Source organism: Budorcas taxicolor, chromosome 1 (genome assembly GCF_023091745.1).
Source record: "Budorcas taxicolor isolate Tak-1 chromosome 1, Takin1.1, whole genome shotgun sequence".
Lineage (NCBI taxonomy): Eukaryota > Metazoa > Chordata > Mammalia > Artiodactyla > Bovidae > Budorcas > Budorcas taxicolor.
In genome coordinates this window covers 128,647,271-128,869,452 of record NC_068910.1, presented here as the reverse complement: position 1 = coordinate 128,869,452, position 222,182 = coordinate 128,647,271, and the positions used below count along the sequence as shown (strand labels likewise).

At 42.7% G+C, this 222,182-nt stretch overlaps 3 protein-coding genes across 5 annotated transcripts; 1 reads left to right on the top strand and 2 right to left on the bottom strand.

The window, feature by feature from the left end:
• Window positions 1-6,423: 6,423 nt before the first annotated feature.
• Window positions 6,424-33,155, bottom strand: POGLUT1 (protein O-glucosyltransferase 1). Its single transcript, XM_052646335.1, has 11 exons — window positions 33,055-33,155; window positions 32,209-32,299; window positions 30,769-30,912; window positions 25,981-26,116; window positions 19,969-20,090; window positions 12,679-12,738; window positions 10,957-11,056; window positions 9,188-9,246; window positions 7,946-8,113; window positions 7,166-7,222; window positions 6,424-6,580 (listed from the first exon to the last, which is right to left on the bottom strand). Exons 1-11 carry the CDS (start codon window positions 33,137-33,139, stop codon window positions 6,424-6,426), a joined length of 1,179 nt encoding a protein of 392 aa, XP_052502295.1. The 5' UTR covers window positions 33,140-33,155.
• Window positions 33,156-36,997: 3,842 nt separating this feature from the next.
• TMEM39A (transmembrane protein 39A) lies at window positions 36,998-66,289 on the top strand. Of its 2 annotated transcripts, XM_052639858.1 has the most exons (9): window positions 36,998-37,269; window positions 38,422-38,608; window positions 46,194-46,416; window positions 51,172-51,255; window positions 55,586-55,740; window positions 60,015-60,363; window positions 61,139-61,326; window positions 63,279-63,399; window positions 65,866-66,289. In XM_052639858.1, the coding sequence occupies exons 2-9, from the start codon at window positions 38,496-38,498 to the stop codon at window positions 66,097-66,099; spliced, it is 1,467 nt and encodes a 488-aa protein (XP_052495818.1). In that variant the 5' UTR covers window positions 36,998-37,269; window positions 38,422-38,495; the 3' UTR covers window positions 66,100-66,289. The 2 variants fall into 2 exon arrangements, with proteins under 2 accessions (XP_052495818.1, XP_052495829.1); XM_052639869.1 differs by lacking the exons at window positions 36,998-37,269; window positions 38,422-38,608 and adding an exon at window positions 40,328-40,399.
• Window positions 66,290-75,275: 8,986 nt separating this feature from the next.
• Window positions 75,276-193,939, bottom strand: ARHGAP31 (Rho GTPase activating protein 31). 2 transcript variants are annotated; one of them, XM_052640758.1, is made up of 12 exons: window positions 193,635-193,939; window positions 123,587-123,689; window positions 120,986-121,130; window positions 112,699-112,781; window positions 111,435-111,542; window positions 110,609-110,751; window positions 105,891-106,089; window positions 101,512-101,636; window positions 91,540-91,602; window positions 88,311-88,886; window positions 81,436-81,716; window positions 75,276-79,164 (listed from the first exon to the last, which is right to left on the bottom strand). In XM_052640758.1, exons 1-12 carry the CDS (start codon window positions 193,732-193,734, stop codon window positions 76,738-76,740), a joined length of 4,353 nt encoding a protein of 1,450 aa, XP_052496718.1. In that variant the 5' UTR covers window positions 193,735-193,939; the 3' UTR covers window positions 75,276-76,737. The 2 variants fall into 2 exon arrangements, with proteins under 2 accessions (XP_052496718.1, XP_052496725.1); XM_052640765.1 differs by having other exon boundaries at window positions 81,664-81,716.
• Between the last annotated feature and the right edge of the window lie 28,243 nt (window positions 193,940-222,182).

Here is a 222,182-nt window from a genome sequence, read left to right as displayed (position 1 = left end):
AGGGTGGTAGGTAGATTGCAGGCGGGAAGATGTGGTCTTACGCTGAAGTGAAAGTGGCTCAGTCGTATCCGACTCTTTGCGACCCGATGGACTATAGAGTTCATGGAGTTTTCCAGGCCAGAATACTAGAGTGGGTAGCCTTTCCCTTTCCCAGGGGATCTTCCCAACCCAGGGGTTGAACCCACGTCTCCCGCATTGCGGGCGGATTCTTTACCAGCTAGGCCACAAGGGAAGCCCGAGTACTGGAGTGGATAGCCTATCCCTACCCCACGGATCTTCCCGACCCAAGGCTCGAACCAAGGTCTCCTGCCTTGCAGGCGGATTCTTAACCAACTGATCTATCAGGGAAGCCATTTATAACAGCAGAAATGCCGTGAAGAAGAAAAAGTGCGGTGTTCATTACAGTGGAGTACGGAAAGGGGAAGGCAGTTTGGGCAAATGCATCCTAACCTACTCCGTCACAGACTACTGGACGGGGTTCATTCTGGTTTTCAGAAAAGACCGAGGCATCGAAGAGGAGTATGGTGCCGGGTGCCCGGAGATCTCCAGAACACTTTTAAAAGAAATCCACTCTGGGCTCCACAAGATAGGTTTTACTCCCCTTAGTTTATATGCCTACTGTTTCTCAAAAGGCAGGGCACTTTCTGGAATTTCTATCAGGTGTTGACTTAATAGTTATAATAGCAGTAATATCCCGCCACTACAGCTTTCATTAACATATACTTTAAAGTATAGTTTTAGTAAAAATTACGCACTTACAATATTCTCAAACTGGTTTATTTCATTTAAGCTCTGCCAGCAACCAAACATACGTATTCTCCTTGCCAATCTCATCCTTATTCCTTTCTAGGTTTAAGTCTAAACTGTTACACTCTTTAGTGAGATAAGGTAAATAGATTTCTGGAATTTGACAGCTGGAATTCTATAGATAGGGCGCTGGGAACTGACTGATAACAGTGACTAGCTGAGTTAGTTCACGGCGCCAGGAAGATCTCTGGTGTCTGGGAGACGGGATTAGATTCAGTTCCCATCGTAGCATTTACTACATTGCATCATGATTTCCTATTTACTGTGTGTCTCAGTAGACTAACTTTGAGGTCGGGGATCATATATGTGCATTTCTGTATCTCCAGTACCTACATTCAAACAAGTCTTTGAATCAAGACTTTAGATCCCTTGACTCCTGGCTCTGGCTGCAGATTGCTGCCTAACCCGTACAGGCAGAGGTGGGCACCATATAAAGTCCCAAGGCGAAAGCTCAAGGAAATGACTGTGCAGTGTCTAGTCTACATGTGGAAAATCTAAGTGCTTAAGATGACTCCACAATCATTCTGGGATGAGGAGGACTTTGAATTGGAAGGTGGGAGTGTGGGCAGGTATTACTGAAATCATTTATATACAACTTAAATGCTCCCTCACTACCTTATAGATACAAATGAGATTAACAGGCAAATTTTGCTAAAGCCATAGCTGCCTTCTCACTTGGGTAACTAAGCCTCTTAAGGTTCCCTTTGTCATCTGATCACTCAAGAAGTCTCCAGATCCTAGGCCTGCTCACACTTGCTATTCCACCTCAGCTCCTCAGACTACTTGTCACTCTCCTACTCTCCTGCTGCTCCAAGCCCTTGGGGTTTACCTTCCTTTCCTGTTGTTCAGTTGCTAAGTCGTCTCTGACTCTGTGACCTCACGGACTGTAGCACGCCAGGCTTCCAAGTCCTTCACTCTCTCCCTGAGTTTGCTCAAACTCATGTCCAAAGAGTCGGTGATGCCATCCAACCATCTCATCCTCTTTTGCCCCCTTCTCTTTACCACTATGCAAATACTCTCCCTTTTCTGTGGTCTGTTTTTACGAAGGGCCTCAGAGCAACATTAAGCCAAAACGTGTTAGTCAATTCACTTGGACCACTCTGTTTCGCATTTAGCTTGCTCCTCCCCAGGATATACCTTTGCCACCAGAGTAAAGGCATCAGAAAAATTTCAGTGCAGTGACCACACTGCCTGGAACCACTATTCTACCCCCAGACCTCTTGCTGATTTCTGCTTACAGAACTCAATAGCCTCTTGCCCCATCATAAATTTTCCCCCAGGTGTCAGGTTCCCTTTCCCTCCTAGGTTCTCTAGGTACTGCCCTTGCTACATAAATTACATTGTGTATGATATGAACTGTTACCACAGGGAAAGAGAATAAACTCTCACAACTCCAGGGACCATTTAACCTTCAAAGTGTAACTTAATTTTTACCTCCATGAAGTTTCCAATCTGCATCAGACAGAAATGTCTTCTACCTTTAAACTTCAAATCCACATTGTCTTTATGAATAACTGGCTTTGTGAGTAAGGCCTTGCATCCCCTTAATCACCTTCTGCCTACGCAGCCTCTCACACTGTTTCTACTAGGTCATCTCAACTAGAGAGCTGCTTCATGCTAGGGAGCCTGGTGTAAACATTTTATCTCCCACTGTTTGTACACAGTAAATGCTCAAGTATCTGATAAATTATTAAATAAGTGATTTGTAATTGTACCCTTCCACTTCACACACACCCTCCCTTGGGATACAGTGGGATTGTGTTAATTGAAGGCATCTTTGGTGGCACAAGATGGGTTTTTACATATCCGTGTGTGCTCTCGTTCACAGTCAGCAGGTGCAGAGTAGCGAACTATCCTCTTCAGAACTGACCCAAAGAAGCCTAATGACATTTTTTTTTTTTAGGAATTCTGGACTGAGAGACAGAGCCTGTAGTCTCTGGATCTGCGCACGGCAGCACTCTAGAGACTATGCAAATTCTTGCTGAGATACCTAGAGCTGCTCCGCTTTCTACCTTTCTACCTTTCTACCTTACTCCAAGGTGCCCTCATATCCATCTAAAAAGTTCTTTTAGCTACAGGTTGTTTCTGTTTTCTTCTACTAGGAAAACCTGATGTAACAGCAGAATAAGGTGGAACACTGACATCACACAGATGATACTCCCCAAATAAAGGAAAATCATTCCTTGTGTTATCCAAGTATCTCACTTTACTCAAATAAACTCAGTTATTCTCTTTTGTTGAAGAGAAGTGTGGCTTTTATCTCTGAGAAGGAAAGGGTAAGTTTGGAATTCAGCTAGTATTAACAAAAAACAACAACAACTTTCAAAAGTTATGGAGATAAAAAATTACTTTGAAAACCATACATTTATGTCATTACACCCATCTTCATATCATCTACACTGAGGTAAACAAATACATGTAAAATCTGAATAACATCTGCTGTACTTAAATACAAATGGTCTTATTAACTCTTCAAAGGACAGATGAGAATTTGCATTGATCCAATTCTTACAGTCTTGTCCAGTCCCTCTTGAAGCCAATGGCTGGGCAGTCTGTAAACAGGATTTAGTTAAGCCTACTGTGCGCATCTATCCATCCATCCTTCCAACATTGTTCTGTGCATTCTTCTGTGTGAGGCACTGTGCTGGATAATGGAGAAACGGGTAAGTAAAACATGATTCCTACCCATCAAGAAGCTCATAGGGGAAAAAAAAAAAAGCTCACAAGAGAAACAGTCAAATAACTACAGTACAGTGTGATGTCATATAATACAGCTTGAGAAAAATATTACGATAGCCTCTAACTGCCTAGAGTAATGAAAAGAAGGAGTCTGAGAGAGAATGCTTGAGTTGGAAACACTTCCAGGGAAATGCACCTTCAGCTGCTAATCCAAAGGATGGAAAGTTTTGCTCTTAGTTTTGTTGTTCAGTCGCTAAGTTGTGTCTGACTCTTTGTGACCCCATAGACTACAGCATGCTAGGCTTCCCTGTCCTTCACCACCTCCTGGAGTCTGCTCAAACTCATGTCCATTGAGTTGGTGATGCCATCCAACCATCTCATCCTCTGTCGCCCCCTTCTCCTCCTGCCCACAATCTTCCCCAGCATCAGGGTCTTTTCCAATGAGCTGGCTCTTCGCATCATGTGGCCAAAGTATTGGAGCTTCAGCATAAGTCCTTCCAATGAATATTCAGAGTTGATTTCCTTTAGGATTGATTGGTGTGATCTCCTTGCTGTCCAAAGGACTCTCAAGTCTCCAGCAACACAATTCAAAAGCATCAATTCTTCGGCAATCAGCCTTTTTTATGTTCCAACTTTCACATCTATACATGATTACTGGAAAAACCATAGCTTTGACTCTATGGACTTTTGTTGGCAAAGTGATGTCTCTGCTTTTTAATACACTGTCTAGGTTTGTCATAGCTTTTCCTCCAAAAAGTGAGTGTCTTTTAATTTCATGGCTGCAGTCAATATCCGCAGTGATTTGGAGCCCAAGAAAAAGAAGTCTGTCACTGTTTCCATTTTTCCCCCATCTATGCGCCATGAAGTGATGGGGCCAGATGCCATGATCTTAGTTTCCTGAATGTTGAGTTTTAAGTCAACTTTTTCACTGTCCTTTTACCCTTGTGGCTCAGCTGTTAAAGAATTTGCCTGCAATGTGGGAGACCTGGGTTCAATCCCTGGGCTGGGAAGATCGCCTGGAGAAGGGAAAGGCTACCCACTCCAGTATTCTGGCCTGGAGATTTCCATGGACTGCACAGTCTGTGGCATCACAGAGTCAGACACGACTGAGCAACTTTCACTCCACTTTCACCCTTATCAAGAGGCTCTTCAGTTCCTCTTCATTTTCTGCCACGGTATCATCTGCATATCTAAGGTTGCTAATATTTCTCCTGGCAATCTTGATTCCAAGTTGGAACTCATCCAGCTTGGCATTTCGCACGATGTACTCTGCATAGAAGTTATTAGTAATAAGCAGGTTGATGATATGCAGATGATATACTCCTTTCCCAATTTGGAACCAGTCTGTTATTCCATTTCTGGTTCTTTTGCTTCTTGACGTGCATTTAGGTTTCTCAGGAGATAGGTAAGGTGGTCTGGTATTCCCATCTCTTTAAGCTTTTAGTCAGAAGAAAATTAAAATAGAATGATAATATTTACCAGGGCCTCCTATTGATAAGGCAAAACTACAGTACAACTCAGAAATCTGGATGCCTTATTGCCAGATTTATAGCACCTAAAGACACAGTTCCCATGAGTTTTTAATACTGAAAGACAAGATTCAATTTTAAACATTTGCCCTGTTCTATGCAATGATCTTACCAGAAAGTCCTCTAAGAAGGTCCATAGGCTTCCAGTTTTGTGAAAGGGAGTTTAAATGGCCAAATGCATGTTTCATAAATGGAAATACAGTCCCTGATTTTATATAACTGAATCTCACATTTACTAATTTTGGAACCAGTTAATACCAAACAGTTCTTAAGAAGCAAAGAGTTGATTTCTCAGTGGAAATTTGGGGCCTAAAGAACAAGGATGGTTCTGAGTCATTGGACTACATGGGTTTTAATCTAGAAGTTTTTCTTCATTTTTGACTATGTTAGGGAGAATATCCTGAGATTAAACTACTATCCAAATGTCTTTTTCAAAAAGAGAAAAGGAAGCAATCCAACAGGATGTGCACTAAAACAGGCATCTCCTGTCTAAGTAAGTGCTAAAGATGAATGCTTTAAACTCCCAACTTGACACCATTTCACACATGAAGACTCCTTGAGATCCCTGCAAGCGTGTACTGCTGCCAACTCAAGGAGGAAAAATATTACGGGTGTGTGAAGAATGAGGAAAAGTTGCTGTTTTATGCACAATTCCTTTAAAGAGTAAGGACTATTTCCTAAATTTATCAAGAGGTTTTCAATCACTCTTTTTTGAAAGAGAACATAAAGGATGTGAAGGCACAAAAAGGGAAGCTGAAATCCAATTGCAATGACTACTCACGCAATTGGCCCCTTTCTACATGGCTTTATAGAAACCTCCTGAGTACCAAAGAGATTACGCTTTTACAAAAGAAAGCTCCTACGTTGTTGCACGGCACACTACTGCTTCCTTAGACCTTTCAGAAAATAATCCCCAACTATTCTTTATAAACCCTAAACGGCTTTCTATGTTAAAATACAGCAGCAGAGACCAAGTGTAGAATAACTGCACAACTGTGATAATGAGTTGTACTAGTTTCATATGAGTGACTTTCTACTCAAAAGAATGAGACAAAGGGCGTCACCCCATGGACATAGTCAGTTTCACAGTGTGGGCATACACATATGGATGATCTGAGGCACAAGCTGTGGTTGGTCCTAAGAAGATGAAAGGCAGAATCAGGTTCAAAACCCACATCTCACGATTTCTGGTCCTTCTTTAGCAAAGATGTTGAGCAACTTCCTAATTGTATTACACACATTTTGGATCTTTCTCCAAAGTTGCTCCTGGTACAGCATGATAAGGTAAACCAGACAGCTGACTTGGTAACAGTATCCAAGGTATAGGTGTCACATTCACAGCAAGCTTCTCACCATAGGATATCTGAGGTCTGATGCCATAGAGAGGACTATGGCCCAATCATGACTACTAGAGTTCAGTTTTCAAAATTTTGGGAACAATCTGATCGTAGCCTTTCCTTCTTGTTACGTTATAGGACAGGAATTTAGAGTATTCGGTCAACAGGTTCTCCCAGTAACAGGTGATGTCATCCATCTTTAAGTGGTTCAGAATAAACTGGCTTCCCCTAGAGACAAGATTAACAAGAACAGTTAAAGCACGACATTTAATAAAACTAGTAGCTTACATTTGAGTACTTACCTGTGCTAAGCACTGTTCAGAATACTTCATGTAAATTAACTCTTTGATCTTCAGAACCAACTCTACAGCCATCGTATCTACTGCTGCTGCTACGTCACTTCAGTCGTGTCTGACTCTGTGTGACCCTATGGACAGCAGCCCACCAGGCTCTCTGTCCATGGGATTCTCTAGGCAAGAATACTGGAGTGGGTTGTCATTTCCTTCTCCATAATATCTACTATACACATGCATTTGGAAATAGACATTTTTTTTTTCTTAAAAACAAATATACAAAGAGCCAATCCTTAGAAAGGGTACTTGAACTACTTCAAAGATTTCAGTCTAACTCTACAAAGGATGGGCTTAGGACATAGGTGACTGTGTGGTTTTCCCCAGGACAGTTTTGATTCTAATTATCTCTGTATAATGAGGCTGACATTCAGATAGCACCATGGTAACAACATTCTTATGACTTTAGCTTGGGAAAAGTAGGAGTGATTAAAGTGGAAAAAGAAAAATGAGCAGAACGTACCTTTCAGCAATTTCTTGAGCTATATCATCATTTGCTTTTACAAACTGCAACAGCTCCCTAAAATGGAAAGAATTATTACGTTTTGAAATACAGACCATGCTCATTAGTACTAAGCAGAGAGATCACATACTGAGGCCTGTAGTTAATCTTTAGATATATGGATGTTGGGGTTTTTTTTTTAAGTAAAGCTATCGGGTCCTCATAAGATCAAAATAACAACAAAAAAAGTACTTTGCACATAGGCGAAACAATCTGTTCTAGTTTTGGAACATATTTGGGAAAACAGAGAAATGTTCAGCGATACACACCAAAAATCAATAGTGAAGAAAAAATTTCCCTCCTGTCTCTTGCTCTGGTCCTAAGAAGAGGGCACTGGGCTTACATTTCTGGCCCTTCTCCATGTGCCGTCCTAGCTCTTGCCATCATGAGAGGAAATTTGCCTTCATTTCACTGAGGTCAGTTTTCACACTGTATCTGAAAATCCTTTTGACAATATATCACGATTGAATAGCCGTTATCTATTTAGTCTTTGAGAGGTTAGTGCTTTTTCACTGCATACTATCTGAATGTTACATTTTGAATCAGCATTAGAACACTTAAAAAATTAAATCCCACTCAGTCTAGTTGGATAATAATACAATACTATCTTTGAAAATGAAATTTTTTAAAAAAAAGCTTTCAGTGGAAAAAGTCATTAGGAGTAAATATCTTGAATGGCTGGGGACTTAGAGGCAGACTGTGGGAATCATCAGAGACTCTGCTTGAGGGACGGCTGCTTACTGGACGTTGGAGAGGTCTGTTTTTACTGGGATGTAGTGAACCCATGGCTTCAGCTGTGGGTAGAAGAATTCCAGCCACTCGTCACCAACATGGAAAACAAGTGAACCACACAAAAAGAGGTGTTTGAACCGGAAACTTGCAGCGACACCCCGAAAATTAAACAAATACCTGGAAAAGAGAGAGGAAAATATACTTGATACTATATTCCTGCTACCACACATGACATTTTTTTCTTATCCCCTCTTTATCTCCCCTTTTATTACCCTCTCTTCTTTCTCTTTCCACTTTCAATTTTCAAGGACCCATCAGCATGTCCCTGTAGAGTTTCCATAAACTCCTTGCTGTTCCAGGGGTTAGAGCCTGTTCCTGGGAATATCAGCGTGAGGGGGAAAGAGAAATACTTTCTCCAGGCAGAGACAGATAGAGCCAGCAGCTGGGTGCTGGGCAGAGCGGATACAAGGCCCAGTGGAAACAATATCTCACCCTTTGTTTACAAGTTTTTCTAGGCCTAAAGTCTCGAACTCATCATGGTCCCCCCGCAAAGCCTGGTTTTTCCCATAGTGTTCCCTATCTGGTCAAAGGTATGCCCTGTTCCCTGTTTCCTCTTAAGAAGTCTGGAGAAGACAACCAGGCATGCCTAATCAATCTTCAAAGAAATGCCCCCTGGAAAATAAAGCTAATAACTAAGAACATTTTCTTTTCAGCATTTCTGGTACCTGTCTCTAACCAGAGCTGGTTCTCCTCTGTAGTTCCCACTGTACAGTGTAATCCCCATTCATTTCTCTGAGTATTCCCACTGCCCACCTCCTGGCCTTGTTTTACCTTCATCTCATTCTTAGTATTGGCATTTAAATATAATAGCTATTTAAATATAATACATTAGTTACATATGCCTCATTCATGTTGAACCTTAAACTATTTTTATTAACTTAATAAATGACTGATCTAACTTCAGCTCTTGGCTGTGTGGGGTGCAGAGAGTGGACCCTATCCCTTTGATTATGGGCATGCAGGCTCCCTGGAAGCAGGGACCATTGTCTCTGTTTCATTGTCTCTGCAGTTTCCACAGAACTCAGTCCAGAGCTTTGTGCACAGCAGGCTCTCAGTAAACAATAACCAAATGAATTAATGTGACTTTCACAAACCCCAGCTGGACCCTAGTATTAAAATTCTCACCCAAAGAGAAGCTATTCCAAAAGCAATAGGGAAAACCAGAAGAGTCAGGAGTCCTGGATATCTTACTTGTATTTGCAGTGATCCACAAGATGGACATCCTTAGCAGCTGGCTTTCCCAAGGTATCCTTTCAGGGAAAAGAAAGTTGTTAGTATTAGCAGCAGGAGCATTCATTGAAGACCATTGTGCAACAAGGGTCACTGAACATTTCATCAACATGACCTCACTGAAGTCTCAGAATGCACAGACTCAGGAGGCAAGACTGTCTCACTTTATAGATGAAGCAGCTGAGGCTTTGAGAAGTTGGGAGACTTGCTCAAGGTCATACAGCTGTAAGTAGAAGAGCTTGGGCTTTAACTTGGTCCGTGTGATTTTAGAGTTTAAGCTCCCCTGGGGCCATGTGACTCTTCCTCTGCACTCAGGAGGTCATGGCCTGCAGCACAACTCACTATGTATACATCATATGGCAAAGGAAGTTACAATGGTGGCTGGTGGGCTTAAAGGTGTAGCCCACACACAAATTTTGTTGCACTAGCAAAGTACTTGAAAAATAAATATTCAAACCACTGCCCAGCATTTGTAAGTGGCAGGATACTTTTTTAGAAAACCCCAGATCTCCACTTTTCTTAGAGAGAGAAAAAAAACAGGAGGATTTGGCAAAGAGAGCTCCTGTTCTCCTTGGCAGAAATGACTGGACCTTCAGCGCTCTCTCCCGCTCACTACTGCTGCGCCTGGGGGCATCAGAGTCTGAGACCCCCTATCCCCTATCCATATTCCAGCCACCTTAGCAGATGGTGTGGGGAACAAGTCTTGCTTGCTTCTGTGGCCTCCCATAGTAGATGCTGTCATGAACGGATACATTTTTTCATATTTTTATTTTTTAACAAAGTTTCTTATACTGCATTTGCTTCTGTTTGAATTAAATGCTCATGTAATAAATACATGCATTTTTACTTAGTATTTCTTAGTTTTCACTTAGTTTTTCTGACAAGAAGTTTAAACATTTTCTCCTATCATCCTCAAATGGAAATTTCAGATGAGGACATTTACAACTTAAGGGTCTTTGAATAAGGCAAGAAAGACAGAGTTAAGAGGATAGAGATGGGACTCCCAACCAAAGAAGCCTGTCATTGCTTGTTTCACCTTAGAATCACTTGGGGAATCTTAAACAAATGAAGATGTCTATACACCATTTCCACTCTGATTTATTCTATTAATTTTTAAGCTCTCTGGTTGCACTGTATAGTCAGGGTTGAGAACCAATGGTTTAAACCAGATTTTGGCAAACTTAGCACCCATAGGCCAGATCTGGGTCACTGCTTGTTTTGATGTACAACTCATAAACTAAAGTTATTTTTACCTTGCAAATGGCTGGAAAAAATCCAAAGGACAATATTTTTATGATGTGGGAAAATTTTATGAAATTCAAATTTCAATGCCCTCAATAAGGTTTTATTGGAACACAGCCATGCTCATTTGTTTACATATTGTCTACGACTGCTTTTGCACTGCAGTGGCAGTGCTGAGTAACTGCAACCCAGGCTGTAAGATCTGAAAAGCCTAAAATATTTACCATCTAGCCATTTACAGAAAATGTTTGTGACCTCTGGTTTAAACCTTCAAAATAATATAAAGCATGAGTCATAATAAGGGCCCAGAAACACAATGTGAGTTTGAAAAAGAATAATTTACACATATACTAATTTTAGTCCATGGAACGTTCTCAACATTCATCCCACCACTGAGAGGAAACCTAATGTGAAGTTCTACCCAGGTGCAATGCTCTTGGAGTGAGAATGTTCACTGCTGTAGCTCTAGTCAGATGATTGGTGATTACTTTCATAGATTTCCAGGCCTGGTTTTTGGTGTACTCTGCATCAACAAGTTTTGGGTTTTTCCGAGACAGAAGAATGAGAGGATCTCGTTCTGGACTTGTCCTAGGAAAGAAACACATGACATAGAACTACGTCTCCTACACCATAAGACCACTCCCAATCACTGAAAGGTAAGCAGCAATTGGACCCAATGCGATGACCATACGCACAGATGAACAACTCATGGGTTATTTAACAGAAGAGGAGGGGGATACCAGATCCTACAGCATGTAGGTGGTCCTGGCTGTTTGCCACTGTACCCTTCAGGGAAGGGGAGTATTTGGCCCTCTCTGCTTGCATCTAGTCTTTAGGATTATGTTATTCTGGATACTACAGCCACATCCCAGGGAATTATTTTCCTTTTAGAAGCTTCATGTAACCTCGAATCACTGGTACTCATAGCTGTGTGACTAGGTAATCATCACTCACCAAAACAGCTACATGACGTTTGTTGGGTGTGCTCTGTAAAATGCAGTGAAAACTGAGTGAAGTCGCTCAGTCGTGTCCGACTCTTTGCGACTCCGTGGACTGTAGCCTACCAGGCTCCTCTGTCCATGAGATTCTCCAGGCAAGAATACTGGAGTGGGTTGCCATTTCCTTCTCCAGGGGATCTTCCCACCCCAGGGATCGAACCCGGGTCTCCTGCATTGGAGTCAGATGCTTTAACCTCTGAGCCACCAGGGAAGCCCCAGTATAACATTTAAATTAAAAAGAAAACCGAAGGGCTCAAACACCTGAAAACTCATTGTAGAAAAAGTCCTAGTTATGGTTCTAGCAGCAGATGATGTTGACATTTGAGGGGTCATGGACTCCCTGAGAATCTGACAACTGTGGACGCCCTCTCTACATATCCCCATATAACTTCAAGGTGTTCCTAAAAGTCTTGAAGTCCACACATGCATCCCAAGTTAAGAATCTATAATCTGAAGATTTGAGAACCAGAGATGTTGACAAGGAACCATAAGCAGTGGTTGTTGGGCTCATTTGCACTCTGAAGCCCACCACCAAGTGAAGAGAGAGTGACCTCTGACAAGGACACACTAAGAAATCTGCAAAACTCTCCCTTCACATTCTCCTTGGTATTCATCTGAGCAACAGATACTCACTGTGCATCTACAAGGTGGGTACTGTTCTCAACACCAGGGATATGGAGCTGAACAATATGGACTCAGTCTTCCCCAACCTTTTTGCTTTCGCTCTACCTTCCTTCCATGCAGCTCTCTCAATTTTCATCAGTTCCAGTCTATGCTTCCACCACTATTTGGCAGCCACATGGTCTGATGAAAAAGGCAGTTAGAAGAGCTAGTGATTGTTCCTGCTCTGCCATTAAGTGGCAGAGAGTCCGTGGGCACAATCATAAAGTACTCCTAGGAAAATGCAATCTCTCAGGCAAGAGGACAGCTCATTGTTCTATTCAGCATTAAATAACTAAAGCCCATCACACTCGTCACACTTTGTAAATGTTTGCTGAATGACTGGACATATGAACTTTACTTCTTTGAATTTCAGTTCAGCTAAAAGTGATTTGGCCAATAATTTGGGTTCTTCTCTAGCCTAAAATTCTGTGATTCTATGTCTTTTTCTTAGTTATCTTAGTTTTCTCTTTGAACTAGTTTCCCACACCCTCAAAATTTTACACATTAGCCAGAAGAGTACCTTTGTAAAATGTCAGAAAGTATAATCACCTTGATCCTCGGAAATATGCTGTGGAATTTTTCTTTTTCCATGGCCACTGTGCAGCTGACCTAAAAACAGATTTCATTAGTTTCTGTGTCTCTTCCTTAACTATATAAAGATGTGTTTGAATCATTTCTAAAGCTTAGCTGAGAGCTTTACATTTTAAAGTAAGTCTGACCCAGGCTACTAAATTCACTAGCAAGGTAATGCCCAAAATCCTTCAAGACAGGCTTCAACAGTACGTGAACCAAGAACTTCCAGATGTATAAGCTGGATTTAGAAAAGGCACAGGAATCAGAAATCAAATTGCCAACATCTGTTGGATTATCGAAATCCAATTCCAAAAAACATCTACTTCTGTTTCACTGGCTATGAAGTCTTTATGTGGATCACAAACTGGAAAATTCTTAAAAAGATGGCAATATCAGACCACCTTATCTGCCTCTTGAGAAACCTGCATGCAGGTCAAGAAGCAACAGTTAGAACCGGACACGGAACAATGGACTGGTTCAAAACTGGGAAAGGAGTACATCAAAGCTGTATATTGTCACCCTGCTTATTTAACTTCTATGCAGAATACATCATGCAAAATGCCAGGCTGGATGAATTCCAAGCTGGATTCGAGATTGCCAGAAGAAATATCAACACTTCAGATATGCAGATAATACCAATCTAATGGCAGAAAATGAAGGAACTAAACTCTCTTGATGAGGATGAAAGAGGAGAGTGAAAAAACTGGCTTAAAACTCAATATTAAAAAAACTAAGATCATGGCATCTGGTCCCATCACCTCATGGCAAACAGATAGGGGAAAAGTGGAAACAGTGATGGGTTTTCTTGGGCTCCAAGATCACTGCAGACAGTGACTGCAGCCACAAAATTAAGACACTTACTCCTTGGAAGAAAAGCTATGACAAACCTAGACAGCATATTAAAAAGCAGAGACATCACTTTGCCAACAAAATTCCATACAGTCAAAGCTATGGTTTTTCCAGTAGTCAGTACGGATGTGAGAGTTGAACCATAAAGAAGGCTGAGTGCTGAAAAATTAATGCTTTTGAATTGTGGTGCTGGAGAAGACTCTTGAGATACCCTTGAATTGCAAGGATATCAAACCAGTCAATCCTAAAGTAAATCAGTCCTAAATATTCATTGGAAGGACTTATGCTGAAGCTCCAATACTTTGGCCACCTGATGTGAAAAGCGGCTCATTGGAAAAGACCCTGATGCTTTGAAAGATTGAGGGCAGAATAAGAAGAGGGTGACAAAGGATGAGATGGTTGGATGGCATCACTGAGTCAGTGGAAACAAGTGTGAGCAAACTTCGGGAGATAGTGGAAGACAGGGAAGCCTAGTGTGCTGCAGTCCATGGAGTTGCAAAGAGTTAGACATGACTTAGTGACTGAACAACAAGGCTACTCAAAATAAAAAGCTCTAAATGACATTATGTTCCTTTTATTATTACTCTATCCTCTGGAGATACTAGCTAGCAATATGTGTAAATCTACTGTTTGGTTAATAAATTAACAACACTGAAAGAAAAGTTCCCCAAAGTAAATGACATGTTTAGGGCTATTTAATTCAGTACAATCAGGATTTTTTCCTTACTTTAAGCAAGAGTCTAGAGGATGAAATGGTTGGATGGCATCACTGACTTGATGGACATGAGTTTGAGCAAGCTCTGGGAGTTGGTGATGGATAGGGAAGCCTGGCATGCTGCAGTCCATGTGGTTGAAAAGAGTCAGATACGACTGAGCGACTGAACTGAACTGATTGTTAAAATTACTAGGCAACAATAACTGCAGAAAATATCAGATACCGAATCAAGGGCAAGGAAATAAACCACTTTCTGACTTTATGTTTTAGATGCATAGAAAGTATCATCAGATTTAGTCTGATTTTGCAAAGCACTCTGGTATCCTCAAACTGTACTTAGTGCTCCATAAAGAACAAGTCCCCAAAATTCAGTTCTCAATACCAGTTACCACAACCAGCTTCCCCTGCTGAAACTGCTAGCTCATAGATGCATCATTTTTTTTTTTAAACACCAAAAACATTTTGTATTGGGGTACAGCCAAATAACAATGTTGTGACAGTTTCAGGTGACAGATGCACCATTCTTAACTTACTTTGTGGGAACCCTTCACAGAAGTTTTTGCAGCATCTTTCTCTGAAAACGGAGGGGGTCAAACTGAAGTGGAGTTCATGAGGGATTGGTGAGCTGTTTGCTATAATGGAGAAACTTTGCACGTAAACTTTTCAGGTAGAGATACTGTTCAGATACAAATAGCATCCCATTACTCATTTTCTCTCTCTTTTTAAAAAATTTTATTTATTTATTTGGCTGCTTCATGTCTTCACTGCAGCATGTGGAATACAGTTCCCTGACCAGGGATCAAACCCAGGCCCGCTACATTGGGAGTAGAGTGTCTTAGCCACTAGACCACCAGGGAATTCCTCATTTTCTCTTAAGTGAGCCAGTCCTCCATATTTTCCTGGCTTATCTTCCAGTTCTTTCTCACTGGATCATCTTTGGGCTTTCCTGGTGGCTCAGAGGTTAAAGCGTCTGCCTGCAATGCGGGAGACCTGCGTTCGATCCCTGGGTCGGGAAGTTCCCCTGGAGAAGAAAATGGCTACCCGATTCTCCAGTCCAACTATTTCTTCCTCTGTCCCATACTCCTTCCTAACAAATCAGAACTACTGTAGCACTGGGGGGTGAGATGTGGGGGAGGGGGGTTCCTAGGTGGAACTAGTGGTAAACAGCCTGCCTGCCAATGTAGGAGACATAAGAGATGCAGGTTTGATTCCTGGGTTGGAATCAAATATAAACATATATATATATATATAAACATTATATATACACACACACACACACACACACACACACACACACACACCTCATTCAACCTTACAAGATGGCTTTTACTATCCCTACTTTACACAGTTGAGGCCTTTAAGTGGCTAAGCAATTTGCCCAGCATCACACAGCTAGTAAGGTTTAAATCCAGAGTCCCTGTTTTTAAGCCCTATTCTACCTTTACTTTCCATTCATGCACAATATCCATTTTATAGCCACGTCATAATTTACTCCATTCCTTACTGGTGAGCTTTCAGGTAGTTTCAAACTTTCTACTTTAAGAAACAACATTGAAGTGAATATCCCTGTATGCACATTTTTTGCATACTTGTTTAATTATCTTCTCAGGATAAATCCTTGAAGTAAAATGGCTGGGTCAAAGGATATACACATTTTACATTTTGATATACTGCTCAACTATCCAACCAAAAATACTGAAATTTTGAGTATAAATTTCCTTAGTCCCTGGGAAAGCTAAATTTAATATAGACAGACTTGAACCACGTATCATCTGTTTTCCCTCTCCTTCATTTTTCCCACCCACCTATCCACCCCTTTGGAAGACTCATGTTAGGACTTTTGTCTTTGGGCAAGCACTAACACTGGTGCTGCCCCAGCCCTCTTTTATAACCCCACTCCTCTACTCACAGTACAGTGAATTCTTTAAATCCACAGTGACACTGAATTCTTCTACAGGGTGAAAAGTCAGTCAATGGGGACAAATTCCCAGAAGAGTATAAAGATGCAAACACGCCAGGCAGACGCCAATGCAGATCAGCAAACAGATTACTAAAGTTTCAAGGCAAGAAATGAAATCACGAGGCTAGAGATTCTGGATGGAGGGCTCTAAAAAATAAAATTGCAATTCTAAAATCATGAATAAATTCAGCTCAAGAATAAAAAGTGAAGGTATCAAAAAAAGAACATATTAACATAAGTTAGATTTTTTAAAACATATTCTATCTCCCTAAAAATTGCTTATTAGTTTGCAAATGGTAAAAGAGTAACCACACAGTAAAAGAGAAGGATAGACTTAAGAGTTGTTGCAGATTAAAACAAGTTAAAGACACGTAAGGACTAAATACAACGCAAGATGCTGGACTGGATCCTGTATCTGAGAAGAAATGTGTCTTATGGGACATTGTTATGACAATTCAATGTTGAGTTAACATTGTTTCCTGTATTTGATAATTGCAATGTCGTTATAAAGGGAACACTCTCGCTCTTAGGAATTCTGCAGCGAAGAATTGAGGGGTATAGAGCCATAAAGTATGCAACATACTCTCTAATAGTTCAGAAAATAAGAAATTATGCAAATATTACACATGCAGCCTACACATACATTGAAGGACACAATGAATCAAGTTATTATCTGATGGAATACCATGCAACTGTTTAAAACAATGAGGCAGTTTCCTAGGCACTGCAGCAGCAGGTGCAGCTAAGTCGCTTCAGTCGTGTCCGACTCTGTGCGACCTCACAGACGGCAGCCCACCAGGCTCCTCTGTCCCTGGGATTCTCCAGGCAAGAATATGGGAGTGGGCTGCCATTTCCTTCTCCAATGCATGCATGCATGCTAAGTTGCTTCAGTTGTGTCTGGCTCTGTGTGACCCCATGGACAGCAGCCCACCAGTCTCCTCCGTCCACAGGATTCTCCAGGCAAGAATACTGGAGTGGGGTGCCATTTCATTCTCCATATGTACTGACATGGAAAGATTTCTAAGACACACCAATAAGTGAGGGAAAATGCCAGGAGCCAGCACGAGGAGTCCCGCTGGTGGCAAAGGTCATGAGATTAAGGGGCCCGACAGGCAAAGGCGAGTCAGGCCATAAGGGAGCCTCTTTCTGGATCTGCTCGTGCATCTGCCCCAAAACCAGAGTCCGCCTGCCTTACTGCATTGTGCTTTTCGCCTAATCTTCTGACATTAAAGGGGGGGCTGTCCCCCACCACCTTTCTCTGGAAAATTAACTTAAGAGTTCCAGTTAATAGTCTCCTGCATATAAAAGGAGTGTCTCAGGTCAAACCTCTCTGCTGGCAGACTAGCTTGTGTGACAGGATTATCCACACTCTTGCTACTATGTACATGATTGTTTACAACCTCTCAACCATAAACAGCACAGAGAGTTTGGAGTATTTTGAAAGTCTTAGTTAGCATAGGGTTTTTCTAAAGATAAAAATCATGTTGGTGAAGGGTTTCATTGCTGAGTTAATGACTGCCGCCAGGCCTCCATATCCTTAGGCACCTGGGAGTATGTTAATCGATGTAATTGGAATATAGAAAAAGAAATATAGTAGTTTTGACGTTAGCAATACTAGACTTTTGAGTTAATGAATTTTCTCTTTGTTATAGATCACTGTACTCCTCTTTCTCTGTTATAAATCATTGTGTCCTTGCTATGTAAGAATGTAACTTTATCACTATCTTAAGACTAAGTAGATCTTAAAGGCAAACAAGTTTTCTGATCAACTAACCTTTATCAACAGAAAGTAAGGTGGGGCCATAAAATGTTGATTGGTCTCCAGACCAGAAGATATTGTAAACAAATGTAAGACCCTTGTAAGAACAAAGATATATTGAGAACACTGTCTTTAGATAAGGGTCAGAGCAGCTGACCCTGCATGACTCTGTTTCTTGCATTTATCTCTACGTATAACTAAAAATGTAAAAGTGGACCTGGAAAATAAAGAAACGGACCAGTTCCTGGAAAGACTGGTTTCCCCCGTCTGGTCTTTTCTCGTTCTCTTCTTTTCTGGCTGAATTCCCATCTGGAGCGTGGAGGCTCGCCATGTCTACTTACTTGCCCTGGCTTCTAAGACCCGTGCAAGAGGGAGCCCAAGGCGGGGCACCCTCCACTATTCAAGTGGGCACTGGTGGCCTACGTAGGTGGTGAAAACTCCTTGTCTTGGAGTTTTATTGGTTTTCCACGTAAACCAAGTTATTCAGCCTCTTTTCTCCACTAATTTTCCTACTTCACTATTCTTTCCTAACCTCTCTTTATATCTGTAATTAAACAAGTTCTTTCCTAGGACGCCGACTCCGTCCTCGCTTCGAATTCCCTGGATCCACCGGGGCTGGACCCCGGCAGGAAAAGTTGCCTAGGTGGGACACATTGATAAATTTTTATAAGCACACAAAGTTTTCATATTCAGAAAAAAGTTGTTTTAAAGAGATGTTAAAAACAAAGTAGATGTACAGCAGGTGGGAAAAGAGCTACAAAAAGAAGAATGTGAAAAGGTATTTGCAAGCACCTGAGGGTAAAAAAAAGAAATAGGAAACTAATGTCAAGAATAACTTGGTGAAAAAAAGTTAACATTTTAATTTTTCTCTCACTCAAAATTATGTTCAAAATGAAGTGCTAAATTAAAAATGACAGTCTCACAGTCTGGAGGACACAGGAAATATTAACTAGTGGAGAAGATAACACACTTAGAAACCTGGATTTCAGGCCTAAATTGGTTCCTTGACCAAAGTCACTTAACTTCTCTGAGTTTGCATTCCCTCATCCCTGAAAAAGCGAGCTGGACAAGAACAATGAAGTATGAGGTCAAGTTATCTTAAAAAATAATTTCCCAATTATATCTACTGAATAATTGACTTGTTTATTTAACCAGTGGCTCTAGCTGACAAAGAGGACTACAGCCCTACATGCTTCTCCAGAAACGGGATGTTCTCTTCATCTCATTTAAATATGTAGTCACACTTAATACAGGTGATAGATATTTGTGAAAATGAAATTGAATTAAATTATTGCTTTCTCTATATCTGAGAGAAGAACTAGAAAGACTATGTTTCTAGAAGTTTACTAATTAGGTACCAATGTTGTTTGGATCATTAATGTAAAATGTAGCTAGCAAAGAAATATCTACAGCTTGATGAATGAGACAATCTAAATTCTGAAATGAGGGCAGGATGCAGACAACAGGCCAAGGCAGGTTTCAATCCTCAGTTAGAGAGGATCTGGAATAAGCTTGAACTTGAGATGCCTATGGAACATTTATGCCCACCCCATCCCTGCCTGAAGAACTTGGCTCTTAATTATAAAGTACATTTACGTTCTTCCAAGTAATTTTCTATCCTTCCCCACAATATGATCATTTATTCTTTCCTACTTATAAAAGGAATTCACTCTTAAAGAATCTGAAAAGTATGGAAATATTTAAAGAAGAAAAAAAGAGGCTTCTATAATCCCTCCCACAGAAGCACTGCTGACATTTTAGGGTAAGTTCTTTTGCTCTTTTTCTATGGATATATAAATACTTCTATACACATATAAAATTGCTTATGCTATAAAGTTTTTTTGTGTGTCTTTTACTTTTAGCTTAAAAGTTAGTCATTTTAGAGAAAATAATTGTCTATACTTAACTGTTTACTTCAAGGTGACCCCAAAAGAGGGACAAATAAAACCTCTCTAGAGGACCTACCAGCAGCAGAGAACCTACCTTACCAGATCTTCCCTGAAGAGGTCCCACCGTCCAAGACCCATAGGATATATTGGCCAAACAGCGGGTCCTCCTTCCCAAAATGTCCAAGCAGGATACATGATATCGTGGTACTCTGATGTCTTCAACAGAAACAGAGAGGTTATTTTAAATCAGTCTTGGAGCAGAGGAAGAAGCAGCAAACTGCACTCATGTCATGGGATCTGGAAAAGGCCTTGCCCCTGTGTTATACCATCAAAGACATATCCAAGTCTAGACTCTGAATGCTAAAAGGCAAAAATGATAATGTGTTAAAATTCATGGGCTGACTGAATCCCAGAATATGAAATCACAATAATTGTCAACTTTTCCAGTACCCAAAAGTTCTGTTTTTCTAGAAGACATATACTGTTGGAGGTATTAGTTTAAGGAAATGATATACCCAATTCTGAATGACCACATAGCTTTCTCATCTTTTAACTGATATCATACTTGGAGTGTATATGGTCCTCCAGTTCTTAATTATTTCCTAGATAAGTCTTTTAGGAGCAAGAATTAGGAAATACAATGCAAGAGTTAAGAGTGTGGGCTCTTGAGAAAGATTATCTGACTCCACCGCTTTCCAACTCTAGACAAGTTACTTAATCTTCCTAGGCTTCAGTTTCCTTATCTTTATAACTAGAGAAATGATAATATCAATAATGGTATCTATTTAACAGGCTTGTTTTAAATATTAAATGAGTTAATACACGTAGAAAACTTAGAACAGTGACACATAGTAAATACTCAGTAAGTGTTCAGTTCAGTTGAGTTGCTCAGTCATGTCCGACTCTTTGAGACCCCATGAATCGCAGCACGCCAGGCCTCCCTGTCCATCACCATCTCCCAGAGTTCACTCAGACTCACGTCCATCGAGTCCGTGATGCCATCCAGCCATCTCATCCTCGGTCGTCCCCTACTCTTCCTACCCCCAATCCCTCCCAGCATCAGAGTCTTTTCCAATGAGTCAACTCTTCGCATGAGGTGGCCAAAGTACTGCAGCTTCAGCTTTAGCATCAGTCCTTCCAAAGAAATCCCGGGGTTGATCTCCTTCAGAATGGACTGGTTGGATCTCCTTGCAGTCCAAGGGACTCTCAAGAGTCTTCTCCAATACCACAGTTCAAAAGCATCAATTCTTCAGCGCTCAGCCTTCTTCACAGTCCAACTCTCACATCCATACATGACTACAGGAAAAACCATAGCCTTGACTAGACGGACCTCAGTCGGCAAAGTAAGGTCTCTGCTTTTGAATATGTTATCTAGGTTGGTCATAACTTTTCTTCCAAGGAGTAAGTGTCTTTTAATTTCATGGCTGCAGTCACCATCTGCAGTGATTTTGGAGCCCCCAAAAATAAAGTCTGACACTGTTTCTACTGTTTCCCCATCTATTTCCCATGAAGTGATGGGACCTGATGCCATGATCTTCGTTTTCTGAATGTTGAGCTTTAAGCCAACTTTTTCGCTCTCCTCTTTCACATTCATCCAGAGACTTCTTAGCTTCTCTTCACTTTCTGCCATAAGGGTGGTGTCATCTGCATATCTGAGGCTATTGATATTTCTCCCGGCAATCTTGATTCCAGCTTGTGTTTCTTCCAGTCCAGCGTTTCTCATGATGTACTCTGCATATAAGTTAAATAAGCAGGGTGACAATATACAGCCCTGACGTACTCCTTTTCCTATTTGGAACCAGTCTGTTGTTCCATGTCCAGTTCTTCCTGACCTGCATACAGATTTCTCAAGAGGCAGGTTAGGTGGTCTGGTATGCCCATCTCTTTCAGAATTTTTCACAGTTTATTGTGATCCACACAGTCAAAGGCTTTGGCATAGTCAATCAAGCAGAAATAGATGTTTTTTTTGAACTCTCTTGCTTTTTCCATGATCCAGCGGATGTTGGCAATTTGATCTCTGGTTCCTCTGCTTTTTCTAAAACCAGCTTGAACATCAGGGAGTTCATGGTTCACGTATCGCTATAGCCTGGCTTGGAGAATTTTGAGCATTACTTTACTAGCATGTGAGATGAGTGCAATTGTGTGGTAGTCTGGGCATTCTTTGGCATTGCCTTTCTTTGGGATTGGAATGAAAACTGACCTTTTCCAGTCCTGTGGCCACTGCTGAGTTTTCCAAATTTGCTGGCATATTGAGTGCAGCACTTTCACAGCATCATCTTTCAGGATTTGAAATAGCTCTACTGGAATTCCATCACCTCTACTAGCTTTGTTCGTAGTGATGCTTTCTAAGGCCCACTTGACTTCACATTCCAAGATGTCTGGCTCTAGATTAGTGATCACATCATCATGATTATCTGGGTCATGAAGATCTTTTTTGTACAGTTCTTCCGTGTATTCTTGCCACCTCTTCTTAGGATTATATAACAACAATGTATTCTGCCTGAGGACAGTCTCTGGATTAAACCTTCTGGCTAATTCTGTTATCTTAAAATGTAAATTATGGGAGTAGGTCTGGTGAGGTCTTTACAACCTCCAGACATTTTTTGGATTCATTGGAGAGTATATAACTTCATTGCTAACACTAACAAGCGGGTACTCTTTCTGCCCACTTCTGATGCCTACGTCAGAAGCTTTCTCTATCTCCTTTACACTTTAATAAAACTTTATTACACAAAAGCTCATGGTGGAGACGTCAGACAGAATGTGGTCCACTGGAGAAGGGAATGGCAAGCCACTTCAGTATTCTTGCTTTGAGAACCCCATGAACAGTATGAAAAGGCAAAATGACAGAATACTGAAAGAGGAACTCCCCAGGTCATTAGGTGCCCAATATGCTACTGGAGATCAGTGGAGAAATAACTCCAGAAAGAATGAAGGGATGGAGCCAAAGCAAAAACAACACCCAGTTGTGGATGGGACTGGTGATAGAAGCAAGATCCGATGCCGTAAAGAGCAATATTGCATAGGAACCTGGAATGTCAGGTCCATGAATCAAGGCAAATTGGAAGTGGTCAAACAAGAGATGGCAAGGGTGAACGTCGACATTCTAGGAATCAGTGAACTAAAATGGAGTGGAATGGGTGAATTTAACTCAGATGACCATTATATCTACTACTGTGGGCAGGAATCCCTCAGAAGAAATGGAGTAGCCATCATAGTCAACAAAAGAGTCCGAAATGCAGTACTTGGATGCAATCTCAAAAACGACAGAATGATCTCTATTTGTTTCCAAGGCAAACCATTCAATATCACGGTAATCCAAGTCTATGCCCCAACCAGTAACGCTGCAGAAACTTAAGTTGAACAGTTTCATGAAGACCTACAAGACCTTTTAGAACTAACACCCAAAAAAGATGTCCTTTTCATTATAGGGGACTGGAATGCAAAAGTAGGAAGTTAAGAAACACCTGGAGTAACATGCAAATTTGGCCTTGGAATGCGGAATAAAGCAGGGCAAAGACTGATAGAGTTTTGCTAAGAAAATGCACTGGTCATAGCAAATACCCTCTTCCAACAACACAAGAGAAGACTCTACACATGGACATAACCAGATGGTCAACACCAAAATCAGATTGATTATTTTCTTTGCAGCCAAAGATGGAGAAGCTCTATACAGTCAACAAAAACAAGATCAGGAGCTGACTGTGGCTCAGATCATGAACTCCTTATTGCCAAATTCAGACTTAAATTGAAGAAAGTAGGGAAAACCGCTAGACCATTCAGGTATGACCTAAATCAAATCCCTTATGATTATACAGTGGAAGTGAGAAATAGATTTAAGGGCCTAGATCTGATAGATAGAGTGCCTGATGAACTATGGACGGAGGTTCGTGACATTGTATAGGAGACAGGGATTAAGACCATCCCCATGGAAAAGAAATGCAAAAAAGCAAAATGGCTGTCTGGGGAGGGCTTACAAATAGCTGTGAAAAGAAGAGAGGCGAAAAGCAAAGGAGAAAAGGAAAGATATAAGCATCTGAATGCAGAGTTCCAAAGAATAGCAAGAAGAGACAAGAAAGCCTTCTTCAGCGATCAATGCAATAAGTGTTAGTGTTACCTAATACTGTGGCACTTCTGAGCTCATATGGTTGGTCAATAAGTTCTGAGTTATTTTTTGGTTATTTTTCTTTTTTGATCAGGGTCAAAAGTAATGATGGACAGAAAGGGGGTAGGGGTATTATCCCACACCTTTTGAAAAAAGTTTGAAACCATTTGAAACCTTTATATGGATACTTCTGTTAAAATTCTGGCCACTGATAAGCCTCTAAATCTACTGTCTTCCACTGGAATTACATATGCAATATGTTGTTGGCCTTCTTTCAAATATTTTAAAAATGGTATGTGATTCATCAAGCACCTCAGGCATAACAGCTGCTCAAAAGAAACTGCATACTTATTATAAAGCTGACAGACTAATATCCCTCCCTGGCAAACTAGGAGTCATTGGTTTAAAAAAAAGAAGCAGGGGGAAGGAATTAAAGATGAAAGGAAAGTTAGTATACTGATGATAATACTTGATTATCCACAGAAAAAACAAGATAAATAATAAACATAAACCCTTACTGACTTACATGGGAGCCTCTATCTGTTCTTCTGAGAGGGCTTCATGACAAATAACGGGACCAAGCACTTTTGAGAACTGAGGCTAAACCATGGGAAATGCAACACAATGTGGCCTCAGCCCACTTGCAACACAGGAAATAAGTCTAGAGAGAAAGTAAACTCTGATAAAGAAAAAGTGGGGATAAAAAGTCCCTCTGCTTTGGAGATACCAGATCAGAAACAGAGTTACCTTTCTCAAAGTCCGGAGGGTTTTCCCAAACCTACTCTTCTCCCATAGAATTTTCCATTCACTTTCTTCTAGCCTTCCCCATCCCTGCCCCCAAGTGCTTTCATATTTAGTCTCTAGGGAATGAAGGCCCATTCCTGCTAATGCACCATTTGCAAGAAGCTGAGCACTAAGATATTCAGTTCAGTCGCTCAGTCGTGTCCGACTCTTTGCGACCCCATGAATCACAGCACGCCAGGCCTCCCTGTCTATCACCAACTGCTGGAGTTCACTCAGACTCACGTCCATCGAGTCAGTGATGCCATCCAGCCATCTCATCCTCTGTCCCCTTCTCCTCCTGCCCCCAATCCCTCCCAGCATCAGAGTCTTTTCCAATGAGACAACTTTTCGCATGAGGTGGCCAAAGTACTGGAGTTTCAGCTTTAGCTTCATTCCTTCCAAAGAAATCCCAGGGCTGATCTCCTTCAGAATGGACTGGTTGGATCTCCTTGCAGTCCAAGGGATTCTCAAGAGTCTTCTCCAACACCACAGTTCAAAAGCATCAATTCTTCGGTGCTCAGCTTTCTTCACAGTCCCACTCTCACATCCATACATGACTACTGGAAAAACCATAGCCTTGACTAGACAGACCTTAGTCGGCAAAGTAATGTCTCTGCGCCCTATTCTCCAAGCCCACAAGGATGTCCTAGTACTCCCATCTCTCCATAACTAGACTTGAAGATCACCCTCTCACATGTTCCCCTCAGGCATCTCAGACCTATCCCCTCATGCACTGTTTGGGTGCAAACTGTATGGTTATTTGAGCACCTTTAGTCTGACCATTAGCCTGGGACCCTGGGATACAGTGGCCAGACAGATGATACCCAGTAGCATGGGTGATATATACATTGTAGGAGCTCAGCAAATATTTTTGTTCAAAGTCCATGAGCTTTCTTAGGTCACTCTCTGCCATGCTCTGCAGTTTCTCTGAACCCCACCACCAATGTCTTAGAGGTTCCTCAGGCCTCTCTCATTCCTCACCCTCCACCCGTAGCCCTAAGACCCCAGGCAATCATACTTATCACTTACAGGTCCTCACCTCCTTCTCCTCAGTCTTATCATTCAATGACTGTGAAGCTAACAGGGACACAGACCCGCTTTGGGACCTCAGACCTCGTCCTCACCATTACCCATCAGACTCTGCCATATTCAGTCATCTCCTGCTTATGCCCTAGAAGACCACTCTCCATCCCCTCAGACAGCCCTTTCTGTACTTACCTTACTGAAGGAGAAGATTGGAATGGCAGGCTCCATCCATTTAGGAACCTGAGGATAATCTCGCACGTTGATCACCATCTCCATGTCAGGGAGGCGCCCAATAACTTCCAAAATAAAGTGTTCAACACCACTACACCTGTTAACCAGAAATACCACAACTTCACCAGAGCAACGCCTGCTCTCAGACAAGGCAGGGTCCCACTGACACTTTCAAGGTAAAACAAGCCAGCATTCAGATCATCAGCCTCCTGCAAAGTGTCCTGAGAGCAACGCTTCTGAAAGGACTATTCCACTCTTTCATGTGGTGCAAGTTATCTTTCCTGGCTAAGCTTCTCCAGCTTACAATAATGAAATTCTCCAACTAAATCATCCTAAGTTTGATGGGAATGTTATTGCTACTCCTATCACTTCCTCTCCTCTTTTCATTTCCAGCATTTATTTCTCCTACATGGAATAGTTTAGTTAGTAAGCAAGATGTAAATTTTGATAGGAGCTGGAAAAGCTGATTTTCTAATTATGTCCCCTGGGCTTTGCGTCTCACGAGGACATTATTTTTATTTCCACCAAAACTAAGTCTCATAGTTTATGGGGAAGGATAAAGAACCTTTCATTACCTTCAACCTAAATACAGAACATTCTCAAGAGCAGCTTTGCAAGCCAGAAAGAGTGCCAGGTACATAATCACAAAAATTGTAACATAACTTTCAGAACAGATTTTCTAAAAGGATTTCTGGAAAGGAAGTAAGTATACACTGAGAGCTAACTTTCCTGCCCCATCCTTGAGGTCCAGACCAGCACAGTACTGGTAGCAACATTCCAAGGTCTGACCAAAATTTGCTGGCAGCGTGATAATGACTGATTTATATATAGGGTGATAACTACATATCAATATATAGGGTGATAACTAAATATCAATCATTCATAAACATAAGAAAAGATGGTCAACTGTACTACTAACAAATAAATGCCCCCAAAGCCAAAATTATAAAAACAGAGAATAAAATGGTGCTTATCAGAGGCTGGGGAAGGAGGGGATAGGACAGATGTTGTTTAAGGGAACAAACTTACAAGGAGCAATAAATAAGCCATAGGGATCTAATGCACAGTGAAGTGAATATAGATAACAAAATGGTATGATAATTATCAAACTTGAGACTAGAATTTAATCATTTCCACTATTAAAAAAGAAAATAATTATGTGACATGATATAGAGGTGCTTATTGTTGCTACAATAGAAATAATATTAAAATAAACATCAGATTAACATGTTATACACCTTACACTTACACATTATATGTTAAATATATTTCAACTAAAAAGTATCAACATGACAAAAAAAAAAATCTAGTGAAGCTACATGCTGCTGCTGCTGCGTCACTTCAGTCGTGTCCGACTCTGTGCGACCCCACAGACGGCAGCCCCCCAGGCTCCCCCATCCCTGGGATTCTCCAGGCAAGAACACTGGAGTGGGTTGCCATTTCCTTCTCCGGTGCATGAAAGGGAAAAGTGAAAGTGAAGTCGCTCAGTCGTGTCCGACTCTTAGCGATCCCATGGACTGCAGCCTTCCAGGCTCCTCTGTCCAAGGGATTTTCCAGGCAAGAGTGCTGGAGTGGGGTGCCATTGCCTGTTTCTACCAATCAGATTGTCAAAGATCAAAAGAGCCTGACAATACACAGTGTTACTGAGTGTGTGAGGTCTATTCTGAGCATGTGGTAAGAGGGTGGTGAATGTGTAAACACAACCTCTTTGGAGGACAATTTGCTTCTATTTATTGAGATTTAAAAACACTTTATTTGCCTAATTAATTTTACTTCTATACTGTAGATATATTTACAAAGGGGCTTCCCAGGTGGCGCTATTGATAAAGAACCTGCCTGCCAATGCAGGAAACCCAAGAGATGTGGGTTCAATCCCTGGGTCGAGATGATCCCCTGGAGGAAGAAATGGCAACCCACTCCAGTATTCTTGCTTGAAGAATCCCATGGACAGAGGAGCCTAGCGGGCTATAGTCCATGGAGTCACAAAGAGTCAGACACAACTAAAGCGACTCAGCATGACTGTTCAAAAGTCTAAGTTCAAGAATGTTCACTGCAGCATTGTTTCCATTAGTCAAAAATTAAAGGGGGAAAAAAATTAAAGGGGAGAGATGTGGAGTAATTAAGCATCCACTGATTTAGGACTGAACAAAGAAATCCATACAATGGGGTTTTTATGCTGCTATGAAAGAGTTCTCCATGTACTACTCCTATGGAACAATTTCAAAATCTATTGATACATGGAAAGGAAAAGTAAGTTGCAGAACAGAAGATACAACATATTCTGGTTTGCTGGTGAATCTAGACAATTGTATATGCAGATTATTTCTGGCAGGATATACAATTGTAGTTGTCTCTTGAAAGGAAGACTCAGGGACTAGTGGTATGGTGGAGGGCATCACTGTATATACTTTTGAGTTAACCAAATATTTGGTCACACAGAGTCGGACACGACTGAAACGACTTAGCAGCAGCAGCAGCAGCAGCAGCATATAATACTCCTTCCATGTTAAAAGAATTACTACTTACAAAGTTTAAAAATGTATTATTACATTTTTATTACATATTATTAATTATATAATAATCATTATTATTACATATTATTACAATAATACATTTACATGTATTTACATTTACATGTTAACAGCTAAAACATTTATTTTCTTTCACACCTGGCTTTTAAAATAGCACTCTATCACATACTGCATGATTCTATTTATATAAAATCCAAGGAAATAATCTATAATGAGAGAAAGCAAATCAGTGGATACCTGAGGACAGGGATAGGACAGGAGGACAGTATGACAGGGAAAAGGGGAAAGAAGGGCCACAAAGGGGCACAAGGTAACTTTTGTAGTGACAGACAGGTTCATTATCCTGGCTATGTATCCTGAGATACATATTTTGATATATGTATCAAATTGTACACTTTAGATATGTGCAATTTATGTCAACCATACTTCACTAAAGCTATTATTTTAAAAAATACCACTATTCCCTATCTTTGAAATGATGCATCTCCAGGGTTAATTAGATGGTGCTCCAGTTCCTTAGCAAAATCTTTCAGCTCATCCTTGAAATGCTGAGTTTACATGTCCTTTTGTTCAGAACTGAATTCTTTAAATGTCACTGATATTTCTCAAACTAGGTGAATTAAAAGTATCTAGACCTAGAAAGATACTACTTTTGCCCAGATAAGAGTCTGAGATATTTCACAACTGTGTCCATTTCATTAAGGACGCTGGTTCTAAATATTTTGTTTCTCTTTTATTTAACTCTCAATTCTTAAGCTGTGTATGTAGTTGGGGTAGGGAACTTTCAGTGTATTAGAACTCTAGACTATTTTATTGCCAGTGAAAGGTCCCATCCTCTCTTAAGAATATTTCTAAGAGCTCAAGATTCTGACCACAATGATCTGGAGTAAGGAATAAGTGCCTTGCAGAAACTTCAAGAGCACAGTTTAATTTGATCCGGAGATTGTTCAGCTAACTATCAAACACTGGAAAACCTTTTAAAGTCCAAAAAGATCTATATTCATATTTTCTTTCTCATTTGTAGAAATCACAAATTCCTCTATACTCATAATTTATAGTTAAAGTCTCTACTATTGCTCCAAGTAATGAAACAAATGTCTATTTAAAATCTCTCAATGATTTTCCCCACTACCACCTTACTTGCCCCTGACACTTGAAAACCAAAATTGTGATTACCTCGGAATATGGGATATTAAATGATCTTTATATTTTTCTGTTGTTGTTTTTATGTACTTTTGACAGCAAAAATACACTAATTTGTAATGAAGTTATTATGACAAAATATAAATCCTTGTGACCAAATAGATGCATGTTTACTTGTAATGACATAACGTCATTTAGAAAAAAAGATCTTAGTAAGGGAATACTCTGCCTTTGTAATTTTATAAAGATATGAGTTTTTTTTTTGGAAAAAAAGGACTCCTGGGAATTCCCTGGTGGTCCAGTGCTTAGTACTCTGAGCTCTCACTTCACTTCCCCGGAAATGGGGTTCAATCCCTATTTTGGAAACTAAGATCCCACAAGCCAGGCAGCTGCACCAAAAAAAAAAAAGGCTCAAACGAGGAAGGTTTATTATTTGTTGTAAATAATGCTGCCTGGCTCAGTCTGTGACCCTCCCCATCAGCCTGTAGCCCACTGATAAAGAACTTCAGCTCTCACAGCTCCAGTCCTGCCTAGTGTGGCCTGTGTAATCTGTAGCCCTAGTTATTTCTCTTACCTTTCTGCCACCTTTCTTTGAATAGTTGGTATCTAGAACAATAGCTGTCCCCTGACAGTCACCGCTTCTCCTTCAACCCAGCTCACTCACACTAGTTAACATGAGCCTGCGTCCTGCAGCTGCTATATCTGGAGAAGAAGGGGTAGAGCGACATCCAGTGCAACCAGTGACGTGCCCCAGCCTTACAAAGAAAGAGGAGGCAGATGTCACTATTGTGTGGTCCTGAAATGTGAGGGTTTACTTCTAAGTCCCTTTAATTGGGCTCTGTATTAGAGTGTCAGTTGCTCAGCCGTGTCTGACTCTTGTGACCCCATGGACTGAAGCTCACCAGGCTCCTCTGTCCATGGAATTCTCCAAGCAAGAATACTGGAGAGGGTTGCCATTTCCTTCTCCAGGGCATCTTCCCAACCCCAGGATTGAGCCCAGGTCTCCTGCATTGCAGGTGGATTAGTATTAAGTAAACAATAAGGTCAGAAGATATATGTACCTTATAGCTCTTACCTTGAGGGGAACATGCAGTCACTTTCCCGGTATAATCTGTTCTTAATTATCTGATAGTGGGTCCCCAGCTTCCGTCTGACTACCTCTGCCATCATCTTCCTGGAGATACCTCCTCGGAAAGGAGTTAGATCCTCTTCTATGACACTGGAAAAGAAGGGGAATCATCAAGGAAAGCAGGCCAAGAGAGGGGTACCATCCCACCTCTTCCTATCTGCAGGTCTGGGCTTAGTATTAGAGAGCATAGTAAGCTTCGGGAAAGAAGAGGGAGCAGGAATGAGCAACCTCTTTCCCAGAAGCACCACAGGTAACCTAAAATAACAACAACAAAGCAACAGAAATGAAAAAGCAAGCCAGTATCGAGCATCTCTTCCCCCTCCCTCCACCGGACTACCCCTCCCTTGCCTGATGCATATTCCTCCTCAATACTCATGTCACACCTGTGTCCTCCCAGTTACTGCAGTCCCACTGACCTTTCCTTCTCCGAATCCCACAGAAGGCACAGCTTATGCCTTACAGCTTGAAACCGAGTCTTACGTTCTAGCAGGTCTGGCCCCTACCACCCCACATACTCTAGCAGTATGTGTGACTGATAGGAGTAACTAGGAATTACACTATTTTGTATCCCTTTTAAGGCTTGGTACAAACCAAGCTTTTAGTAAGTATCACATGCATCAGGTGAATTTTTTGAGGAATTATAAAATAACTAACGTAATGAGGAGTTAAAGGACTCTGTTATTTAACTGATAAGGAATCTGATATCTAGAAAAGTGCCTTGGATCTGAGACCTGAATCTGGCACTAGAATGTAAGGCTGATTTCAAAGTAATCTACCATCACACTCTAGCCTTAATTTGCATACATCAAAAGATAACCGACAGGAAACATAATTTGATTCATTTAAAAATATGCTCATTCCTTCAACAATATTTCTGGAGTACTTACTGAGAGTAGGGCTTCCCTTGTGGCTCAGCTAGTAAAGAATCCACCTGCAACGTGGGAGACCTGGGTTCGATCCCTGGGTTGGGCAGATCCTCTGGAGAAGGGAAAGGCTACCCACTCCAGTATTCTGACCTGAAGAATTCCATGGACTGTATAGTTTATGCGGTTGCAAAGAGTCGGACACGACTGAGCGACTTTCACTTACTGAGAGTCAGCACCAGGAATACAACAGCCAATGCAGGGCATATGCCTTGACCTCAGGCAGCTTTCAGTCCAGTGGGGAATGCGAACAAGTAGATTCCGACAGGGAGTTAACAGGCAATGCTGAGAGCACCTGGGCCTCTACTATCCCAGGGTATTTTTATTCCCTAGAAATCAGAAAACCACCTCAGGGACCCGGTCTGCTCTCTGACCACTGCAACCAAGGTCTCTGCGGGATTTTAGGGGATTTCCTCCTGACAAGATCTAAATTCTTAAAGATGGGTGAAAGAAAAGAACTCACCCGTGGTAACAGCTGCAGTTTGGACTTGAACATGGTTCATAATTCTCCAAAGCCCTGTTAATTTGGTCAATAAATACTTTCCATTTTGAACCTTCAAAAAGTGAAAAAAATGAAGGTTAACAAAACACCCCTGAGTATTCTTATTCAGTAGCAGCAGGTAAGTGGAATCCACAGAAAGCCAAAACTGTTATTAGACACCCTCTTTTCATCCCACTGGTGGAAATGGACAGCCAGGAAGGATTCATTCTACAGCTCTCCAGCACTCGGGTCAAGTCTGCTCCTCCACACACACACACACACACATACACAGACACAGACACAGACACAGACACAGACACAGACACACACAGAGACACACACAGACACAGACACAGACACACAGACAGACACACACAGACACACAGACAGACACACACAGACACACAGAGACACACACACAGACACAGACACACACACACAGACACACACAGAGACACACACAGACACAGACACACACACACAGACACACACACACACGAATTATCCCCCAGTGTGTCTTAGGGAGGTGCAGGGTAGCCAAGCGTGGGCCATACCCGCTGTGGGCATGCCCTCCCCTACCCACTATCGCTCTGAACTCTGGAGGATGGGTTACTCTCCAGGGTTCTGGGCAGGAGAAGCAGCGCCGGACACCCAGTGGAACTCTCTGCTCCGAAGAGCCGCCGTGCCTGCTGCCCAGCTCTGCGCCGCAGCGGCCACAGCACGAGAGCGGCGCCGGCAGCACGGGAGAGCGAGGGGCGCGGAAGAGCACCCGGGAACGCGGCCAGACCCGGAGCCCCAGCGGTGGGCCCGGCCCTGTCCGGAGCGCACCTGACTCCTTCTCGCGGCCCGGCACCGGGGGCAGGAGTAGCAAAAGCAGCCACAACCAAAGCTGGGAGGGCGCCCCCGGCTCCATCGCCTGCCGCCCAACTGCGGAGTCCCGGCTGCTGCGCGGATGAAAGCGGAGCCCCGCACAAAGATGGCCGAGGAGCCGCACCACGTGGGCGGAGGGCCGCCCAGCGCAGTGACGGCAGAGCGCCTCTCGGCCTCCCGGTCCTGGTCCCGAGTCCAGCAAACCGCACAGCTTCTCTAGGAAGGCGGCGCAGGCAGTCAGCCGCTGATCTGCTCGTTTGTTTAGAGCTGAACTCGCGCTCTTAATATATGCATATATATGCATCTCTCAGATAAAATCGAATCTCAGGAGAGAATGAATAAACGGCACCCCGGGGAAAAATGTCTCATATTTGTCCTTTACATTCTATAACATCTTGAAAACATCTTATTCTCCGCAGCCAAAAAACTGAAAGCCAAAAAGGAAACATTTTTTCATCCAAAGATTTACAGTTAGTGGCACAACCTGGGCTAGCAGTTCTTTCCACGGCCTCAAACTGCTTTTTTTTTTTTTACTAAATAGCATAGATTTGAGCACTTGTATGTCTACAGTACTGTTAGACATCAAATGATTGCAAATAGTATATAGCACACGTCTCTTTGTAATAGCACTTTATAACAGTCGAAGTGACTCAAAAAAACAAAAACAAAAACGGAGTACAACATTATACTGTAAAGTCTAGGCATATACAGTGATCATACAGTTCCAAGTATGTATCCATTGTGTAAAATGTGCATGGTGACACCCTAGGCTCTGTGGAAATACAAGATGAGATCTGTGCCCTGAAGGAATTTAGATCTAGTAGGGAGAAAAATATTCTTCCCGGGAGCTTATTTACAATTTAAGGCAATAACTAAATGCTACTGGTTTCAGTGGAGGGAAAGATCAATATGGAAATCTGGAGAAAGAGGCAGGAAGGGTGTATTGTATTCCAGGCTGAAGAAAAGGAGATGTTGCTGTTCATGAATATTGTGCTAGAGATGCTGAAAGAGGGGAAGCCATAATTTGCAGGTGGGAATAGAACCTGGGTTGATGGTAGTGAAGCATTTAGGATGCATGTTGAGGAATGGTGGAAGATAAAATAATGTTGATTAGTTAGGAATGGCTATGTAACTCATTTTGAGTGAGTGGGGAAGAGGAGAAAATGAATCCTTAATACTGTATCTTACAAGCCTTTAGGAATCCAAATGAAAACGAATCAGTTTCTTCTACTTCCAGGAAGGTGAGCAATACTTCAAAGTTAATAATTAATCAAAAGCCCACCAAGCAAGGTACTACATAGATGAACACAATAACCTTCCCTTCAAAGCTAGTTTAAAATGAATATAGTGGAGAACAATTATAGAAACTCTAATAAAATAGCTTAGTTTCCACAATTACAGTTTTCTGTGATCAGAAGATGATGGAAATCACTTCATGCTATAAGGTCTTTGAAATGAAAATAAATCATATTTTCTGCAACTTTACAATGTTTATATTTGAAGTGAGAGATCGAGAGGTAAGTGAGCCCTCTACACAGGAGGAATAAGGTACACATGAATTTAAATATTACTTGTTTCATTTCCTTAACTGGTAAGATTTTATTTCCAGTGGTTGCTATATGTGAATGAGTGCTAGAATTCTCCTGGGAATTAAGAAAACCACAGATTTCTAGGCCTTTGCCATGGTCACTAATTTAAAATGCAAACACTATAGTTTAATAAAAGACCCTCCACGTTCAAGCTCAGTGTGTCTTCAAAGTCATTTCATGCTCACCATAATCTGGCTATACAGCTTTACACTGAGTTTCTCACACATGCCAAGTTCTAACCCACCTTAGAATCTCTGCCTAAGTTTTGTTTTCCATCTGGATTGTTTTTCTCTCTCATCCTGCCATCTCTGGTTCCTTCCCAACATTCAAGTTTCTGCTGAAATGGCATTCCTTCAGACAGATTCCCCTCAAAACAGCACCCTAATTTTCTACCTTACCCCCTTATTTGTCTGGTACATAACACTTAAAAACAGTATTAAATTGATATTAAGTAAATGTGTCTCTCAGAATACAAGCTTCAGGAGAGCAGTTACATATCTTATTCAGAAGCACAGTGCTTGGAACATAACAGGCACTAAATAAATAATTGCTGAATGAAAGATGAACGCTGGTGAGCCAATGGAAAAGCGGCAGAGAGTTTCAGAGTACCAAGCAGTAGTTGATACTGAAAAGAAATTATCATAATCCTACTGGTGAATACAATGAAAACATGTAATCATCTATATTGCATGAAAGCAAGCTCTGTGGTACACAAGGACAGTAAGAATACTTAGGAATATTACTAACTCTAGTGGTTCTGATATTGGCCATTCTGGCTGTAAACTTCGGGTCTGTCACTTACTAGCTGGATAATATTGGCTAGGTTTCAACAAGTTATTTTTCTTACCTTCAGTTTTCTCTGCAAAAAACAGGAATACTATCAAAACATTGAGATTTAAATCAAATATGTAAAGCTATTAGTCTAGTGTCTGGCACCAAACAAAAAAACCTCTCAGTAAAGGTTAACTAATCATATGCTGGATAAGGTTTTCTCCTAAGATGCTTAAAATCTGCAAAGCGAGAGATCTCACGCCAAGTATTCCGTTGATACTCTTACTCATCTGCTAACATCAAAACACAAGACAGTTTCTGAATTCACTACTGATGTTGCCCTCCTTCTTACCTTTCTGTTGAACACTTCCTTTGCTAGTAATAGGAAGTTATTCTCCCACAAACTCCCTATTCATCCTTGCAGTCTTGTCTTTTAAACCCCAAGCTCTCTGTGAAGATTTTCTTGGGACCGACACCACCACCATTGCACAGAACTTATTGCCCTGTCTTGCCTGTTATCTCTGGACCTTGGACATACTTTTCATGTTACATTTATTGTAATAAATTGTAATTTTCCTGGTGTCTTGTCTCTTCCACTAGACTGTGGGCCCTTTGTGGTATTCACTTTTGTAACTCCAGCATCCATTTAGTACTTTTCTCAACATACAAGAAGCTCACGACTGGCTGCTGACGCACAACTACGTCTTGATCGCCTTTGCTTAGCACTGACTTTAAATGACGTCTCCTTGTCAAGGCTATGGTTTTTCCAGTGGTCATGTATGGACGTGAGAGTTGGACTGTGAAGAAAACTGAGTGCTGAAGAACTAATGCTTTTGAACTGTGGTGCTGGAGAAGGCTCTTGAGAGTCCCTTGGACTGCAAGGAGATCCAACCAGTCCATTCTGAAGGAGATCAGCCCTGGGATTTCTTTGGAAGGAATGATGCTAAAGCTGAAACTCCAGTACTTTGGCTACCTCATGCGAAGAGTTGACTCACTGGAAAAGACTCTGATGCTGGGAGGGATTGGGGGCAGGAGAAGGGGACGACAGAGGATGAGATGGCTGGATGGCATCACTGACTCGATGGACGTGAGTCTGAGTGAACTCCGGGAGACGGTGATGGACAGGGAGGCCTGGCGTGCTGCAATTCATGGGGTCGCAAAGAGTCGGACACGACTGAGCGACTGAACTGAACTAAACCTTCTCCATCTGTAAAAAGGGAATTGATAATTTTAACACGGTTGTTACTAGGAGTCCATGAGATAACAGGAAGGACCCTAGCATGCTGTCCGCATATCGTCGGGGCTTGGTGACTTAGGCTCAGGGAGAAAATACCGTCTTCAGCGCTGGCTTGGGAAGAAGAGATCGCGAGACCCATGGAGCAGGCGAGTTCCACTGCGCAGGTGCACGCAAAAGCGGGCCGGATGCTCACTCCCCGGGAAGCTGTGTAGTTCCGGGGGCCTGTTTGCCGTTCCTGGGGCGGGCGGCCGGCCGTCGCCGAGCTGACGTCATCGGCGTGCGCTGCCACGTCTGCTCAGCTCCCCGGTAATGGAGGCTGAGGATGAGTGCTGACGGGGCCGGCCTCTGCCTCTAGCTTTGGCTCTGGCTCTGATTCTGGTACTGACTCAGGGTCTGGGTCTGGCAGCCCGAAGCCGGGACACCTTTTCTCGACTCTCCGTGAGGGGACAACGCACAGACAAGCAACTGGTTTGCAGCGCCTCAACGTGGGCAGGGAGTTCTGTTGCTTGGGGTCTAGCTGTAAAACCGCCGCCTCCTTCCAGGGATCCCGCCCCGCTGGCCTGGCCTCCTCCATGCGTGAGTATATCCGAGCTGCCGCGCTGTCCGATTGTCCCGGGCCTGCTTCGGCCCTCCAGGTTGCGCGGCGGGGACCGCTTTGTCGTCCCCTCATAGAGGACAGTCTGTTGAAGTTTGTGCTCTCTCGCTGCCCACCTTCCACCACCCCGTCCCCTCGCCTTCTTCCATCCCAATTTTTTGCTCTACACTTTTCTTTTCCTTTGCTCGTTAATTGAGCAAGGACCAGCTGCCCTTACATCCAGTGGTTTGAACGCTTTGTCTCACTTGGCGTTTGTTAGTCTGCAGCCGAGAGCTGTTAGGAATAGGGAACAGAATATCTGCTGTAAAGTTTGAAAACCAGGGTTTTTCCACGGTGTCATTCTTCAGTTTTTAAGTTGTATTGTTCAGGAAGCAGATTCTTGGTGTTCATATTGACAGAACCATAGTTTTTCCATAGATTAATGAAAGCGCAGTTTATTTTTATTGAGGGTTTTTATGTATTATTTTTAATCCTGCAGTTTCAGTAATTTCTAAACTATTTTACATCAGTTTTTCTCGAATGGGCATCTCCTTGATCTCTTTACAATATTTTCACTCTAACATATGGATATAGCACTTGAACAGTTTTACTTTTAAAGAGTCAAAAGACCTTCTGATGTACTTTAACCCATCTTTGTCAGTTCTGACAACCGCCTCTGTAGGACAAGGAATGCTTTTTTTTCTGATGAGGAAACAGACTCAGAGGTTAAATGCCTCAGAGTCAGATAATAAATGATACAGCTGATCTCAGAATCTAGATCCCCTGATAACAAAACCTAACATTTTGGACAGTGCTGATCCTCTTGTATTTCAAGGGGCTTACTGTGAAATACCACGTCTGTATTGGAACTGTATGTATTCAGTGTTTCTTGTAAACTGATGGTAAAATCTTTCATGTAGAACAATTCTACTGACGAAAGACACAAGTGTGACTTCTCTAATGCTGAACGAAGCTTAGGACTTAGGCTTCTGACCCACTGTAGTCTTGAGTAGTCCTTTCATTAGAATGAAGTCAGTGATAGACCTTGGAAGCATTCTTTTACACGGTCTGCTTACTCAGTTTTTCTGGTGGTTTTGTTACATTGCCTACTTTAAAGATAGCAAACTGATATTTAAATGTCTCTTTTTGTTCAGCGTTGAAACAGGCTGACAGCCATTAACCTGGGTTGCAACTATAGGAGGCACTGGAAGCAGACTGGTTCCCGGACATGCCCGGTGGAAGGAGGGGCCCTAGTCGGCAGCAGCTAAGCCGTGCAGCTTTACCTTCTTTACAGACTTTGGTTGGAGGGGGCTGTGGCAATGGAACAGGCCTGAGGAACAGGTAAAGAAGAAATAAGAGAACCAACTTGTAATATCCTATGATTAGTAAGGCTAATACAGAAGTCATCATACTATTCAGATATTTGCTTATCAGGATTAAAGTAGAAACCCTGACCCTAAAAACTGGAAGCTGAGTATTTCAGAATACTTTGGAGTTAGAAAGTTGTGATGCCCACAAAATAAAAAAAGGCTGATTCATACTTACGGCCAATAATCCAAATTCTAGTTGTCACCCTTTTTTTTTAGCTATTAAAAGAAGGTAGAAGTGAATTACAGTTCAAGATGAATGTGATGGTTTACTTTCTAGGATTCTTCAAGGAGGGCAGATTAAAGCTATTAGTTAACATGAGATTCTAAAATTGTCATATCCTATCAGGGGTCTTAAAAATTACTTTGTTCAAAAAGTTGAAATGAATAAACTTATCAGCTCTAGCCTAAACATCTTAAGATTTGTGTCATATTGCATGAGAATAAAGAATTTTATTTTCTTAATGGAAATTTATCTCTGTTCCTAATTTTCAAAAGTTAGAATGAATTATTTTAAAAATTATCCTGAATAATTTATCAGGAGGTTTGATCATGTTGCAGTAGAAAGAGATGGTTTTTCCTAGATTGTTTGGTCAAGATAATTTTTTCTTTTTCCCTATCTGAATAGCATTTTCTCTGGCCTGGATTCTAATGTTCACAGCTAGCAGTCAGTACTGCTCTTGTCTTTTTAGGCTCTCTTGATGTTATTTGTTTACCTCTTTCTTTCTGACCTTCCACCCCAAGCTCTACTCAGTCTTCAGAGTCAGTTCTGATCTTGTCATTTTAGTGGGGTTCTCCCTGAAGTTCCAGTTTGAAGGGATTTTTCCAGTCTCTGATTCTCATTAATGTTCAATCCAAATTTTGAATCTACATATGTAGACAGAGTACTTGTAATTTATTCTAGAGTAATACTTTTACTCTCCTGTTCTTATGGATTTCCTTATTTTAAAAATGACAATACTTTCTGTTTCATAAATACTTTCTGCTTGGAAATAAATGAAGTAGTAAATTGCAGTAACTTTAAAAAACTTTACTCTGAATTTTCCAAAATTTCTACAAATAACATTTTTTTTTTTATAAAGAAAAATTTTTAAATGAGGATATGTAAAAATGCTCTTAAGGAAAGGTGCTCTCAACATAGAGACTGGGATGAAGGATGTTTCCTATTTGAAGTTCATGGCTTAATTTTACGAATATATACTGACTACTTATTTAGTGATTCAGTGCTTTCAAATTGCCATAGAAAATTACAGCTGTGCCTATCTTGGCTTTCAAGGTTTTCGTTATGATTGCCTTGATTCTCATTTAACATATATTTCAGCTTTCCTCCTTTAACATATATTTCTTTAGCAATTAATTGGAATGGTGGGGAGAAGGACTTATTTTTCAACGGATTAGAATAAACTGAAAAATAAAAATTGCTCATGGTTTGAAGTCACTGAAACTGTTACTGAGGGATTATTTTGTGACATTTTTACCTAAAGGGGTTATTTTGGAAGAAGACAGTTCTGTTTCTTTTTCTTTTTTTCCCCTGATTTTATTTATTTATTATTTTTAATTGAAAGGTAATTGCTTTACAGAATTTTATTGTTTTCTGCCAAATATCAACATAAATCAGCCATAGGTATACGTATGTCCCCTCTCTTTTGAACCTTTCTCCCACTCCCTCCCTGTCCCACCGCTCTAGGTTGATACAGAGCCCCTGTTTGAGTTCCCTGAGTCACACAGCAAATTCCCATTGGCTCTCTGTTTTACAGATGGTAATGTAAGTTTCCATGTTACTCTCTCCGTACATCTCACCCTCTCCTTCCTCCCTCTTGCTCCCCATGCCCATAAGTCTGTTCTCTATGTCTATTTCTTCATTGCTGCCCTGCAAATAAATTCATTGGTACTATCTTTCTAGATTCCATATAAATGCATTTATCTTTCTCTTTCTGATTTACTGTGTTTCTCGATGGGAAAGAAGCAGTCTGGAATAGGTTGTTTTATAAGATGTGGGGAAAAGATATAAAAAGTGTGGCTAAAACCAGTGTTACATAGTCTAGAATATAGTTTTAGGAGGTGTGTTTCTAAAGAAAAGCAATGTCCACATGTGGAGAACTCATTTCTGGAGTGTCTGTATTGAGGAGAGAAGTAAGTAATTGCTTGAGTTTTAGATGATGTATGTGGTTCTGCAAAACAGAGATCAGCTGAAAAGAAAACATTTGCCATGGTTAGATGTTTGTGACTTGTTTGGTGAAATTAAACTTGAGAATGTCAAAGAGCTAGTTTGGTGACATAATCAAAATTGAAATTTATTCTGTCCTGCTTTCCACCTGTGGGGAGCAGGAATTTGTTCTTGGGACTATGTGCTTAGATGATTGCCTTCTAAAGAAGGAGAATATACTGTGGACTTCTGAGTTTTCTAGGGAGCTTTTATTTGAGGGAGAATCTTACTTGAGAAGGACTAAGAGTGGTTTTGTTTTGTTTTGTTCTTGCATACTTAGTTAATATCACCAGAGCATGTTCAAATGATCGCTGCTTTCTCTGTCTCTTTTAGTTCTTTTTCATTCCTTTAAATTTTTCTTGACTTATCTATTTTCTTACCTAAAATGTGCTGCTTGCTAGCTCCATAAAGGCTAGTCTTTAGGTCTGCTGTGTTAACTCTTTCCTGCATACAAGGACAAAACGGAGTTCAGCATAATTCATACTGTTTGCACAGACAGTTTAGGGACAGTAAGCCACTCTTCTGATTTAGAGAAACTTTTGTGTCAGTGGAGGAAACTGTTTACCAGTCAAGTTCCCAGATGCCAGTCTCGTAGCCAGTCCTTTCTACAAATTGTTACGCTGAACACCTGCTTTCCTCTAGTCTGGAATTTTGGTAGTGCTAGCTAAAGAGTGTTTACGTGGTGAGGCTGGCCTCCAGTAAAAACACTGCTTGCTTAGTAATGAACCTCCCTGATAGAGGGACTCTACACATGTCATAACTAGTTGCTAAACTAGTTAACAGCATCATATATGACTCCATTGAGAAACCCTTGGAAGTTTGCACTTGGTTTCCTCAAGACTTTGCTTGTTACCTTTTCCATCTGCTGGTTTTGATTTGTATCCTGCTGCTGTTAGAAATTGTAGCTGTGAACACAACTACATGCCTGGTCTTCTGAGTCCTCCTAGCAAATCATCAGGTTAGGCATGATTGTTGGGATTGCAGCCCCGTTTGAAAGAGAATATTCAGTGTTAGCACTGAGGAAATTTCTTTAAAGAGAATCTTTTCCAACCCGTGTATTATAAATGAAGAGACTGAGGCTTAGGGATGTAAAGTTATTGTCTCAAAAACCACAATTGGGGGACTTCCCTTGTGGTCCAGTGGTTAAAAATCTGCCTTCCAAAGCAGAGGACATGGGTTCGATCCCTGGTCAGGGAACTGAGATCCCATGTACCCCAGGGCAACTAAGCACGCACACTTCAACAAAGACCCAGCATAGCCAAAAACAAACAAACAAAAACAAAAAACCCACAACTGGTTAATGGGAAATCTGGGACTGGAACTCTCCCTCATTGTATCTCAAACCTTTGTGTCACTTTGCTTTTCTTGAATCTATTTTATATTCTTTCAGAGGAACAATGCTTTTAACTTTTCTTAAGTGATTTCTCTATAAAGTTTCTCAAATTTTTCTGTAATTTTCTGACATGTATTGACTAAGTCTGTTTATGTTAGCTCTTTTTTGTTTGTTTTTGGTTTTAAAATGCTTTGGTCATATACCCTCTCAAATTTTCAATGTGTGAAAATGCTTTCCTCTTTCTGATGCTCTGGATCACTTTATTTGATGTTTGTCTCTTTGTCTTTTGGCTTGAAGTATAATAGCCAAGGTTGTATAGGATGTCACAAATACAGATCTTTAAGAAAAAGCTTTTTTAACTGACAAAGCAAAAGACTTTATTGGGAAGGGGCACCCAGGTGGAGAGCAGCAAGGTAAGGAAAGCCCGGAGAACTGCTCTGCCGCGTGGCTTGCAGTCCCGGGCGTTACGGGTAATAGGGTTAGCTTTCCAAGTTGTCTCTGCCCAGTCATCTTGCTTTGCCCATATTTGATCTGACTCAGGGTACTTCCTGGTGGCACACTCCATCTTTCAGCCAAGATGGATTCTAGCATAAAGGTTTCTGGGAGGTTAGAGGACATATTATGGGCTGGCATCTCCTTCCTCCTTTTGGCCCTTCCCAAATTCTTCCAGTTAGTTTTCAGCAGCAGCATCATTTTCCTTATTGGGATTTCCTGTTATGAGACAACTCATGTAAGCAGTTATTATTATGCAAAGGTGGGTGGTTTTGGTCAATGGTTCCCTAACATCTTGATTTCTGATTACAAGTGGCTTACTGCCCAGCAGGGGAGAGAATATTTCAGTGTTAAATGATAAATGTGATAGGGGAACTGGGGACCAAATTTTAATGGGCATTCAGACGAGTGGCACTTCTCCAAATAGAGGGGAGAAGGATTGAGTGAATCCCTTTTTAAAAAAAATTTTACTGGAGAGTAGTTGATTTACAAAGTTGTGTTAATTTCTGCTATACAGCAAAGTGAATCAGTTATATATACACATATATCCACTCCATAACCATATAGATCATTATAGAGTATTGAGTAGAGTTTCCAGTGGTGTATAGTAGGTCCTTATTAGTTATTTCTTTTATAAATGGTAGTGCGTATATGTCAATCCTAATTTCCCAGTTCATCCCTCCCCTCTACTTCCCCCTGATAACCATAAGTTTGTTTTCTACATCTGTGGTTTTCTGTTTTGTAAATAAGTTCATGTATAGCTTTTTAAGATTCCACATATAAGCTCTCTATCATACAATACTTGTCTTTCTCTGTCTGACTTAATGAGTATGATAATCTCTGGGTCTGTTCATGTTGTTGCAAATTGCATTATTTCTTTTTTGTGTGTGTGTGGCTTAGTAATATCCCGTGGTATTTATGTACTACATCTTCTTTATCCAACCCTCTGTCGATGGACATTTAATTGCTTCCGTGTCTTGGCTGTTGTAAATGGTGCTGCGCTGAACATTGGGGTGCTTGTATCTTTTTGGATTATAGTTTTCTCTGGATATATGTCCTGGAGTGGGATTGCTGGATCATATGGTAGTTTCACAGATATAGATCTTTTGTGCTTTGTTTTGAATATTTTTCTTGAAGCCCAGAGTGTTAATAACTTTGTTAATGGCAGAAGCACATTAGTCTGCTTTATTTAGGAAAATTCTATGAAAACTATTTTAACCTTTAAATCATAACAAATAGTTTAGCATATACTTTTGACTGAAGAGGAATAGGAAATTTTGTTTGTTCTAGAGAATATTTAGCTTGTTCTAGAGTAGAGACTCCTCAGAATTTTTTCCCCATATTTTGTGATTAAATGGAGTGAGGCAATAGAATGGTTGCTGACATTATTTCTCTCCATTTAAGTCCACCAACTTGAACAACTCCAGAGAGAATCTTTCATGTCCTATTCTTTATGTATAACACTTCCTGGAGTTGCATAGTGCTGTGGCCCAGCTCCCAGAACAGATCAGAGGGCACTGCTGTATTAATGATTAATTTATGATTGAGCAGATGAAGTTTTGAGACCTACTGGTAGATCACAGCCCACTCCTTGGTAAGCTTGCTGTATTGCAATGTACTCTGAGATTCAGGGGAAGAAACTTCAAAAATTTTTTCCAACCCTTACCCATCCCTGTTCTTCCCTTCTAGATCTCTTCCCTTCTAGTTTCTGCCGTGGTATTCTTAACTGTTCAGAATGGTTCAGAATGAGCAGAGTTTATATTCCCATGAGTCACTTTAAGTGCTGTCAGTGTCCCATACTAATGCTAGAATTCTATATTTGGAAATTTTGGAGTAAAGTGGTAGCACTAATGTTATTCCCTGTTTTGGATCTTCTTTGGAAATAGCCAGATGAAGCCTCTTTTCCTTGTTCTGTTAACATCATAGACCCTTAGATCTCTTACTGTTCACAGGCATACAGATAATGGGAAATTTTATTCTTCAGCCTTATCTTATCATTTTAGATAGTCCAGCTCGTTGTGACCTATAAGAGAGTGTAAAAGAAAGAATAAGATAGGGGTTAAAATTTCTACATTTTAATCTGTGTTTTGAGAGAGCTCCCTGTTTTTCATGACTGTATTGGTCTACTGTCTTCTCAACCTAAAGGTATATAATTGCAGTGAACTAGGAGAAGTACCTGGAGAAGGCAGTGGCACCCCACTCCAGTACTCTTGCCTGGAAAATCCCATGGATGGAGGAGCCTGGTAGGCTGCAGTCCCTGGGGTCGCTAAGAGTCGGACATGACTGAGCGCCTTCACTTTCACTTTTCACTTTCATGCATTGGAAAAGGAAATGGCAGCCCACTCCAGTGTTCTTGCCTGGAGAATCCCAGGGATGGGGGGGCCTGGTGGGCTGCTGTCTGTGGGGTTGCATAGAGTCGGACACAACTGAAGTGACTTAGCAGCAGCAGCAGCAGGAGAAGTACTGTCTCTGTCCTTAAGATTATGATGATAGACAAAAAGATGTATACAAAAAGTTACATAACAGTGTGAAGAAATTATGTAACAATTTTTTGAAAATTTAACAATTGAAAAGTGCAATAAAGGCATTGTTTAGGTGTAATAGTGGCACAGAGGAGAGAAGAATTGATTTTGATTGAGTCAGAGTAATATTTTAGAGGTTTTGTTTGGTTATTTTAAAAGTCTTGAATTTTCTCTATAAATGTATATGTGAAGGGTTAGGGAAGGTGGTTTTAGAGGCCATTGCTGGTAAAAGGAATATTGTGTACAAAGCATATGTATATATATTCACAAATAGCGAATAGCATGGGTAGTGTTTAGGGTGCTTGTGGAGGAGTGAAAAGAGATGAGACTAGTCTGTTAAGCAGAGAGCCTCATAGAAATAAACATTGTTGGGTGTTATGCTACTAGCAGTAGAGAGCATTGACGAGTTTTAGGCAAGAGAGTATACTATCAGAGTTTCACTTTAGAAAGATGTTTAAAGGCAGGTTGGAGGATTTGGTGAAAATAGACTTGAATTTAGAGGGATTACTGCAGTGGTTCAGGTGAAAAATGGCAACTCCTTGAACTAAGCCTATGGGTTTAGAGAGGAGAGTGCAATTTGGAAAAAGATTTATGAAGTGGAGTATATATGATTTAGAGAGTGATTTACAGAAGAAGATTCCTAATAATGATTCCCAGGTTTCTGATTTGGGCAGCTAACTGGGTGGGCCATGGACTGTGATCAGGACTTCAGGAAGAGAAACACAGATGTCCAGTAGACAGCTTGATGACATGGATCTAAAATGCAGCAGTGAGCTTTATGGAGAGAAATTTTAGTTTTCAGCATGTAGGAGATAGTGGAAGCCGTGACCATGTATTACATGACTGAGAGAGTGTTGTAGAGGGAAAAGAGAAGAGCGAAAGGTCCCAGAGTCTTGAGGAAGGCCAACAGTTAAAAGTGTAGGTGACTAAGGAAGCAGGACTCCTTTATGCTCTTTGACACTGAAAGGTATCACCATTTGATTTAACTGTAGTTTTCTCTTTTCAGGAATGGTAGTGCTATTGGCCTTCCGGTCCCACCTATCACAGCCTTAATCACCCCAGGTCCTGTTCGTCATTGCCAAATTCCTGATTTGCCTGTGGATGGAAGCCTGCTCTTTGAATTTCTCTTTTTCATCTACTTGCTGGTTGCTCTGTTCATTCAGTACATCAACATCTATAAAACAGTGTGGTGGTATCCTTATAATCATCCTGCCTCTTGTACTTCATTGGTAAGTCTTAATAGGCCTCTAAGTTCTTCACGTTACCTAGCCAAGAAACTAGTTGGAAACTTTCATGTAGAAATTATTTTCTGTGGAATAAAATGTTTTTGTATTAAAGTACAGATTACTTTCAGAATGTAATATCATAAAATTGCTAAATATCTGGCTTTGGTCCATAACCAGAGATAGGAAAAAAATATAAAGAAAACATGGAAAACATTTAAGTAATTTATTAAAACAGTATCACAAAAAGGTTTTGATGTTTAGCTTTCTCTGCATCCAAGGTGGATGTTATCTGTCCCTGACTACCAGAAAGAGAAAAAGAACATGGGGAGACATAAAGGAGAGTGTTTTCATTTAGACCAGGTTCATATCATTTTGACATGTATCTACTCCTAACTATAAGAGAAGCTGGACGATACGGCCCCTTTGCTGAGTTCACTGTTAACCATGGATAAAATTGGGTTCCGTTACCAAAATAAACTAGAGGCAAGAACTAGCTATCTCTGCTGAAGTACATCAAAATATATTGTAGGTTTCTTCTGCTCTCTTTCCAGTTTTTAGGAACACTGTGGTAATATTCCAGTTCAGGGTAGTCAGGTGACCTGGTAGGTAAGTGGTTGGCAATGGAAGATTTGGATGGATGATAGAGATGTGCTCTAAGAGAAAGAAGACTATTGTCCTGGTAGCTTATATTGTCTGAGACTTCTAAATGATTAGAAAGACTCCCTGGTCTGGCGAACATTGGAAATGTGGACCAAAATATTCAAGACTGTATGAGAAGGGAATAAACAATTTTATTTTAAACATTTGTATCACTTGGTTGCTCCTAAAATTAACTGTTAAGAATTTTCTTTCCATATTGATCATCTCGGCTTAATACCAGGTGAAGAAAAGTTTAGTTTCTTTATTTTAAGAATTATAATGATTTAGTGCCAAATAATATGCTTTTGTTTAAATAGGTTTTTTTTTTCCTACCTGGATTATGAGTTTATTGAGTATAGGAACCCTACTTCATTCATCCTTCTTTGGCCATGGTGTTACAGAATGAGAAGTTTGGATTAGATGATCTTAAGGCTTCTTCCACTATGTAGTTCTATAATCTAAATACCCGTATCATAACAGTGACATTGGCAAATACTTATTAATCTATTTACTATGCTATTTGCAAATATTATCTCATTTATTCATTCTGAAAACAGGTATTACTCTATGATTCCCATTTTATAAGTGAGAAATATGAGACCTAGAGATTATGAAGTTGGCTTAAAATCACACATGATCAAGTGAGCACTCAAACCCAGACCTATCTGCTATGCTCTACTCCCTGTATTTATTCTTAATTTACTCCATGAGTACCTTTGGTTAGTTCATTATACTGTTTCCACTTTGACATCCTATGGAAACTTCTCACTTACTGAATTTTCAGGTTAATCACAGAACTCTTACGGGTCAACTTCTGACAACTTCCCAGTCAATTTCTGACAAGAGTTCTTGTAAAAGTCTGTTACAAATGTTGCCTTGAGATGAAAGGAGCCAGTGCTCCTGTTATAATTGGGAAGCTGCTGACTCTAGAATTATGCTTCCTTTGCTGTGACTCATAGCACCAAAAGTGGGTGCCTTTTACCCTGCCCCTCTCCCCACTTCACTCAGTTTATGTGGTGCCTTGTGGCTGGCAGATATTAAATCTAGTAAGTTCAGTTACAGGAAAGTTAGGGCATGTAGTTTTTAGCTTTCCAGTCTCTGCAGTAGAGGAAGGCACACTTAAAGGAGATGTCATGTGAGCTGCCTAACTTATCTGTCACATATAATCCTTGATCACACAAAGCTTAGAATTGAACTCTGGACCTATAAGTAGCATATGTGGACTAGCAAATAAGATTTTAGCTCATGAATCTGAAGGCCTGCATCAGTGAACTGTTAAAGATGAATGGGCTGCCATAGATCTGATTCCTTCATGCCACTGAAGGAATTCAAGCCTAGCCCGTAACAGCTTGACTGGGACGCTCGCCACGGGATTTACATTTCAGCTAGTGGTTTGTCTCTTTTAAGCTTTCTTCCATTAGGCATGCCTGACTCATACGCTTGTCAAATTTATATGTTAGGTTTTCCTTTTCCAGATTTTAATTATCAGAAAGAAAATGTGGGCACCTGAATATGTAAAATATCATTCTGACTATCAAACAATTATCTGAGTTAGTCTTAACCCTAAGAAAAATACAAACTAGTAGTAGTATAGGAAGTTATTCAGAATATTCAAGAGTGGAGTGCTCTGATTAATCAAATATTCTGGTTTATAAAGGTTAACCAAACGTAAATTACTATTTTTCAATGATTTACAATATAAGTGTGTTTAACAACGAAATACCTTAGGCACTTAAATTTTTTTTTATAAAAAAAATGTCTTAAATGGACTGGTGATACATATAAATAAGACCCCCAGACATTAGCTAGGGGGTGTAGTGAATTTGCTTACATTATTTTAAAGGAGTAGGATGAGCATGGAGGAGTCTCAAGAGAGGATAAATAATTGTTAGGATCTGAACACTCCAGGAGTTGGTGAGGGACAGGGAGGCCTGGTGTGCTGCAATTCATGGGGTCGCAAAGAGTTGGACACAGCTGAGCGACTGAACTGAACTGAAACACTTCCCTGGTGACTCAGATGGTAAAGCGTCTGCCTACAAAGTGGGAGACCTGGGTTCGATCCCTGGGTCGGGAAGATCCTCTGGAGAAGGAAATGGCAACCCACTCCAGTACTCTTGCCTGGAAAATCCCATGGATGGAGGAGCCTGGTAGGCTACAATCCATGGGGTTGCGAAGAATCAGACACGACTGAGTGACTTCACTTTCTTTCTTTCTAAACACTTAGAGAAAAGGAAGTAGTCTGAGAAGCAGTAAGCCATTCATTCTCTTGGCATTCTGACTGCTTTACCTTTAAAATGTATCCCAGATCTGGCAACTCCTAATTGCTGCTGACTGTTTGAGTGATCATGTTTTCTCACCTGAATTTAAAGTGATAGCTTCTTAACTGATCTTTCCTCAATACAGTATATTTTCTACACAGCAATCAGCATGAGAATTTTAAAATACAAATAGAATCATGGCATCTTTTGCCTAAAACACTCCTATAACTCCCCCTTAGGAAAAAAAGTAAACTCAGTCTTTATTGCTCATTACCTCATTTGAGCCTTCTTGATGATTTTGAGACATACCAGGCATATATTTTCCTGCCTTCAGTTCAGTTTAGTCTCTCAGTCGTGTCCGACTCTTTGCGACCCCATGAATCGCAGCACGCCAGGCCTCCCTGTCTATCACCAACTCCCAGAGTTCACTCAGACTCACGTCCATCGAGTCAGTGATGCCATCCAGCCATCTCATCCTCTGTTGTCCCCTTCTCCTCCTGCCCCCAATCCCTCCCAGCATCAGAGTCTTTTCCAATGAGTCAGCTCTTCTCATGAGGTGGCCAAAGTACTGGAGTTTCAGCTTTAGCATCATTCCTTCCAAAGAAATCACAGGACTGATCTTCTTCAGAATGGACTGGTTGGATCTCCTTGCAGTCCAAGGGACTCTCAAGAGTCTTCTCCAACACCACAGTTCAAAAGCATCAATTCTTCGGTGCTCAGCCTTCTTCACAGTCCAACTCTCACATCCATACATGACCACTGGAGAAACCATAGTCTTGACTAGACAGACCTTAGTCAGCAAAGTAATGTCTTTCCTTTGAATATGCTATCTAGGTTGGTCATAACTTTTTATCCAAGGAGTAAGAGCTATGTAATTACTTTTTCCTTGCCTGGAGTGCTCAGCACCTGATCTTCTTTTGGCTGGTGCGTTTTTGTCATTCAGCTGTCAGCCTAAATGCCACCTTTGGCCAAATGTTGCCTTCTTAGAGATATCCTTCCTAATCACCAGTTAAAATTGGTTCTACACTTCCCTTCCCAGTCATTATTGTTTTTTTTCTTACCAGCAACATAACTGAAATGCTTTTGCTTGTTATCTTCTTTATTGTTATTGCCCTCCCTTCTTAAGCAAACTGGGTGCCCAGCTCTTACTTATTGAATGAGTTGAGAAATTCTGGAAGGAGAATTGTAGAAACGTAGAGACCTTTTGATCATCAAAATTAAAATATATCCAATTTTTTTGCCACTAATGCCTTTTTATTTTATTATTACAGTTAAATATACAGACTTAGAACTAGAAGGAACCATACACATCATGTAGGTAATGTTGTCATTGTGTAGGAAGAAGAGATCAACATAAGACATGTTTCTAAATCAAGTTAAGGGAAAAGACTGAATGTGTTGATGTATCAGTGAGTTAGGGAGTTTAGGTTAATAGATGCCCAGTTAGATTAATTTAAGTTTTCTTAAAGAGAGACCAACTACAGTAGCTCTTAGAGACTGGAAATTTAAATTTGACACTCATTATAAGTATAACATTTTAGATAAATTATTCTTGTCATAATTCTGCAGGTTGGTACTTATTAACCCAAAACTGCAGTCTTTTCCCTTTAATACAGTAAACTTTCAAGAACAGAGAAGATTACATTCCAGATAGTTTAAAATAGTGTTTTAAAAGTTAAAGCAATTTGTCATGAAAGAAGGAGAAGGTAGGTAGTCTCTTTAAGGTCTCCCAAATTGCTGCGGTCTGTAAATGTAGTAAGGTGGTATAAGACGACCTTTTGAGGGGGCAAGCTTCTTCATGTAGTAGTTACCGTTGGATATCCATATTTCTTTCTGATGTAGTTATTTGTTTCTCTTACAGAATTTTCATCTCATTGATTACCACCTGGCAGCATTCATCACAGTGATGCTTGCAAGGAGGCTTGTATGGGCCCTCATCTCAGAGGTAACAGCTCATTCACTGTATTCTATCACTTGTAGCTAGAGCTAGTCACTAGGATGTGTTCAGGTTGAAAATGTGAAGTGTCAAAGTATAATTTAAATGCTGTTATAACTAATTTCTTTACTCTCACGTGAACTGTGCCAGTTTTTTTAAAAGGTTTTCTCATAATATATTCAAAGTTCAAGTGTGATATACTAATTCAGCTGTTAGAAATTTTATTTGTCCAGTAGGAACTTAATTCTAGCTTCTGAGTCCTTCAGTATAATCTTTCTAATTTTGATAGTTACAGTAAAAGTACGATGGATTTTATGTAATTGTTACTAGGGAAAGTTGCATCTAAAACAGTGATTCAAGTAACATTCACTTAGAATTATTTATATACCTTTGTGGAGTTGCTAGCAAGAGACATTTGAGTTTATTAAAACTTAGAATTTTTAAAAGATAGCATCCACATTTGCATAGGACTAACCTAATTAATTAAAAAGACCATGTTAACATTAATATGATCTTTTTATGAAATGGCCATTGTTAAAATAATTATTTTATATTTGTAAACCCCAGTGAAGAAGATAAATGTGTTTTTTTAAATTTTATCTTATGCCCTATGCTGCTGCTGCTGCTAAGTCGCTTCAGTTGTGTCCGACTTTGTGTGACCCCATAGACGGCAGCCCACCATCCCTGGGATTCTCCAGGCAAGAACACTGGAGTGGGTTGCCATTTTGTACTCTATAAATGAATACAAAAACAAAAAATGTTAATTTAGCTAAAATGGCTAATAATTTTAATTTGTTTTTAACTGTTTTAATTTGTTTTTATTCAATGATTTTGAATAAATCATTGCTATAATCACAGCTACTTAGGGTCAACTCTTTTCTTCTAAAACATACATGGGAAGTCTGTGTCTGCAGGCTCTGATTTTCAGGAACCTTATTTTTGTGAGCACAGAATAATTGCAAATAGTTAAGTCATAATCTGAAAGCTATTTGAAGTTAACTTTAAAACATTGATAGTAAGAGTGCAGCTTTTTCTTGGTTAGAAAGGCTATCTATGATTTTTAAATCCCAAGGTCTTTATTTAGGTCATGAAATTAGGTTCTTGCTTTTGGATGTTTGAGAAAGTCTCTTCTTTCTTTAGAGAACTCAGTGGGATTTTATGTTTACATCTGTTAAAAGAGGCAAGGATTAATTTTGTTTCATCTTTTCAGTTACTTAGAAATGGTGCTTGTGTATGCCAGATGAGTACGTAAACCCTTCTAGTTAGTGTGTAAGCCCTTCATAAACAGAGGTTTCTACTTTGGAACTACAAGGTCTATACCTCGAAAAACTCTATTGTTTCTTTTACTTAAGAATAGTTTTAAGAGCTTTTGCATGACTGTAGAGAGTTTATTGTTGTTTAGTCACTAAACAGTGTCCAGCTCTTTGCAACCTCATGGATTGCAGCATTCCAGGCTTCCCTGTCCTTCACTATCCCCTGGAGCTTGCTCAAACACATGCCATTGTGTCAGTGATGCCACCCAACCGTCTCGTCCTCTGTTGCCCCCTTCTCCTCTTGCCCTCGGTCTTTCCTAGCATCAGAGTCTTTTCCAATGAGGAGGCTCTTTGCATAAGCTGGCCAAAGTATTGAAGGTTTAGTTTCTGCATCAGTCCTCCCAATGAATATTCAGGGTTGATTTCCTTTAGGATTGGCTGGTTTGTTTTCCTTGCAGTCCACAGGACTCTCAAGAGTCTTCTCCAGCACCACAGTTCAAAAGCATCAATTCTTTGGTGCTCAGCCTTTTTTATGGTCCACTCTCACATCCATGCATTGACCACTGGAAAAACCATAGCTTTAACTATGTGGACCTTTATTAGCAAAGTGATATTTCTGCTTTTTAATACGCTATCTAGATTGGTCATAGCTTTCCTTCCAAGGAAAAAAATTTTCATGGGTGAATTCACCTTCTGCAGTGATTTTAGAGGCCCCCCCCAAATTAAATCTGTCAATGCTTCCTCTTTCTCCCCATCTATTTGCCCTGAAGTAATGGGACCAGATGCCATGATCTTGGTTTTTTGAATGTTAAGTTTTAAGCCAGCCTCTTCACTCTCCTCTTTCACCCTCATCAGGAGGTTCCTTAGTTCCCTTCACTTTCTGCCATTAGAGTGGTGTTATTTGCATATCTGAGGTTGTTGATCTTTCTTCCGGCAATCTCGATTCCAGCTTGTGCTTCATCCAGCCCCGAATTTTGTATGATGTACTCTGCATAGAAGTTAAATAAGCAGGGTGGCAATATACAGCCTTGACAAGCTCCTTTCTCAATTTTGAACCAGTCTGTTGTTCCATGTCTGGTTCTAACTGTTGCTTCTTGACCTGCATACAGGTTTCTCAGGAGACAGGTAAGATGGTCTGGTATTCCCACCTCTAAAGAATTTTCCAGTTTGTTATGATCCACACGGTTGAAGTCTTTAGAGTAATTAATGAAGCAAAAGTAGATGTTTTTCTGGAATTCCCTTGCTTTTTCTATGATCCAGTGGATGTTGGCAATTTGATCTCTGATTCCTCTGCCTTTTCTAAAACCAGCTTGTACATCTGGAAGTTCTCAGTTCATGTACTGTTGAAGCCTAGCTTGAAGGATTTTGAGCATTACCTTGCTAGCATGTGAAACTAACACAATTGTACAGTACTTTGAGCATTCTTTGGCATTGCCCTTCTTTGGGATTGGAATAAAAACTGACCTTTTTTAGTCCTGTGGCCACTGCTAAGTTTTCCAAATATGTTGACGTATTGAGTGCAGCACTTTAACAGCATCATCTTTTAGGACTTGAAATCGCTCCACTGGAATTCCATCACCTCCACTAGCTTTGTGGTTAAGAGCTTGGGCTCTGGAATATGGCAGAAACTATAAATACATTCAGGTTCTGCTGCTATGCTGACAACTAGGCAGAAACAACCTTTTTGGTGTTGTTAACTAACCCTAAACATTTGAGAGTGGAGGCACTGAAGTAATTCCAGTGGCTTAAATGCCTTCTCTTGAGTTTGACACATGAGGTACATACTGGCATGAAGTATGTATTGGGAATAATGTGCAACTATTTGCCATGCTATTACTGAGACCAGCTTGAGCCTACTTCACAGTTTTGAGGCTCAGGCAGTAGTATTAATCAACTGCTTCTGTGCTTTTATAAGTAACTACACAAACAGCATATATTGTGTGTATATTATTTATGCTGTGTATTGATAGCATGTTGGGTGAACTAAGAAATGGATACATAGGAGGTACCTGGAAAACTCCTCCTTTTCCATGTACTATTGACTCCAGAGAATTGTTTTTCTGAGTTCTGACATTGCTGTTCCAGAGCTTATAAGAATCTGTCATTTCCCCCTGCATTTCACTCATTCTCTCCTTCCTGGTTCAGTTTGTAAGAAAGTGACATTGCAGAGCCTCATGTTTAGACAACTATGGTTTCTTACTATATTTAATCAGTTTTAAAGATTCAGGAGAAGAGTATTTGAACAGCTGTGATGTGAAGATCTAGAAGTAAGGACCATGGATTATTTTCATGTTTGCTAAAGTAAAAAAAAAAAACAAAAACCTTCTATTTATATAGGGATTTGTCAAAGAATATCTCATTATTTTTGAAGTTTCCATAATGTATTAAACATTAATTCAGCAAGCATATTAGAGGGAAGATTCAGAGAAAAATAGAAACACTGTTGCTGCTGTTGAGGCCATTACCGACTAGTCTGGAGTCAAAGTGCTGCTGCTCCTGCTGCTAAGTCGCTTCAGTCATGTCCAACTCTGTGCGACCCCATAGATGGCAGCCCACCAGGCTCCCCCGTCCCTGGGATTCTCCAGGCAAGAACACTGGAGTGGGTTGCCATTTCCTTCTCCAGTGCATGAAAGTGAAAAGTAGTGGCTCACTATTTTTATGTATATAAAAATCACTTGATGTGTTGTTAAAATACAGGTTCCTTAACTTGTGAGTTTATTCCCTATACCTGATGATGAAAGCAAGTAGGAATTTGCATGTGCAGTGAGCAGCCCCAGTGATTCTGATGAGTGTGGTTAATGGAACATACTTTGAGAAGCCCCAATGTAAATAAATTAGTTTCATAAGAACTTGTGTGGAGGTCTGTGTGAGGCACTATGGGAATATAAGAAGGAAACAGCTAACTGCCTGGAGTGATCTGAATCTTCAAGAAAGAGGAAAATAAGGCAGGATGGGCAGTTTTTCTCCTTTCCTTCCCCCCGCCCCACTTTATCTTCCTCTAAATTTACTAAGTCCTTACTGGAGTCACATTGCTTTTGAGTAAGGTCATTTATAAACTTTTATTTTTGGTGCTTCCAAACTTATAGGCCACTAAGGCGGGTGCATCATCAATGATTCACTACGTGGTTCTGATATCAGCTCGCTTGGTGCTACTTACTTTGTGTGGATGGGTACTTTGTTGGACCCTCGTCAATCTCTTCCGAAGCCATTCAGTCCTCAATCTCCTTTTCCTTGGCTACCCGTGAGTACTGCAGTTTTACAATTTTATTAGTAAGTCTTAAGAAATTATTTGGGTCATGCCAGATGATGGTATAAAAGGGAGGGAAATGAAATTCTTCAATGCACATCTGAAGTGTAGGCAATTGGAAAAAATCAGTGGGTAGGGTGACCATATAATTTATTTTCTAAACTGGAATACAGTTAGGGCAATAGATACAAACTAAGATTGTTCCTGAGCAGTACCAATGGAGAAGCTTTTCATTAGCTTTATTTGCCATATAAAATTCATATACAGTGAAATTCACAAATCTTGTGTACATTTGCTGAGTTTTGATAAATGCATATACCTGTGTAAATCAAAACCTCATCCCAGTATGGAATGTCACCATTACTCCAGAGATTCCTTCATGTCCCTTTCCCGTCAGACTCCACCCTTTGCATCCCAGAGCCAACCACTGTTTTGATTATTTTTTTCCCCCACCATAGATTAGGTTGCCAGTTCTAGAATGTCATATAAATGGAATTGTACAATATGTACACTTTCAAGCCATCTTTGACTCAGCATGTTGTTTTTGAGTTTTGTCTGGTTTACATATTATCAGTAATAGTTCATTGCATAAATATATCACAGTTTATTTTCCTCTTGTTTGACATCAGGATTGTTTCTAGTTTTTGACTTCTCTTTAAAAAAAGAAACTATTATACACATTCTTATACAAGTCTCTTTTTGTAAAGCTACCTTTACATTCTCTTGGGAGAGTTATATGTAGGAGTGGCATTGCTAGGCCACAAGGTAGGAGTATGTTTAGTTTAATAAGAGTCTATCAGACTTTTTCCCAAAGAAGTGGTATCATTTTATCCTTTCACCAGTACTGTAAGAGTCTGACAGCTACACAGTTTTGTCGGCATTAGATGTTTTCCATTTGAAAAATTTTAGCCATTCTGATGGTTGAATTGTGGTGTTTTATTGTAGATATTGCCTTATTAGACTAAATATGTTGTATTGTTTTTTAATTTGTATTCATTTGGCTAAACCCTTCATTAGATGTAACAGATAGCTATCATTTATTCAACTCTTATTATGTGTTAAGTGTTGGGCTAGGTGGTGCTTATAAACATCACCTCATGAAATCATTACAATCACCCAGGCAGAGTATATTTAATCTGCTATAACAGATCTAACACACTAGAGGCTTTAAAAAGTTAGAAATTTATTCCTCTCTCCTGTACAGTGTGTATTTAAGTTACGTTGGATAGTTGTAGTAGCTCCATGGTGTCAGGACTCAAGCTTCTGTTATCTTTTTGCTCCACTTTCTCTAGTAGAATACATTTTAAGGGAGTCTGGAAAACTGAATCTTTAGCAGGGGAGCTGTATCTCAACTAACATTTCTGTTGCTTTGGAAGAACAGAACAGTACCTATTGGCGGACAATTAGCAATTTTTGACATAGGTAAAGACAGATTAAGCAGGTGAAAAATTTTCCTACAGTTAGACAATTAATGAGAAAGACCCAGGTCTTTTTGATTCCAGAGCCATTGTCTTAACCATTACTCTAAATTCAGTAGTTCTCAAAATGTGGCTCCCAGAACAAGAGCATCACTACCTCCTAGAAATATGTTAGAAATAGAAATTCTCAGAATCAACCCCAAACTGAAACAGAAACTCTAGAAAGTATGGCCCAGCGATTTGTCTTTTAAGACAAGTCCTCCAGATGATTCTGATGCTAGCTCAAATTTGAGAATCATTTCTTTATACCATTTAGGATGCTATAACATAAGCATGAATTTATATGTGTCGTGGCTGTATACAATAAAGACATACTCAGAGACTGTGTGGCCAAGTCTGACTTTGTGGCAGAACAGTCTTATATTGGTTGTACTCTGTAAGGTTCTAATTATAATGCTTAAACAATTATTTAAAGCACTCATCAACTTGGTTCATACAGAATGAATTTTCTTGTTATAAACTTCATTTTTCATGATTCAGATTCCTTATAAGGTGTATATTTTACATCAGTTGTTTCTGTATTTCTAGATTAACATTTCACCTGTTTGAGTTGAAAACAAATTATTTAGTTATTCTGTTTATCAGCAATATCTGATTGAATCATTTAGAAGATTACCTATATCTAACTTGAAAGGCTAATATATGGATATATCAATGAATATTTTGGCTAGACTGAAGAGGATTACCATCATCAGAATGACTAGCAAACTTTTTCATTTCTTTTTAGATATGTAAAGAAGCTTATTTTTGGAGGCTGTCCATACCCTTGTAAAAGAATGAAATAAGCATGTAATTCAAACAAATTTTATGTCTAAATATATTTACTAACCCTCTTTAAAATTCTTTAATGAATCATTTTTGTACTTCCCAAAACTCTCCATGCTCTAAGCCTTTGATGCTACCCTGTATCAGTTATCTGTTGACATATGATGCTGTAACAAACATCCACAGAGCTGTGGTAGCATACATACCACTCTATGTATTTATTGTGCATATGTTTGGATCAGCTGGAAGTTAAGAGGCTCTCCCAATCTTATCTTAGCTGGGTTCAGTCACATGTTTGAGATTGATGGCTGTCTGTTCAGACAGCTAGGACAAGTAAGCCCTGTTCCATGAGTCTCTCATGCTCTGGCAACCTTCTCTGGACATGGTCACATGAAACCGACAGAGTAGCAAAAGAACAAGCCTGAATGTACAAGCCCATTTAAAGTTTCTCATCCTAGTGTGTCTGCTGACATCCCATTGGCCAAAACAGAGCACACTGTTGAGCCCAGCACGGAGATCAGGCAGGGTCACAGCACACGTGGAAGGAGGGCTGTGCAGTTACATGACAGTGGGTGAAACTACTGGGAAGGGCAAAGAAATGGGGCCATCATTGCAATCTACTACACACCCCAGCTCTCACCGCCGCCTCCTGCATGTGCGGTTTCAGCAGTATTGAACTTGCAGCCTTCTCTAGCTTTTGCAGTTTTGCGCATGAGTGAGTTTTGCCTGATACTTTTGCGTTTACTCCCCTCCCATTCTGCTGCTCCAGGGCACATTCGCTTTGGATCCCAGAGCTGCTGCTCACCATCCTCTTAATTGGTAATAAACTCATCCTCTCTCACTCTATAGGGAACTATGAACAAGTGACATTTGTTAATTTAAAAAAATAATTTATAATTAAATAAGATGTCTTTTTATTTGCTATTTTTAATATCTAAATTTATATCAGTGAAATGACCACTTTATAATACAGACCTAGGTTACAATGTGGAAGTTTCTTAAGACTTAGGGAAGTGTTTAAAATGTTTTTAAGGAACCAAAGTTTCGAGTAACTATAAGAAGTTATGAAAAGTCTCACAGATTTTTAGTCCTCTAGCCAAGTAATTTTATCTGTAAAAATGTATCTGTTATACTTCTGAATTGTTTTTATTAATCTTATCAGGTATTTATTTAGTGCCTACCATGTTTCAGCCTTTATTATAGGTATCAAGGATATATATAGCAGTGAACTAATAAACAGACTAAAATCTCTGGTTCCTGGAGCTTTTTACATTGTAGTAAGGGGAGGTTAGACCAATGGAAAAAAACACCAAATAAAAAACCTAATAAACATGTAAAATACATGATCTTACCAGTTCAGTGGAGAAAAATAACCAAGGGGAACTAGGGTGGTGATATGGGTGGTGTTGTGGGGAGGCAAGGGAGCCCCGTCACTAAAAAGAGAAAACTGGAAGTAAAAGGCAACCCTTCAGAAAATACCAGATGTACACAAAGATGTGTGTGGGAAATTATTTACTCCATTGGTAATTACGATAGTGGAAAATAAGAAATAGTGTGTTTCTAACAAGAGAGATATAGATAAAGTATGGTATAGCTATATGAGGACTCTGTAGTACCTTTTAGAATTGTTAACAAAAACATTTAATGACATGAGAAAATACTCCATACATACAAGCTACAAAATCACACACCCAAAGTTAAAACAGTACTATACAAAACAGTTTATACTGTGTGAAGCTAAACAGAAAAAATATAAAGCCTATGCACCTAATTGTAAAAATTATAAAAATGATGATTTCTAGGTAATTGTCATGATTTTTTTGTAGTTTCTTATCCTACAGTGAATATATATTGCCTTTGTGGGAAGAAATTAAAGAGCTTCCCAGATAATGAATTTGCCATCAGCCAAGTCCCCATTATATTAGGTTCATTCTGAAAAATCGTGACTATTTTACTAACATAGTTATGAGATCTGATATTAGGTGGTATCTGTGATCTCATTTTCATACTCCTATTTTTCTACAGGTTTGGTGTTTATGTTCCTCTCTGCTGTTTCCACCAAGATAGTAGAGCTCATCTCCTTCTCACAGACTTTCCCTATGTGGTTCAGCACCAGGCAGTAGAGGAAAGTGCCTCAACAGTGGGTGGCTTGGCAAAATCCAAGGACTTCCTCTCCTTATTGCTGGAGTCTCTAAAAGAACAGTTTAATAATGCCACGCCCATCCCCACCCACAGCTGCCCACTGTCTCCTGACCTCATTCGCAATGAAGTGGAATGTCTGAAAGCAGATTTCAACCACAGGATCAAGGAAGTTCTCTTCAACTCTCTCTTCAGTGCCTACTATGTTGCGTTTCTTCCCCTGTGTTTTGTGAAGGTAAGTGTTTATGTGCTTTTCTGTGCTTCCTAGATTTGTGTGTGGATAACATAAACTGGGTATTTCTTACTTAATCCCCCTTTTCTCTGTCTCCCCTTCGGCAGCCTGGATGGTGGAGTTCGGCTGCATCTGGAGTGCACCAATACCTGGTTGGTGGATAGATAATTCCATATCTGTGATGCACCCGTGGTGGTCCCCTCTTGTTTTCTTTCTTTCTTTCTTTCTTTTTTTTAGATTTCCCCCACCCCCAGTTTCTGGAGAGAATAAACTTGTACTTAGAATCAGTATATGGTAGCGTAAGAGGACTGAAGTTTCAGTAAAATACAGCCTACCATGGTTGATCTTAACATGGTCATCAGGAGTTTCCTTGAATTTAATCTAACCTTTATTTAAACTTTATTTTGGTAGAAGAGAAAAATGGTCTGGATGTCACTTGGGCCCAGGATCTTCTGGGTCATTTCAGTGCCCTTCCTTCACCCATTGAGCAGCGCGTCTGCAGCTGGAGTGGTCATCCACAGAGAGCGCTCACTTCTTCTAGAAAGGAAGGGCCTCAAGTATCATTGCCTCTCCCTCCCAGCCCTAGCTCATGCAGCCAGAAAGTCAGGTTACAGGATTTTGGAGGACTCTGCTCTTGAACTTTCTGCACGGACAGCAGGACAGCAAATGCATGTGTGACTCAGAGTGGCATTGTCTGCAGGGTGTATGTACACACACCCGTCCCTGCCTTCTTGCTCACCGGCACATGATCATTTCTCTCTCTGCTAATCTCTTCCAGAGTACCCAGTACTATGACATGCGCTGGTCATGTGAGCACCTCATTATGGTGTGGATCAATGCTTTTGTCATGCTCACCACACAGCTGCTGCCATCCAAGTACTGTGATTTGCTGCATAAATCAGCTGCTCACCTGGGCAAGTGGCAGAAGCTTGAACACGGCTCCTACAGCAATGCTCCACAGCACATGTAAGTGGGTTAGAAGATAAAACCATTTAACACCTTTTTACATGCTGCTGACCATGTTTATTTGCTTTGTATGTCATTCTTGTTCTTGGCTTTGAACATTTAATTTTTAGTTTTTGCCCACATGGGTGCTTGTCATCACTCTAAACTGAAAGCAGGGAACATTAACTCATTTCCACCACCATCCCCAGTCCCTCCTCAAATGCCTTCTACCTTTCAACTGCCCAGTCACTCTAGAGTGTGTAATTTGTTTCCCAAACTATCATCTTGGAGTTTTCTTTCAGTCTTAACCGTTTGCCCAAATTCAAAGACTCATGATATATTTTTAATTTTCTTTAGAAGACTGTGAGATTCATCTTCTTGTTTTCATTGCCACAGCCAAATAGCTGCTAGCTAATTGTCTTAGGCAGCTGGACTTTGCTTCTCTCATCTTTTCTCTCTAATAAATGTAAATTTGCTCTAGTAATTTTCCTAGCCAGCATTTTTATTTTTTGTTTATTTATTTTTGGTTTTTTCTTTGTTTTGTTGTTGTATTAGCCTGCATCTTTGTGCATTTCTTTTCCTAAACTCACTAATGAATGTTGCTCTGCTTTTCCTGTATTCAAATGAAAACTGTCCCTAATTGAGTTCTTTCTGAGTATTCCTTTCTTTGTGTCCCCTTGTCAGTCATTTCTCTGCATGGTCCCTATGATCCAAAATGACTGACTTTAGAATCTTTTTATTGTCTTGCTTCTGAGACCTTCATCATGCCTTTCTCTCAGACCTGGACCATCTTCATCTTCCTCCCTTTTATAATTTGAACATTTCACAAATTTCATCACCTAGAAATTCTTTCCTAATTAAATTAGGAAATTAAAGGTGTCCTAATTAAAGGTGACATTCCCTTCCCCTCTTCCCCTCAGAGCGCTCCCTTCAATTATTTGCCTTGATGTCTGATACAGATTAGCACAGGCCTTCAAGCCCAGGAACTGAAAGAGATTGGGCCAGGCTGAAAAGAAACCTGACTGTGGGCAAAGGACAGATTTCAATAAAAATTGAAAATCCAATGCACAGTGCTAGTACTGTACATCTTCAGGCTCCTGATGGCACATGGCCATGAGGTGTGTCTTCACTTTAATGCTGGTAAGTGTGAGCAAGGCTGATGGAACATTTTCTGAACTGGGAAAGCTTCAGGGTGCTAGACTTTTTTTTTTCTTTAACATATTTAAAATGCTGTCCCAGTTCTTACCCTAGGAAACTAACCTTTCCAAAATCAGGAAGAGATGAATTAACTTAAGATTTTTTTACAAAAAGTTTAACCTGAAGATCCCCCATCCCCACCCCAACTCCATTATGTTGGTGCTGGAAAGAGTGAAGCTTCTTCCGTAACTTCTTTTTCCTAGAGAAACCTCTATAAAAATAAACCAGGAAAGCAGTAAAAAGTCTGTGTGTTGGTACCTTGTGTGTCTCTGTATTGCTTCTCATATGAAGCACTTGGAATGTGTGATAAATGAGTAGATTTTCTGTAGCGTGTGGGATGTAATTCTGCAGTAAATGTCACGCTAGTTCGATAATGTGTTAATCTCTCCACTCTTCTTGTTACCATCCACTCTCCTCTTGTTTGTCCCTCTAGCATTTCCACCAGTGGACTCTGCTCACTTGGGATTGAGGTGACAGTCCACTTGATTTTCTGGCTCATAGATGCCTTACACATTTGTTTCTGCTTGTTCTCCTGAGCCTCTTAAGTCTTTGACACTGAGTTAACTTTACAGTTAACTTTTCTCTAAATATAGCAGTGAAGTTATAATAAATCCTTTCTAACTCCTTCCAGTCTGACCATGTTACTGTCTTTTCAGAATTCAGGCAGATGAAGACTTGAATACTTAACCCTTTCCATAGAAACATAGCTGGTTTTGCCAGACACTATCTTATCTGTAATTGCCAATATGCTAACATTGCATTTCTTTCTCCCTTAGTTGGTCAGAAAATACAATATGGCCTCAAGGGGTGTTGGTGCGACACAGCAGATGCTTATATAGAGCCGTGGGGCCTTACAACGTGGCGGTGCCTTCAGATGTATCCCATGCCCGCTTTTATGCAAGTACCGCTTATTTCTTTTCAAACATAAGCTTAGGAGTATTAGGAGGCCACTCTGTGTGTAAACATCTAGTGGAGAGTATAGCACATACTAGGAAGTGACTTAGCAACAGCAGCAGCAGGACATTAATACAGGGTAATTATTTTACTACTGTAATGGCCTCTGTCCTTTGGGAATACTTCTGAAAGACAGATTGAAGGTGAAATGCCAGTATCTCAACTTTAATAGCTTGACTGGTTTCTCTAGTTACAATGGAATTTGTTGAGTCTAGTATTACTTGAAAGAAGTACACAATTATTTAAGACTTCCATTTTCATCTTATAGTCTTTAATTTTGTAATAGTTTGGTTTAGCAGTATCCCTATTATATCTATGTATCATTACGCAATATTTAATATAGTAATAATGTGATGATTTTCATTTTTGGTATTTCTCATGTATATCATCTCCTTAAAATACTTAGACTTCCCCTTTGAAACACAGGCAGATGACATGATCTGTGGTCTTTTTCGAATTAAAAGGAAAAAAGGCTTAAAAGTTTGAAAGGAAAAAAGCAATAGATACCCACTAAAGCCAGTTTCTGTCCCATTCGATTTATTTCTTGGGTTATGTTCTGTTTGATCTTTCAGTTTTCCAGAAATTCTGGCTCTAGGAGGGAGAAATATTTATTTATTAAAGAAAGACAAACTGATTAATGGGAGTGGGGAATAGGAGGTACATGCAGGGAACTGTTTTCAGTCAAAATGCCCAAAGTGCAGTGCACTGCCTTTGAATGGAGATCATATTCTGAAAAAGAATTGGGAGATTTTATTCATTCATTCGTTCATTTGATACTTGAATCCCTTTCTCCCTCCCATCCCTCCCTTTATCCCTCCCAGTTCCTTGAGAGTGCTTGGATGTTCTGGTTCTGCGAGTGTTCACTACTAAGGACTTTTTCATTAAATACTGGAAACTTGCATCAGGGCAGGATGCTTATAAATAGGGGTGGGTGGGCCGAGGTGGAAGGCCTTTGAATGAGGGAACTGCAACAATCTCTTTGACTCCTGTGGGATTGCCTTAAGATGGAGGAGTGGACTTACGTTATAACTGCACAAACATCTGGTTTCTACACAGAATATTTCATTCAGCCAGCTGAATTCCACAGGCTGTTAATAGCATTTGTTGGCCATTATGGTCCCCTGGAAGCCGACAGTAACCAGATAATTTATTAAAATTTCCTGCTTGAAAAATAAGTATTTTCCCTGCTAGTGTTGGACAGCTGAAGAATCAGGTGGAAACCATAGAAGAAAGATTAAGGAACTTATTACTGATCTTGTGTGACCAAACAGTAAATCAGTGCTTCTCAGAGTGGTGGGTGGGTCCCTTAGTCAGATCTCTGAAGAATCCTAGGAATTTGCATTATTTACATATTTGGAAATGATTCTTAAGGCACACCGAAGTTTAGAATGGGCCTGCTACCTGTAACTGTGGCTGTCCTCACATTTTTACTCATTCAGTTTATAGCCTACCTACACATTTAATTATATTTGGTATAATTGCCACAGAATCTGAAATCGCTTGATTTTTTTTTTAGAATGTTAATTCTGGGCCAGTATTATGCATGGTATTACTGGAGATCATGTAATAAAATCCAGGGTAAACATGTTCTTTCTCCTGCAGAAGAATCCCGAGAACCCAGTTAAACCTTTCAGAGCTGTTGTGATGATTTATTTGGCTTTATTCTCAGATTTGAGCCCTGAGGTCTAACTTATTCCTTTAGATCTGATATATTACCATTAGCACAGTTTGCAGTCTGTGACCACTGTCTTCTATTCATAATACATTTTTATTAGTCAACTAGGATTCAGCCTCTTAGAGTGATGAACTTGGAGCACCGTGTTTAGCCAGTCTCTTAATTCTAACTAATTTTTCCTTCCTTCTTTAATGTTCTGTCTTTGTATACCGTACTTCTCAATATCCAGAAAAACTGGGCAAAAGAAAGCAGCTTGGTGGGTAACAGTTTAATAAATTAAGAAATTACTGTATTGATATTTCAACTTATATTACCACCCCTCCCTCCAGACTTGTCTAGTGTAGGTGTTTATGTCTTAGATCAGCCCACAAACCAATGATTTTTACATTTTTAAGCAGTTACATTTTAAGTGGTTATCTCAAGTAAAATATTTGAGATAAGATATAATCTAGGAAAAACTTTGTTGTTTTTTTTTTTTGAGAAAGAGTTCTTTTGGATAAATCCCTTTCTGTGTCTCAGGGGTATTGAAATAAAATGTATTTCATTATACCTTGAGCAAAAAAGAATGGGTTTGGATCTGTAGAGCAAGAAATAGCCTGATTGACATTCAATAAGCAGATCTACTTGTTAGTGTACATAGGAGCCTATAACTGTAAAATGATTTTAGAAAAAAATGTGAGAATAACTGCCATCTTTTCTATGAAATAACATTTTGCTTTTTAACTTCCTTACAGTTCCTGTTTCATCGTCCATTAAGGCTGTTAAATCTGCTTATCCTTATTGAGGGCAGTGTTGTCTTCTACCAGCTCTATTCCTTGCTGCGGTCAGAGAAGTGGAACCACACACTTTCCATGGCTCTCATCCTCTTCTGCAACTACTATGTTTTATTTAAGCTCCTCCGGGACAGAATAGTATTAGGCAGGGCATACTCCTATCCGCTCAACAGTTATGAACTCAAGGCAAACTAAGCTGCTTCTCGACAATGAGGGAGAACTCAGATAAAAATATTTTCATACGTTCTATTTTTTTCTTGCGATTTTTATAAATATTTAAGATATTTTATATTTTGTATACTATTATGTTTTGAAAGGTGGGAAGGGCAAGGGATATTAAATGTATCCATAAACAAGGTGATGTGATCTTTCATGTGTTAGTATATTTGACTAATATACAGAGGAGAGGTGCACCTCTTTAGTAAAGAGATTGATTTGTTTGTATGGCCCTGGAATAACTCATTCATTTCTGAACACATCTCTGTATCACTTGACATGGTACCTTTTGTGTGTCTGCTTTCCTTCCAGTCCTCATCTTTAGTCTTTGGTTGGCCTTATTGTTACAGAGAGATCAGTGGAGTTGCCTGACAGTACTCATTATCTTCTGTTTTGTTTTGTTTTTTTGACTGGCATTGGAGTGCATGGGGCAAGAGTGGGTTTAAGTCCTGGTGGGGTTCTCTTTGTTGACTACTGGGAAGAAGCATTTCTGAGGTAGGAACTCAGCATTCTGTCTGCCCTATGACATTTAAATATACTTGTGAAAGTTCTTATCCTAAAACAGGATATTACGCTCATTTTCCCTGTTCTTCCACTTCTTTTGCTTGAAAAGATTTTCCTTTTCTTGTTAGCTGTTTTGAAATAATACTTTTAAGGACAGGATAGAGTGTCCAAACTTATGAAGGAGCTGGGTGTGACTGGATCTGTGGGAGGAGTTGAGCACAGATCCCCTGGCCTGGGGTCTGACAGGTTGAAGACGCCCAGGTAACTGGAGGAATGGATGCAGTCTAGCAGCAACCCCCCTACCATGGCATATTTGGAGTTATGAGTAGAAGGGAAATATGAGAAGTTACCTCTTTATCCTCAAGTAGTTTTGATCTGTGTGTGTTCTTAATTTCATACTCCAGAACCTTTATGTCTGAGTATTAACCCCTTTCAGTCCATTTTCTTAAAAGGGGATATACTTAGTCAGTTGATGTCACTAGTCAACTAAATTTCTGAGCCTTGTCTTGACAGCCTGAAATACATTTTCATGTGTTTTCTATGTTCATTTTGACCTTTTTACATTGTGAAGCTTTTGGTGAAACACAGTATGGCTTATGAAGTAAAACAAATAATCATATAATTCCTAATACTGGCTCTGAAAACAGTTCCCAACAGATGTCAGCAAAGACAGCTGAAACACAGTATGGCTTATGAAGTAAAAACAAATAATCATATAATTCCTATACTGGCTCTGAAAGAGTTCCCAACAGGTTTCAGGACTGTGAGGAATAGGTATGTGTATAGCTACCCAAAGTGACTGCTGTGTGTGACCATTGTTTCCTTAAATTTTGATGGATATACTTTTTTTTTAGGTTACATTATTTGGAATTCGTTCTGAGTGTATTCAGTCATTCAACAAATAAGTGTTGACCACCAGGCACTATTTTAGGCACTGGGGATATAGCAGCGAATAAGAAAAGTAAAGGCCCTACCTCATAGAGCTTACAGTATGCAGAATGGGAGGTGCAAAATATGCTGTAAATAAACATATATAATGTCGCTAGCTAGTAGTGATAAGTGTGGTGAAGAGAAAATAAGTCAGAATAAGGAAATAGAACTAGGAGTGGCACCAATGGAAGGCGTCCTCAAGGAAAGTCCCTCAGGGAGGAGCAAGTTTGTGTGCTATGTGCTAAGTTGCTTCAGTCGTGTCCAACTCTGTGACCCCATGGACTGTAGCCCACCAGACGACTCTGTCCATGGGATTCTCCAGGCAAGAATACTGGGGTGTGTTGCCATGCTCTCCTCCCGGGCATCTTCCAGACCCAGGGGTTGAACCGACGTCTCTTACGTCTCCTGCACTGGCAAGCGGATTGTTTACCACGAGTGCCACCTGGGAAGCCCGAGCAATATTGGTACACTGGAAAAATAACAACCAGTGTGTTGGTTGCTTTTTGTAAAGTGGTTCAGCCTACATATGGTGGTTCTTGGAGTGGGGGAAGGTGGCAAAGCTGCCATTTCAGTGTACTGTACTTAGACTCTTGATGATACGCTTCTTTTTTTAATTGTATTATTTTATTTCTGGCCACACTGCACGACATGTGGGATCTTAATTCCCAACCGGGGATTGAACTCATGCCCCCTGCATTGGAAGATGGAGTCTTAACCTCTGGACCACTGGAGGAATCCCAAGATATGCTTCTTTTGACTAACATTTTGATGAGATTACTTGACAGCTAAGAGTAAAATGGGTGGCCGAGGCACAAAGATGTTTCATCACAATGACCGCAGATTGGTTCTATCACTGAAAGTAGCCCAGGTAACTAGTTAGATATTAATAGGCTGGTCTTGAAAGCTGACGGGATTCCTCCTTCCGGTTTGACTTGTCTTGGCTATGTTCTAAAGAAGTAGCACAGAAGGACCCGATGCCAGCCTGGCGAAACAAATGAGCGAATATAATAAAATTAGTTTTGACTGACGGAATTGCACATTACCCCCTTCTTCCAGATACGCAGCATCAGAAATGAAACCCTTCAGTCCTGTCCACCTATTTCGGCTGACGTTTGTAGGTGTCACAGTCAGATAGAGCAGAGCATTGCTGCTTGCTTGTGTATCCTGTTTCTTAGGGATCATGTGAAAGGACACCATCTCTATTTAGTGATGGGCGAGATGCATGCCCATTAAATAGCTTTTTAAAAATTGTTAAATATTGGGAAGTAGTATGTGAAAAAAATGGTGTAAGTCAGTTAGGTGAACTTGGGATACTGCAAAAGGGAAGATGCTTGACCAGTTGTCTGGATGGCTTAAGGTGACTAAATGTGTCTGAGTTAAGGAGGGTGGGTAACATTAGCATGATGGAAACTCCTCAATTATGTTTACTGTGATTCCATGTTTTCTAAGCTGCTTTCCCTTCCCTCCCTATCAATTACCTCTACACAGTCCTTCTCACTTCTATTTATTGAACAATTACTGTGTGCTAAATGCTGCTGAGTACTAGAGATGCTGATGTTCAGAGTGCATTAACTAGAAGGCAGAGAAGTCAGTTACAACACAAAGGTGTTTAGTCAAGGAAGTACATGCAAGAGAGTACAGAAAAGTGATCAGCTTTGCTGGGGAACTAGTGTCGTAATGCTACACTGCATCAGTCACACACGTGATGCCTTTTGAAGGAGCACTAGTTTACTACAGAGATGAGGGAGGGAGAGCTCATGCAATGTGAACAGTATATACAAAAACTCAGATTTTAAGGAAGAGTCAGTAATGCTAAAGAGCTAGGCAAGGAATAGATTGCAGAGGAACTTGAATTCCACATTAAGTGGTTCAGGTTTTTATTATCTTTTAGGTCACAGATTGTCAAAGGAGTGATCCTTGGGCTGCATCAGATCTACTAAGGATCTTAAGGGTGAATCCCAGTAATAAACACTTTTCACAAGCACTTAAGATAATTCTTAAGTGGACAGAAGGACATCATTAATGAGAGATTTTTAAGCTGAGGACTTAGGATGACCCAAAGAGTTCTCAGGTCAAGGGTTCTGGAAGTGTAATTTCTGGACCAACAGCATAAGGATCACCTACCTGGGAACTTGTTAGAAATGGAAATTATCAAGCCGTACCCCTGAGTCCAAAACTCTGGATGAATACAACAGTCTGTTTGAACACACTCTCCAGGGGATTTTGGTGAAAACCACTCTTAGATAACTTTGGCAGCTATACACAGGCTAGGCTTGGAGAATGGGGGGATGTGAGACTTAAAGCAGGGAGATCAGTTAGCCAAAGTCCATGTAAGAGAAAACAGGAAAAGTGAGGGTGGGATGTCACCACTACTGGGTGATAGAAAAAGCTTTGGACATGAATACAGTAATGTAGGGAAAGTATGTGGCATGAAAAGAGGACAGAATTCTGATGAATAACAATATTCGGGGAATAGGAAGCTTTCAAGTGAATCAAAGGGAATGGAATAAGATGAATAAGAGAGAAGATGAATCAAGGTTCCAGAGTCATGATTACAGTATCCAGTATGAGGTAAGGCAAGAATTGGCTTGGCTTTGGTGGGATACCACTGGTAACTTTAGCAAGAGAAATTTAATGTAGCACGAGGGTGGAGTGCTTCCTCTCAGAAGTTTAGGTACACACAGGAATAAAGAGACAAGCATTGTGTGAGGTGGAGGAAACATCTTAAGCATAAACTTAGGAAAGTCACTCAGTCATGTCTGACTCTGTGACCCTACTATAGAGTCTATAGAATTCTCCAGGCCAGAATACTGGAGTGGGTAACCTTTCCCTTCTCCAGGGGATCTTCCCAACCCAGGAATCGAACCCCGGTCTCCCACATTGCGGGCAGATTCTTTATCAGGTGAGCCACAAGGGAAGCCCAAGGATACTGGAGTGGGTGGCCTATCCTTTCTCCAGCGGATCTTCCCAATCCAGGAATCAAACCGGGGTCTCCTGCATTGCAGGTGGATTCTTTTTACCAACTTAGCTATCAGGGAAGGCTGTATAAACTTGTGAAGTAAGAAGCCGTTAGGTTTTGGAAGGAGTGGTCCATCTGGAATACTGTGTGAGTTTTGAGAATGAGGCCAATGCTGAGGTGATAAACCACAAATGTACAATTGCTTTCATCATGGTTTTATGATTTTCTCTAGTTGAACTCAACAGACACAGTTAAAGAGTAGAGAAGTTGGGTGGCAAGAGTCCTGGCTCTGGTTTGGAGGTCTGCCACGCAGGTATAGCTGAAGGATGAGTGGCCAAGGAAGTCATGAGAATAACTGAGATGATGTAAGGATGTACTTGGGGTCTGGAAAGGCGAAGGATGAAGTCTGGTGGGGGTAATGGCCATCAGATAGAGGAAGGCTGGGGCGGGCATGCGTGATCTTGAGCAAGTAGAAGCAAAGATAGAAGTTCTGAGAAAAGAATATGGGGGTTTAAGATCACAGACTTCTGTGTTATGAAATAGCCTGATGTGTAACTGTGGAAGCAATAGTTGAGGCAAAAGCTGTAAGCAGTTGTGGCAAACTTTCCTCAGGAACATTGAAGTCATCTAGGATGATGATGGGACATGAGGTAGAAAGGAAATGGAGCCTAGTACCAAAGACTGGAAATCTGGGACATGGATTACATCAGGGCCACAAAGAATGGAAAAGTGAAAATAGCTGCATGCCATAAATTATAGTAGTGAGACTTTTGTATGAGATGGGAAGAAATGGTGCAGAAGCAGGAGTGGGAAACGATAAATTTTCTGGGCTTTTCCTTGTCTGTGTAATGTGGGAGAAATGGGCAGAGAAAAAATTGTCCTCAGGTGAATGTCAAGGTTTTATTGAAGTCGAAGAAGTGGAGGCAGCATTCAGTGAAGAGACCGCAAGGAGGAGAGGACCCTGAGGAACTGGAGGAAAGATTAGGAGTGAGGGGAACTGTTGATGCCAGACTGGAGATGGGGAAGGGTGGCGGGCTTACTCAGGAGGGAGAAGCAGGAGTGTGGGGATCTGGGAGTGCATAAGAAAAAAAGGCATTTATAACAGTAATGAAGGAAGAGGAGCAGGCCTGACGTGTAAAGTTATAAATAGGATATTGCCAAAATGCTTGAATTTTAATCCTCTTGGTAACTACTTTTCACTGCAAATATCACCAAGTTGTGAGCCTAGGCAGTATCATATTTTTTAAGGCCTGACATTTAAACTCACTGAGTGCCTTTCCCCGCTCCCTGCAACCCCTTTCTGAAGTAATATATGCCAGGATAGCAAACTTTTGCTTTTCCTTCAGAGCACTATTAACAAAAATCACTGAAACAAATAGTCCTCCCTAACTCAAGTAACAGAAAAACTTGAATGTGAGTTCACATTTCTGTAGGTAGATCCACATAACTCCTTAAGCTGTGGAGTTCTGAGAATAAACTTTTCTTCTCATTTTTCATTATAACATCCATTGATTTATACTGGGTATCTCGGGTGACATGTATGACTGCAACAGTAAGAGAGTGAAGTTGTAAATATTTGACAATTATTAAAATGCAAGATAACAAAAGCAAGAATATTTTACTGAAGCAAATCATCAGGAGTTTTGCCTTGAGGAGACCAAACCTTGAAGTAATAAAAATATCAAATATCAATATTTTCCTATTATTGATGGAGATGATGACCCATGTCCTCTAGTTCATAGTGCCATCATGAGCATTATATATCATTTATTAGAGTACACTTTAAAGCATAACAATCTTTTAATTACACTTAAATGTCTCTATGGATAGGTTTAATATTTATGCTTCTTTAATCAATAGAAAAACATTTTGATTATATCTTTGGAAACATTTATCAAGCTCAACAAACAGCTGAAATCATGTGGCTTTCCAATAGACTCCTTTGAGAAAGTGCTTTACCTTACAGAACTATAAGCCAGGAAGTACTACGGCATTAAGTTAATGCAAAGCATTGTGATTCATCCAGTAAAACACATGACTCTGTATTTCATGGGTTTCTTATATTTAACTACACCCTCCATCCTCCTAGAAGTGATCCCTGTATTGCTCATAAACTGCAGTGCTACTAGATTTTACTGTGTGTCAGTCAAATCAGTGGTGGTCCCAAGTTTACACCATCTGGACTGACCCTGCTCTTATGCCATCATGCTTCCACCATCTCCCATTTCTCTCCATGCTTGGAAAGGTACTTGCTCCCTCGTCTACCTTTATTAGGAAGGTGTTGACAAAGGAGGACACATTCTTTGTCATTCCACATTTTGAACTGATCTTCCTGCTGGAGATCCCTAAGATCACACTCCTGGCAACACTTAACCCCAAGATTCACGTTGTCATCAGACAGTACATGGAAGACCATGACTCTAATCAGTCCCTGGGGGGAAATGGACCTTCTCTGAACCTCTCCCATCACAATCCCAGACAAATGAATCCCAAGTTTCCCAACAGCTTTTCAGGCAGAACAGGCCTGTGTAGACAAATGACTGCTCCACCCAACTTGAGGCAAATGTTATTACCATGTGTTAAACATTAGACATGAAAGTAACAATGTATCTTGGACCTATGACTTCATCACCATTAACCCATTTTGTGATGAATGGAAGTGTCTAAAACCCCTTCTCAAGGAGTATGGAACCCTGATGTTACCTGGTTCATTTGCAAAGATCCAAGAGGACTTCACAGCCAAACTGATTAAGACCACGCAAAACCTCAGAATTATTTATTCTCAGTCACCACTGTAATTGTGTCAATTGATCAAAGCAAAATTCTCAACACCTGAATGTCTTCCTAGTACCTTCTACTGGATTTGTAATTGTGTTTAATTTGATTAAAGTCAGTGGGTAACTTGCACACTATTGGCAATCATATTACAAGATGCTAAGTCGCTACTTGTTTCCCCCTTCTGCTTTCATTTGGTGACTTAATGGGTCTAAATCTTGCTACTAGTTGCTTATAGGCCATTTCATTTGCTACCACCCTTCTCCCTCTTTTCATTAGATTCTTCAAGAATTTCAGTTCTTAAGTGCCCAAATATTACTAAGATCTTGCCAAATATTGTCTGTTGAGGATGATGTTTACATTTTTAATCTCCCCAGAATACAGAATTTTGCCTTGGCCAATATTTGAATTTTAAGGCTTAGATTAGGCTAACAGTGTCTTAATGGGGTTTTTGGTCAGGCCTCTTCATAGTCCATTTGAAGCAGAGAATAAAAGGCACATTCCTTCTACCTGGTACATTTTGGCAAAAAAGTCAAGGGGAAAAGGTTGGCTTGTGAGGGCCATTTTGCCAAAATATAGGTTATCATCCTCTTAAGCAGCCATTAACACCGAAAGAAACATTAGAATATGCATGTTTTTCACTTTAAATTCAAGTTTTAAATCAGCCACCCCCATGTTGAGGACCAATAGTTGAATTTGAGCTACCCCCATACTGAGGACCAATAGCCCTTTGAAAATCTGTTTCTGTAGCCCTATCTAGGGCACCGGGTAGATCCTCCTATCAACAGCAGCACCTCTTCTCTTCCTTCCCCTGGATAGAAGCAGGCAGTCTAATTTCCATCCAGCCATTCTCAGAGGGGTTTATTTTTCAGTCCCAAGTGTATATCCAAATAGGTAGTCTCAGATTTGGGGGGAACAATTTCAAGAGAGTATGAATGTAATGAGTTTTCCCTGTCATGCAATGGAATGTCATCAGTGCCAGGCTTGCCCCAGGAAGCTTATGAAATGGAGAGGTCCACACTTTAGCAGCAGGACATTGACCAAGAAGGTGAGTCAGCTTCCAAGGCCTTCTAGATTGATTGGCCAGGAAAGCTCAGAGTAGGGAATATCTTCAGTTGTTATTTCATAATGACATCCACACATAAAAACCCCTGAAAATGCTACAAATGAAAGATGTCAGAATCTAAGCAACATGGCAGTCATTTAATAAATCTACATGGGTGCCTCAAGTTGAACTCACTTGCTAATGGTGACTTCTCAGTCTATCCCCAAATTAAAATATATCCTCTAAGGGTTACAAACAAAAATTTAAAATCATAAACTAGTTACTCGGCTCAGAGTTCTGACGGTGAAGAAAAGTGCAGTTCCCGCCTTCTCTCACCTACTAACTGGAACATGATCTTTATCCAAACGTAGATAGCACAGTGTACTGAGACTGACATACCACCTACCAGCCACATTTGATAAGGCGGAAATGTCCTTTTCAAATCTGAATGTGGCCCTTCTCATCTGACACCACTATACTCCTTCACCTTGCTTGCCTAGGGGGGGAATGCTATGCTTGAAGGACTTTTCTTATGGGTTTACATCTCACTGGCTGTTGGTCTGATACCTTGCTCACCCAATGAGGATGCAAAAAACACAGACCAAAGGCCTATTAACTCTTCCCCTTGCTCACTCAGTGCCCTCTGAGAGCAGAGCTCTTCGGCTGGCCTGCCAGTTATCTCTGCCATACTGATTTAAAAGGTATAGGACAAGGTTTCAAAACACAGTAAGGCTTATCAGGTAGAGGAGAAAGAGCAATACATAACTGTTGCAGGACGTCAGCTTCCAATTTCTCACTAGAGGAGGTAACTTCAGTTCAGCCCCTAAGCCAGCCCAGTACCAGCCTCAGTTGTGAGGTCAGCCCAGAGGTACCGCTAGCTGTTAAGAGAAATATGTGCAGGGACTGAGCTTCTGGACAGAGTTCAGCCAGCCTTGAACCTGAGAAGAGGTGCACAGGGCTAAAAATAGGTCCTATACTTTGTTTCTCAAACAAGATAGTTGTCCTCAAAGGTCTGAAAGTGTTGATACCTTGATGGGTTTTGCCTTGAGCAGGGCTCCTGTCAAGAAGCCCTTTTTGGAAAAAGCACCAAAAATCTGTCAGCAGGTTATGTTAATCCTCCTTTCTCTTTACAGTTGGAAAGAACCACTTGACGTTCTAAATAACTAAAATCAGACTGGTTTATTGCTTCCGCTTGCATACAGGCAGGAGAAGAGCAAGTCTGAGCACCTGGGGTGGGTGGTGGTTGAGGAGGACTATGGAAAGGGGAGGAGTGCCTCAAAGCTGCTGTTCAGCAACGGAGAGACAACGAGGAAGGAAGGCATCAAGAAGCGCAGCTCTGATCAAGCGGGAATGATGGCCGCCCTGCATGGGTCCTTTTCTCTCCTAGGATTCCCTCCTTATCTTCTCCTATACTCAGATCCCAGCTGAGGAGAGAGAGTGAAGCTGAGCTAGAGGTGTTTTTTACAAATGTCCCACTGATTTAGGCACTGCAAGTTTAGAGTGGAGTTCTGCCTACGTGTGAGGCTTTTCTCTATGATGACGTCCTGTTCATGAACTCAGACATTGGAAGGAGAGCAGATCACTTCACTATCACACACCTAAATGAAGATTCAGCACATTTCACTGACGTAACCCTCAGCTCAGCTCCCATCCTCCCCAACTACTGAATTTATAAATCAGAGGCAGGACAGTGGAGTCCCAAATTAATAAAAGCCAGACCCAGAAAGTCTTCTTGAATTGCACTAGTCTCAGAGTCTGCTCTGGAGAATACATTCTGATTTTCTATGCTGGTGTATGGAGCCATCTGGGACAGGTCTGCAGGGATTCAGGGAAAGCATGGGTAAATCCACCCACTTGGATATCAAAGTGTACGTTAGTTTGCATTTCCAAACCTGCTTCTACTCTGGATAGTACACTTTTACAAAGCTTATCAGAAAACTGGTCTAAAAGAACACATGCTTTAAAGAGCATTAAAAAGCATGAAGTAAATAGGAGGCCTTCAAACCTCAATAGCAACATTTGTCAACATAGGCAAAGGGTTTCTGTTTCACAAGATAGTCTCACATCCACCTCTTAACAGCACTAGATAATGGCAATGGGGGAGTGATGCAACGTGTTTAAGCCCCACATATCACTGGAGGCCAGCATTTCATCCTTTTCTCTCACCTGATCCTTCCCTGCCTGCTCAAGTAGGCTTATTTAAATGTCATCTCTTGTCCTTCCCCTGACCTCTCTTGTGGCAAATGGCCTAATTAATAAATGGTCAAAAGGCTAAAGAAAGAGAAGAAGAGCCAAAATAAGCCCAAACTTGGATAACCTCTGCCTGGAATATAGGCAAGGAGCCTTTGTAATAACTTCCAGATGAATCATGACATTTTCTCAGGTACCAGCAGGCAAACTGATGTCATTCTATTTGCCTTCCACTTCTTCCATCCAGAATCACTGATCTCCGCTGGGGCTGGTAAAAACAGCTTGTTGAGGTCTCTAGTCTCTGGCCATTCTTAGGGATGGTCATTTTATTCCTAAGTGTAACCCCTTCTGGTGTGACCCATGTGTTTTCTGCCAACTCCCCGCAAAGCAGGCCAGGGGAAATTGTCTGGGTGGGACTTCTGATAGGGGACAGCAGGACCTTGGAATCTGTCCCTGTCGATGAGGGGGGTGGGTGGTCCATAATGGGGAAAGGAGGACTGAATAAGATTAGGCTCTGAGGTCTTCCTGGTCTAGACCTATGGAAAGGCTTAGAACCCCCTGATGAGCGCTCTATTTTTGAAGAAAGAAGGTTGTCCCCAGATGGCTCTGTCTCTGATGTGCGCTTTCTGCACTGCGCTAGTGCCTCCTGAGTGGGCAGCAGGTTGGCCAGACCTGGTTCTGGAGAAAGGGCGGGGCCCTCGCACACGTGAGGTGCAGTGGTACCCACTGGCAAGGACTCAATGGCTCCTGTATCTTGCTTTGGCTTTTCTTCCCTGGGGCTTTCCAAGGAGGAGAGAGAATCATCTTTGGTAAGTTTCTGAGAGGTCCCACCAGTGGAGCCAGCTTCCTCTTGGTTCCTCTCCAGGGCCTGAGCCCCACTCTCCTCTGAGCTCTGAGAGGGCAGGGGCTGTGGGATCTGAGTGTACTGAATCTTGGGTGGGATGACTGGGACTGCCCTGGCCTGGCACATTTTAACCATGAAGGAGGTTCTCACAGCTGACACACTCACAGGAGCTGAGTTACGGCGGCCCGTCAGGGCGTGAGCAACCATGTCCAGGTCCGGAGAGTCCTGGGAGTAAACCCTCCAGGGGTCTACTTTACCATGAGACGAGGTCAGCCATGTGACCTTTGGGTCTCCTGGCTCAGAGAGGTGCACTTCAGGTGACCCAAATGAGGCTGCATTCTCAAACCGGAAGAGGTCAGTGATGGGAACGGTGGAGTCCAAGTTGAGAGATGAAGGCCTGTTTTTCCCCTTTGGGGCCCCACCCTCACTGCTCTTGCACTGGAACTTAGGGGGATGCTCTCCAGGTGAGGTGTGGTCCTGCACACCAGGTGAGTTCTCCTTGCTGCTGTCTAGCTCAGGATCACCACGAGGCTCAACTCGAGGGTTGTGTGGCCCCTCGTGTGTCCCCAGTTCCTTTCCTTCTGCTAGACCGACAGGGCTGGATTCTGCTGATGCGGGCTGTAAACCACCTGGTACCTTCTGCTTAGGAGGAACCTCTGTCCTTTTCAGGCCAGAGAGCTCTTGAAAGGACCTCATAGCTTTCTCATCCCACCCAGTAATCTCACTCCTGGGTGCCAAGGGCTGCAGGGGGTTGGAATTCCTCTCTGCTTCAAGGTCAGCACAGCTGCTGGAAGAGGAACTCTTGAGAGTCCACTGACTCTTAACCATGGTCTTGCCATCTAGAGAATGGCTCTGGCGAAGGCTGGGCCTGTGAGAAAGCCTCTTTTCTAGTCGGTGGCCCTGGGGGCCCTGCATCTGGGTCTCTTGTGCATCTTTAAGGGTGGGTGAGTGCAGGGGACTCGTCACCCACTGGGGCTCCTCGCCGGGCTCCACCATCTCCAGGCCGTGCTGGGCAATGTCTGTCACAGTGTCGTCGTCATCGCAGTCTGAGGGCTCCTGCACTGAGTGGGCTGCGTCCTCCTCTCCCTGTGGGGAAATCTCGGCCTCCCTGGTTGGGCTAGGAAAACTAGAGCCTTTGCGCTCAGGAGCAACACTCTTCGAATTTTGCTTTTCACTTTCTTCTGAAGAGGCCTTGTCTCCCTGACAAAGACTGGGGATCCCAGGGCTGCCTTTGGACTTCAGTTGGTCTGCATATGGATTGGTTCTCAAATTTCCAGGTGAATCTTCTCTCTCGGGGCCACTCTTCAATAGCTGGACTCGAGGTTCCTCCTCTAAAGGTGTTGGAGGGGGAGCAGCAGGTGGGAGCAGAGGAGACAGATTCCCTGGGGCTCCCACTTCCATCCTTGCTTGTGGAGACGACTTCTCCAATGGAACTATTTCCAGAGGAGTCAGGCTGGCAGGGTCTGGGCGCTGGCCCTTTTCGGGCTCTGGCTCAGATCTAGGGAGGATGCTGGCTGTCTCCAGCTTTTCTCTATTGGCTGTTGTGGAAGTGCCCAGTGTACTCTGATTGGTTGGATTCTTAGTCCACTCCTCCAGAGGGGCGGAGACTGGAGCTGGGGTGGAGCTCCCAGGGGCCTCTGGGGAAGCAAAGGGCCCCGGACTAGATTCAACAATAGTCTGAGTTGGGCTGATCTTTAGCGCAGGTGGTGCCAAGGAGAGTTCCTCCTCAGATTCAATAATTTTCAGCTCCTGTTGAATCTCAGACCAGATCAGGGCGTTGACCAGATCATCTTCATCCTGAAAAACATCAAGAAACTTTAGAGCCAAAGACACTGGGCACAGGTTCCCAGGGAGAGAAGGGGCTGCACTACCGGCTGCACTACCCCAGCACACAAAGGACACAGCACTAACGGTAACTGAGGATGTTTGTTAATGCTTACGGTGTACCACAACACACCTTAAACGTGCTTTCTTAATTGTCCCAAGAACCCTAAAAGATAAATGCTACTGTAATTTCTCCCATTTTGGTGATGAGGCAACCTATGTTCAAACAGATTCAACATTTTGCCAAAGTCACACAGCAGCAGATCAGGACTGAAATCTAGGTTAGTCTACACCAGAACATAAGCACTTAATCCCTGTTCATTGTTGCCTTATAAAACCAATCCTTTCTTACTCCTGAAGAAATACATATTTCACATGGGAAAAAGATATGATACATATTAAAAGAAAAAAGAATGAAAAATAGCAGAATGGGACTTCCCTGGTGGTACAGTGGTTAAGAATCCACCTGCCAAGGCAGGGGACATGGGTTCAGTTCCTGGTATGGGAAGATTCCACAGGCCATGGGCAACTAACACCTGTGTGCCATAGCTACTGAGTCCAAGCGCCACAACTACCAAGGCCCCTATGCCTAGAGCCTGTGTGCCACAAAAAGAGACGCCACCACAATGAGAAGCCATAGTGAAGAGTGGCCCCCACTCACAATGATTAGGGAAAGCCCAGGTGCCGCACCAAAAAATAAATAATAATAAAATAGTTGTTCTTTTTTAAACTATAAAATTCTGAGCAAATCAGAAGAGTTTCCATTGCCCTTAGGTTGAGCTCCAAATCTCTTCCAAGCAACCCTGCATGACATGACCCACGCTTTGCTCTGAGCCTCACTTTCTCTAGTCCATGTTCCCATTCTCCAGCCTTGTTCTTGTTCCTTGAATGTTCTGTGCTCTTTCTCATTTCAGATTCATCGCACATCTTACTCTTTCTGCCTGGGAGTCTCTCCCTCCCTGTTCTGCTCCCTACCCCTTTCTCCTAGCTTAAGTTCTGAACAGAAATATCTATTCTTCAGACACGCCTTCCCTGACCCCCATGAGCCCCCTCCTCCCTCTGCCTAGGTTGGGCCCTCCTGTGACATGCTCCCACAGAAGCCATACTTCCACAGCATCCTAGAAAAGACTTGGTCCGTGATCTCTCTATCTATTAAGCTGTCAGCTCCAAGAAGACAGAGATGGTGATCATCTTGTACACTGTAGGGATCCCAGTGCTCAGCATTGTGTCCCACACAATATAGGTATTTAATACATGTTTTTAAATGAATGAGTGAATTGCTGCTTTTACTTGTTCTCATGAATCCAGCCTGGTTCTCCTAACATAAACTTCATCTGCATCTCAAACCAATGTCATTCATACTTTATCCCTCCTAGAGTTCAATCCCCAAAATAATCTTTGCTTCTTTCTCTTTCTATAAACATACTTTACAGGAACCCTTAATCAGCCCTCCAGAGGCCACTGTGGTGGCCCTGCACTGCCCTAACTTTTAGCCCATAGGGCTTTTATACCCGTCCCAGAGACCAAGTTCCTGAAAGCTACTTAAAAGGCAAAGTTCTTTTCTCCTCTGGCATACTCCTCCAGGTCACACTCAGGTCACCAGAGCTATTTCCCAGATGCGAGACTCCTCTCTCGGTGTCCCTGGAAAACCTCCTCAAACTTCAGCTTAAGCAATGATATCCCTTCCCCCAGAACCTTGGAAAATCCCACCTCTGAAAGGTGGAAAAGGTTCAGTATGCTCTGGCATCATGTTTAAAGTTCTGCAGAACCATAGGAGGAAGGAATAGATCCTGAAAATCTTACAGAAGATTTTTACAAACAAGCATAGATAACTGTCTATCCAGAATGTCTGGAAGAAGAGAGCTGGACCCCATGAGTGGGCATCATGTTTGGGACCCGGACATGACAAGCAGGTTTTGTCCTGCTTTCTGGATTGAATGTCATCACATTCCCAGGAAAAATTACTGATTTATGGTGACTTCAGGTCAGAAATATTTAGAGCTGAGTTTGTCCTAGGGAATTTGAGCTGAATGGTTACTTATTATCATCACAGGACCCCTGAAAAGTTCACTGCAGAAAAAAAAAAAAATCCCAGACCTGATTAGAATGCTGTGCCCTAAAGTCTCTTTGGCAGAAACTGGTTCTTCAAACAAATAAACAGCAACAAAACACTTTAAACTGTACCAAGAGCCCTTGAGAAAAAGAAGACCCTACTGACTGGACCAGGCAGTGAGTCTACCTTACCATCTCATGGAGAAACACTGCTTCGGCTCTGGCCCCAGGGTTCTCCTGCAGAGCACTGGCCGCCACCTGGCTGGTCTCTCCACTCTCCTCCACCACCTTCTCTGCATCCAGCTTCTTCTCTAATTCACGTGACTGCTGAGAGCCCAGGGGGCTTTCTGAGGTTTTCTTCTCCTCCCCTTGGGTGCCTGGCTCCAGGGGAAGGCCTTTGCTGCACTCCAGTGTTCTCACCGTGTCTGGTCCTGGCTTGGTGTTCTCGAGAGCTGCCTTCTTAGGCACAGATGCTGCAATGAGGGTAAGCGTTATCAGCTGAAGGAGACTCATGTCAAGAGGGGCCGTTCCCAGCACAGTCACAGTCCTGGACCCGCTCTGCCTCACAAGGATGGAGCAGACTCTCCCAGCTCACTGCTCCCTCACATTCTTTCCCCTTTGCTCCTATCAGTGGTTTGTCCTCAGATCCCAGAGTCTCAGACTGCTGGAAGTGGGAGGGACCTCGAAGATCATCTAGTCCAGTTGTTTTCAACTGGGAACCATGGACTCCTCCCCTCTCCAGGGGACATTTGGCAATGTCTGGAGACACTTCTGGTTGTTGCAACCAGGTGGGGGAAGTGGCCACTGACATCTAGTGGGTGGAAGCCAGGAACACTTCTAAATATCCTACAAAGCATAAGACAAGCCCCCACAGTTACCCAGTCCAAAATGTCAATAGTGTTGAGGTTGAGAAACCTGGTACTAATCCAGTCTTTTGCTTGCTGTCTAAGGTCACAGAAATCTGTCATCTACACCAAGCTACAAAGATGTATTATGATTATGACTGCAGCTTCCTATGTGACTCTTCTCAGGGATTACCCGCACATTCACTTGGATATATATTTACATCTAAAGTGATCAAGCTCTGATCTTAAACAGCAGAGAGGGAGAGTAGAGGCAGCAGATCTCATGTTTGGCCCCTACTGCCTTTCATGAAGAAGGTCCTGTTTCACCATATAAGGCTGTTTCCACAGTGTAGGATAAAGTCTCCATACCTTGCATAGTGCTGGTTATATGGAAGATCCTCAGTGATATTAGTTGCATTGGAATTAAAGAAGCTTGAGTTCAAATGTTAGTTTCTCAATGAATCTTGTAATCTTGGTACATGGCATAATACTATATAATAATATATTACAGGGCTGTTGTGAAGATAAAGAAGATTAGGGAGGCAAAGCACCTAGTATAGAGTCTGCTCAGGAAAGTTTATTGATTAAGAACAAATTCTTTTCATTGCCACTAGTTATGCTGGTGACTCAACTCAAGGCTTCTGACCACATGATGGCCTTGAAGCTCAGTCAGACCCAGTAATAGCATCCTGATTTCAGAAAGAATAACACTTCAGACCTGACAACAGTGTTGTTTTCTCCTGCCCATCACTTGGCAGGCTTGTTTTTTTGAATTTAATTTAGTTTTTGAATATGTAAAACAACTACAGAGTTGAAAAGTTAAAATTATATGGCCTCAGAAAAGTTTAGCTTTCATCCCTGTGTTGCTTCCAGTCTGTTCCATACCCTCACTGTCTCCTAGGGATAACCATTTTTATTAGTTTCTGGTTTATTCTGCCATAGTTTATTTCTGCATAGATAAGCAGATACTTGTACCATCTATTTTTCATTCTCCACCTTTATTATACAAATGTGTAATATGATCTATATTACACATGTGATCTATACTGTTCTTGCTTTGCATTTTTTATTTAAGAACCTATCTTGAAGTCTATGCCATGTTAGTATATAACGAAATTGACTGTTCTTTAAGATGTGAGTTTCCCTTGTGGCTCAGCTGGTAAAGAATCCACCGGCAATGCAGGAGACCTGGGTTTGATCCCTGGGTTGGGAAGATCCCATGGAGAAGTAAAAGACTACCCACTCCAGTATTCAGGCCTAGAGAATTCCATGGACTGTATAGTCCACGGGGTTGCGAAAGAGATGTGCATGACTGAGCAATTTTTACTTTCACTTTCTTTAGGATGTGGCTGAGTTTGAGTTCCCCTCAAAATAGAGCCTTAGTCAAGGTCCTGGCAGCAGGCAGCTTATCTGAAAGGTGGTCCCTGGAAACAGGAGTGAGGAGGTGAGACAGAGATGGAGGAAATGTCAATAAAGTGGTCACCGCAACCAGAGCAACCAGAATGCAGCCCTTGGTGACGCTCTGAAGAGCCATGAGGAAATGTGCCCAGAGTTATTCCACCAAGGGTGGGCAGCAGTCTCATTAGCCCACTGACTCCCATCGCCTACTGATTGACAGCTGCCTTAGTTAAACTCCACCTTTGGGGCCTTCCTGAGCAAGGGCTGGGTGAGAGTCTCCCTTCAGAAAAAGTCCTGAGGGAGAAAACCAGAAACACAAGGCAGACACTTGAGACAGAATACCATCTGTGTGCAAAGAAACTATCCCTCGCAGATGCATAAGAGTCTGAGGAAGTGGTGCAGGCCTCACACAGCTATGAACCCCATGGAATTCAGCACTGGGAATATATCCTAGTTATTCAGTCCATCTCCTAAAGATGACATTTGAGTTGTGTCCTGTCTTTTACTATTATAAATAATGCCATGATGTGCATACACATTTTGCGCTTGTGCAGCTACTTATTTAGGACAAATTCTTGGAAGTGAAACTTCTGGGTAAAAGGGTAATGCATCAGTGATTTAAAAAAAAATACTTTCTTCCCCTTTTACTAAGATCTCTTAGTTGGATGTTGGCCAGTGTCTCTTTTTGCAAAGCTCAGGATCTTCCACTTGTTGACTGTAGACTCTTAAAGCGAGGAGTGGAAGAAAGGCCTGCACTACATGTGAGCTTGTTCAGATCACTCTCTGTCCTGCTCAAAGCCCTCCTCACTCTGGCCCAGTCACATGTCCACTCTCCTCCCACTCCCTGGGGTAGACAGTGAGCAGACCCAGTAGCCCTGACCGGCCTTGTATTCCCCTGCTCTGGTCCTTCCTGAGACTCAAACCTTCCCCATTTCAAGACATTAACCTAGTAACATATCTTTTGGAGCCTCCCCAGACCACGCCCTCCCGCTCCACTTCCTACAGCACTCACTGTTTTTACCTGTGTGGGGCTAAGCCATCAGGTTACCATTTTCTTTCCACTCGTATGTGACGCCCCTCCCTGGGTTAAGCTTCTCAGCACAGAGGCAGTACCTATGTCAAGAAACTATCGTGTAAGGGACTAGGAGTCCAGTACTTGCTGTGGCTGGATACTTGCAAGCTGTAGAGGAGTCTCTGCAGCTCAGAAGAGGAGGAGGGGCATTGTCAGATGGCCAGCATGGGATGCTTTATATATGAAGTGGGTGGCCATGGAGACAGAGACTTCTTATGTCCCCTAGTATCCTTTCTCTTCCTCATTTTGAAATAGAACCATCTCAGCCACTGAAGTTTAGCTAGGCACCTGACCATCCAGTCAGCCACGCTTCTCAGCCTCCCTTGAAGGTCAGCACGGCCATGAGAGGTTTGGCACATGGGATGGAAGTAGAAGTTTGGCCGAAAGTAGAAGAATGGGTTTGAGCAGAGTGACTAAAACTTTGAATCGGGTTACCTGGAAAATTGTCTTAATTCTTTTTAACTATTGCTATTGCACAGAAGAAATAAAAAAATAATGTATTAAGGAAGGTGGAGTTCTTCATTTGGAATAATTATAAAAGAAGGTAATTAAAACCGATGTTAACCTAACCCCACCAGAGATAAAGGTGAGCCCCCCACCCACCCTGCAATGTCCCTGAAACTTTTGGCATCTCCCTCTGGCCACTGGTCCTAGATTCACATGGCTGCCTCCTATAAGGTCCCTCATTCTGCCCTGTCTGTCACTAGTCACAGTCAGGGAAGCAGGCTGAAGCCTCCACCAGTGTCTTTCCAAGACCAATTTGATACAGACTGGGTATTCTGATTTAGAGAGATGGAAGGAGAGAGGGGAAAAAAAGATAACAGATTGTCTGCCAAAGACCCCTTGGTGGGGGGGCCCTCTCTTTTAAGAAGGACAACCAGTCACATAAAAGCCTTTAGAAACACTTTTCTCCTCAAAGGTTTCACTTCCTCTTCTAGCCCTCACCCTGTTCCACCCACACCAGCCCATAGAGCATTCTCCAGATAGGGTATCACTTAACACCCCTGAGTTTTCACTCCTCTATGCCCCATCCTGAAGGGAAGGGGGAGGAGAATGTTTACTGAGCGTCCTCTGAGGGCCACACTCTAAGCAGGCATTTCATGAACACTCTCCCATGGAGAACTCCTCCCAGCCCTTGAGACAGGAGCCATCTCCACTCTGCAGAAGAGAAACAGGCTCAGAGATACAAACCAGATCTCATGCTGCCCTAAAGTGGTGAAGCTGAAATCTGGACCCTTCCAGCTGGAGTCCAAAATCTAGACACTTCTCATAATGGCCCAGGGCCTCTCGGCGCAGAACTCCCTTTTCCATGTCTTCTGCATTAAAAAGTCCTACACGTTAATGAAGGCCCAAATGTCACCACTTCTGAGAAGGGTTTCTGGAATCCTCCTGAGAGGACTGCTTCCTGCTATTGATCTCTTTTCTGAACCCCTCTTTCCTAGCACTTTGGGAACTTATGTGCTCCCTCATTCAAAAAGCCCAATGGAGCATGTATCCAGACAAAACTACAATTAAAAAAGATACATGCACCCCTACATTGATAGCAGCACTATTCATAATAGCCAAGATGTGGAAAAATCTAACGCCCATCAACAGATGAATGGATAAAGGAGATGTGATACACATGCACAATGGGACCCTGCTGCTGCTGCTGCGTCGCTCCAGTCGTGTCCGACTCTGTGTGACCCCAGAGACGGCAGCCCACCAGGCTCCCCTGTCCCTGGGATTCTCCAGGCAAGAACACTGGAGTGGGTTGCCATCTCCTCCAATGCATGAAAGTGAAAAGTGAAAGTGAAGTTGCTCAGTCGTGTCCGACTCTTCACAACTCCATGGACTGCAGCCTACCAGGCTCCTCCGCCCATGGGATTTTCCAGGCAAGAGTGCTGGAGTGGGGTGCCATTTCCTTCTCCAACAATGGAATACTACTCAGCCATAAAATAGAATGAAATAATGCCATTTGCAGCAACACGGATGCAACTAGAGATTATCATCCTAAGCGAAGTAAGTCAGAAAGAGAAAAACAAGTACTATCTGATATCACTTGTATGTGGATATTATTTGAATATGGGAACTAAAATATGACACAAATGGAAACTTCCATGGCAGTCCAGTGGTTAATACTTCACCTTGCATGGTAGGGGGTGTGGGTTCAATCCCTGGTTGGGGAACTAAGATCCCACATGCCTTGTGGCCAAAAAACCAAAACATAAAAAAGAAACAATATTGTAACAATTCAATAAAGACTTTAAAAATGGTCCACGTCAAAAAAAAAACCTTTAAAATATGAAACAAATAAACCTATCTGCAAAACAGAAACAGACTCGTGGGCATAGAGAACAGACTTGTGCCTGCCAAGTGGGAGGGGTTTCGGGAGGATGGGGTTGATAGATATAAACTTTTATATATGGAATGGACAAACAACAAGGTCCCACTGCATAGCACAGATAACTATATTCAACATCCTATGACAAACTTTAATGGGAAAGAATATTAAAAATGTATATGTATGTATAAGTGAATCACTTTGCTGTACAGCAAAAATTAATACAACACTATAAATCAACTATACTTCAATTTAAAAAATAAAGTCTCAAAAAAGAAAAAAAAAAAAGCCCAAGGAGGGTGTTAGGCTACTTCTACCAGTTGACTCTGTGCTGCAGGAGGGTGCAGGGTTTCAGTTTCCCTTCCTAGCCTGTGAGCTTGCTGGGGGAAGGGATTGCGTTTTAAGAATCTTTGTAACCCTACAGCCCGCAGCAAACATGAGAGGGAGCATGGTAGAATGCTTGGATTTTTTTAAAAGTCTGGATTAAAATCCTGACTTTTATATGTCCTTGCTAGGAGCCCTCAGGCAAGTTGACAAATTCTTCTCTTAGCAAACAGGGATAATAGTAACTATGTAACAACCTCAAGGAGTTGTTGTGAGGAGAAATGAGATAAATGCAGAACCCTTAGGACAGTGCCTGACATCATGATAAGTAATCAGAAAAAGCTAATATTAATTGAAATAGAAATATTCTTAAACCACAAGAAGAATCTGTTGGTTTGTCTCTCAGTCATCTTTTCCTCTGAGGTTCTCATTATTTCCCTTTTGTGTTGCTCACAGTATGTTGTTGGTTCTCACTCCAGACAGGGCCCAGAGACTCAAGCTTGGCCAATCTTAGACTCCTATTCATCCAGCCACAGTGATTGGCCCAAGGCTGGGCATGTGACCCAAGCAGACCCAATCAGAGTCCTCGCTGTGTTTGATACAAGGAAACTGAGAGGCAGATGCTCCTTCTCATTGCTCAGGCTGCTAGCCATGTTCCGGGCAGACATGAGGTAGAAATTTGGGATGGGTGGATGGAGAGATTGTGTCTGAAAGAGCTGAATCCCTAATTCCAGCTCTGCATTCCATTCCATGAGCTTCTCTCCCCTTCCTTCTCACTATGTGAGTGAATAAAATAATAATAACAAGTAACATTTACATAGTACTTGCTATGTACTAGACCCTGTTCTGAGAGCTTTACATGTATTAACTAATACTCACAAATTAATATTCCCATTTTACAGATCAAGAAGCTGAGGCATGGAGTGGTTATGTAAACTTGTTGAAGACTGTACAACAAAATGACTAAGCCTGGACTTGTAACCAGGCAGTCTGGCTCCAGAGCCCATGGTTCGAACCACTTACTACACTGTCTTGCAACAAGACAATGTTTAAGTCTGGTTTTTCCTCTCTTGCAATGGAAAGAGACCCTCTCCTCCCCTTTTACCTGTAGAAGTCTCAGCACTCAGTGGCTTCTCCTCTTCAGGCCAATCTCCACTCTCTGAGCCCTGGAAAGAAAACTCTTCCAGGCTGGAAAGAGACTGTAGCTCCTTGGGGGGGGTTCTGCATGGGGTGCTGTTGGTGCTGATGACAGCTGATACGCGGAGTGGCACAGACACAGCAAAGGGCTTGGAAATGTTCAGGGCCTTGCGCTGGTGACGGGGAGAAGGCTCCATTTGGAATAGGCTGCTGGTGAAGACAGATCTGCTGGGGCTGTCGTTCGAGGTGTAGAACATGCCCAGCATCTTCGGGGCCGTTTGCTCACTCTCGGGATCTTCGATGGGTCGGAACACCTTCAGCTGCTCAGGCGGGGCCCGGGCCTGAGCCCCCTGCAGCTGGCTTCGGTCTCCGCTCACATCAAAGCCGCCCTCCGCCCCGGCCGGCACCCCCTCCTGGCCCCATTCACCCTCCTGCTTGCTGAGGCCACAGGAGCTGCCAGTGCTAGTCAAGTGCATTTTCGCTGCTGGGACGAAAAACCCACCAGTGGTGACGGTTCGACTGAGATTTCCTTTGGTTTCTTTCCCTAGGGAAAAAGCAAGCAAACCTGGTCAGCAGTCTGAGTACAGGCCTCACTGCAGAGATTTCCAGGAAGGGCCAGCACATAATACTTGAATATTGGCAAGACTGGAAAGGCACAGCATGCTAATGACGGTATGTTGTTGCTGTTTAGTTACTAAATTGTGTCCGACTCTTTAGTGACCCATGGGCTGTAGCCCACCAGGCTTCTCTGTTAAAGGGATTTTCCAGACGAGAATACTGCTGTGGGTTGCCGTTTCCTTCCGCTGGGGATCTTCCTGACCCAGGGATGGAAGCTGTGTCGCCTGCATTGGCAGGTAGATTCTTTACCACTGAGCCAGCAGGGAAGCTCATCAATAAGGGTATAGCTATCCTAATAAAGACAGGTACATAACATTTGGTTGACAAGAGGAAACATGTGCACAGAATTTTGTTATATCTTGATAGAACCTTCTGCTGTTGTGTCACAGGTATCATAGTCAAACCTATGGTTTTTCCAGAGGTCACATATGGATGTAAGAGTTGGACCATAAAGAAGACTGAAAGTCGAAGAATAGATGCCTTCAAATTGTGTGCGGGAGAAGACTCTAAGAGTCCCTTGGACTGCAAGGAGATCAAACCAGTCAATTCTAAAGGAAATCAACCCTGAATATTCACCAGAAGGACTGATGCTGAAGCTGAAACTCCAATACTTTGGCCACCTGATGTGAAGAATCGACTCACTGGAAAAGGACCCTGATGCTGGGAAAAGTGGAGGGCAGGAGGAGAAGGGGACATCAGAGGATGAGATAGTTGGATGGCATCACCGACTCAGTGGACATGAATTTGAGTAAACTCTGGGACAGGGAAGGACAGGGAAGCCTGGCATGCTGCAGTCCATGGGGTCAAAAAGTCAGACACGACTGAGCAACTGAACAACCACACATGTATCTGAGTTAAACTTTGCAGGTAGAGCAGTTTCCAAAAGAAAGATACTGCTGAAATGGCTAAAGGGAACAGTCATCCACCAAGCATTAAACGTAGATCATGAAAAAATAAAAAGATGATGAAGTCAAATGAAGTCGCTCAGTCATGTCCGACTCTTTGCGACCCCATGGACTACATGTAGCCTACCAGGCTCCTCTGTCCATGGGATTTTCCTGGCAATAGTACTGGAGTGGATTGCCATTTCCTTCTCCAGGGGATCTTCCTGACCCAGGGATTGAACCCAAAAAGATGATGGGAGATGACAAAATGACGTTTGCTCAAAATGAAGATGAAGACAAAAAGGGCAAAATAATAAAGTCTTGTTTCATTTTAAAACTTATTTAAGTTTTCTCTGGCAGATGGACCCAGACAGGGGTTAGATTTCCCAGCAAGGAAAGAGATGCTGTCCTCAGCTAGACCTTTCCACCTTTTCCCAGGCTTCTTCCTGCTGATTCAGAGTCTCAGAAACTAGAAATGTAAATTAACTAAATGTTAGAAAGCACAGCTGTGAGGAGTGAGTTCCTGACTGACTTAGAAGTGAAGGCAAAGAAAAGTCTGTATGGGAAATAACGAAGCTGAGGGGACAGCAACCAAATTGCCAGGGATCTGGAAAAAAATTCTCACAACGTGCTACATCTTAGATAACATTGGATTTAAAATTCTTAAAAACGCTCTGTAGGAGAAGTGTAATTATCTCCCTGAACACATGAGGAAACGAGACTTGAGAGGTGAGATAACTTCCCCAAAGCCCACGGAAGTGGTGACCTAGCTTTTGAAATACTAAATTCTGCAAAACTGGGCAAGAACTGCCCCCAAGAGGCTTCAGAACCAAGTAAACTGATGAATATAAAGGTGAGAAAATGCTAAAAGGATCGTGTCCACTTAAAAAGACCTCATGGAATATTTTACAAGTTTAGAATTATTTTTTGGAAGTCATTTCTAAAGATTTTCTGTTTTGTTTCAGGCTGCCTCATTTAGCAAAGAGCAAAATATCTTGTATTAAAGGGACTGGAAAGTTATGGTTTGGGGGAGTTTAAACTTCCTGCTGCTAGAGAAGCCCTGGGTCTTGCAAGTTGTAGCAATGCTTGCTAACTACAAAAATGCTTGTCACCTTGTTAGTTAACAGACACAGAAGTGAGGGCAACAGCATGTCAGCCTCTTAAGGCTGAAGCTGTAAGAACCACTGTGGTGAGGTGCTGCTTTGGTGACGGGTGTCATGAGGCTGTGTGCGCATCTACTCAATAAGTGAGGACCAGCTGTGCGCCAGGCTGGTGCCGTCGGTGCTTATTAATGAACAAAGGAAGGAATCTCCCAACTAAGAATCCTGAATTGACAAACACAATGAAGTCCATGCCTATGGAAACACCGAAACTCAAAACTCTTCTTTATGCCCCAAGAGGGAGCCACTTCTGCTTTAGTTTTCAGGTGTTGATCTATTATCTGCTTCAGGATGGAATGTAAAGAGGCTGTTGTCTCCAGCTACGGTTGGAGGAAGGCTGGAGAAACAGGCCTCTGGGAGAAGGGGCTATGCCGGCATCTGAAGTTCAGGGTCAGGGAGGAATCTGGGCCTGGGGGATTGCGTGTGAGCTAGACTGGAGACGAGCAACTTCTGGGGTTGATGAAGCAAGTCCTGTGTGGGGGCACCACTCCTCCAGCTGTGATCCCCAGTTCCCAAGCCAGCTGTGAGATCTTACCTTCCACAGGCACTGAGCACAGTGAGTCCATGCTTTTAGCTGGTCGGATGGTAGCCTTTTCCACTAAAGACAAAAGAAAAGAACATCCCTGGTGAATGCACTTTCAGAGGAAGTGTTTAGAACAATAGGTCAGACTGTAGGTACAAAAGAGAAATTTCTTTGGGAAAAATTTTCAAGTATTTATAAATTTCCCCATTGGAAAACATTCTCCATGCCACCTCAGATGTTCTCACTTTCTTTAGGGGACTGACCTTATACAAATAGGGTAATTATAGATCAAAAGTTTATTAACATTTTACAGATAAAGGTAGATTACAATTTTGTCACAAAGCTCTGAGCCAGTGAGGAGTCCTGAACTCAATTTTACTTTACAGAAAAGATTCAAAGATTCATCCATAGGGTAGAACCCATGGGGCTCCAGCTAACGCCTCCTAGATGATGGGCCAGGCAGCAGGATTCTTGACTGTAGCCACATTACTCAACAACCAGAAATTTAGTACAACAGGTGAGAGGGCCCAGGGAACTTTCCCCTCTGTCTCTAAGGAGTCACCTTTTCCCTGTGGGTCACCCTTCTCCCACAAGCAGCTCTGCTTCTTGCTCCCCTAAAGCTCTCACCCACCAACCTCATCCTGGAGCAGATCCCAACCAAACCTTTTTGGAGCACCTACTATGAGCCTGAAGGACGCTATGCATCTTTGTAAGCCACTTAAGGAGGTTTTCAGAAGAGTGTGAAAATTTATTAGTCCATGTATAGGCATAAGCAGTTTCACAAAATCATCTCTTTTCAGAAAGCCAAACTGGCTAGAAGGTAGTTCCTTCCAGGTCAAACTTGCTAGGATGGGAGAGAGGGCAATTTAGAAGCTGGCCAGGGCTTCTAAAGTAACTCTTTAGAAGTGGCTTTAAGGTAACTTTGGATCCAGACATATCTGACTTTGACTCCCAATTCTCCCACTGTTGGCCTCAGATAAGTAGCTTACCTTTTTGAACTTTCATTTTTTTGACATGAAAAGGAAGAAAAGTAGAGCTGTTATGAGGATGAAAGGAGTAATGCATATAAAGTAGGTTGTATTAATCTAGAATCAAGTAAATGCTGAAGAAGTCATTATTGTTTATTGTTGTTGTTGTTGATGGTATTCAGGATAAACCAGGGCTCAGCAACAAGGGAGAACCCAGGAGATGGTTCTAAAAGAAGCACTCAGAGTTGCCCTAGCCCCAGTTGGGTCCTGACTCACACTTGTTTAATCCCTCTTTCAAAATTCCTTTTTTCCTTCTTGGTCCACATCCTGCTTCTTTTGAGAGGCTCTGAATTAACCCCTTAGCCTCCCAGGCTCGGAGCTTCTCTGCCTGGGGCCCACTGGGCTCTGGAAGACTTAGCAGTGGTGATGCCAAGACTGCCTTCCACCTCCTTCCTTTCAGAAGTAAGCAGAATTCTCATCCTTGGAAGATCGACTATTTCCACAAGTTTACAAAATGACTTCTAAAACTGCTGGCCATTGGGACTTCCCTGGTGGTCCAGTGGTTAAGAATCCACCATCAAATGTAGGAGACATGGGTTCGATCCTTGGTGGGGGAACTAAGATCAATATGCTGTGGAGCAATGAAGCCTGCTTGCTGCAACAAAGAGCCTGTGTGCCACAACAACCAAGACTCAACGCAGACAAGTAAACAGATATTTGAAGTGCAGTGAAGTCGCTCAGTCGTGTCCGACTCTTTGCGACCCCATGGACTGTAGCTCTCCAGGCTCCTCTGTCCGTGGGATTCTCCAGGCAAGAATACTGGAGTGGGTTGCCATTTTTAGAAACAAACAAAAAATCTTGCCTGGCTAGCCTCCTTTTATTCATGTATTCATTTTTCCCTTTGGCTACACTATACAGTTTGCACGGTAGCTTCTCTGGTAACTCAGCTGGTAAAGAATCTGCCTGCAACGTGGGAGACCTGGGTTCAATCCCTGGGTTGGGAAGATCCCCTGGAGGAGGGCATGGCAATCCACTCCAGTATTCTTGCCTGGAGAATCCCCATGGACAGAGGAGCCTGGCGGGCTACAGTCCATGGGGAGTCAGACACGACTGAGTGACTAAGCACAAGCACACATGTAGCTTGCGGGATCTCAGTTCCCTGACCAGGGATTGAACTCCAGCTATGAACTGGACACTTTCACTCAGTGAAAGTGCCGAATCCTAACCACGAGACCACCCGGAGATCTCCAAACATGTATTCGGCGACAAAATTTTGCCTGGTGACCCTGAGTGCCAGAGAGAACAGGCAACAGTTCTGGCTGCAGGGCCATCAGTGTTCACCTTTCCTGTGGGACCCTCTGTCTGACAATGAAGCTCCTTGTGGCCCCAGTGGACACAGAAGGGAACAGTCTCCAACAATTCCCTGGCTCCTTGTCTGGACAGTGGCTAAGCACTCAAGGCTCTGTGGCCTATGACGATACAGGTGTCCCTCAGTATTTGCAGAGGATTGGTTCCAGGACGCCCACAGATACCATAATCCACTGAAAGTTCAAGCTCCTTATATAAAAGGTGAACTACAATCAGCCTGGTCTACCCATACGTCCCACATATGCAGATATGAAGGCCTAACTGTAGATACTGATTTATTCATTCACAGACCTGAATTCCCCTGGTCTTTCAGGGAAGGGCTTTGTTTGTTTGTTTTGCTTTATTTACTTCTTTCTTTTTGGCTGAGCTAGGTCTTCATTGCAGTGTGCAGGCTTCTCATTGCATGGCTTCTCTTGTTGGAGAGAACAGGCTCTAAGCACACGGGCTTAGCTGCTCTGTGGCAAGTGGGATGTTCCCAAACCAGGGATTGAATCCATGCCCCTTTCATTGGCAGGTGGATTCTTAACCACTGGACCACCAGGAAAGTCTGGCTAACTGTGTTTAGATTATTTTTTTCTGCCTGGGACCTTGGCCTCATGGAAATGCACTCACCCGTTTTCTTTGGGTCCTTGAGTTCCCTCTCTTAGATGATCTCTGTGGCTTTATTTCCCTGCTCAAAGGAGTTCACTTTAGAGGGCTCCCTAGAATCTTCCTGTTTGATAAATATTGACACAAATTCTAGCACACATGTGTCTGGGAGACTTCAGAGTTTATGCATCTCCATTCAGTCAGTACCCAAGTTTTTCTTACCCTTTCATTCAGCTCAGTTCAGTTGCTCAGTTGTGTCCAACTCTTTGTGACCCCAAGGACTACACCACGCAAGGCTTCCCTGTTCATCACCAACTCCCAGAGCTTGCTTAAACTCATGTCCATCGAGTTGGTGATGCCATCCAACCATCTCATCCTCTGTCATCCCCTTCTCCTCCTGCCTTCAATTTTTCCCAGCATTAGGGTCTTTTCCAGTGAGTCAGTTCTTCACATTAGGCCAAAGTATTGGAGTTTCAACTTCAGCATCAGTCATTCTAGTGAATATTCAGGACTGATTTCCTTTAGGATGGACTAGTTGGATCTCCTTGCACTCCAAGGGACTCTCAAAGAGTTGTCTCTAACACCACAGTTCAAAAGCATCAATTCTTCAGCGCTCAGCTTTCTTTATGGTCCAGCTCTCACATCCATACATGACTACTGGAAAAACCGTAGCCTTGACTAGACAGATCTTTGCTGGAAAAGTAATGTCTCTACTTTTTAATATGCTGTCTAGGTTGGTCATAGCTTTTCTTCCAAGGAGCAAATGTCTTTTAATTTCATGGCTGCAGTCACCATCTGCAGTGATTTTGGAGTCCAAAAAAATAAAGTCTGTCACTGTTTCCCTTGTTTCCCCATCTATTTGCCATGAAGTGATGGGACCAGATGCCATGATCTTTGTTTTTTGAATGTTGAGTTTTAAGCCAGCTTTTTCTCTCTCCTCTTTCACTTTCATCAAGAGGCTCTCTAGTTCCTCTTCAGTTTCTGCCATAGGGTGGTGTCTTCTGGGTAGCAGCTTATTTGTATTTCTCCCGGCGGTCTTGATTTCAGCTTGTGCTTCATTCAGCCCAGCATTTCGTATTATATATGAAATATTATATACTCTGCATATAAGTTAAATAAGCAGGGTGACAATATACAGCCTTGATGTACTCCTTTCCCAATTTGGAACCAGTCTGTTGTCCCATGTCCAGTTCTAACTGTTGCTTCTTGACCTGCATACAGATTTCTCAGGAGGCAGGTCAGGTGGTCTGTTATTCCCATCTCTTTAAGAATTTTCCACAGTTTGTTGTGATCCACATAGTCAAAGGCTTTGGTATAGTCGATAAAGCAGAAGTAGATGGAACCGTCTTGCTTTTCCTATGATCCAAAGCATGTGGGCAGTTTAATCTCTGGTTCCTCTGCCTTTTCTAAATCCAGCTTGTGCATCTGGAAGTTCACCATTCACATATTGTTGAAGCTTTGCTTGGGGAATTTTAAATATTACTTTGCTAGTGTGAGATGAGTGAAATTGTGAGATGAGTGAAATTGTGTGGTAGTTTGAACATTCTTTGACATTGCCCTTCTTTGGGATTGGAATAACAACTGACCTCTTCCAGTCCTGTGGCCACTGCTGAGTTTTCCGAATTTGCTGGCATGTAGAGGGCAGCACTTTCACAGCATCATCTTTTAGAATTTGAAATAGCTCAATTGGAATTCCATTATTTCCACTAGCTTTGTTCATAGTGATGCTTCCTAAGGCCCACGTGACTTCACATTCCAGGATGTCTGGCTCTAGGTGAGTGATCACACCATCGTGGTTATTAGGATCATGACGATCTTTTTGCATAGTTCTGTGTAGTCTTGACACCTCTTCTTAATATCTTCTGCTTCTCTTAGGTCCATACCATTTCTGTCCTTTATTGAGCCCATCTTTGCATGAAATGTTTCCTTGGTATCTCTAATTTTCTTGAAGAGATCACTAGTCCTTCCCATTCTATTGTTTTCCTCTATTTCTTTGCATTGATCATTGAGGAAGGCTTTCTTATCTCTCCATGCTATTCTTTGGAACTCTGCATTCAGATGAATGTATCTTTCCTTTTCTCATTTGCCTTTAGCTTCTCTTCTTTTCTCAGCTATTTGTAAGGCCTCCTCCAACAACCATTTTGCCTTTTTGCATTTCTTTTCCTTAGGGATGGTCTTGATCCCTGCCTCCTGTATAATGTCAGGAACCTCTGTCCATAATTCTTCAGGCACTCTGTCTATCAGATCTAATCCCTTGAATCTATTGTCACTTCCACTGTACAAACGTAAAGGATTTGCTGTATGGAGGTCATACCTGAATGGTGTAGTGGTTTTCCGTACTTTCTTCAATTTAGGTCTGAATTTTACAGTAAGGAGTTCATGATCTGAGCCACAATAAGCTCCTGGTCTTTTCACTGACTGTATAGAGCTTCTCCATCTTTGGATGCAAAGAATATAATCAATCTGATTTTGGTATTGAAAATCTGGTGATGTCCATGTGTAGAGTCTTCTCTTGTGTTGTTGGAAGAGGGTGTTTGCTATGACCAGTACGTTCTTTTGGTAAAACTCTGTTAGCCTTTTCCCTGATTGATTTTGTACTCCAAGGTCAAAGTTGCCTGTTACTCCAGGTATCTCTTGACTTCCGACTTTTGCATTCCAGTCCCCTCTGATGAAAAGAACATCTTTTTTGGATATTAGTTCTAGAAGGTCTTATAGGTCTTCAAAGAACTGCTCAACTTCAGCTTCTTCAGCAGTACTGGTTGGGGCATAGAGACTGTGATATTGAATGGTTTGCCTTGGAAATGAACAGAGATCATTCTGTCGTTTTTGAGATTGCACCCAAGTACTGCATTTCAGACTCTTTTGCTGACTATAGAAATGGAGGGCTACTCCATTTCTTCTAAGGGATTCTTGCCTACAGTAGTAGATATAATGATAATCTGAATTAAATTCACCCATTCCAGTCCATTTTAGTTCACTCTTGCCATCTCCTGTTTGACCACTTCTAATTTACCTTGATTCATGGACCTAACATTCCAGGTTCCTATGCAATATTGCTCTTTAGTATCTCCTATTTCTGTTCCATTTTCTAAACATGGTTAAACATCCCTTCACCTGCACCCCCTCCCCACAAAATACTCCAGTACTATAAACATGGTAAATCAACTTTTAAAATGTTCTTAATTATGAAACTTTAAAAAAAGATTTAAAAAGTATTTAAATATGTTAAATATTTAACACTGCTTTCCTTTTTTCACAAGTATATTTCAACAAATAATGAGGCTATTACAGGGTTATGACCACCCCCTACTCTCCCCCACCCAGTCTTTAATTTCTAGGGTTTCAACAACACTCTTCTAGTGAAACATGGCCGCTCAGGCAATAGTCAAGGTCAGAGAGAGCTATTTATATTGACACCGATGGTTCTTTAATTGCACCTCTGCACCCCATCAAAAGCCAGCCATTTTGATGAACTATTTCTGACTAGCTTGTTCATGAGATAGCAGTGGTTTTCAACTCTGGCTGCATACTGGAATCTCCTGGGGAGCTTTTAAAAAGTTACCAATACTCTGACTTTATCACAGTCCTCCTGACGCAGAGCTGCTGTGGGTGTGAACCACATCCTGTGGGTGACTCTGAGGTGCAGCCGAGCTGAGGAGCGGCCAGGGACGTCCTGTACATTCTATGAATTTACCACTGTTTGATCCAGCACCTGGAGCTTCTTCCTTTCAAAAACCACACGGGGGTGGAAATCTTCCTAAGTCACAATCAAAGCAAATCACTTATTCTATTTTTATTCAATTGTTTTGTTCTTTTAACTTTTTGGTACTTGGTGAACCTCTTACACTGTGGCACTAATTCTGTAACTGAAGTTCTCTCTGATGTGCTTCAGCAAATCTATTATTAGATCAGGAGTTTACGGCGACCTGTCCTCTTCACCTGGCTATCTTGCCGTTTTGTGAAATACATTTTCCCCCATATAATGGATATTACAGATGGGTGCCCAGAATCCATTTCCTTCCCCTTCTCACAGAGCCCTGTCCAGCTTGGGTGTACCTCATTCCTCACCCAACAGGCATAATGCCATTCCTCATGCCAGTGATTGGTTCAGGAATCCAGTCCTAAACTGGTCAGCACACAGCACTCTCCTGGCCGTAACGATCGACCCATGTGACTAAGTGAAGGCTACTATTGTGGGGTGGGGAGTGGGGAGGGCGACAGATACTTAATGTGGAGGTTCTGGGAAAGAAGGGTCCCTGCACCAAGAAGCAAGCTACCAGAAATGATGTTCTTTCTCCTTCTGGTCATAATGATAGTCAAAGGTAAAACCTAGAACTCTTAATACTATACCGACTTTGTTGCTGCAAAGGGAGCCAGTCTGAGGATAAAGCTGACCCTCAGAGGAGGGCATAGCTGAGGAAAACATGGAGAAATGGAAACACAGCCATTGGACTAAATCGTCCCTGAAGCTTTCCCTACATCTGGGTGTCCCAATAAGTTACCTCCTTGCATAAGCCAATAGAGTTGGATTTGCTCTTACTTGCAGCTGAAACCAAGCTTCCCAGGTGGTGCAATGGTAAAGAATCTACCGGCCAATGCAGGAGACGCAGATGTGGGTTCAATCTCTGGTTTGGGAAGACCCCTTGAAGTAGGAAATGGCAATTTGCTCCAGTATTCTTGCCTGGAAAATTCCATGGACAGAGGATCCTGGCGGGCTGCAGTCCATGGGGTCCAAGGAGTCGGACACAACTGAGCACACACACAGCCTAAACCACTACACCCACTATACCTGGTGAAATCCCCATTACTCCAGTAGGACAATGTGATGACTTCTAACATCTATGCTTTATGATCCTTGGCACACAGTTATAACCAGTGCTGAGGAAGGTTCTTAAAGATATTCTCTCAATTTCCTCTACAGACATTAGTTTTTTTCCCCCCAAACCTTTATTGTTAAGAATTTCAAACATTCAGAACCACTGAAGACCTCTAAACCTACCATCTAGGTTCACATTTTGCCATATGTTTGGTTCATCTATTTCTAATCTATTTATCTACCTACATACTTAAATTTTGCAGAATCATTTGAAAGTGAGTCTCAGTATTTTGACACTTCATCTTTAAATACTTAACTTTAGCATATGCCTCTAAAGCACCAGCAAACTATGAAAATTTACTATTTTCAATATCATCTAAAATCTAGCCTATTTATCCTCAAAATTGTCTTTTGTAAAAAAATTTTTTTTTGTTTATTGTTAGCTGCACTGGGTCTTCATTGCTGCTTGTGGATCTCCTCTAGTTTTGGCGAGCAGGGGCCACTCTTCACTGCAGTGTGGAGGCCTCGCCCTGTGGTGGCTTCCCTCGTTGCCGAGCACGTGCTCCAGAGTGTGGGCTTTAGTAGCTGTGGCGCACAGACTTAGCTGCTCTGCAGCACGTGAGATCTTCCTGGACCAGGGATCAAACTCATGTTCCCTGCATTGGCAGGTGGATTCTTTTTTACCACTGGACAACCCAGGAAGCCCTGTAGTCTTTTTTATTTTTTCAAACTAAGATTCAATCAAGGTTTGCTCATTGCATTTGAATGTTTACCTTTTACTACTTGTTTTCATAACTATTGCTCTCATTTTTAAAAAATCATGCTTTCAGTCTGTAACACTAAATGCCACTGTGGCAAATTTCTTTGGCCTTCCCTTTCTGATACAATATTCAGCTTGATTGATTATATTCCCCATTTTATAGTGGTTCCCTTGGTTCCCTCCTGCATCAGTTCTACTTACTACTCAGATATAATTCCCACAGGGCAGCATCCTTATTTAAATGTCAGATCTTCCTTACAGTAAAGTTCATTAATAAACGTAGAAAGAATGATGGAAGTGGAAAATTACCATATGGTAAATACCATAGTTAGAACTGTTATAGGCAAGAACCACTGATGGATATTAAAATTCATGGATGAAAGTATCATGAGGAAAAGAATATTTGCATGGTCTGAAAGTATCTCCCACAAGACACTTATTAATTGCAAAGGAAAAAAATAGTAACTTCACAGGAACAAACCTTGTAGACGGCACTTTAACCGAGTGATCAAGGTTGACATCACCAACAATAAAACACTGACCTCATGGGCCCTCTGATATGACACACTGTGACGGGCACAGCATTTGTAACCTCAATCTAACCATGAGAAAACATCAGACAATCCCAAACTGAGGTATATTCTACAAAATAAATGGCCAAAACTCTTCCAAAGTGTCAAAGTCAGAAAGACGGAGGAGCTGCCTAGGTTGAGAGGAGCTGCCTAGGTTGGAAAACTAAGGAAGTATGACATCTAAATGCAATGTGGGTTCCTTGACTAGATCCTGGCTCCGTGGGGCCTGGACATTAGTAGGACAAAAGGCCAAATACAAATAACATCTGTAAATTATTTAGCAGTATTACATTGATATTAACATTATGGTTTTGATCATTGTATTACAGTTATTTAATACATTAGCTTTGGGGGAAGCTGCATGACGGGTATATGGATTCTCTGTGTACTATTTTTGAAAAATTTTTGTAAACCCAAAATTATTAGAAAAAAAAAAAAAAACAAAACAGGACTTCCAAGGTGGTCCAGTGGTTGGGAATCCACCTGTCAAGGCAGGGGACAGGGGTTCCATCCCTGCTCTGGGAAGACCCCACACGCCTCAAGAGCAATGAGACCCATGCGCCACAACTACTGAGCTTATGCTCTAAAGCCCACGTGCCACAACTACTGACGCCCTCACACCTAGAGCTAGTGCTCCGAAACAAGAGCAGCCACTGCAATGAACAGCCAGTGCACCGCAACGAAGAGTAGCATCTGCTCGCTGCAACAGAGAAAAGCCCGCGTGGCAAAGAAGACCCAGTGCCGCCAAAAACAAATAGATAAACTTAGGAAGAAACAAAAAAGGCTCTTCAGCTAATTTATAAGTTTCTCTTCTAGGATTAGTGAGCTTGACCCAAACCAAAGACTGAAGAAACAGAACTCAAAATATATATCTATATCTCTCTTATGAACATAACCATTGTTGATTCTTACCTGAGAGCCTCTGTCCTCTCACAAATACACTCCCGTTTCTACTCAGCTTTGATTTGGAGTCTGATCCAGAACGTCCCAGGTTAAATATTGATTTCCACTTCTTGGATTTACTGGAGAGCTTTCTTCTAAAAGAGCCAAGCCACAGGGGGTAAGTTGGATAACTAGCCATTTCAATGGGACTCTAAACTATCGAAGGAATATCCCAAACATGTTCTTAGTTATGAACGACTCTGACATGGCAAGAAATTCTTTTTGAAAATCCAAGCTGAGCCTGACTCTCACCCTGTCCAAGGATGGCCTTGATGACCAAGCCAGGTTTTCATGAGTCAGAGTGAAGGACCACATTTTTCAGATGTGCTATTAAAAGCAGGAAAGTGAAACCGGCTTAATCGTGTCTGACTCTTTGTGACCCCATGGACTGTAGCCCACCAGGTTTCTCAGGCCATGGAATTCTCCAGGCCAGAATACTGGATTGGGTTGCCATTTCCTCCTCCAGGGGATCTTCCTGACCCAGGGACTGAACCCAGGCCTCCCGCGTTGAAGGCAGATTCTTTACCCATTTGAGCCATGAGGGAAGCCCATTAAAAGCAGGGGTTGGGGGCAAACAGAGGCAGGGGTTGGTGGGAGACTCAGAGGTCACAAGCAACCACAGTTCTGGGAATTCTGGTAGAAATTCTGATGAACACTTTCCTCCTGGGTTTTTAAAGACATCTATTTCTTACAGGAGTAAACACTAAAGGCCAGAGACCTCAGTCCTTTTATGCTCCCTGCCCTGCAGCCACACTTCTGGGACATACACAGGTGAGGAGAAGGCTAGGGAGACTTCAGTGGGCTGGACAGGCGGTGGATGAGAAAGCAACTTGGAAGAGAGCCTGGCCTGGGAGAGCTGCAGACTGCTGGGTGTGGTCAGTGGTCACTGCAGAGAAACACAGAGGGTGGCCACTGTGTCTCTGGCTTTGTCTCTCATTTCCCTGATGAAGCAGGGATAGTTGAGTGCTAGACTTAAACTGAAGAATGTAGGGAAAACCACTACACCGTTCAGGTATGACCTAAAGCAAATCCCTTACGATTATATAGCATAAGTGAGAAATAGATTCAAGGGATAAGATCTGATAGACAGAGTGCCTGAAGAATTACGGACAGAGGTTCGTGACATTGTTCAGGAGGCAGGGAGCAAGACCATCCCCAAGGAAAAGAAATGCAAAAAGGCAAAATGGTTGTCTGAGGAGGCCTTACAAATAGCAGTGAAAAGAAGAGAAGCAAAAGGCAAAGGAGAAAAGGAAAGATATGCCCAATTGAATGCAAAGTTCCAAAGAATAGCAAGAAGAGATAAGAAAGCTTTCCTCAACGATCAATGCAAAGAAACAGAGGAAAACAATAGAATAGGAAAGATTAGAGATCTCTTCAAGAAAATTAGAGATACCAAAGGAACATTTCATGCAAAGATGGGCTCGATAAAGGACAGAAATGGTCTGGACCTAACAGAAGCAGAAGATATTAAGAAGTGGCAAGACTACACAGAAGAACTATACAAAAAAGATCTTCATAACCCAGATAATCACAATGGTGTGATGCTTCACCTAGAGCCAGACATCCTGGAATGTGAAGTCACGTGGGCCTTAGGAAGCATCACTATGAACAAAGCTAGTGGAGATGATGGAATTCCAGTTGAGCTATTTCAAATCCTAAAAATGATGCTGTGAAAGTGCTGCACTCAACACGCCAGCAAATTTGGAAAACTCAGCAGTGGCCACAGGACTGGAAGAGGTCAGTTGTTATTCCAATCCCAAAGAAAGGCAATGCCAAAGAATGTTCAAACTACCAATTGCTCTCATCTCACACACTAGCAAAGTAATACTTAAAATTCTCCAAGCCAGGCTTCAACAGTACATGAACCATGAACTTCCAGATGTTCAAGCTGGATTTAGAAAAGGCAGAGGAACCAGAGATCAAATTGCCATCATCCATTGGATCATCGGAAATGCAAGAGAGTTCCAGAAAAACATCTACTTCTGCTTTATTGACTATGCCAAAGCCTTTGACTATGTGGATCAAAACAAACTGTGGAAAATTCAGAAAGAGATGGGAATACCAGACCACCTGACCTGCCTCCTGAGAAATCTGTATGCAGGTCAGGAAGCAACAGTTAGAACTGGACATGGGACAACAGACTGGTTCCAAACTGGGAAAGGAGTACGTCAAGGCTGTATACTGTCACCCTGCTTATTTAACTTCTATGCAGAGTACATCATGAGAAATGCTAGGCTGAATGAAGCACAAGCTGAAATCAACATTGCTGGGAGAAATATCAATAACCTCAGATAGGCAGATGACACCATCCTTATGGAAGAAAGCAAAGAACTAAAGAGCCTCTAGATGAAAGTGAAAGAGGAGAGTGAAAAAGTTGGCTTAAAACTCAGCATTCAGAAAACGAAGATCACGGCATCCAGTCCCATCACTTCATGGCAAATAGATGGGGAAACAGTACAAACAGTGTCAGACTTTATTTTTTGGGGCTCCAAAATCACTGCAGATGTTGACTGCAGCCATGGAATTAAAAGACGCTTACTTCTTGGAAGAAAAGTTATGACCAACCTAGATAGCATATTAAAAAGCAGAAACATTACTTTGCCAACAAAGGTCTGTCTAGTCAAGGCTATGGTTTTTCCAGTGGGCATGCATGGATGTGAGAGTTGGACTATAAAGACAGCTAAGCATCAAAGAATCAATGCTTTTGAAGTGTGGTGTTGGAGAAGACTCTTGAGAGTCCCTTGGACAGCAAGGAGATCCAACCCGTCCATCCTAATGGAAATCAGTCCTGAATATTCATTGGAAGAACTGATGCTGAAGCTGAAACTCCAGTACTTTGGCCATCTGATGTGAAGAGCTGACTCATTTGAAAAGACCCTGATGCTGGGAAAGATTGAAGGTGGGAAGAGAAGGGGATGACAGAGGATGAGATGGCTGGATGGCATTACCGACTCAATGGACCTGAGTTTGAGTGAACTCCGGGAGTTGGTGATGGACAGGGAGGCCTGGTGTGCTGCAGTCCATGGGGTCACAAAGAGTCAGACACGACTGAGTGACTGAACTGAACTGAACTCAGACAGGGCCCAGAGGACCTGCTGCCACCAGAGGTCACCACAGAGGCCTTACCGGGCTCTGGCTGGCCTAGCCATTATATTTCATAAAGTTCTGGGATGAAACCCTGGCACCTGTGGGCTCCACAGAGGACCTCTTCTCCACAGAACACATGCTTCTACCATCAGGCATAGACCTGCAGTGCTTCGTGGTTTCTGTCGGATCTAGCCTAATGTTGTCAAGCACTTGGCCTTAGGGTAGATTTTACAGTATCGCCTATACCTTGAGGCACGGTGCACCCCAGGTGTGGTTGACAGCCCAGGGAAGGTATACTTGATTGTCCTTCAGAGGTATCCTTCTTCCTGATACCTGGATGAAAGTCTCATCCTCCAGGGATTTGGAGGGAGGGGCAGTGCCATCTGTGCCCTCCAGGAAATGGAGCGTTTCCTGCCAGGTGAGATCCAGTCACCCTTCCCAGGCACCCAGCACGCTCTCCCCCCTCAGAGGGAAACAGCCGTGCCTTCATGTGGAGGACACTGACAAGAAGCCTGCGGGGTCCGCTTTCACACCTCCTTTCACTGACCAAACAGCAAGGATGATACTCTTCAATGAAAAGATTGCCTTCCGGCTCCTCCACCTACTGTCTGCCTAGAATTTAGGACTCTTGCTTCCATAACCGAGGAATGTGTGGAAACCAGGGTTACAACAGAAGAAATGAAAAGGAGAAGTGAGGAAAGACACGAGTGAAAATGGTGTTTGTTTTGTTTTTGGAGGGAAGGGAGGGCTCTGACAGGTAGCAGAGGAGGAACAGAAGCCAGGATGCATGTCCTCAAGTGCCGTGTCCTCAAGAGTTTTCAGGCCAGAGTGGTGGTTTGTCAACTTGTCCTCCGTCCGTCTCCACGCCTTTTATAATGTGCTGTGAAGGTGAAGGGTGGGAGGAGGCAGCCAAATTTTTCTGTTTAGCAACCTTCCTTTTGAAAACATCAAGGCTATTTTGTCTAAGCTAGGAAATAAGGGATTTTAGTTATGATTCTTGACACCTATGAGCCCTATCCCCACCACAGTACTAGGGATCTCTGGTGGGAGATCAAGGTCTCAAAGACTTTCGGGCAGTGAGGGAATGCACATTGGTGATGTCGTGGCATCAGCTCCCATCTCTTCTGGAAGGCCGCCTTACCCCCCCAAACCAGATCACAACCCCAGACCATGCTGCCATTATAGCCCCGAGACTCTAACCACTTCCTCCTCTGTCCCCCGCCACCCAAACATCTCCCAGAATTTGAAAGAAAGCCACTTACTTGTTGTCTGGTAACTCAAGGACAGTGTGGAAGAGGGTGCCCATGGGAGGGACAATCTCGGGCAGGCTATTCTCTCTTCTTTCCTTCCTGGCGGGATGATTAGTAGCCAGGCTCCGGGCCTGAGCTTCCTCCAGACTCACCAACTTCATGGGCAGGGAGAGGGCGGGCAGGGTCAGGCTCTTCATGATCGGCCGGTTTTCTGTAAAGAAAAGAGAAGAGCTCATAGACCTCTTGGGAATGGATCTGTTCACCAGTTCCAGCCAGATGCCCACAGCCACAGCTCCCCCATTCCTGACCTCCTGGCAGGGGCTTCTCTTGGGCATGGTGGGGTCTGTGGCAAAGACTACATATAGGAATGTGATAGCAATCCTGGCCACCCCCAGCCAGAGGGCACACAGAGGCTTCGGAAGGTACCCTGCATTCCTGTACTTTTCAGAGATGGACTATTCATTCATTCACACAACAACATATTGAGCACTTACTGTGGGCCAGAGTAACAGCTGAGGGTACTTGCCCCTGGGTACTGCCTAGTCCTTCGGTCAGGTGAGAATGTGTCTTCAGCCACAGAGGTGGTCTCACTCAGCTAGGGTGGGGAGATTATCCCTTCTCTCTTGGCAACCCACTCCAGTACTCTTGCCTAGAAAACCCCATGGACGGAGGAGCCTGGTAGGCTGCAGTCCATGGGGTCTTGAAGAGTCGGACACGACTCCACTTTCACTTTCACTTTTCACTTTCATGCACTGGAGAAGGAAATGGCAACCCACTCTAGTGTTCTTGCCTGGAGAATCCCAGGGACGGTGGAGCCTGGTAGGCTGCTGTTTATGGAGTCACACAGAATCAGACACAACTGAAGTGACTTAGCAGCAGCAGCTGCAGCTGGAAAACATGGCCTCCAAGGCAATTTAAGGTTGGAGGTCCATACAGTCAAAGCTATGGGTTTTTCCAGTAGTCATATACAGATGTGAGATCATAAATAAGGCTGAGGGCTGAGGAATGCTTTTGAACTGTGGTGCTAGAGAAGACTCTTGAGAGTCCCTTGGACTGCAAGGAGATCAAACCGGCCAATCCTAAAGAAAATCAGCCCTGAATATTCATTGGAATGACTGAAGCTGAAACTGAAGATCCAATACTCTGGCCACCTGATGCAAAGAGCCGGCTCACTGGAAAAGACCCTGAGGCTGGGAAAGATTGAGGGCAGGAAGAGAAGGGGGCAGCAGAGGGTGAGATAGTTAAATAGTATCGCTGACTCAATGGACATGAATATAAGCAAACTCCAGGAGATAGTGAAGGATAGGGCAGCCTGGCATGCAGTCCATGGGGTTGCAAAGAGTTGGATATGAATGACTTAGTGACTGAACAACGACAACAAATGACTTATTCCATTTTGTGTAAATGTTAAGTATGTTACCAAAGTCAATAAGAATTCATAAGAAGAACATTTAAGTGGAATGCACTGAATAGTATGTATTGGAGACAGTCAAGAGTTAAAGGCTCAGAGGAAACTAAATTTCAATATGCGGGACAAAAGCTGATTAAGGCAATGGTCATAAAAAGGACAGGCATTTCCACGTTGGAATTAGGAACACCCTTAACACTAACAGTCATGGGTGGAATTTGCTGTCAAGAAGAACATTTCCCAAAGTCATTAATTCTCTACAATGGTTTATTTATTTGTTTTCCTATTTTTTTTCCCTCCCAGAGGCATCACTGGGTAAGGAAAAAGCACAGGCTGGAAGATTTAGGTTCCATGTTCAGTCCTACCAGTTGCTAAGCTTTTCTGGTTCTCTGGTTCTTCATGTATAAAATAAGGTTGATAACTTTAGGATGGTTGTGATAAGACAATGAGATGATATGTGTGGAGGGTCCGCCATAGTTCCTGGCATACAATAAGTCCCCAGTGAATTACTGGTTGATTCAAAAGGATGAATGAATGAAAGCATACTATTTCTCATTCCCAGGTGGTGCTAGCGGTAAAGAACCCACTGGAGACATAAGAGTTGTGGGTTCAATCCCCGGATTAGGAAGATCCCCTGGAGAAGGCAATGGCATCCCACTCCAGTATTCTTGCCTGAAGGATCCCATGGACAGAGGAGCCTGGCAGGCTACAGTCCATGGGGTCACAGAGAGTCAGACAAGTCTGAAGAAACTTAGCACAAAGTGCAAGTTAAAATAAAGATAAAAGAAATGTCAGCCATTCCTAGGTCAAGACAATTAAAAAACACACGTTCACACAAAAACTTGTACATGACTGTTTACAGCAGCATCATAATAACCAAAAGCAGAAACAACCCAAATGTCCATCAACTGATAAGTGGATACATAAAATATGGTATATCCATAAAATGGAATGAAATGCTGATCTATGAGAACATGTGCTAAGTGAAAGAAGTAGGTCATTAAAAGCCATATATGGTATGATTCCACTTATATGAAATGTGCAAAAGAAGCAAAATCCATAGAAACAGGAAGTAGATGACTGGTTGCCAGACTGGTGGGAAGGGAGGACAAAATGTGGAGTGACTCCTTTACTGGGTGTGGGGTTTCTTTCTGGAGTGATGAAAACATCCTGGAATTAGACAGTGGTGATGGTTGAACAATTCTGTGAACACACTAAAAACCACTGAAATGTACACTATAAAATGATTAAAGTAGTGAATTTTATGGTATGTGAATTTTAAAAGAAAGATCATAAACCACATAGAGGACAGGATGGGGGTAAGAATTATTATACCAGGAATCAAAATTTGATATTAATTGCAATTGATTACTTTGATGGTTATAATTGATTTTCCCAAGCTTATTAGCCAAACTAGAAAAGAATGCTTTGATCAGCTCATACAAATATTTTGCAGATATAGTTCTAACACACACTGGTTCTTGAGGTATGGACCCTAGCCAGTAGCAGCAGCATCACCTGGAAACTTGTTAGAAATACAGATTTTCAGCAGCACTCCAGATAAGCTGAATCAGAAATTCCGGGTATGAGGTCCAGATGGTGACTACAGCCATGAAATTAAAAGATGCTTACTCCTTGGAAGAAAAGTTATGACCAACCTAGATAGCATATTCAAAAGCAGAGACATTACTTTGCCAACTAAGGTCCGTCTAGTCAAGGCTATGGTTTTTCCAGTGGTCATGTATGGATGTGAGAGTTGGTCTGTGAAGAAAGCTGAGGGCCAAAGAATTGATGCTTTTGAACTGTGGTGTTGGAGAAGACTCTTGAGAGTCCCTTGGACTGCAAGGAGATCCAACCAGTCCATTCTGAAGGAGATCAGCCCTGGGATTTCTTTGGAAGGAATGATGCTAAAGCTGAAACTCCAGTACTTTGGCCACCTCATGCAAAGAGTTGACTCATTGGAAAAGACTCTGATGCTGGGAGGGATTGGGGGCAGGAGGAGAAGGGGACGACAGAGGATGAGATGGCTGGATGGCATCGCTGACTCGATGGACGTGAGTCTGAGTGAACTCCGGGAGTTGGTGATGGGCAGGGAGGCCTGGTGTGCTGCAATTCATGGGGTCACAAAGAGTCAGACATGACTGAGCGACTGAACTGAACTGAACTGAACTGAAACTGTGTTTCAACAAGCCTTCCCAGTTATGTGATGTATGCTAATGCTGGAAATTGTACCCTCACACAAATGGTAGTTATCAGGTTTACTGATCAGCTGGATTTTTTATTTTTACAAATTAGGCTCATATGAGTTCAAGCAGCATAAACCAATACCAATGCATTCCTGGGGTTCATTATGTTATTATGAGGACTGGAACATCATGAATTGCACCTCATTACATCCAACCTGAAATAGCTAAATGTTTCTCCCATAGCTTCAATGCTAGCTAGTCTCTCTATACATGCACCCACAAACACACACTCATTGCAGTATGCCTACTGTCCAGTGCAGGGCAGAACAAAGCAAGTGCTCAAGAAACGCTTGCAAGAAAGACACATATTATATGATACCACTTACATGTGGAATCTAAAAAATAGTACAAATGAAGTTATTTATAAAACAGAAACAGACTCATAGAGATAGAAAACAAACTTATGGTTACCTAAGGGGAAGTGGAGGAGGGATAAACTTGGGAATATGGTATTACACAGATACACACTACCATATGTAAAATAGACAATAAGGATTTAGGGTGTAGCACAAAGAACTATATTCGATATCTTATAATAAACTAATGGAAAAGAACCAAAAGAGAATATAGGTGTGTGTATATGTATAAATGGAACAAACACAATATTGTAAATCAATTATATTTCAATTTAAAAAAGAAATGCTTGCAAAGAGAAGGCATTCTGAATATATATGCAAGCATGAACAGGATGCTTCTTAACTCACTTACTTAAGCCTTCTGCAATATCATACTGGAAGTAAAAATAAAAGCTAATCATTGGGGGGATATTGCCAGTGCCTCTAGATAACAACTGGAAGAGTTTAAGAACTCACTAAAAAGAACAGTATTCAAAGTCACCACACCATGTTCATGGGATAGGCCATGTATGCAACTGATCCGAAACATACTAGAGCCACATCTGCACACACCACACCTTTGCTGCATTGGCACACACGTCCATACGCATGATCCTCAGACACAGTGTTGTAGCGCACATACATAGCTGACACTGAGAGCTAGATCCCAGCCCACTCTGACTTATTCTTGGATCCCGTGCTTCAGGCAAAGAAGAAGTGAATGCCAGGAGCAGCCATTACCATCGTTCTCCAGTGACCCGGGGGTACCGTTGTTAAAGATTTGATCCACATGATTCAGTATGAATTCAATCACCACCTGCTGGACCCGGACTGCGAGGAAGGCTGCATCTCCATTGCAACCAGTGGCTTCAATTTCTTTAGATCTGAACCGCAGAAGAAACACATTCAGTGAATGAGTCTGCCCCACCTACTGAAGCATAAGTGGGGAGCCAGTGGGCGTTTTGAACAGGCCCTAATTCCTAAATGTATACAGCTTGTTAATTTGTATTAATGTAACTATTTAAGATCAATTGAAGAGACGCTTTAAAGGTTGTGAAGCCCAACACACTGGACAACTTGGAGACAGTCACCAGGTACTATAAACTGCAAAGCTGTAAACACTGTATTACTCAATATATAGGAATTGATTTAATTTTTTTTCATAGGATCTCCTTCAAGTTCCAAAGAATTGTTCTAAGGGCAGGTCATCATTTACAAAGTCATGTGAAGCAGCTAATTCAGGTTCTAGCTAGCTAGGACCCCACCAAAACCAACAAAAGCCAAGGAACCCCAAAGACCCAGAAAGACCTTTCCAGGAAATTATAACATACAGATCCATCACACTGGCCACATCATGGCTGTAGCCAGAATATACTTCTGGGTTCCAGAGTTTCCAAGGTTAGCAAGCAAGGGCTATAAAAATCACCTTTAATTCCTCGGTGTGACAAATAACCACTTAGCCAAAGGTTTGTCTACCAGGGGGCTCAGTTTTGAAGAATCCAGGTTTCGTGTGAATTGGGGGCTGCTTGGAGCCCACTGGGGCAGTGAGGCGAGGGGAGGCGGTTACCTGAGGAGGTTGGGTGCCCACACCAGGGCCAGGTTCCTGGCATGCATGTTGGTCTTGCTGCTGAAGGATGCGATGTGGGCCAGGTGTCGAATCAGGTATTCCAAGGTCCTGTAACGGTTCATTGAAAAAAAAAAAAGTAAGAATCTTCAGAGTCTGTGTGAAACCTGACATCTGGAGATAATTTAAAGGTTGAGTTAAGAGATTCTAAATATGTCTATTTCATGAATTTTAGAAGGTTATCAGGAAGATATCAAGATAGATGGAAGTAACTTTCTTGGCCCTAGGAGCACTGGCCACGGGTGAGGAGGAGACAGTCTCAGCAGAAGTCAGCTGAGGATGCTAGTGCAGCCAGAGATGGATCCCGGGACTCACAGTGCTCAGAGCCTGTGCCTCCTGTCACTGAGGGCAGCATGGCCTCCACACAGTCTTGAAACTGGCCCTCATCTCAGCTTTTCTGTAATTCTTCCAGCTATGGGCACCCTGGTACTGGTTAAGGAACTCATCTGATGGATGAATACCATCTGTTATTGCTGGGATGTTCTTATACCATATCAAAATCTGCCCTCTTATAAAGACCTGCGTAGGTTTAAGAACCACTGGGATTCCCTGGTGGCTCGGATGGTAAAGAATCTGCCTGCAATGCTGGGAGACTGGAGTTTGATCCCTGGGTAGGGAAGATCCCCTGGAGAAGAGAATGAGATTCCACTCTAGTATTCTCGTCTGGAGAATTCCATGGACAGAGGAGCCTGGTGGGGATAGTCCATAGGGTCACAAAGAGTTGAACATGACTGAGTGCTTTTCACAGGGAAAGGTGGCACAGTTAGGGACTAAACTGTGAGGAGGAGAAAGGATGAAATGATGTAAGGGATGGTATTGATAAGCATACAGAGACATCAGTCAGCCAAACGCTCAAGAGTGATGGTCAAACCGTTTAGAAACCATCTTGGTTTCCACTGATTTCGTTACGCTATGAACCTGGGTAAGAATCTAGAATATCTCTGTGAGACTGGCCTGGGAATCAGAAATGATTCTTATGGGACTCCGAGGTGAACCCTGAAAGTAATTTAGACATGGGCTGTTCCTTCCCGCCAGGCTCTCTGGTCAGGCACCAACATGCTCTGACACAACTGACCTGTTCGCCTACCTCAACCTACCCCAGAAAGCCACTGTCCACTGAATTTGTCCCCTTTTTTGATGCCAGCCTGCATCTGTGGTATTATATCACATTGAGAGAATGTGAATTTCTTTTACCAAGAATTCTTACCTGTAATGGGATGGAGGGAGCTCCTGGATAACATTTTGGATTCGGGCCAGTTGGCCTTCTTCCGGGCAATGAGACACTGCCTCCTGTGGACAGGAAATGAAGCAATCCAGTGAGCGCTCAAGAAGGGGGACACCCCCCTGGATCTGCGGGTTTTATTCAGGCTTCTGGTACTCCAGCCTCCCAACCATGCCTAGAGACCATCCTTCCAGGAGGCACACTTTTCTAGAAAAAACAAACCACTAAAATCTCCGAGGGTTCAGGATGCAAAGTGTCTAACAACATGGGCACACAGCTCTGTGTCCTCAGATGGTAGGTAGGCGTCTGGTAAAGATGGTATGGAATCTCGGGTGTGTTCTGCATGCCAGACAGAGTCCTCACACTGGGAGAGAGAAGCAGAGACAGAGACAGAGAGAAGTGGAGATGACAGGGTGGCTGCCTGTTTACTCAGCCAGCTGTCTTTTTGGGTGCAAACAGCCACTTCCATCTAGCCTGAGACTTTCCTGTGACCAGGCAGCCTGTCGTTGATTCCAGGAAGTGGGGACCACGTGAAGACGTGCCTTCTCAGCAGGATAAGAGCTTTGTCCCTGAGACCCAGTGGCCTTGTCCGGACTTGCTCTTTGGTTGTTTCCTGTGTGGGTATGTGGTTCCCAGCTCAGCCCAGGCCCTCAAGAGAGGCAAGGACTTCAGTAAACGCAGTGTGATTCCAAGCCTGCCTGGGGCTCCTGCACAACACAGGTGTCCCCGACAGATTCACCTATATCCCATCCTGTGAGTCTGTCCTGCCTATGCTCAGGTTCAAGGGCCCCTCCCAATGGCTGAGTACTCAAGACTGCCCGCATGGGAGCTGTACCTGAGTCCAAGGTCAGCAGTCACATCTTTGTTTTTTCACTACATTATGGTTTACTACACTAAAAACGCACAAATCTCTGATACACCTTCCCAAGTCCTTTCATATGCATAATAACTGTGTAACCCCACTCAGATCGAGACACTTTAAAAGGGCTCAACTATTGGCTCCATTTTCCTAAGTGGGACATCATACCAGAGCTTTGGCCACCAACGTGTTTTTGTTTGACTTTTTTATTTAATTGAAGTAAAGCATTCACAGAAGCTAACCATTTTCAAAGGCAATCAAAAAATCTCTATGTGGGAAAACTCTACTTCATTTCCTACTCAGAAGTGGGGAGAAACTCGGGGCTCAGAGGGTCACAGTTGTCTCAGTCTTCTGCTGGGTTTGCAAGCCTCAAAACGGAGCTGGCGTAAACATGATTTCTGTCGCAATTCTTGCTTTTTGAGACGTGCAGATGTAGAGGGTAAGGGCCAGAATAGAGCCTAGAGAAAGCACCTGATACCTCTGCCCTCTTCCTGGGCTCTGTCATTTAGAAAACAGATTTGTGGGCGAGACCCTGACTCTCAAGACAGGGAGAATCTCATAAAGCAAGTGAAGGGAGAGAGCCTCAGAGGAAGGAGGGGTGAAGGAATGAGGCGTGGACCCTCCCACATTCTGTCCTGTGAAGGGCGGGGAGGCCTCTCTTCCTCTCTTGGCAGAGGACAAGCTTTGCAAAGCTTTACACCCACCCCCTTCCCAAGCCCCTACCCCACCCCCACTTTCTAAAAGTGTTTCTTAGGAAAAAAGGTGTAGGTCAATTTAACAGCATTCATGGAAAGTTCCTTTAATATTTTAGGAAGCTGTTAGTCACCTCTGTTCCGAGAGACTGGGCGGGCTCACCCCTGATGCCTGCAGGTCCCACATGGGATCATTTTATTATTCACAGCTTCTCCCCTTCGCACCCCAATCCTATTTGGAAGCTCTCTAGATCATCATTGTTCTCCCAGAGGGTCTGCTCACTGCATAGCTATTTTTCCATCTCTTTGTGTTTCTCTTTGCTGTCCAAAGAGATGGACAGCAGAGTCCATCACTGGGGAATTGAAGGAAGGGAGTTGACACTTTGCCCATCCCAATCTTTTGCCTAAAAGAGAATTTCACTCAACATTACCCAGGACAATCTTGCTGACCGTTAAACTTTAAAAAATCCAGGTTGAATCTGTGACCATTTGTTCTCTTCCAGTCAGTATCAAGAAGACCAGCTTCCTGAACTTTGAGGACTCTGGCGAGGGCTGGTCTCCCATCCCCTCTGGCCAGGCCCAGGCTCTAGTTTCCTCTGTTTACCTGAACACCACCTTAGCCCCTGTGCTCAGGCAGCCCCATTCCCAGGATGGATAAGCAACCCGGTCTGTCCCTTCTAACTGCACCCCAGCTGCAACTCAGCTTTTACCTTTTATTTTGTATTAATTATTTAAAAATTATTATAAAGACATTTTTGTCATTTTTAATTATTTTAAGTGATTAGGTTAAAAAGTTATTCATGCAGAAGGTTTTAAAAATGCAAAACATTCAAAGGAATACACAGAAGAAAGTGTCTTCCTTCCAACATCAGACCCTCAGTCTCCAGAGACAACAACCACCATTATCTTCCAGACAGTTGTTATACCTTCCTGTTTTTGTCACACCTGTAGCAGCAGGCACCTGGCCCATCTTCAAATTCCTTGTCTCCCATCATTTCCTCCTTGCTTGCTCCCTATGGGCCGTGCTGGCCTCCATATATTCCCTTAAACAAGCTTGGCATGTCCTCGACAAGGGCCTTGGTACCTGCTATTTCTTCTCAGCATCCTCTTCTACCAGATACTTGCACAACTTGTTCCCTCGCTTCGTCGTTGTCTGTTCAAGCATCCCTCATTGGCGACCTTTGATGATCAGTCCCCAGCATTCTCTGACTTGTGCGTGCGTGCCTGCTCAGCTGTCTCTGACTCTTTGTGGCCCCATGGACTGCAGCCCGCCAGGTTCCTCTCTCCTTGGAAATTTCCCAGCCAAGAATACTGGGGGGGATTTACCATTTCCTAACTCAGGAATCTGAGGATCTTCCTAACTCAGGGATCAAATCCGTGTCTCTTGCGTCTCCTGCATTGGCAGGTGGATTCTTTACTACTAAGCTCCCAGGGAAGCCCTCTCTGACCTGTATCCTGCATTAACTGTCTTCGAAGTGCTTATCAACAGTTCTCACTATCGAGTTATGCATTAGATTTATTAGTCCTCTATCTCTTTAATTAAAATGTAAGTTTCATGAGAACGTTGTGGCTCAGCTGGTGAAGAATCCATCTGCAATATGGAAGACCTGGGTTTGATCCCTGAGTTGGGAAGATCCCCTGGGGAAGGGAAAAGCTATCCACTCCAGTATTCTGACCTGGAGAATTCCATGGACTTCCATGGAGTGGCAAAGAGTAGGACACGACTGAGCAACTTTCACTTTTCACGGGAACAAGATTTTATCTGACTTGCTTGCTGAGCACCTGGAACTGTGTCTGCCTAGTATAGATAGCAGGTGCTCAAGAGATGTTAGTTGTATTAAGTAAGTGAATGAATCTGTATTTTGCTTTGCATTTAAAAATGCCAGAAAGCCCCACTTTGGGCCACACTTCCAGGGCAATACCATCCAAGGACCAAACCTCCTCAGTGGGGAGCATCAGTTTTACTGAGACAACTCCTTTCACTTTTCGGCTCCTGAAGAGGTGACCAATCAGCCTGGTTTGCATGCAACTGAGAAGGAGTGTCCTGGAACTCAGGACTTTTCCGAGTTAAAAGTGGGCAAGTCCCTGGCAAAGCAGGACAGTTGGCTGCTGCCACACTGGCAGACATCTTGAGCTCACACCTTCTACCTGATGCCACACACCAGTGGTCCACCCCCATCGACACTTCAGATGACATGTGTGGGCCAACCAACTGCCAGCAAATGTGTACTAGTCAAGAGTCACAACATCCTCCAGTGGCTGGAGAGCAGGGAAAGGAAGCACAAAAATCAGTAAAATAAATATGCTTTCTGTCCTTAGGAGGCTTACAGTTTAACGAGGGAGATGGACACACAAAGATGTTATTTCAATACAAAATGTAATGCCGCTTTAAACTGCCTTCTCCAAAAATACTAAATCAGCAAGCAACTTTTCTCTATCTTGGGTTTAATTATTTTAGCTGAATCAATCTGATCTAAACTGAATTTTTCCTAAAATGAACTTTTTTTCTGATAAAAATAAAATGTAGTAGGTTTAACAGTTGCTTCCAAAGATATCAGGTCCTAATCTCAAGAACTTGTAAATGTTACCTTATTTGGAAAAAGAGTCTTTGCAAGTGTGATTAAGGCTTTTGAAATAAGGAGAGTCTCGTGGATTATTCAATATGTGTGTGTGCAATTCAGTTGTGTCCGACGCTTTGTGACCCCATGAGCTGCATAGCCCACCAGGCTCCTCTGTCCACTGCCTTCTCCAGGCAAGAATACAGGAGTGGGTTGCCATTTCCTTCTCCAGAGGATCTTCCGGACCCAGGGATCTAACCCTCATCTCTTGGGTCTCTGGCATTGGCAGGCAGATTCTTTACCACTAGCGCCACCTGGTGGGCCCTTAAAACGGGGAGGCAGAAGGAGATAATGACAGACGAGAAGGCAGAGAGACTATGGGAGCAGAGATGTAGCCACAAGCCAAGGCATGCCAGCAGCCACCAGAAGCTGGAGGAGGCAAGAAACAGGTTTCCCCCTAGAGTCTCTGTAATGATCCATGGCCCTGCTGACTCCTTGATATCAGCCCAGTGAAACTGATTTCAGATTTCTGGACTCTGGAACTGTGAGAGAATAACCTTCTATTGTTTAAGCCACCAAGCTTGTAATTTGTTACTGCAGCCACATAAAACTAATACATGTACTTAAAGGAAATAAAAATCACGTACTATCTCACCACCCAGACATAGCTACTGTTACCCTACTTACATTGAAACCTAAAAGAAGCAATCTGCCCGGGGCTTCCCAGCACCAAAGATGAACACTGCCATCACTTCCTATGTATCGCATATACTGCTTTTTTTCCATTTAACTTTGTGTTGTGGTCCGCAAATAGTCTTCAGAAATATGAAGACTATTTCATGGCTACACAGGATTTAAAACAATAGATTTATTATCATTTATTTAACCCTTCCCTTATTGTTGGACATGTAGATACTCCCTAATTGTGTTACTGTTACTACAGCAGTGAAATATTTGTAAATCAATTATTCATGTGCACATCTGATTATCTTAGAATGGAGTCTCGGAATAGAATTACTGTATTAAAAAATATGAGCACTTTAGGACCCTTGATAGTAATTTCAAATGACTTGCTCGATGTCTAGCCAGTTTACACTTGCAATAGAAAACTATGACAGAGCCAGCATCACCACAGGCTTGGCAACGTGAAATACTAACATTAAAAACAATTCTTTAAATATGAAAATACAATTTTTCTAATACATTTATACTTTTTAAATAACTATGTTTCTTTACAAATTGTCTGTTGAGGCTCTTTGCTCATTTGTTTAGCAGGGTGTTGAGTGTTTTTTCTTCTTTATTGATATGTAGGAGTTTTATATAATTAAAAAATATTCATCTCCTGTCATCTTTATTGTAAACATTTTCCATAGTTGGTCATTCACCTTTTAATTTTGTTAATGTATTTTTAATGTATAAAAATCTAATATTTATGGAGTTTAGTTTGTTAAATTTGTCTCTGGTGATTTTTTTTCCTTTGCTTTTGCTTTTAGAAAATCCTTCACCCTGATATCTGTTAAGTGGTAAGAATGTAACTTGACTTCTCCCCTCTCCCAGCACTTAGCCAATTTTCCTAACATTGTTTATTGAATTGTTCCTTCATTAGTTTGGGATGTTTTCTGTATTTCATATTAAGCTATTAAATACCTGAGCCTATTTAACACCTGTTAAATCTAGTTTAAAAAACAGTGTGGCAGAGTCTGAGACAGAATGTTAAATCTTTACTTCCATTTACTATCTGTACAAACCCAGGCAAGAGTCACTTGAGCCTCAATTTACTCATCTGTAAGAGACAGTAAAACCTATTTCACAGAGTTTTTTTGAGGATTGAATGAAATAATATTTGTAAGAAGCTTATCATATAGTAAGCACTAAGTAGCAGATATCATCATCACTTCATTAATAGCTTTCTAATCCTATTATATTCCACTGAAATGTTATTCCACTTCATCTGTGCAAGTAAGTTTAAATAAATCATTTTAAGAATGTGTGACAATGTAACAGAGCTATTCCCATGTCCCTGGAAAAGGTTTGCTTATATTTTCATAATTCTGTGATTTAGAGAAATTTACTCAACTATAAATTCAAGGATAAATAGTCACGAGATCCTGCCTATGTAGAGCTCACTTATCACAACGAAACATCTTTTATTTCTTAGTGTCCTTAAACTATATCTAAATACAATGTTAAGTTCTCTTAAGATTTGATGACAAGTGGACAGTAACATTGCTTTGATATTTTCTGTTGCTGTGGAAGACAGAATGATTAGCAGTGTCAGGGAACAGAAGCAGGGAGAGATTAACATGGATTTTGTTTTGACACTATAAACAAGATCTAAGAAGAAACCTGTATTTCTGAAATTTCTAGACAAGAATTCCTATCTATCCCTAACTATCATAGAATTAAACTTAATTAAAATAAGTTGGACTCATTCAGCTATTTAACATGTGATGTTGTAGTCTTATTTAAGGATGAAACTATTATACTGTACTAAGATTAAAACTATGTAGAAAACAAGAAAGTCTTATGCACAAATTAAAACAACAGTAAGATATATTTTTGGTTGATTAAGATTGGGAAATAATTTAGTAAATCAAAAATACTCAGTGTTGGCAAAGCTGCAGGAAAAAGAACATTCTTATGTCTCTGCAGAACTTGGCAACATGCGACAAAATTTTAAATAAGATCCTTTTACTTAGTAAATCTACTTCTGTGATTTTTTTCCATAAGGATATAAACAGAAAAAAGTATAAGGATATATGTGCAAAAATGTTTACTATAACATTGCTGATAAAAGTAAAATGTTAAGAAACAAAATGTCTAAATACCCATCAGTAGGAATCTGGTTTAAGAAATCACTGTGTATATGAGATAATACCCTGTAAAAATAGTGTCTCTCTCTATTTTTTACCATGGAAGGATGGTCGAATTGTTGAATTAGCACTGTTCCATAACATTAGAATGTATTGAATAGTACTGAGGAACAAAAGTAGGGAGAGAGAAAGGGAGATACCGAGAGAGAGACAGATAGACAGATCTGTAAGGGTATCTTCTGAAATGTGAATAGCACTCATTAACTCCTATGTAATTTCAAATTAAAGAACATTTATATGTCTAAAATAGGTTTATTACAAGAGACATAAGAAAGATTCTTGCCCATGGTTAGAGCCTTGGTCTGGTCCTTACCGATAATTGCAAGTCTTCCTTAAACTTAATTTCAAACATCCCCTCTGACCACCCTACTTTAACAGTTTACTAATTTCACTGGGATGAAGGATCCATTGATCTATTTTTTTCACTGTTACCCGCCTTAGGCCCTCCTGTCTCTTCTTATCCAGACAAAATTCTATGGTCAATTATTTCAATCACTCGCTTGCACACACTCTGATCTCCCTCCCCCTCTTTTTCTAGCTGAGCCTAAACCTTGGTTAAACCCAACTCTTCACCTACTCGGCACCTCCCCCACCCCCATCACAGCCAAATGTTCAAGCCCTATTTTTAAGGTTGACACTATAGACATGCTCTAAGCATTTATTCTCCTTTTCCTGTGGGGGTGGGATTTGGTGATGCTGCAACTGCTAGGTAGGCGTTCTTCTCTTGCCCATTTGTCCTCCACCACCCAACTCACTAGCCCAATCTACACTCCCTCTTAGCTGCTTTTTCCAGAATCTTCTCTCTCCTCAGCTTTCTGACCTCTCTCTTGATTTCTGTTTAATTCTCTCTCCCCTCTCTACCCACCCACCTCTTTATACAACTCCCAACAGAAACACCGAAGGAACAGCCTGAAATGAATTAACCATGCGGGTAGCATCTGAAGTCTCAGCTTCCTATTCTGTTTGGGGATAGAGTGTGACCTTGGGCCAGTCACTTCGTTCTCTGCTTCTTTGTTTCCTTCCTATCTACGGACGCACATTTGGTTACGTAAACATGGAGATGGTTTAAACTAGCTCATGTAAGCAAACAAACATTCTGAAAATTTAAGATAGGAAAGATATAGCAAATAGTGCCATCACCCTGCTTTCCTCACAATACCATCCTAATTCCATCACCAAGATAATGGCAACCAGCTGGTAAGTATTGTTATTGTAATTTTAGTGCTGAAACTTTCTTTGGCCCATCCATGCATCCCACCCAGTAACCATAATGGAAATCCAAACACTCACTGTGAATTTCTCATAGAGCTCATAAGTCAGGAGGGGGTTGGGCAGCTCCCGAAAGTAAAGCTTGCAGAGAGAGCCCACACAGTGGATGTCCTGGAGGTACACTTCCCTTGTCAGATCTGGACATTGATCTGAGCCAAACTCCTGCCTGAAACAACACAGACAGAGACATAACAATCCCAGGAACATGTGTTCCATGTCAGCAGCTACTCGGGCTCCTTAGAGGGTGAAAAGACCCTAAACTGCTGATCTGACCATATTTTTGACCTTGATTCAAAAAGACCTTCTATTCCAGGCCCAAGAAAGCTACGAAAGATTTCCACTTTAGGTCTGGGTCATCCCTGCAGAAGCTGCTGTAATAAGAAAGACATAATCCCATTTACGAATGGCTTCCTAATGGCATTATGTCTGTAGTTTCAATCGTGAATAGTGAAGAAATACGAAAACAATCTCCCAAAAACCCTGTTGAGATTTCAGTTTTTCCAAAATATTGTTCTAAATGAACTTCTCTCTCTTGGAGGAGAAACCAAACCCAGGGTGAGTCAGATTGTTATCATTCATGTCCACATATTCATGTCAGCCAACTTATTTTATCTGGAGACTCAAACTCAAGGTCTGAGGACTTCAATCAACTCTCTCTTTGATACTGAGTGGAAACTTCTAGGCTGCCTGACAGTGACTCCCACAGGGCAAATAAGCTTATAAATATCTTCTTAAACACTCTATAGTGGGGTGTTTGAGAACATCATCAGACTCCAGGCCTCATTTCTAACTGAAAAAACACTTCTGAGCATGATTAATGAATATACTGCCTCAAATGGTATATACTTGCAAGTTAAAAATTTATGTAAAAGATGATAAATCTGAGCATTAATACAGAAGAGAAGTTAGGTTTTTTGAGAGTATTCATTTAGTCAGGCAAGAAGTGACAATGGCAACTGGACTCTCAAAACCAGCATCTGGCAACAGCTTGCTGCCCCTTCTCCTGTGGTTCTGCCCTTTAACAAAGAGAAGGGAAATCCCTGATGCTGCCAGAACCTGAAAAGGACTGAGTGAGGCCTTGAAAAGAAAACCATGCAGTGGCCTCATAAATTCACAGGCATGTGTTTTTTTTACAAGGGCAGAACACAAACAACTTAGAGCTTATTCATCTAGTTAGCCAAAAATCTCCCTTGTCAAGGCTAAGGTCAGCCCTTAAGTGAAAAAGAATTGGCCATTGTCCAAGTGTCCTTCCATAATACCACCTTCTGTGCAGTATGCTTCAGAGCTGAGAGTAAACCAGTACTTGCTGTTGAAACTCTGAAAAATATCACGTGAGTAAATCAGTGAACTGATGTAAGCACACAGATGTGTTAAAATCTATGGCTGCAAAAAAACAGCTATTTTTAAAATAGTTATCACTTCTCCGGGAGTAAAAAGGATGTTTTATTCCTGTGGTATAGTTTTATGACAATTGAGATTTGAGGAGGAGGGGCAGAAAACTGAATAGGAGGAAGAAGATAAAAATGACTTACCTGCACAGTGTGAAATTTACACATTAATCCTGTAACAATGTTTTATTTTAAAAGTCTACATTTGTAACTAAAGAATATATAATGAATATATTAAAATGTATTCTTTTGTATTAAAGAACAATCTTTAAAATACATAAACCTATTATTTTAGTCCTAGTACACTATATATATTATATATAAAGTCTATATTCTATATATATATACCTATGTGTGTGTGCTAAGTCACTTCAGTCGTGTCCAGCTCTTTGTGATGCTGGACTGTAGCCACCAGGCTCCTCTGTCCACAGGCTTCTCCAGGCAAGAATACTGGAGTGGGTTGCCATGCCCTCCTCCAGGGGATCTTCCAGATTCAGGGATCGAAGCCACAGCTCTTATGTCTCCTGCATTGGCAGGCAAGTTCTTTACCACTAGTGCCTATATTGTATGTAATGTATATATTCTATATATACACTACATATACTACTTTTATTTCACAGCTATAATATCAATATATATTTGAAGATTACCGTCCTTTTAAGTCAAAAAATTCTGGGATACATTTTAGAATTGTTTAGGATAAATCCATAGAATTGGAAATAGTTCCCGTATCAGTAATTTCAAAAATACAGGCATCAGTTAGGGAAATGCACAATCATGCAGACTTCTGATCTTTCGAACCAGAGGAAATTATCAAATGTCAAGTGTGTGTCAACAGAAAAACTCACACTGACCTCTAAGTTCTGAATACCATGTAATGGTTTGGGATCTGAGCTTTGGATCGGCAAGTGAGTAACAATAAATCCTTTTTTCCCAACTTGTAATTTAAATCATTTGAGTTCAGCTGAATCCACCTGAGAAGAATAAATCTGGTGCAAGACATAGGAACCGATTAAAAGCCCTCAGGAGTTTCTGTTGGAAGGAATTACATCAGATTGAGCTTCCTGATGAGATTAAGAACAGTTAGGCATCTGAAAACATTAGCACTTGATCTTGTGCCCTGACATCCTTCCCTCAGTCCCTTCAGGTTTTAGTACTCCCAGCACTTGCAGATGAGCATACGGACAGAGGAAAGATCATGGGAGAATTCTTTGGGGGCGATTCTTGGGCTTACCTTAGCCGTTGTATGTTTGAGGTGACTCCTGAAAGCCGATAAATTCCATCCACTATGCCGTGAGTCTCTATAAATTCTGCACAGCTCTTCAATACATATGGAACTATGCAAAGGAAAAGAAAAAAGCATTACATTTAAGTCTGACTGTCTTTTAGAGATAGGCTTTTAAAAATCCAGGTAACTTTAAAGAGAAGTAAGGAACGCATATGAGTTACAAGTGGAAACAATTACGTTTAAATGGGAGATGATGTTCTTTGGTATTTAAAAAAAAAAATCATAGGGTTTTGTTAAAGTTGGAAAATGCGTGTGTTTTAAGAGTTAGGTCTTAAAGAATTTGAAAAATATGCAAACACTTGGATTTTTGAAACCAGCGGTGACCCTGGAAATCCCACAAGTCAGTCTCGTCATTTTACTGATTCTCCCAGTGTGGTCTCCTGACCAACAGCACCAACCTCTCCTCGGAACTTGTTGGGAGTGCAGATTCCCAGGCCCCACTCCAGACCCACTGAACTGGAAATTCTGGAGGTGGTGCTCAGCAATCTGTGTTTTAAAAAGTCTTCCACGTGACCTCTGTGATAAAATTAGAGAACTATTGCCTATTCTACACATGAGGAAGCCAAGGGGCAGGTAAATTTATTTACCTCGCTTAAGAGCACTTGTTGCTTGTAAAATGTAATTGACATATGGGAAGATGCTTATGATGTACCTGTCTACCTATGATATAGATAGGTGAAAGAAAAGGCACAAAATCAAATATATGTTGTGAATTCAGCTATGTTTAGAAAACAGCAAAGGGAAAAAAGACTGGAAGAATATTTGCCAGAATGTTAAAGGTGATTTAAAAGTTAAACTGTTTTTTTTTTTAAAGGTGAGAACCACCCCTCACTTCACCACCACCAAATGGGTCAAAGAGTCACTGATTGAATGGACCTCATAAAAGGGACCAACATGGCCTCTTGAGTTCCTGCCACTCCTCAAGTCCAATGTCTGGGTAGAAGAGTGTGGCTGTGCTGTTCTCTCCTCAGGGCTGGACCTGATCAGCCCAGCCAGCTCAGTGACCCAGAATGGAAGCCACAAGCCCTCTGGATGGCATGGGGAGACTCCATGACTTGCCACTTTGGTCCTTGGGCAGATCCACCTGAGGTCCCTCTGTGAGCATGCTGTGGATGGTACGGAACTAACAAAGCCCTGGGTGCTGAAGTCTTCCGGCATAGAGGTAGGATGGAAACTCCATTACTGCGCTGTGCTCACTCCCCCAAAACATACACAATCCATTAATATCTTCAGTTCAGTTCAGTTCAGTCGCTCAGTCGTGTCTGACTCTTTGCGACCCCATGAATCGCAGCACGCCAGGCCTCCCTGTCCATCACCATCTCCCAGAGTTCACTCAGACTCACGTCCATCGAGTCCGTGATGCCATCCAGCCACCTCATCCTCTGTTGTCCCCTTCTCCTCCTGCCCCCAATCCCTCCTAGCATCAGAGTCTTTTCCAATGAATCAGCTCTTCGCAATGAGGTGGCCAAAGTACTGGAGCTTCAGCTTTAGCATCATTCCTTCCAAAGAAATCCCAGGGTTGCTCTCCTTCAGAATGGACTGGTTGGATCTCCTTTCAGTCCAAGGGACTCTCAAGAGTCTTCTCCAACACCACAGTTCAAAAGCATCAATTCTTTGGCACTCAGCCTTCTTCACAGTCCAACTTTCACATCCATACCTGACCACAGGAGAAACCATAGCCTTGACTAGACGGACCTTAGTCGGCAAAGTAATGTCTCTGCTTTTGAATATGCTGTCTAGGTTGCTCATAACTTTTCTTCTTAGATTAGACTAATACCAATCTATCAGTGCTTAATGCACTTGATCACACCTGCAAACAATTCCAAGGTGGACTGGACCGTTACATGAGTAGATACTAGGCATTCAGACTCAACATTCTTCCTGGATTCTCTATTACAACACTTTCCACACAACTCCCCCACCATTTCAACTACTAATCATTTTAGGTGCTAAGTAAAACTCGTCGTACTTACCATATCCCACCCACCTTTCAAAGACCATGCATCTCCAGAGCCTTTCCCCTCCAGGTCATTCATGACCAACTTACCCCAGGTGGAAAGAGGGCAGGGAGTGAACTTGCACTTGGAACTACTGAGGCCAGAGACCACAGAGGTGGAACTACCTACCCCCATGAATGAATACAGGGTGGGAGTGGGGTGTGGTACATGAGGGGCTGTGAGCATGGGCAGGGGTCCAGAGTCCCTGCCTGGCTTCAAGCAGAAGAGCTTTACTTTCATTTATTTTATGAAAAAGGTTCTTGGTGAAATTTTTGTCTCCTACCCTTGTGCCTCTAAATATATTTTATATATAAATAAGTAAGTGGCAAACAGAGTTCCAATGCTTAAAAAACTTGTCTTGTTTAAAAACAGATCCCTATTGTGCACAACAGGTTGACTGCCTCCACCACACCAAGCTGTTGTTCTGTAGCCTGCCACGGGTGGCCGTGATGGAGAGTCCAGCTTTGGACTCCAAAGTGCCTTTTGTAACCTTGGGCAAAATATGCAGTGTCTCTGTTTCTTAATTTCCACATCTGTAAAATAAGGATAACAGCGATATTAACCTCATAGCTAGGACTGAAATAATAATTGTTAACACTTAGCACACACCCTGGAATACAGTATGCATTCTACAATAACAGTTGTTTCTGTTTGAAGCTTCTGTATGATGTAAGCTTATCATTTGTGAGATGCAGTCTTGGTGAAAACTGTGCTACCTCCTACCTGGTAGGCAGTGGGGCAGAGCTGACCAACGGCTTACAAGTTCATATTCACCTCCACTATGCGGAATGGGTTTTGCATCCCTCTATGGTTCAGTGTTTCTTATTTGAAGTGATTTTGCTCACCTGATGCCATTTTTCTATGCGCTGAGGTATATCTTCATAAAACAAAGGCAGTGGCACCCAACAGGGTACAGATTTTGTTAGATTTCTGAACTATGCATGCCCTTGATGTTTCTCAGTGTGTGTCCGTACCAAGGAATACAGCTGTTGCAGGGCACCGGTGGACTTGAGAGCTTGGGGACAGTCCCAAGGAGGACTCAAAGACAAAATCCTCAGCCTCGAAGGGACTTTATAAAGAACACTCCACAGAAGGGCAGTGCAGGGTCACAAGTCTGTCTTACCCCCTTCTCAAAGAGCCACCTCCCAGCACCAGGGCACTCCACCGCAGCCCCTCAGGCTCTGTTTGTTTTCAAGGTGAGGAAAACACATTCCCGGATGGAGCCTCTGCCGTAAATTTACTCTGGCTTCGGTACAGAGGCCCTAGAACCTCTTGTCCACAGCTCTGTTTAAACAGGAGGCAATTTTAAAACAATCCAAGGGAAAAGATCATGGTCCCAGTCCTTGAGGAGTGCTGGCCTTCCTGGATTCTCGCCTCGGGTCAAGTTGGAAGACGCAGGAATTCTCCATCACTCACAGTGAATGGGAAAGGAGCCACTTGACCTCTGTAACCGTCCAGCTCTAGAGCCAGAGCAGAGCACTTCTCAGACTGTGGTCCCGAAGAGGGCCAGCAGCAGTAGCTGCCTCGCAAGTGCCTCAACGCTGAAGCTGAAAAATCACGGTCTAGACCAGTGATCCTCATACTTTAACATGGATACAACCCCCTGGGATCTTGTGAACATGCAGATTCCAATGGGAGGGTGGGAGTCAAGAATCTGCGTTTCTGACAAATTCCCAGGTGATTCAGATACAGCCAATCTGTAGCCCATGCTCAGGGCAGCAATGCTCTAACTGACTGGTGATATTTCAGGGGCTTATTAAGAGTTTAGTCTCAAAGTCTCAGAATTCTTTAGACTATTGTTCCTGGGGTCCAATAAAATTGGGGACAACCTAGGATTCTGGACAGGATAAAAGCTTGAAACAAAATAGCTGAGTAGTTAGAGATGGAAAGAAAGTGTCCATTGTCTATTTAGGTTGCTGTTGGAGGCTGGAGTCACAGAGCTAGTTCTGTGGGATTTACCATGGACCCAAAGAACTTCAAGTCTCCTCCTACAGAGGGGCACACAGTTGCTGATTATGATATAATGCTGTAACTTCTTCAAATTGTTGCACTGATGGTTCTCTAAGTCCCTTTCTTGTTCTGTTTTTTTCTGGATCAGCGACCTTAAACGTTAAATTTTAGTTTGAGTACAAAATAAATCTTGAGGTGGTTTTCTGTGATGAAAAAGAGCACTTTGATTTACACTTTACAGTTTACAAATGTTTTAAAGTCCTTTGTTTCATTCGATCCAACTTGGTACAACTAAAAGACATTGTATACTTGTAAATAAATGTGGGGGTAGTCTCCTCAATTCTGAACCTCTTGAAGGGTTTAGGGAAGAAAAGGCCAGCAGTCAAATCACTTCTTTGAATCCCCCCTAGAGGTAATGTCTGCTAAGCTACCCCAGCTCCCTGCATGGCCAGGATCTAACCAGATCTGGCAATGGAGAGTGGAAAAAGCAGTTTTATTTGGTCAGTTATGTGGTCTTGGCAGCCACATTCTTTCACAATGCAAACTGCATTTGTGTTTCAGAGAAACATGGCACTCCCCCCTCCCCATTCTGGACTTTTGTTAAGGTCTTGGGCTGCTCAGATATCATTTTCTCTCTGGGGGCTGCATCCCTAATCTTCAAGGTAAAGTCTAGTGAGGCAAACACACAATGGACTACTACTCAACAATAACTAAGAATGATACAGCATATGGGTGACAGAAGCCATATGATTCCATCCACACAGAACTGGAGAAAATGCAAACCAATTTATAGTGGGAGAAAGCAAGGAAGAGGAAGGACTGCAGAGGGGCTGAGAACACTTGGGGCATGATGGATACATTCATCATCTTGATTGAAGTAGTAGAAAAGACCAAGGATCACTGGTGGATAAAGAACTGATACTTGCAAAAGGAAAGGCAAAGAGAGACAAGCAGCTGAACAGGGAAGAAAGCTTTGAGACTCTTCTGCTGGGCACAGGGGAGGGACGGAGGGAGGGCTTCAAGTAGTTCTGCTGTGCTTGAATGAGGCAGTTTTTCAAGAGATGAAATAAAGATTTAAATCCCTTTTCTGTTATTCTTGGGAGTCAGCAGAGAACTTCCTAGCTTTCCATCCCCCAGGAATCCAAGAGCTGTCAGAGCAGCTCCCCTGCTTCTCCCTCTGCCAGCTCCCACTCTGTATTTCTGCTCCCTCCTTCCTCCGGTGTGAGACTCCCAACTCCGGTGCTGTGTTGCTGTGTTCCTCGCAGCCTCTGTGGGTCTTGGCTTGGCTAAGAGGCCTCTGTCCTGCAATTCTCCTTCTTCAGTTGCACCCCCCGACCCCCACCGGCTTTAGTTCTTATTCCTCCTTTCTGTTTTAACTTCTTTCTACTCCCTTCCTCCTGGCCTAATGTAGAGTTATTGAATTTGTGGTGTTTATTTTTTAAAGTATAATGTTTTCTGTTTTCTACAAAAAGCAAATTAACTGCTTTCTAATTTTCCAAGGGGAAAAAAGGTTTAAGTATGCCCTGTCTTCCTTGGAGTAGTTTCTTTTTTTGTTCTTTTAACCTTAAACAAAATTGAGATACAAATCAAATGTCATAAAGTTCACCCTTTTCAAGCACACAATTAAGTGGTTTTCAGTATATTGACAGAGTTAAGCAACCATCACATTTCAGAACATTTTCATTACTCCAATTCCAGAACATTTCTCTACGTACAAGGTTATTCACTGCAGCAATATTTGTAATAGCATGAGATACTCCATCAATAGGAAGCTATTTATATAAATGATGGCATAGCCATATAATGGAATACTATATAGTCATCAAAAGAATGAGGAAACCTTCATATACTGATATACATGAAGTATATACTGATATACATGAAGCATTCTCCCAAGATAAATTGTTAAGCAAAAATAATGAGGTACAGACCAGTGTAGCAGTATACTAACATTTGTTTTTTAAAAAGAGAGAATAAAAGAATCGCTATAAAATCCTTTGTACATGTATTAATATCTATGGAAGGACATACAAAAACTTGATAACTTTAGTTGCCTGGAGGAAAATTAACTGGGAAGCTGGAGTCAGGGCTATCAGTAAGAGGGAGACTCTTCATTATATACTTTTTATACTTTTGAATTTTGAACTATAAGAATATATTACCTTTCCCCAGTTTTTTCCATAAAAACCCAATTCAACAAATACTGCAAATCTGTTCTTACCCAGCACTAGGTACTGGGTGTTGCCTGAAATTATGTCATCTCCATCACTAAGCTGTGAGCTCCCTAGGGACAGTGAAGATAGCACTGTCTTATTCATAAAATAGCCTTGAAAACACAAGCACTAAAAGTGTGCTGCTAAACAAGGGATTGGTCATTACTCTCCAGATAAGTTTTCAGTGCTCCATTGATATCTGGGTCCTTCAAAGAAGAAAACACTTCTTTTTTTTTTTTTTTGAAATGCATTTTGCATTTTTTATTTTTTTTGATTATTAAAGTACTTTACTTCTGTTCAACATTGAACTGGTAAACTTCTAGCCTGAGACATCATGAAGTTACTATTTGTTGATTTTTTTTTAATTTATTTTTTATTTTATTTTATTTTTTTTAATTTTAAAATCTTTAATTCTTACATGTGTTCCCAAACATGAACCCCCCTCCCACCTCCCTCCCCATATGTATCATGAAATAATAGTACTGCATAAGGTGCTACTTTTCTCTTTTAGTAGCCTCCATAATCATAGCCAATCCACAAAACAGGTAAAATTCTTGATTTTGAAAATGTGAAATATGATTCTCAGAGAGGTTATGTAAATTGCCCAACATCACACAGCTAGTAGATGCCAAGTACACCTATCTGATTCAAACCCTCCTCGTCAGGAGGACAGGTTCCATGAGTTAGTGGCCAGGTATAGAGGCACCATTTAACCATTTAAGGAGAGCTGTTTGATTCCTTGCCCTTGACTAGAAAATGTCTGAAATTCTACCACTGCAGTCCCTGCCTTATGGTGGTGATGGCTTTTAGGTCAATTGTATTTGACAAGGAAGCCAAGAAGACTCAATGGAGAAAAGACAGTCTGGGAAAATTGGATACTCGCATGTTGAAAATCAAACTAGACCTGTATCTTATACCACTTACCAATATTAACTTAAAATGGACTAAAGACATGAAACCATGGAACTCCTAGAAGAAGACATAGGAAAAAAGCTCCGTGACATGGGTCTTGGCAATGACATTTTTGGCATTGACATCTAAAGCACAAGCAACAAAATAAAAAATAAACAGGCAGCACGACATCAAACTAAAAAGGCTCTGCACGGCAAAGGAAACAACCAACAAAGTGAAAAGACAACCTATGGAATGCGAAAAAATATTTGTAAACCATGTATCTGATAAGAGGTAAATATCCAAAAAATAAAAAGAACTCAAACAACTCAATAGTAAAAAACTAAATAAGACAGTCAAAAAATGGGGAAAAGATCTGGATGGACACTTTTCCAAAGAAAATATACAAAAGGCCAACACATACATGAAAAATGCTCAACATCACTAGCCATTAGAAAAATGCTAATCAAAACCATAATGAGATATCACCTCATGTTAGAATGACCATCATCAAAAAGATAAGAGATAGATGCTGACAAGGATGTGGGGAAAAGGGAATGCCTGTGCACTGCTATTGAGATTATAACCTGCTATACCCACTATGAAAAACAGTATGGATCTTCAGAAAATTAAAAATATTAACAAAACTGCCATATGATCTAGTAATTACACTTATGGAAATATATCCAAAGGAAACAAATCCACTAACTTGAAAAGATATCTGCACCACCCAGTTCACAATAGCATTACTAACAACAGTCAAGACATGGAAACAACATGCGTCCCTCAAGATGATCCAATAAAAAAGCTGTGGCACACATATATACCAGAATAATATTCAGCCATAAAAACAAGGAAATTCTGCCATTTGTGACAACATGGATGGACCTTGAGGGCACGATGCTAAGTGAAATGAGTCAGACAGAGAAAGACAAATACTGTATGATCTCACTTATATGTGGATTCTAAGAAGAAAAAAAAGAGACTCATAGAAAAAGAGATCAGATTTGTGGCTACCAGAGGCAGGGATGGGGAAGGTGGAGAGAAGGAACTGGAGAAAGGTGGTCAAAAGGTACAAATTTCCAATCACAACATACATAAGTACTAGAGTTATAATGGACAGTATGAAGATTAGAGTTAATATTGCTGTACATTATATATGAAAATTAATAGAGTAAATCCTAAGTGTTTTCATCATAAGGAAAAAATTTTTTCTTTTCTTTCTCTTTATATTATATCTATACGAGATGATGAATGCTAACTACACTTACTGTGGTAATCATTTCTCAATATATGTAAGTCAAACCATTATGCTGTACACCTTAAACTGAAATACAGTGGAGTATGTCAATTACTGGCTTCCCAGATGGCTTATTGGTAAAGAATCGACCTGCTAATGTAGGAGATGTGGGTTCAGTCCCTGGTTTGGGAAGATCCTCTGGAGGAGGAAATGGCAACCTGCTCCAGTATCCTTGCCTGGAAAACTCCACGGACAGAGGAGCCTGGCAGGCTACAGTCCATGGGGTTGCAAAGAGTCGGACACAACTAAGCACAGTTACACACATATCAATAATATCTCAATAAAACCTGGGTAAAAGAATAAAAAAAATGAAAAAGATACACAAATATAAAGAGCAAAGAGTGACTGCACTGTCCCTTTTACACAACATTCCCCAGTATCTTAAACAGTAAAAGAGACACATGCTGAAAAGTTAATAGCATGTCTTTACTTTTCTATATTCTTTATTTTGCTTTTCTGAGTTTTCTGTAGTGAGGATGCGGTACAAATAAGTTTTTTAAAGAATGGGTTTTTTTTTTTTTTAAATAAGTTTTAGTAAAGAAGCCAAAGGGTTTTCTAAAGTAAGTGAGGCAATTTCTGTATGTTTGTTGAAGTCCTTCCCAATGACCCTGGGAGGTAATTACTCCTGGTTAAATAGAAGTATTTGCCTAACCTGCTGCCCTGGTGGGGCCAAGGACTAACACTGCTCCACTGCCAGGTGAGGCTGATGACGTCAGACTGCATCCTAGAGGCCCCTCTTCTCCTCCCCTCCAGGCTCTCGGCTCCCAAGTCAAGATGGTTCTTTCCCACAGAAGTGTCCAGGTCCTCCCTCTGGCCCATGCCCTCACTCATCCCACCTGAGCCCTCTGGTCTCTACTATTGATATGCCCACTGCTTCCAGTGACAGTGATTCTTCTTCCATCAAAAGCACATGTACTGAGAGTCTACCCAGCCTAAGGGACAAAAAGGCGAATAAGATCTTTGCTCACAAGAAACCAAGAGGGGAAGAGACAATTCCTGTGCACTTACTATGTGTGGACCCCTGGGCTCACCACTTTCATGCATTATTTATACTCAGTGCAATCCTCCCAACCACTTTCTGAGGAAGGTATGTCCTTGTTTTATATTAATAAACAAGGAAACTGAAGTTCAGAGGCGTTAAGCAACTCAGCCAGTAGGAAAAGACCAAGTGAAATATCTTAAGTGCCCTTGAGAGGCACAAAAATGTGACAGCATTTCTTCTAAAAAGATTCCACAAAGATGGGGGAAGTCAGGCAGGGTTTCTAGGTGTTGATCAAGAACAAGAAATTGTGTGCATTACAGAGGGCTGATAGTGACAGAGGAACTTCATTAAAGAGGACTGAGGCAGAACCTCACCCCGGTGCCTCACGATGCTGTGAGATCACTGGATAAAGAAGGACCTACAAGGCTATGCAATAAGAACTCTGACATTGGTTCCCAGAGGGTGATCTGAGATGCTGTGATGTGATTAGATACAATGTGATGCAATATATACTGCGATATATGCAGAAAGCTTAGGCAAGCTGCCAGCATACAATAAGCACTTTGTAAGCATTACCCACTTTCTGATGGGAGCTGGGGCAGAGAATGGTATAAACAAGGTAGGAAAACAAGAAATAATGTGGTGAATTCCAGGAATGCTGACTAGACCTGTCCGGTGGAGGGGAAGGTAAATTCAGGTAAACTGGGGGAGTTCTGACAGCTAAGGAAGACTGTTCTGTCTTGAGCTCCACTGCCAGAAATACCTTTCTAACACACTATGATAAAGCCCCCCTACTCTGAAACCATCACTGGCTCCCCACTGCCTATAGAATAATGTCCAATCTAGACAGTTGCCTACTCAGAGGTAACCCTGGAATTCTTCCCTTCAAGGGAACAGACTGTTGAGAAAGTTGGGTCAGGGAGCGGGAGAGTGAAAGTCGCTCAGTCGTGTCTGACTCTTCACAGCCCCATGGACCATACAGTCCATGGAATTCTCCAGGCCAGAATACTGGAATGGGTAGCCTTTCCCTTCTCCAGGGGAATCTTCCCAACCCAGGTACTGAACTACGGGGGTCTCCCACGTTGCAGGTGGATTCTTTACCAGCTGAGCAACCAGGAAAGTCCTATGAAGGGAAAGACTTGCCACAAACATATCACTCCAACAAGAGAAAATAGGAGTCCCTTTCGGGTCAGTGTAGTCGGACACAACTGAAGCGACTTAGCAGCAGCAGCAGCAGAGGACCTCTTACACTTTGCATAAGATGAAAGGGGAGGTGAGAGGGCCTACTCTTTTCTGGTTGCTTCTGAAAATTCCTTTAAGAAAGCTCAATGCTTTTGTGAGTCAAAGATAAAAGGCTGGTTGAGGGCAGCCGAACACCTGGGGCAACACATCATCAGTTAATGAGCAACTGGAAACAGCCTACCAGGGCCTGTCACAGTGGCCTCTGGGGTGTGTTTTGGTTTCAGCAAGGGGAGGGTTGTGACCACAAGGAAGGGTGGAGCTGACTAGAGAACCTGGGTGAGATGTGATGAGGCCACACGGAGAACAAACCTGGAGGAGCCCCACATGGTCTCGGGCTCAGAGCGGGCCCTGCCTGCCTTGTACATAGGAACTGTGCAGGGAATGTCCCTTTGCTGGGAATGTCCCTCTTGTCCCTTGCTGAACATGGGGGTTGCTAGGCTTTGCAATAATTTATGAAGACTTTTTTTTGGCTCATCTTTCCTACTGTCTGACTTTGCTCTCAGGGGAGTGTGGAGCAGACATCACTCAACTCCACAAGGCTGCTCACGGATGCCAGAAAGTTCTTCCGGGCATGCCCCAGCACACTCCCAGGCCCAGCTGGGAGCATTAGTTCCCTTATTATTGCCAACGAATCATTAAACTCATCAGTTTAACTGCATCCACACCATAGTCAGCTTGGCTCACCCGATCAAGATTTTATTTCCTGGACTAAAGCAGACCCTCTCTTTCTTCCCACCTGCTCCTTGAGATGCCGCGGATGGAGGCTCTTCAACAGTGATGGATAACGAGGATGGCCATGTCTGGCTACCGAGAGAGTCCCAGAAGGGGGAAGGATGGAGCTGAGTCAGTTAATAAGACAGAAATAGGGAAAACAAACCAGCTTCTTGAACTGCGTGCTCACTAATACCAGTCATCTTAAGAATGAGGACAATATACGCTTTCTTTCTCATCTGAGTGTCTCTAGGCCACCTTTTTTTTTTTCCTGCATGTCTTAGTAGGTGATCATGGGATGCATTAACAAAATGCTCTGTGGGGACTCTGTCAGTTCATTTAATTCTCACAACTCTGAGGTGTAGGCATTGCTATTCCTATCATACAGACAGAAAACTAAGGTTTGTTGTGGTTGGATGGCTTGCCCAAGGTCAAACTGTTAGTGGCAAAGCTGGGGTACAATTATGAGTCTGTCTGGATTCCAAGTTCATGTACTTTCCAGTACATTGTATAAGCCTAACCTCTACACCAGGGAAACCCAGGCACAGAGAAGGCATGAGGAAGACCAGAAAGCTGCAGAAAATTGAGGTGATTGGGTTTTCCCTGGTGGCTCAGACGGTAAAGGATCACCCTGCAATGCCGGAGACCTGGGTTTGATCCCTGGGTTGAAAAGATCCCCTGGTGAAGGAAGAGGCTACCCACTCCAGTATTCTTGCCTGGAGAAATCTACAGACAGAGGACTCTGGCATAAAGTCCATGGAGTCGCAGAGTCGGACATGACTGAGCGACTAACATTTTCACTTTTATGTCCGAAAGTAACCTGATGAGAGAGAAGGACTTATGACAAGGAATTAAGAAACCTGGGTTCTAGTCCTGACCTCCAGGTACTAGATTTCAGACCTTTGAGGAGAGCATCCACTATGTTCCGCTTTGAGTTGCCCCCAGGTGACTCACAGGTACTAGGTGCTAAGTACACATTAGTTAAAGCAACGTGACCAGTTGTATATACTCGAGCAAAAATATAGCTACTCCCAGCCTCGGGCTTTCATCTGCACAGGTTCAAGTTCTGGATCTAGACGATTTCTAATGGTCCTTCCAGGTCTAACATCCTGTGACCTGTGAACTTCCTGGATGAAGCTGGGGAGAAGCTGGGCTAGAAATTAAGAAGCCAGATTTGACCTCTACCTTCGATATTCAGGTCCTCACCCTACTGGTTCTGGTTTATATCTAGGACTGCTAGGGTAAAACACTCAAGTTCTTGTTAGTTTTGTTTCTGTTTCTTATTTGTATTGTTCATTGACTCCCCGACTTGCCCCATCCATAAGAATAGAAATTTGTATTAAATAAACTTCAATCTCAGCAGGTTTACATGTATCTCTTTGCTATGGCTGGACTCCTATTAACCCCAGTGCTATTTTGATTATTATGGAGCCTGGAATCATCCAGGGACTTGGTTTTAAATGGTGCTGAGTTCATTTGAAGGTCCCCCTCGACTGATGGGACCATGGCCTGAGAGCAAGAAATATCTCTCTTGCTTGTTGTACCTTCTGGGTTTCCTGGGAGCCTCAGCTTCCTGATGGCTTCCAGGTCTCTGGCACCATGGGTTCTTTTCATTTCTAGGTTTTCCTAAAATCATCTTTGCTAATGAAAAATGGGGACCATTTAGAAAAAAACAACTTCATCGCTGGCCCACTGTGTCTAAGGGAAGAACAGCCAGGTAGCCCTTATCAGCTTCTCCGGGCACACCCTCTCCTAGCATCCTTTCATTTCCTGCCAGTATTCCCGAGCCACAGGCAGCCATTGTTTCCAGAACCGCTCTGCTTGGAAGCCCTGGTACCCTGGCCTCCCAGAGCTTCCTGTTGTTACAAGGCCTCTCCTTCCTGCTGAAAACAACAGCATTTGCCTGCCTATGTAACCCTTCTGGGGCAACTCATTTCTACCACGAGAAGAAGGCTGTGGTAGGTTTGTTTTGTGTTTGCAAATACTGTGTGTTCATTAAACTTATTTAGCTTCCCCCCCACCCCCTTATTATATAAGGGCTACAAGCAGAAAAGAAATTAAATACAGATCAGCAAAGGAAAAAAAAAGTCACTAAATCTCATGCTTTGCTATTGGCACTTGAGACCTCTTTGGAGTTCATGGTTTAAGACTATGCATCTACATATACAGAATTTACGCTGGACCCAGGGCCACCCATTCCCAAAGGCTGAAACAGAGGCAGGGAGGCCTGCCTAGAAACCAGCCTCTCGGAGGTTCTCATACATTTGTTTGCCAAAGAAGCTCTGAGGAGCTTAAGGAAAGTGCAGATTCCCAGAGATGCCCCTGCAAATTCTCAGCACTATTCTTGGAGAAACTCTGAAAGAGATCCTCTTTAAAACTCCGCTAAAAAACATGGCAGGAAGGCCTCCCTGGTGATCCAGTGGCTAAGACTCTGCATGCCCCAGTACTGGGGGCCCAGGTTCGATCCTTGTTCAGGGAACTAGATACCACATGCTACTACTAAGACCCAGTGCAGCCAAGTTAATAAATAAATTTTAAAAAATATGGCAGGAGCTCATGCAGCAACTGAACATAATAAAGGTTGCAGAGGTGTCAGAGCAGTGACACTGTTGGGACTTTAAGGACTAGAAGGAAAGAAAGAAAGTGAAAGTTGTTCAGTTGTGTCTGAATCTTTGCAACCCCATGGACTTGCAGCCTTCAGTTCCTCTGTCCATGGAATTCTGTAGGCAAGAATACTGGAGTGGGTTGCCCTTCCCTTCTCCAGGGCATCCTTCCCACCCAGGGGTCGAACCTGGGTCTCCAGATTGCAGGCAGATTCTTTACCATCTAAGCCACCAGGGAAGCCCTTAAGGGCTAGGAGACTCCTCAATCCATCTCCCTGCAGGCTGCCACGATGAACTTTCAAAGACACAGATCTGATTGTGTTTGTCCCTAGGGAAGACCAAGAACCACAGTGGGGGCATGCTCGGTTCTTTGTGATCTTTTCCTCTGCGCTAACCTCTCTAGTCACAGCACGCTCCCCGTCGGTCCTGAAGGCCATCCCTCATGCTGCCCTCTCCTTCTACTGACTGAGATACACCCCTCAGCCAGGTGCTTCATGGTTCTTCAGATTACTTCTCTAGAGCCTTTCCCGTAGCCTCAGAGAGTAAATCACCAAAAAACAGGACACAACGCTCTGCTGTATTGTCTAGAACTCTGGGCACCATTTTATGAGGCAAATGAAGATCGTCTAATTTCTTTGAGCTTCTGTGTTTTGGCCTTGGGAAACGCAGTTGAGGGATATGATGTAGAGCATTTTGGAGACTAGCATCCCTCCCTTCCCCACTTTTCTCTCTGAATCTCTGACACATTACAACAAAAAAATATGCTCTCCAGAGACTGCACCTTTATCTTTGCAGGGAGAGCATTATTCCTTACACAAAATCAGGCAAAATTAACAGAGATCTGCAGTTTGTTAAAAGGTCAAGGGAAGACGATATCGAAGGTTTTATCCTGGTTTTGCAGCTCATGAATTACTTAGTATGCTCTGAGTGTCTCCTGCACAGAACCAGCTTCATGCAGAGGCCAGATACTATAATTCTCTGAACCTGATCACTCCTTTCCTTACTCACCACTCTTAGACCCTTTCTCTCAGCTCTGTCTTTAGAAGTGATCCTCACCAGATATGTTTAAGACTAAGGCTCAATGATAAAGATGGCATGAAGGATTACTGTCAAAGTTCTGGGCACCTTCTTAGAGGAGGAGGCAGTCAGAAATAATACCTAAAGAATGTAGGCAATTAGTAAAGAAAATACTAGTTTACCATGCAGACTTATTTCTAGAGTTAGAGAAGCTGGAAATCAAATATTAATACTTCTCTATGCTTTAAATTTCTAACTTTTGTTCTCTTTACTTTTTCCTTAGCAGCTCCAAAACTGGAATTTTCTGGGATTTCTCTGACAATCCAGTGATTAAGACTCAGTGATTCTATTGTAGGAGGCACAGGTTCGATCTGATCCCTGGTTAGGGAAATATGATCCCAAATGCCTCATGGCAAGGCCAAAAAAAAAAAAAAAAAAGGAATTTTCTGCTGCTTTCTTTTTGCTATAGAAAATTTCAGCAGTCAGCTCTGATCCAAGGGTAGCCCTAGGATGACAGCTTTTAAATGGTAAGGCTCAGATTCTGGTCCATTTCCCTGGGTAAACAGAAGGGCTCAGGGAAGCCCCGAGGTTCTCTGGCAGAGGGCAACAGCCTATGCTGAAGTAACAGCCTAAAGAGGCTCCAAATGGAGACTGAGTCTCTGCCCAAGCTTGCATACAAGGAGGCCACTGTAAAGCTTCCACGAAGAGAAAAATGACAAGAAACTGGTGTTGTGAAAGATCTGTTAATCAACTATGCTCCAATATTAAAAAAAAAATCTGTCAGTATCAATCACAGTGAGGAGAACCTAGAAGCAGAGAAATCTGGGAGAGAGTCCAGGCACAGGGTAACTCACCTCCAGATCACTTCCTGTGGTAAGCCATCCCTGATCTCCAAAAGGAGTGAGTGGTCTTAGAGCAACCTGTGCAAAATTCATACTTGATTGAGTGGGTTTTGTTTTGGTGTTTTTTAAATATCTTTTTTTTTTTCTATTCCATAAACTCTATAAGGAGCTATGCCTATCTTGCTCAACTTGTATTGCCCATGATCTTGGCATACAGTCTAGTCCTCGAGCAGCACGTGAAACAAGGCAAAGCTCACACATGGATGGATGATGAAAAGAAAGGCTTGGCCAGGTACATGACCGTCATCTGGATCTTATGTAGGACATGATGAGATGACACTGTCCGAGCAAGGACCAGATTAGATGCAAAGCACAGACTGGTCTTCAGGGCTCTTTTCCTTCCCAACTCCATATTTATTTTCTCCTTTGCAACCGCCCCATCCTTATCTGCAAGCGTCTCATTCCTTTTTTCCATGCTTGGTCAACTAGAATCTTTAGAATTTTGGAATGTCAGAAGTGGAAGGGACCTTAAGATAACCCGCTTGATTCAGTGTCAGGAAACTGAGGCTCCAGGTATTTGGAGACTTATCCAAGGTCACTCGGCTGACAGCGGTAAAGCCCTAGCATTAGAGGGAGACAGAGAAAAGGGTATCGGAGTGTTGAAAAGTGATTAGGACTTCCTTTCTTTCCGATTTGCTAGATTAGAGTTTAAATGCCTGGTAGGCCTCTCTTGGGCCCAGACTGACTAACATTTTGGTGTCAGAAGTAGTTTAGGGTATTTAAGTTGAGGCACACCCTTAGCAGTCAAATCAAATTAAATTTGTTTATTGGATCTTCACATGTAAAATCCTGTGCCAGATTCTGTGGATTCAAAGAAGTATCCTGCACTTATAAGACCCTGCCCAGGACCTCAGCTTACAGTCTAGTTAGTTCAATTACATGCGGTTAAATTGTGGGTAGAACAAAAAAGTCAGGAAGAGCCCTTTCTTGTTCATACTACAGCTGTCAGGCAGGAGTCAGCTGGGTTTAATGATATCTTTCTGCAGAGAGAGGAAAGGGAGTCAGCTGCCAGAGGCTGACTCTTTCTTCTATAAATTTGCTTTCTCTGCTTAAAAAGTGACTAGCTAATCCTGAGCAAGGAGGAGGGGTTTGCCTATTGTTTTAAAGACTCCACAATTCCTGTTTAAAGAGGGTGCGGACTTGCAATGGCTTAAATCACCTGAAGACTGAGAGACAGAATAGCAAGCAGCCTTTGAGAGTGCTCTCAGAACAGAGTGGCAGGAGAGGCCAGGGGACACAGAGTAAAGCAGGCCTGAGCCAGTAGAGGAGATGGGGGACCTGCCAGGAGGATCAACTCTGTACGGAGGATGGAACAGTTCTGGTGCCCCAGGACCCAGCGGAGGTAGCTGACTGCCCAGGACGCAGGCCATGTGACTGACTTTCCATCCAGGGGATCTGAGAGGGATTGAGGGGGCAGGCAGCAGGTGCCTGGGTGTCCACACAAAGGAGGTGGGCGAGGGCTGATGGACCCTTCATGACTCAGTCTTGGACCCTTCATGACTCAGTCTCGAGTGCAGACTTCACGACGTACGTCCCGCTGTCTTGGTTTGGACCCACTTGCTTATTAGCTCACCCAGTGGTCCTCTCTTGCTTACCGTCTCTCAAGCATCCGAGAAGAGAGGGACATCAGGGAAGAGAAGAAGGTCCCTGCTTTGGAGAAGGAAATGGCAACCCACGCCAGTATTCTTGCCTGGAGAATCTCATGGACAAAGGAGCCTGGTGGGCTACAGCCCATGGGGTCGCAAAGAGTTGGACCTGACTGACGACTATCACTCACTCAGCGGTCCTCTCTCGCTTACCTTCTCTCAAGTATCTGGGAAGAGAGACGCATCAGGGAGGAGGAAAAGGTCCCTGCCTTAGTCATCTACATTGTTCAAGCTGTGCTCACGCACCATCCCCTTCGCAGACTCGTCTGTCCATCAGGTATGGTTTGGCACCCACTCTGCGCTTGGGGGCTGCACACTAGTTGCCAAGATGGCATGGAAACAACAGGCCCCCTCTTCAGGGAGCTCAGAGTCCAGCTCTTGTCGCTTCAGTTGTGTCTGACTCTGCGTGACCCCCTGGACCGTAGCCCACCAGCCTCCTCTGTTCATGGGATTCTCCAGGCAAGAATACTGGAGTGGGGTGCCATGCCCTCATCCAGGGGATCTTCCCAACCCAGGGATGGTTCTCCTGCATAGCAGGTGGATTCTTCACCACAGAAGTTAGTCACCAGGGGAGCCCTTAGAGTCTATGGAGTGGGGAGGGCAGTTCATCTAAATGAATCTCCTCCTGTACTATGCCTGCTTAAGAGCACAGTGTCTGGAGATTTTAGGCCTGGATTCAAATCCTCCCTCTGACACTTCTGGCCAGTGAGATGGGCATGTCTCCTGGAGGTGGATGCCACAGTCCTGGTGTGACTGCTGGCTTCCAGGTCCTGCCTGCCTTTCTGTGTAATTACCGACTGTAATCCCTTTCACTTTAAAATGTTTCCCAATTTGGGTCAAGAACTATATGGTTAGTTCAGTTTCCTGAACTATATGGAAGGTTCAGTTTCCTTATAGGGAAACTGGAGTTAATAATAAAGCCTATCTCATAGAGTGGGATTTAAACACACTTATCTGAAAAGTACTTGTAACAGTATCTCAATAAACTTCCAGTACATATTAATAATCGCCATTGTTATTCGCATAGTGACTGTCGTGCCATTGGACTTGGTCCTTCCTCCACCATGAGTGGATCCTTACATCCAGGGCTGTTTTCCTCCTCTCTGGATCCCTAGCACCCAGCACAGTGGTGATTCGGACTCTACGTCTGCCCAAAGGCTCACAGGCTTTAGCCACACCAGGGTGCACTTGTAAAACAGCTGATTGGTGACCTGCCCCAAAATGTTGCTTCCTACTTTGCATAAGACTGAATCATGGAGAATATTAGGATATTCTAATTCCCTTTCTGAGTAGGGCTGCTGGAGAAAATACAGAGCACCACTTAACTTTGAATTTCAGATAAGCAATGAATAATTTTTAGTGTAAGTATGTTCCCAATAATGCATGGAACATATATGAAAACATGATTTGTAATTCACCTGAAACTCAAATTCAGTTGAGTGTCTTATTTTATTTGCTAAGCATGGTGACCTTATGTCTGAGTCCATCTCCTCCTGCTTGCTGTCCCTTCCCCTCCAACAGTGTTCTCTTTAAGCCTCATACTCACAGAGTCACATCCATAGATCTTCCCTGACTCCTACTGACCAACCTGCAGAGTACATCATGAGAAACGCTGGGCTGGATGAAGCACAAGCTGGAATCAAGATTGCCAGGAGAAATACCAGTAACCTCAGATATGCAGATGACACCACCCTTTTGGCAGAAAGTGAAGAAGAACTAAAGAGCCTGCTGATGAAAGTGAAAGAGGAGAGTGAAAAAGCTGGCTTAAAACTCAACATTCAGAAAACTAAGATCATGGTATCTGGTCCCATCACTTCATGACAAATAGATGGGGAAACAGTGGAAATAGTGACAGACTTTATTTTGGGGGGGCTCCCAAATCACTGCAGATGGTGACTGCAGCCATGAAATTAAAAGACACTTGCTCCTGGGAAGAAAAGCTATGACCAACCTAGACAGCATACTCAAAAGCATAGACGTCACTTTGCCGACAAAGGTTCATCTAGTCAAAGCTATGGTTTTTCCAGTGGTCATGTATGGATGTGAGAATTGGACTATAAAGAAGGCTGAGTGCAGAAGAATGATGCTTTTGAACTGTGGTGTTAGAGAAGACTCTTGAGAGTCCCTTGACATGCAAGGAGATCAAACCAGTCCATCCTAAAGGAAATCAGTCTTGAATATTCATTGGAAGGACTGATACTAAAGGTGAAACTCCAATACTTTGGCCACCTGATGCAAAGAACTGACTCATTGGAAAAAACCCTGATGCTGGGAAAGACTGAAGGTAAGAGGAAAGGGGGATGACAGAGGATGAGATGGTTGGATGGCATCACCAACTCAATGGACATGAATTTGAGTAAATTCCCGGAGTTGGTAATGGGCAGGGGGGTCTGGCATGCTGCAGTCCATGGGGTCGCAAAGAGTTGGACACAACTGAGTGACTGAACTGAACAGAACTGAGGCCTATCCATGGGAAACCTCTCACAATTTAGCTCCCTCCAACAAGAGGAACTGAGAAAGTGGTAGGGATATGTCAGGGGGCCAGAATCCTCATTGGGTCAGAGGCATCTGAATGTCCAGCAGTGTTGGTGGGCTCCCCTCCCTGTAGAGATAAGGTGAGCTCTTTCCCCACCTGGTCTCTGGTGGGGAAAAGAGAGAGAACAAGGATGAAGCCAGTCTTGACATTGTGATCAGGGTTTCTCTTCCCATAGGTTTCTTTGTCTTCAAAGCCTGCCTCTGCATGTTCCCACCTCCTGGTGGCCCTTCCCTTGGCTACCAAGTATATTTTTGATTGTATGAGTATGTGGATGGGTAAGAATATTTTTGAGCACTCTTTTAGAAAAGGAAGGAGCAAGATACCAGGGTATTATCCTCTGACTTAAGGGAGTGCAAATTTTGGGAGTCCCACCTACTTTTTTCTTAGAACATTTACTGTGTGCCAGGTACTGGGCTAAGTATCTGGTATGTATTACTTCATCCAGTCCATACAACCCTGCAAGGCAAGTATAACTATCCTCATTTTACAGTGAGAAGTGAGGATCTGAGAGAAATTTACTGCCTTGCTGAACATCATTTGGTTAGCAAGTCGTGGTACTGAAGCTGAATCTCTCTGACTCTGAATCCCCCTCATAATTAGCTTCCCACTTTGCTCTTTTTTCAGAATACACCTTGGCACCTACTAGGTACTCAGTTACTATTTCCTGAACAAAGGCTTGATTGAATGTGTAAACGAACGTATCTAGACCCAAGGAGACACACACACTTCTGTAAACTTCACCAGGCAATGATCATCAAAAGAATGATTTGCCATGATGTGTCTATATATTTTTGATTTAAAAAATTCATCAAAGTATAATTCGTGATCAAATGTTTCATGGCTACTAATTGCATTACAATATTTGGAGTACTTGTTTTTAAATGAAAACGTTTTGGTGATAGGTCCTGAGTCCCACAGACCTTGATGCTCCTAGTTATAGTCTGCATTCATTACAGTGTTTTGGGGAAACATATCCCTGTGTAATTCAGGAGTCAGCTGGCTTTTTGAGGAATCATCCTTGTGGGATTCTCAAATCATAGCCTCTGGCTGGTCACTGCCTTTTTAAGAACTTTACTGAAACACTCTCTGACCTTCAATTTTATGTAAACCAGCAGTAACCAACTCTCTGCATAACTCTGAGTATTCTACTGAGAAATTTATTTTTCTTTTGATCTGGATGTACATTTGGTATTAATTTTTTTCTTGGTGTGTTTCCATTTACACATGAATGACCTCAGTCTGTTTCTAGCAGAGCACTGCTACAGCTGGATGAAGATGCAGAGCTTATTGAACAGAAAAAAACCCTTGAAGCTGCTGGCCTAGGATAGAACTGCTTTCTCAAAGCACATGCAGTCACAGCACACATTCTGTTACACGCAAATACACATACACTCTCTGAATCACAGGACATCAGGCTGTGAAACACAGATGGACTTACTTTGAGGAATGTGACAATGAATATTAACAAAGTAAAGCAGTGATCACCTTAAGAAAAAAGTGGTGGGGACGAGGCTGGGTACGAGCTGTGATATGCAGTCTGATACGGTTTAGAGCAACATTTTGGGAGAGCCCAGAGCTTCTGTGTCTTGTGTCGGAAAGTGAGAGGACAGCTGGGAGACTCTTGAGAGGTGGCAGGAATGTCTTGGGCATGGATTTCTGGTTCTCACATAACATCAACGATGGGTTTTTCAATCCAGATATGGGTTTGGACAAGCATTAGCTTACTTAACAGAAGAGCTAGGCAGAATAATAAAAATAGGATTGTCTCCTACTCTTGGCCACATGGTCAATAGCAATAAACTGCTCCAGAAAGAGTCACTTACATTTCTCCTGGAGGCTGCAGCCTTGACCAATGTGTGAAAATGATACCCACATTCACACTGTGAGAACGAGGCTGGATGCCTCATGTCTGTGGGTTTTGATCTGATCTTCGCAACACCCTCATATCATCATTCTCATTTCCAGGGGAGGAAACTGAGTTTCAAAAAAAGAGGTCCCTTGCCACATCATGCAGTTGGTAAGTGGCCCAGACTCCATTCACCTCACCAAGCTACTACTATTTCCATGGCTAATGGGATCAAATGGTGCTGATTTGAGCTACTCCTATATCTAACTAGTCACTAAGTTCTACTGGAAGTATAGACTGAATTTGGAAGAGCTGGATCTGGAGACCTTTGTGGAGTTTCAAATTTGGGGATACAACTAGAGTACCGAATTTACATGATAAAATGAGAAGAGAATAAGTCACCTTAAGGGATGGCCACTGGGATGAACTATGCTCTTCTGCTGGCTAAATTACTAATTTCTGCACATCAGACCCTCAGTGACTGCCATAAATGTGTGGCTCAGCAAAACTGGAAGTGACTACATGACAAGTATCTCATTGAGGTTTTTAAGCTGCATTTCCCAACTGGCTGCTGCTGCTGCTAAGTCGCTTCAGTCGTGTCCGACTCTGTGCGACCCCATAGAGAGCAGCCCACCAGGCTCCCCCGTCCCTGGGATCCTCTAGGCAAGAATACTGGAGTGGATTGACGTTTCCTTCTCCAGTGCATGAAAGTGAAAAGTGAAAGTGAAGTCGTTCAATCATGTCTGACTCCTAGCGACCCCATGGACTACAGCCTACCAGATTCCTCCATCCATGAGATTTGCCAGGCAAGAGTACTGGAGTGGGTTGCCATTGCCTTCTCTGTCCCAAGTGGCTAATGTTGGTAAATACTTTTCATGTATTTATCCATCTGTATATCCTTTTCAATGAAATATCTGCTCATATCTTTGGTCTATCTTCTAATTGGATTGTTTTAGGTTTTCTTTTTTTTTATTGCCAAGTTTTGAGAATTCTTTATATTCTATATACTAGTCCTTAGTCAGATATGTTTGGAAATATCTTTTCCCCTTCCATAGCTTGTCTCTTATCTATTAACCAGGATCTTTTGCAAAGCAAAAGTTTAGAAACTTTTTTTTTTTTTTTTTGGCCATGTGGCACAGTATGTGAGATCAGAGATCCCCAACCAGAGATAGAACCTGTGCCCCTGCAATGGCAGCACGGAGTCTTAACCACTGGGCTGCCGATGAAGTTCGAAAGTTCTTAATTTTGGTGAACTCCAGTTTATCAATATTTTTTCTTTTATGGATCATGCTTTTGGTGTAAAGTCTAGGAACTCTTTACCTAGTCCAGGATCCTAAAGATTTTAATTGTTTTTCTAAAAGTTTTATAGTTTTGCATTTGACATGTAAGTTCATGATCCATTCTGAGTTAACTTTTATTTTTTTGCCACTCAGCACAGCATGTGGGACCTTAGCTCTCCAACCAGTGACTGCACCTAGGCCCCCTACATTAGAAGAGTCTTAACCACTGGACCACCAGGGAAGTCCTGACTTTGAGGTAACTTTTGTGTAAGTTTTAGGTAGAGGTTTATTTTTCGAACTGTGAATATCCAATTGCTCCAGTACTATTTTTTCGAAAAGGTCATCCCTCCTCCACTGTATTGCCTTTGTATCTTTGTCAAAAACAAGTTGGGTGCACTCATGTGGGGCTATTACTGGGTCTCTGTTCTGTCCCATTGGTCTGTGTGTCTATCCTTTTGCCAGTACTACCCTCTCTTTCTACTGTAGCTATGTACTAGGCCTTAATATTGGGTAGAGTGATTCTTCCCATTTTCTCCTTTTTCTCAAGATTGTTCTATTTTAGGACCTGTGTCTTTCCATATATATTTCAGAATAAGCGTGTCTAAACACCTTGCTGGGATTTTGATAGGAATTGCATTAAACATATAGGTCACTTTAGGGGGAAACTGACACCATTTCCTGTGGTGAGGCTACAAGAACCTTTTTGTTTTGTTTTGTTTCTTTCTCTATTCCTATCACTGCCACCCACAGCAGAATGTCATTAGTTCATGTCTGAATTATTTGACTAACCTTATAACTTGCCTTTGGATTGTGCTCCTCGGTTGCTCCCCCATTCATCCTGCCTATTGCTGCTGAAATGATGGCCCTCGAACCCTCCTCCACAAAGTTCTTGTCTGGGGGTCTCAAATGGCTCTCTACTCAAGTTTACCCTCTCTGCAGACTCTTGAAACTTCCATTTCTCATTCATTCTTGATATACCCAGTAACTCATGACTCTGGACTTTTCTCTATTCCTAGAACTTAGTCAGGAACTCCTTCCACACTGCCAAGCTAATCTGTTTCCATTTGCTTCTACCAAGTCAAGCTCACTCCATGCCAGAAACATTCCCTAAATAACTCAGTCATCTTGCACATGCTCATATACAGTGGCACACCAGCATATCTGACATCCAGAGCACGTCCTTTTTAATACCATCTTCTTTTATGTAATGGAATTACTTTCAGTGATAAACATATAATAGTAATACAGTAATAATTGTTATTTTTGTATTTTGTTCTTTAATTTCACATCAATTTACCTGCAAAGGAAAATAGAATTCTATTTTAAAAATATTCATGCTCAGTAAACTATTTCATGTATGAACTACAATTTGAACTTATGAAAAATAATATTATACCCTGCCATATAATATATTGTTTAATATAAATATTAAACAAAAATACACTCTACTTTACATTTTAAATTTTGACCACAAGTATCAACTTTAAGCAGAGAAGGCAATGGCACCTCACTCCAGTACTCTTGCCTGGAAAATCCCATGGATGGAGGAGCCTGGTGGGCTGCAGTCCATGGGGTCGCTGAGAGTTGGACATGACCGAGAGACTTAACTTTCATTTTTCACTTTCATGCATTGGAGAAGGACATGGCAACCCACTCCAGTGTTCTTGCCTGGAGAATCCCAGGGACAGGGAAGCCTAGTGGGCTGCCATCTATGGGGTTGCACAGAGTTGGACACGACTGAAGTGACTTAGCAGCAGCAGCAGCAGCAGCAGCATAAACCTTAAGTGCTCATGTAATGAATGAATTAAGTTTGGTTTACCCCTATTTGTAATCACTGTGCTGTTGTTGTTTATATGACATCTGCTGTTTAAATGCAGGGATGTGTAAAACCACTGGGGCTGAAGACATAAATTGCACCTGAAACAAGCTCAAACTATTCAAACCAATATAAACTGTTAAAATGAGCAGCTGTAGTTGAATCCTCCTGTGTTAGGGGATGGCTGTAAAAGTTGGTGGTCTCCAAGTCAACGTTCATGTAGAATACAATATTTACTAAAGGATAAGTATCAAAAATGTACTAATGTACTAAATGTTCTTGCATATGTATTATTAAAAGTCACGGTCCCTCAAAATGTTAAACATAGAATCACAGCATGATTCAGAAATTCCACTCCAAGATATATATATATACCCGAGAAATAAAAACGTACATCGGCTCAAAACCTCATACATGAATGTTCACAGCAGCATTATTCACAATAGCTGAAAAACTGCAAACAATCCAAATGTCTATTAACTGATGGATAGATAAATAAATGGTGGCATGTCCATACAAAGGAATATTACACGACATAAAAAGGAATGAAGTACTAATACATGCTACAACTGAGTAGTCCCTGAAAACAGCCTGTTAAAAATGAAATAAAACTTTATATAGTCAAATGAGTTTTCCATAGACTTTTTGTTCAGAAATCACTGTTTTTAAACTCAACCCCAGGATTCAGATTTGCTGTGCAGTTGATCAGCACAGAGCACCCTGTACTGATGAACAGTCCATAAATGTCTGCCGCTCTTTCCAAACTCCAAAACAGTAAGAGATCCCTGTTCCCACGGCTTTGGAGACACTGATCCCGTGATTATCCCACCCTCGACACCAGCCATGGCCCAGTGCCCCTGGTCCTCCAAGTCCAGAGCCCCGTGGCAGCATGGCTACCACATATGGCCCCTCTCCTGACTGTGCCCCAAGTCTGTGGGAGCCTGTGTGTTCTCCCCCTCCACACTCTTCTCTGGTATTCCTCATCCGCCTACTCACAGTGCCACCAGTTCCAGCTCAGAACGACACATTTCCCCAGAGGCTCCCAGACCTACCCGTTACTCCAGCAGCTCAAAAGACATTTTGTCTCCACTTCGAGGGTCAGGGTTAGCCAGCGTTTTTGGAATGCTGACTTGCCTCCTGTCAATGTCATGAACGGTAGTCGGTTCTTACTGTGCTATAAGTGCTATTTTTAAAGGACTTTCATGTACACTGCCTCTTGTAATTCTTGCACTTTTTAGGAGGTACACATTTTTCTAGCTCCTAGAACACTTTCCAGACATTTTCTCAATGTTGATGATAAAACTGAGGTTCAGAGAGGTTAACTAACTTATCCCAAATCACATAGCCAAGAAGTGAAGGAGCTATGATAGAAACCTATGGTTTCTGCTTCCTATTCCAGTTCAGTATTATACGGAGGAGTAAACCACAATGAAATTATAAGCCTGCATAACTTTTGTTGATTGGTCTTGGAGCCTAACCACCATTTTAGACCTTTTTTTCCCCCTCTCTCATGGGAAAATGCATTTCAAATTCCAAGCATTCAAAGTACAAGTGTTCCTCTAGAGCACAAGTCATTTTTAATTTGAGGGCTGACTATCATCTCTCCAACCAAGTTTCATTTTTATTGATTCCATTATTACGCTAGTCAGGACTCAAATGGAAGATTCAAAACAAAGACTCTGGAGTCAGGCTTGGGCCTGCCACTTGTTAGATGTCACCTCAAACAAATTATGTAACTTTTTGAGCTTCAGTTTCCTCCTCTGCAGGGTGGGTTAACATTACACACAGGATTATTAGGAGAATTAATGAATAGGCAGGCAAGTAAAATGCCTAGTGCAGTGTTTGGCACTGAGTCCATCTGCAACAAATGTGTATTATTGTTTTAAGCGTGGAGTCAGGCTCACTACAACCCAGAATATATCCCCATTGGCCAGGAAGGACCCTTGTTTATCCTGCTGTGCAGGCAGAATTAGTAAAGATGCCTCCTTTCACTCTTAAGATGCCCCAATATGGATGATAAATTATATGGTCACCTTACCTGCAAATGGCTGGCCCGTGGGGCCCAGGAACAGTGACTTCACAAGATCATACAACCCCAAGGCCAGAGCTCCATAATTATACGAAAGTTGGGCCTCTGTCAGGAGCATCTCACCAGGGAGCTGAGAGCTACTGTTTGGATGTTCCCAGAAGCAAAGTTGAGGCTCTGAAGCCAGGAAGAGAGCTCACAGGGATTAGGGAGCCCAGCCAAAAGAACAGACAGTCACGCAAATGTCTGGTCAGCCAGGAGTCCTGCCAAGGAGCCAGGCCACAAGGGCAGGGTGGGGGCTAGAGAGGAGGCCAAGTCGGCAAGCCAAACAGGAGGTGAGGGTGAGCCAGGAGACAAAGTGTCAGAGATATCAGTACGGGAGGTCAGCAAGGTGCCGGAAGAGCAATGGGTCTCACTGTGCATCGAGGGGGTACCTGGGCGTTAGGCCCCCATGGTATCTGGCTCCATCCTTCCTCATCTTTAAAGGAGCTGAGGCATTGTCTAGGGCACATCCGGGTTGTACCCTCCATGACATCACATATGTGCCAGGGTTGATCAGTGATTCTGAGACTGCCGGAGATAACAAAGACTAAACAAAATGTAGGGGGACTTCCCTGGTGGTCCAGTGGCTAAGACTCTCTTCTCCCAGTTGAAGGGGCCCGAGTTTGATCCCTGGTCAGGGACCTAGATCCCACATGCTGCAACTAAAAAATCTCATGCTACAACTAAAAAGATCCCATGTGCCGCAACAAAGACTTGGCACTGCCAAATAAATAAATACATACTAAAAAATTAAAAAAAAAAATAATGTAGGCAGCGCCATTTAAATCTCCCAAGGCAACGTTTCCTCCATCTGCTTGTGTCAATTTGCCACATTCAATAAATAGAATTTGCAGCATATTTTAATTTTACCTGAGTACTACTCACAGAGTACTGACTTCTCATGAAGTAGCTATCTTGTAAATGAGGAGTCATGATTAAAAGCCCTACTAATCAAGAGGCAAGCTTGATTAGAGAGAGGAATAACAGGATGGGAGTCAGAATCTGCTTCTATCCTGGTTCTGCCTCTTTAACATTCATTTTATTTTTTTCTTTTGAACATTTGTTTTGTATTGGGGTATAAGGAAAGTTATGACCAACCTAGATAGCATATTAAAAAGCAGAGACATTACTTTGCCAACAAAGGTCCATCTAGTCAAGGCTATGGTTTTTCCAGTGGTGATGTATGGACTGTGAGTGCCAAAGAATTGATGCTTTTGAACTGTGGTGTTGGAGAAGACTCTTGAGAGTCCCTTGGACTGCAAGGAGATCCAACCAGTCCATCCTAAAGCAGATCAGTCCTGGGTGTTCATTGGAAGGACTGATGCTGAAGCTGAAACTCCAATACTTTGGCCACCTCATGCGAAGAGTTGACTCATTGGAAAAGACTTTGATGCTGGGAGGGATTGGAGGCAGGAGGAGAAGGGGACGACAGAGGATGAGATGGCTGGATGGCATCACCGACTCGATGGACATGAGTTTGGGTGAACTCCGGGAGTTGGTGATGGACTGGGAGGCCTGGCATGCTGCAATTCATGGGGTCGCAAAGAGTCGAACACGACTGAGTGACTGAACTAACTAACTAACTAACAGGTGATTAGGGTTTCCCAGGTGTTTTTAGTGGTAAACAACCCGCCTGCCAGTGCAGGAGATGTAAAAGACTCGGGTTCAATCCCTGGGTCGGGATGATTCCCTGAGGAGGGCATGGCAGCCCCCCGCCCCCCGCCCCGAGTATTCTTGCCTGGAGCATCCCATGGACAGAGGGGCCTGGCGGGCTATAGTCTATGAGGTCACAAAGAGTCAGACACAACTGAAGCAACTCAGCACACATTAACAATTTTGTGATATTGTTAATCAGCCGATTAACAATATTGTGACAGTTTCAAGTGAACAGTGAAGGGTCTCTCTTTGTGACATTGATTCTTGAGATGAGTCATTTCATCTTCCTGGGCTCATTTCCCCCAATTGTCAATGAAGAAATAATTGTTGTGAAGGTAAACAAAGAGTCCTGCAATGGGAGACCTGGGTTCAGTCCCTGGGTTGGCAAGATCCCTGGAGGAGGACATGGCAACTCACTCCAGTATTCTTTCCTGGAGAATCCCCATGGACAGAGGAGCCTGATGGGCTACAGTCCATGAGGTTGCAAAGAGTCGGACACGACTGAGTGACTAAGCACATGGGTGGTCAAGCACTACAAAGACTGTGGAGTGCTATACAAATACAAGCTAGACATAGAAAGATAATCATGTGGCAATATTTTTCTAAAGCAGACGTTCATAATTTGTATTTAAGAAAGACGCTCAGAAACATAACACCACATTTAAATAATATAGCTGAAAGTGAAACTGTTAGTCGCTCAGTCTTGCTCGACTCTTTACGACCCCATGGACTGCAGCCTTCTAGGCCCCTCTGTCTGTGGAATTCTCCAGGCAAGAATACTGGAGTGGGTTGCCATTCCCTTCCCCAGGGGAACTTCCCAACCCAGGGATCAAACCCGGGTCTCCTGCATCGCAGGCAGGTTTCTTACCATCTGGGCTGCTACGGAAGTCCCAAATAGCAGGCGAGGGAGTCCCTGGGTGGGCTCGAACCACCAACCTTTCTGTTAACAGCCAAATTCGCTGATTGCATCACAGACTCTCTTAATGAGCACAAGGTCACAATGAACAGGTTCTGTTATATTAGAATCAGGACAATTTCAAACACCAAAGAAATGCTTCTTGAATAAGTTACTGGGAGTTGCTAACCACACCTACCTTTGGAAACAGAAAACATAATATGGTTCCCCAAAGTTGAGGTAGATACAGGATAATAGGCCCATACTAGAATATTAATACTAATGGAATTTCAGAGTCCAGTTTTGAAGAAGGATGATCTTTTCCTTCCAACAAACACACTTGGTTTGAACCAGAATGCTGAGTTGATCTCTTCTGGCCCAATATGTCAATAGATGGAACAAGCAGCACCTTTGATCAAAGCACCATAGTGTTATAGAAAACGTGTGGGCCCTGGAATCCAATGAGCCCGGGCTCCTTTTCAAGCTGGCCCTGACTGCTTCTGTACGACTTTAGGCAAGTTATTCAGCCTTACTGAGTCTCGGTGCTCTCACCTGGAAAATGGAAGTGGTGGTAGCCACCTAATCTAGTTGCTATGAGAACTGAACTAACATCTACCACAATTCGAGTATAGTGCCTGGCACAGGGCAACGGGGGGATGGGGGGAGAAGAGATGGGGGGAACTCACTGTCACTGTGAAAACACTTTGACCTCTGCCTTGCACTGCCAGGAAGTCCGGGACCAGAACCATGGCAATTGTCTGCTACTAGTTAATGTGAGTGAGTGGTGAGACAAGGCTGCCAAAAAAGCTAAGCCACCCCAGGCATTGCAAATGGAAACATAGGGTCTGGAACGTGTGTGTTTGTGTGTGTGTGTGTGTGTGTGTGTGTGTGTGTGTGTCTGTGTGTGGAGCAGGGAGAGGGGGAGAGAGAGACCTATGTATTCTGCTTCAATTAGACCACATCCCACATCTGGAGCTCCAGGTGCAGCTTACAAATGCCCTTCTTAAAATACAGGGCATCCAGAGGAAGGTGACGAGGAGTCCAGTGGGTGTGAACACTGCCTCATTTGGAGAGTGGTTGGAAGAGCTGGAGGGTTGAACCCAGAAAAGACAAGTCTTAGGACAAAGTGAAAATGGTTTCCAACTAGGTAAAGGGTTTCCTGCAGAAGGTGAAGACATATTCCCAGTGAGTCTGAAGAGCAAATCAGGACCCAGAGGTAAAAATGACAGACGCACTGTGTGGCTCAAACGCAGGAGTGACTCCCGATCACCAGGAGCTCTTTACCCACGGGAATGTCACCTCACCAACACTAGGGTCCAGGACTCCTGCCCTGGGAATGGGGGTGATTAACTGCCCTTCGAGGGCCTGTCTGAGTCAACTGGCCCTTAACAGAGTCCTGGATCTTATAACCCTGTTATAATTTTTTTTTGGTCTTATGAAATCATATTTTATAAATCTCGAATTTTTTAAAACGGTTAATTAAGGTGGTTATGCCTGAAGACATATTAAAAGTCAGAGGAAACAGTGAATATGTTGAGCTGTTTTCCTTTCATTATCAGATTCAGAACACTTTTGATGATTTCCATTACAGTCTGGAATTAGAGAATAAATATTTTCTGAAGTTTCCAGGCACCATATACATACCTCTCCTGACTCCTCCTTCCCATTCAAAAATCCATCCTGGAGTCAGAGACCTGTTTGTTTGGGGTTTTTTTTTTGGGGGGGGGGGGGCGCACTCTGAGACATGTGATCTTAGTTCCCAACCAGGGATCAAACCCACGCCCCCTGCAGAAGCACAGTCTTAACCACTGGACCTCCAAATCCTATTTATTATTGCTTCATCTGAAAGTTAAGTTATTTTTAAGTTTAAAATCTAAAGACAGTGCATATCACTACCCTTAAGCCATTTTAGTTTTGGTCTTCTTTCTCCAATTGTTCTGAAGTTCACAGAGTATTTGTACAGAACACTAAACACACACACACATAGAAGGAAACTGATAAAAGGGCCAATTTTGACCCTCTTTTCTCCCCTCAAATACAACAGTTTTTAAATCTCAAGCATGGACTGCTATACAAGTTCAATTCAGTGCTCACACAATGTTCAACTATTCAGCATGGGATCCTGGGGCTAAAGGCAATCTGGGAACCCTGAGTTCTTAGCCAAGCACCCCTTGAACTCATTTGAGCAGGGGCAGACCATCAGAAGTGGACATTTGAAACATGTCAGCAGTTTCAGAGGAGCACCCAATGACATTTTAATCTGAAAAATTATAAACAACCCCACTCCCACCACCAGCCCAGCCACCTCCCAAGGAATGCGCAACGTGGCGGATCTGAAGGAGCCATTGATAAGCAGAGCAGCTTTAAAGTGCCCTGGTGAGGCGAGAGTTTGACAGCAGAGATTATTTCTAATGCTTTCAAAGGTGCACACTTTATAAATGTATTGCACATACACGGCACAGATCTGTTTCTATGCATGGTATATATACACGACTGCTGTTTAAAAGCATTTCAAAGCTCATTTAGCAATGGCTTCTCCTAAGTGGTGTGGGGTGAAAGATGAAGAGATAGAGAAGGCCAGGCCTCTCCCCCCAAGTATTATACTACATATGCCCTATCTGCCAGCGACTCCCACACCATCTCCATCTTCCTCATTTGACAGATGAGGAAACTGGGATTCCAAGAGAGGAGATGATAAGGTTGTCAGAAAGGTAAGGCTAGGCCCAGGTTTTCTGATTCTAAGACTAGAGTTTATTATGTGATGGTGGAAAGAAAATATCCATACTGTAAACCACAAGGCAAGGCTAAAAATGGGCAAAGCCACTGGGGGCCGGGAGCCCTGGTTTTCATCCCAGGAGGCATACCCTGCCCCATTTTTTGGCTGCTGCAATACAGACCATGGGGTTCTCACTCGGGTCACAGGAACAGTCATGCTGCTGGCATGCAATGCAGGGTTGTTCCTATGAAGCCAGCGGGCTGAGCTGCTGGCATCACCCTGCCTGCAGAGTAGAATGAGCCCTACATCGCTCAACCTCTGGGGCAGCCCCGGGTTCTCTATGACTGCTGTTTCCATCCACTAAGGATATGAAGAGGCAAATGGGAAAAGACACAAACCCCATTCCCTACATTTTGCCAGTGTGTAGTCTTGCCTTCCAGCTCGGTTTACTCCTTTCCTGAAGGCTCGGCCCAGAGTACTAAACAGAGCGGTTATTAGCTCAGTTCAAACATCAGTCAGTTGAGTGGAAACACTCAGCAAACCAGTTGGATTTATGAAGCAACTGGCAGAGTCGCTGATGACAGTGGAAAAGCCACTGGCCTTAGACACAGCCTCTCTTCTCCACTGCGACTCCCTCAGTGTCTGTGTTTGTTTATGCAGATGGGGTCTTCATGTACTGGCTTCTGGGCCCCAGCAAGGACCCACACAATGAAGCTTGGGGACACTGTGGACACGGCGCAGCCCCAGAACAGTCTGTCCTTTCACTGGCCGTGGTGGAATGAGCGCAGCTCTGTGAGCGGGCATGCAGGGCATCCTCTGACTGCTAGCCAAGCCAGGCTTCCAAGTTCCCCACTGTAACCTTGGATACGGCCGGGTGGGGGTGGCAAGGCCCTGTGAGGGGCCTTTGTTTGTCACTGGAGGCTCCTCAGAAGGCGGATATGGATGGCTGGGTTCTAGGCCTGGCAATGAACAAGGGAAAAGAATGGGAAAGAGGAAACAGAAGTGCTGCAGGCCGATGATAAAAGGACCCCGGTGGGGACAGATCCACTGCATGAAGCTCTCCGTGTCTCCAGCTCCCCCTTAACACCTTTTGATTCCGCTCAGCTGCTCCCACACACACAGGCTGCGAGGACTTTACACAGGAGGACCAGGAGGAGCCCGTGGTGTTTGCTCAGCACGTGCACACAGTTCTGGCCTGCGGTGGCACCTCAGGCAACCCTGGGGTCAACTCAACACAGCTCCAGTGGCTCTAGAGACTAAGCTGCAGAGAATGGTGAACTTGGTGACCGTCTGCCATCATGATCTTAAAAGACACTGAAGTGGCAGGGACCCTGAAGTCTTGAGCTCAGGGTAACTTTCAGGGATTCTGCACCCTGGGCCCATATTCTCAGACAAACTTCCTTGTCATAGGGATTTTAGGTGCCCTCCAAGGTGCTGAGGCACATGGTGATCATGTCACGACATCCCTTCTTGGGTGATTAAGTTGCCCAACAGAAATTTCTTGGAACAATGATGATCATTATTTTTCCAGGAGCTATCATTTCAAGCATCTATATATGCCAGACATCTACATATATGATTTTATTTCCTCTCCCCAACCATGCTGAAATGTGGGTATTATAATCCTCTTTAATAAATGAGAACACAGAGGTTCAGAGGTTAAGCCTGCACAAGTAGGAAGGGGCAATGGTAGCTTGTCTGTCTGCTCTCAAAGCTTGTAACTTTATGATAAACATAGATGAGAAAGTAATGAGCAGATGCCACATTCAATTTTAAAACATCTTATACATTGTCTAGGGGCTTCCCTGGTGACTCAGTTGGTAAAGAATCTGCCTGCAATACAGGTGACTGCCCACAGTGCAGGAGATACAGGTTCAATCCCTGGTTCTGGAAGATCCCTGAAAGAAGAAATGGCAACCCACTCCAGTATTTTTGCTTGGGCAATCCCATGGACAGCGGAGCCTGGTGGCCTACAGTCCATGGGGTTGCAAAGAGTTGGACACGACTTAGCAACTAAACCACTATGCATTGTCTATTGCCATATAATGGGTATTCAATTTAGAGTATCACTTTTTCATTTCCAAGGGCACAACTCAGTTCCCTGCTGCTTATACCAGCCAGGGAACACAAGATGTCCAAAGTGTGATGTGGACACTGGACTCTCTCCGGCGGCATTGCTAGAAGCACAGTGTCTAGAAAGAGGGAGAACACCACTCAGGCTCCTCAGCTGACGCTTGGCACATCAAGTCTCTTTTGGGGCAACACAGTATAAGAGGGGCACAGGCAAACTGGGCCAGATTCAAGAAAGTCTACTTTGAAGGACCCAAAATAATGTCCTATGCAGAAAAACAGAGGATCTGAGCTCTGTTGGCTTGGAAAAGAATTGGAGTTTCTGGCAACACATAGGAGTTGGGGTAGTGAGGAGGAGAAAGGATAGAGTAGAGATCTTCAAACTTTGCAATGCTGTGCAGAAGAAGGCAGTTCTCCAGTGCCATCGTAACAGGCAGTCAGTTCTTTACGGTTGTAAAACTAGTGTGAGGATGTTGCTGACTGCACGACAGTAGGCAGGGTTTCCAATCTGCAGCACTGTTCACAGACAGACGCGTCTGCTTAGTGAGTTGGTAAGTTTACCACCCCTGGAGCAAACAAGCATCCATGACCTTCAAAGTAACTTATTCAGTCACTCAGTCGTGTCTGACTCTTTGCAACACCATGGACTGTAATCCGCCAGGCTCTTCTGTCCGTGGAATTTTCCAAGCACGATTACTGGAGTGGATTTAAAGTCACTTTGTACCCCTAAATCCCACAATTAATTCATAAATATCCTCTCAGATCTTATATTTATCCCTCCTAGTATTTCATGGCATTTAATCTAATATATTTGGTGGACTTTACTTGAATTAATTGTATTTGTAAATACTTCAACATGAAATGAATAATTGATGGTTTTATGAAGAATCTTTAAAGCAATTTTTTTCCCAGATACTTCACCCTTTTTAATCAGCCAAACATTTAATCCTAGATTCATAATCCAGGACATCTGAAACAGATCTCTTGTCCACCAGGGAGTGTAATTTATCTTTATGAGCACATTATTCCAAATTTTCCTACCTAGTGACCACCATTTCAAATACCATCATCATTTCCCCTTCTAAAAAGGGAACAGTAGCAAGATAGACTCTCTTGGCTTTTTCTGCCCTTGAATGTTGAATTTACTGTTTTGGCAACAGCATTGTATACACATTCAATTCAGTTCATTCACTCATTCAATAAACATTCCTGGAGTGTCTAATATTGTTCCAGGCCCAGATGAAACAACAATGAATAACACAGATGAAATTCTCTGTTACTGTGGAGCTGCCTTTTAATGGAGGAGACAGATACTAGGCAAGATAAAAAAGTGAATATGTATATGATAAAATATATCTTACATGGTTCTCTTTAGATGTACTAAATGAAGGTGAGAGTTGCTCAGTTGTGCCCAACTCTTTGTGACCCCATGGACTATACAGTCCATGGAATTCTCCAGGCCAGAATACTGGAGTGGGTAGCCTTTCTCTTCTCCAGGGGATCTTCCCAACCCAGGGATCGAACCCAGGTATCCCACATTGCAGGTGGATTCTTTACAGGCTAAAGAAAAGAATAAAGCAGGAAGAGGTGTGTGGGTTGTTGTTGTTTAGTTGCTAAGTTGTGTCTGACTCTTTTGTGACCCATGGGCTGTAGCCCACCAGGCTCTTCTGTCCATGGGATCTTCCAGGCAAGAATACTGGAGTGGGTTGCCATTTCCTTTTCCAGGGAATCTTCCTGACCCAGGGATTGAACCCACATCTCCTTCCTGGCAGGCAGATTCTTTACCACTGAGCGACCTGGGAAGCCTGAAGTGTGCGGGAGGCTATTTCCATTTAAATAGATGGCCAAGTCCCTTTACATATATTTAAACAGTGGGAGCCCCACTAAGGAAGGTGACAGTTGAGTTTAAAGTCTCATAGGGAGTGAGCGAGTGAGCAAGGTAAGTATATTAGAAGAACATTTCAGGCCGAGGGAATAGCATGCAGAGATGAAAACCCTCAGTCATGGTCTGGACACTTGCTGAAGGTTTAGCACCAAGTGAGACAAAAGAAGTACAATACAGGGCTCTGCACAAGGAGGCTGAAGAGGAGAACACATCTGCACCTGAAACAATAAGCAGTCAGCTGCCAAGGGCTAAGCTGCAAGTATCTGAAAACTTCCCTTTAGTTACACTGGACCAGCCATTGTCCCCCAAGTACCCTCACATGCCTCCACCTGCAGGCCTCTGATGGTCCACCACCCAGGCCAAGTGCTCTTCTCAGCCCAGCCTGAACTCATCCTCCTCCAAGGAGCCCTTCCGCGCCATTGGACTATCTGACTCTTAAACAATAGCAGCCCTCACCCTCCACCTAACTGAATCGGAACTCCAAGCTTCACAAGACCCACAGGTGATTCCTGCACACACTGAAGTCTGATGAGCTCTCAGCCACTCATCTTCAAAAGTGGCTGCACCCTGTAAAACCCTGAGGAACTTTAAAAAAAATACCAGTGCCTGCTTTCACCTTCAGAGATGCTGATTTAGTCAGCATGGGGTGAGAGTAGGCCACTAAGAATTTTTTAAACTTCCCAGGTTTGATGCTAATATGCTGCAAAGTTTGAGAATTACTGGTAGCTCTTCTCTCATTTCCCTCAACGTCCTCTCCCCACTGTTTCTCCCTGGCTGTCGAACAGCACGCCCCTAGTCTTGAGGTGGATTCTTAGGCATGTGGCACCAGAAGTGGCTTCCCCTCTACCCGTTATCCCCTGGCTCAAGTGCCCTGTACTCGCCTCCGTCGTGGAGGACTACACAGAGTGAAGAAGACAGCTGAAGGAGGCAGGAGGGCAGTGGGAGGGGAAACTGAGCAGACTCCCCACCCAGCAATGTGGCCTTGGGCAAGCCGCTTAAATTCCTTCTCTGTATAGTGTGAGCAACAATACTCTCCAGTCTGCCTCCTGGAGTCACAGGATCTTGGGGAATGTCAACAGAGGTCATGTGTTAAAGTGTTTTTAAAATCGGAGGGTACTAATATGCCTGAACAAACATCAAAGAATTGATGCCTTTGAACTATGGTGCTGGAGAAGACTTGAGAGTCCCTTGGCCTGCAAGATCAAACCAGTCAATCCTAAAGGAAATCAACCTGAATATTCATTGGAAGGACTGATGCTGAAGCTGAAACTCCAATACTTGGCCACCTGATGCAAAGAGCTGACTCATTAGAAAAGACCCTGATGCTGGGATAGATTGAAGGCAGGAGGAGAAGGGGACGACAGAAAATGAGACAGTTGGATGGCATCACCGACTCAATAGACATGAGTTTGAGCAGGCTCTGGGAGATGGTGTGGAGAAGGCAATGGCAACCTACTCCAGTACTCTTGCCTGGGAAATCCCATGGACGGAGGAGCCTGGTAGGCTATAGTCCATGGGGTCATGAAGACTCGGACACAACTGAGCGACTTCACTTTCATGCACTGGAGAAGGAAATGGCAACCCACTCCAGTATTCTTGCCTGGAGAACCTCAGGGACGGAGGAGCCTGGTAGGCTGCCATCTATGGGGTCGTATAGAGTTGGACACGACTGACGTGACTCAGCAGCAGCAGCAGCTGTGAGATGGTGAAGGACAGGGAGGCCTGGCGTGCTGCAGTCCATGGGGTTGCAAAGAGTCTGACACAACTGAGCAACTGAACAATGTGCTTGAGAACTGGTGGGACATCCTGGCAAGAAGTCTTAGGATGTTCATTTCCAACTTAAAAAATCTGCCTTTCCCCTACTTCCCAAATCTAAGCAAACAATTTTAAGCAAAGTTTGATCTTTAACATCCCAAAGGAATGGGTATGACCGTGCAGTGTCTGTACTGACGTGGCTAAGTGCCATTCAACAGATCTCAATAGACCTCACTGCACATTAAGGCAGTAATTCTGTGGCTTGAGGATATTTTAATTGTCACCAAACACCCTGTGAGTATTCGATAAATATTAACCAATGAGGCCCAATTTAAGATGGTAAGACGTAAGATCACAATACACTTCTACTGAAAACTATTACTTATTGCTTACCCACATGCCCTATTTTCACCTTTTAAGGAAAAGCATAGCATCTTCATTAGTCATTCTGCTAATGTGTAAACTGAAAGACCAAAAGACTCTGGCACATTTGAAATAGGTTCTCTGTTTTACTAAAAGGGGTGGTCCACCAAAAGTCAGGTTAATTGCCAAATGCCAGAAGTTAAGAACAGATACAACTGTAGTGCCTTTAACCAGACTAAGCGCTAGCTGTGGAGAGAGTCCAGAAAGGCATTTTTGCCCAAATAGATTTTCCTCACATCCCTCCTTAGAAATTCTTTGAGGACTTCCCTAGTGGCGCAGTGGATAAGAATGTGCCTGCCAATGCCAGGGACACGGGTTCTACCCCTGGTCTGGGAAGACTCCACATGCTGAGTAACAACTGAGCCCGCGCCACAACTACTGAAGCCTGCATACTCTAGGGCCTGCGAGCCGCAACCAATGAGCTGCTGTGCCGCAACTATGGAAGGCCACTGGCCCTAGAGCCAGCAAGTTGCAACTAGAGCCTGTGCTCCATAACAAGAGAAGCCACCACAATGAGAAGCCTGTGCACTGCAAGGAGAAGGCCCTGCTCGCGGCAACTAGAGAAAGCCCACATGCAGCAACGAAGACCCAACACAACCAAAAACAAAGCAGTGTGTACCTGTCAAAAAAAAAAGAAAGAGAGAGAGAGAAATTCTTTGAGGTTCTCATTCTGGCAGTTTCTTTGAATAGATGCAAATGCCCATGGGAGGGGCAATAAGAAGGTCCCACCATCTTGATTTGAACCAGATGTTGAACAGAACAACAGTGCCTGATTTCTGGTTTTCACAAATCAATTATAAATTATTTCAGAGGATTCACATTGGTTCACTGATTCTGTATTTTTCTGAGAGAGGACATCAACTAAAAACAATAATAAAACATTATTATTCCATAGCAGAATGGACAGTTCAAAGTAAATAAAGTTTTAAAGAACACAATTTCAGAATAAAGGACTGTTTTCAAGAAAGGCCAGTTGAAGTCTTAAAACTGTGATGAAACCACAGATAAATATGTTACATAGTCCATACTTTTCCAAGGGCTCTGCCTGTGTGCTAGGAGGATTTGAAGTAAATTAAGAATATTTAATGTCCTGAAGATGGATGGGAGCTAAAGAAGGTGGCATGTTCTCAAAAGGTGGAAACAAAGAACAGAAAAAACTCTACAGCATTCATTTTGCCTCAGACTACATACAGATATGGAGAAGGCAATGGCACCCCACTCCAGCACTCTTGCCTGGAAAATCCCATGGGTGGAGGAGCCTGGTAGGCTGCAGTCCATGGGGTCGCTAAGAGCGACTTTACTTTCACTTTTCACTTTCCTGCATTGGAGAAGGAAATGGCAACCCACTCCAGTGTTCTTGCCTGAAGAATCCCAGGGATGAGGGAGCCTGGTGGGCTGCCGTCTATGGGGTCGCACAGAGTCGGACACAACTGCAGTGACTTAGCAGCAGCAGTAGCACATACAGATAACAGAGAAGATAGCAGATAACAGAGTCCAACCACATTGGGCTTGCATGGAACTTGATCACTTTTAAAAAGCAAGGATGGCAGGAACCTCACATATTTGAAGAAAGGCGACTAAGAGTAGCAGAATGTCCCTGATGTCAACTTTTCTTTTTCATTCATGAGTGTACCTTCTCTGTCTCTTCGGGGGTCCCACCTGGAGGGAAGGGCAAGGATGAAGGAGAGGGCACATGGAAAAAACAGCATCAATAGTCCAAACCTACATTGTTGTTTGTTGGTCAGTCGCTCAGTCATATCTGACCCTTTGTGACTCCATGGACTGCAGCATACCAGGCTTCCCTGTCCTTCACTCTCTCTCGGAGTTTGCTCAAATTCACTTTCATCAAATTGGTCATGATACCCAGCCATCCTCTGTCGCCCTCTTCTCCTCCTGCCCTCAGCCCTTCCAAGCATCAGGATCTTTTCCAGTGAGCCAGCTCTTTGCATCAGGTGGCCAAAGCACTGATGCTTCAGCATCAGTCCTTCCAATGAATATTCAGGTTGGTTTCCTTTAGGATTGACTGGTTGGATCTCCTTGCTGTCCAAGAGACTCTCAAGAGTCTTCTCCAGCACCACAGTTCAAAAGCATCAATTCTTTAGTGCTCAGCCTTCTTTCTGGTCTAGCTCTCAAATCTGTGCATGACTATTGGAAAATCCATAGCTTTGACTATATGAATCTTTGTTGGCAAAGGGCTATCTTTGCTTTTTAATACACTGTCTAGGTTTGTCATAGTTTTTCTTCCAAGGAGCAAGCGTCTTTTAATCTCATGGCTGCAGTCACCATCTGTAGGGACTTTGGAGCCAAATTACATATACTAGTATGTATTAAAATGCCAGGCTAGGAGAGCAAAAGAAAGTCTCTCACTATAGCTGAAGACCAAAGTTCAGTTCAGTTCAGTCGCTCAGTTGTGTTCGACTCTTTGCGACCCCATGAACTGCAGCATGCCACGCCTCCCTGTCCATCACCAACTCCTGGAGTTCACTCAAACTCATGTCCATAGAGTCGGTGATGCTATCCAGCCATCTCATCCTCTGTCATCCCCTTCTCCTCCTGCCCCCAATCCCTCCCAGCATCAGAGTCTTTTCCAATGAGTCAACTCTTCGCGTGAGGTGGCCAAAGTATTGGAGTTTCCCCTTTAGCATCAGTCCTTCCAAAGAAATCCCAGGACTGATCTCCTTTAGAATGGACTGGTTGGATCTCCCTGCAGTCCATATAATAAAGTTAGTCCCTCCCTTTGAAAGGAAGGATACGAATCACAGAAGTGATGTAAACATTTTCTGGTAAAGATTCACTCGATTTTGCCTGAGACCCTGAAGCCCAGAGGACCTGCCCAAGAGCCTCCAGCCAGTGAGATCCAGCCTGGACCGCTGTCCCGCCCCAGATGGCCAGGCCAGGCCAGGCCTTTGGCCAGCCCCCACTGGTGTTTCCACCGGCTTCCCTCTATCAATTGATAGTATATCACATGAGGCAATTAAAACAATTTCCTAAAGTTCTAATGCATCTCCTCTCATTTTTCCTTTCCTGTTATCTGACGGGTTTTCCTTCTTCCTGTGTGTGGTTAAGAAAACAAACAAATAAAAGCCCATTTTGGTGTTCAGGGCGTCCCTCCTCCCTCCGTTCTTGCTCTGTGTGCGGGTCGGCTCCATGGCCCTGGGGGTGAGGATCCCACCCTCTGCCGAGGCCTCACCGACCGGACGTGAGCTCCAGGGACCTCGGGGGAGATGGGGCCTCTGGTTGCCCGGGGATCCCCGCTTCCTGCGGGGAAGGCGGCGGTGCCCAGGGGTCCGCCGGGCGTCGGGTGACTCAGTGCGGTTCGAGGCGTCTGGGAAGCTTGGCAAGGCGCGCGGGGGCGCAGAGCTTTCCCCGCAGCCGCAGGGGGTCAGGTTCCCGACGCTAAAGAGGATCAGAAACCCGTGGGCGGAGTGGCGGGAGAGGAAGTCGTGGCGCAGGGCGAAGGCAGTGTCATTGTTCCTTTTGAGAGGGATCCGAAGGAACGTGGCCTTAACTATATAGTAAAGATGAAGATGCCGCCCGAAGGGGTACCGAGAGCGGCTGTGCTCTCTCGGGTCCCAAGGGCTTTTAGGGCGGTGTCCCTCTTCGGCTGGCAGGGGGGTGGAGGAGGGGGCAGGGCTGCGATGTGGATTGGAGAGGGGGGGCGGGCACGGGGAAGGGGAGGGGGTCGCAGGACCCAGCGGCCTGGGGCCGGCTGGGCCTGTCCCACCCCGACAAGGTGCCCGGCGCGGGTCTCACCTAAATCCAGGTGAGCAAGCGAACGACAGAGGAGCAGGCAGAGAGGGAAATGGAGTGAAGTGAGTGCTCCGCCGAAAAAAACCCTCCTCGTATATCCCCTTCTCGGCCTGTCCTTCCCAGACTAGCGGGCTTTCCCTCAGAGATTCCTTTGTTTTCCACGTCGGCCTCCCAGCACTGTGGTGGGCGGCTGGGGTCAGAGATGGTTGGGCAGGACGGTCGGAGTGGAAACAAAGATGGAGCTGGCGGGCACGGGGTGGGGGCATCCAAGGAACACAGCCGGCCAGAAGGAGAAAGGGGACCAGGAGGGGTGATGGGTGAAAAGCTTAACCACCAGGCAAGACAACTTTATAAACAAAATATTACGCCCCCTCCCCCAAACGTGTAAGATGGGGCAGGGTTGTCACTGTGGGTTAGGCACTTGAATTGCATTATCTCTATTTACACTTATCTCTGAAAGATAAATGCTATTAGGCCATTACAGAGACAGGGAAAAGCTACTAGTCTCAGGCCCCAGCCTCCAGAGGTCAAGCACCCCTACCCCCACTCTTGCCTTTGCTCAAGTTTGCATATATGAATCAGTAATCACTGGCCTGCTCCCCGCCCCACCCTTTTTTTAGTAGTTTGAGTTCCTTTACTCCCAACCAAAAAAGTCGTGACTAATAATACACCTTATAATCCAGTAATTTTACTTCTAGGAATCTCCTCCAAAGAAATATTATAACATAACCAAAGAGCCATATGCCTCGAAATATTCACCGTGGCCTTCTTTATAATATTAATATATATATATATATAATCTAAATGTCAGTATGGGGAGGAGTAAATAAACTGGTACATTTATATGATGAAATATTACAGAGCCTTAAAATAATGTTAAAAGTATAGTTTGGTAATTAGAATAAAGACAAGTTATAATGCTAAGGGAGAAAGCAAGATACATTAGATATATGCAATATACAATTATGTGGAAAATATACGTAGAAAAAAAATCCTGGAAGGATTTGTATGGTGAGATTAACTCAAGCACTTTTTTCTTTCTAAAACACTTAAATATTTCCCAGTTTCTGTACAATGAGGATAAGCATGTATCATTAATTTTAATATTGAATATTTCAAAATCTTTTATCTCTGTAAGATATATATAATGTATGTTTTATGGATATATATATTCTTAAATATAAATATATATATATAGTAGCAATTTCATTTATATATATATATGAATAGGAAGTCACCAGACCTGGGTGAAAGAAGGTAAGAGGTACTTGAGCAATTTTTCTATTAAATGAAAGATTTTCCATAATTTAAAGGGTATGTGGGAATTAATGGGGATGGGCAATAAAAAAATTTTAATTGAAATAGTTATTTATAATTTTGTAACAATCTCTACTGTACCGCAAAGTGACTCAGTTATACCCATTTAAGATTCTTTTTTAAACATATTCTTTTCCATCATGGTTTATCACAGGATATTGAATATAGTTCCCTGTGCTATACTGTAAGACCCTATTGTTTATCTATCCTATATATAATGGTTTACATCTGCTAACCCTAAACTGCCAGTCCTTCCCTTCCTGACCCCCACCCCCCCCCAACTTGGCAACCACAAGTCTGTTCTCTGTGAGTCTGATTCTGTTTTGTGGTTAGGTTCATTCATGCCATAGTTAGATTCCACATGTAAGTGATATCATATGGTATTTGTCTTTTTCTTTCTGACTTCACTTAGTGCAATAATCTCTAGTTGCGTCTTGTTGCTGCAAATGGCATTATTTCATTCTTTTTCATGGCTGAGTAGTATTCTATTGTATATCTGTACCACATCTTCTTTGCCCATTCATCTGTCGATGGGCATTTAGGTTGTCTTCATGTCTTCTTCCACTGGAGAAGGAAATGGCCACCCACTCCAGTATTCTTGCCTAGAGAATCCCATGGACAGAGGAGCCTGGCAGGCTACAGTCCATGGGGTCGAAAGAGTTGGACACGACTTAGCAACTAAACCCCCACCACCATGTCTTGGTTATTGTGAACACTGCTGCTATGAACGTAGGGGTCATGTATCTTTTTGAATTATAGTTTTGTCCTATAGGAATGGGATTGCTGGATCATATGGTAATTCTATTTTTAGTTTTCTGAGGAACCGCCACACTCTTTTCCATAGTGGCTGCATAGCTGCACCAACTTACATTCCCACCAACAGTGTAAGAGGGTTAGGTTGTGGGGATATATAGCTCAGGGGTAGAGAATCTGACTGCAGTGTAGGAGGGTTTCAGGAATGGACAATTTTTATGCATCCAATACACTAATGAAAAGGAAGGGCATGCCTTTGGTGGACGAGAGGAGGGACAAATATCTGAGTATTAGAATACACAAAAAGGAAATGATGTGATTGTAGCTGATTCCTGATTGGCAAGGACATGCCGATTCATGGGTGGAAGGGACCAAGATTGGAATACAACTTTTAATGGCAAAGGAAAGAATACATTCTAAACATACTTAGGAAAGGAGATAAGGAAGTCAACGGTAAGGTAATGGCACCACAAAAATTTCTTTTACAATAAATGTATTTATCAGGAGAATAGTTTCTAATCATGGAGATTAGATGTTCAAAAGGAACTCAACATGTTTCTGTTTAGTCCATGGCTGTTGATAGCAGTATTTTATATCTCACCTCAAGCAGATGATTATGGATTGGGAAATGCTTTTAGAAAGGCTTAACAAAATGGGCTCCCTTATTAGGAGCCCATTCCTTTTCTATGGGGAGAGGGGTAGGAGACAACCAAGAAGGCTTCACGTCTACGTGCTGTGTGTTCCTGAGATCCTTATGCAGCAGTGAAAATATAAAGCAGGCTTCCTTTGGTTTTGTTTGAGGATCTGATAGAATGAAGACTACAGAAGTATCCTTCAAGAAATTTAACACTAGATATTGTGTGAAAACAACTGATGGATCTGAAATTATATTACGTAGAAGGCAAAGCTCTTGTTCAGGGATGGAAATGTAGGATTCCCTGAGTAGTAAACAAGGAATTTACCAAACCATACACAGAAAGCTGTCTGTCTGGGCTTAATGATGCCCTTGGATGATTCTAGTTCCCGTCCCTTGAGTCTCCCCGTCAGGGGAGATTCCTTGCTGATCTCATCGTGTGGACTATTTCTCATTTCCCTCCCCATCTAATGAGGTGGAAAGACCCACTCGGTTCAGGGCTAGAATCTGGACCTTCATGGATTGACTCTTCCTCTAACAACACTACAGTTTCCTCAGTATCATCATCCTCCAGCCTCCCCAGCTGAATCACTCTATCTCCATTAATCTGATCTAATGGACTAGATTATAGTATGCAGGAAGAGCCAAATCATGGTTCTTTTCAAACTTTTACAATTAAAGGCTAACTAAAGATAGGAGACAGGATGTTTTGGCACTAGGTCAATGTTAGAATATCTACAAACATTTGTATATCTATTTCTGCTTTATTGACTATGCCAAAGCCTTTGACTGTGTGGATCACAATAAACTGTGGAAAACTCTGAAAGAGATGGGAATACCAGACCACCTAACCTGCCTCTTGAGAAACCTGTATACAGGTCAGGAAGCAACAGTTAGAACTGGACATGGAACAACAGACTGGTTCCAAATAGGAAAAGGTGTACGTCAAGGCTGTATATTGTCACCCTGCTTATTTAACTTATATGCAGAGTACATCATGAGAAACGCTGGAATGGAAGAAGCACAAGCTGGAATCAAGATTGCTGGGAGAAATATCAATAACCTCAGATATGCAGATGACACCACCCTTACGGCAGAAAGTGAAGAGGAGCTAAAAAGCCTCTTGATGAAAATGAAAGAGGAGAGTGACAAAGTTGGCTTAAAGCTCAACATTCAGAAAACGAAGAACATGGCATCCGGTCCCATCACTTCATGGGAAATAAATGGGCAAACAGTGGAAACAGTGTCAGACTTTATTTTTTTGGGTTCCCAAATCACTGCAGATGGTGACTGCAGCCATGAAATTAAAAGACACTTACTCCTTGGAAGAAAAGTTATGACCAACCTAGAGAGTATATTCAAAAGCAGAGACATTACTTTGCCAACTAAGGTCCGTCTAGTCAAGGCTATGGTTTTTCCAGTGGTCATGTATGGATGTGAGAGTTGGACTGTGAAGAAGGCTGAGCGCCAAAGAATTGATGCTTTTGAAGTGTGGTGTTGGAGAAGACTCTTGAGAGTCCCTTGGACTGCAAGGAGATCCAACCAGTCCATTCTGAAGGAGATCAACCCCGGGATTTCTTTGGAAGGAATGATGCTAAAGCTGAAGCTCCAGTACTTTGGCCACCTCATGCAAAGAGCTGACTCATTGGAAAAGTCTCTGATGCTGGGAGGGATTGAAGGCAGGAGGAGGAGGGTACGACAGAGGATGGGATGGCTGGATGGCATCACGGACTCGATGGACGTGAGTCTGAGTGAACTCTGGGAGATGGTGATGGACAGGGAGGCCTGGCGTGCTGCGATTCATGGGGTCACAAAGAGTCGGACACGACTGAGTGACTGAACAGAACTGAACTGAAACATTTGTTGGTTAAATGAAGAAATAGGGAGCACAGTGTTTGGGTTGCATATGACTTTGTATGGGTACTTAGATAGAAGGTAGGAACTGTCTTCTTTGCTATCCTGCAATTCACATAATATAGCAAAATTCATCGTCTTAAAAAGCCTTATGCTACAATGTACAATGATTTCTTAATACTGTCCATCAAAAAAAAAAAAGCAGCAGAGAAATCATCTTATTTAAAAAATAAAAAATAAAAAAATAGAATAGTGGAACAGAAAGCATTTCTGTTTACTTTGTTTGGTGTTTAAAACCCAAACACCAAACATAAGCACTTGTATGATACTTGGGCTCACAAAATGAAAGAACTTTTTGACCCAGTCCTTAAAACAAACAAAAAAACCTTCTCAAGTCAGTTCAGTTCACCTCAGTTGCTCAGTCATGTCCGACTCTTTGCTACCCCATGGACTGCAACACTCCAGGCCTCCCTGTCCATCACTAACTCCCGGAGTTTACTCAAACTCATGTCCATGAGTCAGTGAGACCATCCAACCATCTAATCCTCTGTTGTCCCCTTCTCTTACCGCCTTCAATCTTTTCCACCATCAGGGTCTTTTCAGTCCTTAAAACAAACAAAAAAAACCTTCTAGAGTATGTTTTATAAAAATATGTGCTGAAATCCAGAAGGTGCTTTTATCTCATAGCACCCATACCAAAGATTAATCTCTGTGGTTGGGGTTCTGGTCGGGGTATGTCTGAGCCCAGCTTTGGAATCTTCAGTTAGAACATCTGCTCCACAGTTGTTAATGTTTGTTTGGTATTGCCCCAAAGAAGGGAAGAATTTTTTAACAATGAGTCCCAAGATAGACTAGATCAGCAGCATAGCTTATTTTGAAAAGGAATTTTTGGGGGAGCAATGTGACCTGTATGTAAAAAAAATAATAATAACAGGCATGTTGTTGGACCAAGAGATGGATGTCCGTCCAATACTGGAATGTAGCTTAGGTTGTTTTCATCACTTCTCACATTTATTTCCCAGAAATATTTGCTCATTGAATTTACTACTCCACACCAGCTGAGCTTAGTTTTAAAATCTTTTAGATAGAGATTTGAATGTTTAACTCAAAGTAAGTCATAAATGAGAGAGAGCATTTAATTAAGAGTACGCAAGTATAAAAAAGTCCTAGTTGGCTTAAGAAGTCTAAATAAAATATGTAAATAATCTGTTTCATTTGGAAATTTGGTGTGTTAGCCAGGAAAAAAGGAAACTATCATTTCTTTAGGCCCTGCGAAACTAAATTAGTTAATCGTGAAGTAAAATGTTTCGTTTTTCTAAATAATGCAAGGTTCATGAAAAATCAATCTTACCTGCATTGGCAGAGTGGAAAAGTTACATTCAAGGCAAAATTCAAATTATTAGGTGATGTATTTTTTTAAAAGATTAGAGTGAAACTCCTCTGTCAGTAGTGTTATCTTTATTCTCATCATTATTCAAGAGTTCCAATGGACATAGTTTATGTCAATTTTAAATTCTACCTGGTGAAAACCCATTGAGACCTAGCATTTGAAAACTGTAGAAACAGCTGGGTTTAGTTTCAAGCTTCAAAATTAAAATGAAAGAGGGAAAGACCCTAATCCTTCAAACCATCTGTTCAAAGAACACTGAAAAAAAAAAATTGATGATAGAGTCTTCAGCTGGGGAAAAACAATGGCCTCTTAACTGAAATCTGAAAGTCCCTTCCTGTTCATGGTTTCAGCCATCCACACAGCATCCCTGTGAGGTCTATGAAACAAATATTTTTATCCTCATGAAACGGATATGGGCTTCCCTGGTGGCTCAGTGGTAAAGAATCCTCCCACAATGCAGAAGACGTGGGTTCGATCCCTGGGTCAGGAAGATCCCCTGGAGAAGGAAATGGCAACCCACTCCAGTATTCGTGCCTGGAAAATCTCATGGGCAGAGGAGCCTGGCAAGCTATAGGCCATGGGGTCACAATAGAGTTGGACTTGACTTAGCGACTAAACAACAACAAAAACAGATATACTGGGCTCCCCTGGTGGCTCAGTGGTAAAGAATCCACCTGCTAATGCAAAAGACATGGGTTCGGTCCCTGGTCTGGGAAGATCCCCCATGCAGAGAAGGAACTAAACCCATGTGCCATAACTACTGAGCTTGTGCTCTAGAGCTGGGAAGCCACAACTACTGAGCCCATACACTGCAACTGGTGAAGCCCACATGCCTAGAGCCTGTGCTCAGCAACAAGAGAAGCTGTTGCAGTGAGAAGCCCGCACACCACAACTAGAGAAAGCCGGAGCAGCAATAAAGACCCAGCACAGCCAAAGATAAGACATTAAAAAAAAAAACAAACTGATATATGTTATTCCATGTCACACAAAACATCATTGGCAAAAACAGGACTTCAACCTAGGTTGGCCACTTCAAAAATTCTAAAGTTACTTTTCTGTGCCAACTTCCAATTTCATTCTTCCTTCCTATCACCCTTCCTTTTTTCCTCTCTTTTCCTCTAATCAAACATTCACTGGGATAGACCTGTAGTGTCAGAAAGTATTCTATGTTGCCAGTGTTCACATAAGAAACATTTATATCCACAGTGGAGAAAAACTGAAGAAAAGTGAAGTGAAAGTTGCTCAGTCCTGTATGACTCTCTGCAACCGCATGGACAGGCTTCTCTGTTCACGGAATTCTCCAGGCAGTTCTGGAGTGGGTAGCCATTCCCTTCTCCAGGGGATCTTCCCAATCCAGAGAGTGAACCCCGGTCTCCCTCATCGGAGGCAGATTCTTTACCGTCTGAGCCACCAGGCAAGTCCCACGATGGTGAAAAGGCTGAGGATTACTCATAGAAATTTAGAGAAGTGTCAATAAGGCCAGCCCTTCAGCTCTGCCTCATTTCTTTACTGTTTCCATTGAAAATATAAAACATAAAACAGCACATTACATATCAGAGTTGACCCCCCCTCTCAGAACTGGCTTTGCATATGTATTCTGCAGGCTCTGTGAAACGTCTTGTCTCCAAACAAGACACAACACAACACAACACCTGGACTGCCCAGAGGAAGGGCTCCAGAGCAAACCCAGGGCAGCAGACCTCAGAGAGGAGGTATTAGTGAGGTCAGGAGTGGGCATGGGAGATAAATAGTTGGCTGGGTGGCTGACCATGAGACAAAGTTTGGTGATTTGAAGATTTAAGTAGTAGTGGTTTTCAGACTTTCTTTTTTAAAGCATGAAGTGCTTTCTTTAGATAAATTTCACCCTGAAGCATAGGAAAAAAGGGCAATGAAGAAAGCAGAGTGTTCTGGCTTAAGCAGTGTTGGTGGGAGGGGGTCCTCCCTCCCTCCCTCCAGTAGCCCCTGCTATGTGAAAAGCACAGCACGGATTTAAAATTATTTGTACTTAAATATCCTTTGAAATAAGCAGGCAAGGTCAATCTCTTAGGATTAAAATATGGTCCTCCAGGCAACTATTTCTGGAAGAGCCCCTAACCCAAGCTCTTGGGGGCAAGTTAAACAGGTATTATTATTCCCAAATTACAGATGAGGAAGCTAACATTCAGCAAGATGAAGGGGATCCCACAAGGACTTGTAATCTACAAATACCTAGATCTTCTGATACCCAAGCTATAGCTTTAAACATGAACTTGATGCACATAAATCTTACATGCTAGTGAGCAGTAAGTAAAGGCCACAGATTTGGGGTGACTAGTTTTGTGTCCTTGGAGAAAGCAGGTGTAATAATGACCTGCTTCATCTTACTCTCAGGGCTGTGAGGGATAAGAGATGATTTGGTGCAATCACTCTGTAAGGTGCCATCTAGGGGTTAGTTAATCCCCAATCCCCAGTCCCCTGCAGGTTCTCTGTCCTTCTGGTAGCTCGAACTTCACCTTTACAAACCCCTCCCCCCAGTTTATCTCACACTCTTTCGGTATCATCTAAGTCTCTTAGGAGTGTCAGCCTGTGGCCAGAGCAGCCAGCCATACTTTTGTACAACCTCAAACTGAAGCTCTCACCCCATGTTGGAGATTCAGGGATTCACTGCCAAAGGTTCCCAAGACTGCTTTACCCTGAAGCCCAAGCAGCGGCTGTAAGGACTGAGTCCAGCTGATGTGTGGGAAGGGCCTCAAAGGGTGTGTGCATGGGCCTCTGTGGAGTCATCATAGGTGGGGCTCTTTGTCTGCTTGGCAGAATCGGAACCTGAATTCGGCTAGTCCATCTGAGAGTGATCTGTTTTCTGAAACCAAGTTCTGAGGGGATGACTTTGTAAAGTCAAAGGGCAATTTCACCATTTTTCATAGGAATTCAGAATTAGGTCTAGGCTCTATATAGATGAGGGCATTGCACAGGAAAGCAAGCTACAGATGACAAAAGATGTCTGATCATCAAACACAAAATCAGAGTAAAGAAAGCTGAAATAATTTAGATAATACGTATGCTCTTACAAAAATGAAAATACCTTATTGTTTTATCAAAGTATAGACATTGTATGTGTTTATCATTAGAAAACAAACAAAACCTCAGACAACACAGCAAACCAGCAAAGTATGCCGAAGAAAGAGAAAAGGATTCATCTAGAGAAAGCCGTCGTTAATGTTTTGAGCATATTCCTTCATGATTTTTCTTACATACATAGTTACCAAAATGGAATTATATATATTTCATATGCTGTTTTGTAAACTTTTAAACTTAAATATTGACACCATTCTATGACAGTAATTATGTGTCATTCTTGTAACCAGCTATACAACAAGAGGTATTTTCCTTAAGCTGTGAGGTGGTCTTATGAATCCTCCTTCTCTCCTAAGGGCATCACCATCTGCGCCTCTTCTCCCATCTCAGATCCCTGACGCTGGATGGTTCTGAGAAACACACTGACCCGTGATTTGTGGCCAACACCAATAAGCAGCCAGAAAACCACACTGGGCCAGCTGCATCTTTTGGGGCAAATGACCGTAGTCCCCAGGGTCCCAGGTTCTCTATGAGTTAAATAAGAGGTTTGCATAGCGATTTCCTAAGATGCTTTCAGCTCAAACATGACGTGTTAGCGTCTGGTTCACTCATCTCTGTGTTTGCCTTGGTCCAGGCTGATCCTGGTGCTGAGTGACCAGGGCACCACTGGAGCCCCAGGGTGCACCTTCACGACATACGGCAAGGTTGCGAAGTACCTCTGCTGGGAGTGGGTGGCTGAAGCTGGCAGGGCTGCGGGAGGCACAGGCCGTGGGGGAGGGTCACGTAAGGGAAACAGCTCTTCTGATTTTTCCCTCCAATATGGCTGTGGGTGAGGTCTACGAGGCGGCATCAGATTCACTGTGTATCAGTAAATACAGCCTTTGGGGTCATTCAGCCCTTTTTGAGCACCACTGTCTAAACTGCAGGATAATTACAGTATTTGTTTTCCATTTTAAAAGCCCTTTGCATATATTATCTCATCAGATTCTCAGTCCTGTCTTTTAGATGAGGAAACTGAGATTCGCTGAGTGTAATGACTTGCCCAAAACCAGAGGACATCATTTGTCAAATGAAGACTTGATTCTAAATTCCACCAGAGCTCAAGCTGCTCCTCTTCCACCTCCACAGTCTCCACTTTGATCCACAGACATATGACGGATGTACACATGTGCAAAATACCCAGGTAGAACACACCCTCCATCCTCACCCCACCACCACACACACCCAAGACACATTGCCTTTCCCTGGATCCATCCACTCATTCAACACACATTGATAAGCATTGCGCTGGCGGCTGGTGGTAAAATAATGAACGAGGAGACACGGTTCCCGGCCTCACAGAGTTGATCCAAGGTCAGCTAGAGTCTAGAATGAGGCGAGGATACAGCAGGGGTGAGAGTGGTACACTCAGTGTGATAAGAACAGTGTTGGGGGGCACCTAACCCCTCCTCAGAGGGATGAGGGAGGCATCCTGGAGGATGAGACAACTGAGCAGAGACCCAGAGGATGGGCTGGAGCTGGCAAAACTGAAGTGGAGCTAAAAAGAGGAGCTACACATAGGGTGGAGCATGCACAAACACCTGAGGGAAGAACCACGAGAAGTACAGCACTTTTGAGGAACCACGAGAAGTACAGTGTGGAACCACGAGAAGTGCAGCACTTTTGAGGAACCACGAGAAGTACAGTGTGGCCCGGGGACCTGCTCAGGTCGGGAGGTGGTGTCCATTGAGGACTCAGAGGACACAGGTGTCTGAGGTGATGGGCTGGTAAACCCTGCTGGTATTTATGGAGTTGATGTTTGTCTGGAGGGCACTGGGAAGTCACTGAAAGGTTTAGTGAGTGACACTGATGACAAGCTTTCATCAAGACATTCTCTTTTTGCCCACTGTAAGAATCTACAGTCATAACTAATTTCAATCCTACTTTAAGATATCCTCTGGCCTTAGTTTCTGCACAACTGTAGATGGTCAACTTTAGGATGCTTCTGTTTAGGCGCTACCTCCCTTTCACCTGCTTTTGCTGCTCTTCCTGGGTCTCTGTGGCCTGGGCCAGGCTGGCTTGATGAACAGAGCACACTCAGTGTGCTGATCAAGACACCATGAATACGCCAGCAAACAGCTTCTCACTGTCCCTACTCCCAGCCTCAGCCATAACCTAGGGCCTGGACTCCCAAGCGACAGAATATGGGCTGACCAACCAACATCCCTCAGGAAGACAGGAAAACAAGTTTAAAGTGTAATCAGAAATAACTGAGCTAGGAAATTCTACCTTCATTATAAGCAAAGGGAAGCAGTATTAATATTCAATAAGTTATTGATAATAGAAATGGTCAATGAAAATGATGCATAGCCCATACAACATATTCAATAAATACTAAATCAATCCATCAGTATTTAGACAGTAAGGCTAAGTTCCTTAGCCTTATAGGAACTTGTAAAAAGAGGGAGATTTCTATGTAAAGAAATGGTCAAATAAATTATGATATTTTAATGATGTCATTTATATATGGAACATAAAATATGACACAAACAAACCTATCTTATTATAAAACAGGAACAGAATCACAGACATAGAGAGCAGACTAGTGGTTGCCAAGGGAGAGACGGTTGGGAGAGAGATGGACATGGGGGCTGTGGTTAGCAGATGTAAGCTTTTATATACAGAATGGAAAACAAGGTTCTACTGAATAGCACAAATAACTATATTCAATATCCTACAATAAACAAGAATATTTTGAAAGAATGTATATATATGTAACTAACAAGACTGTAAATGAACTACAATAAAAAATAAATTAGAAAAATTAATCATGGTATTTTATTAAAAAGTATGTATATTTGCTTGTATATGCACAGAATATCTATGAAAGATTTCCAAGAAAATTAACACTAATTGCTTCCCATGTGAGAAGCAGAAAGGATGAGGACAAGAATAGGAGGAAGATTTTGTTTGTTATGTCCTTTATATACTTTGGGGCTCCCCTTGTGGCTCAGCTGGTAAAGAATCTGCCTGCAATGTGGGGGACCTGAGTTCAATCCCTGGGTTGGGAAGATCCTCTGGAGAAGGGAAAAGCTACCCACTCCAGTATTCTGGCCTGGAGAATTCCATGGACTGTATAGTCGATGGGGTCACAAACAGTCAGACACGACTGAGTGACTTTCACTTTCACTTTATATACTTTCACATTTTGAACCACAGAAATGTGATACCTGATTTTTTAAAAAATTAACTTTAGGACTTCCCTGGGAGCTCAGTGGTAAAGAATCTGCCTGACATGGAGGAGACATGGGTTTGATCCCTGGTCTGGGAAGATCCTACAAACCATGAAGCAACTAAGCCTGTGTGCCACAGCTATTGATCCTGTGCTCTAGAGCCCAGGAACCGCAACTACTGAGCCTGCATGCCCTAGAGCCTGGGCTCCACAACAAGAGAAGCCCCCACAATGAGAAGCCGGCACACTGCAACTAGAGAGTAGCCCCTGTTCGCTGCAACTATGGAAAAGCTTGTGCAGCAAGGAAGACCCAGCACAGCCAAAAAAAATAACTTTAAAAACCATCCATTCCACAGAATCCCATGCAATGATTTAAAAGAGTGAGATCGAACTATAATTACAAAAATGGATAGTTCTCCAAGATCGACTGTTATTTAAAACAGCATATTTTCAGGACATATATATGTTGCAACTTTGTGGGAAAATAACCAAAGAGAATCATCCATTGTGTGTATTTTTTAGTACATACACAAAGAAAGGTCTCTGTGCTGTTTGATACAGTAGTGTGAGCCACATGTGGCTAAAGTTCAGTTCCTTGGTAGCACTAGCCACGTTCAAGTGCTAACAGCCAGATGGGGCCAGTGGCTGCCATATTGGATAATGCGGACCGAGCATACTTCCCTCAGTGAGAAAGTTCTCCAGACAGAACTGGTCTACAGAAACCTCGCCCAGACTGTGAACTGATGAATGGAACTGCAACAATGTAGGAAGGGGCTCTGTAAACTTCATAAATCTCTGCATCATTTTTTTAAACAATTATTTTTCTAATTTTAGGAGAAAAGGATAGCTCGCACCTGTGTGAGGCACTTACTTCCTCATGAAAATCGCGTCCTGCATTTGTTTTTTTTCGTGACTCCTGCCATTCCACTCAGGAGCCGGGGTGTGGCAGAGCACGGCTAGAGGAGTTAGCCCAGGGAAGGAATGGCGATGCCCTCAGTCCGCGGTGAACACAAGTCTGGGAGGAGCCTCTCAGGCAGCGGCTGACCACGCACCAGTCTTACCCCCTTCTAGGACTCTCCTTTTCAGTCACAAGAGACAAGATGAGTTTGAGCGCCAGCCAGCAGGGGAAGCAAAGACTTAAGTATGTTTTTAGTTCTTGGAGTTCGGGAATCTGGCAAGGGCAAGGCGGGCACGGGACAGGGACGCCCACCTCCAAGGGACGCTGAGGTCTCCGACTGGCGGACCCAGGCGGGTGGGAGAAGACACCGCTCTGAGTGAGGGCACCTAGCCAGGAAGGGACCGGGAGTTCACGGGGCCAAGCTCAAGACGCCACCTGGGAGCAGAATTGCTAAGAATGAGGGATCTGCTGTCTGCTCTGTGATTTCTTACACTGGAGGAAGAAAAGATGAAGAGAAAGCTGGAGGAAGGAAGAGATGGGCTCCAGTAGAAATGTGACCCGGAGGCAGGTGGGAACAAATGTTACAAAAACTTTCATGTCAAATAAAACTTGGATTTGAAATGTTAGACATCACTCTGGTTATCATCCACAAGACAAGAGAGAAGTGAAATTTCCCAAGATGGAAAATAAATAGATGATATAAACTGTGAAAGCCTGAGTTACAACTGTTTGGTGCACTTCACTTTTCCTCCACCTGGAGGAAGTTTATTCCTAGTCTGGGGCCCAATTTTTTCTCAGCAGCAACAACAGAAACAGCAAAAAGTACACACACTTTAAATGAGGCTTGAGATTCGTTTTCCTTTCTCATTCTGGAATTTACACACTGGCACATTTGCCTATCATTTGTTTTTTCCCTTATCACTCTTTTCTTTCCCTGGAAGATTTAAACTTATCATTGAAGAAGCCATTCGTTCCTATAAACCTCATCCAGGCAGGCAGGTGGCTCAGGCTTCAACTTGTTCTCTTTGTTCTTTGCAGAATGTTGATCCTGCCACGCTTTCACACCTCGACACCTTTGCTTATGTTGTTCCTCCTGTCTGGGACAGGCAGAGACTACTTAGATTCCTCTCATCTTAGAAGATCTAGCTTCTGTGAGTCAGAATTAATGACATCCACTTCCTCTGGTGGTTTGTGTGAGACTCGGTAGAGGATGTGTCTGCCTCCTGCATCGGGATTATGAGCCCCACAGGGACAGACAATGCCTGTTCATCCCTGTGTCCCAGCTGACCCTTTGCCTGGTGCGTGGTGGATGCTGAGAAAATGCTGATGTTCATCTCTTCCTCCATTCTCGCAATCATTACCCTATTCCCTTCATTCACATTATTAACATCTGTGGAGCCGACCATATGTTGTGGGGAAAAAAGATCCTGGTAGGTTGAGTAATGGTTCCTCAAAGAAGTTCAAGTCCTCATTCCTGTAATCTGTAAATGTTGCCTCATATGGCTACGGGGGTTTTTATAGACGTGATCAAACTGAAGATCTTGAGATAACATTATTTTGGTTTATCTGACGTAGTAACAAGGCCTTTAGAAGACAGAGGCAGGAGATCAGACAGAAGGCCAGGTGAGGATGGGGCAGAGGGAACAAAGGTAATGTGATGAGGGGTCATAAGCTAAAGGATGAAGACAGCCTCTCATGCTGGAGAAGTTACGGAAACAGAGTCTTCCTGAGAGCCTCCAGAAAGGAACCAGCCCTGCAAACATCTAACACACAGCTAAACAGAGAATGGTCAGTTTTCGAGGAGCTCATTTTCTTTCTACTCAAAGATGGAGACAATTCAGGAAACTATGACAAGTTGTTGGACATGAAAGTGTTAGTCGCTCAGTGGTGTCTGACTCTTTTCGACCCCATGAACTGTAGCCCGCTAGGCTCCTCTGTCCATGGAATTCTCCAGGTGAGAATACTGGAGTGGGTAGCCATTCTCTTCTCCAGGGGATCTTCCCAATCCAGGGATCGAACCTGGGTCTCGTGCAGTGTAGGCCGATTCTTTACTTTCTAAGCCACCAGGGAAGCCCTGTTGGACGTGAGCGGTAATAAACATCTAAACTTTACCATCCTGATCACGTTCCTCAATACACGTCTGTGTATCAGTTTCCATCTTCAGATGGAGCGCTGAGAAATGAACACAGACTCCCTGGTGGATCCAACATGTGAAGAGTGCAGTGTGGGTCCCTCAATCCATACACACTCTACAGCCTAAGATGCTGTTCATACAGCCTAAAATTGAGCCAGATACACTTCATCAGACAACTGTCAAAATGCAACTGTGAAGCAAAGAAGCAGACATATGTGAAATGTCATACAGGCCGGCTAAAACCCCTCCTTACCCTGTTCTATCAATGACACAAACAGACTCACTTGCCAGATTTATAAGTCTCCTGAAATACAGATGAAAAGTAGAAGGTCGGAGGGCTGTCACTATGATTACAGCCTTTTGCCATAACCCATAACCCTCATTTTATTTCTTTCCAGTTTTGTTTTTAAATTGTTTTCTTTTTCTGATTACTAAAGAAATGTTCAATTTAGAAATTTTACCACATTCCCATCCAGAAATATTTATCAACCAATAAGAATCTAAAACCTAGCATTTTTATGCATTCAACCAAAGAAAATAAATAATTATCCATATATCTGTTTGTTGCTATTTGGTCACTAAGTTATGTCGGACTCTTTGCACTCCATGGACTACAGCCCGCCAGGCTCCTCTGTGCATGGGATTTCCCAGGCAAGAATACTTGAGTGGGCTGCCATTTCCTCTCCATATGTGTATATAATAGTATTTTTAAAAAAGCAGCAGCAGCCCCTAGGGGTAGATGGGGGCCTTGGAATATTTGTTCTCAGTTCCTTCTCAACTTGAATGTCTATAGCATACTCAGGAGCCACATTCTGAGTAATGAGGCTGAAACAGGTTAAGATTTCTAATCACCAAGGAAGTAACTGTAGTTAATGCTCACAGAAGGTTAACTAAATTCCAGGCAGTACACTAGCCTACTTAATCCTCGCAATGACCCTGTGTGATACGCACATTTATTCTCACAGCACCATTTTATAGATGAGGAACCTTGAGGCACAGAGAGGTTTGGTAACCTATCCATAATCACAAAACTAGCATGGGGTAGAGCTGAGATTTGAACCAAGGCAGGCTATCAGCATAAAAGCCACACACTAACCACTCTGCTTACATGCTTTGCTTCTCAGAGAGGTTAACTGATTTCATGAGCCTGTAGCTATCAAGGCAGGAGACCAAACTGAGACTTTATGAAGATTATTCTTTTAAATAAGGAGTAGAACAAAATGGCTTCATGAAAAATTCAATGAATCAAGACACCCCATTCCCATCATAGTTTTAACAGTTTTTTCCTCTCAATTTAAGTGGTAAAAAATACATATTCACTGTTGACATTTGGGGCAATATAAAAAGTGTAACAAGAAAAAAATAAAAATCATGTGGTTTCACTTAGCTGCTTCTTTTGACAAGCTAGTCAGAGTGAGATCAGTAGGCCAAAGATAAAACAGTCACCTGGAGCTCATCGTCAAAAATGTGGATTCCTAGGTCCCGTCTCAGACCTCCAAGAGCAGAGTTCCTGAAGGGCTGAGCTCAGAACACCGACCTGCAGGCACACTTACAGCTGGCAGCCCTGTCTCTGCAGAACTCATTCCGAGGAATTGCATGTTCTCCCTAGACCCAGGTACTGCAGCACCTACGCAAACGCCCATCTGAAACTTTTGCTACAGGTCTATTTTGTTTCAAGGAGCTCAAAAGGGAATTAAAGGAGTATCTCTAATACTCTTTATAGTGTCCTAATAGTGCAGTATAAAATTTGACCAATATTTTTAAACTTTTTGATTAAAATTTTAATTAAATTTTAAATGAAATTAAACTTTAAAAGTAAACACTACAATTTTAGTCAAACTTAATGCCAGGTAGAGTTTGAGTATCATTGCCAGAGCCTTAAAAAGAGGGGTCCAGAACTCTTTAACCCAGAATTCACAACTCACACTCTTCCCTCCCACCTGCCTCCAGAACAGCTCCCCCATTCCTTTCTGAAACAAAGAAAAAAAAAAAAAATGGGGGAACTGAAGAAACCACATCTTGTTTGACAGTCAGGTTTGGGTGAGGGAATACAAATTACTCAGAGGGTATGTTCAGCTGCAGGCTCAGTGCCCAGGGTCCAACAGCTAAATGCAGCTCCCAAGAGCCCCTGAGTGGGGTCTGTGTCCTCAGCTCTGAGCCAGATTCAGAGCCCTGCACCCAGCTTTTGCTTTTCCAGAAAGCAAAATGGCTTCTCTTCACTAACAACAGGCCCATACTCTAGCTGTTAGCCAAACAAAGGCTTTCCCAAATATGGACCCAAGAAAGCATGTGCACTTTGAAGGCCACAATGCAGCTTAAATAGCTAAAACTTATTAAAAAGAAAGCCAACAATCGACGCCAAAAAGCGTGAGTCTTAAAGAACAGAACAGTAAGACAAAAGCCAGAAAGAGGAACAAAAATATGCATTGTAGGGGAGGGGCGAGCAGGGAGGTGTAGATTTATATGGAAGAGTTGACATCATTGTTTCCCAATAATACTCAGCATGCAGGAAACAGATGGGAAAGCAGTGGTGGAAGGGGCTACTTATGGTAACAGGGCATGCTCTCTCTTTAGAATCCTGCCATTTGGAACCTACATGTTTGACTTTGAAAAACTGGGGATGCCAGCAGTTTTAGTAAAGTCGAACTAACTCCTACTGAACTTATCACCTTGACAGTGCATGAGTAAATGAACTCTGCATATCAGACAGATTTCCTGCCAGCATAACTGCAGCGGTTTGGGTCCAGAGGAGACAAAGCCGTGGAAAGGGAATTGAACGTCAGATAGACGTGATTTGAGTTCTGGTTCTCCCAATTCCTAGCTTGGTGATGTTAGGCAAGTTGCTTCACTTCTCAGAGTTGGTGTTCATATATAAAATGGGGGAAGGTGAGTTCCCTGGTGGCTGAATGGTTAGGATTCCGAGCTTTCACTGCCATGGCCAGGGTTCAATCTGGTTGGGGAACCTAGATCCCACTAGCTGCATGGCTCAGCCAAAAAATAAAAAGATAAAATGGAGAGCAAAACAAGAACTTTGGCACACAGTGGGGAGAGACTGAGGTTGCACATTTATGCCATACTGTTTGATTAGGCAGGAAGCATAATTAGAGTGGTCAGTTAACATTATGAGTTTTCCCTTTAAACAGAATTTTCCATTCCCCTGCTCTTGGGCAGGGCACAGACACAGCCAAACCAGCTGCCACGCTTGTGATCAGCCATAGCGTCTTCTCCTGACGGTAGATCACTCGCTGCCCCTGAAGGCAGCTTGACCCCCCAGCCAGGATCTCCCCTTACAAGCCTGGCCTTTAGAAGTCACTCTCAACTACCTTTCCCACAGTTTCACCATCTTCTCCCCCAGGGCTCAGGAGGGTGTGACCAATTACAAGTATCAGGCAAAGCCATGTGGCTTCCTGTCTGCAGAAACCAACCACTCTATCTCCCCACATCTCCGTCATTCCTCACCGGTCAGATGATGTTTATTGTTTTATTGATTTTTTTTCCCCTTACAAACAACCCACTCATAGTTTTCTTTCACTCAGCTGCCTTGCATGTTAACATCTCCTCTTGCACCTTCTGTAAAGCCCTCATTTCATTTTCAGTACTTTTTTTTTTTTGGTAAAAATTTTTTAAATTTATTTTAATTGGAGGATAATTACTTTACAAAATTGTGATAATTACAATACATCAACATGAATCAGCCACAGGTATACACGTGTCCCCCCATCCTGAACCCCCCTCCCACCTCCCTCCCCACCCTATCCTTCTGGGTTGTCCCAGAGTACCTGCTTTGGGTGCCTTGCTTCACGCATCAAACTTGGACTGGTCATCTATTTTACACGTCATAATATACATGTTTTAATGCTATTCTCTCCAATCATATCCCATTGAGTCCAAAAAGTCTGTTCTTTACATCCTCCGTAATTTCCGTCTTACACAACCCATTAGGCTGAGAGCAACTTGAGAGCATCTTTGTGAACCCCAGAGCGTCTAGCATATTAGAGTCCCATTAAATATTTGTTGCATTGAATTGAAAGCCCCATATAAGATGGCTTCTGAATAAAAACATTTAAAGAGCTAGGGAAAGAAATATGCATAACTACACAAATTAGCTCAGTTCTTGAAGCTACAGATTTGTAGTTTGCCAGCCTGCTGCTTTATATGTCAAACAGTTTTCCGCTGTCTATAAAGCAAGAGCTGGTATAAGCTGCTTTTGGGGAGGGTGACCTCCCCACCTCCCTCTGGGGGTAGTGGTGAGGGGGCCCCCAGAGGCATACTGGTCATGGGCATCATACTGGCCAGCATCAAGTCATGGGCATGGCCCCAAGGCCTGATGTGCATCAGCCACGCTTGAACTAGAACAAAGAGTGCCTGAGACTCGATCCCACAAACTCAGTTGGTTCTGAGACCCCACCAAGAAGGTGGTTCATATCAATGAGTGACAGGCAAGGCATTAGGGAAAGGTGATGTTTCCGGGGCGCCCTGTGCAAAGCCTGGGTCTGTTTCTATCTGCGAGGAGCTCTGCACCCTTGTGAGGAACCTTGGACAGTCTTGGATTCCTTATATTCCAGCAGCACGGCAGCCACGGCCCAGGTCCTGAGCTTCCTAGGAGGGCTCTCCCTCTGGCTTCCTGAGGAGGAAACCAAACATCAGCGGTGTGCTGGCCTTGGGGAGGCCAGCGAGCTCCTCAGTCTGCATGAGCTGCCCAATGCCCCCACCTTTAGCAGAGCTCACGGCCTTGTAAACACAAAGCCCGTGAGAAAACAGGGTAACGAGGAAAATGAGGACTAAATTGGGTGCCTCTGAGTCTCAGGCAAGGGCTGTTCCAAGTAGGAAGGAGGACTGTGGCTGCAGTGGTCAGGGAGGGGCCTGGGAGGAAAAGGTGGGGCCTGGCTGGACTTGAAAGCAAGTAGGTAGGGGTGAAGTGCTGTGCAAACGTTAGCTGTTATTATTACTATTGCAGACCTAGGCTGGGGGAAGAACAAGGCAAGCGAGAAAAGGCCACTTTTCGAAGGTTTTTTTTTTTTCGGACAAAACTATGACATAAATGTCAAATTATGAAATATGCTATTTTGGGAAATTGTGTTTGTGCCTAAGACCATGCGTGGCTTTGGGAGTCAGACAGATCTTGATTTAAATTCTGCTTTTGTTATCTCAATAATCTTGGCAAGTGATTTAACCTCTCAGTTTTCTCCGCTATTAAAAGGGGGAAAATGTCCCAATTCGTACAGATTTCGAAAATATTACTTTGTATGTATCAAGTGACTGGCACATAGTAAACAAACAATGCAGATTGTAATTCTACTAATAAAAATAACAAGTAGCTGTGATTTGGGGCTCAGCTTTCATTTCCGGGTTTCTTCTCTCCTTCCTCTTCCTCCTTTTAGAAACCTAACATTCTCATCTTTCTCTATCAAAAAGCTGCTCTTAAAAATCTAGCACCAGTATCTATTCTCTTCTGAATTGAAATCAGCATGTTTCCTCAGGGATCCTTTATTTTAAGCCTGACCTAAAATTGCATGGGGGGCGGTGGGGGGAGCCAGTGCAGATTAGAGGGACAGGCTGGGGATGCGATTTAGATGGCCTAAGTTCTATCAGGCTGTGGCCCCACCTTAATTAGGACTCAAAGATGGTCCTTTGAGGGAGAAACACCAAAACTCATTAAACTGACACGTGACAATTGTAGGAGCATAAAAAAGAAACAGAAGATCAGGTGGGACATGCACCCGCAAGTAAAAAGAAAATTAACTGGAAGTGTGATGATGAGTTGGAAAGAAAATGCCACCTTGGCTTCAATACAGGACAAGCAATAAGCAAAAACAAAACAAAACAAAACAGAAAACCAAAAGAGCAAGCATAGCCATGTTCCTGGGCCTCAAGACTGGTGTGAAGGAACCACACAGAGGGAAGTGGAGTCCTGAGACCAGGGATGGGGTAGGGAGGTACCACTCACCCTGAGCAGCCTGCTCTGGAGGAGGCCCCAGGGAGTCCCAACCTGAGGATGGGTTGTTCTGGAGGAAGCACTAAGGAGTCCCAACCTGAGGGTCTATGGGTACTTTGTTCCAGACATTTTTAGCTGCAATATCTAATGAAAAGGAGCTGAGTGTCACCTCTCATCCCTAGATGGAATGCTGGGCCTCTAACCCCTGTCTTCCTCTTGCACCCTCTGCCACAAAATCCCAGGAACTTTCTGCAGTGAGGTGACTCCTGGGGACAACTGGTCCTCAACAAGTGATTCAGAACTGCCTTGGTCGCTCAGCTTCGGGAATTTATGTGTTTTTCCCCAGGCCCCACTCCCACAGAAGAAAGTTTCCAGGACAGCCCACAGATGCCTAATGGACTAAGGGGGGAAAGAAAAAGAATGCATCAAAAACCATAGCTCTAATGGCACTGGGAGATAATCCACCACCCACAGCATAATCTATGGGAAAATGTGTTTCTAGTTTCAACCTGGTTCCCTCTTCCCCAGCAGATGGTCCACTGGGCTCCAGGGCAGGTCTGGGGCAACAGGACCAAGGGTTTCCTTAACTGTCTAAAGGCCTGGGTCTCCTGAGGTTAAAAGGCATCTAGGCAGCTGCCAGTGGGGGTAATGGGGTGGAGGAAGGGCAAGGCTATGCCTGTGGTCAAGGGGCTTTGGCAGAGGTCTAGAGGGTGGGCAGGAGGGAGGGATGTATGTAGGTGGAATGGCTGTTTCCATCCTCTGGGTGGGTTGTTTGCCACATCCAGACCATACACAGTTACTTACAGTTTGGCTTCACGCTGTCAGTTAGTTTGCTTCAGGTTTAAAAGCCTTAATTCTCCTCTTTTAGTTCTTCCTGTTTCACTGTGAGAGCCCAGATTTGGGGATACCTCTCCAAACGCAAGCCCAGAAGGTGGCTGTTCTGTCTCCACAAGCTCCACCTCCAGGACTAGACTTCTCTTTCAGTTCCCTGCAGGTCTGGGAGTGACAGGGTATCTTTCTCAGATCTTTCTCAGGGCCCTATAGTTTCAGGTTGACGTTTTGCTCCCCCACCACTGGGGCTCTGGGAAATCCCTCTGTGAACTCTCCGCTTAGTGGAGCAACCAATCTGCTTCCTGTCCCTCTTGGTAATTAACTAACCCATGTGAAAGTGAAGTGAAAGTCGCTCAGTTGTGTCTGACTCTGCGACCCCATGAACTATTCTCTAGGCCAGAATACCGGAGTGGGTAGCCTATCCCTTTTCCAGCGGATCTTCCTGACCCAGGAATTGAAGCGGGGTCTCCTGCATTGCAGGCAGATTCTTTACCAGACCACATCATTTATTTGTTTCATGGGAGCCCTTATGCATTCATTCGGTCATGGCATAGATAGTATGTGGTTATGTTAGGGCACACTCACAATGTTACGATGACAATAGCTACATTTGTTGTTGTTGTTGTTGTTTAGTTGCTCAGTCACGTCATGGACTGCAGTCTGCCAGGCTTCTTCATCCATGGGATTTCCCAGGCAAGAATACCGGGGTGGATTGCCATTTCCTTCTCCATGGTATCATCCCGACCCAGGGATCGAACCTGAGTCTCCTGCACTGACAGGCAGATTCTCCACCACTGAGCCACCAGGGAAGCTACATTTAGAGCTTACCTTATGCATGACCTCTTCTAAGTGCTTTGCTTGTAGTAACTCATTTCTCTTCACATCAGTCCCCTTATCCCCATTTCACAAACGAGCAAAGGGCGAGCCAGAGGGGGTAAGTAGCCTGCTCCACAGTCACTCAGCTGGGAACAGGCAAAGTCTGGATTCTGCTCCAGACAGCACGCTTCCAGAACTCCTAATGGAAGCCCCCAGCAGGGGGCACCTGACTTGGGAGGATCAAGGAAGGTTTCCAGAAGCAGCTAAGACCCAAAGGATGGACAGTCAGCTAGGGAAGGTGTGATAATGATGTGCCAGGCAAGACGCTGGGAAGAAAACCACTAAGCCAACGGAATACCCTTGTCCTGGTTCTCCATTCAGTGGTAAATCTTCTATTGAACAGAAAAACATTCACCTTCCTTGCTCAGACTTTGTCCTGTTTATGTTTGGGTTTCTTGTCTGTTTAATCGAAGATAAGAGCTTTTGCATTTTCTCCTTCAGTTATAACAACTAACTTCGAAGCCATTGGTTTCTGAAAGTTTGTTCACATCCCTTAGACTATAAATTTCTTGAGTCTGGGGTGTCTGTTTCTTTCTCTTCCACCATACCTCTACAGCACCTTATAGCTGTTTGTTAAATAAGTGAATGAACAAAGTAAGAGAATGACTTAGCCTAAGAAGTACACTTAGAATAACTACACCTCCAAGTTCTCATTGCCTTATCCTTGTTCTTTGATGTACTAGGGCCATCTTACTCTCATCAAGCTTGAAAAATTTTATTTGGTAATGGGTGTTTATTTATTCATTATGAACCTTCTAGAATTCCTCAAATCAAATACACACACATACACATTGTTGTTGTTTAGTCACTAGGTTGTGTCCATCTCTTTGCAACCCCATGGACTGCAGCACACCAGGCTTCCCTGTCTTTCACTATCTCCTGGAGGTTGTTCAAACTCACATCCATTAAATCAGTACATATTCTTTTTCAACATGATAAGAACTTGAAAAAACCTTCATGAACAATGTTCTTATCAAACACTCAGAGGGCACCTTCTGAATAGTCAAGGCTGATTATCCAGAGACTAAATGATCTGTAAATCCCTGCACTATAAGCAGTGGTTCTCAACTTTTCCTGCAGAAGAATCATCTAGGAAGCTTTTAAAACATACCCATGCACCGAGAGATTCTGATTTAATTGTTCCGAGAGGAGGCCCAGACATCAACTTTTCTTAATGCTCCCCACATGGTTCTGTTGTGCTGCCATCATGGCAAACCACCACCCCGACAGTGGTTACCCAGGAGTGAGTCAGATGGCAGAGACTGCTGGGGAGAGTGAGGAAGCCCTCAGCTGAGAGTGCAACCAGAATAGAGGCAGAAGACAGCTTTCCTGTAATGCTCTCTAACTGGTCCCTTGACTCCTTGCCCCAACATTTCCAGGCACTGTGAGAAGACCCAAGGCACTCGGCCCAGAGGGGAGAGGTAGGAAATGCTCTTGGATGCGTGCTGGTCTCACAGGGCTTAGCCCACAGCCTCTCAACTGCAGGCGATACGATGCTGTGGTTTTCATGACATAGCTGCAAGCAAGGGTCTTCTTAGTCAGTGGTCAAAAAGAAGAAAAAGAAAACGACTGTTTTCAGCATCAGCAGTGAGAAAGAGATGATCATCTCCCTCTATTCCAGACAGGAAGAGAAAATTATCTGGTTCCCAGGGGAGAGCTGGGGGTTGGGGCAGCAGCCACTGTGCTGGAGGGTAAGTGAGAGAAGAGCTGGCCAGGTTGCCCAGGAGCAACTTCACCCCATTCTTGGGTGTTCTCACCAGGCTGGAGAAAAGTGGCCGTAGAAGCAAAAGGGGGAAGTTGGCCATTTGCATCACCTCTGTCTGCAGCTGGGGACAGTCAACAGCAGGATCTGAACCTGGCATCTGTGTGGATGCCCACAGAAACTGTACACAGGACATTATCTGTGTGTGTCTCTGTGAGTGTTTCCTAAGAAAAGGTTTCTGTTTTTCATCAGCCTCCTAAAGATTAAAGACGAAACTGGCTCCAAGCAACATCTGCTCAAAGATGAACACCTATTTGTCACCTAAACATCTTGCCCCATCAGATTTGTTTAACTGAATGCAGCAGGACTCAGCTACTGCAAATTGCAAACGTGAATGACATTTTTCCTCTCTGCTCAGTCCAGGGGTGTAAATTCCCCATGTTCAGGTGACCTGAGAACATTTAACTGTCACCAACCACCTTTGTCTTGTACCCTAGCTCAGAGATTTCCCTCCCTCCCCCCAACGACACAGGGGTTTTCCTGGATCCCCTACATCTCTGTTCTTCCCTTCTGCCCTGTGCACCCAGACCTGAATCCATTTTTTCTGTCTCATTCCATCCTTGACCTCCAAAGTTTGAGGAACTGTGAAGTTAGTCTTGGGGCTCCCAGGTGGCGCTAGTGCTAAAGAACCCACCTACCAATTCAAGAGACAGAGGAGACTGGGGTTCGATCCCTGGGTTGGGAAGAACCTCTGGAGGAGAGAATGGCAACCCACTCCAGTATTCTTACCTGACGAATCCCATGGACAGAGGAGCCTGGCGGGCTGACCACTGGTTCGCCTAGAGTCTGATACAACTGAAGTGACTTAGCATGCACAATGTTAATTTCGTGACAGCCTTCTAGATCCTAGTTACCTGTCACCCTCAGTATTCTGGGCTGAACTTCCAAGGTCATGGGCAAAGGAACACTGCCTAAGTCAGTTTTTCCTCCCTGGAGGCCGACCAATGCATGTTTCAGAACAGTCATGAGGAGGACACATTGTTTTAGAGAAAACAATTAGCCTCAGCGCTATTTATTGATGCTACCCTCTAAAGAAAATGACACAACTGCCTAACTAGTTCTAGATACGAGAGAGAAGAAATCCTAATTATTCTCATTTTACATAAGCGCTTATTAGGCAAGCCTAATTCCTACGTTGCACAATAATGGTGGGTCATTAAGTGGGTCAGTTTCCTTCTCTTTCAAAGCTGAACTTTATTCAGGTATGTCAGCCTTGAAAGCTTGCTGATTCTGGGGCAGGACTGTCTGCTTTCAATTTAGGGGGAAAAAAAATCATTAGAGGAGAATGTTGGCCTAGACAAGGAAGCCAAGGAGGGGAAAGGAGCCAAGTGGGCCAGAGACCTCTGCACCCTTCATGACTGACTGTATGACCTTAGGCAGGTCAGTTTACCTCTCTGGGCTTCCCCCCTTCTCCCCAGGGCAGGATGCACTGGGTACTGGTTTTAACATTTTTTTTCTTTAAGCAGTATCCCCCTCTCTTTTTTTCCTCCCCACACAAAACATATATGAAAACTCAAAACATAAATCAAGTGAAAGAGGAACTGTTTAAGGCTGCCTTTGAGGTGTCTTCACGGAACCCTGGGATTCTTTGCTTATCCTAGGATCTGTGACATGGTCAGAACAGGGCAGGGCTAAGAAGCACCTCCATGTACCTCTCAGCTTTGGAGTGAGGGCCCAGAGTTTAACATCCACTTAGTGGGAACATTCATAAGTGAACCCGGACAAGACCCTGAAGTCCCCCTGCTGAAAACAGGTGGAGGAAAACATTTCATTCTGAACGCCTGATGGTAGTGGTTAAGATGCATACTTGGAGTTCTCAAAAAAAAAAAAAAAATCAATTCAAGGATGTTATTTCAAATCTACCTCTCTAGATTGCTGGATGGGATTAAATGAATTGACTCCGTTGTGTCCCAGTTTTAAAAGAGGCAGTTTTGAAACCTGTGGTCCCTCAAGCTGTAAAATACTAAGCCATTCATTTGTTCAAAAGACACGGCAGCCTCTGAACTCAAGAATACCACAGGAATATCACACCACTGCAAATTACTAGGTGGTGCTGAGGCTTTAAAAAAAAAAGAAATAGAAACAAAAGCACTGCTCTGTTTTTGAGATGCACATTTGATATGAGCTAATCAAATAGTTTTTGAGATTACTTTCCTGGAGGCAGAATTATTCTGCCCAGCTAGCCCTTCAGTTTCCCCCCTTTGTTGTATCTATCTATGTATAAACACAAGGCCCATATAGTGGATTTTTTTCTTCTCTCACTTAAGTTTCTGAAGACAAGGCCTTTTTGTCATGGATAAATGCAGGGCCAGTCAACCTTACAAAAGGAGTCATTTAATGCTCAATTTCCCCAACTTTCCTATGATTAAAAACTTCTAACCTCAAATGCCATTACTCTGTTCTAGATTGTTTTCTTTCACCCTCCCCCCAACAAATATTTAAATTGTCTCTACTCTGGAGGATTCCTTTTTCTCCAATCTGACCTTAAAAACAGAGAGGCTCTCCTATTCTCTTACATGCCCTAAACTATTTTAAAATCAAGGCCCTCTGACCTTTTCACAACACTCTTCTTGTCTGACACACCAAATGCTCCTCTGAGAGCCCAGAGGAGGTAAAGGGTCTGAAGGGTTGGGAAGGGGGAGGGAGGGATGTACTATATATTTGGCATCAGTTCAGAAATTCAGAAAATGTTTGTGCAACCACTCCCCCAGCCAGGATCCACCGCACCCCCCGCCTTCCAGCACATTAATAAAAAAAGATGTGAGCGGACGAAATTGGAGAGCCCTGGAGGGACACCTAAGGCGGTCATAATTATGTGCCCAGAGAAACCCACCGAACAGCATCCCTCAGGTCCAGCCCTCATCCTTCCCTAACCCAAGTTTTGGGAGCAGGACCTCTCACGCCCTCACCCGCACCCCCCAGAGTAGCCGGTCAGACGTGCGGCAGCACCGCCCATTAACGGCTCGTGGGACACAAACGGAAGAAGTGACATAACCTCTGCACGTCGGGGTGGCAGCGTTATGCACCTTAAGAATCATATATGTTTTTTGTTTAAAAAAAGTACCACGAGTGCACAGGCCTGGAATACATTAACTTGTGAAATGAATGCAACACGCCCTGCGAGAGTCTCCCTCTCTCGCTCCGAAACAAAAAGAAGCGGTGGGGGGTGGGGGGAAGGGGGAGAAGGCACTTTACCATCCTGTCCTGAGCTCTCCAGATACTCCGTCAGGTCACAGCCGAAGGCGCTGGCGGCTCCCTTTCGTTTCAGCTTCTGCTTGGCACCCTTGTTCTTCATGAGTTAGTCCCAAAGAGGTTGCCCCTCCGTCTCGCCCTCCCCTCTCTGCTTGGCACCGCGCCTGCGATGGTCTCCGGGGGGAGGTTAGATCAGTGGCTGCGGCGCGGGGCTGGGGGCCGCATGGGCGTGGGGAAGAGCCTGGGCCCCGGGGCAGCGCGCATGGAGCCCGCGGGGCGCGAAGCCCGGCGCGGGCGCGGAGCCTGAACTCCACGGCGCGCTCCTCCAGGGCCGCGGTGCCGCAGGCCGTGCGGAGCTGGCAGCGGCGGCGGGCCGGCGCGCTGGGAGTGCCACTTCCTCACTTGGAGTCCCCGGGACTTTCACGGCCTCCCGCGGTGTCTTCTTCGGGTGTTTTCCTCTCCTTCGGAGGGAGGGCGAGCTCTCCGGAGTCCGCCTTCTCGAAGCCCGGGGAGTGGCCGAGAGCGCAGGGCAGCCGGCGGCGGCGAGGGGCGCGGAGACCGCCCGGGGGGGCTGCCGTGGGTCCACCGCCCGGCGCGCGCTGTCCAGTCTTCAGACGGCTTGGGTAGGACGAAAACCCAGCATCCTGTCTCTCTCGCCCGCCCTCACGCCTTCCTTTTTTCCTGTCTTACAAATCCTAGGATCATCCAGCTCAGGAAATGCTGGAAGGAAGTTAGCTAGGGAGGGGGGCGGAGGGTGGAAATTTTTGGCAGCTCCGCTCTGGTGTGTGTATGGAGCCGGAGGAAGTAGGTGGGTGGGTTGAGGAGGACCGGGTGGGGGAGAGAACGCGCTCTTAGGAGAGCTGCTCGGCGGCTCTGGAGACAACTGGGCGGCTCGGAGGAAATCGCCGCGCTCCTAGGAGCACCCGCAGCCCGAACCGCCCGCTTCCTGCCCCACCGACGGCTCTTTGAAGACGCCAGAGGAGGCGCGCTGGCTTTCTGGTTGGATGGGGCTAGGTGGGACCGAAAAAAAATGTCCTGCCTTGTTTTTATCTTCATTGTCATCATCTCTTTGACACTTTCTATTTCGGTGCCTGTCTCCTCCTACATAAACACTTAAAGAGTAATGACAGAAACAAAGACAGGGATTCCAGCGGAGAAACCTGACGGAAAGCGGTTTTCCGCCTGCCACTCCCAGCCTCCTCTGCCGGCGCCCAGGTACCCCCAACCCAGCTGAGTCCCTCCCAAGCGGAGGGAGGCATGGAGGCAGGCTGTCGCTTTGCAACCACTGCTGAGGAAATCAGATTTCTGGTTAGAGATTCAGGCATACCACACACACACACACAGGCGTTATTGCAAAGGTTGCTAAATGGAAGTGATTTTGGGGGGCAGTCTAGGATTTAAGGTGACTCAGATATTCTAATCTAATATGGAGAAAGCAGTCTCCCAGGTTATTTCATAATTTGTCTCACGGTTTCAGGAGGGCATGTGTTTTCTTCTCTATTTAATTTGAAATTCTTTGACCTCTGTGTACTCAGCACACAGTAAGCACTTAAATTCTTATTATTTAACCATCTGAGGATTAGATTAGATTTCCTGTGTAAATTCAAATCCATATATAGACTTGAAGGGTAGGGACATTCATACAGCTCAGAAGGCTGGAAAAAGTTTAGGTATAGTATTTTAGTTACTGGATCCCGTTACAGTCTCTTATCTTCCTATGTATCACCAAGACAGTTTATGAACTTTGACCCTTAACCTTCTCTCTTTGTCAGAGCTTACAATTGATAGATAGCCTGCCTGCCAAATCTGGCCCACAGATGTGTTTGGTTTAGCACATGCCATGTTTTAAAGTTTTAAAAAGTTAATCGCCAACATTAAAGAGTTAATATTTTTCACATATGAGATCTGGATTTCTGGCTTCCCCTGCAGAAATTGAAGATCTGGTAACATCAAAAGTGCATTCCCACATAGCAAGAACTGCTGATGCCAAGCTCTATCAACCCCCATGGACCACCACCCTGTTTAGAGACATCAGTTGTCCAGTTTGAAAGCCCACCATGGCCTGTCGTCCCTACTTTGCACCTGCCTGGCCTCTGGAGCCACTGGAGTTTGCGCCCCAAGCTCTGTGTGTGATCTTTCCTTCTATTTTCCATCAGCCTCTCAGTGACACCAGCACTGCGCCAGTCATCTTGATGAGACATCTTCAAGTAACCACTGACTCATTTCTCTCTTTCTGCCCCCACCTCCAGTCTAATCCCAGCCCAGACTGATGAGTGCTTCAAAATGCCTGTCCTCTGGGCTTCTTCCTTCCAGGCCCATTCGGTGAGGACCGTTCACTCCTAAATTGTTAGAATAACTCCTAGTGGGGTTTGCTGAGTGTGGTCTCTTTCCACTTCATCCTGTGCACTAAAGGCCTGTTGAATCTTCCTGAACTGTTGGTGTTGTCCTTTGCCTGCTTTGCTCAAAATTTTTCAACGACTCCCTGTTTTCTTTTTCTAGGACAGCAGTTTCTAAGCTTCTTGTAAGCTACTTGGAGAATATTTGGTAGGGTATTTAATATAATGACTTGTTCCTTTATTTATAGAGAAGTATCTCCACATGAGACTATAATTATTACTATTAATATTTATTTAGGAGTTTACTGTATCAAAGACCTCTATATCTGACCTACAGTGCATTTTATCATCTTGGCAGCAAAGGAGAGATGCTGAAGGGTTGTTCTTTTCCTGGGTCCAGCCCCTAAACACAAGTTTGGAATAAATTGTCAAGTCCTGTGAATTATCTTTCTCTAGGTTTTAAAATATTCTGTTTAACTTTTTATGTTGAAATAATTTCAGCTTATAAAAAATTCTACAAGAAAATAGTCAAAGAATTCCTATATACCTTCATTCAGCTTTCCCAAATATTAGTGTCATACAACCAGAGTCTAAAATTAGGAAATTTATATTGATACAGTAATATTGACTAATCAGTGGACCTTAATCAATATCAATTAATTTTTAATTGCATATTTTTTATTAAATATGATCTTTCTGACAGTAAAGTTCACCAGTTAAATAAACAGTAATTTACAAATAATTCTAAAACACTTCCCATGATATGTACCAGATCCCATTAAGCACCATCAAACCCAGCAGGTGTAGGTAGTCACAAAACAAGTTTTCCTAGATGAACCATAAAGCTAATGACTGACTCAGCCCAACGATTCTTCTGTGCTTTACTGAGGACTCACCAGAGGGACTCCCCAAGCACAGAATTTTCCTTCTGGAACAGCCTGAGACCTTTCCACCCCTGCTTCATGATAAGCTGGGTTTGCGGATTGTTTAGGATTCAGGGTCAAGGTAATACTGAGCACTGGACAAGGCATCCATTATGTCTGGACCAACTGAACAAAACCTATTTGAAATGTGTACACGGTGAGTCTCTGTCTCTGTTTGATAGCTCTTAACTGTCTAGGCCTCATGGTGGGAAGAACTCACAATTTATCAAGTTGGATAATGAAACTACATGGTGACAGGCTGACCCAGGGAGCTAGAAAGTCATCCTCTCCCCATTTGCTCTCTCCCCAGTGGTGAGTAAGCCCTGTGATAGGTGCTGAATTTACGTCTAGCCCTTGTCCTGGACATTCTCTATGTTTCTTTCTCTTCCCGTTGTTCTTTTCCCCCTTCCTTACTCTAAGATATGTAGCTTTTTCTGGGTCTGTGGAAGGAAGTCAGATTTGGGTTCCAATGGGTTTTTCCACTGGACTAAGGATTTCCCAGAAAGCAAGTTACAAGGAGACAGTGTAGGACTGTTAACAGGAGGACTAATTAAGCTATTTGGTGATAATACAAATTATGCTCTTAGCAGATTATCATGATGTAAAAAGCACTTGGCTCACATATAACTCCCAAGGAAGAGTTCTGTCCTTCTCTATGATTTATCTTGGGCTTCCCAGGTGGCACAATGGTAAAGAATCCACCTGCCAACGCAGGAGATGCAAGAGACGTGGGTTTGATCCCTGGGTTACAGTCCACAGGGTTGCAAAGAGTTGGACACATCTGAGTGGCTGAGCACTTGTGATTTATCTTATCTGCAGTTGGTTAAGACTGATGCTTATCAAACTGTGCCATCAGCTTCTTTGACTCACTAAGTGTGGAAGCAATCTTCTATGCTGTATATAAATAGATGAAGAAGACTGAGAGTATTAGAAGATTTTAAAAAATTGAAGTCTAGTTGATTTACAGTGTTGTCTTAATTTCAGCTGTACAGCAGACTAATTCAGTTATACATACACACATTCTTTTTTAAGATCCTTTTCCATTATGGTATATCACAGGATATTGAATATAGTTCCCTGTGTTGCACAGTAGGACCTTGTAGTTTTTCATTATTTATATAATAGTTTGCATCTGCTAATCCCAAACTCCTACTCCATCCCGCCCCCACCCCACCCAGTACTGGAAGATTTTAATGTCACCTGTGATTTAGCCTTTCTTTTACCCAGGTGGCCCATGAAACTAGAGTTGTGTACTCAGTTACTCAGTTGTGTCCAACTCCTTGCAAGCCCATGGACTGTAGCCCACCAGGCTCCTCTGTCCGTAGGATTTTCCAGGCAAGAATACTGGAGTGGGTTGGCATTTCCTTCTCCAGGGGGAAAAAACCCTAAAAGTTAGAAATCAGCAGTTTTAGAGCTCTCCCTCCTATCCTCATGCTCGACCAATTAAATAGTCATATAATTCCTTGTTCATGGGCTGTGGTTAATATGCTCTGAATTCTTTGTTCTAGGGTATAAGTGTTAGCTCATCCTTCTGCTAGGTACATTTTCTCTCCCACTTTCTTCTCCCCCTTTCCAGGTTAAGGATGCTAGCATTGGGACTTCCCTGGCAGTCCAGTGGCAGTCCTTGCTTCCAGTTCAAGGAGCACAGGTCCCACCCCAGGTCACGGAACTAAGGTCTTGCATGCCATGCAGCACAGCCACAAATAAATTATGAAAAATAAAGATGCTAGTGTTGTCATGACTGTTGGGTGTGTGAGCTAAATTGTGCCCCCTCCATGTTCATATGTTGAAGTCCCAATCCCTAGTCCCTCAGAATCTGACTGTATTTGGAGATAGGGCCTTTAAAGATGTTCAGTTCAGTTCAGTCGCTCAGTCATGTCCGACTCTTTGCGACCCCATGAATAGCAGCATGCCATCACCAACTCCTGGAGTTCACTCAAACCCATGTCCATCTCGTCGGTGACGCCATCCAACCATCCCATCCTCTGTCGTCCCCTTCTCCTCCTGCCCTCAATCTTTCTCAGCATCAGGGTCTTTTCCAATGAGTCAACTCTTCGCATGAGGTGGCCAAAATGTTGGAGTTTCAGCTTCAACATCAGTCCTTCCAATGAACACCCAGGACTAATCTCCTTTAGGATCAACTGGTTGGATCTCCTTGCAGTCCAAGGGATTCTCAAGAGTCTTCTCTAACACCACAGTTCAAAAGCATTGATTCTTTGGTGCTCAGCTTTCTTTATAGTCCAACTCTCACATCCATACATGACCACTGGAAAAACCATAGCCTTGACTAGACAGAACTTTGTTGGCAAAGTAATGTCTCTGCTTTTGAATATTCCTATCTAGGTTGATCATAACTTTTCTTCCAAGGAGTAAGCATCTTTTAATTTCATGGCTGCAATCACCATCCGCAGTGATTTTGGAGTCTACAAAAATAAAGTCTGACACTGTTTCCACCATTTCCCCATCTATTTGCCATGAAGTGATGGGACCAGATGCCATGATCTTCGTTTTCTGAATGTTGAGCTTTAAGCCAACTTTTTCACTCTCCTCCTTCATTTTCATCAAGAGACTCTTTAGTTCCTCTTTGCTTTCTGCCATAAGGGTGGTGTCATTTGCCTCTCTGAGGTTATTGATATTTCTCCCGGCAATCTTGATTCCAGCTTGTGCTTCTTCCAGCCCCGCGTTTCTCATGATGTACTCTGCATAGAAGTTAAATAAGCAGGGTGACAATATACAGCCTTGACGTACTCCTTTTCCTATTTGGAAACAATCTGTTGTTCCATGTCCAGTTCTAACTGTTGCTTCCTGACCCGCATACAGGTTTCTCAAGAGGCAGGTCAGGTGGTCTGGTATGCCCAGCTCTTTCAGAATTTTCCACAGTTTATTGTGATCCACACAGTCAAAGGCTTTGGCATAGTCAATAAAGCAGAAGTAGATGTTTTTCTGGAACTCTCTTGCTTTTTCCATGATCCAGTGGATGTTGGCAATTTGATCTCTGGTTCCTCTGCCTTTTCTACAACCAGCTTGAACATCTGGAGGTTCACGGTTCATGTATTGCTGAACCCTGGCTTGGAGAATCTGATCACGTGGACCACAGCCTTTAAAGATGTGGTTAAGTTAAAATAGGACTTCACTGATGGCTCAGACGGTAAAGTGTCTGCCTACAGTGTGGGAGACCTGGGTTTGATCCCTGGGTCAGAAAGATCCCCCTGGAGAAGGGAATGGCAACCCACTCCAGTACTCTTGCCTGAGAAATCCCATGGATGGATGGAGAAGCCTAGTAGGCTACAGTCCATGGGGTCGCAAAGAGTCGGACATGACTGAACAACTGAGTGACTTCACTTTCACTTCAGTTAAAATGAGGCTGTTTGATTTGGCCATGATCCAATATGAGTGGCTTCCTTGTGAGAAGAGATTAGGACACTGAGACCAGGAATGTGTACCGCAAGAAAAGACCAGGTGAGGAAAAGGTGAGAAGGTGGTCTTCTCCAAGGCAGGGAGAAAGGCCTCAGGAGGAATCAAACCTGCTGACACCTTGATCTTGGACTTCCATCCTCCATAACTGTGAGAAACCAAATTTCCATTATTTAAGCCACCTTCTGTATGGTATTTTGATATGACAGCCCTAGCAGACTGATATATAATATTCAGTGAGTTTCCTCCATGAGAGAGGTCTGAGCCCAACCACCCCTGAGCATCTGAAGCTAATAGAGGATGAGGATGGCCAGAGCAAAAGGGCTTCTAGAATGTTTTGTATCCCAAACTCTGTTATTGCACCGCCCTGTGCTATGGGGATGTTTTCCCAGATGTAGTTTATAATGCAAATTGTTGCTTCTAATTGTCCAAGTGAGATTGGATAAACATCTTTGGTGGGGTTGAGGGAGATCCACATTACTAATCTCTGTTAAAACAAGGGGGCTTCCCTGGTGGCTTAGCAGTAAAGAATCTGCCTGCAATGCAGGAGACACGGGTTCGATCCCTGGGTTGGGAAGATCCCCTGGAGAAGGAAATGGCAACCCACTCCACTATTCTTGCCTGGGAAATCCCATGGGCAGAGGAGCCTGGTGGGCTACAGTCCATGGGGTCACAAAAGAGTCAGACATGACTTAGCAACTAAACAACAACAATAATCAAACAGGACGGAGTGGAGGAGAGAAGAAACAAGAATAAGTCTTCCCAGCCTAGAAGTAGGAGTAACCTTTAGCATGCAAGTGGTACACCCTGAAACATGGCAGCTGACCTCCCATAGTTCTACCACCTCTGCAACCATAAAAGCCAGTTTTGCTTCTAAATGGGCTTCTAAGAACAAGCAGATGAGGTGATATGAATGAAGGAAGAAGGCTTTAAATGGTCCTACTCCCAGCTTAAACGTTCAAAGACAGACATAGTTACTATTATAAATGATATTCTCTCTCCTTCTCTTTGTCTCTGAAGTATTGTGTATTTTAGTTCCCTTTCAGTTCCTAGAGTTGCTGAACTGTATTGCTCAGGGCAAAAAAATATATATATAAATGAGAAAGCACTGGGGAGCACAGCTTTACAGTCAGTTCCCCAGCTCAGAGTATGATTCAGTTGCTTCTCCATCAACTAGGCATTTTGGAGTAGAAAGGGCAGAAGGCAGGGGACCCTGGCCTCCAGGATCTAATGCCTGATGATCTGAGGAGGAGCCGATGTAATAATTGTAGAAATAAAATGCACAATAAATGTATTGTGCCTGAATCATCCCCAAATCATCCCCTACCCCTGCTCCCTGGTCTGTGGGAAAATAGTCTTCCACGAAATGGGTCCCTGATGCCAAAAAGGTTGGAGTGCTACCAGAGGTGAGGGGATAATGAGGAAGAAATAGCCTTTACCCTTACCAGCCCCCAATCTGATAAACTTGGAGTCTTCTTGGACTCTACCTTCTCCTGCAGCTAGTCTATTTAATAAAAGTCTGAGGTTCTGAATTAGCAGGTAGGGGCACTGATCAATGCAATTTTATTTTATTTTTTTAAAGTAAGACTTTCTCTTTTATAACCCTTCTGTCTCCTCCAGCTCTATCCAGAGCAGCCCAGGATGGGAGGAGAAACCATGTCACAACAAGCACAAACCCAGATCAGCTCCCTTCCCTTCCCTCCCATCTCAGTCCCAACCACCCCCCCACCCCCCCCCACCCCCCCCCCCCACCCCCGCCCAGCCTCACTCAAGATCTCACGCAGGAATGACTTGAGGGTTTTTCCCAAAGTCCTGATCCCAAGTTGCACCACCCCCCAGCCTGAACTGATGTATGGGCTCCACCGGCAGAGCTTCAGTTATAAAAAAGGAAGTCTTACTTAAAAAAAAAAAAAAATTTCATCAATCAGTGCCCCTACGTGCTAATTCAGGACCTCAGACTTTTATTTAAAAGACTAGCTGCAGGAGAAGGTAGAGTCCAAGAAGACTCCAAGTTTATCAGATTGGGGGCTGGTCAGGGTAAAGGCTATTCTTCAGAGAAAGAGTAAACGTAATTGCCAAGGGCCAAGTCGGAGCTTTCAGGAGGAAAGGCCCTTTGATGGTGTAAAATGTGGGACTGGGTAGAAGTTAAAACTAGAGATTAGATCAGATATTTGCACACAGTATTTGAAATTATTTGAGAAATAAATTTTCCTCCTCCTCCAATACTTTAGTTACATTCTAATTTCTTTGCAATGAATGTCGTTCAAAAGCAAGAGGTTTGGAGATCTTTAGTGTCCTGCGAAGTGTTTTAAAAACCATATTTGACCCATAATGCAGTGTGGGACTAAATGAATCTTCAGTGTTTCAGAAAGATGAACAAACCAGGCAGCACAAGACCCTCTTGTCCCGCTCCACATGGGCACTGGACACTGCCAAACAGCAGCGGGAAACTTCCTTCCTAGAGTCACAAGCAGAGAAAGACTTCACAAGGCCAGAGGGAGGGCCAAGTGCCCTGGGCTGAATCACCATTATACTGACTTTGAACTTTCTGCAGGGTCTGGCGTTCATTTCTCTCTCTTTTTTAAAGTTATTTTATGTTGGAGTATAGTTGATTTACAATTTTGTGTTAGTTGCAGGTGTACAGCAAAGTGATTCAGTTATATATATATCTATTATTTTTCAAATTCTTTTCCCATTTAGGTTATTACAGAATATTGAGTAGAGGTCCCCATACTATAGAGTAGGTCCTTGTTGATTATTTCATATAGAGTAGTGGCCTTCGTTTCTGAGTCTGAATTTGACTCCATTTGGATGGGGGTGTCTGTTCAGGGTCCCAGAGGGACAGATGTCTGGGTGGGGAGGCGTTGCTGGAAGCGGCAGCCCCTGGAGGCCTGGCTGGATTTGCCCTGAGAACCTAGCAGTAGGTTCTGGGATCCCTCAGAGCAACTGGATTGAGGGTCGCTTTTCTCACTCTCTGCTCTGTTCCTTGGGAGTTCCTCAACAGACTGAACAGAGACTTTGGGAAGGAAAAACTAGACTCCTCATGTAATGCGGGCGCCCTCAGGAGAGGCGATGACTTGGCTGTCTGGCGGATTCCATTTGTCTTGGTGTCTTCTTTGCTTTTGCCACCTCTCATTCTGCCTCTGCTTCCCGCTTTGCTCTGTTCCGCACCCCTTTGGGAACACTGCCTTCTTTTCTTTCAGTGAAAGGAGCAGAGATGTGGTTCCAGCTCCATCGGTCTCCCCCAGGGTCTCTGACTACAGAAACCAGTGATTTTCTTAGGTGGGTGGGGACCTGTCTCCGCCCCGTGCATTGTGTTCCAGAGTTTCCTGTGCATTGCCTGTAAGCCTTTACCAATCTGCCAGGAGCCTTTTAACACAAAAGGGAGGAGATGGGGGAAGGGAGTACTGAGGAAAAACATCCCTATAAATAGCCCTGTTGAACAAAATTGTTTTCCCCATACACAGTTGTTGTCAGGGCCCCGACGCCCCATGATCTCCCTCCGCACTCTCCTCCCTGTCCATTCCAGCCTTCCTCAACATGCCCGGTGCTCCTACTCAGTCACCTCTGGACGAAAATATTCCAGAGGCACAGGAGAGAAGCTTCGGGTCCCCCACAGGCCCCTTACCATCTCTGTGTGCCTGGGCTGTGGGCCCTGGCTGACCTGGACTGGACAAATTGCTTCACCTCTCTGAGCCTCAGTTCCTCCACTGTTAAATCAAGGGGATAATTACCTTGTAGGGTTGTTGTGAGGATTAAATAAGATAAGGAAATAGCCTAGAACTTGGCCTTTGTCTAGGCCGGTGCACAATACACAAAGGAGAGTGATTTTTTAAAAATTGAGGTATAGTTGATTTACAATGTTGCGTTATTTCAGGTGTACATATATATTTACGTGGGTGCCTATGTGCTAAGTCTCCCTTAGCAGGGTTGACCTCCCTTAAGATTCATTGGTTTGATCTCTTTGCTGTCCAAGGGACTTGCACGAGTCTTCTCCAACACCGCAGTTCAAAAGCATCAGTCCTTTGGTGCTCAGCCTTCTTTATGGTGCAACTCTAACATCCATACATGACTACAGGAAAAACCATAGCTTTGACTAAACGGACCTTAGTCAGCAGAATAATGTCTTTGCTTTTGAATATGCTGTCTAGGTTGGCCATAGCTTTTCTTCCAAGGAGTAAGCGTCTTTTAATTTCATGGCTGCAATCACCATTTGCAGTGATTTTGGAGCCCAAGACAATAAGGTCTATCACTGTTTCCATTGTTTCCCCACCTATTTGCCATGAAGTGATGGGACCGGATGCCATGATCTTCATTTTTTGAATGCTGGGTTAAGCCAGCTTTTTCACTCTCCTGTTTCACTTTCATCAAGAGGCTCTTTAGTTCCTCTCCACTTTCTGCCATAAGGGTGGTGTCATCTGGGTATCTGAGCTTATTGATATTTCTCCCAGCAATCTCAATTCCAGCTTGTGCTTCATCCAGCTGGGCATTTCCCATCATGTACTCTGCATATAAGTTAAATAAGTAGGGTGACAATATACACACTTGATGTACTCCTTTCCCAATTTGGAACCACTCTGTTGTTCCGTATCCAATTCTAACTATTACTTCTTCATATGCATACATGTTTCTCAAGACACAGTTAAGGTGGTCTGGTATTCCCATCTGTTGAAGAATTTTCCACAGTTTGTTGTGATCCACACAGTCGAAGAATTTAGTATAATCAATGAAGCAGAAGTGGATGGTTTTCTGGAATTCTCTTGCTTTCTCGATGATCCAGCGGATGTTGGCAATTTGATCTCTGGTTCCTCTGCCTTTTCTAAATCTAGATTGAACATCTGGAAGTTCTTTGTTCATGTACTGTTGAAGTGTAGCTTGGAGAATTTTGAGCATTACTTTGCTAGTGTGTGAAATGAGTGCAATTGTGAGGTAGTTTGAACAATCTTTGGCATTGCCTTTCTTTGGGATTGGAATGAAAACTGACCTTTTCCAGTCTAGTCCTTTTACACTGCTGAGTTCCAAATTTCCTGTCTCCTTGTCCCATATAAAACACAATTATCCTGAGAAACCTGTATGAGGATCAATAAACCTGTCAGAACCTGGTGTGGAACCACTGATTGGCTCAGGATTGAGAAAGGAGTACAACAGGGCAGTCTGCTGTCACCCTGTTCGTTAACCTATATGCTGAGCATGTCATGAGAAATGCCAGGCTGGATGGGTTACAAGCTGGAATCAAGATAGGTAAGAGAAACATCAATAACCCAGATATCCGGATGATACCACTCTAATGGCAGAAAGCAAAGAGGAACTAAAGAGCCTCTTGATGAGGGTGAAGGAGAGTGAAAGAGCTGGCTTAAAACTAAATATTAAAAAAACTAAGATCATGGCATCCGGCCCCATTACTTCATGGCAAATGGAAGGGGAAAAGGTGGAAGTAGTGATAGATTTCCTCTTCTTGGGCTCTAAAATCCCTGGGGATGGTGACTGCAGCCATGAAATCAGAAGACGTTTGTTTCTTGGCGGGAAAGCTGTCACAAACCTAGACAGTATATTGAAAAGCAGAGACGTTACTCTGCCAGCAAAGGTCGTATAGTTAAGACTATGGTCTTCCCAGTTGTCACATGTGGTTGTGAGAGCTGGACCGTAAAGAAGGTAGAACACCAAAGCACTGATGCCCTTGAACTGCGGTGCTGGAGAAGACTCCTGCAAGTCCCTTGGACAGCAAGGAGATCAAACCAGCCAATCTTACGGGAGATCAACGCTGAATATTCACTGGAAGGACTGATGCTGAAACTGAAGCTCCAGTATTTTGGTCATCTGATGCGAACTGCCGACTAATTGGAAAAATCCCTGGTGCTGGGAAAGACTGAGGGCAGAAGGAGAAGAGGGTGCAGAGGATCAGATGGCAGGATGGCATCACCGATGCAATGGACATGAACTTGGGCAAACTTCGGGAGATGGTGAGGGACAGGGAGGCCTGGCGTGCTGCAGTCCAGGGGGTCGCAGAGTCGGACATGACTGAGCAACTGAACAACAACAAGTTTATTTATTTTCATATATTCATTTAATATCTTACACATTGGTTTGAGTTCCCACATGGTTTGAGATGATTTACTTTACATTCAAATGTTTAGAGCCTGGAAACATTTTCAGAAAAGGTAAGATAGCCTCTTGTTAACTAGCTTTCTAATACTGAAGATATATTGCCCTTAGAGGAGAACTGGGGGAGCAGTTTTGATTGTGGCTCATACTTTTCTTATATTTCCAATGTCCCCAGAGCTGTTTTTCCTCCTATCTTGAAACCAAATATGCAGAAATTAGTTTGAGGACAAGAATTATCATAGGTTACAGATACAAGTTACCTCAACATATAATTGTATCCCTCCAATTGTAAACATTTTTAAGCTGGACAATATATTCCTATTGTTTTTCATTATACCTTTTGGAAATGCTTCCAAGGTTGTGAAGGTTGGTGGTGGGGTTGGAAATGGTACCAGTTTGTAATAAGAATTACATTTGAAAAATATTGTATATATTTCAGGGAACATTCTGCTTTTCTCAATCCTCATACACAATTATTTAATTCTCCATGCTGATCCTAAAGGAACCTAGTCAAATGCACACTAATCTCATTTAAGCCTGTACTATTTTCCAAAGTAAGATTGTGTGTGTGTATCTGTTTATTTATCTCCCAGTAAGTTAATTTCATGGCAAGTCCTTTCAGATTTTGTGGGACCTGATTATGTAAAGCAGTTGCAGTTTTCTGGTCTTAATTCTGTGTATTTCAAACTTTAAAAATTGAATATCTATTTTGTGGCATCTTAAAACCTTTCAGATTATGATGCACATACCTGGATTTAGTCTTAAAATATCTTCCCTAAATCCCCACATTTCCCAGACAGTCTTGATTTCAAGCATTCTGCCCCTTTGTCAAACACCATGTCAAAGGATGTGTACTGATCTTTGCTTTAGAATCTATGGCCAGTGTTATAGGTTGAATTGTGTCCCCTAAAATTCGTATGTTGAAGTTCTAACTCCAGTATCTCAGAACGTGAACCTCCTTTGGAAGTAGAGTGGTTGTGATGCAATGAATTAAGGTGTGATCAAACTGGAGTAGAATGGGTCCTTCATCCAAAATGAAAGTTATCCTTAGACAAGGGGAAAATCTGAACACAGACATGCACACAGAGCTAATGCCATGTGAAGATAAAGGCAGAGATTGGAATGATGCTTCTACAAGGAACACCAAGTGCTGGCCGGAAACGACCAGGAACTCTGGGAGAGGCATGGAACAAATTCTTCCTCACAGCCCTTAGAAGAAACCAACCAGGCCAACACCTTGATGTTGACTTTTAGCCTCCAGGACTGTGAGATAATACATTTCTGGTGTTTAAGCAATCCAATTTGTAGTACTTTGTTACAGCTGCCTTAGGAAACTAAAATAGCCAATATAGAAAAGAGACAGAGCTAGGCAGTCCTGCATTGGAAACTGTTACTGTAATGATCAGAATGGGAAGAGTCTAAGTGAACTCAGATGTCTCTTCGTGAAAATATCTGTATATTTAGCTGGCACCATCTTCACGACCCGGATAATCACGATGGTGTGATCACTCACCTAGAGCCAGACATCCTGGAATGTGAAGTCAAGTGGGCCCCATCACTACGAACAAAGCTAGCAGAGGTGATGGAATTCCAGTTGAGCTATTTCAAATCCTGAAAGATGATGCTGTGAAAGTGCTGCACTCAACATGCCAGCAAATTTGGGAAGCTCAGCAGTGGCCACCGGACTGGAAAAGGTCAGTTTTCATTCCAATCCCAAAGAAAGGCAATGCCAAAGAATGCTCAAACTACCGCACAATTGCACTCATCTCACATGCTAGTAAACTAATGCTCAAAATTCTCCAAGCCAGGCTTCAGCAATACATGAACCGTGAACTTCCTGATGTTCAAGCTGGTTTTAGAAAAGGCAGAGGAACCAGAGATCAAATTGCCAACATCCGCTGGATCATCAAAAAAGCAAGAGAGTTCCAGAAAAACATCTACTTCTGCTTTATTGACATGCCAAAGCCTTTGACTGTGTGGATCACAATAAACTGTGGAAAATTCTGAAAGAGATGGGCATACCAGACCACCTGACCTGCCTCTTGAGAAACCTGTATGTGGGTTAGGAAGCAACAGTTAGAACTGGACATGGAACAACAGATTGGTTCCAAATAGGAAAAGGAGTACGTCAAGGCTGTATATCATCACCCTGCTTATTTAACTTCTATGAAGAGTACATCATGAGCAACGCTGGGCTGGAGGAAGCACAAGCTGGAATCAAGATTGCCAGGAGAAATATCAATAACCTCAGATATGCAGATGACACCACCCTTATGGCAGAAAGCAAAGAGGAACTAAAAAGCCTCTTGATGAAAGTGAAAGAAGAGAGTGAAAAAATTGGCTTAAAGCTCAACATTCAGAAAATGAAGATCATGGCATCTGGTTCCATCACTTCATGGGAAATAGATGGGGAAACAGTGGAAACAGTGTCAGACTTCATTTTTGGGGGCTCCAAAATCACTGTGGATGGTGATTGCAGCCATGAAATTAAAAGATGCTTACTCCTTGGAAGGAAAGTTATGACCAACCTAGATAGCATATTGAAAAGCAGAAACATTACTTTGCCAACAAAGGTCTGTCTAGTCAAGGCTATGGTTTTTCCTGTGGTCATGTATGGATGTGAGAGTTGGACTGTGAAGAAAGCTGAGTGCCGAAGAATTGATGCTTTTGAACTGTGGTGTTGGAGAAGACTCTTGAGAATCCCTTGGACTGCAAGGAGATCCAACCAGTTGATCCTAAAGAAGATCAGTCCTGGGTGTTCATTGGAAGGACTGATGTTGAAGCTGAAACTCCAATACTGTGGCCACCTGATGCAAAGGGCTGACTCATTGGAAAAGACTCTGATGCTGGGAGGGATTGAGGGCAGGAGGAGAAGGGGACGACCGAGGATGAGATGGCTGGATGGCATCACCAACTTGATGAACATGAGTTTGGGTGAACTCCAGGAGTTGGTGATGGACAGGGAGGCCTGGAGTGCTGCGATTCGTGGGGTTGCAGAGTCAGACATGACTGAGTGACTGAACTGAACTGAAATGAACGTTGTGTGCGTTTAGTCACTAAGTCATGTCCGACTCTTTTGCGACCCCATGGACTTTAACCCACCAGGCTTCTCTGCCCATGGAATTCTCCAGGCAAAGATATTGGAGTGGGTTGCCATTTCCTTCTCCAGGGGATCTTCCTGACCCAGGGATCAAACCCACATCTCCTGCATTGCAGGCAGATTCTTTATCTCTGAGTCCATACTTTTATACAATGAACGGTCACTTCAACTGAGGAGTTCCAATGGAGGTTAAGAAGAATAGTTACAAAAATAGACAAGATTACACCCAGTTGTAGAGGATGGGTGGGATATGGGAGATGGGGAGGGAGGCTCCTTTTTGCATACTTTAATGTTGTGAAGCATGTTGATGGGGTACCAGAGAAACGCAGCTCTTTGAGGCCACTGTGACTGTGGGGTTACTGTGATGGTAACACAGTGGGCTGCTCTGGCCCCTCGCTTTTCCATCCCTTCCCACACCTCAACAAGGGATCCGGGATGGAATTACCTTCTTGAAGACTGGAAGTTTTAAGAGTCTGCGAAGTCTATTTACACTCAACGTTTACTCATTATTCAGCCAGTCAAATTTCCTTAGTGCTCTCTCCATGCCAGATACTGGGTTTGATGCTGAGGACACAAAGTCGAAAAGACTCCATGCACACCTTCACTGGCCACTCACCTAGTGGGCAAGAGAGCCAGGCACACTGGCAACTGGAATACCATGAGATAGATGTCGCTCTGGAAGCCCTGAAGTCAGAGTGCCCCGACTATCTTAAAGGAGGTGACTCTGGTGGAGGCTTGAAGAGTGACTATTGCTCCTGCAGATAGTAGCGAAGAGGAATTTTCAGGATCACAGGATAGCATTTCCAGAGACACAGACTTGTGTGAGACCAGGACTTGTGCAGCGAGTGGAAAGCATCACATGGTCGGGTGTGGGAGAGAGCTGTGCTAGTCCAGAATTGATTCTGCAGTGGGAAGTCACTAAAGACCTTGGAGCAAGGCAGTATCAGCCAAGCCTGGCAGAGATGTGGGGGTCAAGACAGGGACAGAGGGGGCGGCAGACTAGTGGGAGGCACACCAAAGCATTCTTCCTTGCCTACTCGTTCACCCTACAGCGAGGTGGAGATGCATCCTGGTTAAAACCTAGTTTCTGCAGTTAAACCACATGGGGTCAGATTCTGGCCTCATCACTTGCTTTAGTCCCACAGTTAGTTCGTCCTGAACCTAAATGTGAAACCAGATGGTCTAGTAAGGGAATTAAATTTATCTGCATTAGTGGAATATCTTGAATGAAAAATAAGTCACAGTAGATTCTAGAAACTGAGGATCTTTAAGTTTAGCCTCTATCCCTGGGAATTGTTTGCAAGAACATCATCACAAAGTTAATTTGTATGCTCCTTAAACCGTATATTGTATTGTGGCCTTAGAGGAATTTAGCTTGTATTATTAAAATGCCCAGAAGGGGCATCCTAGTAATGGTTAATGTCTGAGATGTAGGTTTGCCATCTAGTGGGCATTTGTGAATGTGTGTGCATGGCCACCTCATGCGAAAACCTGACTCATTGGAAAAGACTCTGATGCTGGGAGGGATTGGGGGCAGGAGGAGAAGGGGACGACAGAGGATGAGATGGCTGGATGTCATCACTGACTCGATGGACGTGAGTCTGAGTGAACTCCCGGAGTTGGTGATGGACAGGGAGGCCTGGCGTGCTGCGATTCATGGGGTCACAAAGAGTCGGACATGACTGAGCGACTGAACTGAACTGAGCTGAACTGATGCATTAATGATTGAAGGCAAAAGAAGGGGGAGGCAGAGGATGAGATGGTTAGATAAGCACTGCTGACTCAATGGACATGAATTTGCACAACCTCCAGGAGATAGTGAGGACAGAGGAGGCTGGCATGCTGTAGTCCATGGGGTGACAGAGTTGGACATGACTTATCACCTGAATAACAACATACAGCACACACACACACAGCGTCCATCAGGGGTTCTTAACCTTTCTCCCTTGCCCTCAGTACTTAAAGGTCAAATGGTATTTTGGACATATCACTATTTGTAAAGTATCTTAGTTTATACCTATCAGGGATATGAGAATGTTTTATGATGTGTGTGCCTGCACAGAGGGGAGTAATAGCTTCACATGTAGGTTATTTCAAACTACCCATACTCATATAGATATATAAATATACATGAATAACTGAATCACTCTGCTATATACCTGAACCTAACACAACATTGTAACTCAATTTCAGTTAAAAGAAAAACCACTGTTTCTTAATGTATATACTTTATCCAAGGTCTGTTAACCTTAAGCTGTGAACAATAATAAACCTCATTCATTGAAACTATCCCTTCGTTTCTTTTCCCCTTCATGTGCTCTGTTAGTGATACTATTTCCCATTTATCTTTTGGTTATCATTATAAATTTAAATGCCATTCTTAGCCTTTGAATTCTTGCTCCATCAATGTAGGCAATAACTCTTGATTCTCTACTAGACAGTGAGAGAGAAATAACACCCTCACACTACTCTTCACCTCTCCCCATCTCCTCACTTCCATCCAATCTCAATCTGTATCTCTCAGTTTTGATCTTTTCTATCTTTACATTTGCAACATTAGGGCTTATAACATTTGCATTTTGTTCTGTAAATATAATTAATTTTTCTGTATTTCATTTGTTCATCAATTCTAAACATTGAAATCAATAAATTACTTTGTGACTTACAGTTTATGCTTATGCAAATATAATTTGCCAAAGAATTTTGAGTGAAGATTAACATTCAATATCTCTAAATCTGAGCAATTCAAAAAAGAATGAAACAAGCATCAAGGCCAAGTGGATTCTTCTTTCTTACACCATATAACTTGTTCAAATCATATTATATTTCATGCTAGCTTTTTTAAAAACTTTCTTTTTTTGGTTTTTCGTTTTACTTAGCATTTGTTCTTTTTCAAAATTATTTTTCGGAGTCCTAGGTCCTTTGAATTTTCATATGATTTCTAGAATTAGCTTTTCGATGCTAAAGGAAAACAATCTGCTGGGATTTTGACTGGAAATGCATTGAATCTAACAGGTGAATTTTGGGAGAAAGAACATCTTGAAAATATTGAGTCTTCTGACCCATGAGCAAAGTATGTATCTTTATTCATTTAGGTCTCTTGAATTTCTCTCAGCAGCATTTTGTTATTTCCAGTGTAAGACCTTTCACATCTTTTGTCGCATTTCTTCCTATGAAATGTGAAAATATGAAAGCTTTTCATCTGTTTGATGCTAATGTAAGTGGTATTTTAACATTTTAAGTTTCAGTTGTTCATTGCTAGTGTACAGAAATTCATTTCTGAATACCAATGTTATTATTCATTTCAGTTCAGTCACTCAGTCTTGTCCCACTCTTTGCGACCCCATGGACTGCAGCGCGCCAAGTTTCCCTGTCCATCACCAATTCTCAGAGCTTGCTCAAACTCATGTCCATCGAGTTGGTGATGCCATTCAACTATCTCATCCTCTGTCATCCCCTTCTCCTCCTGCCTTCAATCTTTCCCAGCATCAGGGGCTTTAGCAAAGAGTCAGTTCTTTGCATTAGGTGGCTGAAGTATTGGAGTTTCAGCCTCAATGTCACTCCTTCCAATGAATATTCAGATTGATTTCCTTTAGGGTGGACTGGTTTAATCTCCTTGCAGTCCAAAGGACTCTCAAGAGTATTCTCCAACATCACACTTCAAAAGCATCAGTTTTTCTGCTTTCAGCTTTCTTTAGAGTCCAACTTTCACATCCATACATGACTACAGGAAAAACTATAGCTTTGACTAGATGGACCTTTGTCGGCAAAGTAACGTCTATGCTTTTTATTATGCTGTCTAGGTTGGTCATAGCTTTTCTTCCAAGGAGCAAGAGTCTTTTAATTCCATGGCTACAGTCACCACCTGCAGTGATTTTGGAGTCTAGGAAAATAAAGTCAGTCACTGTTTCCATTGTTTCCCCCATCTATTTGCCATGAAGTGATGGGACTGGATGCCATGATCTTAGTTTTCTGAATGCTGAGTTTTAAGCCAACTTTTCACTTTCCTCTTTCACTTTCATCAAGAGGCTCTTTAGTTCCTCTTCACTTTCTGCCATAAGGGTGGTGTCATCTACATATCTGAGATTATTGCAAACTCGCTAAACTCATTAGTTTTTGTAACAATTTGTGTGTTCCATTGGAATCTTTACAGAAACAATCACATTATCTATGAAAAGACTTTTTTCCCCTTTCTTTCCAATCTGGATTCATTTTATTACTTTTTTATAAATATAAATTGCTCTGATTTTTCTTTTTGCTAATATGATGAATTACAGTGATTTTTAACTTATATTGATTGAATGAATTATAGTGATTGATTTTTTTTTTTCTCCCTGAGGTGAATCCCATTTGGTCATGATATAGTATCCTTTCTACATATAGTTGAATCTGATCATTAAAATGTTTTGAGTTTTTGTATCTACATATAATATTGAATATAAGTGGTGACAGAAGACAACCCTGTTTTGTTCCTGATCTTAGTGGGAAAGCATTGTCTTTCATCATTGAACTTGTTGCTAGCTATAGATTTTTGTAAATGTCTTTTATCAGATTGAGGGTGTTCCTTCACATTCCTAGTTTGCTAAGAATATTTTTTAATCAGCAATGGATATTGGATTTCAAGTGAGTTTTTGCATCTATTGAGGTGATTGCGTGTTTTTTCTCCTTTGGTTTGCTAACACAGTGAATTACTATTTTATTTGTTAACATAAAGCAATCTTGCATTCTTAGGATAAACTCACCCCTCTTTGTCATGTTGTATTATTCTTTTCATACGGTTGAATTCAATATGCTAAAATTTTGTTTAAATTTTTTTGCTTTAATGTATATTTGAGACATATTCATCTTATTGACTATGCCAAAGCCTTTGACTGTGTGGATCACAATAAACTGTGGAAAATTCTGAAAGAGATACCAGACCACCTGACCTGCCTCTTGAGAAACCTGTATGCAGGCCAGGAAGCAACAGTTAGAACTGGACATGGAACAACAGATTGGTTCCAAATAGAAAAAGGAGTACGTCAAGGCTGTATCTTGTCACCCTGCTTATTTAACTTCTATGAAGAGTACATCATGAGAAACGCTGGACTGGAAGAAACACAAGCTGGAATCAAGATTGCCGGGAGAAATATCAATAACCTCAGATATGCAGATGACACCACCCTTATGACAGAAAGTGAAGAGGAACTAAAAAGCCTCTTGATGAAAGTGAAAGAGGAGAGTGAAAAAGTTGGCTTAAAGCTCAACATTCAGAAAATGAGGATCATGGCATCTGTCCCATCACTTCATGGGAAATAGATGGGGAAACAGTGGAAACAGTGTCAGACTTCATTTTTGGGGGCTCCGAAATCACTGCAGATGGTGACTGCAGCCATGAAATTAAAAGATGCTTACTCTTTGGAAGAAAAGTTATGACCAACCTAGATAGTATATTCAAAAGCAGAGACATTACTTTCCCAACAAAGGTCTGTCTAGTCAAGGCTATGGTTTTTCCAGTGGTCATGTATGGATGTGAGAGTTGGACTGTGAAGAAAGCTGAGGGCCGAAGAATTGATGCTTTTGAACTGTGGTGTTGGAGAAGACTCTTGAGAGTCCCTTGGACTGCAAGGAGATCCAGCCAGTCCATTCGGAAGGAGATCAGCCCTGGGTGTTCTTTGGAAGGAATGATGCTAAAGCTGAAACTCCAATACTTTGGCCACCTCATGCGAAGAGTTGACTCATTGGAAAAGACTCTGATGCTGGGAGGGATTGGGAGCAAGAGGAGAAGGGGATGACCGAGGATGAGATGGCTGGATGGCATCACTGACTCGATGGACGTGAGTCTGAGTGAACTCCGGGACTTGGTGATGGACAGGGAGGCCTGGCGTGCTGTGATTCATGGGTTCGCAAAGAGTCGGACACAACTGAGCGACTGAACTGAACTGAACTGAGTTATTCATTTGTTATTTCATTTGTTGTAATATTCTTGTCTGGGTTTTGTATGAGGGTAATGTTGGCCTTATAGAATGATTTGGGAAGTATTCTCTCTTCAAGTTTTTGGAAAATCTTGTGTAGAATTAGCATCATTTCTTCCCAGTGTAAAATTGGTATTAGTGCAAATACTAATTTATGTAGAATTTACATATTATATCTTGAGATCTCTTCAAGAAAATTAGAGATACCAAGGGAACATTTCATGCACAGATGGGCTCAATAAAGGACAGAAATGGTATGGACCTAATAGAAGCAGAAAATATTAAGAAGAGGTGGCAAGAATACACAGAACTGTACAAAAAAGATCATCACGACCCAGATAACCACGATGATGTGATCACTCACCTAGAGCCAGACATCCTGGAATGTGAAGTCAAGTGGGCCTTAGAAAGCATCACTACAAACAAAGCTAGTGGAGGTGATGGGATTCCAGTTGAGCTATTTCAAATCCTAAAAGATGATGCCATGAAAGTGCTGCACTCAATTTGTCAGCAAATTTGGAAAACTCAGCAGTGGCTGCAGAAAGACTGAAGATGGGAGAAGGGGATGACAGAGGATGAGATAGTTGGATGGCATCACCAACTTGACGGACATGAGTTTAAGTAAGCTCTGGGAGTTGGTGATGGACAGGGAGTCCTGGCGTGCTGCAGTCCATGGGTCGCAAAGAGTTGGACATGACTGAGCGACTGAACTGAACTGACTGATGCATTATTTCTAATCTTGTGCAGGATTAGTGTTATGTCTTCTAACTAGTGAATCTGGCCCTTGGGTTTTCTATGTGGGAAGGCTTTTAAGTACTGTTTCAATATTCTTAGGGGCTTCCCTGGTGGCTCAGATATTAAAGAATTCACCTGCAATGCAGGGAGACCTGGGTTCAATCCCTGAGTCACAAAGAGCCCATGGAGAAGGGAAAGGCTACCCACTCCATTGTTCTTTCCTGGAGAATTCCATGGACAGAGGAGCCTGACGAGTTACAGTCATTAGGGTAGCAAAGAGTTGGACACAACTAAGTGACTAACACTTTCACTTTTTCACTTCCATTTCTTTAATAGATACAGAGTTATTTATGTCATCTATTTCTTCTGTGGCATTTGCCTATTTTACCAAAGCTGTGAAATTTATTGGGATAAAGTTATTTATAAAAAGTTACTTTTATCCTTTTAATACCTATAGTATACGTAGTGATGCCATGTCTCTATTTCCTTATATTGAGAATTTTTGTGTCTTTTTTCTTTTTTCTGACTAGTCCAGCTAGAGTTTAATCCCTTTTTTAAAAAATCTTAAATAACCAGCCTTTGCTTAGATTCTCCATATTGTTTTCTTCTCCATTTCATTGATTTCTGCCTTGATCCTTATTATTTTTTCTCCTGCTCACTTTATACTTTATTTGCTCTTTCTTTTCTAGTTTTGCAAAGTAGAAGCTGAGGTTATTGATCTGAGACACTTCATCATTTCTAATATAGACATTTAGTGCTTAAGTTTTCACTTATAGATCCTATATGTTGTATTTTCATTTCCATTCAGTTTAAAATGCTTTTCTATTTCTTTTTTGATTTCTTCTTTGATGTCCCCCTTATTTAGAAGAGTGTTGTTTAATTTTCAAATACTTGGGGATTTTCCAAGGATCTTTTCATTATTGCTTTCTAGTTTAATTCTTCTTTGGTCAGAGAACATATTTTGTGTGACTTCAATCCTATTGAATTTTCTTGTCTGGTTTTAGGGCCCAGAATAGCACTTTGTGTACTTGAGAAAAATGTGTATTCTCCAGTTGTTGGGTAGAGTGTTCTATAAATGTCGACCAGGTCAAGTAGTTAATAGTGTTGTTCAAGTCATCTATATTCTTACTGATTTACTGCAGAACTGGTCTAGCAAATATTGACAGAAGAATGTTGAAATGTCTGGCTATTACTGTACAGTTCTATCATTTTCTACTTATGTATTTTGAAGCACTATATTAGGTTCATAAATGTTTAGGATTGTTATTTCCTCTTGATGAATTGACCCCTTTATCCTTTTTTTTCTTTTTTTTTTACCACATCACAGCACAGCATGTAGGATCTTAGTTTCCTGGCCAGGAATCAAATCTGTGCCCCCTGGATTGGAAGCATGGAGTCTTAACCACTGGACCATCAGGGAAGTCCCAACTCCTTTATCCTTATAATGATAAAATAACCTTCTTTTCCCTGTTACCATTCTTTGCTCTGATATTTATTTTGTCTGATTCAAAAGTAGCTACTCTTGTTTTCTTTTGACTAGTATTAACTTGGTGTATCTCTTTCTATCTTTTAATTTTAACCTATTTATTGGTTTATATTTAAAAATATGTATGTATACTAAGTCACTTCAGTCATGTCCAACTCTTGGCAACTCTATGGACTGTAGCCTGCCAGGCTCCTCTGTCCATGGGATTCTCCCAGCAAGTACACTGGAGTGGGTTGCCATGCCCTTCTTCAGGGGATCTTCCTGACTGGGATCAAGCCCAGGTCTCCTGCCTCTCTTGCATTGGCAGGCAGGTTCTTTACCACTAGCACCATCTAGCAAGCCCATATTTAAATATAAACATATATAAAACTGCCTACAGTTTATATTTAAAGATAAAGTATATTTGTAGGCAGTCCTATGTTTATAGACAGCTTATAGTAGAGTCTTGTTTTTTTTTTTTAATCCAACTTGATCATTTCTACTTTTTAATCGTTTTTACACCATTTACATTTAATGTGATTATTAATGTTAGATTGTTAATGTAGATTATTACAGCTAGATTGCTATTTACCCCATCTGTTATTTTTTTCCCTTTTCATGGTTTTTACCTTCCTTTGGACTAGTTAAATTTCTTTTTAAGTTTGATTGTATCTCCTTTGTTGCTTTATTAGTTATAATTATTTTGTTATTTTGGTGGTCACTTAAGTATTTATGGACTTCCCTGATAGCTCAATTGCTAAAGAATCTGCATGAAATGCAGGAGACCCTGGTTCAATTCCTGGGTCAGGAAGATCTGCTGGAGAAGGGAAAGGCTACCCACTCCAGTATTCTTAGGCTTCCCTTGTGCCTCAGCTGGTAAAGAATTCACCTGCAATGAGGGAGACCTGGGTCTGATGCCTGGGTTGGGAAGATCCCCTGGAGAAGGGAAAGGCTACCCGCTCCAGTATTCTGGCGTGGAGAATTCCATGGACTGAAGAGTCCATGGGGTGGTGAAGAGTCAAACATGACTGAATGACTTTCACTTTCACTTTCACTAAGGGTTTACAGTATACATATTTATCTCTTAAGGTCTACCTTAAAGTAATATTATCCCACTTCACATGTAATCTAAGAACCTTACAAAAGTATAGTTCATTTATCCTCTTCTGGTCTAGATGCTATTGTTGTCATGCATTTATTTTACTTTTAATCTCTACGATTTCAGTTTAGATTTTTCTCTGTATCTTCCATCTCTCGAACTTTTTGAATATATGGAATACAATATAATAACTGTCTTAATGTTCTTCTGTGTTAATTCTAACACCTGTGTCAGTTTTAAGTTTCTTTTGACTATTTATCCTGCCTTCCATCAGTTGTGTATCTTCATGTTTTTGTAAACCTGGCATTTTTGTTGGATGCCAAGCATTGTGAATTTTACCTTATTTAGCACTGGATATTTTTATAGCTATATAAATCTTGAACTTGTTCTAGGAGAGACACATTACTTGGATAGAGTTTTGTCCTTTTGGTTTTGTTTTTACTATATAATAGGCAGCTCTGGAGCAGTGCTCATTGTATTCTTTATTGCTGAGCAAAACTTTCCTGAGTACTCTTACCCACTACCTTGTGAATTATGAGTTTTTCCAGTCTGGCTGGTGGAAACAGGCACTATTCTCAGCCCAGTGTGAGTGATTAGAATTGTTCCTGCTAATCGTTACAGATGGTTCTTTCCCTGGCTTAGAACAGTTTTCCTACATCAGCCCACTGATCATGAACACTTGAGGGGGATTCTTTGCAGACCTCCAGTATTCCGTTTCTGTGCTTCATTTCTCTCTGGATTTCCATGCTGTGAAATGAAGCTGCTTTGATTTTCTTGGACTCTAGTCTATCTCCTTAACTCAGGGAGTCTTCTAGGCTATCTCTCAGCTTTTCTTTCCCTCTGCAATGCTTGGAACTCTCTTAGGGTAGTAAACTGGGGCAATTGTGGGGCTCATTTTATTCATTTCCTGTCTCTCAGAGAAGACTGTCCTTTGTTGCCTCTTACAGAGTATCTTAAAAACTGTGGTTTATGTATTTTGTCTGTTTCTTTCTTATTTTTTTTTTAAATGGGTGCTTCAGGTGGCATAGAAATCTGGTTCCTGTTACTTCTTGTTGACTAGAAGGGAAAGTCAAGTCCTTGCTTTTTCCACTTTGAGATTTAATGTTTTCTTTTTTATTTCAACTTAAAAAAATTTCAAGGCTTAGAAATGCTGTAAAAATTATTCAAGGAACATCTGTGCACACTTTGTCTAGATTGATCAATTGTTAACATTTTGCCATACTTATGCCCCCCCCCCTTTTTCTCTGTTACTCTCTCACATACACAAATTTTAACTGAGTCATTTGAGAGAAACTGAAGACATCATGATACTTCATCATTAAATAATTTTTAAGAATAAAGTCACTGTCCTGGAGAAAAGAGATTCCTCTTACATTGTTGGTGGGAATGTAAGTTAGTGCAATCACCATGGAAAACAGTATGGAGGTTCCTCAAAAAACTAAAAATAGAGTTACCATATGATCCAGCAACCCCATTCCTGGTCATATATCCAATCAAAACTATTTCAAAAAGGTATATGCACCCCTATATTCATAGAAGTACTATTCATAATAGCTAAGACATAGAAATAACTGAAGTGTCCATTGACAGATGATTAGATAAGGAAGATATGGTATGTATGTACAATGGAATAATGCTCAGCCATATAATAGAATGCAATAATGTATTTGCAGCAGCATGGATGAACTAGAGATCATCACACTAAAGTGAAGTAAATCAGAAAGAAACAGACAAATACCATATGATATCACTTATATGTGGAATCTAAAACGTGGCACGAATGAACTTATCTATGAAACAGAAGCAGACTCACAGACATAGAGAACCAATCTGTGGTTGCCAAGGGGGAGAGAGGTGGGGGAGGAAGGGATTGGAAGTTTGGGATTAGAAGATGCAAGCTATTATATACAGAATGGATAAATAATACGGTCCTACTGTGTAAGAGAATAATATTCAATATCCTGTGATAAACCATAATAGAAAAGAGTATGAGAAAGGATATATATATATTTGATTTACAATGTATTAATTTCTGCTGTACAGCAAAGTGATTGTCAGAAATTAATATATTGTAAATCAACTACACTTCAGTAAAATAAATTTTAAAAAGAATAAACTCATTCTCTTATATAATCACAACAGCCTTTTCCTCCTCCTGGGTAATCTCCCTGATCCAGGGATCAAACCTGCATCTCCACAAGGCAGGCAGATTCTTTACCAACTGCGCCACCTGGGAAGCCTGTAACCACAATACAAGGCTCAAATGCAAGGAATTTAACATTGATAGAACATTATCATATAATACATGGTCTCCTTTGATTATCTATTGCTTTGTAACAGATGAACTCAAAACTTAGAGGCTGAAAATAACAATGTATTAACTGTTATATCTCCTGATTCTGTGGGTCAGGAATTCAGATATGGCAGAGTGGAGAGGGCTCATTTTTCTTAATAATGTTTAAGCCTCAGCTGGAGGTGACCCTGAGTGGTTGGTGGCTTCTTCACATGGCTAGTGTGGGCTTCCTCATAGCATGGTAGCATGAAGGTAGCCAGGCCACTTCCATGGTGGTTCAGGGTTCCAATAAAAAGTGATTCTAGCAGTTATGTATGGATGTGAGAGTTGGGCAATAAAGAAAGCACTAAAGAATTGATGCTTTTGAACTGTGGTATTGGAGAAGACTCTTGAGAGTCCCTTGGACTGCAAGGAGATCCAACCAGTCCATCCTAAAGGAAATCAGTCCTGAATATTCATTGGAAGGACTGATGCTGAAGCTGAAACTCCAATACTTTGGCCACCTGATGCAAAGAACTGACTCATTGGGAAAGACCCTGATGCTGGGAAGAATGAAGACAGTACGAGAAGGGGAAGACAGAGGATGAGATGGCTGGATGGCGTCACTGACTGGATGGATGTGAGTCTGAGTGAACTCCAGGAGTTGGTGATGGACAGGGAGGCCTGACGTGCTGCAGTCCATGGGGTCGCAGAGTCAGACACGACTGAGCAAATGATCTGACTAAGAGATCTCCAATAATACAATTAGTGTCATACATAAGGTGACGCTTGAGGGCATAATATCATTTTCTAAATCATATTTCTTTTTCGTGGAAACAATTTTTTTAAAATTTTAAATTGAAGGATAATTGCTTTACAGAATTTTGTGGTTTTCTATCATACATCAACAAGAGTCAGCCATAGGTATACCCATGTCCCCTCCCTCCTGATAGTGGAAACGATTTTTTAATGCCACTTAAAAATTATTCATTCATTTATTTTTGGTTGTACTGGCTCTTTGCTGTGGTGCGTGGCCTCTCTGTCGCTGGGTGCAGGCTTTCTCTAGTTGCTGTGAGCGGGACTACTCTCTAGTAGCGGCTCTTGTTGTGGAGCTTGGGCTCTAGGGCACTTGGGCTTAAGTAGTTGTGGCT

Bases quoted from the DNA above. Each gene is read 5' to 3' on its own strand.
- POGLUT1 (XM_052646335.1), bottom strand. From the start codon at position 33,139: ATGGAGCCGGGGGCGCCCTCCCAGCTTTGGTTGTGGCTGCTTTTGCTA. The intron at 30,913-32,208 runs GTGAGTTCTTTT...CTTCTTTTCCAG, and splicing joins AACTGCAGCTGTTACCACGG to TGTCATAGAAGAGGATCTAA. The intron at 20,091-25,980 runs GTAAGTACAGAA...TTTCTGTTGAAG, and splicing joins CAATCTTCTCCTTCAGTAAG to ACATCAGAGTACCACGATAT.
- TMEM39A (XM_052639858.1), top strand. From the start codon at position 38,496: ATGCCCGGTGGAAGGAGGGGCCCTAGTCGGCAGCAGCTAAGCCGTGCA. The intron at 38,609-46,193 runs GTAAAGAAGAAA...TTCTCTTTTCAG, and splicing joins GGAACAGGCCTGAGGAACAG to GAATGGTAGTGCTATTGGCC. The intron at 46,417-51,171 runs GTAAGTCTTAAT...TTTCTCTTACAG, and splicing joins CTGCCTCTTGTACTTCATTG to AATTTTCATCTCATTGATTA.
- ARHGAP31 (XM_052640758.1), bottom strand. From the start codon at position 193,734: ATGAAGAACAAGGGTGCCAAGCAGAAGCTGAAACGAAAGGGAGCCGCC. The intron at 121,131-123,586 runs GTAAGCCCAAGA...GTGTTGTTTCAG, and splicing joins TCAAACATACAACGGCTAAG to GCAGGAGTTTGGCTCAGATC. The intron at 112,782-120,985 runs GTGAGTGTTTGG...TCCTGTCCACAG, and splicing joins AGCTCTATGAGAAATTCACA to GAGGCAGTGTCTCATTGCCC.